This window comes from Pristiophorus japonicus, chromosome 13 (assembly GCF_044704955.1).
Source record: "Pristiophorus japonicus isolate sPriJap1 chromosome 13, sPriJap1.hap1, whole genome shotgun sequence".
NCBI lineage: Eukaryota > Metazoa > Chordata > Chondrichthyes > Pristiophoridae > Pristiophorus > Pristiophorus japonicus.
The window spans coordinates 21,165,803-21,397,811 of record NC_091989.1 but is presented as its reverse complement, the minus strand read 5'-3'; the positions used below and the strand labels follow the sequence as shown (position 1 = coordinate 21,397,811).

The following is a 232,009-nucleotide window of genomic DNA, read 5'->3' as shown; positions in this document are numbered from 1 at the left end:
TTCCATGGCTACCTCTTTTAGTACTCTGGGATGCAGATCATCAGGCCCTGGTCTTATTGAATGGCAGAACAGGCTTGAAGTCCGAATGACCTACTCTTGCTATTATGTTTTTGTGTTTATCTAGCGTCTCCTTAAATGCATTTATGTTATTCGCCTCAAACAATCCTTGTGGTAGCGAGTTCTACATTCTCACCACTCTGGATAAAGAAGTTCCTCCTGAATTCCCGATTGGATTTATTGGCGACTAAGTTATATTTGTGGCCCCGTAGTTGTGGACTTCCCCCACAAGTGGAAATATTATCTCTACGTCTACCCCATCAAACTATTTCATAATCTTAAAGACCTCTATCAGGTCAGTTACTCTGGAGGAGTCTCTGTCGCCCCTTGTTACCCCGTGTCATCCATAGTGTAACCCTCTCTCTGTTGTGACGTCATGAGCAACTAATGCTGCCCACAATGCACTGTTCCTATTCATGATGTCACAGCAGATGATGCACTAGGCAAAATATCTACTTCAAGACCCTCTTAACTAGCTTTTCTGAACCAATATCTGGTGGGGAGGTTGGCTGGGAGGTGGTAAGTGTACGGATTTGAGTTCTGACAATTATTGGGTAATTCAGTAGCATAAACGAATAATTGTCAATGAGTTGGAAAATGGATATGCAAATCTGTAAAGATTGGGGAGAGGGGTGGGGAGGGAAAGAAAAAGATGTCAATTTATTTAAAATCTGCACTGCCAGTTTGGTGTGTGGAACGGGAAACCCTGAGCATCACTAATGTTTTGGGATTGAAGGATGTCTAGCAGTGAAGTAGCACACAAACTGTTATGTATGCAATAAAGGTTCACACTGAGTACTGTTTAACTAAGCAAGGTACAACCTTGCTTCTGCTTTATTTTGGCCCAAAGTGCCTGACTCACAAAACGGCAGGCCTTTTATACCAGAGCAGCACCATGCGCGTGCTGCTAAGTGGCCTCCAACAATGACACCATCTGGTGGCTACAAACAGCATGTACATACATGACACAAACCGATAAAGTTTATTGTACGGAAGAGGGCCATTGAGCCTATTGTGTCTGTTCCAACTTTTTACCAAAGCAATACAAAACTGCTTGCTCCTCATTGCTCTGTTTCTTCCTCTGCTTTGAATATTTATTCAATTTTCCCTTAAACGAAGCAGTGGTCTCTGCTGTAGTCTTTCCATATGGAATAGCATTCCATGCTCCAACAACCCTCTATGATCCCCTTGCCTTGCTTCCTAAGTGACCATGTTAAATTGTTACTAACTTCCTAACCAGAGAAAATAATCTTTCCCTATTCACTCTATCAAAACCCTTCATAGTTTTAAGAAATGTTAATAAATCTCTGCTCCAGTGGAAATAATCCCAGTATCACATTGCTGTTTGTGGGAGCTTACTTGTGTGCAAATTGACTGCTGCGTTTCCTACATTAAAAAAGAAAGACTTAGATTTCTATAGCACCTTTCACAACCACCGGACGTCTCAAAGCGCTTTATAGCCAATGAAGCATTTTTGGAGTGTAGTCACTGTTGGGAAATGCGGCAGCCAATTTGCGCACAAGCAAGCTCCCACAAACAGCAATATGATAATGACCAGATAATCTGTTTTTTTGTTATGTTGATTGAGGGATAAATATTGGCCAGGACACAGCTCTCCCTGCTCTTCTTTGAAATTGTGCCATGGGATCTTTTACGTTCACCTGAGAGAGCAGACGGGGCCTCGGTTTAACATCTCATCTGAAAGACAGCACCTCTGACAGTGCAGAACTCAGCACTGCACTGGAGTGTCAGCCTAGATTTTTTTTGTGCTCAAGTCCCGGGAGTGGGACTTGAACCCACACTCAGAGGCGAGAGTGGTACCCACTGAGCCACCGCTGACATTACAATAGTGACTACACTCCAAAAATACTCCATTGGCTGTAAAGTGCTTTGAGACATCCGGTGGTTGGGAAAGGTGCTATATAAATCCAAGTCTTTCCTTCATTACTTCTAACTTGTGTCTCAGGTACTCAGATAGTGATACTTGCACCTTGTCACCCCCACTCATCTCAAAGGGCCCATCACACAGCAAATTACTTTTTGAATGTCGGTGACAAGTTCTGTAGGCAAATAGGCTTGCCATTTTGCATTAGCAACATTCTACAAATAGCAATCAGACAGATGACTTCTCTACCTCTCTCTCCTTTTAAGACGCTCCTTAAAACCTGCCTCTTTGACCAAGCTTTTAGTCACCTGTCCTAATATCTCCTTATGTGGTTCAGTGTCAAATTTTGTTTGATAATTGCTGCTGCGAAGCACCTTGGGTTGTTTTACTATGTTAAAGGTGCTATATCAATGCAAGTTGTTGACCAATCAAGGCGCACTCTTTGATATCCATTAAGGGAAGAATTTTGGCCGGGACGCCAGCAAATCCTTCTGCTCTTCAAGCAGTACTGTGGGGTAGTGCCACCATTTCTGGGTCCTAATGTGGGATGCTGTGTTTCTCTGAGCCTGTGCAGATGCTGAGCCAGAATCTCTTGGGATGTTTTATCAAGTGGAGATTGCCCTTTTATTTTGTTGAGTGACCATTGTTGATAGTGGAGTAACCAAGTGATCTGGCCCTAGACTAGTGCCACATTAATAGCCTTTTCGTGAATGAGTTGGATGCAACAGGACAAATCACTGGACCATTGGCTATGTAGTGAATAAATGTCATTAAGGCAACTTGGTGAAGGAAGAGCAGGTCCACCATTCACACCTTCCCGCCCCTGCACATGTAAACACTACTGTGAGATTTGAGAACAAATAAAAAAAAGACTCTAATGGATTCAGGATTACAAGCCAGGTTGCTACAGATGTCATATGAGCCTGCAGATTAGATTACAGCCACCTTCATTCTTTAATACCAGTTTTTCTTCTGAATGCTTCTAGCTCTATAGAATCAAAGCTATGCTAACAACTGCTCATAATAGTAATCACTGCAGATAATAGTAATCAACCTCCGACACCTCCAGTCCAGATCCAGGGTAGATCCAACCTCTGTTATTGAATTACAATATGCAGATGACACTTGTGTTTGTGCACACTTGGCGTCTGATCTCCAAACCATTGTCAACACCTTCACTGAAGCGTACGAGAGTCTGGGCCTTACATTAAACATCAGTCAGACAAAGGTTCTCTCCCAACCTGCCCCCGCCACACAGTACTGCTCCCCGATTATCAAGATCCATGACGAGACCTTGGACAATGTGGACCACTTCCCACACCTTGGGAGCCTACTATCAGCAAGGGCAGACATCCATGACGAAGTCTAACACTGCCTTCAGTGTGCCAGTGCAGCCTTTGACCACCTGAGGAAAAGAGTGTTCGAAGACCAGGATCTCAAACTCGGCATCAAGCTCATGGTCAACGTCATCATCATCATTATCATCATCATCATAGGCAGTCCCTCGAAGCGAGGATGACTTGCTTCCACGCCAAAAAGTGATGAGTTCACAGGTGTTCCAATGAAGGACCTAATATTCAAGATCCCGAACTACATCTTGGAGGACCTGTGCTTGGATTTTTTTAATGTGTGCTGGCCGTTGCACACCGGCAACTACACAGGTTTGGCAGAGCTAGGTCTTGGTCCAGTGGCAAGGATTACCTCAGACGACTGGAGACCAGCTCTGCTGCACTGACCGAGCACGCGCACATATAGCAGTGCTGCTGCCTCTGGGCCCCAGACTCACGCCTCTCCTGGGCCCCGGTCATTTCCATCTGCAAACTCTTGCCGCTCCTTCACCCTTCCTGCTGTGCCTGCCCGCACTGCAATCAGCGACCTGACTTCACAGCCATCGCCCTCCTGCAGTGGTATGTTGCCGCCGCATGCTGCTCCCTCTAATGCAGCCTTTCAATCATGGTCTACAGAGCAGTAGTGATACACTGCCTCCTATATGCTTCAGAGATGTGGACTATGTACAGTAGGCACCTCAAAGCACTGGAGAAGTACCACCAATGCTGCCTCTGCAAAATCCTGCAAACTAATTGGCAGAATAGGTGCACCAACATTAGTTTTCTTTCTCAAGCCAACATTCCCAGCATCGAGCCGGCTTCGATGGACAGGCCACATTGTCCGCATGCCCGATACTAGACTCCTGAAACAAGCACCCTATTCCAAGCTACATCATAGCAGGCGAGCCCCAGGATGGCAGAGAAAACGCTTCAAGGACACCCTCAAAGCCTCCTTGAAAAAATGTAACATCCCCACCGACTTTTGGGAATCCCTGGCCCAAGACTGCTCAAAGTGGAGGAGAAGCATCCGAGAAGGCGGCGAACACTTCGAGTCTCTTCGCCGGGAGCATGCAGAAACCAAATATAAACAGCGAAAGGAGCGTATGATAAATCAAGCACCCCACCCACCCATCCCTCTAACCACCATCTGTCCCACCTGTGACAGAGACTGCAGGACCTGTATTACATAAGAACATAAGAATTAGGAACAATTCTAGCCCATCGAGCCTGCTCCGCCATTCAATAAGATCATGGCTGATCTGGCCGTGGACTTAGCTCCACTTAACCCCCCGCTCCCCGTAACCCTTAATTCCCTTATTGGTTAAAAATCTATCTATCTGTGACTTGAATACATTCAATGAGCTAGCCTCAACTGCTTCCTTGGGCAGAGAATTCCACAGATTCACAACCCTCTGGGAGAAGAAATTCCTTCTCAACTCGGTTTTAAATTGGCTCCCCCGTATTTTGAGGCTGTGCCCCCTAGTTCTAGTCTCCCCTACCAGTGGAAACAACCTCTCTGCCTCTATCTTGTCTATCCCCTTTCATGATTTTAAATGTTTCTATAAGATCACCCCTCATCCTTCTGAACTCCAACGAGTAACGACCCAGTCTACTCAATCTATCATCATAAGGTAACCGCCTCATCTCCGCAATCAGCCTAGTGAATCATCTCTGTACCCCCTCCAAAGCCAGTATATCCTTCCTTAAGTAAGGTGACCAAAACTGCACCAGTACTCCAGGTGCGGCCTTACCAATACCCTATACAGTTGCAGCAGGACCTCCCTGCTTTTGTACTCCATCCCTCTCGCAATGAAGGCCAACATTCCATTCGCCTTCCTGATTACCTGCTGCACCTGCAAACTAACTTTTTGGGATTCATGCACAAGGACCCCCAGGTCCCTCTGCATCGCAGCATGTTGTAATTTCTCCCCATTCAAATAATATTCCCTTTTACTGTTTTTTTTCCCCAAGGTGGATGACCTCACACTTTCCGACATTGTGTTCCATCTGCCAAACCTTAGCCCATTCGCTTAACCTATCCAAATCTCTTTGCAGCCTCTCTGTGTCCTCTACACAACCCGCATTCCCACTAATCTTTGTGTCATCTGCAAATTTTGTTACACTACACTCTGTCCCCTCTTCCAGGTCATCTATGTATATTGTAAACAGTTGTGGTCCCAGCACCGATCCCTGTGGCACACCACTAACCACCGATTTCCAACCCGAAAAGGACCCATTTATCCCGACTCTCTGCTTTCTGTTCGCCAGCCAATTCTCTATCCATGCTAATACATTTCCTCTGACTCCGCGTACCTCTATCTTCTGCAGTAACCTTTTGTGTGGCACCTTATCTAATGCCTTTTGGAAATCTAAATACACCACATCCATCGGTACACCTCTATCCACGATGCTCATTATATCCTCAAAGAATTCCAGTAAATTAGTTAAACATGATTTCCCCTTCATGCTGCGTCTGCTTGATTGCACTATTCCTATCTAGATGTCCCGCTATTTCTTCCTTAATGATAGTTTCAAGCATTTTCCCCACTACAGATGTTAAACTAACCGGCCTCTAGTTACCTGCCTTTTGTCTGCCCCCTTTTTTAAACAGAGGCGTTACATTAGCTGCTTTCCAATCCGCTGGTACCTCCCCAGAGTCCAGAGAATTTTGGTAGATTATAACAAATGCATCTGCTATAACTTCCGCCATCTCTTTTAATACCCTGGGATGCATTTCATCAGGACCAGGGGACTTGTCTACCCCCCTAGTGATAGTGATTGTCTCAAGGTCCTCCCTTCCCACATTCCTGTGACCAGCAATTTTTGGCATGGTTTTTGTGTCTTCCACTGTGAAGACCGAAGCAAAATAATTGGTCTCATCAGTCACCTTAGAACCCATTTTAGTGTGGAAGCAAGTCATCTTCAACTCCAAGAGACTGCCTAAGAAGAAGAATCATCACTGCAGAGTACTCCTTATTGAATAATCATTGCAGAATTTATAATGGGGGACAAGGAAATGGCAGACCAATTGAACAAATACTTTGGTTCTGTCTTCGCTAAGGAAGACACGAATAACCTTCCAAAAATACTAGGGGACCGAGTGTCTCGCGAGAAGGGGGAACTGAGGGAAATCCTTATTAGTCAGGCAATGGTGTTAGGGAAATTGAAGGGACTAAAGGCCGATAAATCCCCAGGGCCTGATTGTCTGCATCCCAGAGTCCTTAAGGAAGTGACCCTAGAAATAGTAGATGCATTGGTGGTTATTGTCCAACATTCCATGGACTCTGGTTCAGTTCCTATGGATTGGAGGGTAGCTAATGTAATCCCACTTTTTAAAAAAGGAGGGAGAGAGAAAACATGGAATTATAGACTGGTTAGCCTGACATCGGTGGTGGGGAAAATGCTGGAGTCAATTATTAAAGATGTAATAGCAGCGCATTTGGAAAGCTGTGACAGGATCGGTCCAAGTCAGCATGGATTTATGAAAGGGAAATCATGCTTGACAAATCTTCTAGAGTTTTTTGAGGATGTAACTAGTAGAGTGGATGAGGGAGAACCAGTGGGTGTGGTGTACTTGGACTTTCAAAAGGCTTTTGACAAGGTCCCACACAAGAGATGAGTGTGCAAAATTAAGGTACATGGTATTGGGGGTAATGTATTGATGTGGATAGAGAACTGGTTGGCAGACAGGAAGCAAAGAGTGGGAATAAACGGGTCCTTTTCAGAATGGCAGGCCGTGACTAGTGGGGTGCGCAGGGTTCAGTGCTGGGACCCCAGCTATTTACAATATACATTAATGATTTAGACGAAGGAATTGAATGTAATAGCTCCAAGTTTGCAGATGACACTAAGCTAGATTGCAGTGCGAGCTGTGAGGAGGATGCTAAGAGGCTGCAGAGGGACTTGGACAGGTTAGGTGAATGGGCAAATGCACGGTAGATGCAGTATAATGTGGATAAGTGTGAGATTATCCACTTTGGTGGCAAAAACAGGAAGGCAGATTATTATCTGAATGGTGACAGATTAGTAAAAGGGGCAGTGCAACGAGACCTGGGTGTCATGGTACATCAGTCATTGAAGGTAGGCATGCAGGTACAGCAGGCAGTAAAGAAAGCAAATGGCATGCTGGCCTTCATAGCAAGATGATTTGAGTACAGGAGCAGGGAGATCTTACTGCAGTTGTACAGAGTCTTGGTGAGACCACACCTTGAGTATTGTGCGCAATTTTGGTCTCCTAATCTGAGGAAGGATATTCTTGCTATTGAGGGAGTGCAGTGAAGGTTCACCAGACTGATTCCCGGGATGGCAGGAATGACATATGAAGAAAGACTGGCTCGACTAGGCTTATATTCACTGGAATTTAGAAGAATGAGTTGGGATCTCATAGAAACATATAACATTCTGATGGGATTGGACAGATTAGATGCAGGAAGAATGTTCCAGATGTTGGGGACGTCCAGAACCAGGGGTCACAGTCTAAGGATAAGGAGTAAGTCATTTAGGACCGAGATGAGGAAAAACTTCTTCATTCAGAGAGTTGTTAACCTGTGGAATTCCCTACTGCAGAGAGTTGTTGATGCCAGTTCATTGGATATATTCAAGAGGGAGTTAGATATGGCCCTTGCGGCTAAGGGGATCATGGGGTATGGAAAGAAAGCAGGAAAGGGGTACTGAGGTTGCATGATCAGCCATGATCTTATTGAATGGTGGTGCAGACTTGAAGGGCCGAATGGCCTACTCCTGCACCTATTTTCTATGTTTCTATGTAATACTCCTTCATAGAGTAATCCCTGCAGTGGATTCTTTGCGTAATCAGTGTAGAATACTCCCTCATTGAGAGATCACTGCAGAATAACACTTTGTATTTATATAGCACCTTTAACGTAGTGACACGTCCCATGGCACTTCAATAAGTATTATGCAATAAGAATTTGACACCGAGCCTCATAAGTAGAATACTCCCTCATTGAGTAATCGCTGAAGGATAGTGCAAGCTCTGGTTGTGCTACATCCAGATTGTTTTCCCTCACATACACGCACTCTAAAGGCTTTGCCCCTCACTGAGGTTACACCCTCTATCTCTTATTTTTCGTGTGTGAGCTTAAATGGTGAGTTCATCAACTGTTCGACCATTGAGAACAACGCAAGGAATCGCATTATTTGTGGAATCGACTCATAACATTTGCATTTGTAGAGCGCCTCCCAAAATGCTTCACATGCGGTAGATTGCAGTAACGTGCAGGCTGGTGCAGTGGATATGTTGTGCAGAGCAAGATCCCAGTCAGTGAAATGAGCAGAGGGCAGAAGGTTTCCCTGGAGACCTCCCTGCTCTTAACTTCCTCCTAACCGCGGGGGCCAGGGTGGGAGGAGATCATTGGACGGGGAGGAGTGTTTCTAAGGAGACGCGTTGTAAACAGTCAGTGACTGAGCGGGGAGGTAGAGTCCGGCTCTCACTCGGCATGTGACAGATTCCAGGCAACGTAGGCAGGTGAGTGACCGGTAAATCCTTCAGCGAGAGGGAGAGAGAGCTCACAACAACATCCCGGCCTCGGGAACAAACAGGAAAAGTCTCTGAGAGCGAGCAAAGTTGTTGCAACTTTGAGGGAAACCTTCCCCAGTCGGTCCTGCCCCGGTGTGTGTGTGTGTGTGTCCTGCCCCGGTGTGTGTGTGTGTGTGTGTGTCCTGCCCCGGTGTGTGTGTGTGTGTCCTGCCCCGGTGTGTGTGTGTGTGTGTGTGTCCTGCCCCGGTGTGTGTGTGTCGATCTCTTCAACTCTCCTGTGACCCGCGCCGCCTCTGCCGCAGGTTGGATTTCAGAATCAGACCTGGTTCTGTCGGAGGCAGATCCGAAACGGACTCTGCAGCATTTCCAGGTGAAACAGCGATTTACTTGTACTTCTTTCAATTCAGTGTACTGTATTCGCTGCTCAGGATGCGATCTCCTCTACATTGGGGAGACCAAGCGTAGATCGGGTGACTGCTTTGCGGAGTACCTCCGTTCAGTCCGCAAGTGTGACCCTGAGCTTCCGATCGCCTGTCACTTTAATTCTCCGCTCCATTCCCACTCTGACCTCTCCCTCGGTCTCCTGCACTGTTCCAATGAAGCTCAACGTAAGCTCGAGGAACAGCACCTCATTTTTCGTTTAGGCACTTTACAGCCTTCTGGACTCAACATTGAGTTCAACAATTTCAGAGCATAACCCCGCCAATCTTTGGCTCCTTTCCCCTGCCCCGTCCCTGCTCAGAGCCTGTTTCTTTTTTTCTCTCCTTGTCTCGAATGGCAGTTGGTCATTATCCCACCATTCACACCCTAGCTTGACTAATGTTTTTCTAACTCCTAGCATTACCATTTGAATTTGGGCCATCATCCCTTTTGTCTCTCTAATCTCTCCTGTCTTCCAACCTATCACCGACCTTCCCTTTTGTTCTTTCTCCCCCCCCCCCTTGTTAAGAATCTGATCTTTTTGAACACTCTCCAGTTCTGACGAAGGGTCATCTACCCGAAATGTTAACTCTGTTTCCTCTCCTGACCCGCTGAGATTTCCAGCATTTTCTGTTATTATTCCAGGGCCACGGACACATCCGGTAAGTGCTTTACATCCAGGCAATTCCTCCCTCGGACAAACACAACCAAGTGACGCAGACTGTAAAATGTAAAAAAACACACACAGTACAGATGGTGGCAATACACACAGGTCAATGAAAGGTAGCATTAACATTTCTGAGGATGTAGAGAAGATATTTACACTTGTGGGCGAGACCAGAACTGGGGGCCATAAATACAAGATACATCCAATAGGGAATTCAGGAGAAACATCTTCACCCAGAGAGTGGTTAGAATGTGGAACTCTCTACCACAAGGAGTAATTGAGGTGAGCATATATGCATTTAAGGGGAACATAAGAACATAAGAAATAGGAGCAGGAGTAGGCCATCTGGCCCCTCGAGCCTGCTCCACCATTTAATAAGATCATGGCTGATCTGATCATGGACTCCACTTCCCTGCCCGCTCCCCATAACCCTTTATTCCCTTATCGCTCAAAAATCTCCGCCTTAAATATATTCAATGACCCAGCTTCCACAGCTCTCTGGGGCAGAGAATTCCATAGATTTACAGCCCTGTGAGAGAAGAAATTCCTCCTCATCTCAGCATCATGGGCAAAAGTGACTTGGTGTTTGGGCAGCAGACTGGGATGAGCTGAAGTTAATGGAGGGTGGGAGTTGGGATGCCATCCAGGAGACCACTGGAGTAATAGAGTCTGAAGGTGGCATAGGCACGCAGGAGGGTTTCAGCAGCGGAGGCAAAGGTCGGCGATGTTATGGAGGTGGATTCAGGCTGTCATAATGTCAATGATGGAATTATAGGGTATTGGCTGTGTCGATGGTGACTGTCCAATTGGTGTTTTTCTCTAGGAGATGGATGCCTTTGAACAGCACTAGGAAGTTATTCACCCCGTGATCCAGATCATTTTGCAATGGTACAGTATTGATTTATCTTCTCTGTTTTAAGCCTTGCCCATCAATTTCCTCTCCATTGCATCCCTACGTGCAGTGCTTCTGCTGGGGTGAGAATGGACTGCTGGATGGATTTCCGCAGCCTCGCCACCTCTTTGGTTGACCAGCGGGAGTTGGGTGATACTGATTCATTGACGACCACCTCGCCCATCTCTTCCTTCCGATTCCCCAGCGGGTAAAATCCATGGGCTCCAGTGGCACCTCACGCTGCCCGTGCCGCGGCTGCTCGGCAGGGTGGGGCAGCAGCTGAGGAAGTTGGTGGCGTGCCATCAGAAACCCGTTTCCTGTTGGGGGCACGGGGGTGTGGGGATTCTCACCAATGGCTCCCTAAGGTGCGGGGGCACTCGAGCATCGATCGGGAAGTCCCGCGCCAGCCGTTCACCAGTTGTCGCTGCTGGAAAGGATACCGTGCGCGACCACACACAAATGAGAGGGAACATTGACGCTCGGCCTTAGACGCTTTCTGCCGCGAGTGACCATTTGGTGGAATAAAGCCGAGCTTGTCTGCTTCTTGTTGCAGCCGACCAAAGGCAGTAAGCCGACGGGGAAGGCCAGCAGCGCAGGCAGCAAGAAGGCCAAGGGCGGCAAACAGCGTGCGGGCGGCAAGAAGAAGAAAAAGAAGAAGGACAAAGCTTCCAAAGTCCAACCGGAGGTAGATATTCTGAGCCCAGCAGCCATGTACAACCTGTACTACATCTCTCACAATGTGGCCAACACTCTGGCCCTACGGGGCTTCCAATGGCCTGGCATTGCCAAGAAGAAAAGACGGAGGTGAATTGGTTCAATAAAGAAATAAATAGACAGAGAACTAACTATCTAATGTTTTAATACCTCACGTACGGAAGCAAAGAATTCTCTGCATTTCTCAGTCCGAGCTGATTCTTGATGGCACATTTTATTTCAATCCCCCAACCCCATGCCAATCCCCACCTCAAGGCATGATGGGTACAGTCCCATTGGCACTGGGTGCCATCTGATACCTTAGCAGCTTGGCAGAAACCTGGGAGAAAGAGGGGGGTGGTGTGTTTAAAAAAAAACAGAAAATTTATTGTATTTTATCGGTAAATCAGTGGTGGGGCATATACCCGGGATTTGCAAACCTGTCGCTGCAGTGTGAACCAGCCGGCAACTAAACGAGACAGCTGAGAGAGAGAAGCTGTGTCTCACCCGGGCAACTATAGGGAACAAATACCAGGTGGATGTAAAAGGTCCCACTGCACTAGTCAAAGAGCAAGGGAGTTCAAGTGTCCTGGCCAACATTCCTCCCTTAGCCACCACCACCAAAAAAGGTTAAGTGGTCATTTATCTAATTTTGCTGTTATGTTCTGATTGGCTGCTGCACCTCCCTACATAATGACAGTGATTGGACTTCAAAGTAGTTAATTGGTGCCAAGGTGAATAGACTTAAGAAGTAGTTGATTATTTGCAAAGTGGTTTGGGATGTCCTGAGGATGTGCAAGGTGCTATATAAATGCAGGTTCCATTTTTTTCCCCGTTTGTTCTATTTAGAATGGTTGCTATGACACAAGGTAGTGTGTTAGAAGTTGAAGGAGGAAATCTGGAACTCTTTCCCCCCTCTCCCCCAAAAGGCTGTGGATGCTGGAGGCTAATTGCTATTTTCAAAACTTGAGATCGTTGATTTTTGTTGGGTAAGGGTATCAAGGGAACAAAGAAGGGACAATGGAGTTGAGGTACAGATCAGTTGTGATTTAATTCAATGGCGGAATAGGCTCGAGGGGCTGAATGGCCTCCTCCACCTCTTCCTCTGACGTTATGCTACCTTTGTACCAAATGTGATCCACCGCACTTAAATGTGGTGTCAACTGCTCAGTGCTATTGGCAGGGAGTAGGTCACCGGCCGCCCCTTTCACCAGAATGGCAGTGACCACAGGGAAACCAAGAGAAAAGGAACAAGGAAACAGTGGAAAAATAACTCGCGAGGTGTATACATTTCAATAAACAACCCTAGCCCTGTAATTAGGGCGTTCCCAGTTCCAGGCCCAGTGGTGTCCGGATATTATTAGGTTGAGTTATAGGTCTCATGTTTCTGTAACATAACCATTCAGGCTCCTCCCTGCCTGCCCCCAGCCAGTTTCTTATTTTACATAGGATTACATCGGATATACAGCACAGAAACAGGCCATTCGGCCCAACCAGTCCATGCTGACATTTATGCTCCACTTGAGCCTCCTCTCATCTTTCCTCATCTAAATCTATCAGCATAACCCTCTATCCCCTTCTTCCTCATATGCTTATCTAGCCTCCCCTTAAATGCATCCATACTATTCACTTCAACCACTTCCTGTGGTAGCGAGTTGCACATTCTCACCACTCTTTGGTTAGAGAAGTTTCTTCTGAATTCCCTATTTGATTTCTTGGTGACTCGCTTATATTGATGGCCTTTGATTTTGCTCTTCCCCATAAGTGGAAACACTCCGTATGAAATCAAAACCTTTAATGATTTTAAAGACCTCTATTAGGTCACCCCTCAGCCTTCTCTTTTCAAGAGAAAAGAGACCCAGTCTGTTCATCCTTTCCTGATAGGTGTACCCTTGCATTGCTGGTATCATCCTTGTAAATCTTCTCTGCACCCTCTCCAGTGCCTCTATATCCTTTTTATAATATGGTGACCAGAATTGCACACAGTACTCCAAGTGTGGTTTATCCAAGGTTCGATACAAGTTTAGCATAACTCTACTTTTCAATTCTATCCCTCTAGAAATAAACCCTAGTGCTTGGTTTGCTTTTTAATGGCCTTGTTAATTTGTGTCGACACTTTTGGTGATTTGTGTATTTGTACTCTGCGATCCCTTTGCTCCTCCACCCCTATTCAGATTCTTATTTTCCAAGTAATATGTGACCTCCCTATTTTTCTTACCAAAATGTAATACCTTACATTTATCTGTGTTGAATTTCATTTGCCAATTATATGCCCATTCTGCAAGTTTATTAATGTCTTCTTGTCATTTGTTGCAGTCCTCCACAGTATTGGCTATCCCCCCCAATTTGGTGTTGTCCGCAAATTTAGAAATTGTGTTTTTGATTCCAAAGTCTAAAACGTTAATGTTGTGTATCTGTAAAGCATGCACTCCCATGTTCCCCTGAAGTCCCAAGGGATCCTAGCATCCCTTGGGAGCACTGTATATAAGCCAGCCCCTAAGGCCTGTTCCTCATTCTGGAGTGTCTTATTAAAGACTGAGGTCACTGTTACTTTAACCTCCCTGTGTACAGCCTCATCTGTGTTAGGAACACAATAACTGATGACGAGAATATAAATCCAACGCAAAGATGCAGCAAACTGTGGGCATCCTGGAGTAGTTCTCGGAGGGTGAGGACTGGGAAGCCTATGTCGAACGGCTAGACCAGTACTTTGTAGCCAACGAGCTGGACGGAGAAGGAAGCGCTGCAAAAGGAGAGCGGACCTCCTCACGGTCTGTGGGGCACCGACCTACAGCCTCATGAAGAATCTTCTGGATCCAGTGAAACCCACAGATAAGGTGTATGAGGAGCTGTGCACACTGGTTCGGGAGCATCTTAACCCGAGGGAGAGCGTGCTGATGGCGAGGTATCGATTCTACACGTGCCAGCGATCTGAAGGTCAGGAAGTGGCGAGCTACGTCGCCGAGCTTAGGCGACTTGCAGGACAATGTGAGTTTGATGGCTACCTGGAGCAAATGCTCAGAGACATTTTTGTACTGGGCATTGGCCACGAGACCATCCTACAAAAACTTTTGACTGTAGAGACACCGACCCTCAGTAAGGCCATTGTGATAGCACAGGCGTTTATGTCCACCAGTGATAACATCAAACAAATCTCTCAGCACACAAGTGCTAGCAATGTTCATAAATTAACTGGAACTGTGTTTGCGAGCAGAAATGTACAGGGCAGAAAACACGAGTTTGCAACTGCCAGCAGGCCTCAGGTGACCCAGATGACTCAGAGTCCGCAACAAAGGATGAATGCAAGGCAATTCACACCTTGTGGGCATTGTGGAGGCTTCCATTCAGCCTATTCATGCTGCTTCAAAGGGTATGTTTGCAAGAGCTGTGGAACAATGCAGCACCTCCAATGAGCTTGCAGACGAGCTGCAAGCTCTGCAAAACCTGCTAACCACCACGTGGCAGAGGAAGATCGGTCCATGGTGTATCAAAGCAAGTTAGAGCCTCAGAGAGAGGAGGCAGATGCTGAAGTACACGGGGTGCACACATTTTCGACGAAATGTCCACCTATAATGCTAAACGTCAAATTGAATGGCTTATCCGTAGCCATGGAACTGGACACTGGCGCTAGCCAATCCATCATGAGTAAAAAGATGTTAGAAAGACTGTGGTGCACCAAGGCATTCAGACCAGCCCTGAGCCCCATCCACATGAAACTGAGAACATACACCAAAGAGCTCATCACTGTCCTGGGCAGCGCCATGGTCAAGGTCACCTACGAGGGCACAATGCATGAACTGCTACTTTGGATTGTCCCGGGCGATGGCCCCACACTGCTTGGAAGGAGCTGGCTGGGCAAAATCCGCTGGAACTGGGATGACATCCGAGCGCTATCACATGTCGATGAGGCCTCATGTACCTAGGTTCTTAACAAATTCCTTCCCTTTTTGAGCCAGGCATTGGAAACTTTTCCGGGACGAAGGTGCGGATCCACTTGGTCCCAGAGGCACGACCCTTTCACCACAAGGCGCGAGTGGTACCTCACATGATGAGAGAGAGACTGGAAATCGAGCTGGACAAGCTGCAACGCGAGGGCATCATCTCCCCAGTGGAATTCAGTGAGTGGGCCAGTCCGATTGTTCCAGTACTCAAAAGTGATGGCACGGTCAGGATTTGCGGCGATTATAAAGTAACTATTAATCGTTTCTCGCTACAGGACCAATACCCGCTACCTAAGGCAGACGACCTATTTGCAACGCTGGCAAGAGGCAAGACGTTCACCAAGCTCGACCTGACTTTGGCCTACATGACACAGGAGCTGGAGGAGTCTTCGAAGGGCCTCACCTGCATCAATACGCACAAGGGACTGTTCATCTACAACAGATGCCCGTTTGGGATTCGGTCGGCTGCAGCGATCTTCTCGAGAAACATGGAGAGCCTACTCAAGTCGGTACCACACACGGTGGTCTTTCAGGGACGACATATTGATCACGGGTCGGGACACCGTTGAGCACCTACAAAACCTGGAGGAGGTTCTCCAGCGACTGGATCGTGTCGGGCTGCGGCTGAAGAGGTCGAAATACGTCTTCATGGCAACAGAAGTGGAGTTTTTGGGGAGAAAGATCGCAGCGGACGGCATTCGGCCCACAGGCGCCAAGACAGAGGCTATCAGGAACGCACCCAGGCCACAGAACATCACGCAGCTGCGGTCGTTGCTGGGACTCCTCAACTATTTTGGTAACTTCCGACCGGGGTTAAGCACCCTTTTAGAGCCCCTACATGTGTTAATGCGCAAAGGTGAGAACTGGATATGGGGAAAAAAACAAGGAATTGCTTTTGAGAAGCCAGAAACATTTATGCTCCAACAAGCTGCTTGTATTGTATAACCCGTGTAAAAGACTTGTGCTAGCATGTGACACGTCGTCGTACGGAGTCAGGTGTGTATTACAACAAGCTAATGTTGCGGGGAAGTTGCAACCTGTCGCCTATGCTTCCAGGAGCTGTCTAAGGCCGAGAGGGCCTACAGCATGATTGAGAAAGAGGCATTAGCGTATGTGTTCAGGGTAAAGAAAATGCATCAGTACCTGTTTGGCCTCAAATTTGAACTGGAAACTGATCACAAGCCCCTCATATCCCTGTTCGCTGAAAACAAGGGGATAAATACTAATGCCTCAGCCCGCATACAAAGGTGGGCACTTGCGCTATCAGTGTATAACTATACCATCCGCCACAGGCCAGGCACCGAGAACTGTGCGGATGCTCTCAGGCAGCTACCATTGCCCACCACGGAGGTGGAAATGGCGCAGCTTGCAAACTTGTTGATGGTGGCGCAGCCCGCAGACTTGTTGATGGTCATCGAAGCGTTTGAAAATGATAAATCACCTGTCACGGCCCGCCAGATTAGGACTTGGACCAGCCAAGATCCTTTGCTGTCCCTAGCAAAAATCTATGTACTGCATGGGAGCTGGGCCAGCATCCCCGTTGAAATGCAAGAGCCAATCAAACCGTTCCAGCAGCGAAAGGACAAGCTGTCCATTCAGGCAGAATGCCTATTGTGGGGTAACCACATAGTGCTACCCAAAAAGGGCAGGGAGACGTTCATCTCGGATTTCCACAGCACACACCCGGGTATAGTAATGATGAAAGCGATAACCAGATCCCACCTGTGGTGGCCCGGTATCGACTCTGACTTAGAGTCCTCTGTACGGCAATGCAGCGTGTGTGCTCAGCTGAGCAACGCGCCCAGAAAGGCACCACCATGTTTGTGGTCCTGGCCCTCCAGACCATGGTCGAGGATCCATGTCGACTATGCGGGCCTGTTTCTTGGTAAAATGTTCCTGGTGGTGGTGGATGCTTTTTCAAAATGGATTGAATGTGAAATAATGTTGGGAAGCACCGCCACCGCCACCATTGAAAATCTGAGGACCATGTTTGCCACCCACGGCCTGCCTGACAACTGGTCAGTGACAACGGGTCATGTTTCACCAGTGCCGAATTTAAAGAATTCATGACCCGCAATGGGATCAAACATGTCACCTCGGCCCCGTTTAAACCAACCTCCAATGGGCAGGCAGAGCGGGCAGTACAAACCATCAAACAGAGCCTTAAACGAGTCACAGAAGGCTCACTCCAAACCTGCCTGTCCTGAGTACTGCTCAGCTACCGCACGAGACCCCACTCGCTCACAGGGGTGACCCCGGCTGAGCTACTCATGAAAAGGACACTTAAAACCAAACTCTCACTGGTTCACCCCAACCTGCATGATTAGGTAGAGAGCAGGCAGCAGCAACAAAATATAAACGATGGTCGCGCCACTGTGTCACGGGAAATTGATCTGAATGACCCTGTGTATGTGCTAAACTATGGACATGGTCCCAAGTGGATCGCGGGCATGGTGATAGCTAAAGAACCACAGGGTGTTTGTAGTCAAACTAGAAAATGGACAAATTTGCAGAAAGCACCTGGACCAAACGAGGCTGCGGTTCACAGACTGCCCTGAACAACCCACAGCAGACACCACCTTTTTCGAGCCCACAACACACACCCAAAGGATCAACGACACCACGCCGGACTAGGAAATTGACCCCATCACGCCCAACAGCCCAGCAAGGCCAGGCTCACCTAGCAGCCCTGCAGAGCCAACAACACACCAGCCCAGCGAGGGCACAGCCAACACACCAGAATAGACATTTGTACCGAGGCGGTCCACCAGGGAAAGAAAGGCTCCTGACCTCCTCACCTCGTAAACAGTCTTCACTTTGACTTTGGGGGGGGGGAGTGATGTTGTGTATCTGTAAAGCATGCACTCCCATGTTCCGCCACCAGGGAGCTCATCACCTGAAGTCCCAAGGGATCCCAGCACCCCTTGGGAGCGCTGTATATAAGCCGGCCCCTAAGGCCTGTTCCTCACTATGGAGTGTCTTATTAAAGACTGAGGTCACTGTTACTTTAACCTCCCTGTGTGCAGTCTCATCTGTGTTAGGAACACAATAGTTAATATAAATTGTGAACAACAGTGGTCCCAGCACTGATCCTTGTGGAACACCACTACCCACCTTCTGCCGCTCTGAATAGGTACCCTTTACCCCAACTCTCTGCTTTCTGTTTTGAAGCCAGCTAGCTATCCATTCTGCTACTTTTCCCCTGACTCCACATTCTCTGACCTTATTCATTATTCTTTTATGTGGTACCCCATCGAAGGCCTTTTGAAAATCTTGATAAATTGCATCTATTGCATTTCCCTCGTTGACTCACTCTGTTACCTCTTCCAAAAATTTAATGAGTTTGGTCAAGCAAAGCTTTCCCTTTTGAAATCCATGTTGACTATTTATTAATATATTTTTTGTTTGTAGATGTTCTATTTTCTCCTTTAGTAGGGATTCCATTAGTTTTTCTACCACCGATGTTAAGCTGACTGGTCTATAATTCCCCGGACATGTTCTATCTCCCTTCTTAAATATAGATATTATGTTAGCTATCTGCCAGTTCTCTGGCACTGCACCATTTTTTAACAAATTACTAAATATGTGTAGTAATGCCTCTGCTGTTTCTTCCCTCGATTCTTTTTAAATGCGTGGATGTAATCTGTTCGGACCAGGGGTTTTATCTTCTTTGAGTTTCATTAGTTTATTTAGTATATCTCATTTTATTTTCAATGTAGTTGACTCATTACCATTCTCATCATCCAATGTCATCGCCGCCTGTTCTGTCTCCCTGTTTAATACTGAAGCAAAGTAATGATTTAATATTTCTGCCATCTCTCTATTGCTGCCTGTGGTATTATCCTGTCCATTCCTTAGTGGCCCTAGTCCCTTCCTGAACCTTCCTTTTTTTAATTTATGGGTCTGTAAAATATTTTACTATTTTGTTTTATGTCCCTTGATAATTTAATTTCATAGTTTCCTTTTGCCTTCCTAATTGTTTTTTGAATTCACTCCTCATGCCTTCATATTCTCCATTATCATGTTCTCCCCTGCTGTCCATTTCCTTAATGTATGCCTCTTTCCTTACCCTCAATTTTTCCCTTTTGGCTTTATTCATCCATGGTCACTTTATTCATTCAGTCCCTCAAAATCAGCTTTTCTTCAATCCATTACTCTGGCCTTTGCCATAACTATGTCCTTCTCAATTATCAAAGACCAAATAATCTCATTAATGTTTAGCTTGTTCTTGTTTATTAGTGGAAATTTTTTTCCTGGACTCTGTTGAACACTGTTTTAAATGTTTCCCAGTGCTGTTCTACATCATTGTTTGTCAATATTGTTGTCCGTTTTATTTTCCCAAGTTCTATTTTCAGTCCCTCAAAATCAGCTTTTTTCAATCCATTACTCTGGCCTTTGCCATAACTATGTCCTTCTCAATTATCAAAGGCCAAATAATTTGTTTAGTGATGTTGGTTGAGGAATAAATATTGGCCAGAATACCAGTAGAACTCCCCTATTCTTTGAATAATGCCATTGGGTGTTTTACATTCACCGGAGTGGTCAAACGGGGCTTCGGTTTAACGTCTCATCCAAATGATGACACCTCCGACACTGCAGCACTCCCTCAGTAATGCACTGGGAGTATCAGCCTGAATTATGTGCCCAGGTCTATGGAGTGGAGCTTGAAAAGTATTTCATTGGCTGTAATGTGCTTTGGGACTTCCTGAGATCATGAAAGGTGCCATAAAAATGCAAGTTAATTCTTTTTTCAGCGGTTGGAGAGGATTTACTTGTGATTAGGGCAGGGTTTACTCGTGATTGGGAGGAGGGTTTACTCGTGATTAGAGGGAGGGTTTACTCGTGATTGGGGTGAAGGTTTACTTGTGATTGGGGAGGGTTCACTAGTGATGGGGGATTTCACTGGTGATGGGGAGGGTTCACTAGTGATGGGGGAGGTTTCATTAGTGTTGGGGGAGGGTTCACTAGTGATGGAGGGTTCACTAGTGATGGGGAGGGTTCACTAGTGATGGGGAGGGTTCACTAGTGATGGGGAGGTTCACTAGTGATGGGGGAGGTTTCATTAGTGTTGGGGGAGGGTTCACTAGTGATGGGGGATTTCACTAGTGATGGGGAGGGTTCACTAATGATGGGGGATTTCACTAGTGTTGGGGGAGGGTTCACTAGTGATGGGGAGGGTTCACTAGTGATGGGGGATTTCACTAGTGATGGGGGAGGTTTCATTAGTGTTGGGGGAGGGTTCACTAGTGATGGGGAGGGATCACTAGTGATGGGGGAGGTTTCATTAATGTTGGGGGGGGTTCACTAGTGATGGGGGAGGTTTCACTAGTGATGGAGAGAGTTCACTAGTGATGGGGAGGGTTCACTAGTGATGGGGGAGGTTTCATTAGTGTTGGGGGGGTTCACCAGTGATGGGGGAGGGTTCACTAGTGATGGGGGTTTCACTAGTGATGGGGGAGGGTTCACTAGTGATGGGGAGGGTTCACTAGTGATGGGGGTTTCACTAGTGATGGGGGAGGGTTCACTAGTGATGGGGAGGGTTCACTAGTGATGGGGGGGTTTCACTAGTGATGGGGAGGGTTCACTAGTGATGGGGGTTTCACTAGTGATGGGGGGAGGGTTCACTAGTGATGGGGAGGGTTCACTAGTGATGGGGGTGTTTCACTAGTGATGGAGGGGGTTCACTAGTGTTGGGGGGGGGTTCACTAGTGATGGAGAGGGTTCACGAGTGATGGGGGAGGGTTCACTCGTGATGGGGGTTTTCACTAGTGATGGGGGAGGGTTCACTAGTGATGGAGGTGTTTCACTAGTGATAGGGAGGGTTCACTAGTGATGGGGGGGTTTCACTAGTGATGGGGGGTTTCACTAGTGATGGGGGAGGGTTCACTAGTGATGGGGGGGTTTCCACTAGTGATGGGGGTTTCACTAGTGATGGGGGGAGGGTTCACTAGTGATGGGGAGGGTTCACTAGTGATGGGGGTTTCACTAGTGATGGGGGGAGGGTTCACTAGTGATGGGGAGGGTTCACTAGTGATGGGGGTGTTTCACTAGTGATGGAGGGGGTTCACTAGTGTTGGGGGGGGGTCCACTAGTGATGGAGAGGGTTCACGAGTGATGGGGGTTTTCACTAGTGATGGGGGAGGGTTCACTAGTGATGGAGGTGTTTCACTAGTGATAGGGAAGGTTCACTAGTGATGGGGAGGGTTCACACGTGATCACTAGTGATCATGGATAATCATCTCAAGTACTATGCCATCCATTTGTTCCCATTTGTCTCCGTATCCGATAAGTAAACCTACACCTCAGTTTGAGAGGATTGGACTCCAGACATCAGCCAAGATTTTCCCTTTCTGGAGTTTGTTTTCCCTTTTTATTGAGAGGCTGGGGTGGAGATTATACATTAATGCCACATTTAATGACAGAAGTACAAGTAAACCAGAAGCAGCTCAACAGAAATCGTCGCAAATTACAACGTGCTTGACGGAATAAATGACCATCAAAAGCGAGCTCTGTGTCGTCCCGAGTGCTTTGGTGCCACCGGTCTGTGCACAGGTCACGAGCGGTCACCAACGTACTCCATGATTGTCTTCATCGCCTGCCAGGTCTCCTGGGCGGTTGCAACAATCTGACTGGACGGTAGCATGAAACCATAGCGACCGGTATCACGGAGTTCAAAGGCAAAGGAGTACTTGATGCCCTGGTTGTAAGTCCAGTCAATGCTGCCTCCGCTGGCCTGGTCTAAAATGGGAAAGGAGAGAGTAAGAGAAACAGTTCAGCCTCAGAGTGTTTTATCATCTCAGTTTATGTCCCTCCTCGCTCCAAGAAAGATGTGCATTTCTATAGTGCCTTTCACGACCTTAGGATGTCCCAAAGCGCTTTACAGCCAATTAAGTACTTTATGAAGTGTCCACGCTGTTATAATATAAGAAACGTAACAGCCAATGTGTGCACAGCAAGATCCCACAAACTGCAATGATAAACAACCAGATAATGTATTTTGGTGATGTCGGTTGAGGGATAAATATTGGCCAGGACACTGGGGAGAACTCCCCTGGTTGTCTTCAAAATGGTGCCATGGGATCTTTTACATCCACCTGAGAGGGCAGACAGGGCCTCGGTTCAACATCTCATCTGAAAGACAGTACCTCTGACAGTGTAGTGTTCCCTCAACACTGCGCTGGAGTGTCAGCCTGGTTTATGTGCTCAAGTCCCTAGAGTGGCACTTGAACCCATGACCTTCTGATTCAGGGGCAACTGAGCCAATTAAATAAAAAGCAGCTTTCTCCTGAGCTGACGCTTGATTGGGCCACAGTTTCATGGGCCCCAACCACCATCCATGACCTCATCCGAGTGGCTAGATCCTGTCTGAGCCAAGACAGCGAGGTCAGTGGGTCATTTAGCCACAAGGGGGCTTGAGGTTAAGCCTGATCCTGCCCTCAACTTTGCAGTGGGAATCACCAGATACCAATTTGGAGCGGGGCCCTTCACTCAGCTTGTCCTTCCCCAGGCCACGGGGCTGAAGGCCTTTATAGCAATCCCATTGCCCGAAGCAGAAATCAGCCACATCAGTACAGACAGCAGACTTTCTGGGCTGTATGGGTTTGCAGCACACTGAGCCGTATAGCTAACGACCACTAGGGGGAGCTACTTCCATTCTATCCCTTCCGACACTGGGTTACTGGGTGCTGCGATCTAGTGACTGTTATGGTACAGGTTTACTGTACTTACAAATTGCATCACAGATGGATCCGATCTTGTACCGCGTTCCGTACAGTGAGGTTAAAGAGTTGACGGCGGACTTGGCAAGTGCCTCCTGCGGGAAAGAGTGATGAGAATCAGCAACAGGGTCACACCTCACTGCTCACTTTGCTTGCTTCCTACGATCCGGTCCAGAATACCCATCGTTCAAAGTGAGAACATAAGAACATAAGAAATAGGAGCAGGAGTAGGCCACATGGCCCCTCGAGCCTGCGTAGATCATGGCTGATCTGATCTTGGCCTCAACTCCACTTCCCCGTCTATTCCCCATAATCTTTGACTTCCTTATCTTTCAAAAATCTGTCTACATCTTAAATATACCCAGCCTCCACAGTTCTCCGGGACAGAGAATTCCCAGATTCACGACCCCCCGAGAGAAGAAATTCTTCCTCATTTCTGTTTTAAATGGGCGACCCCTTATTCTGAAACTATACCCCCGAGTTCTAAATTCCCCCACGACACGAAAATTCTCTCTGTATCTACCCTGTCCAGTCCCCTCAGAACCTTATACGTTTCAATAAGATCACCTCTCATTCTTCTAAACTCCAATGAGTATAGGCCCAACCTGCTCAACCTTTCTTCATAGGTCAACCCCCTCATCTCAGGAATCAACCTCAATCTCTGAACTACCTCCAATTCAAGTACATCCCTCCTTCAATAAGGAGACCAAAACTGTGCGCAGTACTCCAGGTGTGGTCTCACCAATACCCTGTATAATTGTAGCAGGACTTCCTTACTTGTATACTCTATCCATAACAGAATGAGAAAAGGCCACTTTGTCCCTTAGGCCCTCTCCTTCCACAGTCCACGTACAGTCCATTGTATCACGGGATCTACCCAGCCATTTAATATCTAAAGAGAAAGTTGTGTATAAATACTCCCTGTTACTGAAATGTAAAATACTATTCAGCCCTGGCCTGCTATTCTCTCTCCCCTCCCCTTCCAGACCCAGAGACCCACCACCCATCATGGAGTAGCTGATCATCTCATTGTCCTTACTCCTGTACCCCTCAGTGCTGTTCCAAACCAGATACTGATCCAGTTCCTTTTTGAATCAGCCGTTCGATATATCATTAACGTGAGTGACAATTGATCATTTCAGACTATGCTTTCTATTTGGGAGAAAGAACGCTTCTCTAGGGCAGGTGGAAACCTTTATAACCAATGAGTGACTTTTGGAAAAAAAAAGAAAGACTTGCATTTATATAGCGTCTTTCACGACCTCAGGACACCCCAAAGCGCTTTACAGTCGATGAAGTACTTTTGAAATGTAGTCACTGTTGTAATGTAGGAAATGTGGCAGCCAATTTGCACATAGCAAGCTCCCACAAACAGCAATGTAATAATGAACAAATAATCTGTTTTTTTAGTGATGTTGATTGAGGGATAAACATTGGCCAGAACACCAGGGATAACTCCCCTGTTCTTCTTCAAAATAGTGCCAAGGGATCTTTTATATCCAATTGAGAAAGCAGGCAGTGCTTTAGTTTAATGTCTCATCCAAAAAACGGCACTTCCAACAGTGCAGCACTCCCTCAGCACTCCACGGGAGTGTCAACTTAGATTTTTTTTGCTCAAGTCTCTGGAGTGGGGTTTGAACCCTCAACCTTCTGACTCAGAGGTGAGAGTGCTACCCACTGAGACACAGCAGCCAATTTGTACAGTGCTAGATCCCACACGCACAGCAAAGGAAATGCATGGCCAATTAATCTGTTTTGCTGGCGTTAATTGAGGGATAAATATTGGCCAGGACACCAAGAGAACTCCTTTCTCTCCTTCAAAAACCGTGGGATCTTTTATGAAAAGGCAGGTGGGGCCTCTGTTTAACGTCGCATCTGAAAGATGGCTCCTCTGATAGTGCAGCGCTCCACTGAAGCACGAGCCTAGCTTACGTGCTCACGTCTCTGGGTTGAACCACACAACTTTCTGACTCAGAGGCGAGATGCTACCTACTTAGCCAAGCTGACACTTGGTTTTCGTGTGCCATTATTTATATATAATAAACAATTATTTCATAAGACTTCAGTAAACAATTAAAGTGATCCTTCCACTATATTCACCTTTAAAGGGAATGTTTTGGAATTGCACTAAACTAGTGGGCTTTGCTTCCACTCCCCCGATGGCTCTGTGGGGTAAGGCAGCAAGGAGCGGCATTCAAACTGGATGGCACTACCTCGATTCTTGGTCGGTGCTGAGCTGACTGGTCTCAACCAGGGTCGCACCAGAGAAACTAAAGTTGTCGTCTGTGTCTCTGGATTGGGGAGGGAAGTATTGGACAGGTTCCCATTTCCTGATTGCTCGCCAGTGACTCCTACTGGGAGTGCAGGCCAGGGGCTCGGCCAGCACTGGGCCTGGCTGTGATGCCGCCCGTCGCTGAATAGACTGGCCACTCAGAGGAGATAATAGAGGGCACTCAGCTTTGGTGAGACAGGAGCCCACCCCCTCGTCTCCCTCCGCCCAAGCATGGGCTCAAGCCTGTTCAGGAGAAGGAACGGGGACGCAGGGAGGGGAATTCACAGCAGAGCGGGAAACGGGGAGGGGGGGGGGGGGAAACGGAGAATTAATAACGTAAAGAAGGTGTTGACCTACCAACTCCTGGTAGTTAGCAGGGTGCACGCACTTGTAGCCAAAGGGGAACATGAGAAGTTGGGAGTAACTGTGAATGGTGATGAAGCTCTTGATGTTTCTGTAACTCCGCACGAAGTCCACGATGGCAGCGACCTCGGGCTCGGAGTTGGCGTGGGGCCCATGGTACGTCTCCATGCACGGATTGTTACTGGTTCCAGGACCTGTTGCGTGAACAGCAGACGGCGTTAATCTTTACACAGACACGTATGTGTATTGCTCCCAGCCCATCGCACTGTTTCCTCCTCTGCGGCAGGTGCTGATTCATCGGCACTGGCGCCCGCCACTGTCTTGCCCAAACTGTATGAGCCCAGAGTCGGTATTGCCAGGCTGTTCAACCACAGGGGCGTCGCAGCCAACTTTGATCCTGTCCTCACCCGATGTCTGCACTCTCTTACTTCCAGCGATGGTCCTGATATCAAATCTTGGAACCCGAGTGACTGCGCTGAGTTTACCTGTTCTCAGCGACTAGCCTCAGTGCACTTGGGGGAGAGGAAAATTCAGCCAGGATTATGGCTCCTGGTGGCTTATCCAGTGATCACCACAGCTCCCATCCCGCCCCCCTCCCCCCATCCCCCGGCTGCTGCAAAATGCGTGTGTGTAGATGTTGGGTGAGGGCAAGATCAGACACAGCGGCAGTGCCTACAGCAGTCGAATAGCTCTCTGCCCCTGACTGATGACCTCCGGCCCAGTCCTGAGTGTAATTATATTCCTATTTTACAGCACTTTGAATTTTCCTCCAAACCCAGCTGAGCGGGCAGATCATCGAGGTACTATGTGGAGTTGTGCTGCTTGTGAAACGATGGAGAGAAGTGTGTGTGGTGTGGGGGAGGGAGCTATTGGAAGAAGGAAAAAAAAATCACCTCACACACCTCCAAACCCAGCATCGAAGTTCCTGTTGGCGTCAACCCCAACACATTTCCTTCCCGGGACTGTGGACCTGGTCTTACGCCACATTCGGTTCTAGAAAAAGGGCACACGATATTAGAACACCAGCATTATGTTACAGCATGCTCGTGAGGTCAGAGCATGAATATTGTAGCATCCTCTTCAGGTCAGAGCACGAGTATTGCAGTGGGAGATCGTGGAGGAGGTGCGGCGAATGAGGCTACGGGGCCCAGAAGAGCCGAGGGCCCAGGGGCAGCAAGGGCCAGCCGACACTGCGATATGTGCACGCACTAGGTCCATGCAATAGAGCAAGTCTCCAGTCGTCCTGGTTAACCCTTGTCGCTGGACCAAGACCTAGCTCTGTCACGTCCGTGTGGTGGCTGATGTGCAACGATCACCACACGTTAAAAAAATCCACGCAGAGGCATCTTCCACCCCCCTCAATTGGAGTTCAGGACTGGAATATCGGGTCCTTCATTGAAACATCTGTGAACTCTTGAGGAAGCAAGTCATCCTGGTTTGAGGGTCCGGCTATGATGATTACAGCATCCTCGTGAGGTCAGCGCATGGGTATTACAGCATGCTCAGACAAGGCTCACTAGGTTGATTCCGGGGATGAGGGGGTTAACTTATGAGGAAAGGTTCAGTAGGTTCATTGGAATTCAGAAGAATGAGAGGTGATCTTATTGAAACGTATAAGATTATGAGGGGGCTTGACAAGGTGGATGCAGAGAGGATGTTTCCACTGATAGGGGAGACTAGAACTAGAGGGCATGATCTTAGAATAAGGGGCCATCCATTTAAAACTGAGATGAGGAAAAAATTCTTCTCTCAGAGGGTTGGAAATCTGTGGAATTCGCTGTCGCAGAGAGCTGTGGAAGCTGGGACATTGAATAAATTTAAGACAGAAATAGACAGTTTCTTAAAAGATAGGGGGATAAGGGGTTATGGGGAGCGGGCGGGGAAGTGGAGCTGAGTCCATGATCAGATCAGCCATGATCTTATTGAATGGCGGAGCAGGCTCGAGGGGCCGTATGGCCTACTCCTGTTCCTATTTCTTATGTTCTTATGCTCGTGAGGTCAGAGCACGAGTATTACAGCATGCTCATGAGGTCAGGGAAAAAAATTCCAAAATAATTAAAGGATTGCGAAACCACCCGGGGGAGAGGGAAAAGAAAAAAAGATCTTAAGTTTTGACCTTGTTTTTCGCCTCTCCCAGGAGCTAACATGGCTCCTCGTGGATAGAACAAAAGAAAAGAACGAACTTGCATTTATATCACCCCTTTCATGGCCCCAGGGCGTACAAAGCACTTTACAGCCAATGAAGGACTTTCTTGAAGTGTAGTCACTGTTGTAAGGGCATCGCGGCAACCAGTTTGTGCACAGCAAGATCCCACAAACAGTATCGTGATAAATGACCAGATCATCGATATTTACCGAACCCTCAGCCTGTGTGTACATCACCGACAAACACTGAACTGGTGGTGAACTGACTCATTCATAAGCAGGCCATCTCCTTTTAAATAAGGGACCAAAGGGAAGGTGCTCAGTGTTTGTGGTGATCATTCACACGGCCGAATCCAAGGGCTCGGAGACGACGCTGAGTGACACAGTCACGCTGGAAGCCCCTGGAGTACTGACCCTGGTGTGGGTGTAAACATAACCATCTGGGTTCACCACAATCTCCATGAAGATGTCCATTTTCTTCAGCAGTGATGTGAGAAAGGGCTCCTGGCCATAGTCAGAGGTGATCTGTCGGTGAAAGAAAGAGTTTGCGATATAACGAGTGGTGTTTGAGCCCTGCTCTTTTCCTCAAAGTGTCGCCTGGGGCCGGGTTTAAGTTTGACAGATGTTTGCAGCTGTACACCACTCAAGGATCAAAGCTGGCACATTCCTGGTGTGTGTGACCTCGTACCGCCCTGAGGAACCCACATCCCTGTCCAGCACAGTACAACTGCTGCCTCGACAAACCTGTGTGTCTCATTGGGAGTGTTTGGGGGGCAACAAAGAGAATTAAGAGTGAGTGAGAGAAGGAAAGAGAGAAGTAGACAAAGCAAGTGAAACAGATAGAGGGGTAGAGTGAGTGAGACAGAGTGTAAGGTGAAGAGAGAGCTAGAGAGTGAGATAGAAAAATACAGATAGAGAGATAGTGAGTGAGACAGAGAGTGAGGTGAGGAGACAGAGAGTGAGAAAACAAAAGACAGATAAAGAGATAATGAGTGAGACAGAGAGTAAAGTGAAGAGAGAGATGGAGAGATAGAACAAGACACAGATAGAGAGTGCGTGAGACAGAGAGTAAGGTGAAGAGAGAGACGGAGAGTGAGATAGTGAGTGAGACAGAGAGTAAGGTGAAGAGAGAAACAGAGAGTGAGATAGAACAAGACACAAATAGAGAGATAATGAGTGAGATGGAACAACAAACAGATAAGTAGAGAGCAGGGAAATTGAGTTCATTATTTTGAATGAAAATAACTAAATTCACTAGAGAGTTTAACATTCCCCGGACAACAGACTTCCCGATGGGATTCCCCAACAATCAGTTATTTTGGGAAGTCTATTTGTTTGCCCGACCCCGGAGTGTATGCACAGGTACCTTGTCACCAGGGTCAGTCAGTCGCCCTCTGTCACACAAACCTCACACGTTTGTTCTCCCCCGAGACCCAGGGTGCTGAGGCCAACTCTTCCGCCCCCACTTCCAACTAGTACTGAGGCCAACTCTGCCACCACCCCCCGCCCTGCCCGCTGGAGCTGAGGCCAACTCTGCCGTCCCCTCCCCCCAGCACCGAGGTCAGCTAACGAAGCACTAAACAGGGATGGATCCCGACCTTTCCCAGTCTGTGTAGCTCAGTTGAACCTGCGCTTCCCTTTAAGCACCGCCCCCCCTCCCCCTCCTGCACTTCCGCTCAACATTTCGTTACCTTCTTCGCCATCCAGATTGCGCTGGCGGGAGAGACCCACTCCCGAGCGTGGATTCCGCTGTCGATCCAGATGGCCGGGCGCCCAATCCCACCGGTGCTGAACTGTCAAGAGTGAATGGGATACGGTTACAAGCAGGAGCGTGGCCCAGTGCCGAAAGGGACAGATTTTCCCCCTTTAGGGCTCTTGTTTTAATTTATTTGTTCACGGGATGTGGGCGTCGCTGACAAGGCCAGCATTTATTGCCCATCTTTAATTGCCCATGAGAAGGTGGTGGTGATCCGCCGCCTTGAACGGCTGTTCCTTGAAGCGGTTTGGTAAAACTGAGTGGTTTTTACTTGGCCACTTCAGAGTCAACCGCATTGCTGTGGGTCTGGAGCCACATGTAGGCCAGACCAGGTTAGGACGGCAGGTTTCCTTCCATACAGGACACTAGTGAACCAAATGGGTTTTTACAGCAATCCAGTAGTTTTCTGGTCACCATTACTGATACTAGCTTTTTATTCCAGATTTAGTTAATTAACTGAATTTAAATTCCCCAGCTGTCATTTGAACTCATTATTCCAGGCTTCTAGATTACGAGTCCAGTAACATAACCACTATGCCACCGTTCCCGCGGCTACTCAGGGGATTAAAGCATCACCTGGGCGGAGCAGAGAGAAAACCGAGAGCGCCACCCGTCATGGAGCCCGCCCGATTTTCCATTCGTTCATTTAATTGGACAGAATGCCGGGGCGGGGGAGATATTTTCCGTATTTTGTTTTGCTTTAACTGGCCTCGGGGTTTTATTGGTTTTTCACCGCTCCCAGGAGATAATATGGCTCCTCGTGGGTAGAACAAAAGAAAAGAAATAACTTGCATTTATATAGCGCCTTTCGATGTCCCAAAGAGCCTGAAGAGCAGTGAATGAAGTACTTCGGAAGTGCTGTTACTGTTGTAATGTTGGGGGAAAGCGGCAGACCATTTGCACACAGCAAGATCCCACTAAACAGCAATGTGATGATCTGATTGAGGTGGTTGAGGGATAACGGTTGGCCAGGACACTGGGAGAAAGTGACTAATCGTTGAGCATGAAGCAGCCACCAGTATAGGACGGCTGGTTTTCTTCCTGTCCGATATTTTTGGTTGAGAAGGGATTTTCTTTCGAGAGTTTAAATTATTCTTTAAGTTATTTTGGCTGGTTTTGGGCCCACCCCACCCCCACTCTGCAGCTTCTACACAGTCAGCGAAATAACCTCGGTACAAACTGAGCAACAGGATGCACACCAAGGACCAATACTACATGCAGTATCTACTTTGAAGAGGGGCAGCCCACGACTCCTCAGCCCCACCAATGTTTCATGCTTCAGTTGTACAGAGCCTTGGTCAGACCACATCTGGAGTACTGCGTTCAGTACTGAGCACCGCACCTCGAGGAGGATACGTTGGGTTTGGAGGGGGTGGAGCGCAGGTTCAGCAGAATGATACCGGGGCTTAATGGGTTAAATTATGAGGCCAGGTTGCATAGACTAGACTTGTATTCCCTTGAGTTCAGAAGGTTGAGGGGTGATCTAATCAAAGTATTTAAAGTGACAAAGGGATTTGAAAGGGTAGATACTGAGAAACTGGTGGGGGAATCCAGAACGTAGGGAATAATCCTAACATTAGAGCTAGGCCGTTCAGATGGGAAATCAGGAAGCATTTTTGTTCACACTTAAGGTATTAGAGAATACAGATAAAAAAGTAATCAAAAGGCTAGTAATCTGGAACTCTCTTCCCTAAACGACTGTGCATGTTGGAGGTCAATTGAAGCTTTCAAGACCAAGATTTTTGATGGATAAGGGTATCTATCGAAGGGTATGGAGCCAAGGTGGGTAAATGGAGTTGAGATGCAGAGCAGCCATGATCTAATTGAATAGCTGAATAAGCTCGAGGGGCTGAATGGACTGCTCCTGTTCCTATGCCCAAGGAGCGGCAAGAGTTTGTAGATGGAAGTGATCGGGGCCCAGAAGAGGCGTGGGTTTGGGGCTCAGACGAGGCGAGGGCCCAGGGGCAGCACGGACCAGCCCACACTGCAATATGTGCGCGCACTAGGTCCGTGCAGCAGAGCTGGTCTCCAATCGTCTTGGTTAATCTTGCCACTGGAGCAAGACCTAGCTCTGTCAAGCCCGTGTGGTGGCTGGCCATCACATGTTAAAAAAATCCACACACAGGCATCTTCCACCCTTCAATATGTAGTTCGGGACCTGGAATATTAGGTCCTTCATTGAAACACCTGTGAACTCATCCCTTTTTGGTGTGGAAGCAAGTCATCCTCGCTTCGAGGGACTGCCTATGTTGTTGTTGATGTAGATCAGTTGAAGAATGAGAAGCACCCTGCGGTAGATTTACCTGCTTGGCCTTCAATCTCTGACTCCAAGCTGTGTCTGCAGTGGGCTGAGTAACAGCAGCGTCGGGAGCAGCTCAGTCAATCCATTGGCTGCAGTCTGGGCGATACCAGAGACAGAGAGATAGAGGCAATCTCTAGCAAAGGGGCCAGTTGCCTTCCAGCGAATCAGTTGCATTTTAATTCACACATCAATTGTCTACCCTTCCCTTGAGCAGAGGCAGCGGATTTGTCGAAGGATTAGAAAAAACAAGAGAACAGGCTCATGGGGCTGAATGGCCTCCTCCTGTTCCTTCATTTACTCAAACACCTCAATCACTCCCAAACCATTTCCATACCTTCAGCACATAGAGTGGGCGGCCTTCGAATGATTTCCCAATCTGTTGCTTCTGTACCAGTCCTGGATACTCAACAACAAGACTGTCCATCCAACTATAGATCTGGGGCAAAAGTCAGACGCAAATTAAAACAACACACACCGACACTCTTCCGCGCAACGGTAAACATTTATTGTCATTCTTGAGGAAACCAGCTAAGGGGGGGCACGGAAGGCCCATCGTCACACTGAGTTTGGAGAATTGATGAGGTAAATCAAGAGGTGCCTTAACAGCAGGACTTGATGACTCTCGTTCAGGATTATGATGGGCAAATGAAGGTAGGAATCGGGCAATGTGTCTTTACACCAAAGGTGATCAACAACTGGAATGGGTTTCCACAAAGGGCAGGACACTGGGCTCATTAAAGAACAGCTAGATAGTGCAATATGTTGGTGGTAGAGTTGGTCTTCTTTAAGGATGAGATCAAATGGGCTGAAGGGCCCAACTTCACCTGAACCCAACTTGTGACCCGGTGAAGAGGTACAGGCCTGGAACAGAATGAGTTAGAGTAGAAGACCGTGCAACAAGTCTTGATTTGAACACCATGAGGATGTAGGGGGAGGAAGAGTGTATTGGACAATGTTTTTGGATCTAAGGAGGAATAGGAGAGGAAATAACACAAGATAGAAAAACAGTGATTGAAAAAACTCGAGACCTGGCTATTCCGCTGCTGGGGCGTCACAGCTGTATCTGATCATACTCTCTTCCACTTCTAGGGGAAGGAGTGATGTTGGATTGCAATCGGGAGTGGGAACACTGGCTGATCATCCTCTCCTTAATCCAGGGGCACTGAGAATGTAGTGTGGTAATCACTGGCCAGTTGAGACACACCAACCCAGTGCAGGCCGGGGTCACATCAGCTCATTTCTAGCTTGTACCACTCAGTGACTCATTCCATACACATTAGGATCGTTTCATTCAATAAAACGTATACTCCTCATTCCAGCCCCATCCAAACCCCAAAAAGTGCAGTGTATCCAACTGAATTGTGCCAAAAGGCCAGGAGGTCTTTTCTAAATGTTTTCAAAACTATCAGTCGGGAATAAAGATACTGAAAACTAAAAAAAAACATTTTTACCAATTTGGTTGCCACTCACTAACCAATCTAACTAGTAATGGTCATACTCACTAACCAATCTAACTTATACTGGTCATAATCACTAACCAATCTAACTAGTAATGGTCATACTCATTAACCAATTTAACTGGTACTAGACATGCTCACTATCTGATCTAACTAGTAATTGACATACTCACTAACCACTTTAACTAGTAATTGACATACTCACCAACCATTCTAACTAGTAATTGAGAACTCAGACCTGTCATACTAACTGAGGCAAGTGGTTGGGGACATGTAATGAGAATGAGGTTAGATGGGTTGTCTGGAATTTTGCTGGAAGTATCTCTGTGGATGAGAGTGACTGAAAGGTCAGTGGATGGAAGGAGCCTGATGGGCCAGTGCTCTTTCCATGTTCATGACCCTGTCCCTTCCTCTCTCATCTACTGTATCTGCAAGGTCTCCACACACCGACCTAGAGCTTCAGGAGTTGGCTGGCGCCAGTGTTGTGTCCGCTGGTTATAGCCTTCCCTCTGCGCCCCCCCCCCCCCCCGAGTCACAGTGTTGTCAGCGCCTGGCGGACAAATGTGGAGCAACACCTTACCAGTAAAGTCGCTGCATACGTACCTCGTCCAGTGTGTGGTAGTTGCCGTAGTTGAAGGTGTTGGAGGTGTGTTCCATCATGGTCGTCTGCTCCAGCTCAGCTTTCTCATCATCAATCATCACCTAAAGACAAGGCGTGGCTTTATACACAACCTTTCACACTCTCGGGACATCACCCAGCACTTCACAGAAGTACAGTTCATGGGTTGTCACTGCTGTTGTGCACAGCATGATCCCACAATCAGCAATGAGATAAATGACCAGATAATCTGTTTTTGTGATGTCGGTTGGGAGGGGAAACAAAGATCAATATCGTTAACAGTCGATTTTATCTCCCACCTACTTCCTTGCTTCACTTCCGCAGGTTACCCAATGCTAGAGGCATTACAGACCAGCTTAATCCTCATCTGATATGCCATACCCCCGTGCACACATTCCCCCAAACACACACCAATACCCTCCACCCCCCCCCCCCCCCACATCCACACACACCAATACCCTCCACACACTCTCCAAACACACACCAATACCCTCCACACCCCCCCCGCCCCAAACACACACCAATACCCTCCACACACTCCCCAAACACACACCAATACCCTCCACACACTCCCCCCCCGCCCCAAACACACACCAATACCCTCCACACACTCCCCAAACACACACCAATACACTCCACACACTCCCCCCCCGCCCCAAACACACACCAATACCCTCCACACGCTCCCCAAACACACACCAATACCCTCCACACACTCCCCCCCCGCCCCAAACACACACCAATACCCTCCACACACTCCCCAAACACACACCAATACCCTCCACACACTCCCCCAAACACATACCAATACCCTCCACACCACCCCCCCGCCCCCAAACACACACCAATACCCTCCACACCCCCCCGCCCCCAAACATACACCAATACCCTCCACATCCCCCCCCGCCCCCAAACACACACCAATACCCTCCACACACTCCCCCAAACACACACCAATACCCTCCACACCCCCCCTGCCCCCAAACACACACCAATACCCTCCACACACTCGCCAAACACACACCAATACCCTCCACGCCCCCCCCCCGCCCCCAAACACACACCAATACCCTCCACACACTCCCCAAACACACACCAATACCCTCCACCACCCCCCACATCCACACACACTCCCCCAAACACACACAAATAACCTCAACACACCCCCCCCCCACACACACCAATACCCTCCACACATCCCCCCCCACATCCACACGCACTCCCCAAACACACACAAATACCCTCCACACCTCCCCCCCCCACACACACACTCCCCCAAACACACACCATTACCCTCCACAGCCCCCCCCGCCCCCAAACACACACAAATACCCTCCACACACTCCCCCAAACACACACAAATACCCTCCACACCTCCCCCCCCCACACACACACACACTCCTCCAAACACACACAAATACCCTCCACACACACACCCCCCACACACACACACACTCCTCCAAACACACACAAATACCCTCCACACACACACTCCTCCAAACACACCCCCACTCACACATAGCCCATGCATATACCCCACACACACATACTCCCCACACACACACACCTCCACATACATACCCTACACACAACCCCCTCCAAACACACACACCACACACATTCCATATACCTCCTAATAAACACTTCTACTCACATATACTTACACACCCCTCCCTCACATATCCCTAAACACACACTGTACACACACCCCTACTCACGTATACATACACCCCTCACACACATGCATATGTGCCCACACACAACCCCACACACTACCCCACTTGCATAGCTTAATACACACCCGCATACAGTTCACACACACACCCTACACTCACACCCAAGCGCATGCAGTCACAAACACGCACCCCACACTCATACCCACTTACACATACTTGGACACAGCTACACACACCCCTACTCACACACAACTACATACACACACAGCTCGTATACACAACCACTTGCACAGACTACCACCCACCCCTGTCACACACACTTCCAAAGGGGGCCGCTGGAATCAAATTAAGAATGGGAAACCTGGCCGAATATCTCCCTCTCCAGCCTAGGACACTGAGCCCGATTGTAGCCCCTCGACCTGGCATGGTTTGGTTTAGTGACGTACCTGCAGGTCTTCAATCATTACCGAATACTGAATCCTATTGTACTCCAGAAACACTTTGAAAGACTGAAGACTACCCTGCGGAACATGGACATCTATAATGAGGTCAGACTTGACGGGACTGCGCCAGATGTCAAGCTAGATCGAGAGAGAGAACAAAAATGATGCTTATTTTTAACATATATAATATATATATGCAATACATTATATAATGAAAGCTGTGTTTTCAGGTAATGACCTGTCAACTAGTGCACATCTGATGTCGTCATCAGAAGGAGGATGCCTCCCAAGAACCAGATGTTCTCACACGGTGTCACTAATCAGTGCGTGTAATATCTCGGCCAGCTCCCAGTGATCAGCTGCTGAATATTTCTCGATGAATTTACTGTGACTGTTTCACACTGAGTCCTCTGGCCTTAGCTTCATTCTACTTCAGTGACGGGAAACACAACAGGAAGGAAATATCAGGCTACATTTTTTTTGTTCCTGGGATGCGGGTGTCGCTGGTAAGGCCAGCATTTATTGCCCTTCCCTAATTTCCCTTCAGAAGGTGGTTTTGAGCCGCCTTCTTAACAAATGAGTGGCTCGCTAGGCCATTAAGAGTCGACTACATAGCTGTGGGTCTGGAGTCACATAGAGGCCAGACCGGGTAAAGACAGCAGATTTCCTTCCCTAAAGGATATTCATTTTTTACAACAATCCGGTAGTTGCATGGTCACCATTACTGATATTCAATTAACTGAATTTAAATTCCCCAGCTGCTGTGGTGGGATTTGAGCTCACGTCTCTGGATCATTAGTCCCGGCCTCTGGATTACTCATCCAGTAACATAACCACTACGCTACCATTCCCTGGTACTTGTGACTATGTGTATAACGGGCAGCCAAACAGTTACCGCCAGTATCCGTCACACACCAGATGTCACACTTTGCTTCACAAGCAAAGCAACTTTTTGATAACAGTGGGAGGAAGCCATTCATTAACCCGGAGCCTGAAATTTACAACTAGTTAGAACCACCCTCTGATTGGGTCCGGTAGTTTATAAGCAGCTACCAAACCTGGATGAGCCCGGTTAAAATGGCGGTTTTAAAGGGACAGGACAGATTAACACTGAAATAGCACAATGGTGGGGCAGACTGTGGTCTATCAGCAATGGCATAGGCGGTGCACTAGTGAAGAGTTGCTAGGTATTTGTAGCTCCCTCTGTAGTTTATGGCAAGAGATGCTGTTTTCCACTCTGACTTGCCTGGAGATGTTCCTGGTCCTCCATGGACATCACCAGGCTGACCTGGTTTTCATCTGTAGGTGTAATCCGGAGGACCTGGTCCCTACAAACAGACCAAGTGTCAGTAACAATGTTTTGTTGCAGGGCCTTTTATTAATTATTAAGAAAGAAAGAACTTGCCTTTCTACCATGACCCCAGGCTGTCCCAAAGCAAAGTACTTCAAAGTATTGTTGTAATGTAGGGAAATGAAGCCAATTTTTACACAGCGAGGTCCCACAAGAAGCAATGAGATAAGTGATCAGCTAATCTGTTTTAATGATGTTGGTTGAGGGATAACGATTAGCTAGGACACTGGGGAGAACTCCCTTGTTCGTTTTCCAATTGTGCTATAAGATCTTTCACCGTCCACCTGAGAGGGCAGTTGGGGCCTTGGTTTAACGTCTCATCCGAATGAAGGCATCTCCATCTCCCACAGCCCTGCACTGGGAATGCCAGCGTGGATTTTGTGCTCAAGTCTTTGGAGTGAGGCTTGAATACACAACCTTCAGATGTGAGAGTTTGATCACAAGCTGACACAGTACTGGTACCTATGTTGATAGATACTTTGTGAAGCTATGAGAGAAATTTCTGGAGTCATTTTGATCTGCAGGATGCATCACAACTTCTGGGAACAATTAAAGTGAACAAATATATTTTAGCAATTATTTATTTCTCCCCTCTCTCCCTCCCATTCTGAACGAGCTGACTCCTGCTGCGTCTGCTTCTATGGCTCCCAGGTCATTCTTCAATGGAGAGCTTTTATAGGGAGGTCCCTTTAGTATAAGGTTAATACCAGGGATGGGGTGTAAATCCCAGGATCAATCCTTTAGTGTAAGGTTAATACCAGGGACTGGGTGCAAATCATAGGATCAGTCCTTTAGTGAGCGCCATTTTCGACCCAAAACAGCATCCATATCACCCAAACAATGGGCACTACACAACCGAATTTGTAGCCCATTAAATATGAGGAGTATAGAGCCAGATAGTCAAGAGCCCAGAGGCGAGTCACCATTAAATAAGCGACATTATTTCAGGCTATCAGTGCTTTAGCAGAAAAACTTCAGACTGTTGCCATCCATATTCTTAAAGTGAAAGGGCCACACAGGTCAACTGTCGTGCCCCCTCCACTCTGCACCAGCTGAGGTCAGCTAACTCAACAAAGAGCGAGGATTGGATCTGGAACCATTCCAGTTCCACACCAAGAGATCCTCATAAAGACCTACCAACCTTGAGCCTGATCCGATAAACTAAGCTCGGGGAATCTCCTTGAAAAGAACTCTGGCCACAAGGCAACTCACCCCTCGAAACTTCTTTGAGCGCAAACGGCCACCAACAGAGCCGAGAAAACCAGAAGCGTCCTCATGGTGAAGTCTTGTGGAAACTCACACTGTGCCGGGCCATATTTAAAGGGGGAGAGGTGCACAGACAGTCACCTGGACCAAAGATTAATGACTAGCATTAATCTGTAGAAACATGGAATAATTCCCACGCAAATTGAGGTTGTTGATATCAAAACCTTGTTTGTTTTTCCAGCAAAATCCTAATGATTGTGAATAAAAGTGGGTATCAACTTAATAACTCGATGATGTGCAAATAAATTGGAGGTGAAAAAGCTGAGCATTGGTGACTTCCAGTTCAACCAAATCTTTCAACTTTATTTCTCTTTGTGATTATTTGTAAAACTTACTTGTGGATGGCAGGGTAAGGGGAAGGGGTGGGGTGCGGGGAAGTGTGCAGACAGTTTATTAAGTTAATGTGTTATTGACCCCTTCAGATCAGGGAGGTCACAGAAAGCCTGTTCTGTGTTGAGTTACCTGATCTCAGCTGGGGCAGTGTTAGGGGGGAGCAGAGGAAATAGTTTCTCTGCATCTACCCCATCGAATCCCTGCATTATTTTATTCACCTTGATTAGTGTCAGCTAGTGACTCAGTGGGTAGCACTTTCGCCTCTGGGTTTGAAGGTTGTGGGTTCAAGTCCCACTCCAGGAGCTTGGGCACAAAAATTAGGTTGACACTCCAGTGCAGTGCTGTCTTTTGGATAAGACGTTAAACCTCTGCTCTCTCAAGTGGACATAAAAGATCCCATGGCACTATTTTGAAGAAGAGCAGGGGAGTTATCTCTGCTGTTCTAACCAAAATTTATTCCTCAATCAAAATAACAAAGCAAAAGATTATCTAGTCAATATCACATTGTTGTTTGTGGGAGCTTGCTGTGCGCAAATTGCCTGCCCGCATTTCCCACATTACAGCAGTGACTTCACTTCAAGTATTTAATTGGCTGTAAAGCGCTTTGAGATGTCCGGTGCTCGTGAAATGCGCTATATAAATGCAAATCTTTCTTTCTTTTAGATCACCCCTCAATCTCCAATACTCAAGGGAATACAAACAAGGTTTATGCAACCTGTCCTCGTTATTTAACCTTTTAAGTCCCGGTATCATTCTGTTGAATCTGTGCTGCACACCCTCCAAAGGCCATCTTTCCTGAGGTGTGGTGCCCAAAACTGAACGCTGCATTCCAGATGGGGTCTGACCAAGGCTCAGTACAACTGTTGCGTCACTTCTTCACTTTTGTATTCCAGCCAGCAATAAGTTGGAAAGATGGGAGCAGGAAGTTACAAAGGGACACAGACAGACTAAATGAGTGGGCAAAATTGGCAGATGGAGTTCAAGATAAGACAGTGTGAGGTCATCCACTTTGGATTGGAGAAAGACAAATTGGAATATTTTCTTAATGGAGAAAGACGAGGAGCTGTGGAGGAGCAATGGGATTTAGGTGTCCATGAACACAAATCACTAACAGCTAGTGCACCGCTGCAACAAGTAATCAAAAAGGCTAATAATCTGGACCTCGCTACCCTAAAAAGCTGTCTGTTTTAGGTCAATTGAAATTTTCAAGACTGAGATCGATAGATTTTTGTTAGGTAAGGGTATCAAGGGATATGGAGTAAAGGTGGGTAAATGGAGTTGATACAGATTAGCCATGACTGAATGGTAGAAGAGGCTCGAGGAACTTCTGTTCCTAATGTTTCTATGATTAACCTCCAACAACCATGGCCATCTTCCTTTGTGTCAGGTATAACCCCAGCTACTAGAGGGTGTTTCCCTTGACCTCCATTGACCTCCTTTTTCCAAGGGATCCTTGGTGCCGTGCGTGATCATATTCTCCCTTGTTGTTGAGGGTGGCTACTCTCACTGTTCCGTTCCTCTGGCATTGGGCTCCTGCATCTGTGTCTGGATCAAGGCTGTGATGAGGTCTGGAGCCGAGAGTCCTGGCATTGAACTGAATGCAGATTAGCAGGTTGTTGGTGAGTAGGTGTTGCTTGCTGGCACTGTTGGGACATGCTGAAAACATGAAAGGTGCTCTATAAATGCACATTCTTTCTATTAATAAGAACATAAGAACATAAGAAATAGGAACAGGAGTAGGCCATACAGTCCCTCGAGCCTGTTACAACCCTCTGAAAGAAGAAATTTCTCCTCAACTTGGTTTTAAAAGGCCGGCCCCTTATTCTAAGATCGTGCCCTCTAGTTCTAGTCTCCCCCATCAGTGGAAACATCCTCTCTGCATCCACCCTGTCAGGCCCCCTCATAATCTTATACATTTCGATAAGATCACCTCTCATTCTTCTGAATTCCAATAAATAGAGGCCCAACCTACTCAACCTTTCCTCATAAGTCAACCCCCTCATCCCCAGAATCAACCTAGTGAACCTTCTCTGAACTGCCTCCAAAGCAAGTATATCCTTTTGTAAATATGGAAAACAAAATTGCACGCAGTATTCCAGGTGTGGCCTCACCAATACCCTGTACAACTGTAGCAAGACTTCCCTGCTTTTATACTCCATCCCCATTGCAATAAAGGCCAAGATACCATTGGCCTTTCTGATCACTTCCATACCTGCATACTATCTTTTTCTGCTTCATGCACAAGTACCCCCAGGTCCCGCTGTACTGCAGCACTTTGCAATCTTTCCCCATTTAAATAATAACTTGCACTTTGATTTTTTCTGCCAATATTATATCACTTTGGGATCAGTGGGTGGGGTGGCTCGCATCGTAAGGAGAGAGTGGTAGTGTGAAGTTCAAGATACTTGGGGCTGTGGCCTGGAGCTAGAGGGGGAAATGGGCTGAGGTCAGTGGAGATTGGATGTCCCGGGGTCAATGCAGGGGCCGTGGCCTGGGGTGGTGAGTAAGCCTGGTGTCAGTGCAAGGGGTCCCTTTGGACAGTCCTTGGAGGGAAGAGACGGAGGTAGTGGCCTTGGGTCAGTGTGGGTGGGGTCGCACTCCATGTGAATGGAGGGAGGCTCTGGGGTCAGTGGGCGTGTCCTGGGACAGTGGGCGTGTCCTGTAATCAGTGGGCGTGTCCTGTGAGTGGGCGTGTCCTGGGTGTCCGCGGGCGTGTCCTGACTGTCCGCGGGCGTGTCCTGGGGGCAGTGGGCGTGTCCTGGGATCGTGGGCGTGCCCTGTAGTCAGTGGGCGTCTCCCGAGTGTCAGTGGGCGTATCCTGGGGCAGTACCAGGGTCACATGTTAAAGATTTCCCGCTGACGCATGTGACGTGTGTGAGCGGAAGTGTCCCTTTCTATATCCGGTGGCGGCGGAGCCGATGAGAGGAGTGGCGCGTGAGTGAAAGAGCGGGCCCCGGGGTATTGGGTGTCCGGGGAGTGGGCCCTGCCCCGGGGTATTGGGTGCTCGGGGAGTGGGTTCTGCCCGCCCCGGGGTATTGGGTACCCGGGGAGAGGGCCCTGCCCTGGGGTATTGGGTACCCGGGGAGAGGGCCCTGCCCTGGGGTATTGGGTACCCGGGGAGAGGGCCCTGCCCTGGGGTATTGGGTACCCGGGGAGAGGGCCCTGCCCCGGGGTATTGGGTACCCGGGGAGTGGGCCCTGCCCCGGGGTATTGGGTACCCGGGGAGTGGGCCCTGCTCTTGGGTATTGGGTACCCGGGGAGTGGGCCCTGCCCCGGGGTATTGGGTACCCGGGGAGTGGGCCCTGCCCTGGGGTATTGGGTACCCGGGGAGTGGGCCCTGCCCCGGAGTATTGGGTGCCTGGGGAGTGGGCCCTGCCCTGGGGTATTGGGTACCCGGAGAGTGGGCCCTGCCCTGGGGTATTGGGTGCCCGGGGAGTGGGCCCTGCCCCGGGGAGAGGGCCCTGCCCTGGGGAGTGGGCCCTGCCCCGGGGTATTGGGTACCCGGGGAGTGGGCCCTGCCCTGGGGTATTGGGTACCCGGGGAGTGGGCCCTGCCCTGGGGTATTGGGTACCCGGGGAGTGGGCCCTGCCCTGGGGTGAGGGCCCTGCCCTGGGGTATTGGGTACCTGGGGAGTGGGCCCTGCCCTGGGGTATTGGGTACCTGGGGATTGGGCCCTGCCCTGGGGTATTGGGTACCTGGGGCGAGGGCCCTGCCCTGGGGTATGGGTGCCCGGGGAGTGGGCCCTCACCTGGGGTATTGAGTGCCTGTCAGTGGGCACCCCCCAGGGGTATTGTATGCCCTGCTCTGGGTTATTGGGGCCTGGGAGTGGGCATTGCCTTCGGGTATTGGGTTCTTGGGAGTGGGCCCTGCCCAGGGCTATTGGCCCTGGATATTGGGTGCCTGGGAGTGGGGCCTGTCCTCGGATATTGGGTGCCTGTGGAGTGTACCCTCATTCTGGATGCTCTTTTCCCACTTGGGGTCTAATGGGATGTAATGGTGCTCCACTCCCTGTGTAATGAGGTTGGGAGTGTGGGATTGGGCTGTGACTTGTTCCAACAGGAGCCCATAATGTTGGCTGGGTTTCTGAACAATATCACTGGGCCTTTTCCGGATGTTGGTACCTTCAATCTCCATACACACCTGTGTGCCTGCGTGCTGCTTGTCGGGAGTATGGAAAACATGTATCCGGTTTATCCTTTACTGAAAACCTGAAAGTGACTGTTCAACTATTAATTTGTGTCCACAGAAATGAACCCAGTGGGAAATGGGGTGCCTGGCACCATCCTCATCGACCGCACCATACAGATGAGGAAGGATGCACAAGCCAGGAAGCTGATGTTGGTCTGGGGCTTGCTCAATGTGGGGCTCGCTGGGATGGTCTATATGGAAATGTGAGTAGTTGTTCCTCTATTTCTATTTTATGTTTCAATTGTAGAGTAAAATTTTACCCCTTGTGTTAGAAAGAAAGCACTTGCATTTCTATGGCATCTTTGATAACTTTGGAGCATCTGAAAGCACTGTACGGACCATGAAGTACTTTTGAAGTGTAGTCACTGTTGTAATGTGCGAAACGCGGCAACCAAGTTGCGCATAGCAAGCTCCCAAAAACATCAATGACCAGATCTGTTTGTGATGTATCTGCGCTCCTCCCAATTATGGGTTCATTCTCATCCCTGATTTTAATCGCATTGGTGGCTGTGTCTTCAGCTGCTCAGGCCCTAAGCTCTGGAATTACCTCCTTCTACCTCTCTGCCTCTCCTAACACTCTCCTAAGATGTTCCTTGTCTGCCCTAATATCCCCTTGTGTGGCTCAGTGTTGCCTTTTGTTTGATAAAGCCCCTGTGATGTGCCTTGGGATCAATATTGGCGTAGGACACTGGGGAGAACTCTGCTGCTCTTTTGTGTTGTCAGAAAGCAAGGGCTCTCTTGTGGAAACATTGGCAGGGTTCACCTGATGGCCCAGTGAGTAGATGAGTCATACAGACCAGATAGATCCCAGGTTTGATCCCCATTTGATGCTGAGTTAGCCCCGCTAGGCCAATGCAGCATCCCAGTTTTAAAATGGGCCTTGGCTCCCCTGAGTGAAGGTAGGGAAAATAGGCTAGACTTCTTGCTCCCCCAATTGATATTTAATGTCGTCGTGGACGCGACCCTAATCTGCCTGAACAGCCTGCTGACGCTCATTGCGTGGGCTAACGCTTGAAGGATGGCCTCCGTGCGGTACTGGGAAGGAGACCGGTGACTGTGGAGCCACAGGCCACATCAGGGATGAGAACATTGGCAGGAAAAGGAGTAGGAATAAAGAACGTTGTGAATCGGGATCAGTGTCTGTAACTGAGAGCTGGCGAAGACACTCATCAGTCTCACTCTGGGTTTGCTATTTTACTGAGTTACTGATCCAAAATAGTGGGCCAGAAAGGCACTTACTAATGGGGTGGGTGAGGGACTTCAGTAATTTGATTTTAAATCCCTGTCTAAGTTCAAACACAAGGTGTTTGATTTCCAGCTAATCGTATACATTTTGTGTTTTTGAGTGATGCACACGCTTTTATCATTTTAAAAATTCCATTCGACAGGACAGGCAAATTGCTGAGCAAATTCTACAACATCAGCTACTGGCCCCTGTGGTACATCGGTGAGTAACTCGACCCTATCTGGCAATTGTGCTGTCTCTATCAGATTTAATAAGGGCTGTTTCTCTGTCACAGCAGGTTATTAGGACAAAGCAGATGGGGTTTTGCCTGCGTATCCAAGGCTGGTAGCACTGCCACCTCTCCGGGATGCTTAGGACATCCGAGAAAACCTTCCGGTGCCCCCGGTGGCTGCTGGTCCGATCTCGTTCCTTCCCATCAGCCTCCTCTTCGTGCTGAGGCCAATTGTGTGCCTCTTTCTCACATTGTGGAACTTGGGAGGGCAGTAGGAATACATTCGGCCTGTTGTGGCTCTCTGAAAAGCTAGCCACATGGCCCCATTCCCCAGACTCTCTCTTTTAAAATATATTTTTTCAAATATTTGTTTACTACCTTTTTTTAAAGTTCTGGTTTGTGCTTTCTTCCCCTGCGCCACACCGTTTCCACTTGGACATTCCAAGTCCTAAGATCCATTTCTAATCCCTCTTCAACATGTGCCCTCTGGTTACTGACTCATCTTTTCCCGTTGGGCTGCTCTCATTTTTCTTCCCATTGAGGCTGGTCGTGGCTTAGAGCAGCCAACTGGACCATGGGATTGATATTGGGAGCATCCTGTTCTGTGTAGTTCAGCTTAACACAGAATTTAAATATCTCAGGCGCCCGCACTGTAACATGAATCCCACGCAAACACTGTCTGAATTTAGTTTGGTCTCTTCTGTTGCACACCTTGTAACTTTCCAACTTCTTTCTTTTCCTTTTTTTTATTCCAGAGTTTGGACTGGTCACTTTGTTTTGCCTGAATGCTTTATTTGATTTCTGGTGTTACTTCAAGAGTGCTGTGGTCCCAGCCAACCTGGTGATGAGCCCACAGCAGCAAACCCTGCTGGGAATGATGAACCCAGGTACGTTGGGGCATAGCTGCGGCCCAGTGTGGGGAGAGGGAACGGTTCAGCAAGAAGGAATTTGTGTTTACACAGCGCATCTTCGCGATTGCCGGTAGTCTCAAAGCACTTCGTTTAAAGGCGATCGGCTAAAATGGGATCGCGAATCTTGCTTCATTGCGCGGTTCAGTGGGCAAAAGCACCCAGTGCTATGGTGCTGAGCGGCACAGACCAGGAGGAGGGTTGGCTTACATCCTCCCGTCTGTGCTGACCTGCAGTTGGTCTCGGCTGCTTTTAGGTTAGGTTAGCAAGAGGAGAAAATCAGCTAGGGATTGCTAACTTGACCAGGAAAGTCGGTTGTGTAGACTTCGGCTGAGAGCAGGTCGGCTGCCCGCTGCGGTTGAATAGCCTGCCGATCTCTGCCCAGATACGAGAACGGTCACTCGGCCAACACGCAGGAGTGGCTGCTGGTGCCTGCCTGTGTGATGGTTCCCCAGCACAGGAGTGAGTGGAGGGTGGGGATGAACTCCTGGATCATGGGGAAAGACCTAACTCCTAATTTTAAAAAAACGCAAGCTGGAGCTTTCTGCCTGTTTGAACGACTGCTGTCATGGCGGGAAGGGGAAGGGACGAGAGCGAGGAGTGTAGGACTCAGGAACTTGCAGCGCAGTCAGAAGCACAAATAAATGGAGCTCCCCGTGGATGTGTCATCATATACAGTCCCTCGGAATCGAGAAAGATTTGCTTCCACTCTCAAAATGGGTCCTTAGGCGGCTGAACAGTCCAATACGAGAACCACAGTCCCTGTCACAGGTGGGGACAGATAGTCGTTGAGGGAAAGGGTGGGTGGGACAGGTTTGTCGCACACACTTTCCGCTGCCTGCGCTTGATTTCTACTGTTCTCGGCAATGAGACTCGAGGTGCTCAGTGCCCTCCCGGATGCACTTCCTCCACTTAGGGCGGTCTTTGGCCAGGGACTCCCAGGTGTCGGTGGCGATGTTGCACTTTATCAGGGAGGCTTTGAGGGTGTCCTTGTAACGTTTCCTCTGCCCACCTTTGGCTCGCTTGCCGTGAAGGAGCTCCGAGTAGGTGAGTGTGAACCCTTTCTAAGCTTCATCACCAGAGCAGCATAGACTGTCAGCAGCGACCTGCAATGGTGGGTGACCTTGGGGCTGGGGAGGGAGGTTGCCGCCGCCTTCTCTCTGCAAAACCCCCCCCACCCCCGGCAATCTTTTCAACCTATTGCCGTTTAACACTGTAAAAGTGACCAAACACTGTTCACCTGAATAGTAACTCTTTAATTTGAAACCATCTATCAGCTTAATCCTCAACCGTCGCTCCACTGGATAAGAAGCCGTCTGTTCTCAAGACTCTATCTGTAACCTCTCACCCCCTGGTAACATCGCAGTGAATCGCAGTACACTGCACATTCTCCGTTGCTTTTGTATCCATCTTATAATGAGCTGGTCAAAACTATACACCGTACTCCCAACTGCAACCTCATTGAGGTCTTGTACTAGTCCAAAAAGTGCCTCCTTGCTTCTGTATTCTGTGCTCCAGATGCCAAAAAATGCAGTAAAGTGTCCCAATTTCTCAACAGGGCGGCATCTACAACTTGTATTTATATAACGCCTTCACAGGAGCCACAAAATTTGACACTTTAGCCAGATGGTCAAAGACAGATTTTTAAGGAATGTCTTAAAGGAGGAAAGACGGGTGGAGATGTTTCGGGAGGGAATTCCAGAGCTTGGGGCCTAGGCCGCCGAAGATACTGCTGCCAATGGTGGAGCGATTAAAATCGAAGACGTGGGAGAGGCCAGAATTGGAGGAAGGAAAAGATCGAGGAGAGTTGTGGGGCTGGAGGAAGTTACAGAACTAGGGAGGGGCGAGGCCATGGAGGGATTTGAAACTGAGGATGAGAATTTTAAAATCGGTGTGGTCAGACAGACTGGGAGCCAATGTCGGCCAGTGAGCACAGGGGTGGTGGGTGAACGGAACTCGGTGGGAGTTAGGATATAGGCCGCAGAGTTTTGGATTAGCTCAAGTTTACAGAGGGGGCAGGGTGGGAGGCTGGCCAGACAGGGACGCGTTGCAACCCGATGATCAAGTAATTAACCTGTTGCAACTCTTCTCTCCTCAGTGATACAGACGACTCCGCAGAAGAAGCCGGCCACCACGTCCACCCCCAACTGCTCCCCGCCGAGCGTCGCCCAGGGGCAGAGCGTCCTGTCCTACAGCCCTCAGCGCCCGCTTGGCTCCAGCCCCAAGTTCAGCCCCAGCTGTATAACAGGGTTTAGCCCAAACATGCAAACCCCTTCCCCGCCAGGGAGTGGATCCTTCCCGTCTTCCATGATATACTCGCCTGGCAGCAGCTTCAATACGGTATGCGGAAGAGGGGGATGGGGTGACTCTAACCATTGGGATCAATATTAAACCTTCTCTGGTATCTCCAAAAACGGTGTCAGCTGTGGCTCTTTGGGTAGCACTCTCGCCTCTGAGTCAGAAGGTTGTGGGTTTATGTCCCACTCCAGAGACTTGAGCAGTGCAATACTGAGGGAGCACTACACTGTTGGAGGGGCAGTACTAAGGGAGCGTTGCAGTCGGAGGTGCCGTCTTTCGGATCAGACGTTAAACCGAGGCCCAGCCTGCGCGCTCAGGTGGACGTAAAAGATCCCATGGCACTATTTCGAAGTGCACAGGACTTATCCCCAGTGTCCTGGCCAATATTTTTACCTCCAACACAAGAACAGATTATCTGGTCATTATCATATTGCTGTTTGTGGGAGCTTGCTGTGCACAAATTGGCTGCCACGTTTCCCACATTACAACAGTGACTACACTCCAAAACTACTTCATTGGCTGTAAAGCACTTTGAGACATCTGGTGGCCGTGAAAGGCGCTATATAAATGCAAGTCTTTTTAAATCCCCATTATGGGTTTGTAACCATGTTTTCGTTTTCCCCATCTTTCCTGGAAGAACTTGCATTTATATAGCGCCTTTCTTGACAGCAGGACGTCCCAAAGCACTTTACAGCCAATTAAGTACTTATTGAAGTGTGGTCATTGTTGTAATGTGGGAAACTTGGCAGCCAATTTGTGCACAGCAAGCTCCCACAAACAGCAATGTAATACTGACCAGATAATCTCATGTAGTGATCTCGATTTGAAGGATAAATATTGGTGAGAACACTGGGGAGAACTCGCCTGCTCTTCCTCGAATAGTGCTTTAGGATCTTTTACAATCACCCGAGAGGGCAGACGGGGCCTCGGTTTAACATCTCATCTGAAAAATGGCACCTCCGACAATGCCGCGCTCCTTCAGTACTGTACTTTAGCGTCAGCCTGGATTTTGTGCTACGTGTCTAGAGTGGGGCTTCTGATTCTGAGACGAGGGTGCTACGCACTGAGCCACGGCTGACACTGAGGAAGCTCTGCCCCCCCACCTCCCCCCGCCTTCTGAATCCTGTTTGGTTTTCACATCCACTTGTCTGCGCGGAGCCCACCCCACCAGACACCGAAAAATACAAAGGAAGCTTCTCAAATCTTTGCTGTTTGGCTGTGATCCAGAGGGAGATTGTAACCGAGGCTATTGCGAAAGGTGCTTTCTTTACATTCTCCGGTCGGGCTAGTTATGTTCTGGGAGCAGGTGTAAATGACGGCCCCTTTACCCTGACCTTCGCTGCCATGTGTTGCATTCAGTCATTTCCCCAGTGTTCCTGGTTTTGCTGTTTTCCCAATTCCATTAATTGCACTACCATCTGCTGCAGAGTTTCCAGTTTCCCAGCATTTTCAAAGGGCGGCAATCTTGGTTAGAATTGCTCGTACTGACTCAGTAAGTTCGTATCCATACAGACCAGGAGGCTCTCTGGCTCCACTCCCGATCCGTATCGGATTGGCTGATCTCATCCGGTGTGGCACTTGAGCTGTTCTGAGATCGTGAAGGTGGCCAGAGTATCTGCTCCTGGTCATGATCTCGTGGCTCTGGTTTTAAGTATGTAGATGTAGACAGTGGGGTAGGAAAACAGGTGATGACTCCCATGGTGAAATACCCGTTGACGCACATTGGAGCAGAATCTGATTATAACACTGGCATGTTTGGGTCATACCTCCCTAACCCCGCCTCCACCCAAACCCTTCTATATTATAGGTCTACTTCAAGTTGAATAATAAACTGCTGAGGCGCCAAGTACCGTGGAATCGACCCTATGGCTCTGCTCCACGCACACACTAGCCCTGAATGTTCTCCTGATTGAATTAAGCAGTCTGTCTGTCTCTCTGTCACGCACCAGTGTAATGGAGGGATTTTTTGTTTTCGGTACTGCAGTAGCTGAAGTGATATGAAACCTGACAAATTAACACGCTGGATAAGTTTTTTGGCGGTGGTTTTATTGAAGACAGCAATTTCTTTTCTAGCTCTGTTACTGTGGTTTTTGTTCCTGCAGTTCAATGCCAAGCAGCTCATGTTAATCAATGGAAATTGTATTTTGAGGCATGTAAATGAGGGGCCAAGGCCCTCTGTGCAGGATGCCAAGGCTGAGAAGAGTACGTCAGATGATGCGAAAGGGAACTTTCACTTCTCTAGCACTTTTCACCATCTCCGGGCGATTTACAGCCGATTGAATACTTTTTGAAGATTAATCACTGTTGTAACGCATTAGAAAATCTTCCGCGCAGTAAGCTTCTAAAAACACAATGTGATAATGACCAGATCGTCTGTTTTATGTGTTGGTTGAGGGATAAATATTGCCCAAGACTTCCCTACTCATTGTCCAGTAGTGCAATGGGATCTTGTATATCCATCTAGGGGCGCAGACAAGGACTCGATTTAATGTCTCATCTGCAAGACAGCACCTCTGTCAGTGCTGCACTGGGAGTGTCAGCCTGGATTATGTGATCCAGTCTGTACTGAGGCGAACCAAATTGTTGAGGTAAATTGAGAGGTGTTTGTGACGCCAAGCTTAGATTTTAAAAACCTTGATTGTCAGATGAAGGGTAAAGATGGGGAGATGGATAATTCCTCAGCTTTGACATCCTCGGAAAGAATAAGTTAGAGTAGTGATGAGCAACGTTCTCGCTGCGCGGCGGGCATTCTGGAGGTTCCCCCGCAGAGAAGAAACTGCACATGCGCAAAAATTTGACTGGGCTACGCTCCCAGTTAAAGGGACCGCGCACTAAAAACAATTAGAGAACATTGGTGACGGGTTGTGATTTCAACACCGAGGTTGGGAGGAAGAGTGCCTCGGGTGGTGCGTTTGAAACAAACTCTGATGGACTGTGGGGGTGGTGCATTGGAGGCCAGAGACAAGGGGATTTTGTTAGCGGAACTCTTGGAGATTTGATTATTCTCTGTTTCCTTTAGGGCTCCAGCTTCAGTCCTCTTCCGAATTCGTGCTTGTACAGTAACAACGTCGGCAGTACAGAGTGTACCAGCCCGAGAGCCCGTTACCGATCTGCCCCTTCCGTGTACAGCGCGCCTCTCACACGAGACGAGTACGTGACCGACATGAAATCTCTGGAGAACTTCCTCCGCTCTGAAGAGGAGAAGCATGGCCGCAGTCAGCTGGGTTAGTTGAGGCTTGAGCTGTTTATAAAGCTCTATACTGTGATACAATCTGAACCGTACAGAACAGGGAGAGACCCAAATTCATGTACAGAGTTCCCTGCTATGGTAGTTTAAGAGTTGCAATCGTTGATGCCTCTGGCTTTTGGATGGGAGGACAAAGGGATTGCCCCTCCTGATGGCCAATAACTTGGATTTACATAGCGCCTTTAATGTCATACAACGTCTCAAGGCGTTTCACAGGAGTATTATAAGACCAGTTTGACACCGAGCCACATAATGAGAAATTAGGGCAGGTGACGAAACGCTTGGTCAGAAGTAGGTTTTACGGAGTGTTTTAAAGGAGGGTGGAGAGGCTTCGAGAGGGAACTCCAGGGCAGGTTCCAGTAACCCCTCCTGCAATGTGTGCATGGACATTGGGTGAAGAACAATTTTTGAAATTTGCTATGGGAAAAGAGCAAAGGCAATGAGAGTAATTGGATGGTTCTTTCAAAGAGCCCGTACAGGCACGATGGGCCGAATGACCTCCTGTGCTGTAAGCTTCTATGAACAGGATTGGATTGGCTGTAATCGCTTCTTTGTTGCCCCTTCCCAAGCAGTTGGGAGGCCTTTTAACAGTCGCTGTCTAAGCTCACACATGAAGATACTGGAGAGAAGTTTGGTTTGAATTGAGCCATAACACGGCACAGATCTTCAAAGGGGAAAGACAAAGCCGAGGGAGGGAAGCTCCATTTTGAGAATATCTTGCTCTTTATTGCAGATTGAAAAATGCTGTTCTTGTATTGAAGTAGGGGCAGAAGGGAAATGTTATTGGGAGTGTTACTCTTCTGAATAGCCCGTGGTCATTTGGTAAACAGCATTGCTGCCTAAAGCTCATTTGGTAATTTCCCCGATGGATAAACTCACTTAAGCAGCTGAGCCCACAGTCTGTGCCTTTGGCCCCTCTCTGATGGTGCTCAGTTAGGTTTGGGAGGTTGGGGTAATCTGCTGGAATTGTGTGTATGTCGGCTGTGGGCAGCATCAAGCTTAGCTGTGATGCTCCTGTGATTGAAAAGCTTACTGACACTCTGTTTTAATAGCTGCAAGCCTTGCCTTTATTTGATGTGTGCGCACACAGGAAGCCCCGAATGTCCACCCAACAGCAACAGTCCGACCTTCTGGAACTACAGCCGCACCACAGGAGACTACGCACAGTCACTGCGCAAGTTCCAGTACCAGCTCGCTAGCCGCTCCCAAGCCCCCTCGGCCCACAAGGATGACTCTGATCTGGGCTCCAAGCTGCTTGCAGAAGAGGTGAGTTACAATTTCTGGATGCTTAGCATTTCACGTGAGGGGGGCATGGAGGAAGGTCCTTTATCGGTGACCTTGTCCACACTCAGTCGAGTGGCTGATCTCTCTCTTTTTTCAGTACTGGATTCCATTTTGACTGCACCCAAAAATAGATGGCATTGAGGCCAGTTATTCTGGCCCATGTAATAGCAGCATGTGGCCAGTGTCACTGCACAATGTGTTCTGCCGAACAGTGTAATTTGGAGATTAAACCAGTCACGCACTCATTCGGCATGCCAAGAGCATGCTGTATTTGGGCTACTTTTAGGTCAGGTCTGTGGTAAGCTCCCAGAGCTGCCTGTCCGATGTGCTGTGTTGCCAGTCTTTTGACTCCTGCTGCACAAGAGACAGGACTTGTATTCTTCCTTCTAAAATTAATGGGATAGCAACCCTCTCCCCATCCCCCTCCCTCCCTATCAAGATTCATTTAAAAGCCATTGTGCCCATTCATATATATGGTCTGTTCCGATGTATGTAAAATGTGAATGCACAGCTCTTTCAGTGACTCAGTTGGTAAACGGTGGGCAGCTATCTACAGGATAGGAACAGGGGGAGGCCATTCAATTAGATCATGGTTGATCTGTGCCTCAACTCCATATACCATAATCCCTTGATACCCTTGCCCAACAAAAATCTATCAGTCTTGTTTAGTAATGGGGAGGGAGTAAAGAGAATGGAAGGGCACTAAATGGAGTAATGTTCTAAATGTGGGGTTTTCTGGCTCCCCATCCAGCTGGTTAAGACGGTGAATGGCCGAACAGTACAGACGGAGGAGGTCCAAGATTGGAGCCCTGACCTGTGCTAAGTGGCAGTAGAGGGGCTGCCGCAACTCTGGTTCGTGCCCCAGGTTTGGTAGGAGACAGCTGGCTAGCATTCGCACCCCTGATTGCTACCCAGCAACCCTTGCTGGGGAGTGCGTGTGTCTGGTCGCCTCATTGGGTGGGCCTTGGCTTTAATAGGCCCAAGCCCCCCTGACACTCGACGTCTAGGTACAGGCAGGAAGCATTGCCATTTGGTCAATGCACTTGGAGGGAGCTGTGGAATTGTAACCCTGCAAAAAGAGCCTTTGGGGATGGGGGAAGAGAGGTGGGAAATCCGTATGAGGAGGGGTTGGATTGACCAAGACTCGACTGCTGACCTTCGTACCTTGCAGGTGTGGATCAGGCTGAATATGAGTCGGCAGCAGTTGGACCTTCTCGATTCCTGGACGGCCAACCTGAGGAATGTAAGTAATTGTTTAATGACCTCCGCTGTTCTGCAGCTCACTCATTGGATCCTGCTGTCCTTGTTGGGCCTTTGCAGTCACCCCATTAGGTTGTAAGTGACTGGAGCCCCAATCTGGTAATGGCTCCTCTTCCTGTTCCCATTTCTCCTCCTCCTGCTGCTGCCTGAGTTGAAAGGGAAAATGTGATGCCTTGACCCGGGCAGCTTCTCAATGTTTGAGAGTAGCATTCCTATCTTCCTGACTTAAAAAAGAAAGGTTTGGATTTATATTGCACCCGAAAGGTATTGGAGCTGTGGAGTATTTATCCTAATTTGCCAGATTTTCCTCATTAACTTCCAAATATTGAACCTATCACCGTGTGCAGTAATTTCAGAGGTGCATGGCTCCTAGCTAGTGTTACAAACCTGGATATAATCACATGGAGTCTTTCTTCCCTGAATCCTGCACTAAGTGGAGCATTAAAACTGGTTCCTGATAATGAAAATGAACTTTTTGTGTAACTGAGTATGGGAACAGAATGGTAATGGACGGCAAGCCAGTGAGTCTGTTCTACCAATTTTGTTGCCACTGGCAGCTTGACACCTTTGATCCCAGTGCCCTGCTTTTTCTCCATATCCCTTTTTGGGCAGGTTGTTTCACATTTGATCAACACTGCGCACATGTATTTACTGGATTTGCTTTTACCTGACTTAGCTCTGGCTCTTAAGACTGTGTCTTCTTGTATCTTACCTGTACGCAGTGGATCAACGAGACCATTTTGAATCGTTTGGTCAAAGAGATTGACGGTGTGAACACACAGCTAAGGAGGCTGGGGTGTCCCGAGCTGCAGGTGGGAGGTATGTAAATTGTACAAGGACCTAAAGCCGGGGATTAGCTACACCTGTAGCTCGCCATTTTTAAGCAGCAGGTAGTTGGTTCGCACTATCCAGGAAGATTCCAGCTTCGATGCACAGACTGTGCTGAGTTCGTTGATTCTCCCAAGGACTTTGAGAGAGGGGGGTGAGGCGGGAGGGAGGCTGCAATTGTCCTCGATGCTCTGGGTTTTGAGGCAATTGGGGGGGTGGGGGGCGCAACTGCGAATGATCCTGCTAGTGATCTAGCAGATCCTGCTAGTGACCTAGCAAAGCCTGCTGGGAGTGTACTGGTGAGGACAGAATTGGGCTCGGCTGTGATGGCCCTATGGTCAACTAGCCTGTTGGCATTCAGACTCTGGTGGCTCACACGTGAAAAGTGACCTCATGCACAAGGTAATGGAGAGCAACCAAACTCTGGAACCGATCCCCAGCAAAGATCCGTGCCTTGGGGAGGTAAATTATAGGAGTTTGGGATTGAAGAATAATGGAGAATGAGAAAAGGCTAACAAAGGTCATCCTTCTTGATCCATTGACTCTTTTAGACCATTCCATGTCCTAACAGCCCTCAGCATAGAAGCATTTCTCAATTTCTCCCTTTGTTCTTTTGGTTGTTGTAAATTTATGCCCTTAGTTACTGACTCGCCGATTAATGAATAGCTCTTTCAGAGAGCTGGCACAGACATGATGGGCCTGCTAGCTTCCTTCTAGTCTATGAAATTCTGTCATAATTAATCTAATCCTAATGTGTTTGCTTGCATTACCTTCCTGGGTAGATTACTCCAAACATTTTCCAGAATTGTGACTGTAACTATTTCAGCAAAAGGTATAACAGAGGACATATAAATTGTGGCCATGCAGCATCCTTGTGTTGGGGGAGGTAAAGAATATATATCTGCACTAGAGAGGGAGGCTGGTGGGGCCTCTGTTCTTCATCCCTTTTATCATCCCTCTACTCCCCATGGAACAATCAAAATGGGCACTTAAAGTGTAGGGATACGAACCAGTGTGCATGTTCCTCACTGCTCTCTGATGCTTGGTGTAGTGATTCCTGGGTGTGTGCTGTCATCATCGTAGGCAGTCCCTCGAAACGAGGATGACTTGCTTCCACACCAAAAAAGGATGAGTTCACGGGTGTTTCAATTAAGGATCTAATATTCCAGGTCCTGAACCACATGTTGAAGGGTGGAAGATGCCTGTGCGTGGATTTTTTTTTTAACGTGTGGTGGCCGTTGCACACCAGCCACCACACGGGCTTGACAGAGCTAGGTCTTGGTCCAGTGACAAGGATTAACTAAAGTGACTGGGGACCACCTCTGCTGCACCTATATCGCAGTGTGGGGTGGCCCGTGCTGCCCCTGGGCCCTCGCCTCTTCTAGCCCCGATCACGTTGCTCCACGATCTCTCGCTGCTCCTTCGCCCCGACCTCGCCGCTCCTGCTGTAGCCCTTTGCAGATTGTGTGTGTCCTCACACATTGCTTTTCCTCCCATCTTTGTATCATCAGCAAACTTGGCTACATTACACTTGGTCCCTTCATCCAAGTCATTAATATAGATTGTAAATAGTTGAGGCCCCAGCACTGATCCCTGCGGCACCCCACTAGTTACTGTTTGCCAACCAATAAATGACCCATTTATCCCGACTCTTTGTTTTCTGTTAGCATGGAGAGAGGATTGGCTAACTAATATATTGCCCCCAACCCCAGGAACTTTTATCTTGTGCAGTAACTTTTTATGTGGCATCTGATCGAATGTCTTCCTGTGGAATGAAATATATTTAAGTTCCAAAGGAGTTGTTGATGTTGAGGGACTATATTTACGATTTTCTGTTAATACAATAGGATTTCTGGTAAATGTGTCCATATATAAAAATTAATGAATATTAATAACACAAAGTATGGTTTAGAAAAAGGTCAGGGCATATCGATTTAACAAAACTCATTTTTACAAGTGTCCCCTGAGGGGGATTCCCTTAATGAGACTCATTTATCCAATTTTTTTTCTTCTTTCTATTAAGATATATTCAACAGAATGAACATTTGTATGCATGAATGAGAACCGTGTGCTATATATTGCTGCTATTAGTGATTTATTTTCACTTCACTTACAAAAATTCCTCCAGACTATATTTTTGTTATGTAGGGATTCCTGGGTGTGTGCTATACCTTGCTACTCTCTCTCTCACTGTAGGGATTCCCGGGTGTGCTGCATCTCGCTACTCTCTGACGCATTCCGTGTTGCAGGAGCTGCTGGGGTTTGAGAATTTAATTGTGTGGTGACCTAAGTGAACTCTAATGGGTGAACAAATTTTCATTTTGCCCTTTCAGAGGCCAGCATCAGCAGCCTAAGGCAAGCAGCGCTGGTCCGAGCTCCCCAGATTCCAACGCTAAACATAGTTGTCCAGTACTTGGACATCACTTCAAACCAAGAGTACCTGGTGGAGAGAATCAAAGGTAAGTGTTTCCATTTAGTCTGTTTTTCACATTTCAAGTGGACATAGTATGAAAATTTCATGCACCCACCATTAAACTGCAATCCCAGTGACTACACCAGACCACAACATCAACATTGGCTGAATCTTAAGATGGAGTAGTGCAGTGGGATAATGTGGTTTTGAATGCAGCCAAACCAATAAGGATCTCTGTTCCCGTGAGGGCCCAATGAGTTTGGCGAGTCTCTATTCAGCTCCTCATGGGTACGGTTCCACGGCATTAAACTGACCACCTAACTCCGAGAATCCATGGCATGGCTGGGGTGGGAATGTCAGTTATGTATTTTGGGAGGGGGGTGGTGGGCGGGACAGAACTTGGACACATTGGGCAGAATAAAGGGCGTTTGATGCTGTGTCCGGCTGGTGTACCTGCTCTGGGAATGCTTACTGCTACTATTGGCTGCAAGCAATAGAAAATATTCCATTCCCCAGTGCTAACATCCCTCGTCTGAGCACAAATGTTTGAAGAAAAATTAATCGCAGAGTGCGGGGAGTTTAAAATGAGTGAGGAGCCTCCAGCCATGCTATGTTAGTGGTTAGTAAGCTACTAACCATCTGCATCAATGTTCGGGTTTCCCATTTAATGGCTTGTTTTGTTCCAGAGCTTGCCCACGGTGGTTGTATGAGCTCGTTCCGATGGAACGGCGGAGGAGAGTACAAGACCAGGAAATGGGATACAGACCTTCCCACCGATTCTGCGGTGAGTACCAAAGCAAGACGGGTGCAATGTTTTTGTGTACGTTTAAAACATCTTCGCAATGAGTCTCCCCAAAGAAAGAAAGACTTGCATTTATATAGCACCTTTCATGACCACCAAATGTCCCAAAGTGCTTTACAGCCAATTAAGTACTTTTTGAAGTGTCTCTATGTGTATATCTGTTAATTACTGGAACCGGGTAACTAGTGGGTGTCCATGAGCAAGAGGGGGCACCTTGTCTGACAGTTTCTCTCTGCTGCCTAATGAAGGGCCTTATGACCTGTCTGAGATAGGAAACGTGCTGTGGATTTTGGGGTGCGGAGGGGAATAGTGGCTATGATTGAACTGTTGACTTTAATGTAGATCATCCCATTCACTGAGTAAGACATGATGGGGCAAGGCTGTGGCTGCTGGTCAATATGAAGCTTACTAATTATGTGCTTGTGTGAGCATAAACACCAGCATAGACCAAATGGTCTGATTCTGTGCTGTAAATTCTATGTAAGATCCAGTTATTAAACAAAAAACTTGCATTTCTATAGCGCCTTTCGCGGCCACATGACATCCCAATGCGCTTTACAGTATGTTTGAAGTGTAATCACTGTTATAATGTAGGCAACTGCAACAACCAATTTGCACACAGCAAGCTCCCATAAACAGTCTTCACATAAATGACCAGATCATTTGTTTTAGTGATGTTGGTTGAGGGATTAGTGCTGGCCAGGACACTGGGAAAACTCTCCTTCTTTGAATAGTGCCACAGGATCTTTTACATCCATACGAGAAGGCAGAGAGTTTTAATTTAAAGTCTGATCCAGAAGGCAACACCCCGAACAGTGCCGCAATACTGACACTACTGCGGTGGCCTGGATTTTGTGCTCCAGTCTCTGGGTTGGGTCTGGAGCCCACAACCTTCTGTCTCGGAGACGAGAGTACTGCTGCTGAGCCAAGGCTACACAGCCATTGGAAGGCTCAGTGAGTGGGCTGAAGTGCCCCTGACCCGAGTACATTAAGTCACCGGTGCAATCATCTTGTTTTATTTAACCTGAATAGGATCAGATTTATATTGTTAGCCTACAAGCCTGAGCCGGGACAAGAAGTTAGTGCTATACAGTCGGCATCTGAGACCGGGCTACGACAGGGAAAAACAACCAGGGTTCCTGCTCCTGCTCCCAATGTATTGAACCCTGCTGAAAGGGCATGGATATCTGATGATTCCCATATCACTGCGGTGCAGAGTTACCAGAATGATGCCAGGGACGAGAGAAGCTGGGGTTGTTGTCATTGAAGTAGAGAAGATTATGGGGTAGATTTAATCGAGGTGCTCAAAACTGATGATGGGAATTGATGGGAGTAAATAAGGAGAAACTGTTTCCACTGGCAGGGGGTCAGTAACCAGAGAACACATTTTAAGGTCATCGGCCAAAAAAAAACAAGATGAGAGGGAAAAATATATAAAGCGAGTTACTTTGATCAGGAATGCACTGCCTGAAAGGGAAGCAGATTCAATAGTAACTTTCAAAAGCATTAGATAAATACTTGAAAAGGGAGAATTTGCAGGGCTATGGGGAAAGAGCAGGGTGAGTGTAACTAAATCTTTCAAAGAGCCGACACAGGCATGATGGGCCGAATGGCCGCTTTCTGTGATGTATCGTTCTATTTGACACGAGCACTTCTAGTCGCTGGGTAGCAATCCACTGCAACCCTGACTGACTTCTCCTTCCTGACTCAGTACAGACCAGGCAGAAAACCGAGCCCTTCCTGGTGTCTGTAGTTCCACTCCTCGCTGGACAAACTTGCGACTATTGGAGGGGAACCTCGTGCTGCTATCGGTGTCAGAGTTACTGTATCGGCACATTCTGTGCTCCTGTCTAACTTGCGCTTGCTATCTGTAGGGTTGATGGTGTGACCCCCTCTCCTACATCCTCTGCTTTCTTTGTTTCAGATTATAATGCACATGTTCTGCACTTACCTTGACTCCAGGCTGCCTCCGCACCCCAAATACCCTGATGGGAAAACTTTCACCTCCCAGCACTTCATTCAAACGCCAGATAAACCAGGCAAGTACTTATCTGAAGCTGGTACCTATAAACCAGTGACACTGGGTTGCACTCTTGATTGCGATGTTTCCAACCAAACTTTTATTTAGAATAACATAGAACATGGCCTTGGACAACGTAGACCACTTTCCATAATGCGGGAGCCTAGTATCAGCAAGGGCAGACATGATGACGAGGTCCAACACCACCTCCAGTGTGCCAGTGCAGCCTTTGGTCACCCAAGGAAGTGTTTGAAGACCAGGACCTCAAATCTGGCACCAAGCTTATGGTCTACATGGCAGTAGTGATATCTGCTCTCCTATATGGCTGACGTTGACCATATACAGTAGACAGCTCAAACCGCTGGAGAAGTACCACCAGCCCTGCCTCTGCTAGACCCTCAAATCCACTGGGCGGCTAAACGCACCAACATCAGTGTTCTCGCTCAGGCCAAAATCCCCAGCATCAAAGCACTGACCACACTTGACCAGCTCCGTTGGGCGGGCCATATCGTCTGCATGCCTGACAGACTCCCAAAGCAAGCGCTCTACTCGGAACCTACACGGCAAGCGAGCCCCAGATGGGCAGAGGGAAAGTTTCAAGGACACCCTCAAAGCCTCGATAAAGTGCAACATCCCCACCGGCACCTGGGAGTCCCTGGCCCAAGGCGGCCCTAAGTGGAGGAAGAGCATCCGGGTGGGCGTTGAGCACCTCGAGCCTCGTCGTCGAGAGCATGCAGAGACCAAGTGCAGACAGCGGAAGGAGCGTGCGGCAAACCAGACTCCCCACCCCCACCCTTTCCCTCAACCACTGTCTGTCGCACCTGTGACAGAGACTGCAATTCCCATATTGGACTGTTCAGTCACCTGAGAACTCGCTTTTGGAGTGGAAGCAAGTCTTCCTCGATTTTGAGGGACTGCATATGATGACCTGGAACAGTATAGAAACAGGCCATTCGGCAATAGTGAGTTCATCTAATGCGCGGTTGTTGTAACTGCTGCTTTGTAGACAAATGTGGCAGCCATTTTGTGCACAGCACGATCCCACAAGCAGCAGTGAGTTGCATGGCAAATCAGTCTGTATGTGAGGGAGGAAATTGGCCAGGACATCAGGCGAACTCCATTATTTTGATTTTAGTGCAAAAGGATCCTTAAATCCTCAATGTATAGAAAGGGTTTTTATTCAAAGTCTGATCAGAAAGACGGCACCTCTGCCCGTGCAGCACTCCCTCAGTACTGCAGTGATTTATCAGTCTGGATTATGTGCTCGGGTCCTGGAGTGGACTTGAACCCAAGGCCTTCTGACTGGGAGGCATGAATGAGCTTGCCTGCCCGATCCAGCGTGTTGTTAGTTATTAGTAATGGTTTTCCACTGTACCTTTTTTTAAATTTGTTATTAAAAGACTTGGCTAGTTATTCACTTGTTGCTAATTGTTCTCTGGTTCCTAATTCTGTTTGTAGATACCACGAATGAGCATTTGTTCTGTATACACCAAAGCAGCATCAATCCCCCACACTACCAGCTTATCTACCACGGCCATCTGTACAATTTGCCAAAGGTACCCAAAACTATTTCCTTCCTTCTCTTGAACCCTGTCTAACATTAGGACACAATGATAGAGCAATTTGCATTTATATAGCATCGTTCCCATCTCCATTGTCTTCCAGCACTTTGCAGCCAATGGGTTACGTTTTATTTTATGTAGAGAAACCTGGCTATCAATGCATACACAGCAAGATCCCACAAGCAGCAGTCTGGTGAATGACCAGTTAATGTTGGCTTGGACACCGGAAGTTGCTGCAGCTCTTGGTACCATGGGATCTTTTACATCCACCTGAACAGGCAGTCAGGGCCTCTGGTTAACAGCGCTCCCTCAGTACTACACTGAAGTATCGGCCTGGATTATGTGGCGTGGGACTTGAACCCATAGCTTTCCTGACTCTGGCAGCGTGCTACTCCTGAGCCTCAAGCCTCCACAGTGGAACCTCTGTTTGTCCCAGGTTGTCGGAGGATTGAAACTACTGGGGGCTCGACATCCGGGGGTGTTCAGCATTTGGGAAGGATTCTGACGGGACGGGGCGGGTTGGGTGCGGGGGGAGTGTTCCTGGTATTGGGTGGGTCCGGAGCCGGTGGGCGGCACGCTCTTGGGATGGGGGTGGTAGGGGCGTGGACTGTTTGGGGCTGGGATTGGGAGAGACTGCTTCACTCGGGGAATTGTTGGCCTGTGGGGTTCCCTGTTGCGGAGAGTTGTCGATGCCAGTTCATTGGATGTGTTTGGGAGGGAGTTGGATGTGATCCTTGCGGCTGGGGGGGTCAGGTGATGTGGAGGGGGCGTGGGTGGGGAGGTGCTGGGATGGGTGATCAGCCATGATCTTGTTAAATGGCGGTGTAGGCTTGAATGGCCGCTTCCTGCACCTATTTTCTATGTTTACTGTCATCAAAGATTCGAAAGAAGGACTTGCATTTATATAGCGCCTTTCACGACCTCTGGACGTCCCAAAGCACTTTACAGCCACTGAAGTACTTTTGAAGTGTTGTCACTATTGTAGGAGGTTTTGCGCACAGCAAGGTCCCACAAACAGCGATGTGATAATGGCCAGATAATCTGTTTTTAGGTGTTGGTTCAGGAATAAATATTGACCAGGATACCGGGAGAACTCCCCTGCTCCTTCGAACTAGTGTCATAGGATCTTTTACATCCACCTGAGAGGACAGACGGAGCCTCAATTTAACGTCTCATCTGAAAGACAGCATTAGATTTTATGTTCCAACTTGGAATAATCTTCTTTCATCTTGCAGGACAGGAGCAACATGTTTCACACCATCCTGATGTTCCTCTACATAATTAAAAGCAAGGAGTCGGGAATGCTCGGGTACGTAGTTATTTTCAGACTTCCCTAACCCCCTCTATTTGATTTCTCATTAAATCATTAGTGATTAAGACAGATTATTTGTGGTTTTTGTGTCTTGATTTGTTATCTCGCCCATCGTATTCTTAAAAATCTCCTTTCCGAACTTTGATTTGCTCATCACATTCAGCTCAACTAACACTTCAGTCCTGGCCTCTTGCCGAAAGGGGAAAGTGAAGAGCCATGTATCTGACTACCTCAGCCCCTGTGCCAAACGCTCTCCCAGGACTGCAAACCAGCTCCCTGCAATGCCGGAGGGATGTGCTATTAGCCTGACCGTGACCTTGGGATCAGTGCGTGTCCACATTGGGGAGTTCCCTCCCACTCGCCCATACACGAGGCCTTTGGACGCAGCATATTGATGGCCTGGATAGAAAGGCCACATCACTGCATTTCCACACGGCCCAGTATTATTTCTTAATAATGAATTCACTGAAGGTCGTCTTAAACTCCATGAAGACACATGTTGGTGTTTCTCAGCACTTCGATCCGAGTGAGCTATTGGCTTGGGACTTCCTCCGCCCCTAAATTTCTCTCCATTTCTCTCTCCTGTTTTCTCCTTCCCTCCTCCTGCAGGCTCCAAGACTCTGACTTTTGTTCAGGGTTCAGAATGATATTGTGGCTAAAAGGGTTAAATTATGAGGGCAGTTTTCATAAACGTGTCTTGTATTCCCCCTTGAGTATTGAAGGTTGAGTGGTGATCTAATCAGTGTCGAAAATGGTAACAGGATTACATGTGATCGATACAGAGAAACTATTTCCTCTTACTAGGGGAAACCAGAACAAAAGGGGCATAATTTTAAAATTAGAGCAAAGCCATTATGGAGGAGAATCGGGAAGCACTTCTTCATACACAGGTTAGGGGAAATCTGGAATTCTCTTCCTTCCTTCCTTCCTTCCTTCCTTCCTTCCTTCCTTCCTTCCCCCCCCCCCCCCCCCCCTCCCCTGCCCAAAAGGCTGTGAATGCTAGGGGACAATTGGAGCTTTCAAGACTGAGGTTGCAGATTTTTGCTGGGTTAGTGTATCGAGGGATATGGATAAATGGTGCTTGGTACAGGCCAGCCATGATCTAACTGAACGGCGGAACAGACCAGCAGGGCTCAATGTTGTCGTTCTGGTCCTAGGGCATAGCTCCATGGACACTGGCACCACCCCCAGCCTCTGCAGTCAAGTGGCTGTTCCTTGTGTGGGAGCTGGGAAGTATCTGTTGATGTGTTTGAATGGAGGGAGGCATAGCAGCTAAACCTGGACCATCCTCACCCGAATGCACATGCACCTGTTTCCCTCGCGCTCAACCGAATTCGCACAGGGCGTGGATGATGCGGCTGACTGCTCCACCAGCGAAGTGCGACTGTGGCCATGAGTCCCAGACCATGGAGCACATCACATCAGTCTGCCCACTAAGACCTGTTGTGGGGGACACCTCATTTCTCCACTCGACATCTCAGGAGGCCATCGAATAGATAGCCAAATGTCTTAGACATCCCATTATAAGCTTTACTCGTCATATGAAACAGCAACCTGCCAGGTGGGGTGAGAGGGGCAGTCATTGGATAGTAGTCGGGATTGTTCGCCCTCCCTAGCCCAGGCCGTTTGCAGCGCCTTCAGAGCCACCCGGCTACGATCAGCTAATTCAGCATCGACTGCAGATTTTTCCTGGTCTGTGTCAGACTTGGTACCACACTGGGAAGTGAATTTACCCAGTTAGCCAGCAGGTGGAGCTCTTGTGGCTGTTCAATTGGCTTGGAACCTGTCTATTACATAAAATGCTTCTGTTCAATCAGCTCATTGGATGGAGGAAGAGGCAAAATAGTCATTCTGCTCTAAAGTATTCTATACCATTAAATTTGTCCCTTTTGTATAACTTGGCAGCCGGGGAGAGCTGTAATAAAGAAGGACTTTCATTTCATTTTGTGCCCATCGCATCCTTGATGTCCCAAAATGCTTCACAGCTGATGAAGTTTTGAGACGCAGCGGCCAATTTGTGCACAGCAAATGTGATGAGGGGCCAGCAGCGTTCTCAGTAAGCTGTGTTTTGTTCTGCACGGCCTGCTTTTACTGCATGGTCCCTTTAAATTTCTGCGCACGTGTGCTACTTGCAATGGAAATGCTGGTGAGCGGCCTGCGCAGAACCTTCATTACTGTGCGGCCGCGCAGCTTGGAGGGAACAGTGGTGACCAGTTAAGGTGATGGTTGCGGGAGGAATGTTGGCCAGGACACTGGCAGAACTGCCGGTGCCGTGAGATCTTTTGCATCCACCTCAACAAGCAGACGGGGCCCTGGTTTTAACGTTTCATCTGAAAGACTTTCATCCACCAATGCCGCAGTCCCTCAGTAGTAGCCTAAAGCATACATTATCCAGCTGGGGAGGGGGTGTGGTGGTTGTCACTGAGTGGATCTTGGAGTCCCTGATGTCATCAGATATCTTTATTTATTGATTTGATTGGTGTGTGTTTAAACTAATGAAACACATTTTGTGCAGAGGTAGCTGACACTCCTACAGAAGATGGGGCAGGGGCATCCCTGGGAGTGTGCCCTTATTTGTAGGGAGTGCCTGGGATTGTGTTCATAGCAGGTCTCTTTGTGCCCCTGGGTTACACTACCATCCCTTGCCTGAGAGGGCAGCCTGTTCTGAGCCAACTGGTGGGGGATTGTAACCCGGAGTCAAATCCCCACTCCCCTGAAAAATCAAATAAATGTTGACTTTTTTGAAAAAATATTAGTGCAATCTATTTGCACAGTGTATATTTAATCTAAATTATGTTTCCTTTTACAGAAGGGTGAATCTGGGCTTATCTGGAGTGAATGTTTTGTGGATTTTTGGAGACTAAGGAACAGTGTCTGGGAGACATTTGTGTTCGATTTGTGCAGAAACTGATCTCATTCAGCATCTGACCCTTCACCCCACCCCTGCTCCCCCACAGTTCTTTCTCCTTGACCTTTCTGTACTGATATCTGACGGAGAGGAGCAGGACTCTGGAAAATAAACTCTGAAGCCAGCCTTGTGACATCTCCCTGTGATTCTGCCGTCACTCCGTGCTCCCGCCGTCACTCCGTGCTCATTCCGAGTATCTGGCTGCAGTGCAGCTGCTTCAATATTGAGACACCTTTTTATAATGTTTCCTTTTTTAGAAGCAAAAACTTTCTCCGTCCCACCGTTTGAAGAAAAGGACATCTTTTATACTGATGAATGGAAGCGAGTGTGTACTTTTCATAATCTTCAACGCGTTGTGTGGGAGGCAGCAAAACAGCACTATTTGCTGTGGAAAAATGGAATGAATTCCTGTCGGGATTGTGGAATTCCTCTTCGGCGAGGGGGGTCATTGTGTGAAGTGTTCGAGGGTGGGGGAGAGCGACAGAATTTGTAATGTTTTTCTGCTGCTGTCGTTCTGTGGGCAAAGGTCATTGTGGTGGTACCTCAAACTCCTGGAGTCATCACATGCACAATCCTGCTTTCTTCAGCATCTCTCTCATTCTGTGTTGCCTCTTTTTAATTGGTGGTGTCAATGCAAAGCAAACTGGGCCTTTTATTAGGGTTTTTTGATACTCTGAGTAGTCCAGTTATAAAGTACTGCAGGAAGCACAGTGCAGTGGGGTGTGGGGTTCTGTCTTGACAAACTATCTCCAGTAAGAATGGCCTGAGAATGAAAATAGGTGGCTGTGAAAGGCTGATGGGTTTCACTGGGGAGGGTAATGAAAAATAATTCAAGTAAAATCACTTCTGGGATCAGTTCAAACTGTGAGGGTCCTCTGAATTTAATCTGGGCTGCCTCTGGGCTGGTAGCACTGAGTTCATCCTGACGCCCCCCCCCCGGCCTTCCAATTCAAGGCTAAGTTGGCTTTGTCAGGAGTGGTGTTGCAGGCAATGCTGGACACCACTCTGAAGCCAGCCTAGGAAATGCTGGACCCCACTCTGGATGTCTATATTGGAACTGTGATCTATTCCTGACCATGGTATCACTCGCCCCTTCAGTGACAAATTATATTTCTCTGAGCAAGTTCTGCTGACTCTAAATAAGTATTTTGTTTTGACTGTGCTGCAGAATCTTCACAATTGGCTGCTGCAGGTTAAAGGCTTTTACATATCTTAACTTTTTTTAATACTGCGCTAAGTCAGTGAAAACCAGGATGGTGCTTGGATTCAGTTCAAGGGATGTGTTAAAGCAAGCTGCTCTGTTTAAAGAAAGCAGCTTGTACCCTCTTCTCTGTTCTGTCATACGGTGCTCTGAATACCAGCAGCCCTCCTGTACTTCCCCCCCCCCCCCCCCCCAAGTGGCCATTCTTCAGATGTGAATGTTGGCAGGCTATTTGACTGGGTGGGCAGTGCAGCAGATCCAAATTCTGTCCACTTTCCAGCAAGACTCGCTAAATAAGGTTCAGAAACAGAAACCTATGACTTTATTTTAGCTTCCCTCTCCAGGCTGGTGGGGCTGAGGTCAGGCCTTTGCAAAAATTTGTTTTGGGCTCCTTCAATAGCTCAGCTGTACAGACCAGGAAGTCCTTGCCCCTCGCTCTGCTAACTTTGGCTGCACTGGTGTCGCTGGGTTAGGGCCAGGAACCCACTCCTGATCACGACCGAGTGACTCCACTACTGGGAGTGTGAGCATGGCTGGGATTGGGTCATGCTGTAATTGCCATCTAGTACCACAGGTGAATTGCCACTTGAACAAGGTACTAGGGGGTGACTAATGCCTGTGGAACATACACCAGCAGGAGTCAATGCCTTCAGCAAGGTGAAGTAAAGCACAGTGAATGGCATGTAGCAATCTCATTTAGAGGTGCGCCTCTCTCGGCTGGTGTGGGATATGGAAAAATCTCAGGTGTGATAGAGGGCACTCTTCTGAGATTGGGACTGAGGCACATCAACGAGAGCTTTATATTATCTATGCAGTACCTGGCCTGGGCGGGCCTGATGGGCCACTATAGCGAGAGCTTTACATTATCTATGCAGTACCTGGCCTGGGAGAGCCTGATGGGTCACTATAGCGAGAGCTTTACGTCTAGCTACAGAACCTGAGTGTGGTTGCTATAAAAATGTTCAATTTGATACCGATGAGCATTTGTCTTATACAGAAATCTGCCTCTGTTTTTACAAATTGAGATGGCAGTGGTTCGGTTTATTGAGATCTGGGATCTATTTTGATTTGTTGGGCACAGTAGATTAACAGTTTGATATTATGCAATCTGACTGGCAACTATTGTGACCCCCTCCCTACACCTGTAACTATCCAACAGTGTAATAATTTGTACATATTTGTACCCTTGGTTTCCTGGTCGTTTTTTTTTTTGCACAATGGTTTCCCCTCTCATCCGCCATTTGATTCAAACTGGGATATGGGCGCCTGTCCTGGGCAGGGCAAAAGGATACAGCCTCGTATGGTAGGGGACAGCGCTGGACGGAATTGTAAACGGAGTGACGAACAACACAGGCTGACACTGCCCACCAGCAATCAATGCTGCAACATTAAGTTGACGTGGGGGAGGCAATTTGAGGTGGAGGGAGAATGGAAATTGTGCCCCCCCCCCCCCCCCCCCCCCAAAAAAAGAAATGGTACAGTATGGAGTGCTGGATCTGAACCACAGCATTCCAGAAGGAGAATACACTCATTGAATGGGACTGTGACCAAGGATTCTGGTCAATTCTCACATGCCAGTGTGGGAAGTCCAGCTCTGGTATTTAAAATGTAATACATGTTTTCATAAACAGCACAGACGTTGCAGAAAATAGATCTTGGAACAATTCCTCATTGCAGTTCCATCTTTAGCTACGTTGGGTACAAGAGAAAGATCCTATTAAGTGGATAAGAATGCACAGCTTTTTGCACAATATTTTAAATGTTTCAGGGCCATTGAGATTCCATTCTATAGAAACAGAAAATAGGAGCAGTAGTAGGCCATTCAATATGATCGTGGCTGATCTGCTATCTCAACACCATAATCCTACTTTCTCCCCATACCCCTTGATACCTTTTTGTTTCTAGAAATCTATCTATCACTCTTAAATATATTCAGTGCCTTGGCATCCACAGCCTTCTGTGGTAGAGAATTCCACAGGTTCACCACCCTCTGAGTGAAAACATTTCTCCTCATCTCGGTCCTAAATTTCCTACCCCGTAGCCTGAGACTCTGACCCCTTGTTCTAGACTTCCCAGCAAGGGGAAACATCCTCCCTGCATCCAGTCTATCCAACCCAGTCAGAATTTTATACATTTCAATACTGTTTAGCCTTTGATGGGTCCATTCTTTGAGAGAAACATTCATATGTCTAACCTACAGTAACAATTCTATGATAGTGTGAAGAATCACCACTTGGTGCATTGTGTCTGATGTTGCTGGGGAATGAAATTATCAAATATTTCCCCTGTATACAGCAGCAGGGTAGAGGTTTTCATTCCCTTGCTGTTTTCCACTCAGAGTTGACACTGCTGGAGTACAGTTCTGGGGAGCTAAGCACCCATGCTGTAAATTGTCCAAGTGGCTGCTAATCATGTGTGAGCCTTGAGGTTGAGTGTCAGCAGACTTGGACACAGCAGATCCTATCCTCCAGTGAGGGTTGCTGAACAGTGATTGTGATCAGGAAACTTGCCGATTTTCCCCTTGGGCCAGTTGTGCCAGCACCTTTTGAGGCTAGTGAACTCCAGTGGGTGAGAGTTTAATAGTGGAGTTAGAGGAGGGTAGTTGAATTCTGGAACATGCTTAATTACTTTTTGAGATCATTGTATTTATATAGAAATTTCCCTCAGGACCTAAAAGGGCAGGTTAGAGCTCAAGATAGATCTAGATAATTTAGTGGGTCCAATTGTTTAATGTTTTTCTACTTCAACCAATGCTGCACATCATCTAATGGCTAAAATATGATTCTTTTTTAAATGAACTTGCATTTATAGAGCTTATGACATCCTCAAGACATTGCAAAATGCCTTACAACCAACAAATTACTGTTGAAGTGCACTCACTGTTATGTAGGTAAACATGGCAGCCACTTTGTACACCCCACAAACAGCAACTGAACCATAAATCTGTTTTTGGTGGTGTTTGATAAGGACAGAATGTTGACCAGGAAATAAGGAGAATTCTGCTCTTTTGAGGGAATTTTTTACATCCACTTGAGCAAGCAGATGTTAACATCTTATTCAAAAGACAGCACCTCTGATTCTTTGGCACTCCCTTGACATTACCGGCCTACATTGTGCTCCAGTCTGTAGTAGGGTTTGAGCTCACAAACTACTGACTGGGAGGTAAGAGTGGTACCAATGGAGCCAAGCTGGCACTTTTACTATTAAAAGAAACAGACCGGTGGGTCACTCATTAAAGGTGCACAAGCAGGGTGAGGTGGCTCGAGGGAAAGCAAATGGGGTAATGGGGTCAAAATTATGGCTGATCATCAACCTCAACTCCATTTTCCTGCCTGATCTCCATATTCTTTGATTCCCCAAGATTCCAAAAATCTATCTATCTCAGCCTTGATTATATTCAGAGTCTCAGCATCCACAGCCCTCTGGGCAGAGAATTCCAAAGATTCACAACCCTCTGAGTCAAGAAATTCCTCTTCATCTCTGTCTTAAATGGTCTATTATCTTGAAACTGTGCCCCCTAGTTCTGGACACTCCAGCCAGGGGAAACAACCTCTCCACATCTACCCTGTTAATTCCCTTCAGAATCTTGAATGTTTTAATGAGATCACCTCTCGTTCCTCTAAACTCCAAAAAGTGGAGGCCCATTCTACACAATCTCTTATCATAAGATAGCCTTCTCATTCCAGGAATCAATCTAGTGAACCTCTGTTGCACCACCTCCAAGGCAAGTATATCCCACCTTAGCTAAGTAGACCAAAACTGTGTGCAGTACTCCAGGTGTGGTCTCACCAAGGCCCTGTACAATTGTAGCAAGACTTTCTTACTCTTGTACTCCAACTCCCTTGAAATAAAGGACAACGTGCCATTTGCCTTCCTTATTGCTTGCTGTACCTACATGCTAGCTTTCTGTGTTTCTTGCACAAGGAAACCCAAATCTCTCTGAACACCAACATTTAAACGTTTCTCACCATTTAAAAAATATTCTGTTTTTCTATTCTTCCTACCAAAGTGAATAACCTCATTTCCCCACATTATACTCCATCTGCCAACTTAGACTATATCGCTTTGTATCCTCCTCACAGCTTACTGTCCCACATAGCTTTGTATTGTCACCAAACTTGGATACATTACACTCGGTCACTTCATCTAGGTCATTAATATAGATTATAAATAGCTGAAGCCCCGGCACTGATCCTAGCGGCACCCCACTAGGGATTCAGCAGATACAAAGATGCTGTTGCCTCTGCTGGCAGTAAGTTGTGATCTGGAATGCACTGACTGAAAGGGTTTTGGAAGCAGATTCAATAGTAACTTTCAAAAGGGAACTGGATATATACTTGAAAAGGAAACATTTGCTGGGCTGTGGGGAAAGAGCAGGGAAGTGGAACTAATCAGAGCGTTCAAAGGGCAGACATAAGGGGTCACATGGAATCCTTCTGTGCTGTATGATCTGTGAAGATTTACATAGGCAGTTCCATTATAAATATGGACATAGGAATTTATAATGAAAAAGTTAACTGGAAGTGCATGGATTCTTAAGATACCATGCGTGTGTAATTATTCTTTCCTGTTTGCATGCAATTAAATGAAACAGACAAGCAGACGTCTCCTTTCCCCTACATAAAGAAAACACTCATCCTTCTCCGTCTGATGCTGATCCATCTGCTGTGTCTTTCCAGCACTTTCTGTTTTGATTTCAGATTTCCAGCGCTGCCAATTTCTCTTTTTTTGATTGCAACAAAGAAAGTTTGGCCAAACACTTTTTAACAAGTTTGAGGAACAAAAAACTTTTTTGTCCCCCCAATTATAATCAGCGCAGCAACAACTCCGGGAGCAGCAAGGCTGGCAAGCTATAGTCTTTCGGACCCCTTCCAAAGCCAGGGTACCATCTACAAGATGCACTGCAGCAACTCGCCAAGGCTTCTTCGACAGCAACTCCTAAATCCACGATCTCCACCACCTAGAAGGACAAGGGCAGCAGGAACACCATGACCTCCATGTTCCCCTCCAAGTCACACACCAGCCTGACTTGGAAATATATTGCCGTTCCTTCATAGTCACTAGAGCATCCTCCCTAATAGGACTACGAACATACAAACAGTGATGGACAGGTAAAGACCATCTGGTCCATCGAGCCTGTCCCACACAATTGCGATATCTTGTGTATCACAACATATACACTCCACTCCACCTGAAACCATGTGATCTCCTGGGAAAGGCAAAAAAAACATTAAAAACCCAGGCCAATTTGGGGGAAAGAAATCTGGGAAATTCCTCTCCGACTAGTGAAACGAGTCCAGGAGATCACTCTGGCCATTAAATTCCCTGCATTACCTATCTTCTGTAAGAGGTGATGTCTGTCGCAGCCAGAAACAAATCCAGCTTTCGCTTGAAGGAATTCAGTGAGTTTGCATCCACCTCATGAGAGGGCAGCTTGTTCCAGAGGTCTACTATTCTCTGTGAAAAGAACGGCCTCCTGACACGTAACCTAGACCTAGCCTTATACAACTTAAATTTGTGCCCCTGGTCCTGCCTAACCTATTTAATTGAAATAAACTGTCAGCTGGAACACTGTCTATTCCTTTCACTATCTCATAAACCTCAATCATATCCCCTCTAAGTCTATGCTGCTCTAAGGTAGAGAGTCCCAACTCCTTTAGCCTATCAGCAGGCCGGGGCCATTAGAGGGAGCAGCGTGCGGCGGCCCGGCCTGCAAGACCATCAGCAGGCCGGGGCCATTAAAGGGAGCAGCGTGCAGCGGCATGCTACTGCAGGGAGCAGTGCGTGCTGCTGCAGGAGGACGAAGGCTGCGAAGAGGACGACTGGATTTGACATCGCCCAAATCCAAGTCGCTGATTGCAGTGCGGGCAGGGGTGAAGGAGTGGCAAGAGTTCATAGAGGGATGTGATCGGGGCCCGGGAGAGGCGCGAGTTCGGGGTCCAGAAGAGGCGAGGGCCCAGGGGCAGCATGGGCCAGCCCACAATGCGATATGTGTGCGCAGAGCAGAGAAAAAAAATCCATGCACAGGCATCTTCGACCCTTCAAGATGTAGTTCGGGATCTGGAATATTAGGTCCTTCATTGAAACACCTGTGAACCCATCCCTTTTTTGACGTGGAAACAAGTCATCCTCGTTTCGAGGGACTGCTGATGATGATGAGCCTAACTTGATAACGAAGATGCTTTAGATTTGGAATTAGTCTAGTGGCCCTCTTCTGCACCCTTTCCAGAGCCTCAATATCACCCCCTGTGGGAGTACCTTCACCAGCGGTTGAAGAAGGTGGCGCGCCACTGTGATATATTCACAGAGCACAGCACACACAGCTTCCAACATGGCAGGCAGCTCTCTTGGAAGCCTCTGGAAATCTGCCTGGTTCTGTTTAATCATTAACTCTGCAATTGCAGTACACAATATGTCCACATCCACAGTGTAGAGCTACAAACATTGCAAGCTTACAGACATTACACTTCTCCCTCCTTAATGAAGAAGTTATTACCACAAACATCATATATAACTTTCGTGTTTATACATAACACAGGATATAAACTTATTTTTTTTCCATATTTACAAATTTAACTTTACCACTTGTTTTCTGTTTCGCTCTTGAACAGAACTTTCCAAACATGGTGTTGAATCTAAACTCATTCGAGGTTCATCCTGAGGAACGTTTTCCTCCACGGAATTTCCTTGATTTTCATTTGAACTCACTTTAGCTTCAGGTTCTTTGTTTTCCTGACTCAGACTCAGACTTTCATTCTGATTCTCTCCTGGATTTGTTTCCAGTACATTCGAGTTAGGATTTGCTACTGGTATATCAAAACTATCTGGAGTCAGAAATAATTGAATCATTCCCACCTTCAACTCCTTGCATGTCTGTAGGTAAAATATGATCAATATGAACAAACCTAACCTGTCCATTATCAAACATCTTTACCAAATATGTGCGAGGACCACATATCTTCACCACTCTTCCTGGTAACCACTTTAACCATTTATGGTGATGGTTCTTCACTCTCACCTTCTGGTTCAATTTCACACTTTTCTCTTTTACTCTACCTCTATCATGATTCTCTTTCTGTCTTAATTGTGTCTCTTCTACGGACTGTGCCAAATTTGGTTTCAACAATGAGAATCTGGTTCATGGCTGTTGTTTGAGAAACAACTCTGCTGGTGTTCTACCAGTAGTCATATGAGGAGTATTTCGATATGTAGTCAAAACATTAGCCAATTTGTGATCCAATGACAACTGTCGTTTCCTTGGATTTGGATCTAACATTTGTTTTATGAGGGCACGTTTTATAATTTGTACAGTGTGCTCTGCTGCACCATTTGAAGCAGGATGGTATGGTGGAACCTTGGTATGTTTCACACCATTTTTGCTCGTGAATTGTGCAAATACTTCTGAACGAAATTGTGGTCCATTATCCAAAACAATCTCTTCAGGGAGGCCAAATGAAGAACATAATTTTTGTAAAATGTCCAATGTTTTACTTGCTGTTATTTTCCACATTGGAAACACTTCAACCCACTTCAAATGGCTATCAATCACAATGAACAATTGTTGTCCTTCTAACTCAGCAAAATCAATATGTAGCCTTTGCCACACCCTGCGAGGCCATTTCCATGGCTGTAATGGTACTGGTGGTGGTTGCTTGCTTACCGATTGACATGTCATACACTGACTCATGATGTACTCTGTATCTTTATCAAGACCTGGCCACCATAAATAACTGCGTGCAAAACTCTTGGTCAAACATATTCCCAGGTGCTGGTCATGGAGGTCTCCTAATGATTTGGACCTGAATTTATTTGGTATAACCACTCTTACACCCCACATGATACAATCTTTATCGACTGATAATTCATTCCTACGAATGAAGAATGGATGTGTATCTTTGTCTGTTACCTGGTTTGGCCATCCATTTGCAATATACTCATACACCTTTGACATCACTGGGTCACGTTTGGTTGCTCTACCAATCTCTTCAGCTGTGGCTGGCAGTTCATCAATGTATGAAAAATAAAACACTTCTTCCCTATCGGGTGTAACTTGTGATGGGGAAGGCAATCTAGACATTGCATCAGCATTACTGTGATCAGCTGATCATCTGTATTCAATATCATATGTATATGCTGACAAAATCAAAGCCCATCTCTGCATTCGGGCTACAGCTAATGTTGAAACTGGGGACTTTGGATGGAGGATTGCTGTTAGGGGCTTACGACCATACAAGTATTTGTGAAACTTCTTGACCCCAAAAATGAATGCCAAAGCCTCCCTTTCAATTTGTGCATAATTACTCCCAGTGGCACTGAGAATGCGTGAAGCAAAAGCAATTGGTCTCTCCTCCCCACTACATGATACATGAGAGGTCACTGCCCCAACTCCATATGGAGAGGCATCACATGCTAGCTTAATCTCCTTAGATATGTCATAGTGAACTAACAAGGTGCTCTCTACCAATTTGCTATTACACTCCTTGAATGCTGTATCGCATTCTTTTGACCACTTCCAATGGACCTGTTTTTTCAAAAGTTCATTCAGTGGATGTAATACTGTCGCCAAATTTGGTAGGAACTTCCCATAATAGTTCAAAAGACCCAAGAATGAACGAAGTTCAGTGACATTCCTGGGAGTGGGTGCTTTTCTAATTGCATCCAATTTTTCCATGGTTGGATGTAAACCATCTTTGTACCCTAAGTACTCCACTGAATTTTTAAATAACTCACACTTACGAGCAGACACTCGTACTCTGTGCCTCTCTAGCTGTTTGAGGACTTCATTCAATATGTTATTATGAATTTGCCTATTTGGTGCTGAAATTAGTATGTCATCCAAATAACATACTACGCCTTCAATACCTTGCAAAATCCGGTTCATCACCCCTTGGAATATGGCAGGGGCGGAAGACACTCCAAACGGTAGCCTATTAAATTGATATAGGCCTAGATGAGTATTTATAGTCAAACATGACTTGGACTCCTCATCTAGTTCAAGCTGTAAGTAAGCATTCATGAGATCCAGTTTTGAGAAGATCTGACCACCTGTCAGTGTTGTGAACAAATCTTCTATATTCGGCAATGTATTGGGGACATCACCCTCTAGAACCTGGTTTACGGTTACTTTATAATCACCACACAATCTTACCTTGCCATCGGACTTAGGTACAACAACAATGGGTGTAGCCCAATTACATCGATCTATCTTACAAATAATGTTCTCAGTCTCTAGTCTTTTGAGTTCTTGCTCAACTTTCTCCTTGAATGCATATGGTACGGAACGTGACTTGCAGTAAACCGATCTAGTGTCCTTCTGTACCCTGACACTCGCCTTGAAGCCTTGGATCGGACTGCCCGATTTGCAGAACACCTTCGGATACTTCTTGATAACCTCATCCGTTGATGAAAATCTCGCTTCCACACAGAAAATCCTACTCCAATCCAGCTTCAGTGAGCTCAACCAATTTCTTCCTAGTAAGGCAGACTTGTCTCCTTTCACTACTATTAGAGGCAAGTTCTGAAATTGATCTTTATATTTCACCGGTATGGTGATACGACCTACCACAGGAATTTTCTCTCCCGAGTAGCCTCGCAGCTCTATCTTGGATTTCTCCAGTTGGAAATCACACAATTTTTCGCGGTATAGTGACTCCAATACTACACTCACGGATGCACCCGTGTCAATTTCCATTGGTATCTTGAATCCCACAACATCTATATGGATTTTGATGCTTTCTGAATCGCTGTCCATTAACCTCGTGCTCCTAATGACGTGTAACTCTAACATCTCCTCGTCCTGTTGTTGTTCTTCCATGCTATGTAGTCTCTTGGGATTTCTACTCATAGCTTTGAACGGTGGACTCATAGATTTAAAAACTGGTTTACCCTTCAGTCGGCATGCCTTCGCAAGATGCCCAGTCTTTCTGCAGAAGAAACACTCTGCCTTCATGTATGGACAACTTTGAGCAATGTGTTGTCCCAGGCACCTATAGCATGACTTCGACGTTCTGTTAGAATTTCCAGTTTCTGAGACTTTGGGCCCCACCATCTTTTACTTTGAACCTGCAGGTGATTTACCTCGGTTGACTGACGACTGTAATTATTATTTAATTCTCGGGAATATTGTTCGGACATGCCCATCGACCTCGCTGTCTGACAAGCAATCTCAAAAGTCAAGTCATCCGTCGTCAATAACTTCCTTCTGATCGCATCATTTTTCACCCCACAAACAAAACGATCCCATAATGCTTGGTTTTGAAAGTTTCCAAAATTACAGTGCACCGATAACTTTTTTAATGCTACATATAATCACTGATATTTTCATCAGCCTTTTGATTCCGAATCCCAAAACGATAGCTTTCAGCAATTTCTAACGGTTTGGGGTTATCGTGCTGCTCCAGCTTCGTTAAAATCTCTTTAACCGTTGTGTCCTTTGGCTCGTCAGGCACAAGCAGATTTACAAGTGTGTCATACAATGCCGGACCTGCCTCCGATAAGAAGATTGATCTCTTACATTCCAACACAGCTCTGGTTCTGGACTGCATTGTCTGGAACTTCGATTATGTTATTTGCAGTGAAATACATTTCTCGCCGATCCACATACGCTTTAAAACGTTCCCGGTCGTGTCTATATTCCCCCAAATGTCCGATTACACCTGCCATTTTAATCTCTAGCTGTTCACACCGTGTGCTGTATTTTACTTCGGATTTTGTAGCTTTTTTCCAAAGACAGAAACTTCCAAAGTCTCTCTGTCGGCTGGCTGAATCTTTCACCAACAAAATTTAAGCTTTATATCATCCAAAAAATCCCATCCTCATCACCAAATGTGATATCTTCACAGAGCACAAGCACACACAGCTCCCAACATGGCAGGCAGCTCTCTCGGACGCCTCCGGAAATCTGCCTGGTTCTGTTTAATCATTAACTCTGCAGTTGCAGTACACAATATGTCCACATCCCCAGTGTGGCGCTACAAACATTACAAGCTTACAGACATTACAGCCACCACCTTCTCAAGGGCAGTTAGGGATGGGCAATAAATGCTGGCCTTGGCCAGTGACGCCCACATCCCAGGTATCAATTAAAAAAAGATGGGAATACTACAACGCCCAGAAGGCACCGCGGGGTCGCAGCAGACTACAACCCCCAGAGGGCATTGCGAGGAGGGAGGGGGCGGGGTTGGCGAGCCGTGTGTTTCATTAGCAGATGCCGGGGGCAGGTTCCTCGTCCTTCTCCTCCTCTGGGCAGGGCTCCCAGACCACCACCACCCCTTCAGTCATGTCGGAGATAGAGCAGGAGCCGGAGGTTGGCGTGCGGAGACGGAGCACCCAAGACGCGTTGAGTAAGGAGCCCCAGTGAAAGCTCACGCCGCCGGTCGGCCGGTCGGCCGGACGCGCTCGCTCGCTCTCCCCTCAGGCGGCGCGTCGCGCGGTCCCCGGGGGCGCTGACAGCTGCTCGCTCCTCACCCTAGCCGCACCTTATTGTGAGAGTTGGAGCAGTCTGCTTCTTCAAAATAATAATTATTCTTGCTTCCTCAATTTTAAATATTAATGAATTTCACTCGGGAGAGCTGTCGCGTTCTGGAATGCTCTACCCGAAAGAGGTGGTGGAAGCTGATTCCATAGTCCATTTTAAAAGGGAGTTGGGCAGGTACTTGGGGATGAGGGGTGTGGGACTAAGCTTGTTCAAAGAGCCAGCACAGGCACAGCTGGCCGAATGGCCTCTTTCTGTGCTGTAAGTTTCTATGACTAACATTCTCAATTTGATAACCAGGGTCCATAAACCAGAGAGGACACCGATTTTGAGAATTTACAAAAAAAGAGAGGGGAGAGAGAATGAGTCGTTTTTTTTATACCAATGAGTTGTGATCTGGAAAGCACTGACTGAGCAGGTGGTGGAAGCACCGTTAATACTAAATTTCAAAAGGGAAATGGATAAAGACTTAAAGGAAGAAAATTGCAGGGTTGTGGGAAAGAGCATCGGAGTGGGACTAATTGGATAGCTCTTTCAAAGAGGCATGATGGACCGAATGTGTGTTGTATGATTCTGTAATGTGGTGTTTAATGTTAATCCCTAACCTTCCATTTGCTGAACTCTGTTTTGTCAAAGACAAGCACAATGAGGGTGACCTTATAGTTTCTTTTTAAGATGAAACTTAACACCTTTTATTTAAGATGCTGCATGTGGGTTTATTTAGCTGGTTTGGATTTGCTGTTTTATACTAAAGTTCTAGTGAAACCTGGATAGATTGAGCAATATTAGGCTGGCTCAGTCTGGTATTTTTAATGTGTTTGAAAACAAAAGGGGTGTTGTAAATTCAATTATCCTTTTTTTTTTGGGCTGATTTATCAATTGGATTAGTACTGTTGCTCTAAGCAATGCTATTTGAGTCAACACATTGTAATATGCTACTTGGTTTTGGCTGATTCTGATCGTTCCCACTACCCATGCTGGCTCTTCCCCTGTGCTGTGTAACTCAAATATTTTCTTCAGCCATAATGCAAGTTTGGAAGGGCTAAATGTGTAAATGAGACCTCCTGTTGTTGTCCTCCTCAATGAGCAGATGTACAAATGAGCGCTTTGCTTACCTGCTGTTTGGTTCCATTGAAGTTTTATTGCCATTACTGCATTCTTATCTGTTGCACTGGAGTCCCTACCTCTGCATTAGTTGTTATATGCTGATTTTAAATGGTGGTGGTATTTGGACTACAGGTGTTTTGAGGATGAGGAAGGAAGTATGGGTGGAAGAAGTCACCACTGTCCTTGATGTACACTGGCTCCTAGTCCACCAACTCTTCTTGTAAAATTCTCATCCACATGTTTAAATCTCCCCATACCTCGCTACTCCCTATCTTTAACCTCCTGAGAACTCTGCATTCTTCAAATTCTGGCCTCTTGCATCTGACTTCCTTTCTTTCTTCCCCCAAAACCCTCACTGCTATTAGCAGCCGTGCCTTCGACTGTCTTGGCCCTAAGCTCTGTAATTCCCTCCCCAAACCCCTCTACCCTTCCCCCAAATCCCTCTCCCCCTCCCCCTTAAAGGCTTTCCTCAACCTACCTCTGACCATTTAGTCACCTGTCCTAATGTCTCCTTTGGCTCAGTGTCTGTTTGTCTGATTACGCTCCTGTGAAATGCCTTGGGATGTTTTGCTACATCAAAGATGCTATATAAATGCAAGTTAAGAGGAAGGAAAGGTTCAGCTGTTCTGTCAGCCTGTTTATAGTGGGTATAAAGGGACACCATTTAAGTGTCTTAACTGACTTGTTTACAATTAGTTCAAACAATTTTGTTAAACTTTTTTTTTGTTTACAAATGGACTTGTATTAAAATATGCTGTGAATGGGAGCAGGGTGGCTGTTTCCTGCTACTTTGGGAGATTTATTTGGTTTACTTTAATCTCCTCCTGTAATATACAGATGGAATATCATAGATGCAGTCCATTATGCCTGTAACCATTGAGGTGAATTGTACACGTACCTTGAAATGTTACTGTATGAGGAAGTGGCTCTAAGTGTTGCACTGTACTATATTTAGAACAAAATAAATCAAATAGAAGGGTAAAGATCCACCGTGCAGGTCACTTAATGTCAAAGAGAATGAAAATAAGTAAGTTTGGGTGGAACCAAGCAGAAGCTTGTCGGAGGGAGGTTTTGAAATCTTGCAGGTAAATGAGTTAGAGTAGGAGACAGTTTTTTTTCATGAGGTTGTGTAATGGGGAGGAGGGAGAATGAAAGTAGGATGATGTATTCAGTGATGGAAGACAGATTGTTGTGTGGCGAACAGATGATTCTATTGTCAGATTAGTGACATTTTCTTATACAGTCCCTCGGAATCGATGAAGACTTGCTTCCACTCTTTGAATGAGCCCTTGGGTGGCTCAACAGTCCAATACGAGAGTCACAGGTGGGACAGACAGTCATTGAGGGTAAGGGAGGGTGGGACAGGTTTGCTGCGCGTTCCTTCCGCTGCCTGCGCTTGTTTTCTGCATGCACTCGGCGATGAGGCTCGGTGCTCAGCGTCCTCCCAGATGCACTTCCTCCACTCAGGGCGTTCTTTGGCTAGGGACTCCCAGGTGTCGGTGGGGATGCCGCACTTTCAGGGAGGCTTTGAGGGTGTCCTTGTAACGTTTCCTCTGTCCACCCTTGGCTCGTTTGCTGTGAAGGAGTTCAGAGTAGAGCACTTGCTTTGGGAGTCTTGTATCTGGCATGCGGACAATGTGACATTTTCTTCTATCTTGTCCGTGAGTGCATGTGGCATAGAAAATGCTGGAATGTTATAACTTGTGATTGGATTTTTAGAATAACTTTACCAGCTATGAGTCATTGAAGCTGGTGTCATGACTGATTTTGGAGGGGGAGTGCAAGTCTTGAGGTCAATTTCTGTACCTTGATCTTTGGTAACACAATGGCTGAATGTTTGTTTTAAGTGGTGGTTTGGAGGAAATATATCTGCAACTTGCAATTCACCAATAGCCTGCTCCTTATTCAAAGTAATTTATTTCAAATTATCTGATACAATTTTGTTGCACTAAATTTCCAGTTTGCTGCTTATAATTTCAAGTTATTGGATATTTAAAATATTTTAGTGTAAATCATCTGATTCTGAATTGCCAAGAGTAGACTGTTTCGCAACCTCTTCATTGTGGAGCAGTGCTTTTTCAAACTTGCATGGGGAACCCCCTCCAAATATTGCCTTGCTTCTGGAGACTAGGTTCTACTTTCCAAAATTCTGCCAGCTAATCGAAGGGAAACAGCGATTGTGAAATGTTGATGGGATGCAGCAATAATATATTCGAGTCAACAGCCAATGAGATGTGTGCTGCAAATAGAATGGCTGGGTGGGGTATTCAAAATGGCAAACCTTGGACCACAGCTGGGAAGTTTGATGTGATGCAAGAGACTTGCATTTATATAGTGCCTTTCACAATCTCTGGATGTCTCTAAGTACTTTTGAAATGTGGCAGCCAATTTATGCACAGCAAGCTCACACAATCTGCAAAGTAATAATGACCAGATAATCTGTTTGTGATGTTGGTTGAGGCATAAACATGGACCAAACCACCAGGAAGAACTCCCCTGTTCTTCTTTGATCTTTTGCATCCATCTAAGAGGGAAGACATTCAACGTCTGTTTAATGTCTCCTCGGAAAAACGGCACCTCAGTACTGCACTGAGGAATGCCGGCCTGGATTTTGTGCTCCAGTCCCTGGGGTGGGACTTGAACCCACAACCTTCTCACTGAGGTGCAAGTGCCACTGAGCCAAGACCAAGTACCCAGTAAGAGCTTGCAGCTAGAGTAATGGGGTGGGGGAAGCTTTGGGAGTCAGCAGTTGGGCAATTGGAAGATTTTTAGATTAATGAACTGACGTGGGCTAAATAATCATCCTCATCTGTATTTCTTCGTCTTGTGGTTTGGTCTTTAACGGTGAGGTCTGATTTTTCATGTTCCATGGTAGTAATTTTGATTCTATTTGGTGCAATTAAATCCAACTGAGATCACAAAATGCAAGAATAACTAGGGTACTGAGCATGTTGCATGCAGTGAACAGGAATCCAGCCTTGTTGCAGTGACCATGGGGCATAAGCAGCAATTAAAGGAATAAAATGGGGTTCCAAAGATTCCAGCAGCAGACACGTTATGAGGATGGAGGTCACTGCTGCAACCTCTGAACAAATGTCAAACTGTCATTTTTAGTTTTGTTCTTTGGTCATACATGGCTGGAAGAGAGTCAGTGTCCCTAGTTATTCATGTTATGGAGAGAGTTGTTCAACTACTGGGTCTTTTTTTTTAAATAATAAAAAAAAATCATGTTGAAGCAGGAACATTTTTTAAAAATGTGCCTTCCTAGAGAGGGGGCATTGAGTTCTCTGGCCCAATCAGCCATGAAAGTTCCTGCAGTACCTTCCAACCATATTAATGTCCATTGGCTTATGATGGCTCATTTGGTTGAAGGACTGAACACTGAGCCAAACAAAGACCGACCTGCATTTATATAGTTCCTTTCATGACCACCAGACGTCTCAAAGTGCTTTACATCCAATAAAGTACTCTTTGGGTATAGTCACTGTTGTAATGTGGGAAGCATGTCAGCCAGCTTGCGCACGGCAAGCTCCCACAAACAGCAACGTGATGACCAGATAATCTGTGTTTATGTTGATTTGAGGGATAAATATTGGACAGGACACCAGGGATAACTCCCCTACTCTTCGAAATAGTGCCATGGGATCTTTTGCGTCCACTTGAGCAGACGGGGCCTCGGTTTAACATTTCGCCCAAAAGGCGGCCCCTCTGACAGTGCAGCACTCCCTCAGCACTGCACTGGAGTGTCAGCCGAGACTTGTGATCAAGTCTCTAGTGGGTCCTGAACCTTCTGACTCTGGCAAGTGTGCTACCCACTGAGCCACGGCTGACACAACAGATGAGGAAGGGACCAGTTTTGGTGTCTCAGCTGTGAAAATGAGGTGACCTTTGCTGGTGTACCTTTTTTTGAGGGGTGTGAGGTTATGGCATTTACTTCCAGAAATAGGAGGTGGGTGGGGTGGTTTGACCCATCCACCTCCACGGAGGTGTGTGAGGGGCCTGACCCATCCACCTCCATGGCACGAACCTGGTATTGCGGTATTTCCAGGAACGGTGCAGTGGCTCTAGGCCTTTTGGCTAAGAGCATTAGCGCAGAGTGATCCTTGGTGTGCAAGGTGACCTCTGGCGTTTGATTTGACAAAGAATTGGAAAGATTGGCAACGAATATAAAAAAAAAAAAAAAATTACTTCCAGGGTTAGTGATTGAGGCAGAACCTGTCAACATTCGAGATCCGATTGGAGAGGTGGTTGAAGGGCTAGTGTCAGTAAATGTGTCCATGAAGCTGTCTGTTGTAAAAACCCAACTGGTTCACTAATGTTTTTTTTTAGGGAAGGCAATCTGCTGTCCTTGCCAGTCTGGCCTATATGTGACTCCAGTCATGCATCAATGTGGTTGATTCTTAACTACCCTCTGAAGTGGCCCAGCAAGCCCCCCAGTCGTTCCAAACCACTACAAAGGATAACGAGATGTATTGTGGGGGCTTCCTTCAATACCTTCTCCGAAGCTAGGGATGTGCAATAAATACTGGCCTCAGCACATTCTAAGAATGAATGAATAGGAAGAAAAGTTGAAGGATTTTTTTAAACAATTGGAGACAGGCAGAGATTGTTGGCAAACAGACAGATTTGTCACCAGTTCTGTTTGCTAACAATCGCTGCCTGTTTGCAGCTTTGTCCTAGTTAAGGACCCCAGCTTATTGGTGTTTAGTGACTGCTGGCAGTCTGCTGGGTTGCTGGTATCAATTGGGAAGATTACGTGGAAAGAGAAATGAGGTTTGGTTTGTGAAGCAAGAGAGACTGAGTTAGTTTTTTAAAAAAAAGACAAGTTGACCTTGATTATGGTATTAATCACCATCACATGACATTACAACTGATTTGAAATACTGTAAGCATTTGAAGGAGCAGATAGGCCAATGTTTTGGTGTTGATCCTTCACATGAATGAGTTTTAAATGCAAGTTTGTGTGAAATGACTTGATTCCTTTTTTGTGGTTTTCTTTATAAAACTGGGTTCCAATAACCAGGACAACCAATGGGCTCTCAGTCCCAATTAATTCAGTGTAGTAGTGGAGGCTCGAGTATGCATGGATTGTCGGTATCCAGCTATGGAGGTGGCCTACAGTGCGCTGCGAATGGGGAATTAGAATTGCAGGATAAGTATTTTAATCTCTGCTTAAGTGAACAAGTCTCAAACTCCTAGGTGAAGATAAAGCTGTTGAAATACTTGTTTTATATAGTGCCTTTTAATGTAGTAAAATGTCCCAAGATGCTTTGAGTGTTAAGAAGACAAAACAAATAAATTTGACACAGAGCCACATGAAATTATGGCAGATGACTAAAAGCTTGGTCATGGAAGTAGGTTTTAAGGAGCATCTTAAAGGAGGAGAGGTTTAGGGAGGGAGTTCCAGAGCTTGGGGCTAGGCAGCTGATGGCACGGCCACCAATGGTTGAGCAGTTATAATCGGGCGTAATGAGTGAGTGGGACTTGGTGCGAGTTAGGACACAGGCTGTGTAACATCCCTTCCATCCTCTGCAGATCCTCCTAGTGCTGTTGGTTCAAACACCATTGTAGCTGTGAAACCTTGGCTTGCCCTTAAATCCCAATTCCTATCTTTTCATTCCCTTCAAGTGTAGGGTGTGAAACGATTAAATTAGTGGCTTTGCTCAGTGAGTGGGGGATATGGGAGAGGTTTGAGTGATGTTTTTAGTGACCTGGACATTGAAAGTGTGGTACATTTTGTACACCAAATTGGATGTGCATTTGGAAATCACAGTGCAACTTTAAACCAAGTTCTTCTGAACTCTGGTTGTATCTGGCAAGAGCACTTTGAGCTGTTTGACACTACGGTGAAGCTATAGTGGTTACAGATCTGTCATGGGTGGTTGAATCTAGAGGTCTTGCACAAGAAGGGCATTATACATTAGTGTACTGACTTGCTTTATTTTAAAAAAAAAAAAATTGGTATCAAAGCAGACTAGCAGACCTTGTGGTTAAATACAGAAGTGTACCAACAGTGCTGACAATCACCCACATGAGCACAAACATGATGGCTTTGTTGTGTAATAACCACAAGACCATTGAATGTAAGCAAATGTAGGATAATTTCAAAACACCCAGCGAAACCAAGAAACTCAGCAATTTAAAATATTCGTGTTCATCGCTCGTGTTTTTAAGTGTAAGTAATATGGGAGGAGATGATGCAGAATGTTATTGCAAACTTCTGTGGTGTGCACACGATTGCAGAATTTATTTCAGTACATGGGGTTTTACTTGGAGCTGCTGTACTTTGGTTACTGTCTCTGTCTCCTCTGATGCTCATGGCCTTGGAGGAGATGCAAATGGAGGGTGGGTGGGGTGGGGGTGGTGAACCTGCATAATCACCTTTTTATAGATGTTGATGGAGTAACTCTCCTTCCTCAACCTTTTTTTGCTTCTTGCTACCCTTCATTGTTTTCTTGGTGCCTTTCTTTGGAGCTGGTTTATTCTCCTAACATTTTCAAACTCCATTTCTGACACGTCAATATGAGACCAACTTTCCATAGCCATGCTATGCAGTAGTAGTGATGTTGGGGAGGGCATCAAACAGGAAATTAGGGGTGCATGTAATAAAGGTGCAGCAGTTATTATGCGTGACTTTAATATGCATATAGATTGGGCTAACCAAACTGGAAGCAATACGGTGGAGGAGGATTTCCTGGAGTGCATAAGGGATGGTCAAGGGGGTGGGGGCGTGCATCGTAGACTGGGTGTTGTATAATGAGAGAGGATTAATTAGCAATCTCGTTGTGCGAGGCCCCTTGGGGAAGAGTGACCATAATATGGTGAAATTCTACATTAGGGTGGAGAATGAAACCGTTAATTCCGAGACCATGGTCCAGAACTTAAAGAAGGGTAACTTTGAAGGTATGAGGTGTGGATTGGCGAATGATACTTGGGGGTTGACGGTGGATGGACAATGGCAGACATTTAGCGATCGCATGGATGAACTACAACAATTGTACATCCCTGTCTGGCGTAAAAATAAAAAAGGGAAGGCGGCTCAACCGTGGCTATCAAGGGAAATCAGGGATAGTATTAAAGCCAAGGAAGTGGCATACAAATTGGCCAGAAATAGCAGCGAACCCGGGGACTGAGAGAAATTTAGAACTCCGCAGAGGAGGACAAAGGGTTTGATTAAGGCAGGGAAAATAGAGTACGAGAGGAAGCTTGCAGTGAACATTAAAACTGACTGCAAAAGCTTCTATAGATATGTAAAGAAAAAAAGGTTAGTAAAGACAAATGTAGGTCCCCTGCAGTCAGAATCAGAGGAAGTCATAACTGGGAACAAAGAAATGGCAGACCAATTGAACAAGTACTTTGGTTTGGTATTCACTAAGGAGTACACAAACAACCTTCTGGATATAAAAGGGGTCGGAGGGTCTAGTAAGAAGGAGGAACTGAGGGAAGTCCTTAGTCGGGAAATTGTGTTGGGGAAAATGATGGGATTGAAGGCTGATAAATCCCCAGGGCCTGATAGTCTGCATCCCAGAGTACTTAAGGAGGTGGCCTTGGAAATAGCGGCTGCATTGACAGTCATTTTCCAACATTCCATAGACTCTGGATCAGTTCCTATGGAGTGGAGGGTAGTCAACGTAACCCCACTTTTTAAAAAAGGAGGGAGAGAGAAAATAGGGAATTATAGACCAGTCAGCCTGACATCAGTAGTGGGTAAAATGATGGAATCAATTATTAAGGATGTCATAGCAGCGCATTTGGAAAGAGGTGACATGATGGGTCCAAGTCAGCATGGATTTGTGAAAGGGAAATCATGCTTGACAAATCTTCTGGAATTTTTTGAGGATGTTTCCAGTAGAGTGGACAAGGGCGAACCAGTTGATGTGGTATATTTGAACTTTCCGAAGGCTTTCGAAAAGGTCCCACACACGAGATTAATGTGCAAAGTTAAAGCACATGGGATTGGGGGGTAGTGTGCTGACGTGGATTGAGAACTGGTTGGCAGACAGGAAGCAAAGAGTAGGAGTAAATGGGTACTTTTCAGAGTGGCAGGCAGTGACTAGTGGGGTACCGCAAGGTTCTGTGCTGGGGCCCCAGCTGTTTACATTGTACATTAATAAATTAGACGAGGGGATTAAATGTAGTATCTCTAAATTGGGTGGCAGTGTGAGCTGCGAGGAGGATGCTGAGGCTGCAGAGTGACTTGGATAGGTTAGATGAGTGGGCAAATGCATGGCAGATGAAGTATAATGTGGATAAATGTGAGGTTATCCACTTTAGTGGTAAAAACAGAGACTGACTATTATCTGAATGGTGACAGATTAGGAAAAGGGGAGGTGCAACGAGACCTGGGTGTCATGGTACATCAGCCATTGAAGGTTGGCATGCAGGTACAGCAGGCGGTTAAGAAAACAAATGGCATGTTGGCCTTCATAGCGAGGGGATTTGAGTACAGGGGCAGGGAGGTGTTGCTACAGTTGTACAGGGCCTTGGTGAGGCCACACCTGGAGTATTGTGTACAGTTTTGGTCTCCTAACTTGAGGAAAGACATTCTTTCTATTGAAGGAGTGCAGCGAAGGTTCACCAGACTGATTCCTGGGATGGCGGGTACTGACATATCAAGAAAGACTGGATCAACTGGGCTTGTATTCACTGGAGTTTAGAAGAATGAGAGGGGATCTCATAGAAACGTTTAAAATTCTGATGGGTTTAGACAAGTTAGATGCAGGAAGAATGTTCCCAATGTTGGAAGTTCAGAACCAGGGGTCACCGTCTAAGGATAAGGGGTAAGCCATTTAGGACTGAGATGAGGAGAAACTTCTTCACCCAGAGAGTGGTGAACCTGTGGAATTCTCTACCACAAAGTTGTTGAGGCCAATTCACTAAAAATATTCAAAAAGGAGTTAGATGTAGTCCTTACTACTAGGGGGATCAAGGGGTATGGTGAGAAAGCAGGAATTGGGTACTGAAGTTGCATGTTCAGCCGTGAACTCATTGAATGGCGGTGCAGGCTTGAAGGGCCAAATGGCCTATTCCTGCACCTATTTTGTATGTTTGTGTCTAAATCCTGGACTGAAACTAGCAATTGAGCAATTGACGGATTACAATGGAACTCACTTCACACTTTATAATGAGTCCACCTGACTCTTATCAGATTAACATTTCTAAAAGAGTTTCAGAACTTCAGCACAGATACTATTGGCCCAGTTGTTAACTGCAATTTGTAAATGTGTTAACGTTGCTGCTGTTTATTCCAGGGCATTGCCCCTCCTGGTGAGTAGTTTAGTCGTACATTACCCAAAGTTGGATGACTAGGAGTGGTACTTGCTGCAGCACGAGGAGATTGAGACCTAAATCCTTCATTTTATATATTGTGTGCCAATTGTGTTTGGTGTAGTAAAAGGATTCTGTGAGCATCTCATCTGTTTGGAATGATGGCAAGCAGACTCTAGCTGTGGTTTATCAGCTTCACAAGTCTGACATTGTGCTGTCAGCATCTGGAGGAGGGAGGAGGAAGGAAGGAGGAGGAACTGATGAGTCCCATTTTTAAATTGTCCTCTTGATGGCCAATGCCCTCGCTTAGCATTTTGAGTTTCAAATGGTGTTTCCATCCATTTCCCCATCTTCCTTCACCCCACCTTCAGTTTCCTGGGCCTGAATATCTGGAATTCCCTCCCTAAATCTCTCTGTCCTCCTTAACCCCTCTCTCCTTTCAAACCTACCACTCTGGCCAAGCTTTTGGTCACTTGACCTAATATCTCCTCCTTTGGCACGGTGTTAATTTGTCATCTTGTGCTCCTGTGAAGTGTCTTGGCATGTTTTACCATGTTAAAGGTGCTATGTAACTGCAAGATATTATTGCCTTGATGTCTGAATTGGATAAAATGTTTAATCTTCCTGTTTTTGTTAGACCACCTACATTGGGTTAGCCAATTGTCAAATGGGACGGCATTGAGAAGTTTTACTTACAATCTCATCCTCAGATGTTCCTAGATCAGGTTTACAACAATGGGACAGCCCTTGGTTCCAACAGTAGTATCACTCCTGGCTATCCTCATTTTGGCTTTCCTCCCTTTTGTGACCAGGCTGTCATTTGTTACTATCTACAATTTACTTTTTCAGCATTGGTCACCTCCCTAGCATATTGAAGCTGGTCTTTACTGTTTAGGGCATTCTATTATGGTGCCTAGCTGAGTACAGGCAGCCACACACTCTGTGCTACTGAGTAAATGGGAATGGTATCATCATCAGCTGCTGTGGGGGGGGGGGGGGGGGAAATGGAGGTAGAGGTTATGATCTGAAATTGTTGAACTCCATGTTGAGTCTGGAAGGTTGAAACATGCCTACTCGAAAGATGAAGCTTCATTGGAGCTTGCTTGAGCTTCATTGGAGCAGTGTCGGAGGCAGAGGTCAGAGTGGGAGTGGAGCAGAGATTTAAAATGACAGGTGACCGAAAGCTCAGATTCACACTTGCAGACAAAACTTAGGTTTTCCACAAAGTGATCTCCCAATGGTCTCCCCAATGTAGCAATGTTAACTGAAGCAGCTTTGTCTACACTTGTCCAGGATGTACAGTTTGAACTGGAGTATGCTGGCTAAAGATTACAGATCCTGTAAATGTTAGTGCAGCTGATGTGTCTGTGCCTTTTATTTTTAGTCCCAAGCGGAAAGCAGTGTGGGCTATATTTACCAGTGCTTGTGTAGGGTGTTCACAGGCTGAGGGCCAGACTGGTACTGGGTTCAAACTGCAAGGCACTCGGTGCTTCAGCTGTGAACAGAGATACAGCGAGTCTGTGGCATCGGTGAGATTGAAACGACTCTCCCCTCTTTACATGCACTAGATTACCCCTCGTGCACTATTTATGCAGACACCGTGGTTATCTTGAGCATCAGATGTCTCCCTGTCAGGAGAGCTCCAAGTACGTGATGCTGAATATGCCACAGGTACAGGGGAAGCTCGTGCTCAAACCTGCACCACTAAAATGGTTCCATGACCGTCCTGAAATGTGAACTGAACCCTTGACTTTCTGCTATTCTGTCCAATGGAGTTATATTCCTCTTTCTTTTCCCTCCTGACTCTCATTTCTCACTGATGCGGCTCCCCAGGGTCTGTTGAGGTTTAGTTCTGAGTTCTAGTTGTTGTATGCTATGGACCTTTTATAGACTTGTTTCTGTGACCTGTTCTTGGCAACTTTAACCTAGTTCAGAGATCGATTGCCAGTTTGTGCTGTGGAGTCTTGCTTCAATCTCCTAGGACTATTCGTGGTGGGAAAGTTTGAGTGATGACATTTGCGTGTCCCAGTGAGGGGAAAAATGTTTCCTTTCCCAGTATTGGCAAGCATAACAGCAACTCGGTAAGCATGTGCATTCTGTATAGAAAAAGAAAGACTTGTATTTCTACCATGTCTTTCACGAACATCGGACATTCCAAAAGTGCTTTACAGCCAATTAAGTACTTTTTTTTGGAGTGTAGCCATGTTGTAATGTAGGAAACACAGCAGCCAATTTTGTGCACAGCAATCTCTCCCAAACAGCAATGTGATAATGACCAGATAATCTGTTTGTGGTATTGATTGATTGAGGGATACCAGTAGATAACTCCCCTGCTCTTCAAACTAGTGCTGTGGGATCTCTTGCATCCACCCGAGAGTAGACGGGGCTTCGGTTTAACATCTCATCCAAAAGATTGCACCTCCAACAGTGCAGCTCTCCCTCAGTAGTGCACTGGAGTTTTTAATATAATCCAGTACTTATTGCCCAGTGTAAGTCCCTGGAGTGGGACTTGAATCCACAGTCTTCTGACTGAGACAAGGGTGATGCCAACTGAGTCACTAGTAGAGATTCAACACAATGTGTTTCTTTTCTATGGATTAACTAGCAATTGCTGATCCTCTTCCTGAGGGAATGTTTCTATTTGTACTCCCAAGCGAAATTGTAGTCAGTTCCAACTGTTTAACACCTCTCCACATAGTGACTGGCTCGCCTTTTTTTTTAAAAAAGTCATGCCAATTTCATACCTGCCTCACTAACCGAGTGCTGCTTGAACTTGGTAACCTGGAAGGTTGTGTAGTGACTTTTTTTTGTTAGTGAATATTCTACGTTAACCTCTAACAGCTTACTGAGGACTTTTGTTTTGTTTTTCTTCCCATTGATAGACTTTGGGAGGGTATGTGAGTTAAGAGCAGAAGCACCTCCCTATCCTCTGACCCTCTGGGACAGGTACTGTGGGCTACATCTGCAAATTGACCTGATGGACACCCTTTCACCATTCACACCAAAATCACACCCAGGTTAGTCCTTCCGATCTCGACATCTCCCAACCCCCCCCCCCCCCCCCTCCCAAATGTATCAAGCTTGACTAGAGCAAGGTTTCTCATGGGTTTTATTGTTGCATAGCTTTGCCCATTGCAAGGGTCTCCATCCTCGCCACTAGCGAGGACCAGTTGGTGTGACTGGCTGCTCTTTAATGGATTGACTCGTACACTTCCTTCCCAAGTGGGTTAATACCTTCCATCCACTGATAAGTGAAGTGTTGTATTTGGCACTGTTTAGAACCCTCTTTGCCACCCATGTTGCCTGCAATCGCTAATTCTTCTGGCCAGTAACATCAACAGTAGATCTTTCGGTTATCAGAGGATTTTTGTGTCCATCACAGAACAAGTTAATTCAGCAGGGCATTAGGTTACAGGAGCTACTACTGTGTGAAGATTGGCTCCCATCCTCCCACCACTGGAAACCCAAATCCAGTATTAAATTTCTTAAGTGACCAAGTCACTGGTTCGGTGTGACCGAGTATGCATTTTTACTACACACAAAAACCCCAGTACATCTCCGTTCCAGGTCCAAAACAAAAAGTGGTAGTATAGCAATGTTGGAAGAGTGTGTGAGGGTGTAAAGACAAGGCCCTAGTTCCAGGTGCTCTTGTTTTGAGATGCTGGGTGGGTGTGTGATCAGCTTAAAAACAATATTTTATGGATGTTAACTGTAAAACCAGAGATGTATGAGATATACTTTAACAATAGTTTATAATGTGCTTTCACGCCTCTGAAGCTGCAAGGAAACTTGGAGTAGTGTGTCGGCGACCTTTCTGATGTGCTGTGTATTATTTCCCCCTTCCCGAGGAGAATTTTTGTCTCTGCACAAAAGACTGGCTTGGTAAAGTCACTTGCGTGTGTCTGGACTGGTTAAAAATAGTACATACCTCCCCATTCAGATGTTGGCCTTTGCCATGTTCGCAACCCAAGGCCGTACCAAATATGTGGCAAGACTTAAGTTGTTAACTCCCTCCTTTCTAAGTCTTCTTTTGCTTTTGTTAGTGACCTGTTCGACTCTGACCCACAATCATTCATGTGAAGGAGTAATGTGTCCAGGTTGCCTGATAACCACAAAGACTACACTGCTGGCAGAAAATGAGGTTGAGGCACAGAAACTGGCCAACAACTACAAGGTCAGTGGGATGCTCGTGGCTTATCAATATTCTAGGACGGTTACACTCCAGCACTGTCAGTTTGAGCATACATCCATAACTGAAGACCAATTATGCTGCTAAGGCTGAGCAATTGAAAGTGCATGGTTCTCATTGGGAGGAATGAACATTTGAGCAATTGCCTGACACTGGAAGGTTTAGTTAACTTGTAGCTTGGACTGTTTCCCCTTTTGATGGTGATCTCTGCTGCAGATGATTGACCAAGTCTGTACGCTCCAGTGCCATTGTATGTTTTTAAGCTAAGTTAGATAACTCATCACCCCAAGGTTTAAAAATTCAGCTGGTTGCTGGTATGAGTTGGGTATGGTTTCTCTTGCAGTTAGAAAGCGTACCTTATCACTTGAAATCACTGGTGCCAGAGGTCCTTTTTTGAGGTAAATGTGGGAAAAGACTAAACTGGTATAGCTGGAGGAAGTATGCTGCCCTGAGTTTAATGCAGTATGCAGTGCATGTGACTGAAACAAGGCATGCTTTTCTTTCAATGCTGATGGGGAGAAATGATCAGATTCATCCATCTATTTGTGCTTTGTGTTGATACATTCTAGTCCCTTCTCCACCCTGGGCTGCCTGTACCCAATTTAAGGTAGATTAATTTCTTAAACTGAATGTTAACTTGTGTAAACGAATTACATTTACAGCACAAACAGGCTATTTAGCCCAACTAATCCATGCTGGTGTTAATGCTCCACACAAGCCTCCTCCCACCTTACTTCATCATGCCCTATCAATTATATCCTTCTATTCCTTTCTTGCTTATCTACTTATCTAGCTTCCCCTTAAATGCATCTAGGACTAGAAAAATCTTGATGAATTCATGCAGCCACTTTCTCAGCCAAGGAATGATACAGAAGTTTACAAGGTCACAAGAAGAGTTCAGCAGAAAATGACTGCACACAAGATGCTGCAGACCAACAGTTTGAAAACCCATAAACATAAACTGGGGCAAATGCAGTTATCTCTCTTTCTAAACTTTGACTGAGAATACACTTTTCCCTCGACATTTCAAAATACTTTTTTCAGATGTAAATGTAATTTGTTTACATGTTCAGTTTAAGAAATTAATCTCTTAAATTTAGGTACAGGCAACCCATGGTGGTGGCGGAGGGACTAGAATGTATGAACACCCAAGCGCACACAGATTTATGATCAAAATATTTCTAAATTCGACCATCATAGAAGGATACTATCTATGTCCAATTCTTCTACAGTATTCCCATTGCCATGGAGATTCTTGTAGCTCACTGAAAATTTGAATGAAATATTGAAAGTTGTTTTGATGGACTTTCCATACCAATAAACTACTAAAACATTTAATGAGATTCTCAGAAAATGTGATCTAATTTATTTTCTCCAAGGATCATGGCAACCATTTTGTTGAAGTATATGGGCTGAAGTAAAATGGAGAGCAATCTCTTGAGGTTGCATTTGATATATTGGCCTTGTATCTGGTTTTCAGGGAGAAAAGATTGGTTCAGTGAAACTGACTAACTTCTAGAGTCTTGGGTGATGTGGTAAGTGGAGAACCCCAGCTGTCGGACCAGTCTCCCTCGGCAGCAGCTAAATTATGGAATTGTGAGATCCGGGGAGACCCGAGAGGAAAGCTATACAGATTAAATCAAAACTAGTGGCATGATTCCTTTTTTGGAGAAACCTAGATGAAGCAGGCAAGACCTGTAGTACAGGATCTCCAGGTTGAAGAAAACCAAGTGGGGAACTGCATTAAGGTTGGCCTTTAAAAGCATGTAGATCATGGGAGAGTTGGAGTTCTACAGTTTTGAGGACCAGAGTATCCATTTCAACACTGGGAGGAAGGAGGAGTGGGACATTATATTGGGAAATGGCAGCAAGGGTTGACCCATATCTTATTGCTCCACAGTTTGGAACATCTGTGCTCTGTTCTGCAATCTGAGGGTAGGGGGGAAGAGTTCATGACATGGTGCATTTTGGCAATCTCTTGTTAAAATCTTCATTTTTAACTTTGCAGTTTGGGTTTAAGAAATGGAAGAGCCATGTGACTGAGAGACCCTGGGAAGACCGTTCTGCAATAGTAAAGGAGCTGTATTCCGATCTAAATGTCATCAAACATTCAGGTAATGTGTTGCATGAAATTTTTCGATGTTCTTTCCTCCTTTTGCAGTTGGACTGTTTCAATGTATTCTAATGTAATGCCTATCTCTGTGGTGTAAGCAGATTTGTTTTGTGGGGTGGTGTTTGGACATGAGCTTAGCAAACCAAACAAAACTACTTCAAAAGGTCTTCACAACAATGTTCAAATGCTTGGGATGAGAGGGCTCTGAGGAGAGATGGAGTAGAATGGGTCTATAATCTCTGGGGTTTAGAAGGAGAGGTGATCTCATTGAAATGTATAAACTTCTTAAGGGCTTGACAGGGTAGATGCGGAGGGCCTGTTTCCCCTGACTAGCAAGTCTAGAACTAGGGGGTTCACAGTCTCCGAATAAAGAGTTGGCTGTTTAGGACTGATGAGAAATTTCTTCACTCAGAGTTGTGAATCTTTGGAGTTCTCTATCCCAGAAGGTTGTGGATGCTTAGTTGTTTATTCAAGGCAGTGACCTCTAGATTTTTAGATACTACGGGGCTCTTGTGGGAAAGTGGTGTTGAGGTCGATGATCAGCCATGATATTGAATGGTAGAGCAGGCTTTGCGGGTGGTAGGGCATACTACTCCTCCCATTTCTTTTGTTTGAAGTCTAAGCACCGATTTTTAAGTGATGCTAGTCTGTCAATAACTTCGCTACTATTCACTGCAATATCCCGGTGAATGTTTTGAAGCCCAACTAATCTGATTTCACCGGTCAAATTGCAGAACTGTCTGGAGCTCTGGAATAATGTGTATTGTTTTTGTTTTTTATGTTCTATCAAGTAATCTATCGAAAGGAATGGTCCAAATTTTTTTTAAACATGGAAATTCCCCCCCCCCCCCCCAAACCTATGCCACTGCTTGGAAATTCATGGTGGGACCAGTTTTAAAAATTAAAAGAATTAAAACTGTTGGTACTGTGCAAAGAAATGGTGGTCACCAGAAGAAATGACGCATTGAATGCAAATTGGGACCTGCTGAGGTTGCCAAGACTACATTTGGTGCTTTACTCCGTTCATTAACTTGTGCCACTAGATAGCTATCATGAGCAGAGGGCAGATGATGCTGGCAGCACGCTCGAAGTGACCTAGCCTTCCTTTTGCTGTGCACAGGTGCTGAGTGCTGTGCTGTGCACTTCCACTACTGTTTTTAATTTTAGTCCAGCTGAGCTTGGCTAACTCTGCAAACTAGGAATGGAAGCTGGCACCTTCTGACCGGCATGCCCTGATGCTGGCCTTATTCACAAAGCTATTGTGACTAGTTCAGCGCTTCATTTATCGAACCCCTGCCATCACCTGCTGTGACCTCCCACCTCGCCAGCCTTTTGATTGTGTTGATTTGTTATGTACCACTGGACACATCTGAACAAATTCTGTTCAGTTCAGCAAATTGCACCGATGTTGCTGGCTTAAGGCTGGAATGTGTGCACTTGGGCTGTCAGTTTGTTCACAATGCCCTGCATCGCAGTGTCGGTGGAATGCTCAATAGCTTTTAAATATTATATAATCCTATCTGTGAGATGCTGCAATTCACTCATCAGAACTTCCTTCCCTCTTTCAGGATCTCTGGTTACCTGTGGCAACCTATTGTATGTGCTGCTGTTTGGATGGTGGGTTGCCCTGCTGTACCTTCTGATTGCTGTAATTATGTTTGTTACCATTGTGGGAGTACCTTACGGTAAGTTTCAATAAGCTTTAAATATGAGCAGATTAAATTAATCTGCAGTCCTGACTGTTTAGGGAGATGTGGTGTAAGGTTACGCTCCATTGCAAACTCTGTCTTGATACAATTGAGGTGGTTCTTCTCCTCATTCCTGTTTGCTCTAGAGGAGCGAATATTTAATGTGCTTGAGTACATTACATTCCCATCTGGTGATTTAAGTTGTAACGCAAGAAATTTCAGAATTGGGGAAATGGACATTTGGTCTTGGCACGAGTTCTATTTACAATGAGTTTAAAATCCTACAGAAAAGTAAGCGTGTGAATTTATTTCAGTGAATCCGCAACTGTCTGCCTTTGTCTACTCGACAGAGGCACTTTTGAACCATCTGCGCAGCATAACTTGTAGTTCCTGTGATTAAGGTATTGCTGTACCATATGTGCAACATCAAAATAGGAACACCTGCCAACACCCATTATGGGATGGCCAGGGGCAGGCAGCAATCTCCATTATGGCAGGTAGTGGAGGTTCCATTCTAAGTCCAAAATGCTTGTTGCATCCAATTGCATTAAGCCAAACATGGAATTCATTGCCTACAAAGTTCATTAAGCAGTGAAAGGGAAAGCCTGTGAATTCTCCAACTGCTTTAACAAGTCTATCTAGTGACTCCAGATGAAGGACTGATCTATCAAAGGTTTGAATGACTTTGTATCCTGATGGACTAAAGCCATTTTGCAACAAGCGGGAATCTCCTATGGTAGGTGGTCCTTTTTTGGAGTAGATGCTCAGTAAATCTAAATTGCCCTGAGTTCCCCAAATCCTGTTTTTTGAAATTGCACTGATCACCTTTGCAAAACCTTTTGGCTGGCTGCTTCTTTAAAGATTTAGTTGCTGGGTAAGATTTGATGCAACTAAATTTCTGTTTTGTTTGACTTGTGACTCCACACATTCCTAATAAGGGTTTTATTTAGAAGTGACTGCCATCAAGGACAAGGGCAGCAGGTGCATGGGACCATCACCACCACCAAGTTCCCCTCCAGGTCTCACCATCTTGACTTGGAAATATATTGCCATTCCTTCATTGTCTTGCCCGTCAGAGCGTTCATGCACAGCCGACGTCTCAGCAACACGGCACGGTGCCCCCGAGTCGGCTGCGGGGCGGACGAGACTGTCACCCATCTCCTTCAGGATTGCGCCTCCGCAAGGCAGGTTTGGAAGGAGATGCAGTGGTTGCTGTTGAGGTTCATCCCAAGCAGCTCTGTAACACAGTACTCTGTGCTCTACGGGCTGTTCCCAGGGACACACACAGACAGACATCACCTGCTGCTGGAGGGCCATCAACTCGGTCAAAGACGCTCTTTGGTCTTGCCGAAACTTGATGGTCTTCCAGAGCAAGGAGATGTCCACGTCTGCATGTTGCAGACTGGCGCAATCCAAGATCCAGTATTACGTGCTGAGGGATGCACTTAAAATTGGTGCATTCGCCGCAAAGGCACGGTGGGGAAGGGCCACAGTTTAAAGCCCTTCTGCCACGGTAAACCCGGGGGCAGGAATCCATATAAAACTCCCCTCTGGCTGTACTTGTAACTTCTTTGTGTACATGGAACATCATGATCTGTAAACACCTATGTAGTGCCATGTACAATGCAAGGTCTGTTTCGTAATACACTTTGAAAAGAAAAATGTAAATGTACCGTCACCCATTCTGCGTACTGTATAGTGACACATGTAATGTCATTTGTTGAATGTACTACAACGTATCCTGTATTGTACCGAATTGTACTTGAACTGAAAAGCAAGGAAATGTATCGAACGGAACTGCCGTCAGCACCCAAATGTAGTGTATGGGATTGCTGACCGCAGCTAAACGTACTGAACTGCTTTTGAATGTACTGTACAAATTTTTATATGAAGAAAGTATATTTTGAAATGTAAAAAAAATTCCTTCATCGTCCTGCAAGTGACTTTGCAAGTATCTCACTTGTATTAAACAGTGTTTCTAGATGGCACTCTCTGTGAATTGACTGCTTGCAGAAACTCGTCCTTCCACTTTGGCTGTGTCTGGCCTTTTGGCTTGGGACAAGCATCAATTGGAGAAGAGAAGAAATCTGCATGTCGACCGACCAATGTGTGGACCAGCAGGTCAGCCAAGATGCCGGACTGGCACCATGAAAGATTGAAGGCTTCGGCCAAAACACAAGCCGAAAGGGGGAATCTGCAACCCGGATGGCACCCAACCGAGCGGCGAACCAGGGTGTCCGAAACACCATCCGAGTGACTAAAGAAAGTGGAAGGACAGATGACGATCAACCGGGACCTCTTCGTGAAGAAAATCCTGCTGGGAACCTGTGGCATGAAAGTCGCGGATGTTTTTGCCTTGCAGGACATCCCGAAGAGAGGTTACTTTGATGTAACCTTCAGAAACGTCACCAATGCCTGAAATTCCTGAAGGGAATGAAGGAGGCGAGTGAACCACTACGGTCAATGCTGACTTGGGAACCACTGTTCACCCTCCCGTCGCAGAGGAAACGCACTATCACAGTGCACATGTACAGCCCCCACATCCTGGTCATTGATGTGCTGACATTCCTCGCCAGGTATGTCGATGGGGCAGGAAACAGCATCGACCTGAGACCCCCCCCCCCAGCTTCGCCATCAGAGGAAGTCGGGGCTACATGGTGTACGCTGAACAACCCAATGTGTGCCGAGCTTGCGGGAAAGTAGGCCACATGGCGGCAACTGCAAGAAGGAAGGACACCAGACAAAGGACTGTAAAGAGAGCAAGAGCTGCAACCTTTGTGGTCCGGCTGGACATCTGTACAAGGCCTTGCCCCAAGTGGAATTTCAGCTATGCGTTGGCGGCAAAGAACATGGTGATATGAGGAGAAAGCCGAGGAGTGCAACGCCCAAGAGGAGACTGACCCCGACCTATTCTCCAAGACACCGTGCGAACAAACCACTGCCCTAGTCGACACTGACCGAGAGGAGGAAGGAAAGTCTGCCACAGCACCCAGCAGTGAAACACTTCTTTTTCCCTCCTTCTCCTAGCCCTCCCCGCCCCCTCCCCCCCCCCCCCCCAAGACAGAGTCCATGGAAGAGGAGGGAGCAGAAGGAAAACAGGAATGGCAGCTCGTCAAGAAGGTGGCTCGCAAGTCAAAGGAAAAGGGGCCTCCTGCAGAAACGAGGCAAAAAAAGGCTACCGTCCATGACTGACAGCAGTGGCTGCAGCTCATCTGATGAAGGGCGAGGCAAAAGCCCTCACCACCAGCAGAAGAGGAGGCAATGCGACCAGCGCAGTCCAGCTCTGGGACCCCGGGAGCAGTGATGGCACCGATGTACCCCTGCTCCAGATTTTCGGGAGCAATGGATGAAACCCAGCTCCAGATTTCCATGAGCGAAGAAGCAACCAATGCACCCCCGTACCAGATGTCTGGGAGCAACAAAGCCACCAATGCACCCCTGCTCCGGATCTCGGAGTGACGAAGTGATGCACCCCAGCTCCAGAATGCTGTGAGCGGCGACACCACAGGGGATGCACACAAGGAACAACCAACACCAGGCGAGGGCAGCCCAGTTGACATGGAGGACCCCCTGTCCACACTGCTAGCGTCCCCTGGTCGAACCATCCCCAAGGCAGAGGACAACCCATATCTCCGCCAAGGTGCAGTAGAAAAGTTTAAAGTTAACCTATATATACGGGAACAGGCCAAAGGACTGCGTGTTCTAAATGTAATTTTTGGATTGTAACCACCAATTTAAAAATGGGTTTACAGATTGCATCCATTAACATGCGTAGCATTAAGTCAACTACGCAATGTGTTTCCACCTTTGGGTACCTCACCAAGGTCCAGGCAGACCTGCTATTCTCGCAGGAGTGCGGCCTGCCGCACTTCAGTTACTGGCAATGATCGCAATGTCCGTCTGGTCAGGAGGCAACGATTGCCGTTCCTCCGGCCTGGGCATTCTGCTGCGGGGAGGCCACTTCACCATCACCGAAGTTAAGGAGGTGGTGGGCGGCCATCTCCTTGTAGCAGATGTATTGTATAAAAATGTTCCTCTAAGGCTAATTAACGTGTATGCCTCGCCTCTCAGAAGCGAGCGGCTGGCCCTACTCCAGCAGCTCCCACTGCTGCTGGCGACATCCAGATCTGTCGTTCTGGGCGGTGATTTCAACTGCATCATCAATGCGGCTGGACGATCCAGCAGAGCCGACAGCAAACTGGACACCACATCCAAACTCCTGAGGGACGTGGTAAAAGATGCCAAGCTGTGCGACGTCTTCAGCAACCCTGCAGATGGAGCACCGCTCAGATACACCTGGTTGAGACCAGATGGGTCCGTCCGTTCCAGAATAGACTTCCTGTTTGTGTCCCACATGCTCGAGGTTAGATTCACCGACGTCACACTGGTGTTCTTCTCTGACCACTGCCTCCTACTGGCCAACTGCCTCCCATAGGAAGACCAGAAAGTTGGCAGGGGGATATGGAAGCTCGACGTGAAATTGTTGACCCCGGAAAACATTGAGGAACTCGAGAGGGATTACAAAAGTTGGAGAACCGTAAAACCCCTCTGTTTCCCACCAGTGCATCGGGGAATCAATCAAGACAAACATCAAGAGGTTCTTCATCCTCAAAGGTGTTCAGGAGGCAAGAGGGAGACAGAGGGAATTGTTCCAACTCCAGAAGAGCGTGCAAAACCTGCTCCTGCTGCAGTCGATGGGGGGGTCAATGTCATGGAGGAACGACAAGAGGTGAAGGGCCAGCAAGCCTCGCTCTTTGCCTCAGAGTCCTCCCCAAATCATTTTCCGCTCCGTTGAGCAGGATGAGACGTGTTCGCGTTTCTTCTTCCAAAAGGTACACTGGGAGCTCTGTGATCAGCAGCCTAAAGGAAGAAGATGGTTCTGTGAAGTCTTCATAGCCCGACATGCTGAGGATCAGCAAATCCTTCTATGCCAGGCTGTACGACGTCAAGCCCACAGGCAGTGTGGCCTCCCTGGCTTTCCTGTCGTCTATCTGAGGTTTACGCGACAGCAAGCGGGAGAGTCTGGACCACCCGCTAACTCTGGACGAGATGACAAAGGCCATCCGGTCCCTTGCGACGAGTAAAACTCCTGGAAGCAACGACTTACCGGTTGAGTTGTATTCAGCTCTGTGGGACTGGATGGGCCCAGACCTGCTGGAGGTGTACGGGAGTATGCTTCTGGCCGGCAGTATGTCAGAATCAATGAGGAAAGGCATCATCGCCCTCGTCTACAAGCAGAAGGGGATAGGGAGGAAATCAAAAACTGGCGGCCCATCTTGCTGCTCAATGTGGACTACAAGGTCCTGTCAAAGGTCATTGCAAACAGGGTCAAGTCTGCTCTGGAGCTGGTGATCCACCCGAACCAGACCTGCGCTGTCCCCGGCAGGAAGATCTGAGAGCCTCGCGCTACTCGGGGATACGATCATCTACGTGCGGGACAGGAGGGTGGACACCTGTTTAATCAGCTTGAACCAGGAGAAGGCCTTTGACAGGATATCACGCACGTACCTGATGGGCGTGCTCTCCAAGATGGGGTTTGGGGAGGGTATCCACAATTGGATCCAACTGCTCTACAGAGACATCAGTAGCACAGTTCTAATCAATGGGTGGGAAACAAAGCTTTCCAATCAGGTCTGGAGTCAGGCAAGGCTGTCCCCTCTCCCCTGTCGTGTGCTGTATTGAGCTCCTTGCCGAGTCCGTCAGGAAGTATGCGAGCATTAGAGGGGTGATGATCCCAGGCAGCGGAGGCACTCAGGTTAAGACCTCCCTGTACGTGGACAACATCGCCATCTTTTGCTCGGATCTGCAGTCGGTCTGCGGATTGCTCACAATCTGTGATCAGTTTGAACTGGCCTTGGGGGCAAAGGTAAATCGCAGCAAAAGCGAGGCCATGTTCTTTGGCAACTGGGCCGACCGATTTTTTTCTTCCCTTCACCGTTAAGCCAGGTTACCTGAAGGTGTTGGAAATGTGGTTCGGAGCGGACGGGGTGTGCATCAAAAACTGGGAAGAGTGTACCGCCAAAGTGAAACAAAAACTGGGATGGTGGAAGCTGCGCTCCCTCTCCATTGCAGGAAAGAACCTGGTCATCAGGAGTGAGGTGCTCTCGGTGTTGTATGTGGCGCAAGTCTGGCCCATCTCATGCTCCTGTGCCGCGGCAGTCACCCGGGCCGTTTTCCACTTTGTCTGGAGGTCCAAAATGGACCGTGTCCGCAGAGACACGATGTACAAATCTCTGGACCGTGGAGGGAAAGGATGTTCCGGACGTGGCCCTCATCCTGATGGCTACCTTTGTGTGCGGCTGCATCAAGCTGTGCACCGACTCCCAGTACGCAAACACTAAGTGTCACTACGTGCTGAGGTTCTACCTGTCCCCGGTGTTGAGAAGGATGGGTCTGGCCACGCTGCCGCAAAACGCCCCCACCAGTTGCACCATGCCTGTCCACTTGTCCTTCGTGGAAAAGTTTTTCAGAAAAAACCCCTTTGACCACAAGGTCATAAAGCAGTGGTCGGCACGTAAGGTCCTGGACGCCCTATGAAAGGAGGAGGGAGTACCCTGTCGGGTGGTTCTCAGAGCAGACTGTCAAACTCATCTGGCAGAACGTCTCATCGCCAGAGCTTTTTCACCAGCACTAAGACGTAGCTTGGTTGGTGGTGAGTAGGGCCCTACCTGCCAGATCCTTCATGCACAGCCGGGGTTTCAGAGACATGGCACTCTGACCCCGAGTTGGCTGTGGTGCAGACGAGACAGTCATCTATCTCCTTTGGGATTGCCCCTTTGCAAGGCGGGTCTGGATGGAGATGCAGTGGTTGCTGTCGAGGTTCATCCCAATCAGCTCCGTAACACACGAGCTCTACGGGGCTGTTCCCAGAGACAGACATTTGCTGCTGGAGGGCCATTAACTTGGTGAAAGACGCACTTTGGTCTTGCCGAAACTTGCTGGTCTTCCAGAGCAAGGAGATGTCCACGTCTGCATGTTGCAGACTGGCGCAATCCAAGATCCAGGAGTACGTGCTGAGGGACGCACTCAAAATTGGTGCAGTCGCCGCAAAGTCACGGTGGGGAAGAGCCACAGTTTAAAGCTCTTCGGTCACGATAAACCCAGGGGCTGGAATCAGTATAAAACTCCCCTCGGGCTGTACTTGCAAACTTTTTGTATACATAGAGCACCATGATCTGAAAAAACCTATAATGCCAGTTCTGTTTAGTAATGTATGCTGCAAAGAAATGTAACTGTACCCTCATCCATTCCGAGTACCGTATAGTGCCACTAGTAAAATAATTTTATTATATTACAATGTATCCTGGATTGTACTGAAATGTACCTCAATGTAAAGCAAGCAAATGTATTGAACGGAACTGCCGTTAGCATCCAAATGTATTGTATGTAATTGCTGACCGTATCCAAATGTACTGAACTGTCTTCCAATGTATTGTGCAGATTGTTATATGAATAAAGTATATTTTGAAATAAAAAAAAAAAATTCCTTCATCACTAGGTCAATATCCTGGAACTCCCTACCTAACAACATTATGGCAGCACCTTCCCCAGCAGTTCAAGGTGGCTCACCACCACTTTCTTGAGCAGTTGGGGATGGGCAATAAATGCTGGCCTTGCCAGCAAAGTCCATGTCCCATGAATGAATTAAATAAGTTTATCTTAAAGCATTTCCTCCACACCCCCCCCCCCCCCCCCCCCAGTGTGTTAGAATCCTTTCCTACAAATAGCTGGTAAGTTGTTCCTAACTTTTTTTCTCCCTCTTTTGTGAAGTAACATAGTTGAAATACAAATCTGTGACTATTGGGGAAAAGACTTCCAGTTTATACAGCAGACCATTCAGAAAGAGTTGTGCATTTCTTGCCTTGATATGTAATCTCCTCCTCTGTGCCTTCTGCTGTATGCTCACATTGGCATCAATATTTAGATGGAGTAAAAAGGCTCTGTTCCCCCTTTTGAAGATTCCTGAGGACTCTACATTGTTTGTTTTTGCTTTTCTTCCTCTGGTTCTGTTCCTAATTATAGTATACATTTATCAGCTCTGTTACCTGAAATGGATTTCCCCTTTTGCTTTCTTCCTGAGCTCAAATTTATATTCCATAATTGTGTCTTGTACCCTGTCTCATATCCATCTTACTGTATGGGAGATGTTTATCAGTCACCTAGACATGGTAATATGTGCAGCCTCTGGTCTCCTGACTAACTTGGCAGGATGCCTTGCTCTGCTTTCAGACTTTAAATCAACCATATATACCCTTTTTAAGGGTTTGTAGCTGTAAGTTTGATCAAAAGACAGTTGTGGTTAATTTTGGGCCATCCTAGTTCATTCTCCAAGGGGAAAATCAACAATTCCTGTGTCTCCCTTTTGTCTTTCCCTGTCTCTCTCTCTCTTCCAAATTCCAGCATCTTCATCCTGGATTCCAGGGTTTTGCCTACCCTCCCTACCCAGAAATCTATTCCCTATGTGAAGGACTTCCTGATATCTGGTTTTAAACTGGTAAAAGGCACGTTTAAGACTGTGTGCCCTTGTCCTGTTGGGTTAGTAGAGTTTCATATCTACCTTTTTTATGCTAGGTTATCTTCTACCCTCTGTTGAATGCTTTGGTGTTGCTTTTATTTTAGTTAACTTTTTTGGGAGAGGAGGGAGCATCAATTTAAAAAGAAAACCCCAAAAATGCAGTTCTACTTTGTCTCCCAGGGAAGCTGTGCTGCAGTCTTGCTGGATATTACTTCTGGCCATTTGGGAAAGTAATTCAAAAGGTAAGTGCAGTAACTATTACTCCAAGACTTTAGTGTACATGTACTGGCAAATTGCTTGACTTGCTCAGTGTTGCAATCTGTTCGAATTGGCTCCAAATTGTAGTAACTTATTTTGAGATGGTCCATGATGACCAAAATGTGGTGAGTTGATCCTTGATTAAAGGCATGCAGTTCACACATTCAACACCCTGATTTGGTTGTCTTTGAACCCCATCTTGACAATTAGTCATTTTGCTCAACATTACATTAGTAAATCAACTCTCTGTAGTAGATACAGAATGTGGTAACTCTGTCTGTGGTCGTCTTCCTGATGTACACATCTTTCCTATTGGCTAAAGGTAGGTGAATTGCACACTGCTGCTCTAACCACATGATAGGTGACAATTGCCTCTTCTTTCTCTGGGAGGGGAACATGTGACTCTAGTTGTGGGTCCCTTTTCCAAGTGGAATGAGGGTTGCTGTTTTGAGTTAACCTTGTACACATTGAATCACTAAGTTGCTATAAATGTATCCTGGCTGTGAGTTCTCAATACAGTGTAAGTACCCTTCAGGGGAGCAGGCCAATAGTAAAGGACAGTACATGCTGAAAGATGCTGCAGTGGATTTGAAGTGACTAGCAGCAACCTGTTCAGACCCTCCTGAAAACCTACCTCTTTGACCAAACTTTTAGTCACTTGTCCTAATGCCATCTCCTTGTGCTTGGTATGATTATGCTCTGGGGCATTTTACCACATTAAAAGGTGCTATATAAATGCAAGTTGCTGGCAAATGCTAATGATTGCTGTGATACGACCAGGAGCTCTCCTTCAGAAAGCCAAGATTCTGTTTGTGCAAACATGCAATTGTTTCCAGTAGCTAATGCTTTTTTGTGCAGCCTCCTTTTGTTCATACTGTATTTTCTAAATGATTTCTGAACACTGGTTCTTTCCTCTTCCTTTTTCGAAGCCATTCCTCTACGCGAGAAAAAGCAGTGTCCGATTTTATGGCGAGGGTATTCCTGAGGTGACTGCGGTGGAGACAACAACACTTCTCGGGGTCACGGAAAAGGTTGAAGATGCACCTCTAGAGACTCCAGCTGAGACGAAGTACTGGGTAGGTTGGCTGTTCAAAGGTTACTTTCCATTTTCAAGACAGCAGGTTACTCTGTCAATATTTTTATTCCGAACACTAGTCCTCTCCCTGGTTGGGTAGGGATGTTGAATGGTCAACACAGAAATGAAATGCACTGGAGAAGTAAAAGGTAACTTGTGGGAGATCTTTAAAGCCTAGAGGTGGGCTGCTGGGATTGGGTACTGCTATGGGACTTTAGCAGGTGGTGCAGTACCCCAACATGGGATGGAAGGAAGGTGGGCGATGTACATATTCCCCACAGGGGTACATTTCAGTCAGGTTATCCTCTGGAGAGGTGATGAGAGCAACTGAAGGGTAGTAAATTGTGCAATGAAGTTTAGAGAAATGTTTCACTTTATTGTAAAAGCTGATGGGAATGTCTTCTCCATCTCTTAATCATCAGTACTGAAATGACAGCAGTTTTGAGCTTTCCTTGCCTTCCCTGTCAAGGGGCAGACTGATTGCTGTTTTCTCCTGCATGCATTTTGCATTGCTGGGTATTCCTTATGTTGTGGGTGGTGGTTTTGTTAGCATGAGGTATTTTTTCTCCTGCACCTGACTGAAACCTAGCTCAGCTACTGCCCCAGAACTTGCCACCTGTTCAAATATCTGGGCCTGTGAAACTCATCTCATTTCAAAATGGTAACTTGCCTCCTGGGTCACTACATTGTAAGATGGTTTGCAGAGGAAATGTCGAATTAGCAGAGTATTTGTTTTAATGGTGGTCCCTGAAGACCCCTCTTCTCCATATGGAGATACTTCAGCCCTCGGCAACACTCAGACTCTTGATCTGTAGCTGCAAGATCAAACTTGGTATATTAGGAGTGTGACATGTCCAGTATTATACCTGTTTTCATCCCCCAGTGGTTTGTATGACTGAGGTGTACAGTGCTTCCCTGGAGTTTCGTTTTTTTAATTACTGGAATGTATTCACGCAATTTAGCAGATCACTCTCTGAAATTGGCTGCTTTTGAGAATTAACTTGTTGATCTTGATCCATTTTTCAGCACCGTCCTAGCACCTATGTGTGGCTTCTTCTGGGGTATCCATTTCTTGTGCTTGCCCATGGCCTGGCTTCCTTCGTTGCCTGGATCCTGGTTATCACCATCCCTGTAGCCAAACTAAATGGCAGAGCCATCACCATCATCTTGCTGATCCCTCCTGAGCAGCTTCAGATCAGACAACCCAAGAGGGTAAGAAGCTTCAGCAATGCAGTGTGACAACCTAACAGGACATAATCAGAACATTACATGAGGTTCAGACTATAAGCACTAGAAGTCAAGGCAGTGTTCCTACCCTTCATCCTAATGAGGGATGTTGGTGTTTTTCAGCATCCAGCACTGGGTTAAGTGCGGAGAAAAGCTTCCTCCACACCAAGCTTTCAGATGATCGGTTTGGCAATGGACATGACCTTTCCTGCTGTGCATCCCTACTGCCTTGCACAGAGGCAAACTAAACCATTCCTTCTAGTTTTCTGCACATGCTCCATTTATGGAGAAGGTGACTCTCTCTACCTCTGCACATTGTAACTGTGTAAATATGTGACTTCCGATACAATCTGCCACCAATTTTGTAACATGGTTATTTTAGATGATATCTAGCATTGTGCTATTATTGGCCAGTATGTCAGGCTGCCTGTTCTACATGGTATGAGGCAGAATAACAGGGCGACCTACCAAATTTATGCTTGCATTTTGAAAGTCTGAGCCCTGCCGAATCCACCCAAGATTTCCATTGATCCTGACACTTGGGGTTTTATTGAAGCTGTTAGAGGTTTCCTGTGGCTCTCTGCCACTGAGAACCACTTGCATGGATCCATCCAATAATATACCAACTGTTGGCTTCACTGGAAATTGTACATCAAGCCCTTTTTCATTCCTGTAGCAGAACATCAATGACGTGTAACTGGCTGCTGGACACGTGCAATTTGAGGAACAACTGGTTCTAATACAACAATCTCTGTGGCTGTACTATACTCAAAACATGGGCTCCTACTTTGACCAGTTCTAGAGTTGCATTGGATACAGTTGGTCCAAAATTGGGCATGATTCCAGATACTCTGCTGCAAAATGGCTGTCGCATTTGCCCATATTACAGGGGTTGCATTCTAAATGTGATTTCACAAAACATGTCTCCACATGAGTAGATGAACTGATTTGAATTTTTTCTGTTTCACTCCCTGGCCCCAGACTGAAGTTCCATTGGATGGGGAAGTGGTCCTCTGCTGTTACCATGCTGTGAATTTCTATTATTACAAATATACTGTGGTTGGCATTAATGTGTTTGCTGTAAGTATCCTTTGGTTCAGTGCTGTTGCTTTAACTGGTTTGGGGGAGGGGATCGATTATACCATTGCCTACTCTTTTTAAACTAGCAGTTTTGAATTATTTTTGAATTGTCACTTGTTTACTGGCACACTTCCAACCTCCTTGGGTTATCCCGCTCCCCTGTATTTTTTAAACTCTCCCCAAACTTTTTGGACAATATCTCAACTAAGAGGCTTCCAAGTGCCTTGTGACTGATTTTTATAAAAGGTGGAGAGAGCAGTGGAGGTTCATTTCAGTTATCTTCCTCCCTACCGCCCCCCCCCCCCCCCCCCAAACCCCATTTCAAACTCTCATTAGCAGCACTACACAGGAAACCAATGTCTTCCTACTTTTTAAAACTTATTTATTGATCTATATAGAATATTCCCACTTGGCAGGTCTCTACAGCAGTGGTCAGTAGAAATTGCTGACTAGCTACAGGTGAGGTTATGTCAACACTATTTAGCCACATACATTAATGTTAGTAGAAAACACCTTGCACACAACATGGTAAATGTACTTCACATATGTATTTACTTAACAAACATCTTCTGCCATGTGATCAAGGAAGGAAGTAAGTCAACAATCAAAACACTTGCACAGCTTTTGTTTAATTTTATCAACAAATGCACAAAGGTTAAAATTCACATGCATACGCCATACAATTAAGTATTGAGTTCATGTGCCCAAAGACTATTAATCAAATACAATTATTTGGCTAACTTATTGTTTCCCAGTATAAAGTTCACATGCATACACCATGTGATTAATAGAACTAAAAAGAAAGATGTATTTATGTAGCGCCTTTCACAACCACCGGATGTCTCAAAAGCGCTCTGCAGCCAATGAAATACCTTTGGAATGTAGTCACTGTTGCCAACTTGCGCACAGCAAGCTCCCACAAACAGCAATGTTTCTAATGACCAGAATTTTTTTTAAAATGCTGATTGAGGGATAAATATTGGCCAGGACACAAGGGATAACTCCCCTGCTGCTCTTTGAAATAGTGCCATGAGATCTTTTATGTCCACCTGAGGGGGCAGACGGTTTAACGTCTCTCTGAAAGATGGCACCTCTGACACTGTCAGCCTAGATTTTTTTTTTTTAAATGTGCTCAAGTTCCTGGAGTGGGACTTGAACCCCTAACCTTCTGACTCCGAGGCAAGAGTGCTATCCACTGAGCCACAGCTGACACTTGATTTGAGTATGGAGGTCAGGTGCCCAATGACTCTCTTACTTTTTAGTTTATCAGAAATAGAATATATCTGGCTAACTTATTTCCCAGTCAAAAGCAGATATATTAGGAAGACCCCCCCCACCCCAACTGGACTCGAAGATATTTTTACTCTTCATTCTCCAGCTAATGATGCAGCATTTGGGCTGGGCCAAATAAGCAATATGTTGAGCTTTGCAGCTCATGATTGGTGGGGTGGGGGGAAAATAAGGAAATGGGTAGGTGGTGATCAGTGTTCACTTAGTATCTGTGGTGCCTCTCGTGGATAGATGCAGCATCCTATGACCGATGATTAATGTCCATCGCTGACTTGGTTTTCTTTTCCATGGGAGTTATTTCTTTAACTGAGTCTTCAGATCTGCTGCCTCTAGTAATAGTTGCTCTGGTACTGGGTTATGCCGATACAGAGAATCACTATGCCAGCTCGCCTGTGAAATTCGCACTCTCCATCATGGCCATAATTCCTCTGTCCTACTACATTGGAATGGCAATCGCCAGGTAAGTGAAACTTTGTTTTTAAATATAGAATTTACAGCACAAACAGGTCATTCGGCCCAACTAATCCAGTGTTTATGCTCCGCACGAGCCTCCTCCCACTCTACTTCATCTAACCCGATCAGCATATCCCTCTTTCTTTCTCCCTCGTGTAAGTTTCTAGCTTCCCCTTAAATGTATCATGCTTTTCACCTCAACTACTGCTTGTGGTAATGAGATCCACATTCTAAGTTTTGATAACTTAAGAACTGTCATGAATTTTGCACTGGGATTGGTTGCTTGTCATGTTTGGAAACAAGCCTCCTTCAGGGCTGAGCTAACCAATCATCTTGATTTCAGAACAGGCTCTTTCAGTTGAACTCATCCAGCAAGAGGGCTTCCTGGGGCTTTTTCAATAAGCAATACCTGGTCCTGATCACTGCTTGGTTATCCCTGCTGAACTGTGTTGGATGAGGGCCAGTTTGGGCTTGGCTATGATGCCCTCTGATGGTTGATGGTTACAGCTGAAGCTGACATGAGTGGCACCTTGGGCTAATTACCAGAGGGCTGCCAGTACCTGTGGGAAGGGGGTCACCCGGGGGAGTGATTTGGTGTGGGTCGGAAGGGGGTGGAGCGGTGAGAGTGCTGATTTTTAAAAACCTCTACCTTCCCAGAATGCAAATTAGAGTGCAAAGCACATCTTAAAACTCTACAGCAGCTTGAATGTAGTTCCAGTTTCTAATCCATAAATGCACACCATAAGATGGAAAGTTGTCATCTCAAGCTGGTTTTAACTTTTGAAGCTTTATTTCTCTCATTTCAAATTAGTTTCCACACATTCAAATAAACCAAAACCATTTTAAGCTGTGCCCATCCGGTTGATGTTGCAAACTTGCAAGTTGTCCATCCACCACCAGTATGCCACCCTACCCCAAAAAACAACTCTTCTTTCCCAGGTGGGGTAACATTGTCCTGTCCAGCTCCAGGATCACTAGGATTTCCTGCTCCAGGTGCCACTTATGGCCCAGCAAACCTCTGCCCTCTGGTAGGGCCTAGTACTGGCAGAATGGGCATGAAAATGAAGCTTTGTCGTACACCAGCTGTACTGGGCCTGGGAGATTAGGACTTTGGCTTCAGTTGAAAATTCTGATTGGCCAATTTTTACATTGAACGGTCCTTGCATTTAGTCTTCAGCCTGCCTTTGTGGATCACCTACCCTTCCCCTCCAACTCTCTGGTCTGCAAAGATCTGGGGATTTCAGAGTTGGCTGCATGGAGTTGGGGATGAGAGGCTGGGAATGTCCCCATCTACATTTAATCTGTCTTCAGCTTGCGTCCAATGCAGGTGCAGGCTGAGCTTCCCCCTCCCCCCGCACTCCCCACAAAACGAGGAAGCCTCAGGGCAACATGAAAGGGGTGTCGGTTGATCAGGTCTGACCGTTCCTACTCGGCGGACTGGGAGTTCCTGGGGAGGAGGAGTCATCTGTAAAATCCACTATATACTAAGGAAAAGTTATAAAGTCTTGTTACTCATGTTCCTCTCTCTCTCTCTCCCTCTCTCTCTCTCTCTCTCTCTCTCTCTCCTTCCCCCCCCCCCCCCCCCAATACCCGAAGTACTGAAGGGCTAATTAACCTTCCTTGGGCTCCCTAATGTTGCTTTTTTGGAAGGGGAGGGCACATGAAAGCAACCTGGAGGGGAGTGATTTGATTATATTTTACAACTGCAATGGAAACTCTGCAGGGAGGAGTATTGTGCCAGTTTGGAGCTGGGAACACTCCTGTAGCAGCATGCTATTGCTACTGGAGCACTTGTTTGTGACTGCCTCATCCTTCAGATAAACAATACTGTTTTTTTTTTTCTCCTCGTACTGCTGGTGAGCCTGGTTTTCCCCTGAAAAATGCTTTCAACCATCACTTCCTCTTTTATCATGCTGTTTTCTATCGAGTCAAAGCAAAAACTCAACTCTCTCTTCTGCACAAATAGATCCATTTAGCAATATCCCCCAGAGTGTAAAATGGCTTCTTCTGACATGGAAATGCTTCAGTTCACTTTCATTGGGTTTTGGGGGTGGGCGGTGGTTGCCTGAAGTCTTGATACTGTCCTTGATACTGAGTGGTCTAAAAATATCATGCCTGTGGTTTGTTTGCCCTGTTGTGTGGTGCAAATGGCTTCCTTCTGATTGACATTCTGATCTGTTTGCAAAACTCATTTGGTTTCTGTTTGATCAGCACCTACAGATAGGCCGCAAGCTGACTTGAGGCTGAATTATACTGTGACTTGTGCACTACTGTGGTCTATGCAATGCCTTGCTCTGAAGTCCAGTCCACAGAAGTGCTCCCTAGTTGTGTGTGGGAGCCAGCCCACTGTTTTACATCCACTTGAGTAAATGCATGGGTAGTCAGGTGGGCATCATTCTTGGTGTGTGATCCAGGAAACTATCTAGTTATCTCCATTAAGCCCAAATACAATAAGACAATCTGCCCCCTGAGGCACTCTTGCAGTCCACAGGCAAAGCTTAAGCCACCCCTGCATGCGCCTCCCTTACTGAAATGCATGTTACCTCACAATCTTAGTGATCGCAATCAACCATGAGGGAGAAGGTTAAGCTCCAAGAGTAGGTGGTGGTTCAGGGAGCTTCATATATTGTGTTGGGGAAATATCTGCTAGTTGGAGCAGTGGAGAAAAATAAACATTGAGGATGTTCAGAGGCTGGAAGCTATAATGGGAGAGTTGGAATATTAGAGGTTACATAGAATTTGCAACATGGAAATAGACCCTTCAGCCCAACTAGTCCACACTAGTGTTTATGCTCCATGAGCCTCCTCCCATCTTATTTCATCCAACCCTATCAGCATAACCTTCTATGGCTTTCTACCTTCCTCCAAAATGCATTTATACTATTCACCTCAACTACTCCTTGTGGTAGTGAGTTCCACATTCTCACCACTCCCTGGGTAAAGAGGTTTCTCCTGAATTCTCTACTGGGTATGTCTTGTATTTATGACCCTTTTGTTTTGGACCCCCCCCCCCCTCACAAGTGGAAACATTTTCTCTACATCTACCCCATCAAACCCTTTTGTAATTCTAAAGGCCTGTATCGGGTCACTCCTCAGCCATTTTTTTCCCTAGAAGAACCCCAGCCTGTTCAGCCTTTCCTAGTAACCTCTTAGTCCTGGTGTCATTCTTGTAAATCTCTTTTTTTTTCTCCAGTGCCTCATGTATCCTAATCTGGAGACTAGAACCATTCTTAATTGGGTTGGGCTAAACAGACTGCTTGTGTGGGAGGAGAGAGAAGTTTTAGATTTTGTGAATTGACTGTTGAATTAGAGTATAAAATAGAATGCATGCTCCTTAAGCACTTTCGTCATAACGTGACCACCCACTTACTGCAAACTTGCCAATACCCCCCCCCCCCCCCCCCCAGAGTTTAGGCTGGATTCATGGGCGAAAGGACAGCATCGAACTTCCTGCTGTCCCAAGGGAATCGAGGGATAGGATGGTAAAGTGGAGTTGATGTCGATCACCAATGATCTTATTCAATGGTGGAGCAAGCTTGAGGGCCGTATGGCCTACTCCTATTTCTTGTGTTTGCCCAGTCCTAGGAAGGGTGGGCGCTGGTTCCAGTGGGCAAGTTTGTTGTTTATAAACGTCATACTAATTTCCGGAGAATCTTTTGTGCTCTTGAATGTTTCTAGAATGAATATAACTTTACTGAAACCGGTTGCTTTCTCAGTCATTATTTAAAAGGGGATGAAATGTCCAGGGGAGCTCTTGTCTTGAAAGTTGATTTCTTGCTCGGGGGCAGGTTGCAGTTCAAGATGGCGGCTCACCACCACCTACTTGACGGCAGCTAGATGGTCAATAAATGCCAGCGATGCCCACATCCTGAATTAATATTTTAAAAATATATATGTTGACCATTTTGTCCCTCAAACTGGTGGTGTCAGGACACACTGTTCCTTTTTTGAGAAAAAGACCATTACCCAGAGTGTATTCTGCTAGCGTGCAATTCTGTAATTTCTGGCCATTTTAAGGCTGCTTCCACTGACTGGAGTGGGGTAGGACTGTCTGTCTGTCTGTCTCCCTTCGGTCTGTGTCCTGTTGGGGTCTTGAACTAGGGCCATAACCAGGGCCAGTCCCTAATCTGTTGGCAGCCCCAGTCCTTGTAATCCTGCTGGTGGTTGGTGTCGTGACTAGGTGCAGCCGATGATCTGAGTGTTTTGGGAAGTCGGTAACTGTGATGGAAGTATGGTGACGTTGGGCTTCCTGGAGTAATGAGGGATTTTGTAAAGATCCAGGTCTTTGGTGGAAGTTGAACTCCTGACACACTCGTACCCTGGGGTTGGGGGAAGTGCCCCCCGTCCCCCGGCATCACTTTATTACAGACTAATACTGTGGTTGTGTTGGTCTATTTTTGTAATTTACTATGATTGTGATTTATTCAGTAACTGTACCTCTGCGTACTGGAGTTGGTTGGTAGAGCTTGGGAAGCCTTGCTGTTCAAAGTTCCCCTAATGTGCACGAGTTTAATCTGCTCTTATGTCTTCAGTATTTCAGCTCAGAGTAACTTTGCAGTGGGTGCAGTAGTGAACGCTACGTTCGGTTCAATCACCGAGTTGACCTTCTACATAACTGCTCTGATCAAAGGCAGTAATAAAGGGAACAAGTGCTACGAGGAGGTGGTGAAAAGTGCCTTGACTGGAACCCTGTTGGGGTGTGTCCTCTTTATCCCGGTGAGTTGTCATTTTAGCAACCTTCTCTTACAAAGAAAGCTAGGAAATGTCACACTCTGCAGGATTTGAAGCCTTCTGGTCACAGAGTAAGAACTGAGCCCAATCCTTCCCACAAGCCATGACAAAGCTTAATCTCCCGAAGGAAAGTTCTGTATAAATTCTACCTAATTCCCCAAAGGTGATGGAACAAAAAGCAGAATATTCATCCACCCTCACAGCTGAACTAACGATGTTAGATTTGCAAGAATGTTACTTTTGTCTAAATCTCTCTCTTGTTCCCCCTGCCCAAAAAGAACAGCACAAGGTCCATGTGTGTGATGTAGAATATTTCATCTTCCCTTCCCTGTTGCCTCTAATTCTGTTGCTAACCATATAATTCCCCAGCTCCAATTTGCAGATGTTGTGATGCCACCTTAGTTCTTTTGCTGCGAGTCTGTTCAATGCACTACAATGTGCCTTTCTGAAGCTGTACACTAGCAAGAAGCGCGGTTACCTGGATTGTACTGTGACCACATAATCTGGCCACATTGTTTGCATGCCAGACACAAGACTCCCAAAGTAAGTGCTCTACTTGGAACTCCTTCACGACAAACGAGCCAAAGATGGGCAGAGGAAACGTTACAAGGGCACCCTCAAAGCCTCCTTGATAAAGTGCAACATCCCCACTGACACCTGGGAATCCCTGGCTCTAAGTGGAGGAAGTGCATCCAGGAGGGCGCTGTACACCTTGCGTCTCATCGCGGAGGGAGAGTGTGCAGAAATCAAGCGCAGGCAGCCCCTCCCACCCTTTCCCTCAACGACTGACTGTGTGTGTGTGTGTGGGGGAGACTCACTCACTGTGACTCACTCACTGTGACTCACTCACTGTGACTCACTCACTGTGACTCACTCTCTCTCCTTTTCGAATTTCTAATGTGTAACAAACCGTCTTCTCATCTCTTATACCCACAAAGCCTTTGAACACTCTTCCTTGCGTAGTACATATAGATAATTAACATGCAGACGATGTAAACAAAAGCAAAATGTTGGAAATCTCGGCGGGTCAGGCAGCAACTGGAGAAAGAGAGTTAACGTTTCAGGTCAATGACCCTTCGTCCGACTGGAGTGTTTGGAAAGAGGGGAAGAAATAACAAAAGGAAGGTCTGATCGGTTGGAAGACAGGAGAGATTGGAGACAAAAAAAGGATGATGCCCCAAATTCAAATGGTAATGCCAGGAGTTAGAAAAACATTTGCCGATTGACATCCTATCTTGACTAAGATTGGCAGCAGCTACGCTCTGAAATTGTTGAATTCAATGTTGAGTCCCAAAGGCTGTAAAGTGCCTAAACTAAAGATGAGGTGCTGTTCCTCGAGCTTGCGTTGAGCTTTGTTGGAACTGTGTAAGAGACCGAGGGCGGAGAGGTCAGTGGAGAATTAGTGACAGGCGATTGGAAGTTCAGGGTCATACTTGCGGACTGAATGGAGGTAAATTTAAATGTCCTGAAATCATGACTAACTGCTTTCTGAATTACTATACACAAACCAGCTTGTTTCCTTGCATAGTAACAAATGGTATATTTAAATAATTAACATATAGATGTCTTGAATTAGTGCACAAACCAGGTGATCAGTAGAGGAGATTTTGATTGCATGCATAGATAGTATCGATGATTCATACATAACATACAGATAAATGACCAGCTGCTCATTATCCTGAAGTCAAGTCTCACTGCCATAAATCAACTTTCACCATGAAGTACTGTAAACACACAGGTGATCAGATGGACACATTTGAATGGCTCCATATTGTTTAGCGGTCTGTTTCAATCCAAACGCCCTCGGTTTTGATCCAAACCTCAATCTTCACCCTTGCGCTTTGGCGCAGTGTGCAGAAATCGAATCAGAAATACGGGCTTTCACTCCCACAGACTGCCCGCCTGGATTTTGTGATCAAGTCTTGAACCTATAACCTTGTGACTGAGTCGAGAATGCTGCCAACTGAGCCACGGCTGATGCACAAGTTTGGTTCAGCAAATGGCCTTGGCTGCTTGTTTGACCAAGACGGTGTTCTGTCTGGCTTCAAGTACATTTTTGCTTTATGCTGCAAAGTGGGGGAAACATGGGCCGATGGATGATTCTCTAAGCGGTGGAGAAACTTTATACACTTGTCAGTTTTGTAAATCCTTGTGCTTTTTGTGCTTTTGCTGACGAGCTGGTTTGTTGTCCAGGGTATATCAATGGTGATCGGAGGATGCAAGCACCAGGAGCAGAGGTTCAACAGCAGGTCAGCTGGCATCAGCTCAGCACTGCTCTTCATTTCAGTGGGAGGTAGGTGGTGAGGCAGAGAAATGTCACATGCTGTCTGACTTTTAGCATCTGAGTTGCCTATAAACAAATGGCCTCTTAAATACCACCGGACAGACCCTGCAAGTGCCTTGCTATCCCAGTGCTAAATATGGATTTATCTTTTGTTCATAACCATGGCTGTAGTGTGAGGCAGTCGGTATGAACACCTGTATCCATTGAGTGAAATAATGTGACCGTTTAAAGCAATCATGAAGCAAATTGTAAGGTGGCTTTGCTTGATCTCAGTACCCCCAAGAGCATAGGAACTGGAAGAGGCCATTCAATCCGATCATGGCTGATCTGTACCTCAATTCCATTTGCCCACTGTTGCTCCATAGACCTTGAAATGCTTACCCAATCAAAGTCTGTTGGGGAAAAGTTCTGCTTTCCACTCTGCAGGGGGAGAAAGTGCTTCCTGAATTTTGGGAGCTCCAAGATTGTGCCCCCGCCAGATTTCACGCACCAGAAATAGTTTCTCTGTATCTACCCTATCAAAGTGGGATTGCTGGCTGCCTCTTCACCCAAGGGAGAAGGAAATTGGCCAGGGTTCCCACACCCGGTCAAGGTTCCCAGACAAGTATGTATAGGTAGACGTGGCCGAACACTGGATTGGGATTTGGTTGTGTTGCCCATCACAGTCGAATAGTATGCCAGCACCGTCTGTGTTTTACCAGAATGTGCACCTGCCTTCAGGAAAAGTTTCTTTCAAAATCTGTCACTGGTGGTGTGTGTGGGGAGGGGGCATGTCGTGGTGTGGGTTTGAGTTTCTGAACCCTCGGGTGCTCAACCTCTGAAACTACCCACAGCCTCTTATTCCACTGAAATTGGCAGCAGTCCAAGGTGCTGCTGGGCAATTTCTGTGGTATGGAGACCAATCGCAAGATCTGCCTCTTAAACTTAAAAGCCGTTGGTTATGTTTGATGTGGCTGATTTGTTCTCTTGTAGGTGTGTTTGCACCAACACTCTTCTCCAAGGCCTATGGAAGCCTAATATGTCAAGGCTGCATCAACTCGACACAGAATGAAACTGGTCCCTTTGAGTGCAGCGACTGTCACTTCAGTGTGGTATGGATATACACTTTTTAAAAATTAAAGCTGCGTTTGGAGCCTGCTCTCTTGGCTGGATGAGTGGCTGAGCTGTAGAAAGCCAGCAAGAATCCAGGTACATATAGTTCCTGGTCGGATAACACAGGCTCTGGTTTGGGAGGTGCAATATTAGCCGGGAGTTTACTGCTCCTGAGATTTTTGATTCTTGGCCGTTGCTAGGGAATGAGGACTGGGGTCCAGTTTGGCTGTGATGGTTGGACGTTGGCTCGCCCTGGCTCTCCCGGCTCGGACACGATTGACCACTTCGTCAGGTACTGAAAGGGGATCAGTATTTACTGCCCCCACTCCGTGACACCCAGTGCCTGGGATGCTGATGACATCACACCTTTTGTGTGTGGAGGGGGAGGGGGCACGAGAAATTCAATGGCCATTTTTTTGGAGGAGGGGTCTGCGTATGTTGCTGTCTCTATCATCCAGTTGCGTGGAGAAAACTGCACTCCCTTTAGGCCGACTCGAGACGTGCATCTTAAATTCTCCCTGAACAGATCACCTAGTACTGCGAATAGAAGTCGGTGATCACCTCAAACCTGCTTCATTCTTAATCCTGTGGATAAGGCAGAATTATTTTAAGTGTTTAACTCCAGTGTGACAGCCAGTTAAACTCCTGTTCTGCGCACGGTACATTACTGTTCTACGATTCCTATTTAAATTTTCTTCTCCTTCCCTTGTTAAACTGCCAGAGAAATTCCTCCTCCTGGCGCACTGTCTTGCTGCTGCAGGCCCTACTGATCCCAGGCACTGCCACGGAGCAGGGGCAGTATGTGCTGATCCCGGGCACTGTGTGACACTGGGCTGTGTGCTGATCCCAAGCACTGTCACGGAGCAGGGACAGTATGTGCTCTGTGGGACATTCTGCACAAATGGCCCTGGGTTAAGTTCTTGTGTTCCAATGCCATCTAGTGGTGGTAAGAGAATACTGCTGTCGAAAGCAGGAAACCTGCACTGAACCTAAAACTGGTGGAGGATATTCTTTGACCCCTGAGCTGCCACTTTTACGCTTGGGCTTATTTTTCTCTTGATTTAGAAACATAGAAAATAGGTGCAGGATTAGGCCATTCGGCCTTTCCAGCCTGCACTGCCATTCAATGAGTTCATGGCTGAACATGCAATGTCAGTACCCCATTTCTGCTTTCTCACCATACCCCTTGATCCCCCTAGTAGTAAGGACTACATCTAAATCCTTTTTGAATATATTTAGTGAATTGGCCTCAACAACTTTCTGTGGTAGAGAATTCTGCAGGTTCACCACTCTGGGTGAAGAAGTTTCTCCTCATCTCAGTCCTAAATGGCTTACCCCTTATTCTTAGACTGACCCCTGGTTCTGGACTTCCCCAACATTGGGAACATTCTTTCTGCATCTAACCTGTCTAAACCCGTCAGAATTTTAAACATTTCTGAGATCCCCTCTCATTCATCTGAACTCCAGTGAATACAAGCCCAGTTGATCCAGTCTTTCTTGATATGTCAGTCCCGCCATCCCAGGAATCAGTCTGGTGAACCTTTGCTGCACTCACTCAATAGCAAGAATGTCCTTCCTCAAGTTAGGAGACCAAAACTGTACACACTATCCCAGGTGTGGCCTCACCAAGGCCCTGTACCAACTGTAGTAATACCTCCCTGCCCCTGTACTTAAATCCCCTTGCTATGAAGGCCAACATGCCATTTGCTTTCTTAACTGCCTGCTGTACCTGCATGCCAACCTTCAATGACTGATGTACCATGAATCATTGAGGTGGAGGACCAAATATGCAATCCTGTGTTTGCCAATTGGCTTGCTAAACACTAGTTATTGAAGTCAGTCCCTCAGAATTGTTAATCTCACCAGGAGGTGAGGAGATCATGGCTATAGAAGGTCTCTGGCTATAGAAGGCTCTGGATGACCTCCATTTTTAATTGGGAATTTTTGCTATCTGCCTATTGGGTGACCTGAGCCAACCTGTTTAAAGCAGGTCAGATAGCTATAGAACTGACTGGAGAAAAAGTAAGAACTTGCATTTATATGATCTCCGGACATCCCAAAGAGCCTTGCAGTGAATTAAGTACTTTTGAAGTATAGTCAATGTTGTAATATTGGAAAGTCAGCAGCCAATTTGCGCACAGCAAGATATCTCAAACAGCAATGAAATAATGACCAGGTAATTGGTTGTAGTGATGGGTGAGGGACAAATAGTGGCCAGCTCACTGGGGAGAACTCCCCTGCTTTCCTTCCAGCTGAGAAGGAAGTAGTACCCCAATTTAACATCTCATCCAAAAGACAGCACCTTATTTATTCACTGAATGTGGGAATTGCTGGCAAGGCCAGGATTTATTGCACATCTGTAGCTGCCTTAAACCTCTCAGTGCAGCACTCCATCAGTTTTGCACTAGCATGTCTGCCTACATTATGGGCTCAAGTCTCCAGTGCAATTTGAACTCCATCTTCTGACCCGAGGCGCAAATGTGAGCCACAGCTAATGCCTTGGTACAAGGTATTAGGGTGCATGTAACATTCTTACGAAGCTTATCTCTACGTACACCACTACACCTTAGATACAAAGGAAATGTTAGTAATCATCATTCTCCAAATGACTCTACAGAATTGTTTAATGGTGGCATTAATGTAGCTAGTTTCCTCAGGCACCCCCTTTGATTTTGGGAGTGCAGGGACTGTTTTTTGGGCATTTTTTTGGATAGGGTGGCATTACCCTCTTTGCACATTAATGCGCTAAAGCCAGGATGTTCAGTGATGGTGGGGGAATGCATTTTCTAGGTAGGATTGATGAGGACAAGCGCCTGCTATTAAGGTCTGATTCTGTGAGGACTGTACACCCTATCTGAGGGTGAATTGGGTCTGTCTCATTGCTACTTTGATACAGTGGCTTTCAAGCATCAATGAAGTGTCAGGATTTTAAATCCCTATTGATTAGAAATATTGTTTCACCACCTCTCCTTCCTCACAGCTGCAGAACAACACCTTGTTTCACAGTCACGTCCAGTAAGTAAATGTTTTTAAACTCTTTGGTCTCCTTGTTTCGCTCCTTCTGCTCTCGGGTACAGGGGCAGAGGCACCATGTGCTGCATGTGTATGCAGAACAAGTGCTCATTCAGACTGTACAAACTGGGGGAATGCAAGACTAAAATGGCTGAATGTAAATGCTGTAGCTGAATAGGTTATCTTTTCTGGAGATTAATAATGCAGAAGGCTTCAGTAAAGACAGATTGAATGGTGGGCTAAGTGGGATTTGCTGTGCACTTTGTACAGGGTGTCATTGAAGCATCACACACAGGGCATGTTTTCCATAACTCTGATTCTGTGCTGTCTCTCCTGTAGGCCCCTGATCTACACAGTGTGCATACTTCTCCCTGCATCATATGTGATAGGTCTTGTCTTTGCTCTGAAGACACATACCCATATCTATGATATTCACATCAGTGACTGTCATGGTAAGTACCTCTTCCCCCAGCCTTGGGATAAGTTGCTCGTTTACTTGTCTAATAAAGTAATGTTTGTAGCAGATAGAAAACATCCCTGTCCTGCCATACACCTTCTCTTCTCTTTTCCCCCCTCCCCCCCCAAATTGTGTTATAGCCATGTATCTAATAGTTTCCCCCTCCAATAGAATGTTGAGCAGGATGTTGGAGAGTCAACCATTCACCCAATGTCTTATTTATGGAATCGAAAACTCGCTTCTGCTGTAGCTGGAATAGGAAGTTCACATTTTGACACTTAATGGAAATTTTTTTTATTTTTCTCGGTTACTTGGGTTATTTCCTGACATTGGTCATTCAGATCCAATCAGATTTTCAACTAGAGAAATTTCTAACCAAATAGTCTTTAGCTGGCTCCTGGACCCCAAGCTAGTCCACTCCCACACACTGATGTGCGTGGTCAGCAGCCTTAATGGGACAGACCGGGTTAGCAAGCTCCAAACTAGCTGCAGGGAATAAGGTAATGGCAGATTGTAACCCCCCCCCAGATAAACACTAGTTAAATATAAAACTAGCATTCCACCATTGGTTACCCTTGGCAATGGATTCCTGCTCGGCCAGAGAACAGAAGCATTTCAACTTGCCATATCCAGAAACCCAACTTGCAGAAAGGGAGTCTTGACTGTGTGGGGATGTGTGACTACTAGTGGGGCAGAGGTAGAACTAAAATTCCTGGTTCAAATGGCTCTTCAGCATCGACTCACTGTACATTCAACTGAAGCCAAGCATGGGCACAGCATCCACTTCCTGAATATAATTGTTGGTCTTCAGTAGTAGACTGGAGAGCAATCCTGCATATACTCTCCATCTGTGCAGATATTAAGGAAACCTGGTTGTTATTGGGACAGTGGCTCAAGAACCTCTACAGCTGTGTTGAATGCCATCAATGCCACATCCAGATGTTAAAGGGGATGCTTGTTGAGTGTCTCCTTGCTGACTCTGGCCAGCTCAGTTTCCATGGCCTGTCTTGTGTTAAATGCCCCTGAAGATTTCCCCAGTGTCATGGGTTTTCCATGCACCTGGAGCCCCTGAATTCCCCCTTTCCATGAAGCTGGTTCTCATTTCAAAGAATGGAAGACTGACGACCCAGAACTTCAATCCAGTCTGGAACTAGCTACTTATTGAGTTGTCCAACTTTGTGCGCTTTCATAAAATCATAGAATAATGCAGGACAGGATGAATCCATTTGGCCCATCATGCCTGTGTCAGCTCTTTGGTAGAGTTATCCAATTAGTCCCACAACCCTTTTCTCCAAAGGGAGTTGTTTGCTGGTGTTGACTTAACTTTTACCTTCTCCCCAGTTCCAGGACATAGCCACAGTGTTGTCGTTCACTGGTCACGATGGAGAGCTGTGATGCTACTCATTGTAGCCACTGTTTTCATGTCTGCCTGTGCAGAGTTGGTGTCTGAGCACATTGACCCCTTGCTGTCCAGCTCTGCAATCTCACCGGTAAGTCACTGTTGCTATCTCAATGTTTTGTTCAGTGAGTACATAGCACCGCATGTTTTTTTTATAGCTACATATATAGGGGTGAATGGTTCAGTAGGTTTTGGCAGTGTGTAGCTGCCCAGATTGGTCCCATCTCTGTGCTGAGTTAGTTTGCTGTATGTAAACAATTTTGGTTTTGTCTGCCAATTCAGCATTAAGCTTTCCCCCCCAAAAAAATGTCTCTGGCTCGTGTGTGTTCTTTGGTATATGGCAGTTGTTTGACTAGAATCATGCGTACTGAAGGAGGCTGTTAAGCCCATCTTGCTAGTGCTGGCTCTTTGTAAGAGTTTTCCAATAGGCCCACTCCCCTGCTTGTTCCCCTTAGCCATACCAATCTTTGTTTCCAATATATATCCAGTTCTTTTTGAAAGTTGTTATTGAATCTGCTACCACTGTTCTTTCAGGCAGTGCACTAGTGGCATTAATGGTCACTAGTGCATTTGAAGCAGCTCATTCTTGTGATGTAATAACTACCAAAACCCTGTTGCAAGATATTTTTTCAAAATAAATCTAAAGTAGTGTCTCAGAAGTTTGTTTTTGTAATACTGGTAAGTAAATCTGGAGGGTCAAGTAGACAGAGGTGTTTGAGGATAGTACCTGCCTTTTAAAATCCTCTGCTGTTTCAGATGAGAACTCCTGGAGGGGAGAGGGGGCAAGGGGCCAGCAGTAACCGAGTCCCAGTGAGAGAGGCTGTGGGGCTGGAGAAAACTTCAGAAATAGGGATAGAGCAAGGATCTGCCAGGACTAGGAAGAGGCAAAAAGTCAAGATTGGCTCACTTGGGACATGTGAAGCTTGGTGGGAATAAGGATAATTTGTGTGTGTGTGTGCGTGTGTATCTATAGATTAACAAGTTTATGAAAAGTACAGAACTTTCCCTCCTAGGTTTCATAGATGTGAGTGGAGTATAGGAGATTGTATGATGGAAGGAATGGTTCTGGATTGGCCTTTTCCATGTTCTACATCCTGATTCTTTATCGCTTGTTTTCACTAGAAAGAGTGAGAAATTGATATGTAGACTGCTTTATTCTAACTGCTTCCCTTGTGTGCTTTTCCAATCAATAACAGTATTTCCTTGGGGTGACTGTCTTGGCAATGATCCCGGAGCTTCCAGAGATTGTAAATGGAATCCAGTTTGCATTGCAGAACAACATCAGCCTCAGGTTTGTTGCTGCTCGTCTGTGTGATCTGATCTTTGGTGAGCTGTCTGGTCTAGTGACTGCCTGTCTTATGTCATAAGATGTTGGGGAGGCTGCGTGAGGTGGTGAGAAACCTTTGGGTCAGAGTTCCTGCGTGTGTGTGTGTGTTGTAGGGTATCGGGGAGCAGGAACTGCCTTGCCTCACTCTGCATTCCACTGCCAGCTGTCCACAGATTGAACCTGTTGGCTCAGGCCATTCCTGACTAATCATGGGCTAGCTAGAAGCCAAAATGGCAAGTGGTCTGGGAGCATGTGTCCATCTGTGTTCAGTCTTTTAGTATAAAGTACAAGACAATTACAAAGTAGGGTCCAAGGGGGCATTGCCAATGGAAACCAATTGCTTGGAAGTGGGCAAGGATATAATGTACTGCAAAGCACAGTGTTGCTCCTTCCTGTATAGGATTTGGGTTCATCCATCTTGAACTGTCTCCTCAGCCTGGAAGTTGGAAGTTCCATCGCTGTACAAGTATGTATGCTGCAAATCCCAGTCCTGGTACTCTTCTCTGTCATTTATGTAAGTATTTAACTTATTAGCTGAAAACCAATTGCTTGCCTGACAGTAAAATTCCTGAAAAAAAACCTGAAAATTCTGGAAATACTCCGCAGGTCAGGCAGCATCTGTGGCGAGAGAAAGAGTGAATGTTCCAGGTCAATGACATTTCAGTTCTGACGAAGGGTCATTGAACTGAAACGTTAACTGTTTCTCTCTCCCCAGATGCTGCCTGACCTGTTTCCAACATTTTCTGATTTTTATTTCCGATTTCCAGCATCTGCAGTATTTTGCTTTTGTACTAGTAAAATTCCTGAGGTACTTTTATGTAGGTCTACTCACTGAACAGAGCTGGGAGGTGTCAAAGGGGAAGTTTTGAGGCTTTTGAAGATGGGGTGAGGTAGTAGGCTCCAGATTCAGTAAGCATCTCTGGCTAGAAGGGGTGGAGGGTAAGGCTGTGGAAGGATTTATGCACCAGGATGAGGATTTTGAATTAAATGTACAGGCAACTCTATTATCCGTACACTAATGCAACGATTTCCTGTTGTAACGGCATTTAAAATTCTGTGTGTGTGACGTCACTTTGAAACTCTGATGTTCCTTTCAAATGTTGCCTGTTGAGCCTTGCTGTTAAGTGCTCTGCCTTTTCTCCGCTCCCGCTGTTGCTCGCACACAGGTCCACTGCCTCTTTCGGGCCTGCACTTGCTGGGCTGCTTTTAAGCGCTCCACCTTGCCTCAGCTGCTGCTGCTGCTCCCACACAGTTCCACTGTGCCTCATAATTCATTAAAATGCCACGAACAGTTACAGGAAGTAATCAACGAGCCTAATGGTCTTTAGATCTAGAGGACTAGAATTCAAGGATTAGAAGATACACTACAGCTATTGGTTAGAGCACACCTGCAGTACTGTAAGCATTAACTGTAATGTCAACTTGCTCTAACAGAGAAATCGTTTACCCGGCATAGCCCAATCCCCGAGGGACCCGGATAATCGAGAGTTGCCTGTATTATGTATGGGAGCTGTTAGAAGTTTGAGAAGGGGTGATGATAATGGGATGTAGTATAGGAAAGAGTATGGGCAGCCCAGTTTTGAACAAACTAGCTTGTGTAGGGTGGAGCTTGAAGTCTGGATGCAAAAACTTTGTGCTAAGAAAATGATCTTGACAGCCCATATACTAACCATGTGCCAATTGCTTTTTATTTAGCCTGTAGGCTTTAATTTGCTCTTCAGTGATCTCCATCTTTGGGCGTCAATATTCAGTGTCATCTTAATGAACTATATCTTCATGGATGGCAAGTGTGACTATTTCCAGGGTAGGTTGACTTTCTTTAATGAGCTGTATAGAGGAACAAAATAGTAAAATGTGATTCTTGTACACTTACAGATTCAGTATTATACATGATGCTTGTGGTACAATACATATTGCAGAGACTCACACCTGGGAGAGGGGCAGAGAGTTGTTTGCCTGCACCTCTGCAAGTGATGTAATTAAATGTTTGGTCAATGGTCTTTGCATTTACTTCATTCTGTCTGAGTCACCCAACACTAAGCGCATGCTCAATTTGCAACCTGACCAGTAACTGGGATGCTCTGTCCTGCAAGAGTGCAAGCCTATGTCCTGACCACTTATCAATAAAGACGTGCATTTATACAGCGCCTTTCAGGATGTCCCAAAGTACTTTACAGCAAATTATTTTTGAAGTGTAGCCACTGTTGTAATTTAGGAAATGTGGCAGACAATTTGTGCATAGTAAGCTCCCACAATGTGTTAAATGACCAGATCAGAGTTTTTTGATGGATGAGGGATAAACATTTGCCAGGACACTGGAGAGCACTCCCTGCTCTTCAAAATAATGCCATAGGATCTTTTGCGTTCACCTGAGGAGACAGACGGGCCCTGGGTTTAACGTCTCATCCGATAGTGCAGCGCTAGCTCAGTACTACACTGAAGTGTCGGTCTTGATTTTGTGCTCAAGTCTCTGGAATGGGATAAGGTCACGTCCCAACAACTGGTGTGATCTTTGAATGTCTTAAGATAAGCAACCAAGCTTAAACAGTAAGCTGTGCAGTTGCCATGTCTGAATGACTTCAGATGGAATGGTTTGACATGTTGGATCCTGGATTATCTGTATTCTATAATATAACATTGTGACTTGGATACAGTGTGAGTGAGTGTAATGGGTCGGCACACTGCCCTTTCACCCTCCTTCCTTCTCTTTTTTCCCCCTCCCCCCCCCACCCCCCGGAATTCATATCCAGCTGACAGTCATTGGATGAAGGTCTTGCATGAGCAGGCAATCTTGACCAAGTTCCCAATGGGCACAATCCCAAAGCATTAAGCTTCTCGTTTGGCACAAAGCCTGCATTTTGACCAGAGGCCTGGAACTGCTGATGGGAAATGTTGCATTGTACAAAGGGTGCTCTACACTCGAGTCAGCAGAGCGGAGCTTCACTCTGCGTCCAACCTGTGCCATACCTGACACTGGCTGCCTGAAATGGGAATGTATTCCATTTCCTAGAATGAATATCTCTTGCTATATAAATGCATGGCTTTCCTTTATGATTAGTGATTCCTATTTTCATGATTTCAACCTCCCTGCCCCCGGTCCTGTCCCATGATCAGATTGCACCAGATAAGCACAAATAAATCACCGAAAAATATAACTGAAAACATTTTAATGGACGGCTTAGAAAATGTCAACGGTCATAACCCAATTGCAGAGTTGAAATGAGCTCCAGGAACTGCTATTAGACTCCTGTGTGTCAACATCTCAATTTGAAAATTTTCATCCTTGTTTTCAAATCCCTCCATGGCCTTGCCCCTCTCTATCGCTGTAATCTCCTTAAGCCTCACAACCCCCTGAGGTATCTGCGCTCCTCTAATTCTGCCCTCTTGAGCATCCCTGATTATAATCACTCAACCATTGGTAGCCGAGCCTTCCATTGCCTGGGCCCCAAGCTCTGGAACACCCTGCCTAAACCTCTCCGCCTCTCTATCTCTTTCCTCCTTCAAGCGCTCCTTAAAACCAACATCTTTGACCAAGCTTTTGGTCACCTGCCCTAATTTCTCTCTGGCTTGGTGTCAAATGTTCATACTCCCGTGAGGTGCCCTTGAGACGATTCACCACGCTAAAGGCGCTATATAAGTGCAAGTTGTTGTTGTTGTTGTTGTGGAGCTGAGTCCACGGCCAGATCAGCCGTGATCTTGTTGGGTGGCGGAGCAGGCTCGAGGGGCTAGATGGCCTACTCCTGTTCCTAATTCTTATGTTCTTATTAATGTTGGGGAAGTCCAGAACCAGGGGTCACAGTCTAAGGATAAGGGATAAGCCATTTAGGACCGAGATGAGGAGAAACTTCTTCACCCAGAGAGTGGTGAACCTGTGGAATTCTCTACCACAGAAAGTTGTTGAGGCCAATTCACTAAATATATTCAAAAAGGAGTTGGATGTAGTCCTTACTACTAGGGGGAATCAAGGGGTATGGCGAGAAAGCAGGAATGGGGTATTGAAGTTGCTTGTTCAGCCATGAACTCATTGAATGGCGGTGCAGGCTCGAAGGGCCGAATGGCCTACTCCTGCACCTATTTTCTATGTTTCTATGTCTCTAGATTGGCAAAACAACCAGAGAGGGAGATGAGAATTGTTTTTTATGCAGTTATGATCTGGCATGCACTACCTGAAAGGGTGGTAGAAACGGATTCACTAGTAACTCCCAAAAGGGAATTGGATAACTACAAATTTTTCCTTTGCAAGTAATGCTATGGGGAAAGAGCCAGTACAGGTATAATGGGCCAAATGGCTGCCTTCTCAGCTGCATCAACATTATTTATTTAAAAATATTATTGGGTAATTTAACACATTGCTGTTTGTAGGACCTTGTGTGCAAATTGGTTGTCATGTTTCCCTACATTACAACTGACCACACTTCAAAAAGTACTTTTTTGGTTGTAAAGTGCTTTGGGACATCCTGAGCTCATGAAAGTTCTTCATTTGCTGTGGCTGGGTTACTGTTTGACCGTCAAATATCCTTTTCATAGTTTGAGAATTGAAGGAATTTCTGTTTTTTTTAAACCCCATTTTTTTTTTTTTACTTGAGAAAAATTACATAATTAAGGTTGAATGCAGAGTGTCAAACCTGTTGCCTGTGGGCCCCAGGTTTGAATCTCTTGTACTCTTTGGCCTACGTTAAACTGAAGCTGTTTTGATCCAGTTCCAATTGATGTATTTGAGGCTCATGTGAAATCTGACTGGTGAAGTGGGTGTTGGTTTTGAGGCAAGAGTCCCAGCAGCTGAGCAGAGAGCTTGCATAGAATTTACAGCAAACAGGCTATTCGGCCCAACTGGTCTTTGCTTGTATGTATTTCGGATGCTTTATGCTACAGTCAGGTATGGAGAGTCAACATTTTTGCATTACTCAGCACAGGGTGTTCTTTGCCTTAAGCAATCTTCTGAAAAATGGGAATTTACCATCCTTTAACCCTGACACTGACTTGTCTCCACAGGCACAGCACTGGTGGTAGTCTACCTCATCATCATGGCCATGTACTTCTTTGCTCCATCACAAAGTGGTTGCTGAAGGTGGATTAATTGAACTGTTTACATTACTTGGACAGTTTGATTGAACAGCTCTAAAATAATTATCGGCAGCCAAAAAGTCTTCAGAATCATCTCCATTTCTACCGGCCAGGAGAGGAACATTAATCAGACATCTTTAAAAGTGGGAGTTGATGTTGCTGTGTGAACTGAAAACTCCTGAGTGCTGATGTTTAGTGACTGACTGACCTCTGTTGTCAACGCAATTTGAAGATTAATGGTCTTGTGGTGATTCGATTCAATTCCCTTCCCATCGACCAGCTTCTACTACCTGTGCCCTGATATCGGCATTCTGCATTAGTGGATTCAGGGGGGAGGGTTATCTTCAGATTTTTTTGGGAAGATGTTCTGTATGGTGACTCCCTCTGACACCAGGCTGGCCAACACACTCAGAATAACTTCCTTGAGTTTGTGATTCCATTAACTGCTGCTGCTGTTTGATTGAAATACGGTTTCCTATGTTTTAGAAAAACTGAACTTATACTAAAGACTCAATGTAAAAAAATATTTTTGGGACAAAACTGTGACTTAAAGTAACTTGCTGGATGTGCAGTGTTTAAAGGGACTGTGCAAGTCGGCAAAAAGTGTATTTATAGGGTCATTTTGGACTGTGTTTAAAATAAAATTTGTATCTCCATTTACAACCCGAAGCTCGACTCTGTGCTCAAGAAATTATACAAGCTGTCCCGGTACCCAAGCTGAAGCCCTGATGTGGCCATTACAATGGATTGTACTGCCCCTGGGTTTGGAGGGGGCAAAGGGAAGAGAATTCTGCCAGGCATACTGTTCTTGCATTTTATCTGATGCTCCTACTCTGACTGTGTGTGTGTCTCTCTCTCTCTCTCTCTCTCTCTCTCAAGTTTGGTGTGCTGTGACTTTTTCTAGTTACTCCTTTAACCTTCAAATCTTGTGGAACTAGTGATAATCTGCTGCAATGGATTGAGAATTGGCTGAATGCCTGCAAGCAGCAAGCTGTAGTCAATGGCTTTGAATCTGCTTGGAGACTGGACACCAGTGGTGTCTTGCAGGGATTGGTGTTGGGACCTTTACTATTTTCATTAGTGATTTTTGATGTAGGCATTCGGGGATGGGGAGGAGGGAAGGGAAATGATCCACAAGTTTGCATTCAACACCAAGATATGTATGAGTGTTGGGACTGTAGCAGCTGTTTGACTACTGCAAGCTGATTGCGATGTCGGAAGGATGGGCCTGTTTTTAATTTTGCTGTGTAGTGTTCTGCAGGTGGGCAGATCAAATACTGAATATACTTGCACCCTGCAGGATCAGAACTAAAGCCAGTGGTGGGGATCTGGATGATTTAGTGCATCATTCTCCTAAAGGTTCATAACCAATGCTGTGAAGCTAAAGCGGACAGGGTTTGATAGTGTATTCACAGGACAATTCACTAACACAGCCTACTATTTTGCCCTTGTACAAGAGCTTGGTTAAGCATCAGTTAGAATGCTGTGTCCAGTTTTGGTCTTCTCACATGGTGGATGATAGAGGCTTTGGAAAGGGTGCAGAGGTGAATTCCAAGTTTAAAAAAAAAAGTAGTTATGGTTGGGTTTGTATAATTTAAAAAGCAGATTCTGGTGATTTGATTGAGATTTATAAACTAATGAAGGGACTAGATTTTGTTTATGTACACCAATTATTGTAACTGGATCAGCCAGGGGTCACTCTTACAACCTGGTGCTGCCCTTCCATCACTTGTATGTTCAGCAGTTCTTCACTTTGCAGGGAATAGGGTACCTGTAGTACAGTGTACGTGATCTACTGGACTCTTAGATCATATCTCAAAGGGGTCAGAGAGGAATTTTCCATATTATCCTCCCCTAATTGACTCTCCCAGAAGATTCCATGTGGGGTAGAGAGTGCCTAATATGGTGATGCACAAGACATCACGAGTGCCTACTAGGATAGATAGACAGACAGTCTAGTAGGAGCAGGGGCTCTTTTCTTGTGTTTCATTTTTGCATGTTCATAACCTATTGAAATAGTGGAGAAATCTTGGATGTGACAAGTACTAATGGTTAAATGACACCAACAGACATTGCTCTGTTAATCCTAATGCCTAATTGAGTAGTGAACAATGGCCAATCCTGAAGATTGTAATGTTCTCAGTCGAACACTCAACATCTTTGTTTAATAAAGTACCTACAGAATGAAATACAGGTTACATTCTCATTAACTGTTGACTCTAGTCAACTTTCTGTATTTATAAATATTAAGTAAAGGAGCTACACAGTATGTCCAATTCAACAACTACTTGCATTTATATAGTGCCTTTTAATGTAATGAAAGGTTTGAACATAGTCAGACAAAAATTGATACTAAGCAGGAGACAATGGGACAGGTGGCCAGAAGTAGGTTTTGAGCAGCATTTTAAAGGAGAATAGGGAGGTTGGGAGAGAAAATTCCAGCTGCCATTGGAGGGGCAAAGGAAGTGGGGGATGCACAAGAGGCCAGAGTTGGAGGAATGCAGAATTTATGGAGGGTTGTAGGGCTGCACAAAGTTGTTTAGTCTGCAATGAATAAGCCAGGGCAATAACTGAGTGACTATTCTGAGTAATCTCCTTCCTTTACACTCTCTCCTTTTAACTTTATCTTAGTTTGGGAAAAATCAGCCTGGCATCTTGATCAAATCCTGAAGGATAATATAGCCAGCAAGCTGTCAATGGCCAGGTTTACATGAAAGATGACCATTGTTGGGTGAGGAGGCAGGTGCCTGCGTGAATTTTCTTAACGTGGGGTGGCTGTTCTACATCAGTTACCTCACGGGCTTGACTGAGCAAGGTCTTGGTCCAGTGACAAGGGGAACCAAGACTGGAGACCCTGCCCAATACTAGACTCCCATAACAGGTGCTCTACTCTGAGCTCCGACACGGCCAGTGAGCCCCAGGTGGGCAGAGGCAACTCTTCAAGGATGTCCTCAAAGCCTCCTTGATAAAGTACAACATCCCCATCGACACCTGGCAATCCCTGGTCCAAGACTGCTCAAAATGGAAAAGCAGCCGGGAAGGTGCTGAACACCTAGCATCACCTGCAGGGAGCAAGCAGAAAGAGCACACAACAACCCAAGCACCCACCCACTATATGCCCCACCTGACACAAACCTATGTAGGTCCTGTATTGGACTCCGTCACCTGAACTAATTTTAGTGTGGAAGCACGTGATCATAGACTAAGACCCCAACAGACCACAAAGCTTCAGGAAAGGCAATGTGCAAAACAGTTCAACTTAATGTTAATTTGGGAATTCTGAAGTCTGGGGCTAGGTGCCATTTATTGCTCAGGGAACATACTATCCCTTTCAACATGAGCCTGAAAATTTCAATTTTTAAAAATATAGTACATACACTCGGCTGTCAATTTTAACAGCTTTTATTATAGACATGAATTGAAACACAAGGCTAGACGTCTGCAGATCTAGAAAACAAACATGGCAATCTCATTCCTCTTAAATATCAACTCTTCAGGGCTGAGAATGTAAGAAAACCAACATGCACACCTAAATCCAATTTGTACCTGTGTAGTTTTATTTTACACACTCCCTCACTCTCCAACATAGGTCTGAGAACCAGGCAAACAAAATATGACTGACTTAGTGTTTCTGAACTGCTGTCCAGCAGAAAGGTTATAGAAGTACATAGTTGATGTGCTGTGAGGATAGATTAGTGTGGTATTCCAGGAGCAGACTGCTACTCCACATCACAGAATTCTTGGTGTGCTTGGAAATGTATGGGCATCCCTAACCAGATCGAGAGCTCATTTTCTATTTGCATCTATACCAACAAGAAAAAGATTACTGATATTTCAAATTGTCTGACATCCAACAATCTTGTGACAAATGGGGGAGAACTGAGAAGGATAATTGGAATTGCTGCAATGTTTTAAACATTTTTGCCTCTTGCAGGTATTCATGTTAGAATACATTTCATGCCCTCTAAAATCTAATTATTCTTTTGCCAAAACTCACTCGTGAGGCTTGGCAAGTCATTTGGCTGTAGGAACCCTCAGTTTGGCATGATCTGTGTGTTGATCAAGGGGTCATGCAATAGCAATCCAGTTTTTAATGTTATGTGCTTTTCCAATCCTAGGGCTGTTGAGGCCAATTGTAGCAACACCCACTCCTCTCCATCCCCTTCCCCATTCAATCAGTACAGAGTGGCAATAACAAATGCAACTGCCCTGCTCTGGGTGGTTTTGGTACTTGCTGCATAAACTGTGAATCATTTCAGCTTACCTGTTTTAAAAGGTCAGTGATTCTGAGCACTGCAACTACAAAGCCATTTTTAACTTTTCAACCATGCACAAGCGCCATTGGTGCAGGTTCAGACTCTGACTGACTTAAGCAAACCTGGGTCCACAGAAATGTTGCATCCTGCTTTCATTTCAAGTCTAACAAAGGTAGCCAGGTTATATTACAAAGCAAAATAGTGTGGATGCTGGAAATTTGAAAGAACAGAAAATGCTGCAAATACACAGTCAGGCAGCATCTGGGGAGAGAGAGAGAGAAACAGTTAATGTTTCAGGACGATGACCTTGCATCTAACTTTTTTCAGTTCTGATGTAACAGGTTTTAGGCAAGTGCAGAGGGAGGGGAGGGAAAAAAACGAGAAGTTTGTGTTCTCCTGCTCCTACCCTATCGCTGCCTCTGTACTTGCTTAAAAGTTGCATCACCCTTTTTTTCAGTTCTGATAGGTCATTGAACTGAAAACTGTTCTCTCCAGACACTGCCTGACCTGCTGAGTAGTTCCAGCGTTTTGTTTGTTAACCAAGTTCTAATCAAGTACAAGAGGCCAATCTGATCATCAGTGCACGCAAAAGTTGCTTCCAACTCCTTCCCTTCCCTCACCAGCTCCTGCAGCTGCTCCCATCACCCCTCCATAAATCTCTTGTCCACTACTTGAAAAAAATCCCAGCTTTAAAGCCTTTCAATTAAATCTTTGTCTGGATTTGCCTTGCAATGTCTCTCTGAACTGTTTGGCTTCTGTTTTCCTTTTCCTCCGCCCCAAAACAAATGTGGGGATGTTTCATTACATGAATAGTGCCACCTGAGTTACCACTTTAATTGAAGTGTATTGTTACACCGTATTAGAATAAGTTCACTCCTGAGGGGTGGGAGGGAGAACCTGTCCATGAAGGAGCATAGGTTGTAAAAGTGAGGCTCAAGTTGCATCCTGTGGCTAACTCCTCCAGGTCTATTGAGGCAGTGGTGCTGGGATTACTGCTTGGTTGTGTATTTCACACCATATTTACAGGTAATTATTATTTAATGCACTATACAATTTGTACTTGTATAGTGCATTAAATAATAAAACATCCCAGAGTGACATTGTTTGGAATAAATAGTTCCTTTTAATGTAAATTTAGGGAGGGGGTTATGATGGGAAAGAGGCTAAAGACTGAGGGTGCAGTGGTTCCTATTTTAGATGTTCACTCTCTACCCCATCTTTAGTTTACACATTCTCATTGTTATCGATAGAGTAGGCTATTCAGCCCATAAAACCTGTTCTACCATTCAATTAATATCTGTACCAGAACTCTATCTACCTGCCTTGGTTCCATATTCCTTTAATTACCCTAGCCTAACAAAATTAGTCGGTTTTGAATTTTTCAGTTGACCACCAGCCTTAACCAGGTTTCCACAGGCAGGAGGGTCGGTTATCACAGGACACACATTTAAGGTTACCTCGGCAGAATAGCCCCTCAAGCCTCTGTCATTCAATGAAATCATGGCTGATCTGTTCAGGTTATGGCCCCTTGTCCTAGACTCCCAACAGTTTCTATCTACCCTATCTATTCCTTTCAAAATCCTAAAAACCTCAAATCAAATCACCTCATAACCAATTATATTCCAGGGAATAAAAGCCTCAATAAATGGCAAGAGGTGATTCCTTTTAACATGAGCTAGAATGATCTGCAATGTGCTGCCTGAAAAAGCAGTGGAAGCCGATTCTGGGAACTGGATAAATTCTTGACGGAGAAAATTGCAGGGCTTTGGGGAAAGAGCTGGTACAATGGGTCAAATGGCCTCCTCCTGTGCTGGTAGAATCTATGTAAATAATGGACACTTGGGCAAAGTTTGTGGGTGCCTAGTATCTATAGAACCATATCAAACAAGAAGCCAACTCCAAGGAGGAGGGGGAAGAAGTGAACAAGAGGTTATTTGGCCCACAGTTGTCAAACTGCCATTTAAGTGTAGAGAATGTGTACGGTTATCTAGCAATAGGGTCACCATGCTAGGCAGTTGAACCAGACCAGATGCAGGACAAGTAGTACACCTGAAGATTAGATGGTCTTTTCCACCCCCCCCCAGCCAATATAAATGAAACTATCCACCTGGTCCTATACAAAGGCAAATCAGGTCAATTTTGCATGGTACTCACATTTGACATGTATGTGCTTTTTAAATACCCAGCCAGGTACCTTTTTCTGTACCAGAGGAGCTGCTGGCTCCTTTAAAACCCAATGGCAGTCACAGTTACCTCATTCAGGACTGGCGGAGAGCAGAAGGCAACAGCAACTACAAAAATGGCACCGTGTGGACAATGATTGATTGATAGATAGGCAACTTTATTGCTCACATTTAGTTATGTTTGAGTTATAAATGTACCACATGTTCTGGATTAATATGCAGCCAACATAATGAGCAAATTTTCACCATCAGCATCCCTGAAGCTGGGTTTTTCTATTAAATCACAATTCAAAAATAATCTATAGAAACAACTATTCAAAAGGAAGTGAGCACTGATCACAGGGAGAACTTCAGTGCCCCAGTCACTGAAGGAGTGTTGCTGAGGTGGCCTTCATTAACAGGTCACCTCTTACCATTAATTCAAGGGTTTGCTCCTGTTGAGCTTAGCCACCCATCCAATAGCATCTGCATTGGCTTGATCAAGCTGTGGCTGATGCCAGAGTTTTTTTTCCCCACTGCAGCATTTCAGCCAGTGCCTTTATACTTTGTACAGAAATCTAGGCAGTGTTAATTACACGTTTCCTGTCGGGCAGGTTTAAAGCCCAGCACACTGGCAAATAAAAGCAAAATATTGCGGATGCTGGAAATCTAAAATAGAACCAGAAAATGCTGGAAAACACTCAGCAGGTCAGGCAGCATCGGTGGAGAGAGCAACAGAGTTAATGTGTCAGGTTGACCCTTCATCAGCACAACGACCTGAAACCTTAACTCTGTTTGTTTGTTTCTCTCTCTCTCTCCACAAATGTTGCTTGGCCTGCCGAATGCTTCTAGCAATGTTTTTATACCTGGAAATGGGTTGGTTAAGTGAGCTGATGACTCCCAGGATGGTACACAGGGGCAGGGGAAGCAGGGTTCACACTTCTGATCACTATCCAGGGAACAGTCCTTAGTGCACAAAATCAGGCTGTTATCAGACAGTTGCAGCACTCACTGCTCACACGCAGTGCTTCAATAATAAATAGTGCATTGTATGTCTGCTGACTCATTTAACACAGCCTCCTACCTCAGTTCCAGAGTGTAAGTGGGTGTCATATTTAGGCACACAAGTACACCAAGGGAATAACTTTAGCATTCAGCATACGTTGGGAGGAGTACAACACGGAGTTCCTGCTTCCGAATGCTGACCACTGCTGGAAGCACATCGCACAAGTACTGGTGCAGTCTGACTAGTGGCCTCGTAGTTGAAATGCTTACCACCACTCAAAAGATGGCCACTGAGGCCGAAGGACACCTCACAGGCCTGGAACAATACCCCAGAAAATGTCCACATCTTGGGAGGGGACAATCATATTTACTGAGTGGCTAAACTCTCGAAATACAATGGCCACTATGCTGGATTGTAGACATTCGGGGACTGCAGTACTTTGAGGCTGGTCACGAACACAAGATGAGCAATTCAACAGATTCAATCATGCTTTTATTAACAATTTTACAAAAGATGGCGGGGGGGGGTGGGAAACTTTGCAATGATTTAAAAATCAAATCTGGACAATTGAAAAAAATTAAAAAAGGACTGACCCACTTTTATTTTGATTACATCATCATTTTTAAAATGAGTTTTGAGTAAAGCCTCAGCTTAGAGTTTTGCAAACGGTCAGTTTGACTCTCAGTAAGAGGAGCTTAAAATTCTGAAGTTTCATTAAAACAGGTCTCTTTTTGAGGATGTCGATTGCTACAAGAACAGAACAGGAACAGGTTCAAATCCCAACCACTACATTTACCCAGAGAGAACAGCAGGTACACAGCCAACAGTTCCTACATACACAGCAGGCACTGGCATTGTGTCAAGTCAACTTTCACCATGGCAATTGGTCAGCTCCCTCATGCGAGCACTTGCTGGAGACGTATGAAATGCACCGCTTTCCTTGTTGTCGGCTTTGGGTTGCGATAGTGGCTAACCGATTTACTTGCTACAATCTGATTTCCTGCAACAGGCTAGCTGCTCACGAGAGACACACCAAGCATTGCTGCTGGTTGTCGATGATTGGCTGGTTGATACAAGTGAGTAAAGACATGATGAGTGGAAACGTTCCAAACCCGAACCCAAAGATCAACAGGAATTCCGAGCTCTCCATTATGGACTAGATTTACTACAAACTCTCGATATTGTGCAACATCCATTTGCACACTGAAATCTCATGATAGAGGGACCCGTAAAAAGGGGGGGGGGGGGAGGGGGAGAGGGCGACAGCAGCTCCCGCTCACAACACTTAGAGCACTTTATTTAGTCGCTGCACTGGTCACTGGTCAGTGAGATTCTCCCCTCAGTTACATCATCGATCAGGGAAGGCAAGTGTTCTGATGTGGAACGCGACTGGTTACTGCTCAGAAACTGGCACCATTCACCGTCTAAAAATACCACAAATCCCTTTACCCACAACACAAAGTGTAGAAATCGGTGGGGTCTGCAGCAGGACTTGGCAATGGCCCCAGATCACCAGCTCGGTCGATCAGCCAAAGGCGTGCAGTGCCCTCACACTGACCCAAGCCCCTATATCATCCCATTATAATTATTGACAGGTTAGCTAGGTCAGATCGAGGGGCAGCCTAAACCAAGGCAGTAAGATTAATGCAACATCTGAATGTTTCTTTTTCTAACACATGAACAATCATAGCTTTATAAAAAAAATACACACACACACACAAACAGTAAATCGAATCCAAACCAGCATGGCTGAAACAAACACGATTGGCATTGTGGAATTGGAGTAGACTCCTGGGTTTGTGAAAAGTACGCACGGTGATGAAAACAGCATTTAAGGCAACCACTTGCTGTGTTTTTGGCTCTTGAGAGGAAGGTTTGGGGGGGGGGGGGGTTGGAAGAAGAAAAGTAGAAGCCCCAGCCAAAATAGATTAAAAAAAGGAGGAAAAACACAAATATGTTAGGAATCTGAAATCGAAACAGAAAATACTGGACTGTCTGCAAGTGAAGGGGGAATTCTTTTTAAAAAAAACAGGCGGGTGTTTCAGATGAGACCATCAGCCCTGCCGAAACTCAGGATTTGTGGAAGGAATTAGCTTGTCGGAGGGAAAAGAAGCTATCTTTTTAATATCCCACGCAAATTGTGATGGCAAAATAAACTGGCAGGAGATTTTGGGACTTGCGTGTGTTGGGGAGCCGAATGGACAGACCTGGAAACGGCCCCCTCCAAAGGCTCTGCATCTCCAAACTGGAGTCAGGACAAACCTGAGGGCAAGAGTTTAAAAACATCATTGGAAAGTGGGCTTCACTTGTCTGGTGAGGAGGGGCGGGCGGGGGGTGGTGGGTGAAAGAGAGATTGGGGTCAGTCCACATCACTTGACGTGATAAAGTGACAGGATGTTTTAAAAAAATAACTGAGGCATCTAACATTTATGGCAGATAAGGCCTGAGGAGTATTCTTCCCAGCAGCTTCCTCCAACACTGCCCATCACCCATATTGCAGAAGTGTGTCCCTCTCTCTACCTCCTCCCCTCCGGCAGTCACTTCAGTCTCTCCACCAGTCCTTGCGTGAGTCCAAGATTGAGCAGCTGAGTGGTGGAGAACCGAGTTAGATGTGGAAGGCTTTTCAGCAGCCTCTCCCAGCAAAGTTCAAAGAGGCTGGGCACCACCAGCCAGATTTTGTAGAGTGAATCAGTCCGCTTGTTCTCGTGGATGTTGACCACTCCGCCGTGTACGTACATGCAGCCCGCCTGCAAAACACAAACAACGGGAAGGATAAGCAACATCTCTCGGTCTGTACAGTGCTGCTGCCATAGGCAAAGTCCTGGAGCGCAGACACTAGCATTTCAGTGAAGCTGTGGGCATGGGAGATTTTCATTCAGTGCCTGTTTGAACTTGTGGGGGGGGGGGGGGGGGGGGGGAGAGGAACCCCTATCCTTCTAGATTCCCAAGATTGAGTCGTGTTGGGAGAGAGCATTTTGTGCTGTGTGATACTGGGACTACCTGGAACGGTGTTTGAGGTAGTCCAGCAGGGACAGGCATTCTGGAATCACTCGAGAGGCAGTTTGATGCTATTTGGTGGCTGATGTGCAACAGCGACCACAAGTTAAAAAAATTCCACGCATATGTAAATAAAATGGAAGCAAGTCATCCTCGTGCGAGGGACCCAGTATGATGATGATTTGGGGAGGAGGGAAGAGAGATACCATAAGCTGCTATGGAAGGAGGACTGGTGGCACCCCACAGGGATGGGTTGTGGGGCTGTTGCCATTTACTATTTTTAGAAATGACCGCGATGTGGGTGCTGGGGGCAATGGTCCTCAATTTCACAGATGACACTAACATTTGTGCGAGTGTCAGGACTGTGCAGGAGGAGGAATTTCTGCAAGTGGATCAAAATGTGCTGGAGAAATGGGCTAAAGACTGGTGGATGTCCTTTAACTTGGGTAAGTGTAATGTAATGCACTTGGGCAGGATTAATACCAAGTGGACTTGCATGCTGCATGGCACTAAATTAAAAACCAGGAGAGAGAAAGGGATCTTGGCGTTATTGTTCATAGGTCTCTACTGATTCACAACCAATGCAGAGAAGCTGTAACAAAGCAAACAGGGTATTAGTTTGCATGAACAGAACTATTGAACAAAGCACGGGATCTTGTCCTTGTACAAGACCCAGGTTAGGGTTAATGAATCTCAACTAGGATGGCAGTAGGTTAAAAGGGGATAAAAAAGTCCCCAATATTGATTGTTGCTGGATATCGATAGGGATGGGTGTTGGACAAGGACAGGCTCCAAGCCTAGCAGTCAAGCCAACTGTGGTTTAGAAATAAACTAGCGGAGGAAACTTTACTCAGCTACTAACCGGGGTGACTGCTGCACAGTGGAAGTAAGCCGGCTCGGGCATTTCTGCGGGCAGTTTAGCCCAATGGAAAGTCTGTAAACTGAGCTTCCAGAGGTCCCCAAGTATCACCTCACCGTTATACCCACCACACACGTACACGTCTGCAAAGGAGGACAGAATTAGGGAGTCAATTATCTGCTGCTGAAAACTAAATCGAGAACCTCAGTAACCCAACATCTCCACAACATGACAGAAAAAAAGAACTTGCATTTATATAGCGCCTTTCACAATCTCAGGCCGTCTCAAATGAAGCACTTTTGTAAGGTGGGAAACATGACAATTTGTGCTCCCAAACAACAATGTGATAACGACCAGATAATCTGTTTTAGTGATGTTGATTGAAGGATAAATATTGGCCAGGACACCAGGGATAGTTCCCCTGCTCTTCAAATAGAGCCATGGGTTTTTTTCACGTCCAGCCGAAAGGGCAGATGGGGCCTCGGTTTAACGTCTCATCTGAAAGATGGCACCTCTGACAGTGCAGCACTCCCTCAGTACTCAATGCTAGATTTTTGTCTCTGGAGTGGCACTTGAATGCACGACCTTCTGACCCAGAGGCAAGAGAGCTGCCACTGAGCCACAAGACAGAAGGATCAAGAAAAAAAAACAGGGGCGTCTTCATTCAAACAGGTTTTGGGTGACCAGTCTATAAGAAATTTCCAGTGCAGGCGGCACACTGAAACACAGAATGGTGGTGACACTGCCCAAAGGGGGATCATTTTATTTTAATTCTCAAACTTGTATCAGGAGGAAAGAAAACACCCAAGCATCTGGGTTTCCCCAGTATAGAGAAACTTATCTTGTCAATGTATAGAAATGCAATACGAGAGACAGTGGCAGGTACAAGATTCGCAGGTGAGCTATTTACAGTTCTCTGATGCCAAGCTAAGCATTCTTACCAACAGCTCCCACTTACCGTGCCCTATTTGTACACAGCTATGGCATCTTCTGGCTGCAGGAAATCCTACAGGAAAAACACAAACCCAGTTAGGAACATGGTTATAGAATGATCAGGTGGAGATAGTTTGGGGGAGGGGCAAGAAATAAGCTTCTATCTGAGCTCATGAATGAGAAATGCAAGTAGTTTCCAGCCACACTAGAAAACCAACTTCCAGGGCAAAGTTGTACCATTAAAGAGCAACTCCACTACCATCTCAAATTAAAAAGTAGTACAACACAACTGCTGCACACTCACCTCACCTCTGCTGATATTTTGACTATGCAATATAAGCCTGATTATCTTTCGTGTATAGGGGTCGTACCCCTCTCCTCTTTCTTCCTTCCTTCCTCTCCCCCTCCTTCCTTCCTCTTTTCTTCCCCACCCCGCCCCAGGCAGACAAGCAAAACCAGTGCCAGAAAACATCAGAATTAAGACATGCAGAACAGGCTCGTATATGGATTAGTTGGGTCTGCCTATCCAAATTTTTGTTCTTCAATTGGGGTTAAAGCAGTTGATTTTATCTGTTGTGGTTTTAAATAATTTCCTTTTAAAGATCAGAGCTTCAAAAGATAATGCTTAGATCCTGTGAGCATTATTCAAAGTGACTCCAGCATCAAAGCCCCAAATCCCACTGCCTCCTGAAAGCTCACACACATGAATTGTCACTTGGGTGAGGTGTCAGGGAGCTCTCAGTACCTCAGAGAATTGCACTCCAAGCAAGGAGAAGGGGAGGAGAGAAGGGAAGAGGACAGAGATAGGAGGAGGGGGAAAATTAGTAGAAAAAAAAAAGAGGCAAGCGATTTTAAATATCCTTTCAAACTGCAGAGGGTTCAATGTTGCTGTACTACGTTTAGCAGAACGGTCGGTATATTCCAGACTTGCCTGTTCTCTCCTGTGGTTTTGTTTGGAGCTCCTCCCATGTATTAGTCTCCAAGTTATATGCATGTATCTGAAAATGAAATAAGTCTTGGATTGAAATCTTTGAGGCAGGGTTGGGGGTGCTGAGGGAGGGGAAAGAAACAGAGAATCAAGTTTATATTTCGGCATGTTCCCCAGAACCCCCCCCCTGTATTCCACCTACATGGAAGAGTCTACAATTTGATTCCCCTTGATAAGGGAGCTGGATCGAGTGTAAATTCAGGAGCTGGATCATGGACAGCAGTCCACTAAAATCTGTCCTAAAGAAGCACCAGTAGGAGGGAATCGAGCAGGAGTGGAGAGGTAACCCTGAGCTGACCTCGCCCATTAGAGTACCTGACTTGGGGACAGGTAATCAATGAATAAGTCAGGGAAGAATGGCTCACTGAATTGAGGAAGGGGCAAGAGAAAAGAGCAAATTAAATGTTCAATTTAAAAACAACAATGCAGTGCCAAATTCAGTCTGCAAAACACCGAGTATGGTTCCTCAGATGAAGTATCTGCATTGTATTTCCTTCTAATTCCCATTCTTGATGTGGACAAGTTGGATCTTTAACACACTTTTGTACTCAAGAATCCAACAGTCAGAGAAATACCAGAAAGCAGACAGATGCCAGGAGATCAAAGTCCATCACATCACTACCTACCAAAGCTAAATCCCAGCACTGGCACAAAGGGTTAACTACTGACAAGAACCTTGCTGCAAAGTAACATGATCGGAGGCAAAGCCACAGATCAGATCCTTCTAAAGTCGACAATAATGAATCTTTGTTCCAATGAGATCAAAACTGTCAAAGGCCCCTCAGTGCAAATCAGTAACATCTGATGGGTGACAATGCACTCAGAATACAAGTATTTGGCCAACTTTATTCATTTGGGAATCAATTAAAAGGGGCAGACTCGATGCTGTTCTTCCTGGTCTGTTGGTGTTTTTTTTGCCCTTGATAACTATAATCAATCATCATGAAGCTCCTATCAAAGAGTACACCAGTCCAACAGAGTTTTAGAAGAATTCTTAAGATTCAAATACAGTTGCAGACGTGTGCACTGATATTCAGAGAGTTACAAATATACATTGAAGCAATCTTTATGGAACTTATGGATCCCAGCAGCACGTCACAATCAATGTTACTAAAACTATAGTTATACAGGTTGAACGGAATCCGGAATCCTTGGAACCTGGCATGTTCTGGATAAAGGATGTTTCTGGACAAGGGGTAGTCACAATAAATAGGATGGTACAGGTACTGAGCAAGGGGATATCGGGGCTGGGACTGTGGCAGAGAGATCGGGGTGTGGGGGGAGTGGATTGCGGGGTCAGGCCAGCGATTGCGGGAGTCGGCAGCGAGGAAGGACTTCGATTTCTTCATGTCGGAGTTCTGCACATGCGACACCCGGTGGCTGGGGATGGTTCAACCTGTACCTTACTCTGACTCCTTATCTGAGGAAGGACATACTTGCCTTAGTAGGTGGTGCAACGAAGGTTCACTAGATCCTTGGGATGAGAGGGTTGTCCTATGAAGAAAGATTGAGTAGATTGGGCCTATACTCTCCAGAGTTTAGATGAATGAGTGGTGATCTGATTGAAGATTGAGAGGGTATATGCTGAGATTCTATCCCCTGGCTGGAGAGTCTAGAACTAGGGGTCATAGTCTCAGGATAAGAGGTCAGCCATTTAAAGACTGAGATGAGGAGGAATGTCTTCACTGAGGGTTGTGAATCTTTGGAACTCTCTGCCCCAAAGAGCTGTGGATGTTGAATCGTTGAGTATATTCAAGGCTGAGAGATAGATTTTTGGACTCTAGGGGAAATCGATGGATATGGGGATCTGACCAGAAAGTGGAGTTGAGGTAGAAGATCAGCCATAATCTTACTGAATGGCAGAGGAGGCCCGAGGGGCCAAATGGCCTACTCCTAATTCTTATGTTCTTATGTTAGAAAAAATTAAAAGGGTGGAACAAATCTAAAGAACAGTTTAAAAACACACCTTCTGCTAATTTAAATTATCCTGCAGACCAGTTTTACCTTCTAGATTCATCATACTTGTCCTTGGGTGATTCGAGTTGCTGTGAGACACATCCCAGAGTTCCCTTCATTGTACAACTGTGTTGTTCATTCTTTCTCCCAATTTTTTATATTTTACATTCATCAGTGTTAAATTTTATTTGCATAACTGATCTAAAACTTTATATAAAAAAAGGTTAAACTCTATATCCACAATGCTATGCAGAGAGGAAGCAATATTGGTCCAATCACTGACTCTGGGAGTATTCCATTCTGCATCACCCCCCTCCCCCCCGCCACCGCAGTCTGACACCCTCCTCCGCAATCATTTTATTCTGCCAACAAAGTCTTTAATAAAATAGTTCACCAAGACATCACAACACTTTTTATAAACCTACAACAATTTCCTGTTTGTTCCAGGACTGAGTGACAGGAGTGATCTCTCCCTACCTTATCTAGTGGATACGTTGTCCATGATGTTCCCCCACCTAATATGTATATCCTCTGTCCATCGTGTGCAATTTCATGTCGGTACCTGAAAATACAAGTAGCCCCAAACATTTTTACTCGGCTGTACTTTCCACCAACCCTCTTCCCGGCCGCCACTCCTTGAAGCTGCACAGTACAGGCTGTAGGCTCATTATGGGGATCTGCAAATGGATGAACCCAACGTTACCCCAGCCTCAACACAAAGCACCCCAGCCTACACCTTCACCCACAAAAAGTCTGGCACCTCAGAGCTCTCCATATCCCACTGGCTCCCCTTGTCCAGCAACTTCACCAAAATGCCTGCCAGTCCAAGGTCTCGGCCCACTCCCATGTTGATGATCATCTCCCGCCTTCTGTCTCCACACATACCGACCCCTGCTCCGATCTTTGCTGCCACTCCCTTTGCTTCAGCACTGGTGACTGCTCGCTCAGTCCCTCCCCCGTTCAGCTCCTCTGCTCCTGCTCATTCCCCTTCGACTCCTCAGAACTTTGCATTGGTTTCCTGAACCAACTCTCTCCACTTTTCCCATCTTGGATTGCTTTGTCCTCGAGACTGGAGTTCAGGCCAACACTCCCAATGTAGTACTGAGGGAGTGCTGCACTGTCGTGTTTCAGATGAGATGTTAAAGGAGAACAACCCCAGCTTCTCCAATCTCTCCGCATAATTGAAGTCCCTCATCCCTAGTCCCATTCTAATAAATCTCCTCTACACCCTCTCCAAGGCCTTGACATCCTTCCTCAAGTGTGGTGCCCAGAATTAAACACAAAACTTCAGCTGAGATCTAAGCCAGGAGCCCAACACCCCAGTACATTGCTCAGAGTCAGGGGTCTGATACCCCAGTACACTGCTCAGAGTCAGGGGTCTGATACCCCAGCACACTGCTCACAGAGTCAGTTAGGGGTCTGATACCCCAGTACACTGCTCAGAGTCAGGGGTCTGATACCCCAGTACACTGCTCAGAGTCAGGGGTCCAACACCCCAGTACACTGCTCAGAGTCAGTTAGGGGTCTGATACCCCAGTACATTGCTCAGAGTCAGGGGTCTGATACCCCAGTACACTGCTCAGAGTCAGTTAGGGGTCTGATACCCCAGTACACTGCTCAGAATCAGGGGCCCAACACCCCAGTACACTGCTCAGAGTCAGTTAGGGGTCTGATACCCCAGTACATTGCTCAGAGTCAGGGGTCTGATACCCCAGTACACTGCTCAGAGTCAGTTAGGGGTCTGATACCCTAGTACACTGCTCAGAATCAGGGGCCCAACACCCCAGTACACTGCTCAGTCAGGGGTCTGATACCCCAGTACACTGCTCAGAGTCAGGGGTCTGATACCCCAGTACACTGCTCACAGAGTCAGTCAGGGGTCTGATACCCCAGTACACTGCTCAGAGTCAGGGGTCTGATACCCCAGTGCACTGCTCAGAGTCAGGGGTCTGATACCCCAGTACACTGCTCAGAGTCAGGGGCCCAACACCCCAGTACACTGCTCAGAGTCAGTTAGGGGTCTGATACCCCAGTACACTGCTCAGAATCAGGGGCCCAACACCCCATACACTGCTCAGAGTCAGTTAGGGGTCTGATACCCCAGTACACTGCTCAGAATCAGGGGCCCAACACCCCAGTACACTGCTCAGTCAGGGGTCTGATACCCCAGTACACTGCTCAGAGTCAGGGGTCTGATACCCCAGTACACTGCTCAGAGTCAGTTAGTTAGGGGTCTGACACCCCAGTACACTGCTCAGAGAGTCAGGCAGTCAGTTCGGCAGATATTCCACTGTGGAGTGTGTCCCAGTGAAGCTCTGGAGGGATACTCCACTGCGAAAGTATGTTGTCCTCACCCTCCGACCCCCGCAATGTGTGAATCCAGGTCGATTGTCCCCTCCCGAACCCGGAGTCAGAGTCCTAAATCTGCCAGAATGGACTGTGCACTTCCACACAGGCAGGGATCAAAGTGGGGCCTTTCCTGGTCCGTGTAGCTCAGTCTCTCAGTGGGTAAACTCATTCGCTCACTGCCAGATTCCCCCTTTTTAATACAAAAAACAAACTCGAGAGCTGCCCTGACCAGACAATAATGGGCTGTGGCTCACCTTTCTTCCGGTAAATCACTCGGAGGGTTGTTTGGTTTCAGCTGTATCCATTCCCGAGCTGTAAGGTCTAATCGGTGCAAATCTGTGTTGTAAACATAACCAGTCGTCCCACCAAATATGTACAGGTAGCCATTTATGATCACCATCGCCTGGAACAGTTAAAAGCAAAGATACACAGATGAAGGACTAGGACGGGTGGGTTGTTCGAACTGCAGCTCATGTACCACACGTGGCCTCGAGCCCTGGCGACGCAGTCCTCGAGGTTGCACTTCTATTTCGTATTCCCTGGTTTGTCCTATTCGAATTGTGGAGGTTTGGAAAGGGCTGGGTTTTTTTTGGCAATGTTGCCTCCACTGGTGGATAAATCATAGATCAGAACACCAAAAGCGGTTAGTGTCAGCAGCTGGCGATATAGGCAAATTAATAGGAACATGCGTTTTAACTTTAGATGTGGACCCTGCAAGGTTCCACAATATGTATTACGCAGTCTAGAGACAGAGGATACTTGGGACACCCTTGGACCAGGATGCCAGTTGGCAAATTGGAGGGGTCCTTAGACGCCACGCGGTGTACGAGGTCAGATTGATGTGCCTGGGTTAAGCGTGCTATAATTCTGAAGACTTTTTCAGGCTCTGTTGACTGACTCGCACCTCATTTATGCTGCTGCTCAATAATATACATTGTTCTCCATTGTGTGGCTGTCCATCGGAAGTTAAGATGCAGGGACTCACCCCACCTCTAAACAGTAAAGTTTGAAAACCACTTGGCCAACAAAAAAAACGTTGTCGTTTCATAATGAAAAAAGCGTTAGCCCTCCTCCCCAGCTAACGTCTACAATTAGAGATGCCATCTAAACCTGGTGAGAGTGCAACAATAACTTTTGAGATGGTTTGTTTGCCTGATCCAACAGGAGCTGAGTTAACTGCTCAGGAGAAATGATTGAACTCATTTGTAAAACACAAGTGCTTGTAATATAGCAAATCAAGAACAGAAGGGTGAAGTGACCTATTCAGATTTGCTGAGCACGACACAAGTAGTTGTAACGTAGCAAAGCAACAACAGATTATGCTTCCAACTGCCTCAGCATTTTCTGGATATATTTCACCGTGCCAAATGGCCAGCCTGGCTCACAACCCACTCAGACAGGGCAATACCCAGCATTTATAATTAAAAGGATAATAAAATGCACAAATATTCAAAATTTAAAGAAAAAAATTTATATATTCTAGTACAACAAAAAAGATTTACGGTGTATAGATATTAAGTAGATAGAAATTAAATTGCTCTTCAACTACAAAGTTCAAATAAATGATTACTTTGATCAAGATTTTTTCATTTTTTGTTAAACACAGAAAAGGCACAGCACTACTGGCAGTGGTGGGAAGGGAAGGGGTGGGAAAGGGAGCAGGCGAGAACAGACGAAAGCAGGAACGAGAGAGAAAAAGTAAAGGAAAATGAATAGGAAAGAAAAAAAGAAAGAAATGGTGCGAGCAGCAACCCAAAGGGTTGTGTCTGGGACCGTGTCGGGGAGCAGGGATGAGAAGAGCCTTGGAGCTGCAAACCACCCCTCTGTCTGATCCAAATTCAATCTGGAGTCTGGCCCAATCCTAAAGGGTTTTTCTCTACCCCAGCTCGCTGGCAAAGTAGAATCATGGGGGCCAAGTTTCGGCCCGAGTTGCTCCTGTTTTTTTGGAGCAACTGGTTTAGAATGGAGTATCTTAGAAATTGCAATTCTGGGCATTTAGTTTGCTCCAGTTCCAGTTAGTTAGAACATAACAGATTTTTTTCCCCAAAAGGGGGCGTGTCCAGTCACTTACACCCATTTTGAAAGTTTAGGCAGTGAAACATATTCCAAACTAACTTAGAATGGAGGAAGTGTAGATTTTTGTAGGCTCAGAAAAACCTTGTCTACATTTAGAAAATGAGGCGTAGGTTACAAATCTGGCGTAGGGAAATGGGGGGGGTGTTTAAAGGGAACTTCACAAACATTAAACACTTCAGTTTTACAAATAAAGAGCCATCATCAATAATAAATGATAAAAACATCAATAAATCAACCAAAAATATATATATATTTTTTTAGATCAATAAATAAAACATTTTCTACTTACCGACTGCAGCACCGGGAGTCCTCCAACAGCGTGCTGGGATGGCCTCCGCAACCCCCCCCCCCCCCACCCCACGTGTGTGTCTGTCTCTCAGTGTCTGCGTTGCTGACAGCGACGAGAAGGAGGCGGGCGGGGGGGGGGGGGGGGGGGGAAAGGAGGAGGGCAGGGGGGGGGGGGGAAAGGAGGAGGGCAGGGGGGGGGGGAAAGGAGGAGGGCAGGGGGGGGGGGGAGGGAAAAGGAGGAGGGCGGGGGGGGGGGGAAAGGAGGAGGGCAGGGGGGGGGAAGGAGGAGGGCGGGGGGGGGGGAGGAAGGAGGAGGGCGGGGGGGGGGGAGGAAGGAGGAGGGGGAAGGAAGGAGGAGGGCAGGGGGGGGAAAGGAGGAGGGCAGGGGGGGGGAAAGGAGGAGGGCAGGGGGGGGGGGAAAGGAGGAGGGCAGGGGGGGGGGAAAAGGAGGAGGGCAGGGGGGGGGGAAAGGAGGAGGGCAGGGGGGGGGGAAAGGAGGAGGGCAGGGGGGGGGGAAAGGAGGAGGGCAGGGGGGGGGGAAAGGAGGAGGAGGGCAGGGGGGGGGGAAAGGAGGAGGGCAGGGGGGGGGGAAAGGAGGAGGGCAGGGGGGGGGGAAAGGAGGAGGGCAGGGGGGGGAAAGGAGGAGGGCAGGGGGGGGAAAGGAGGAGGGCAGGGGAGGGGAAAGGAGGAGGGCAGGGGGGGGGGGGAAAGGAGGAGGGCGGGGGGGGGAAAGGAGGAGGGCAGGGGGGGGAAAGGAGGAGGGCAGGGGGGGGGAAAGGAGGAGGGCAGGGGGGGGGAAAGGAGGAGGGCAGGGGGGGGGGAAAGGAGGAGGGCAGGGGGGGGGGGGAAAGGAGGAGGGCAGGGGGGGGGGGGAAAGGAGGAGGGCAGGGGGGGGGAAAGGAGGAGGGCGGCAGGGGGGGGGGAAAGGAGGAGGGCAGGGGGGGGGGGAAAGGAGGAGGGCAGGGGGGGGGGGGAAGGAGGAGGGCAGGGGGGGGGGAAGGAGGAGGGCAGGGGGGGGGAAAGGAGGAGGGCAGGGGGGGGGGAAAGGAGGAGGGCAGGGGGGGGGGAAAGGAGGAGGGCAGGGGGGGGGGAAAGGAGGAGGGCGGGGGGGGGGAAGGAGGAGGGCAGGGGGGGGGAAGGAGGAGGGCAGGGGGGGGGAAGGAGGAGGGCAGGGGGGGGGAAGGAGGAGGGCAGGGGGGGGAAAAGGAGGAGGGCAGGGGGGGGAAAAGGAGGAGGGCAGGGGGGGGGGAAAGGAGGAGGGCAGGGGGGGGGGAAAGGAGGAGGGCAGGGGGGGGGAAAGGAGGAGGGCAGGGGGGGGGGGAAAGGAGGAGGGCAGGGGAAGGGGAAGAAGGAGGGGGGGGGGGGTCGCGCGCCTGTGCAGAGGTCCCGGCACTGTTTTCAGCGCAGGGACCTGGCTCCGCCCCCCACAGTGCGTGCTGCGCCGCGCCCAGTCCAAAGGACCTGCAGGGAGCAGGAGAATAGGTGAGGTTTTTTTTTTTAGCCGCAATTTGTGGCGCGAAAAACGGGCGTCCAGGTCGAGGCTGTGCCGTTTTAGGTGCGGCCCGAAACTTGGGCCCATGGTTCTGGGTCGGCTGGAAATGTTTATTAAAATTTTACTCTTTACCTTTAATCAAAAATATATATTTTAATTACTGACAGCAGAGAAGCAGAATCATCGTACTGCACCACATAGACCAACAACAGCAACTTGTATTTATATAGTGCCTTTAACATAGTGAAACGTCCCAAGGCACTTTACATGAGTATTATGCGATAAGAATTTGACTCAACCGCACAAGTAGAAATTAGCATAGGTGACAAAGCTCGATCAGGAAGACACGAAACTTGAACTTTGGTCTATGCCGAGCTAACTGAGCTTAAATGGGGCACAATATTGCTCTCAGTGTCCCAGACTAGGAAGAGAGGCAGGGGTAGATGATAGAGAAGGAAAAACGCCACAGTTACTGCTCCTGATCCCTATCCAGTTACTTCTGCTAGAAAGTGTTTGCGTGAAAGGGGAGGGGTCCACTTCAATGCCTTCTCTGATCAAATCATCTCTGCTCACACATGACCAATGATCTTTTGGACAAGGCCGTAGAGGCTGCTGCTGCCCAAGGAACTAGAACCCAACAAGTCAGTGAGCCACACAGGCGAGGTAGGTTCCAGGTTTCATTCCCGGTCTGTAATGAGTTAACAAATCTCAATCAGGCTGCAATTCAAGTACTTCAACTCGCCAAATAGACCCTGGTTGAGGGAGGCGATAACTGCCCATGGTTCCTGCTCCTGATCACGGTGCAGAAATCCCCAGCGGAAGTGAGAGTGTACTGAACATTAGGTGAGGAAAGCATCAAGCTCAACTATGAAGCCACTCGGGGTCAAAATACTTGGCTTACAATTGACACCGATCAATCTGTCAGACCCCAGCAACAAAACATCTTCAGAAAAGAGGAAAAAATTGGCAGCAGAGGGGCAACAGGGAAAAAAAACTCAGTTAGACTTGTGGTGGAGAGAGGGCGAGAACGAGAGCCAGGGCAGAGAGGAAGGGCACTGGAGGGGAGAGGGAAAGAGGGGGAAAAGGGGAGAGTGAGACAAGAATGAATGCCATTGTTTGCTGTGACACCCCTCATTCATTGAAGGGCAGAGCGTCACTGACCTGCCCGTATATGCGGTTGGGTTTCTTCCCTCGACAGTTGAGCAGTGCCCATCGCTTGTAATTAACGTTGCACACATGGACATCATTCCCACTGCTCTCTCCAAAGGGGACACCAGTGCCTCCAAACACCAGCAAGTTATTACCATGTAATACAACTGGAAGGAAAGGAGATATTTTGTTTGATCAAGAGTGCTACAACATCAAACTGCAACATAGAAGTCAAATAAAATTGGACACAACTTTATAGAACAAGGGATTCCATTAATCTGAAACAGCAAGAGGCGTTACAATCGCAGAGAGTTGCCAGCAGGACCTACGCCTACAAGGATCTGAATCTATACTATCCCAAAAATGCATCACAGAGGTCACTAATCAGCTGGAGAAAGGAGACTTGTAGCCGCTGCTCTGTGCTGGATTCACACTCAGAGATACACCAAGTGTGCCGGCCTGTGTCTCAGCCTTTTGTACAGACGCAAACCAAGCACTAGTGTTTATTTCTAGAGGGATAGAATTGAAAAGTCAAGTAGAGACGTTTTGCTAAACTTGTATTGAACCTTGGTTAGACCACACTGAGTACTGTGCACAGTTCTGGTCGTCATATTATAAAAAGGATAGAGAGGCACTGAAGAGGGTGCAAAAAAGATTTATAAGGATGATACCAGAAATGCGAGGTTATACGCATCAGGAAAGGATGAACAGGCTGGATCTCTTCTCTTGGAGAGGTCTTTAAAATTATGAAAAGTTTTGATAGAGTGGAGAGAGAGAATGTTTCCACTTTTGGGAAAGAGCAAAACTAGGTCATCAATGCGAGATAGTCACCAAGAAATCAAATATGGAATTCAGAAGAAACTTTCCCCCCCCCCCCCCCCCAAGTGGTGAAAAAATGGAATCTGCTACCACAGAAAGTGGTTGAAGCAAATAGTATAAGTGCATTTAAGGGGAGGCTAGATAAGCACATGAGGGAGAAGGGAGTAGAGGGTTATGCCGATAGAGTTAGATGAGGAAAAATGGGAGGAGACTCGACTGGAGCATAAACACCGCATGGACTGGTTGAGCCGAATGGCCTGTTTCTGTGCTGTATATTCTATGCAATTCTATGTATGACATCTAACTACAATTGTCTCTGCTCCTGGCTCCGTGTCACTTACCATCTCCTCTCCCTCCCACCTCCTCCTCCTCCTCCTCCCACCCCCCAATAATTCTCGTGCCTCCCGTTTCCTCTACGGCTCTTGCACACTTTCTCTCATTAGCTCCGTGTCAGTCTCCAACTCTTCCCCTTGCACCCATTCTACACTTAAGGAACACCTTTGATATAAAGTAGGTTTATTTATTTCCAACCTATGTCAGTGAAACAAAAAAAAAGGGCAGGCTAGGGAGGAAACATCTTCAAAAAGGTCAGCTGGATTTAAAACAGGCAATGCAATGCAAGACAAGAAGTCAAAGGCTAAAACTAATCAGACAATGGTGAAGACCAGTTGTCTACAGCCTTCAGTACACAGCTTTTCCTCACTATCTATTTCACAAGAGGGCTGGGGATGGGCCAACTACAAACAACAAATGCAGGGATTGGACACTGGTAATCACATGACCTATACATTAAGTCACATGGTTCCCACATTCCAGGTATGTGAATCTGATGGACAACAGGTACCAGCGCCCTGTGAGTGGAAGGGGGAAGAGAGAGAGAGAGAGAGAGAGAGAGAGAGAGAGAGAGAGAGAGAGAGAGATAGAATCATCATACTTAAGTGAACATCCTTTAATGTGTCAGCTGTGGTTCATTGGATAGGACACTCGCCTGAGTCAGAAGGCTGTGGGCTCAAGTCCCACTACCGGAACTTTTGCACATAAATCTCGGCTGACACTCCAGTGCAGTGCTGAGGGAGTGCTGCACTGTCGGAGGTGCCTTCTTTTGGATGAGATGTTAAACCGAGGCCCCGTCTGCCCTCTCAGGTGGGCATAAAAGATCCCATGGCACTATTTCGAAGAAGAGCAGGGGAGTTATCCCCGGTGACCCAGCCAATATTTATCCCTCAATCAACATAACAAAAACAGATTATCTGATCATTATCACATTGCAGTCTGTGGGAGTTGCTGTGCGCAAGTTGGCTGCCGCGTTTTCCACATCACAACAGTGACTACATTCCAAATGTACTTCATTGGCTATAAAGTGTTTTCAGACGTCTGGTGGTCGTGAAAGGCATTATATAAATGCAAGTGTTTCTTTATCTTCTTTCTAATGTCATGTCTATGTGCTTCTTGTGTGAAACTCTTAATTCATAACCTTAAATTACTCCCAATGCCACAACAGACCTGTTCTACCGACCCCCGATGTTATAAAGCCCAAAACACTCTTTCCAAACAGCTGCCAAGTTTGGAAGCACAATGTAAAAGTAGCACTGCTGAGAATTTCAATCCCCCCCCCGCCCCCACTCATCCAAAGCAGCTCGAGTAGATATAGCCCAACAATGCCACACCTCCGACCATCAGACTTTACAGAAACCCGCGTGACAATGTGAATAAAGTTTTATTTGGTACAAATGGAAAAGAGAGAGAGAAATGATGCGTGCTGTACCAGACATGGATGCCAGCTCCCTGGGCATAAACCCCTCCGTTCCCACTTGCTGCCAGGTGCCAGAGGCAAAATGATATCGCCAGAGTTCCCTGAAAAGTGGGTAGTCTTCATTCTCCGGTCCTCCTGACTCCTCGTAGTCAGGATTATAGCCTCCGAACACGTAAAGGCTCGAATTATCCGCAACACAGCGGTGCCCACTTCGAGCAGGTGGAGCTACGTGACCTGGAAAAGGAGAGAGAAATAACATTCAGCCACCTTGGTAAACATCTGCATCAACCAACAGAATTACCATTATACAATATAAACAGCAGCTTCTTCAAAAGAAAAGACTTGCATTTATATAGTGCCTTTTACAACCTCAGGACACAAAAGCGCTTTACAGCCAACGAACGAACTGAATGGAGGTGTTCCGCAAAGCGATCACCCAAACTGCGTTTGCTCTCCCCAATGTAGAGAAAAGCGCATCGTGAACAGTGATTAGGAGTATAGGAAATTAAAAGCACAAGTAAATCACTGTTTCATCCAGAGGGAGTGTTTGGGGCCCTATGGTGAGAGGGGAGAAGGTGAAAGAGCAGATGTTGCATCTCCTGTGCTTGTGTGGGAAGGGGAGCGGGTGTTGGGAGTAATGGAAGAGTGGACCAGGGTGTGGTGGTGGGAACTGTTGTAATGTAAGAAACGCAGCAGCCAATTTGCACGCAAGGGTGCCCCACAAATAGCAATGTGATCTATAACAGATAATCTGTGTTTAGTGATGTTAGTTGAGAGATAAATGTTGGCCAGGACATCAGGGATAACTTCCCTGCTCTTTAAATAGTGCCATGGGATCTTTTTATGTCCACCCGAAGGGGCAAACGGGCCTCGGCTCAGCTGAAAAATGGCATCTCCAGTGCAGCATTCCCTCAGCACTGCACTGTCAGCCTAGATTTTGTACTCAAAGTCTCTGAAGTGGGACTTGAACCCACAACCTTCAGAATCAGAGGCAAGTGTGCTACCAACTGAGCCACACCACAATTAGCCTCAATGACCCAGGAAGGTACAGTAATTATATCTTGTGACCTTAGTGACACATTAAACGACACACTGCTGCAGGTTAGATGGAAATCTATATCATAAAGACAATACATCAGTGTCAAAATTCATGCAAATTTCTGTTACACTTCACAAAAGAATGCAAGCAAGCACGGCAATCATTTCCAGAGAAACTTCCGAATCGACAGAAGATATTTTCTAGTGGGGATCAGGAATCACTAAAAAAAAAGTCAATCGGAGTTCCAAGGGACCCGAGGATCTGCCTCAGAACAATTAGCCTCTAAATGACCCAGTAACTAAAGGGACAGTAAATCGCACACAGCGGCATGTCAGCAGCAGATTAATATATTGTGCTTTATATTGTCCTTCTATAACATTGCATCGTCCTCCCTAGTGTTGCAGCCTTATGGCAGATCTGCTAGTACCACAGGTAAAGGGACCTGATCCACCATAAGCAGAAGGCACTGTTCAGGGCAAGCGACTTGGTCACCCAGAATCAGGCTTTTTTTTTTGTAGCCCCCAGGACTTTTTTTTTTTAAAAACAAAAAAGAAGAAACTGGTGGGATTTGTCACAAAACATTCTGATGCCACATCACTTGCTGAAGCAAGTAAATGAAATGGAGCAATTGCCTCATATTTCAGCACTAAGGATTTCAAAGAAAGTGGGATATTTGAGCTGTATTCAATGAATAAAATGGGGGAGGAAGGGAGTTTAAATTTGAGAACCATAACTGATTTAACAGGATTCAAATTTACCAAACAGGAACTAAATGATTAAAAACACACAAACGGTATATTTCTAGAGGGACAGAATTGAACAGTAGAGAAGTTATGCAAAACTTGTACCGAAGCTTGGTTAGACCACACTGGAGTACTGGGAATAAGGGGTTATGGGGATCGGGCAGGGAAGTGGAGCTGAGTCCATGATTGGATCAGCCATGATCGTATTGAATGGCGGAGCAGGCTCGAGGCCTACTCCCTGCTCCTATTTCTTATGTTCTTATGTGTACAGTTCTGGTCGCCATATTATAAAAAGGATATAGAGGCATTGGAGAGCTGCAAAAAAGATTTACAAGGGTGATACCAGAAATGTGAGGGTATACCCATCAGGAAAGGATGAACAGGCTGGGGCTCTTTTCTCTTCAAAAGAAAAAAAAGAGGGCTGACCCAAGAGGTCTTTTAGATTACGAAAGGGTTCGACAGGGTAGAGAGAGATGTTTCCACTTGCGAAGAGACCAAAAATATAAAAGAGTCACAAAGAAATCAAATAGGAATTCAAAATAAACCTCTTCACCCACAGAGTGATGAGAATGTGGAACTTACTACCACAGGGAGTAGTTGAAGCAAATAGTATAGATGCATTTAAGGGGAAGCTATACGAAGGAGAAGGGAATAGAGGGTTATGCTGATAAAGGATGGGAGGAAGCTGGAGTGGAGCATAAATGGTGGCATGGACTGGTTGGGCTGAATGGCCTGTTTCTGTGCTATACTCACAGGCAGGGGAAGTCCCAGTGGTTTTTCGGTGGCATTGACCCCATTTCATATTTTTCTATTGGACACGAGTAGTCAGATATTGGAGGCCAGAGGGAAACCCCCAACAGGAACCAGCGGCTACAAGTGATGCTGGTGTATTGGAGGTCACTTCCATCTTTATATTTGAACTACTTGTGCACCAGCACCTATAAAACCAGAGTTGGTTAATTTAATTAGAGCAGCTCACTACAATTTCCTTTCCACGCTGAGATCCAAATAGTGTGCTGTACACCAGCAACTTTTGTGTGTGCGGATCTCCCACAAATATAGCCACATCCCTAGAGATTCCTTGCACATACAGGCACACCCCTGGTGGGGACCCCCTGCAAATACAGGCATAGATTCCACCATCTCTCTCTCTCTCTCTCTCTCCCCCCCCCCCCCCCCCCCCCAAGGAAACCCTGCAAAAACGGGCAAAGCCCTGGCGACCCCCTGCAAACACAGGCACAGCCCCCCCACCCCAGGATCCCCCTGCAAATACAGCACCCCGCCCCCCCCAGGATCCCCTGCAAATATAGACACCCCGCTCCTCGGCACAGTCCTGAACTTCCCCTGCTTTAAATATCCGAAACACCCAGTCAATCACCCAAAGAGGATAGCAATATAATTGCAGCCTTTTACTTATTTATTACTGTTGCTGTATGTTAATATCAATAAGTCAACAAATCTGAAGAACGACAGAAGCGTCTGATGACCTCAGAGCATTGGTGGACCTTAATTGTAACTTGTGTTGAAAGAACGTAAGATAAGCTTGGACTTTGCCACCTATTTGCTTATTCAGCGCGCATGACAGTACGTGCACCCTCGGCTTTAAGCTCTAGTTAACTGTTTTATTCAGTTATCAGTTGCAACAAATGATGTGAGCAAAGTCTGAAGGGAAAAATGTGCGCGCGCGTGGGGGGGAAAAGCGAGGGGCTGTTTTTCATAATCCAACTCATTTACACTGAATGCAGCGTATGTTTGCAAACTGGACCTTATCGGGTGTATGTATAAAGGATGCACAGAGACATTGACCCATACAGACCAGGAATGTTGTGACATAGAGGCGTTAAGTCTTAAATGTTAACTGTTCCGTTCTCTTTACAGATGCTGCCCAACCAGCTGAATGTTATCTATTTTTGTTGCAGGATTTCTCACATCTGCAGTGTTCTGCTCTTACATCAGGAAGATTAGTTAATCGGAGTTGGAGCAGTGCTGGGGACGCTGCAATTAGGAACATAGGAACAGGAGTAGACCATTCAACTCCTTAAGCCTGTTCCACCATTCAATGAGTTCATGGCTGATCTGCGACTCAACTCCATATACCCACCTTTGCCCTATATCTCTTAATACCTTTGGTTAATAAAAATCTATCAATCTCCGATTTAAATTTAACAATTGATCCAGCAACAATTGCCATTTGCAGAGGACCGTTTCAAACGTCTACCACCCCGTGTGTGTAGAAGTGTTTCCCAATTTCACTCCTGAAAGGTCTGGCTCTAATTATTAGACTATGCCCCCTAATCCCAGACTCCCCAAACAGAAATAGTTTCTCTCTATCTACCTTATCTGTTCCCCTTGGTATCTTGAAACTTCGATCAAGTCACCCGTTAACCTTCTAAATTCCAGGGAATACAACCCTAATTTGTTTAATCTCTCCTCATAATTTAAATCTTGGAATACAGTTATTATTCTGGCAAATCCATGCTGCACTCCTTCCAAGGCCAATACATCCTTCCTACAGTGCGATGCCCAGAACTGCTCAGTGCTCCAGGTGTGGTCTTAGCCTCCGCATCCCTGGATTTTTTTTGGGGGGGGGGGGGGAGGGCAATTTCTTCTACTTTTGTTACATCAGAAATAGGAACAGGAGTAGGCCATACGGCCCCTCGAGCCTGCTCCACCATTCAATGACTGATCTGATCATGGACTCTGCTCCACTTTCCCGCCCACTCCCCATAACCCCTTATCGTTTAAGAAACTGTCTATTTCTGTCTTAAATTTATTCAATGTCCCAGCTTCCACAGCTCTGAGGCAGCAAATTCCAGATTTACAACCCTCAAGAAATTTCTCCTCATCTCGGTTTTAAATGAGCGGCCCCTTATTCTAAGATTATGACCTTTAGTTCTCGTCTCCCCCATCAGTGGAAACATCCTCCTTGTCAAGCCCCTTCATAATCTTATACATTTCGCTAAGATCACCTCTCATTCTTCTGAATTCCAATGAGTGTCTCCCTCCTGCCCTGAACTCCAGGATGAAGAATGGTTACATCGGCATACTTTGGCACCTTGTCCAAATGGCCATTGTCCCTATGTGGACCTAGACTGAGTGTTGACGGCTAGCGACTGTCGGGGCATAACAATAGATCACGCCCTCACCCAATGTCTACACAAATGTACTCCCAGTGGGAATGGCTGGGTGATGACCAGCAGCAGGAACCCTAGCCGATAATCCCTCCCAAATCCAGGGATCAGGAAGTCAATTTAATGCTCCTGATGCCACCCTAACTGAGAACGTCAATGACCAGGAGCTCAAAAATTGGACCGTCCTGGTCTGTGTGGCTCAGTTAAAGCATTTGTCATTGAGGAAATCCTTACCATCAGAAAGTGAAAATGGTCATTTGGTCTGGTACACAAACAGAATGCTGGGCTTCCCACTTGACATCCACATAGCTCCATGTACCAAGTAGTTTCTCTGCAGAAGCTCTGTTCGTTATGCATACCCCTCTTCCCCATGTAAAGGGCATTGACAAGTTGGCCCAGGCAAATTGTTCATGACAGCAGAGAGGTCAAACATTCAATCACTAAGCAACACAATTTTAAAATCTAGGAAGCAAGGAGTGAGGGGAAGTCAGGCAGATCTACACCACACAGGAGAATAGAGATGTGGAAGCAGCCCAAAAGAATGGGCTTATAAATTGACTTTTGGAGAATTCTGGAGAAAACAAAATGGAGAGGCCGGTGGGGTTAAGAGAGATAAACGTGTTGGACTTAAGAACCTATTCTTTTCCCTAAACGTGAGATTTCTAAGTGAAAGTTGGGAGCGATTGTCTTTTTGCGGTTGATTGTTAAGCACTGGAAAGGGTCTCTGTCAGTTTCAGGTCAATTGTCTATCTAATCAGGGAGGGGCACTGAATGGTTTCCATTATGGTGGCCAAGTACTTACAATTTAAACATTGCCCGCAAACCTTAGACGGCTGAGCACCCTCAGAAAAAGCAGAGTGCCTGACCTAGAGAATCTACGGATGGTGCCAAGGAAACTCCAGTATCAGTAACTTGGGACTGCTGCAGCAGTGGGTAGATTTCAGTTTCCTTGTGCTGCTGGGGCCAGTTGACCAAAAGCCTTTACCAGAGAATCATCAGCAATCGCTGTTTGAACAAACAGCGGAACAACAAACAAAAAATGATCAAGTAGGGATAAATCTGAGGCGCGTTGACTGGCAGGGTTTGCTTGGAGGGGAGAGCAGGGCTTCGTCTCTTCTCAGAGCAGAGTCCGAGGGCTTTCATCTTTAACGCATTAACCAAATTAAAAACCATTATATAGGTTTGTTTCTGACAGAGAAAGAAGAAACATACAAGTCTCAAAATCTTTCAGGAAGCGAGGGGGGGGAAGCATAAAAGGAAAGAGGAAGCAAAAGTGGATTGACAGAAGATAAGGCTCACCAGCTACACACTGCGACGTCTGCCAGCTCCACCCACCTGTCTTTAAAAACCTGTAAGGGATCCGGAGAGTGGGGCAGGGTTGGGCGAAGAGTCTCCTAACGGGAAACCATCTGACTTTCTTCTGAGAGCCTGTCACCACAATTACCAGTAATGTGTCAGTCATGCACAGCAACTCAAACAAAACGGGGTCAAGACACACAAAGCAAAGAGACTGTGGGGTATATTTTCCTTCACCCATAAAATGAGGGGCGGAGGGGGTGGCCGGGGAAATGCAAGGTTTAAAAAAAAAAGGGAAGGGGGGGAAGCTCATTTCGAACTTATTTCTGCTCAATAGCGAATGGAGCAAAATATACCCACACCATTCCTTTCTGTCAGCCTTTACACATTTTGATACAATAAGGAGAAACTGTTTCGTGGTGGACACAGACTTCAGGTAATTGGCAGAAGAACCAGAGGCAACATGAGGGAACACAAACTACGCAGAGAGTTGTTACGATCTGGAATGCACTGCCTGAAAGGGTGCTGGAAGTAGATTCAACAACAGCTTTCAATAACAGGCACGATGTACCGAATGGCCTCCCGTGCTGCATCACTGTGATCTATGACACGAGTGAAGACAAACCAAAGAGTTTAAACCACAATGGTTGGATATCTGAAACCAACAGAAAATGTGGAATATACAGGGCAAACTGCATGATGTTTCAGGGTGTGGGCTGAGCAGACCTGTATTGCCAGCATTCTCCGTTTGTACAACCTGAAGGGGAGCGGCTTCCTGATCAGTCAACACGTGCAATAATGGAGGCGACCTCCGTTAACTCAGGGGGCATCGATTCAGGCAGTCTCGGGTCGCACCATCACACAACACGAGACACTGGACCAGCTGCTCCTTCACACAGTCGCAAGCAATTCAAGGGCTTTGCTGAGGTACTGCCAGGGATTTAGGCGGCCTTCTGAAATGACGGTGGCTGTGTCAATATCAACAGGCTAGCAACAGCTGCAGCCTTTAATGGGTGTTAAAAGTTCACATAGTTAGACGGCAAAAGCCATGACCAGTGCTTCCCCCCCTCTACCCAGGTACCAGGTGAAGGCTGCACTCACCAGTCCTTTCCATGGAACAGTTTTATCCCCAGTGCCTTCCATGAATAAAACGAGGGCATCAAGGACAGCAAAAAAAATAATTTTTCAACGATTCTAACCAAGCAGCTTAGAATCTTGGGAAAATAGACTCGTCAAAGCCCCTGTCCTTCACAGCTGGTTTAATTCTTTTAATCACCACTGACTCCGCTCTAGAGTTTGAAAACCAAACTTGTGCAAAGTGACAGGTACAGTTCTTGCTCAGTCAGCGTGTTTTGCAAGGGGCCAGTCAGGATCCCATCAATACACCCTGTCGTGTTTCACAAGGATTCGGAGAGACATGAAGTCCACACAGTCCCTGGGCTTTGTGGAGTTTCAGTGACTCCTTGCAGTCCGTGCATAAAACGAGCAGCTTGGTTTGTCCTTTAATTCTGTTTTACAGGTGCGTGTTATTGAAAGTATTGCACAAACACCGGAAAGTTGCACACAAGTTCTTAAAAGGGCATATTTACCACATTGAGGTACATTTGGGCAACCAAGGCTCCAGAGAAAATAGAAGCTTTAGGTCTGAAAACTTTGCTTCAACTTTCCTTTCTCCTCAACCTCAACCCCCGCCCCCCCCCCCCCACCACACACACACCCACTCCTCTAAATAAGCATTGGTCTTTCAATGCTGATGAATCACATCTCCTTCAGGATAAATGCCTGTAAATATTTACACATTTTCTTCATCTCCTCCCGCCAGTTCTCTTCCCCGACATTTTCACGCCTTGCTGGGGTACAGTCCTGATTCAATGAGGAGTGCAGAGGAGCATGCCAAGAGCAACACCAGGTGTACCCAAAAATGAGGTACCAACCTGGGGAAGCTGCAATGCAGAACTACATGCATGCTAAACAGCAGAAGCAGCATGCTACAGACAGAGCTAAAGGATCTCACAATCAACGGATCAAATCAAAGCTCTGCAGTCCTGCCGCATCCAGTCGTGATTATTGGTAGACAATTAAGCAACTAATGGGAGGAGGTTCCATGAATATCGCAGATAGCGGAGCCCAGCACGAGTGCAAAAGACAAGGCTGAAGCGTTTGCAACCATCTTCAGCCAGAAGTGCAGAGTGAATGATCCATATCGGCCTCCTCCCGAGGTCCCCACCATCACAGAAGCCAGTCTTCAGCCAATTCGATTCACTCCCCGTGATATCAAGAAATGGCTGAGTGACCTGGATACAGCAAAGGCTATGGGCCTTGACAACATCCCAGTTGTCGTGCTGAAGACTTGTGCTCCAGAACTAGCCATGCTGTTCCAGTACAGCTACAACACTGTCATCTACCCGACAATGCAGAAAACTGCCCAGGTATGTCCTGGCCACAAAAAGCAGGACAAATCCAATCCAGCTAATTACCACCCCATCACTCTACTCTCAATCATCAGCAAAGTGATGGAAGGTATCGTCGACCGTGCTATCAAGCAGCACTTACTCACCAATAACCCGCTCACTGATGCCCAGTTTAGTTTCCGCCAGAACCACTCAGCTCCAGACCTCATACAGCCTTGGTCCAAACATGGACAGAATAGCTGAATTCCAGAGGTGAGGCGAGTGTGACTGCCCTTGACATCAAAGCAGCATTTGACTGAGTACAACATCAAGGAGCTCTGGTAAAATCAAAGTCAATGGGAATCAGGGGCGAAACTCTCCACTGGCTGGAGTCATACCTAGCACAAAGGAAGATGGTTGTGGTTGTTGGAGGTTAATCATCACTGCAGAAGTTGGTCAGGGCAGCGTCCTGGGCCCAATTATCTTCAGCTGCTTCATCAATGACCTTCCCTCCATCGTAAGATCAGAGGTGGGGAATGTTCGCTGATGACTGCAGTGTTCACTTCCATTCGCAACTCCTCAGATAATGAAGCAGTCCATGCCCGAATGCAGCAAGACCTGGATGACATTCAGGCTTCAGCTGATAAATGGCAAGTAACATTCGCACCACACAAGTGACAGGCAATGATCATCTCCAATGAGCGAGTGTCAAAACACTGCCCCTTGACATTCAGCGGATGCTCCAACAAATCCCCCACCATCAACATCCTGGGGGTTACTGTTGACCAAAAACTTAACTGGACCAGCCACATAAATACTGTGGCAACAAGAGCAGGTCAGAGGCCTGGTATTCTGTGACGAGCGTCTCACCTTCTGACTCCCCAAAGCATTTCCACCATCTATAAAGGCACAAGTCAGGAGTGTGATGGAATACTGACCACTTGCCTGGATGAGTGCAGCTCCAACAACATTCAAGAAGCTCAACACCATCCAGGACAAAGCAGCCCACTTGATTGGCACCCCATCCACCACCTTAAACATTCACTCCCTCCATCACCGGCGCAACATGTCTGCAGTGTGTACCATGCAGCAACTTATCAAGGCTTCTTCGACAGCACCTCCTAAAACGGCGATCTCGCCTGGGAGGGGGAGGAGGGGAGGAAAGGACAAAAGGGAAGGTCTGTGATAGAATGAAAGATAGGAAAGATTAAGAGACAAAAGGGATATTGGTGCAAGACAAAAGGAGATGGGAATGGGGCAAGTTAAGAAACAAAAGATGAGTCTGGATAGGGTGTAAATGGAAATGGCAGAATCATCAACAGCTGCCGTGGAAAAGAGAAAAAAAACACAGGGGATATAGTCTGAAATTGTTGAACTTGATGTTGAGTCCAGAAGGCTGTAAAGTGCCTTAACGAAAGATGAGGTGCTGTTCCTTGAGCCTACATTGAGCTTCATTGGAACAGTCCAACAGGCTGACGACAGAGAGATCAGAGCAGGTGTGGAGTGGAGAATTGAAGTGACAGGCGACTGGAAGCTTGGGGTCACGCTTACGGACAGAGCAGAGGTGTTCTGCAAAGCGGTCACCCAATCTGCGTTTGGTCTCCCCAATGTAGAGGATTATAAACTGAAGTTCATTTCAGAATACTAACATAAGAAATAGGAGCAGGAGTAGGCCCCTCGAGCCAGTTCCACCATATCATGGCTGATCTGATCTTGGCCTCAACTCCACTTTCCTGCCTGTTCCCCATAACCCTTGACTCCCCTATAATTCAAGAATCAGTCTAGCTCAACCTTGAATATATTCAATGACTCAGCTTCCACAACTCTCTGGGGTAGAGAATTCCAAAGATTCACGACCCTCAGAAGAAATTCTTCCTCATCTCGGTCTTAAATGAGCAACTCTTTATTCTGAAACTATGCCCCCTAGTTCTAGATTCTCCCGAGGTAAACATCCTCAGCATCTACCCGGTCAAAACCCCTCAGAATGTTGTATGTTTCAATAAGATCACCTCTGATTCTTCTAAACTCCAATGAGTACAGGCTCAACCTACTTAACCTTTCCTAAGACAACCCCTTCATGCCAGGAATCAACCTAGTGAACCTTCTCTGAACTGCCTCCAATGCAAGTATATCCCTCCTTAAATAAGGAGACCAAAATTATACACCGTACTTTAGGTGTGGTCTCATCAACGCCCTGCAGAGTTGTAGCAGGACTTCCCTACTTTTATACTCCATCCCCCTTGCAATAAAGGCCAACATTCCATTTGCCTTACTAGTTACTTGCTGTACCTGCATACTAACTTTGTGTTTCATGTACGAGGATCCCCAAATCCCTCTGTACCGCAGCATTCTGTAGTCTCTCTCCATTTTAGATAATATTTTGCTTTTCTATTCTTCCTACCAAGTGGATAACCTCACACTTTCCCACGTAATACTCCATCTGCCAAATTTTTGCCCACTCACTTAACCTATCTATATCCTTTTGCAGACTCTGTGTCCTCCTCGCCTATCAGCAGCAAATTTGGCTACAATACACTCGGTCCCTTCATCCAAGTCATTAATATAAATTGTACTATTGTAAGATTGTAATATAGATTCTCTCTGGTTTTATGCATAACCACGTTATGGAATTATTATAGCCAGACACTCGCCAATCAAATCCAAGGGGCCATCAGTCACTTCCCACTTCACTTGGTCCTTACCCATCAGCAGAAAGCTAAGCCTGAAGGTTAGCATGACCTTCCACCATAGCATGAGCCACTTTGATCAGAGCCCAGGACAGAGTCTGCTCCCAGGCCAATATTACTCGCATCCAGTCACAAATGGAGATAAATACAGAATGGACAAGATCACATCTAGTACTTCCTCTTCTCCCAAAATAGAGGATAGAAGGGGCCAACTCAAAACACCATCCACTACACCAACTCTCTGGAGGGGCTTTACTTCTTTCCATTTGCTCCTTAAACTTACCATTTCAGCTGCAATCCCATTCTTGTCACTTTTGTATATTACCGACAAAACATGCTTTCAGCCATTTTTACCCTTTAATTGCAATAGTCAGTATATTAATTACTTCCTCCACATACTCACTAAAGAAGATATGAGCAACAAGCGCTCCCTAAGCAGTGAAGGAGAATTAGCAACTTTGACTGCGTGAGCCTAGTGGCAGCATTCCCACCAAATTAACAAACTGACGAGCTTTTAACTAGTTATCTAGTTTGAGTGGCTTTTCAATTAAGAGTCAACCACATCGTTGTGGAACTAGAGTCACAGATAGGCCAGACCAGGTAAGGACAGCAAGTTTCCTCTAGATTATTTAAATCTGAATTCAATTCTCAAACTGCCACAGTGGGATTTGAACTCGCCTTCCCTGGATTACTAGTCCAGGACTCTGCATTACTAGGCCAGTAACATAACCACTACACTACCGTCCCTTCATTGAAACACCTGTGAACTCATCCCTTTTCGGCGTGGAAGCAAGTCATCCTCGTTTCGAGGGACTGCCTATGATGATGACCTTATATAAATACGAAGTGGTAAATGCCAAATTGCTACCAAACTATTGAAAAGCATTCTCATTTAAAAAGATGTATTTTCGCCAAACAATTCCTTTAATACAAAGTTGAATATCCTCGACTGCTGGCTCGGATCCGAGACGTGGAGCTCGGAGGCACTATTGATGGGCTGGACTGTAAACATCTAGTTTGTAACAGTCGTGCATCATACGCAAAATAATCCTGCCAGTAGCTATTACTGTGGTGAAAAGCAATGTGGAGGGAGAAGAGGAAAATTTAGTTTGGAGAAGTAAGCATCAATCATTGCCGGGAAACCAATTGTCCTGCGGCAGCACTGGATTTAATTACACTGCGGTTGAATGCGGATGCTCGGCATGCATTTTACATTATGAATAGAGTTAATATAATGTCAGATCTTGCACTGGAATTTTGCTTTTAAATTAAGAAACCTTCGCCAAGGTCCAATGTGCTGCAAGACTGACCTGGGCCTTCACTTGTACCGGCTGGGAACTGATGTGGACAGAGGTGGTGGGGACTGGAGATTGAATTTTGGAATATAGCCGATCTTTATTTGGCAGAATAACTGGAGCATTAGTCAGTGTGTTGGCAGCTCTCTGGATCGGCAACTGTTGGGTATGGTTAGTGCAGCATGTTTGCTTAATGTTTCAATTCACATTTCCAAAAACAGCTGCCTACACTTCAGTATTGTGACTTCATCCATTGATCACTTCAGCATTTGGGGGAAATGCTTTGGGCCTCTGCAATTATGTAAAATGACTTTCGGGGACCTTGGTTTCCCTGTGAACACCTTCCTTCTTTGGTACTGGAAGGAATTGGACACCAGCATTTGTTGATTCCCTTTTAACAGGGGAGAAAAGTGAGATTGCGAAAGGTTTGTCAGAGTAAGACTCTTTCTGTCAACCTACACGTAGTTCACACAAATGCGCACCAAGCTAGGTGTCAGTTAGAAAAACCTCTCTGAAGATTTTTAATGTTTTTATACTCTCCATTAGCAGCATTCTTTGGCCAAGAAGGCTGGCCAATAACTGGGCCCTAGTCCAATGTAGCTTTGTGCTGGGTTTGCTCAATCAGGATGGCACAGTAAATGAGGCTGTGGGGTCTATCGACCAATGCATTCGGCCTATGCTGGTTAAAACATAAGAACATGAGACAAATGAGCAGGAGTAGACCACCTGGCCCCTCGAGCCTGCTCCGCCATTTAATAAGATCATGGACTCAGCTCCACTTCCCTGCCTGCTCCCCATAACCCTCGCTCAAAAATCTGTCTATCTCCGCTTTAAATATATTCAATGACCCAGCCTCCACAGCTCTCTAGGGCAGAGAATTCCATAGATTTAAAACCCTCAGAAGACATTCCTCCTCATTTCTGCTTTAAATGGGTGGCCCCTTATTCTGAGACTATGTTCCCTAGTTTTGGTTTCCACTACAGGTGGAAATATCCTCTATGCATCCACCTTGTCGAGCCCCCTCATTATCTTATATGTTTCGATAAGATCACACCTCATTCTTCTGAACTCAATGAGTATAGTCAATAGTATACTTAACCTATCTTCATAAGTCAACCTCCTCATCTCCTGAATCAACCTAGTGAACCTCCTCTGAACAGCCTCCAATGCAAGTATATCCTTCCTTAAATAGAGAGACCAAAACTATACACAGTACTCTAGGTGTGGCCTCACCAATACCCTGTACAGTTGTAGCAGGACTTCTCTGCTTTTATACTTTATCCCTCTTGCAATAAAGGCCAACATTCAATTTGCCTTCCTGATTACTTGCAAAACCTGGGATAAACGGGTCCTTTTCAGAATGGCAGGCAGTGACTAGTGGAGTGCCGCAGGGCTCAGTGCTGGGACTCCAGCTCTTTACAATATATATTAATGATTTATGATGGAATTGAGTGTAATATCTCCCAAGTTTGCAGATGGCACTAAACTGGGTGACGGTGTGAGCTGTGAGGGGGACGCTAAGAAGCTACAGGGTGACTTGGACAGGTTAGGCGAGTAGGCAAATACATGGCAGATGCAGAATAACGTGGATAAATGTGAGGTTATCCACTTTGGGGGCAAAACTACGAAGGCAGAATATTATCTGAATGGCGGCAGATTAGGAAAAGGGGAGGTGCAACGAGACCTGGGGTCATGGTTCCTCAGTCACTGAAAGTGGACATGCAGCTACAGCAGGTGGTGAAGAAGGCAAATAGTATGTTGGCCTTCATAGCTATGGGATTTGAATACAGGAGCAGGGGAGGTCTTATTGCAGTTGTACAGGGCCTTAGTGAGGCCTCATCTGGAATATGGTTGATAGAGAATTCAAACAGGCTGCATTTAGACAGGCTGTGAAAATTCAGAGACAACAAGTCAGAGATGCTACATGAGTGGTAGCATGTTGCATTAAGCCATCAATCAACTTAACATTTTAGGACCCTTGGGTAGTGAGCCAATAACGTCAAAGAAGGCAAGTTCTTTTCTGTAAATTGATCCAGGTATAAATACAGCCATTTTGACCATGTGGTTTCAGTAAGACAAAGGAACTGGCAATCAGCCAGCAGTTTGTTGCTCTCTGCCAAGATTAAAAAGTTAAAACTACAATCGGAGTTCGTATTTCATTGGAAATTAAGAGCTCTAACAATGGTGTTCAGTTTTGGTCTCCTAATCTGAGGAAGGACATTCTTGCTACTGTGGGAGTGCAGCAAAGGTTCACCAGACTGATTCCAGGAATGGCTGGACTGTCATATGAGGAGAGACTGGATCAACTGGGCCTTTATACACTGGAGTTTAGAAGGATGAGAGGGGATCTCATAGAAACGTATAAGATTCTGACAGGACTGGACAGGTTAGATGCGGGAAGAATGTTCCCAATGTTGGGGAAGTCCAGAACCAGGGGGCATCGTCTTAGGATAAGGGGTAGGCCATTTAGGACTGAGATGAGGTGAAACTTCTTCACTCAGAGAGTTGTTAACCTATGGAATTCCCTGCTGCAGAGAGCTGTTGATGCCAGTTCATTGGATATATTCAAGAGGAAGTTAGATATGGCCCTTACAGCTAAGGGGATCAAGGGGTATGGAGAGAAAGCAGGAAAGGGGTACTGAGGGAATGATCAGCCATGATCTTATTGAATGGCAGTGCAGGTTCGAAGGGCCAAATGGCCTACTCCTGCACCTATTTTCTATGTTTCTATTAATATAGATTGTAAATAGTTGAGGCTCCAGTACCAATCCCTGTGGCACCCCACCAGTTACTGCTTGCCAACCGGAATATGACCCATTTATCCCGACTCTGTTTTCTGTTAGTTAGCCAATCCTCTAGCCATGCTAATATATTACCCCAACTCTGAACTTTTATCTTATGCAGTAACCTTTTATGTGGCACCTTATCGAATGCCTTCTGGAAATCCAAATACACTACATCCACTGGCTCCCCCCCTTATCCACCCTGCTCGTTAGATCCTGAAAGAACGCCAGCAAATTTGTCAAACTTGATTTCCCTTTCATAAAACCATGCTGACTCTGGTTGATTGCATTATGCTTTTCCAAATGTCCCGCTACTGCTTCCTTAATAATGGACTCCAGCATTTTCCCCAACGACAGATGTTAGGCTAACTGGTCTATAGTTTCCTGCTTTTTGTCTGCCTTCTTTTTTTAAATAGGGTAGTTATATTTGCGGTTTTCCAATCCGCAGAGACCGCCCCAGAATTTTGATAGATTACAACCAATGCATTCACTATCTCTGCGGCCACTTCTTTTAAGATCCTAGGATGCTAGCCATCAGGTCCCGGGGACTTGTCCGAATTTAGTTGCATTATTTTACCAAGTACTATTTCATTAGTGATAGTGATTATATTAAGTTCCTCCCTCCCTATTTTATCCACTATTGGGATGTTTTGAGTATCTTCCACCGTGAAGACTGATACAAAATATTTGTTCAACATCTCTGCCATTTCGCTGTTCTCCATTATTAATTCCCCAGTCTCATGCTCTAGAGGACCAACATTTACTCTAGCCACTCTTTTCCTTTTTATGTACCTGTAGAAATTCTTACTATCTGTTTTTATATTTCGTGCTAGTTTACTTTCATAAAAAAAAATTAAAGGGAAAATAGATTAAGTCATTCTTTGCTGGCTTTTAAAGTTTCCCAATCTTCTGGCCTCCAACTAGTCGGCCACATTGTAAGCCCTGGTTTTTAATTTGATACCATCCCTTATTTCCTTAGTTAGCCACGGATGGTTACCCCTTCTCTTGCAGCTGTTCCTGCTCATTGGGATATATTTTTGTTGCGAGTTATGAAATATCTCCTTAAATGTCTGCCACTGCTCATCAACCATCCCATACTTCATTCTTTACTTGTAGTAAATCCATCGGACCCAGAGTACTAACTTACAAAGTAGGCCATGGCGGATCAGAACAAATGTGGACAGAAGCAGTGGAACAAAGGAGGTTGCTGTTGCTATCGGTATTATTGAGAGCTGTTGTGCCATCCTGTGTTCAGTAATGGAACGTCCAGTAACAGCTGGAAAATGTGACCTAGCAAACAAGCAGGACTCATCTCGCACTGTAACTCATTCCTTAACCAGGACCTTTAAAACTATAGAACTCCTTGCCCCCATAACTCTTCTATTCCTCTTAAAGTCTTCAACACAATTGCTTGAGTTAACCTGGTCTCTTCTACTTTTTCCCAACTGCTTCAGTATAAAGCAGCAAGTGAATCCTGCCCAGTCAGTTCTTTTTCTGATCGATCACCTCCCTCTTTCCTCCCCCAACACTTTCAAGAGCAGCTTGTACTTTGAACATAATAAAATGTCCCAAGGCACTTCCCAGAGGCAAAAATAGGCAGACACTGAGTGGTACTGAGAGCCGAATTAGAGGTGGTGGCTAAAGGAATGATTCAAGAGGTAGGTTCGGAGGCAGATTGCAAAGAATAGAAGAACAAGGCGGCACAGGGGTGTAGGGAGAGCAGTCCAAAATGTGGGGCAGAGATGGGTGGAGGTGAGGGTGGGCTGCAAACAAGTCCAGAGTTGGAAGAGCAGATGACATGTGCAGGAACACTGGGCTAATGAAGGCTGAAGAGGTGGGGGTGAGAGAACAGTGACTTGTGGAGTACATGGATTTTGAAATCCTTGGGAAAGTATGGAGCCAACAAACGCTGGTGAGGACATGGGTGATAAATGCAAGTTGCTGTTGTTGGGTGATGGGGAACAGGATTAGTGTGGGATAGGGTGCGAGCCGTAACATGTAAAAAGCAGAACGCGAGAGGTCAACAAGCCAATTGTTGGAGTAGCGAAAGAATAATTTGCATTTATGTGGTGCCTTTCACCGCCACAGGATGTCCCAATCTACAGGGCAAAAGATCACCTGCAATTTAGTGGGGGGGAAAAAGTTATCCAAATAGAAGGTTCAAAACTTAATATCAGCACTTGGAAAAAGTACAAAAATTGGATTCATTTTTCTCCACTTCTGACATTCAACATCAACAGTAAGCAGCGCCAGGTCAGATGCGGTGCCAATTAAAATATGGAGTACAGTTCCTATCTGCCCCATCAGTGTGCCACAAATCCAGTCTCTAAATAACACCCCTCACTATTATATTTGTTATTTCCTCCATCCTGGTGGACTTACTGCAAAAGACAGCAAGGCAATAGACAGGTTAGAGGCATGGGCAGATCGGTGGCAGATGCAGAGAAAGTGAAGCAATAGATTGAGAGACGGAAGAACGATGCAAGATAGTAAACCCTAAACTGCAAGACTTTTAATAGAATGATCTAGGGATACAGAGATCTATACAGGAGAGAGTGCAGGAAAAGGGGGATTCTGGGTTTTACACACAAAGGCACTGGGTATAACAGGAACAAAATGTTAAATTTATTTACAAACCATTGGTTAGATCACAGTGGGAGTGGCAAGCTTGTTTTTGGGCACTACATTATGGGAAGGATATTAGAGGCTTAGAAAGGGTACAGTGAAGATTCAGTAGAATGAAAGCAGGAATAAGAGGCGATAGTTATAAAAGGAAGGCTTTAAATATTGGGGCTATTTTCAGTTGGAACACAAGAGGGGGTTTTCAAAATAGAAGTTTATTGAAAGTCTGCTGCCACTGGTTGGCAAATCGCTAACATGATGGCATAGACTATCACTAGAAAAACATAGGAAATGGTAGAAATCTGTTCACACAGGGATATTAGAACATGGGATACTTCACCATAAGTGGATATTAAGGAAAAGACTGGGTCATCATTTAAGGGGGAATTAGATATGTATGTGAAACAGAAGAATGTAAAACCATCTCTGTAACCTCTTCCAGCCCTTCAACTCTCCGAAATGTCTGCGCTCCTCTAATTCTGACATCTTGCACAAGTATGATGTACAAGAAATTGGCTGATGGGTAAGCAGCAGTAGATAGGAGAGTGGAGTCTTACTTGGCAGGATAGAGGAGGAGAAAAAAAAAGAGAGAGAGAGTACCAAGTGGAGTGCCCTAAATTTGCTGTTGAAACCACTACTGCTTCGAGACTTGGGTGCAGACACTCAATAAAAGGTGGAATGTGGCCTATTCTGATGTACAAAAGAGGGAGCGAGCGAGCAGCAGAGAGAAAGCAAGCAGGAAACAGAACGAGTAGAAAGCAACAGAACGAGTAGAAAGCACAAGAGCGAGCGTGTGCAAGAGAATACGCGCAAGAAAGGAAAGAAAAAACATATCCCTTTTATGTAATAGTCCTAAATTTAACAATGTATAAACTAAGTAGAAATTGTAACTGTAATTCAGAATTATTATACATGCACTGCACTACCAAATCTCCTGTGGCATCCTGGTCGAAGGATGTGCTGCATGATAGACAGAAACACTACCATGGAAAACAATCTATTATTGTTGATGATCCACGTATGAATTCCCCATTGTTTAGGAACATCAATTAGACTTTTAACCAAGGCTACGGAGTTTAACATATTCGGTGAACACTGGTGAGTTCGTACATAGGTCAATTAAGAGCCTGCAGACATTATGACTGACATTTTCTTTTCCCTGAGAGTTTGTCTATACATTCCAATTGTTTCTTTATACTTTCCCCTTCTAATATGACACAGAAACAACAACTTGCATTTGTATAGTGCATTTAATGTAGCAAAACATCCCAAAGCACTTAACAAGAGTGAGATCTTTGACACCAAGGCAGCAGAGGAGATATCAGGACAGATGACCAAAAGCTTGGTCAAAGAGGTAGGTTTTAGGAAGTATCAGGGGAGGAGAGGTAGAGAGGCAGAGAGATCTGCAGGGCTTAGAGCCAAGGCAGCTGAAGGCATGGCCGCCAATGGTGGAGCAATTAAAATTATGGAAGCGCAAGAGGCCAGAATTGAAAGAGCGCAGAGACTTGAAAGCTTGTACGGCTGGGGGAAGTTACAGAGATAGCAACGATTAAGCAATATGTGGCAGACAACAGAGGAAGTGCACACTCACAAAAGTTTTATATAAATACTAACAAATCTCTTGTGGGATTGTCCATGGTGCAAGAGGTTGCACTTTTATGACAATAAGCACGTTATTGACAAACTGACTGGGGAAAGTGTTACAAGAAGCAAGTGTGACAGTCGCAGGAATTGAATGCCAAGATCACTACTTGAAACATATTAGCGATACACACCAAGGTCTAAATATAACTAAATATTTCACAGTATATTACTCAACCAATTGTTCTATTTGTACATAGTGTGCACTGGAGCCTTGCCTATCCAGCCTGTACATGACTGGTAAAGCCCACTGCAGTTCATTTGGCCAATCCCAGTGTCCAAGCAACGTCATTCTATTTCTCTCACATCCTTCAATCAAGTTTTTTCTCCAGGTACATACCTCAATTCTCTTGAATTTGCCACTAGTCAACTTCCCAGCCTCCCTTGGCAGTCTATTCCATATTCACCTTTTGTGTAAAGTAGTTAAGTGGGGGGGGGGGGGGGTCATAATTATATGGGGTTTGAAACGGTTTCCACTGGCAGGTCAGTCAGTAACCAGAGATTTAAAGATAATTGGCAGAAGAGCCAGGGGCAGATGAGAATTTTTTTTTTTTTTAAAAAGCACAGCGACTCATGATCTGCAACGCACTCACCGAAAAGGTGGCAGAAGCAGATTCAATGTTAACTTTCAAAAGGGAATTGGCTATATACTTAAAAAGGAAACATTTGCAGAGCTATGGGGAAAAAGCCAGGGAGTGGCACTAATTGAATAGCTTTTTCAAAGAGCCGGCACAGGTACGATGGGCCGAATGACCTCCTTCTGTGCTGCAAGATTCTACGATTCCAAGTCTCACACTCCCATCATCCTGTCCTTGTGAGGCTTCCACATTGCATTCCAAATTCACACCCTTATTTTCAAATCACTCCATGGTTGACCTTAGTGATCTTCCTTTCTGTCTCTGGATGCACCCTTCCAACACTAAACATTTCAATCCTCACTTCCAGCACTGGTTATTTAGCCACTACACTTTCAGCATCTGGAGTCCCCAAGCCACCAGCTCCACCTGGCCACCCCTCTCCTCCTATGCCTTCAGTTTCTCATTTTGATTTTCCATTTCTCCCCCATGCTCAGTATCCAACGAGTCCCTTCCTACTGTAATTATCTTCCTGTACACAGGAACTACAATATAAATACAAGCCATTGAAGCTAGTGTCATCACTATTTAGATGGTTCTAGTTAGTACGACACATATCTATATATGCCAGATGTATGCAACTTGCCATTGCGATGACAAATGCAGACACTGACATATAATATATATATAAAAAACACACGTACTCAATATTTATAATGGATACTAATACACAGGTATCAGTGTATAACTGAAGGTGGAGCAGGTGGAGACACTGACGGTATACTTAAAACTATTTATAAGTGTTCAGGTCTCAATTTATGCAAATACTGTTTGCAGACAACTGGATATAAAAAATACCCAATGACCCATAAAGGACTGGTTTATAGACGCAAAAAAACCTTAGCCATTATTAGTTCACAACTGATCACATTTAGACTGGTATTTATAACTGGACATTGATTACGACGTTGATTGTAATCGGATAGCTCTGTAGCGATTGCTGGGTGGGTGGGCGCAGTACTCGCTGGAGCAGGAGCAAGCATCGGCCTGAGGGCGGGTTATAGTTACAACCATTTATTAATGTCCAGGTCTCATATTCACGCGGATGCTGGTTGGAAACAACTGATATATACAGAGAACCCGATGACCATAAAGGACACCAAGTGCTTCATAACTTGTAACCCAGTGACTGGACATTATAACAACTGGTGACATTTAGGGCTCTTTTATCTATAAAGTGAGCAGGCGATTGCTCTGGGGTGGAAGGGTTTGCGCTGGTGCTGGAGCGGACACTGACCTGGCGGCCCGGCCTGCGGCCTCCCGGTTACCTTCACGAACTGACTGAGAAGAGGCGGCTCCGACATCCCGCAGAGCGGCCGGTACCGGCAGCGGCCGCCCAGCGACCCGACACACGGGGGGAATAAATCCCCCTACACACACACACACACACACCACACACCTTTTCCTCTACCCACCTAAAAATTAAATTAAAATAAATAACCCAGCAGGGCCCTCAGCGTCACTGCCGAGTATCAAAGGCCGCCGCTTCACGGCCAACTCAAGCCCACATCCCGCTCTCCCCTCACAACACAAACAGGCGCCGGCCACAACCAATCACCGGCCCCCTTTTCCCCGGCTCGCCCAATCGCCGGCCACCTTATTATGAGGTGAGCCGATTCAGGAATTACCAATCGAGCTCCAAGTCCGCTCAACGTCGCCCTTAAAGGGGCAGCTCCCGGGGAAGGGAATGCAATCGAACACCGGTATCATCGCTCAGATTTGTCCTTGGTACAAACGATTGTCTCAGAGGGAAAGCGCTCCATCTCCCGTGGCACTGCGCACACAAGACTAAGTGTGGGCTTCAGGTGCGGTGAGAAGAACGAACTTATATCCATCCTGCACCTTTCATGACCTCAGGATGTCCCAAAGCGCTTTACAGCCAATGGAGTACTTGTGAAGTGTAGTCACTGTTGCAGTGGAGGGAAAGGCGGCAGCTAAATTTCACACAGCAAGATCCCACAAACAGCAATGAGATAATTGATTTTTTTTTTTGAGTTGTTGTTTGAGGCCAGGGCACCAGGGAGAACTCATCTTCAAAATAGTGCCAAGGGATCTTTTACCTGAGAGGGCAAACAGGGCCTCAGCTTAATGTCCCATCCGAAATACGGCATCTGACGGAGATGTCTCTGGAGTGGGATTTAAACCCACGACCTTCGGACTCGGAGGCAAGAGTGCTACCCACTGAGACACAGCTGACAATGGCGTTCTTGATAGGGACGATCAACAAGTTGTTTTGCTATGCCTGGAGAGGAAACCTGGACCATGGCTTGCTGCTCCTGAAAGTGCTTCAATAGACATTCACTGCCTAGTTTCAAACGTGAACAATGGCCACATCAGTGGGGCTGCCAACTCTGGTTGGATGTATTTCTGGAGGTTTCATTACACGACGTACCACCTCCCACTGCCCCGCCCCGATCATTGATTGCCTAACATGTCCAATCTCTTGACACACCATCTTCCCGCACCAATTGGAAAGTGAACAGACTCTTCATGACTCAATTGCATGATTCCTGATTGCCAAACCACCTTTTTTTCCCCAACCCCGGTTTTTATAACTACTAAATTAAAAAGTGTTCAAAGAAAATAAACAAAAACACATGATATTTGTTAATGCTTCTATGATTATGCCCCTGGGTGCTCGCGGCAATGTTCTGGAGATTAATCTTCATTTCTTGGAGACTCCAGGACAATCATGGAGGGTTACCAAATCGAAATACTGGTGGGCAGTTGGTCCCAAGTGACTCGCCCCAGGAAGGAATCAACTTCAGGGCAAGAGAGGAAAGGAGAAAAATGATCAAAAATTAAAACTGCAAAAACTTAAGAGTTCTGCGCCAATTTTATTTTGGCGGGATGAACAGATCCAATTACCTGCATAATAAATAAATTGCTATTTTATTGAGTTAACCCATTCATTTGAAGGGAAACAATTATTTTGGTCGAGAAATGTTATTTAATTTGACGTCTCTCACTGTGTTAGAAAGTGATCAAACAGATTTGTAATTTGTCTCCGTCTTTAAATTTTGCGCCGAACATTTCCTCGTGTCAACCAGTTGCGGTTAAGGGTTGTACTGAGGAACATTTGTGCCGTGCACATTGTTGTCGATGGGACGCTGATGTGCGCGGAACCAAAGATGGCGGCGACCGGGAGCAATGTTGATTTAGCGTCGCCCAGCAGCAAAAGTGCGGCCGAGACTCCGCAGAAAGTGCGGCAGCTGCTGTCCGACAGCATCGCAGAGACGTAAGTACAGCGCGGATCGGAGTTATTAATCCATCTGAGTAAAGTTACTGCACGGAAACCCTCCTTCTCGGGCAAGGGGCCTGGGCATGAAAGGCAACCCACTGGATCTATTTCATGGGGTTGGATTTCACGAATATTATTCATGATAATCAGATTTCTAATATTTGTTAAAGCGAATTGCCTTCGAGAGAGGTGGAACCAGATCCCCATTCCCACCCTCAATCCTATCCTGACTCCTTCTGGTAGCACCTTCGCCTCTGAGTCAGACGGTTGTGGATTTATGTCCCACTCCAGAGACTTGAGCACATAATCCAGCATTGTGTTCAGTCGGCGTTAATTTAACAGCGGAGAGCGTTGGTGTCTAATTATTTCTCTCTCCTTTGTTTTCTTGGCCAGGACACCGGGGATAACGTCCATGCTCCTCTTCCAATAGTGCAGCACTCCCTCAGTACTGCACTGGAATGTCAGTCTGGTTTATGTGCTCAAGTCTCTGGAGTGGGGCTTCAACCCACAACCGTTCTGATAAGAATGTTTACCCACTGAGCCAAGCTTGACACTAATTGTCCATATCTTGATGATCGCAAAAATATAATCCAAATATAAGCTCAAGTTTTTTGCCATTTCTGAGTATTGTAGCCATTCAGCGTTCGTTTAACAGTGGGAAGTGTCGGTATCTGATTATTATCCTTTGTTCCCCAGTGATCAGACGAGTTCCATCTCTGGATCGCTTGATGGCAACGATTTACCAGGATTGCCAGTTCCCTGTGACTCTGCTAATAAGGAAGCTTTCTTCTCGCGGGTCGAAACTTTCACAATATCCTTCAGTGTCATCACTAAAGCACAGTGGTGAGCATGCGAGATCTCGGGATAGCAGCCAGGGTTCCTATAACCTAATGGTTATCCAGTGACTCACTGGAAAATACAGGGATGGGGACAGTTTGTCGGCTGAGATTTGATTCAGTTATGATGACCCACATGGTTGGATAGCCCACCCACGCTCATTGTCTAAGTTTACAATGAAGGTTGGTCATTTGTGCAAGTTTACTGGAGGGTGCGTGTGACTCGTGGAATCGTATCCCAGCAATGAGTCACCACCTTCACGGGTTTATGGGGAATCTGGGAGGGAATTTAAGAAATGTTTTAGGTGAACTGCATCGTCCTTTGTTTTGGTTCCTCCAAACCCCAGAAGTTATGGGGACAGAATCGGCATGTGTTCCTCCCACCCTGCATAAATCAGAAGCCATTTATTCTAAAATAGACAGGAAGAAAGACACAATGCAGAGGAAATGTCATGCAGAGGATGAACACAGAATTGAATCAGTGTCTTGATAAGTATTCTGTGAGCGTTTTCCTTGACAAAGAAACTCATTTAAGTGGGCTGGGATGTCCTTTGAGCTCTCCCCTTTACACTGTGCCAAATATGGCTGGACCAACATAGACTGTGACGTGTTGAAGTGTTGCAGCTGTCAGGCATTCCTGTGCACGACTTTGCATCCAACCCCGGATGCCAAGAAATGTAAGTTTAGTGTGCTTTTTTCGTGTATGTGTGTTATATATAATTGACCGATCAAACTCTATTGTGAAACAGACATAAGTTCCCTCGAGCTATGTTGATAAAGGCCCAGGCCCTGTGCAGACCAAGAAAAACTTGGGTCAGATCCCCCAGTCACTGCTGTATGAACCGATCTCACACAAGCCCATTTCTTTTCTGGAATCACATATTTACAGCACAGAAACAGGCCATTCAGCCCAACTGGTGTCTACCAGTATTTATTCTCCACAAGAGCCTCCTCGCACCCTACTTCATCTAACCCTGTCAACATAACCTTCTGAGCTTTCTCCCTTGCGTACTTATTTAGCTTCCCCTTAAATGCATCTATGCAATTCGCTTTAGCTGTTCCTTGTAATGGCAAGTTCCACATTCTAACCAATCTCTGGGTAAAGAAGTTTCTCCTGCATTCCCTATTGGATTTATTAGTGACTATCTTATATTTATGGCCCTTAGTTCTGGTCTTCCCATTAGTGAAAATATCTTCTCTAGGTCTATCCTTTCATAATCTTAAAGACCTCTATTAGGTCACACCTCAATTTTCGCCCCCAGCCCATTCAATCTTTCTTGATAGTTATAACGTCTCGGTATCATCCTTGTAAATCATTTTTGCTCCTTCTCCAGTGCCTCTGTCATTTTTGTAATATGGAGACCAGAAGTGTTCACAGTGCATCTTTCTCCCCTTATCCCGCAATCTCTTCTGTCTCCAAAAATACATTCATTTATCTCTTGGACCCATTTACGCTGTTGCACTTCAATGTCCTATCCTGGTAACTTATTCCACAATTCTAATACCCTTTGAGTAGTGAAGTCCCGCTTGATTTTCTACTTGGTACTCTGAACTTAGAACGAGTGTTCCCTCGTATTTGAATCCTCCAGTGACTGGTTTTCCTCGGTCGGGTTGTTGATGTTGAGCGGGTTTACTTTGTTTCCATTAAAACGTGCTGCATTTATTTGTTTGTGATATTACCTTTTTAAGATAAAGAGAGGGTCGCTGAGCTGCAGAAAGGATTGAAAACAGCGCATGAGAAGTTCTGCTTCTGGCCCGACAGTCCCTGTCCAGGTGAGGTGGGGGTAAACGGATAGGATTTTCTGGGTTGTTCATGCTATAATTGAGGCTTTATATCTGCAGGCCATCGCTCTCTTTTTTTTTTAACTCTTTCACTCATTTTCTCTCCTGTCCTGAAATGCGAGCTACGGTTCCATGAGTGATTGGGGTGCGGGGGGCGGGGGGGGCGGGGTTGTAGGGCAGGCACAGGTTTGATTACCAAGTAACAGATGATTAGGGTTTTTTTTTAATGGACACCTGTCTGTGTACCAAGGCTGAATATTTTCCTCCCAAACCAGTCATGCTTTCTGCTCTTGGCATGATTCAGTAATTTCTCATTTTCCTCCCGACACTTCCCCGCTTCGCTCTACATCCTCCCAACTTGTTCTGCCAGCTCACTGCCTTCTGGGAAACAATTCCTGGGATGAGAGATTGAGTAGAATGGACCCACATTCTCCAGAGTTTAGAAGAATGAGAGGTGATTTCATTGAAACATATACAGTTCTTGGAGGGCTTAACAGGGTAGATGCTGAGAGGCTGTTTACCCTGGCTGGAGAGTCTAGAACTAGGGGGCATTAAGGGTTGAGATGAGGAGAAATTTCTTCACTGAGGGTTGTGAATCTTTGAAACTCTCTATCCCAGAGGACTGTGGATGCTGAGTCATTGAGTATATTCAAGGCTGAGATAGATAGCTATTTGGACTCTAGGGCAATCAAGGGATACAGGGATAGGGCAGGAAACTGGAGTTGATGTAGAAGCTCAGCCATGATATTGAATGGCGGAGCAAGCTCAAGGAACCGTATGGCCTACTCCTGCTCCTATTTCTTGTGTTTTTAAAAGAATGAGAGGCGGGAAAATCAACAAAATGGTAGAGGGACTGAAAACCAACAGAAACCATTTGGGAAATGAAAAAGAAAGAGAATAGAAAGGAAATGATGAGAAATTAGAAGGCAAACCGTGAGCAGAGAGAAAACAGGGCAATGGCATTAAGAGGTACTGAGAATATCCGTAGAACAGAATAAGAAATATTGGGATTGAGAAAAGGACAATGGGCTCAGCTGAGCTCAGTTCTGTGAGAGAGAGCTGCTCAGACTGTTTTCATGTTGCAAGCAGGAGACCATCTTAACCGTGCAAAGCTGTAATCCACTTTACGGCAAGTTATTCTCAGATTCTGCCTGCACCTGCCCCCCCCCCCGCCCCCGCAACACGATGGTCCAGCTGATCCCACCCAGAACAGCAGGAATGGATGTTGCAGATCGGCACAGTGCTATCCAGTGGCCATCTGCTGGAAGAGCACCTGTGTAGAAGTCTGGTGAGGAGAGCATCGGGCAAGGTACTAGAGCACGACTGGTGCCCGCGGAACCAAGCCAGGAAACCACGATTGAGGAAAAGAAATAACGAACAAACTCGCATTTATATAGCACCTTTCACCACCTCAGGGCATGCAAACTTGCTTTATAGCCAATGAAGTGTAGTCACCATTGTAATTCAGGAAATGTGGCAGCCAATTTGCACACAGCAAGCTCCCACAAACCGCAATGAGATAAATGACAAGATTATGTGTTTTTTGTGATATTGGATGAGGGATTAGTATTGAGCAGGATACTGGGGAGAACTCCCCTCTGCTCTTGTTCGAAATCGTGCAGTTGGACATTTTACGTCCACCTGAGAGAGCAGAGGGGCCTCGGAAGACGTGCAGCACTCCCTCGGTACTGGCACTGAGGCGTCAACCTAGATTTTGCATCAAAGTCTCTGGGGTGGGGCTGGCCACCACAAAAAGAAGCAGTGAAGTGGAATCCCATTCAGATGTGCTCTTCCTCGATTCTGAGGGACTGGCTATGATGATTGATGATGCATCGTGGGACCAAGGCATTCTGGTGGGTAGGGGAGTCAGCTGACGCAGCCCCACCCCGAATGTGCATTGCAGTGCCATCGTGGGTAGACATTGGCTCTGCTCCATTTTGTATTTTTATGGGAGAGCTGCAAGAGGTCCCTTCAGGTCTACCATTTCTCTGACCAGTAGTTGATCTCTGAGAGACTCCCCACCCAAAGTCACAATCATTTCGAATACAAACTATTGGAAAGGAGTGAATTTAGTATCGACGGGCTGTATCAGGAGAGTTGGCTTTGGTGGATTGCTGAGCAGGATTGTACAAGGAACATAAATGAACCACCAGTGAAGTCATTGCCCCCTGCTGGCTCCGTTGGTCAGTTCACTGCCTGGTGGAGCTGACCCATACAGGCCCGGACAGTCCCCGGTTTGATTCCCAGTCTGTGCTGGATGAGCTCATCTCAGCCAGGGCAGAGGTTGGGCTTGGCTTCAGCACCCCAGATTACGGAGACTAAAATCAGCCCGGGGTCCCGCACTGGTTCATTATGCAGGAACCTCTACTGGATATTTATGGGACATAGGATGAGGGGTGGACACTATCTGGTCTCGTGCGTTACGGTCATCCCCTTGGCTGAGGTGCTGGTGGGACCTCTGCACCAGTGGACGAGTATCCGGCAAGGATGCAATGCCTTCAGGAGGGAAGAATGAAGGGCGACTAAAGGGGAAATAATAGCGATGATGTGAATGTTCTTGTCCCTTTTAAGCGTGAGGATCAACACCTGATAAAGTGTGTGTGTCTGTGTTTGTGTCTCGTGTGTGCATGAACAGTAAGTAACAGCAGTGGGGCCTTTTCACAGTAACACTGACTGAAGGAGGCCGGGGGAGTGGAGGTGCCCCCTGTAGGTAATTCAATTGTTCTTTCACTTCCGCCTGGCAGATCGGTTCTGGGCTTTACCTTTGAATGAGCCAGCAGCCCTCCTGCACGGGGTGACGGAGCGGTTCAAGAGTCTGTGCTCGCTGGACCTCCAGTTGCCAGCCCTCAAACACGACGACCTCAAAGACATGGTGAGTCCTCGAGATCGGCACTGCCTCCCCATCACCTCCTCCTGACTTACTGCCGGGGTGTAGTTCCACGGGCATCGGGCTGCCCTTCACTGAACCGCTTTCACCTCGCTCTGGTTGCCAAGCGGAGGTTTTGACTCCCTGCCTCATACACTCTTCATCCTATCCACAGCTGTAATGATTAAAATGGGGGAGCACGCCTGTGGCCAGGAAGCTAAAGGTGACTCTATGCAGTGAGTCTAAACAGCTCGGAAACATTTCCATTTTGGATCGAGGGCAAGAATAAGGCAGAAGCATAATTCATGCCAAAACAAAATCCCCCTTTGCGATTTACATGACGAATGTGTGATTTTCATTGAGAGACCGAGGCGAAGGACACAATGCAGAGTGTCAAGGTTGGGGTGAGTTCTAGTGGTTCAGGGCTGACAAACCAGGGTTTTAAAAGTGTTAGGAAAGGGGTAGAACGGATCCGGTGAGATGTCCCACAGGTCTGAGGACCTGGGCAGGAACAGGTTTGAGCAGGAGAGAATGCGATGAGTCTTCATTTTGTCACAGGACCAGAAGAAGATGAAACTGTGTATGCATCAAAGGAGCAGCTTCTCATCCTGCTCTCCTTTGATGGTCGTGGAACTGTGCTCTGCTCCAGCACCTTCAGGATGGGTGGGCAGGCAGTGGGGAAGAAAGTTCCTGCTGTAGCTTGGCTTGTTGCCGCAAGGTTGTCTCAACTTTTTCCTATTCATGAAATTCCTGGATTCCGATCACTGTTTACTGGTCTCCTACTCCTATGTTATTAAGCCGGCCGCTTGCAGTACACATAACTCGCAGCTCTCCTGTAGGCGTGCTGAGGGTTTGCTGACCCTGGATTGCCGGTCTATTGATCCTGTGATTGACGCCTGGTTACTGGTTCTGAATTCAGTGGTGGCAGTTCAGTAAATGCACCTCTGACGTTCGCTCTTTTTTTTTTCCTTTTGAACAGACCATCACGGAGGAAAGCATCAGCTTCCTGTTGCAGTTGGTAGAAGATGAATTGAAGTGTCGTATTGTATCTGACAGCCCCGGGCTAAAGAGCAGTGCAGATCTCCTCCCTATCCACATTGCTGCCTGTATCCTCGCTCTGTCTGGCTGGGCTGCTGGGTGAGAATCTGAAGTGAATTAGCATTGTCGTGGGCCTATTGGCTAAATCCGAGAACAACCTTCCCCTGCTGCCTCTCCGCCTCCCTTCACCATTTTCTCTGCTCCTCTTCTGAATATACTAACTCATTCCAGGGTACAATTCCATGGGTGTTGCACTCCAGTATGCTGCTCACAAGTGGTCATTGAGCCTAGACAGAGTGCAGATAGGCTATTGATCGTACAAAGTATCACAACCAAATCCGATCATTCCCTCCCCTAACAGCTGCATGGTTGCTGGATAACAGTCAGGGAATGGGATGATTTATCAACCCTTCCTCGCTGCCCTTGTCCTTGCAATATCCCCCTCCCCTCACCCCAAGACACAATGACTTGTGCTGGCTTGCAGTTCCACAGGCTGTTTTCTTTCACCTCATCTTTGGTGGCTATTCTTCATGAGCAAGGTTAGACAGAGAGTTTGCAGGTTATTGGACTCTGGGATGAATCCAGGCTGATCCCCACTCTGCCCCTGCCACCCGCCCCCCCAATCTAACCAGGGATACTGAGGCCAATTGTAGAACCTCTGCTGCCACCCTGGGGATGAGGTCAGAAAACTTGAACGATCGGCTATGAAACCTGGGACCTTACTATCAACTTAAGACATTGAAGGCAGCATTAATGTCAGGTGCATCGCTACTGGAAATTTAAACTCTTAATCAATTTTCAAAGAACTCAATTGAATGTTATTTGCAAACAAAATTAATGAACAAAATAGCAAAACTTTTATTTATATAGCATCTTTCACAATCTCAGAATGTCCCAAAGCACTTTGCAGCTAATGAAGTGCTTCAGAAATGTAGTCACTGTTCTAATGTGGGAAACGTGGCAGCCATTTGCGCACAGCAAGCTCCCACAAACAGCCATGTGCTAATGACCACATCATTGTTTTAGTGATGTTGGTTGAAGGATAAATATTGGCCAGGACACCGGGGAGAACTCCCCTGCTGCTATTCGAGATAGTGACGTCCCTGCTCCTATTCGAGATAGTGACGTGGGATCGTTTACGTTCACTTGAGAGAGCAGACAGAGCCTCGGTTTAACGTCTCATCATCCAAAAGACAGTGCAGCACCATCTCAGTATTGCACTGAAGTGTCAGCCTGGATTATGTGCTCACAGCCATGAAAGGTGCGGTTGTGGATGACAAAAGACTGATCTGCACCAGTGTGACGTTGATCTGATGGTCATCAAAACTGAATTTTTGAAGGCGCGTCGGAAGATGTTGGGCCTTGCTGGTCTGTGTAGCTCTGCACCCGACTAGTTGATGTACCTCCTGACTGAGCCACACAAGGAGGAAGGAGGGGGTGGATGAGTGGGGAAGGGGAGCCAGCATCTGTTTCGAAACAGGCCTCTCTCCACCACGCTTGTATAACTCTTCCTATTTTTTTTTTTAAACAATGTGTCTAGTCCTTCCTTGGATTTCCTCAACCTACCGGTTATCACCTGCTCCTACTGCATGCGGAAGGTGGGTCTGTGGAGCTTTCAGCAGATTGACGGCGTTTGCCCGGCCAGTGACCCCGACATTCCTGTCTGTGGTACCCCCCCACAGGAGAACAAGCCGGAACGGTCGACGCCAACTCTTCCTGCGATGTCTCCCCGCAGGATGATTACTCGAAGCCAGGACGCCGCCCAGTCACAGACCCCCGAGCAGGTGCAATAATCGCGGCTCTGCTTTGGACAATTTTTTTCCGTGTTTTGTTTGTCTCCAGTTTACTCCCTAGGTGGCACTAACTGGTCATTCACCACATTGCTGCCACAGACTGGATGCCAGGTTTGCCAGCGTAACCATCACCACACTCTGAAAATCGTTCATTGTAATGTGCCTAGAAATGGTTTGACGTGCTGATGGGCTATATAAATCAACCATGACCGTGTTTTTGTGAGATTATTCAATCAATTTCTGTTCCTTCCACGAACAATGTACAATATCCCCAGTCATGGACTGTACCCAATTCACCCACTCTAATTGCTTGTACTTATGCAGCACTTTATTTCGAAGCATCTCAATGAGCTTTACGTGCAACCAATTAGTTAAAATGAAGCAACAGTTACGTAGACAAACATAGCAGCTATTCTGTGGCCAAGGCCCACAAATAGCAATGAAATGAATGACCAGTTAATCTGCTTATTGGTGGTGTTGTTTAAGGAGACACACGCACTCATAAATACACGAGCTTACACATGCGCACACGTAACTCCACTCTTTGAGCTTACCTTGGTAATTAAGGTTTTACTAGTGGCCCTTCACTGCACCCTTTCCAAAGCCTCAATATCGCCCACCATGTGAGGAGACCAAAACTGGACACACTATTCTAATTGAAACCTAACCAAGGTCTTGTATAAGGACAAAGACGTATTCTTTGTCTTATAGTCAGTTGTGCTATAAATACACCCTAGCACCCTATTTGTTCTAGTTATCGCTTCATGGCATTGGTCATAAACCTTTAAAGATCTTGGCATTAGAACACCAAGATCTCTGTTTTATCCCATCAGATTTAGCACTTTTTCCTAAAGGGTGCACTGGTGTTCAGCATTCACCCTGCCCACATGAATAACACTGCACTTTTCTCATTTAAAAATAATTTGCCAGTCAAGTCCATCCACACATCCAGCTCTGCCTGTGGTAGTTGAGCATCATCTACAGTCCTGATACTTATATACTATATATGTATAAGACACATGTACATACAAATCCTGTAAGGGAGATGCCCCTTTGCTGAAACTTATTTTTTTTTAAATCAGCATGAAGCCGGCCCTTCGCCCATCGGCGCTCGCACACGGAGTCGAGATGTCCACAGTCCCACGCCAGTCGATCGAAGTGAGACAGAGCCTGGCAGTCCCCACCTGCGGAACAAGCGACCTGTGACCCGGAGCATGGGCCAGGGGGACGTGCCTTCCAGTCCGCAGCGGAAGCCCAAGCGGCTGCGTCTGTCCTCGTCCACCAGCTCTGTAAGTAGGGGCCGCGCAGCGAGGAGAAGCACTGGGCAGTACGGTGAAACCGAGCTTTTGCACTGGCAAACCCACACCATTCAGAACCGCAGTGTTGGCACTTGCACTGTATCAAAGTTGGCTTCACTCAACGGGACCATTTTCACCTCCAGAGCCAGAAGCTCCTCCAATTCTGACCTCTTGCGCATCCCTGATTTCCTTTGCTCCACCATTGGTGGCCATGCCTTCAGCTGCCTGGGCTGCTCTGGAATTTCCTCACTAAACCTCTCCACCTCTCTCTCTTTCCCCTTTATGAGGCTCCTTAAAACCTACCTCTTTTACCCAAGCGTTTGGTCATCTGTCCTAATATCTCCTCATGTGGTTCGGTGCCAAATTTTGTTTGTGAAGCACCTTGGGACATTTTACTGCATTAACGGCACTATATAAATGCAAATTGTAGGGGGGGGGTCCAAGCCCCACTTAAGCACAAAATCTGGGCTGATACAGCCATGTCAGAGGTGCCGTCTGTCAGATGAGATGCGAGATAGCTGCTTTCTGCCTGTTCCCATAAAACTATTGGGATTTACATAGCGTTCTCGGGATGTACCGTCACTGCAATGCCTGACTTCATTCTGCCCCAGAGCCGTGCAGTGAACAAATATAAATAGTTTCAATCTGTGCTGACCGATATAAATCCAGCAGTGAATAAAATCAGACATATGTTTAAAAATTGCCAAGTAATGGGCAATTAACGATTCTGCGGATGTCCCAGCGAATTCCCCAGTAAGTAGCTCAGTGTTGTCGACCAGGAAGGTGTCGGGGGTTCGGTCCCTGGTTGGTGCTGATTGATTCCATCTCGGCTGGGGCAGCAGCAAAGGAGGCTTTGACTGACCTCCGTGTCCTCTGAGTTACGGGGGAGGGGGTGGTGTTCGATAGCATAGATACAGAGAAACTATATCGATGTGATGGGGGAATCAAAACGAAGGGGTATAATGTTAAAATTAGAGCCGGGGTAGTGGGAATCTGGAACTGTCCCAAAAGGTTATGAATGTAGGGGGACAATCGGATGCTTTCAAGAAAGACAGACTTGCATTTATATAGTGCCTATCACGACCGCCAGACGTCCCAAAGTGCTTTACAGCCAATTAAGTACTTTTTTGAAATGTAGTCACTGTTGTAATGTGAGAACGCAGCAGCCAATTTGTGCACAGTAAGTCCCCACAAACAGCAAAGCTACAATGATCGGATAATCTGTTTTAGTGATGTTGGTTGAGGGATAAATATTGGCCAGGACTCGTGGGATAACTCCCCTGCTCTTCTTTGAAATGGTGCTGTGGGATCTTTTACATCCATCCGAGAGAGCAGACGGGGCCTCGGTTTAACGTCTCATTCGAAAGAGGGCACCTCCGATGGTGCAGCGCTCCGTACTGCACTGGAGTATCAGCCTGGACTTATGTACTCCAGTTCCTGGAGTGAGATTTTTTTCCTGGAGTGGGACTTGAACCCACAACCTTCTGACTCAGACTGAGATCTTTTTTAGGTAAGGGTATTAAGGGAAATGACGCAACGGCAGGAAAATAGAGTTGAGGTAAAGATCAGCCATGATCTGATTGATGGTGGAGCAGGATCGAAGGGCTATTCCTATGCTCACTACTGAGCAGGGCCACACAAGGATAATGACCACTTGAGAGAGTGACAAAGAGATCAATTGATACCCATGGATCTGAACTGCAGCTAAGAGCTTTCGGGAAAAGATGGGTGCAAATTAAGGAGATTCAAAAGCTTGAGAAACGTGCCGGTTAATTGTGATATTTAGTGAGCAGTGTGGTTTTGTACAGTTCTGTTTTTCCCTTTTACAGGATAGTATTCGGGGATACTTGGACCCCATTTCCCAGCACAGGGATTGGTGTCCGTGGATTAGGAGGAAGCTGAAACTGGAAGATAGACCACACGACCCGGAGCCAGTAGAGCCGGCCTCGGCCCCTGTGTCACCCGAGAAGACGGAGCCAGGATGGAGGGTGGCGCTTCGTGTCCTCTTGTCACTGAAAAGTTCCCGTAGCCCAACCGAGGGCTCGGACTCCTTTGTAAGTACTGCGTTTAAAGGGGTAGCTTTTGGTCTTCCACTGCCGATTTGCACCCCTCCCTCCCCGAAGGGATGGATTCCTCGCAGATTACGGGTCCTCCGCTGCTGCTTCCCCGCTCCTACCTCCACTCAGTGGCCGTGTGAGCTTCGACGGTGAGTGCTGGCAGGCTATTCGACTGCTGTAGCCATCCCAACTGGTATGTGCTGGCAGGCTATTCGACTACTGTCGCCATCCTAGATGGAACTGCTGGCAAGCTATTCGACCATTGTGGACATCCTAGATGGGGTGGGTGGGTGTTGGCAGGTTGTTCGACCACTGTAGCCATTCTAGCTGGTGAGTGCTGGCAGGGTATTCGACCACAGTGAGTACCCTAGACACTGAATGGAGTCAGGAAAGAAAACAGGGAAGTGGTTTTAAATGTATTAATTAGTGCTGGTGACATCCCTCGCCAGAAAATCAGCACAACGCCAGCCTTTACATCAATTCTATTGATGGCCTGTCCAATTTGAGCATCTTTTGATCATTCTGGGGTCCGATTGGGACACTGAGCAGATTCCCAGACACAGGCTGCATTCTAACAGAGCACTGTGGAATGCTGCCAATCACCATTTTAAAAAGCTGTTCGACTTGGATGCCAGGGTTTGAATCCTCGTTGGTTTTAATGGAAGGAGTGGACCGGAAATGTCCGGCCTGTGCTTGGTTTTGTCTCCATCACGGATCTGGGATGCTGCAGAGGTTGTTGCCATTGTCGTGTTGGCCAGCGGTCAGACAGAAAGCGCTTTGTGCCCCCATTCACCCCTCGGGCTGCAATTATTCAAAGGATTCCGCTGCAAGCCAAACATTTTAACCTGTGGGATGAATGTTTGTGAATGGCCCGGGTCTGCTGGAGTTTCTGAAGTTAGAAACTTCAGCTGTTTTTTCCTCGTATTGGACATTTCACCGGCACAGAAATCCCAGTGTGCAGAGCCCCTGGCAGAACGGAGATGGGCTTGGCGGGGCGGTGGGGGCCTCCCTCACCATGGTGGGGGCTTCCCCCCCTCTCTCTGTGGGGGCCCGGTTCCTTCCTCTGGCCAGCTGTGCACCCCCCCCCCCCCCACCGTGCGGTGAGAACCAAGCAGTAAAACTCCGTGGCTCTCCCTTCACACGGTTGTCGAGTTCTAAAAGGGAAGATGCAGAGTAACTGCACCTTCCCCCAAAATGCTGCGTGTTCCGTCTTGTGCTGCTGTTGAACAGACCATGTTCATGTCCTATTTTTTTGTGGTCAGTCTCTTTCAGAAAAGTCCAGCAAGGTGTTCCGAATATTCCGACAGTGGCAAGTCCCGTGTTCCTCATAGTGTGAGCCGTTCCTTCCAAGGTGATGGTCGGACAGCTGCCGTTGGATTCGATTGTCAGCGGTTACCGTGGGTGACGGCCGGGACAGATTCCGAACCCCTTCGTACCAACCAGTGACAGGCTGGAGTGATTGCTAGATTTTTTTTTTAAGCCTACAAATGTCTTTTGAACGCAGTAGCAAAATTCACTGGAAAGGAATGGAGCTGGTCTGTGTTTAACCCATCATGTAGCCAGGGGGAACCCACAAGGAGGATCCCACCTTTACTGATCCTTGTCTCCGCTTTACAATGGGTATTTTCACCCAGTTTAACATGAAAACATTACATAGGCTAAGGACAAATGTGAATAAATGATCTTGTGTTTTGATAGTTGCTGCTTGTGGACTATTTCCAATTTTTTTTACTTGGGCTCCCGGCTGTTTTTAAATCCTGTAATAAATGCTTGCCCCTTAATCCTGCCTCTAAAGTAGTGAAAAGGCCCCATGGTGCCTCGTCTGGGGAAGAGGTAATGGAACGTGGGTCGGAGAGAGGTTAGGGGAGGCGATTTGGTCTGGATGTAGAGCTAGATTTTGAGAACATAGGAACAGGAGGAGGCCATTCAGCCCCTCGAACCTGTTCGTCCATTCAGTGAGATCATGGCTGAGAAAGCAGAGGCGGAGGGGTTTAGAGAGAAGGGGGTGGGGGGTGCGGAGCAGAAAGCGAGGGGAAAACAGACAGTACGTCCAAGTGGGAATAGCGGAGGATCTGGGCTGGGATGTATGACTGGGGGGGGGGGGCAGTGACTGCAGGGCGAAGCCAGGAACTTTGAAATAGTTGAGTTGGGGGCCAGTGTAAGTCAACGAGGGCAAGTGATGGGTGAGCAGCTCTGAGTGCAGACTGGGGCATATGCTGTGGAGCATCGATAGAGTTGAGCCTTTCCTTTTGATGGACCATTAAGGGTAACACTGGGTTGCCCCAGCTCACCAAACAAATATCATCCCAACCCAACAAGTGCCCCTTTTAGGGCACCACTAATACGGGATGGTCCAGTCAATCAAACTAAAAAGATACCAAAATAAGCATGAAGTGCTACCAAAGGATATTTTCCCAACTAAATGATTTCATTCCTGCTGTTGACAAGGCACCCTATACCCTTCGGTGCCCACTGGTCGCAGAAGGCTTCAGGCGTACCGATGGACACTGCTTGCTCCCTCTCCAAAGCCACCTGGGCATGGACAAGAACTCGGAAGAGAGGCAGGCAGCCAGAGCGACTTCCTCCTCCAGCCCCAATGGGCCCCGCCAGGCTGGGACCTACAAATTGCTATTTTAATAGTTTGGTGAAGGAGGGTGTGGGTGAAATGGAGTCTGGATGTGGTTGAGGCCGACTCGGTTCAGACTGCGATAGCATTGGGGAGCATGAGGAGAAACTGACCAGACATGGCTGCCATTGCCATGGCTCAGGGTCATTGAATGATGCTGCGCGGAAGGAAGCCATTCGGCCCATCACGCCTGTGCCGGATTTTTGATCGAGCTATCCAATTAATCCCACTCCCTCACTCTTTCCTCATAGCCCTGCAAATGTTTTCCTTTCAAGCATTTAATTCTCTTGAAAGTTATTACTGAATCTGATTTCACCACCCTTTCAGGCAGCACATTCCAGATCACAACAACTTCCTGTGTAAAAATTGTTTCCTCATGTCGCCTCTGGTTCTTTTGCCAATCACCTTAAATCTGTGTGCTCTGGTTATCAACCCTTCTGCCACTGGAAACCGTTTCTCTTTATTTACTCGATCAAAATTGAACACCTCTATCAAATCCCCTCTTCTCTGCTGTCAGGAGAACAATCCCAGCTTCTCCAATCTCTCCACATTACCTGATGGCTCCAATCTGCTGCTGTTCTGCACTGCCCTCCTGTGGTACAAACTTCACAGAGCATCAAACAGAACTGGACCCATTTAAAAAATAAAGCAATTTGAAATCAAAATAAAAGAATTGATTTGTAACCGATGCCCTCAGAGTCCATTGACTGCAATCGTTAAGCTGAAGGGTTCAGCTCGGGTTCACAGGCTGTTTTTACAATGTCCTTTGAACCTCTCATAATTCACTATGTGTTTCAATGTTGAGGATCGGTTACATTACCTAGTCACAAGAGAGCCCTCAGCAGTGTAATAGGAACCAGAACTCCCCGCTGCCCTCCTCACGTAGCCTTTATTTATAGAGGCCTCATGTGCTGTTGTCAAACAGAAATTATCACTTTGAACAGTTCGCCATTCTCCGATCCGTTCCTGCGAGTGGGCCCTGGAACATGCGCCTGACCGCAGGTTTTGGGATCGGGCAGTACCCTGTCTACTAGGTAACCGTAATAAGATTCAAACCACTCGCTGGTGGAAAGGTTATACCAGCGACCTTCTCTCCTTAGCCCCCCCCTCAGATCTGCCCATCACCTGGCACTCCACCTGTTAACCCCCTTCCAGATGTGTCCATATGTGGGCTATTCGTGCAGTGGCATAAAGTGGCTTTGAGGAAGCTAGATAAGCACAAGAGGGAGAAAGGAATCAAAGGTTCTGCTACTGAGGTGAGATGAAGGGAGGAGGCTCATGTGGAGCATAAAGTCTGTTATGGACCAGTTGGGCCGCATGGCCTCTTTCTGTGCTGTGTATTCTATGTACAGGGTAGTATTAGACATCCGCTTATATTATACGCAGCATTCATATTATGGAGTAGCAAAATGACATGCGCAGTGTGTATCTGTTGTTCTCAGCCAACGCAGTAGTTGGAACGATTGACCTCAAAGTCCTACTAAGATAAGAAAGGGAAAAATCGACCAATTGGTCCTGATCAGCACACAGTTACCCTGGAATGGCACGTGTGGGAGGGGGCTTTGGCTTTGTCTCTGACGCCACCCCCTCCCACAGTCGAATAACTTGCTGCCATTTGCTGCTGAGTTCAGCCCATGAAGAATGGCCGCTTGGGTAAGTCGCCTCATCGTGAACCCCTCGAAGATTTTGGACTCCATGACCTTACCTGGAAGATCAGCCTTTGAGTCAAATCAGGAAGCGGTGATCAGGAGCTGCCAAGTTTGGATCTGAAAAGCCTGTGGATTGTGGGGGGTGGGGAGATGGGGGATGGAGAATGAGGAGGAGGTAACATTTAAAACATCTTGCAGACTTTGCTCCAATGTACCTATTTTGCGACAGTGGTGTAGCAGAAACCAGTGGTGTTGGGACCTGTTGTGTGGAGGGCCTTAGCCCAAGGATCAAGGTAATTACTGCCCGATCACAAAGGACAGCAAGTCCGCTCTGTTATCCAGAGACCGCCTGCTTACTTATCTGCAGTTAGGTTAAGAGCTTTTGAGTACGGGGCGATTATAGGTCAGGTCACCAGTGTCACACAATACCAATTCTGAATCCGAAGTGAAAGATTATGCATAAGATGCTATAGGTCGTGTCATAAGTTGTCAGAGCAAATCTGCAGCTTAACCCTGGCAAAACTTCTCTTCGCTCGGCTCACCACATTTGGTAAGTTTTCAGCTCGCATGGTGCGATGCTGACAATTAATTGCAGTAAGTGGCGCTTCCAACCAGTGTGTGCTGGCTGGCTATTCAATCAGGGAAGGTGGCGTCACAGCCAAGTCTATTGCTAGTCGCCGTACAGCCATCACTACCTATCATTATAATATGCACTATGACTGTCATTGTATAATATATATTATATATATATATCATTACTGTATCTGTTAGATATAGTATATATTATACAGTAACAGTATATATAATATAGTGTACATATTGTGACAGTAGCAGTATATTTCATAGTGTATTTTTTATAGTGACACAGTAACAGTATATATTATAGATATAGTTATATATTATAATGATACAGTAACATTATTTATTATAGATTATACTTGGCGTCCCTAATGACTGAACTTCACAGCCATCTTGCTCACAACTCGTTCCGCTCACTTCAGCCACAGGTGATGCTCCCTCTGAGTAGAACCGGCCTATATTCTCTGAAGTTTAGAAGAATGAGAGAGATCTATTTGCAATGTATAACATTTTTAGAGGGCTTGACTGGGTAGATGCTAAGAGGATGTTTTCCCTCGCTGAAGAATCTGGAACTAGGGGCCATAGTCTCAGGATAGGAGGTCGGCCATTTAGCACTGAGATGAGGAGACATTTCTTCACTCAGATGGTTGGAATTCTCTACCCCAGAGGGCAGTGGATGCTCAGTCGATGAGCGTTCAAGACAAAGATCGCTAGATTTTTGGGCACTAAGGGAATCAAAGGATGTGGGGATAGGGCAGGAAAGTGGAGTTGAGGTCGAAGATCAGCTGTGATCTTACTGAATGGTGGAGCAGGCTCGAGGGGTCGTATGGCCCACTCCTGCTCCTATTTCTTAGGGTCTTGTGTTCTCTCCTCATCAGTCCTGCGCTACATTATTTCACTTTATTTCTCACATTCGGTTCTTTCCCCTCCTACCTCCCCAAACCCCCCAAAATAAACCTTGATTTTAGTGGTTGTCCTGAATAAAATATAAATGAAGATTTGTTGGGGTTTGACATTCCTTCCACTAAAAATCAGCTGGAGTACAAACTTGCACCTAACCTATCAACAAGTGGAGGATTTTGTGAAGAGGTTCCTCATTGGAAGCAGTTAATGGGGTTTTGGTGCAGTGTTGTCTGTATAGGGCAAGCAGTTGAATTTATATGGCACTTTATCACTTTGCTCAGAAACGTCCCAAATGGCTTCAAGTATTATGAGTTGCACTGTTGTTATTTATGTGAACTCAGCAGCCAAGTTATTTACAGCAAAGGTCCGACAGACAATAAAATAAATGAATTACTGGGTAGTCTATTGGTTGAGGACGGAATTTTGACCAAGATTCCAGGAGAATTCTTCATTCTTCTTTAAATAGTGCAGCTGAACTTTTAACCCCCACCAGAGGTACCAGAACAAAGAAAGAATTACATAGAATATACAGCACAGAAACAGGTCATTCAGTCCAACAATCCATGCCAGTGTTTTGGCTCCACTTGATCCTCCCATCCTTCCTCATTAACTCTATCAGCATGACCCTCAATTCCCTTCTCCCTCATATGCTTGTCTAGCTTCCCCTTAAATGCATCTATACAATTTACCTCAACTACTCCCTGTGGTAGCAAGTTCCACATTCTCACCACTCTCTGGGTAAAGAAGTTTCTTCTGAATTCCCTATAGAAAGAAAGACTTGCATTTATATAGTGCCGTTCTCGACCTCAAGATGTCCCAAAGCGCTTTACAGCCAATTAAGTACTTTTGAAGTGTGGTTACAGTTGTAATGTAGGAAACGCAGCAGCCAATTTGTACACAGCAAGGTCCCACAAACAGCAATGTGATAATGACCAGCTAATCTGTTTTAGTGATGTTGGTTGAGGGATAAATATTTGCCAGGACACCAGGGAAAATTCCCTGAACTTCTTCGAATGGTGCCAGTGGGATTTTTTACATCCACCTGAGAGGGCAGACGGGGCTTCGATTTAATGTCTTATCTGAAAGACGGCAGCTCCGACAGTTACATGCTCAAGTCTCTGGAGTGGCAGAAGGGACCTATGTTTAGACGTTAGGTGGTATCCAGTAACAGTTTTTAAAGATGTGGAAACCGATTGTAAACAGATCTTGTGATACAGAGAAAATCTAATAAATAGAATGATATTCTAGTGTTTTAATCAGTTTTCTAAATAATTTTACAAAAAGCAGACTGAATATCTCCCTGAGGAAAATAATTGGAATCTGCATCGTGACTTGATCGTTTTCCGCTCAAATTCCATGGCCCAATCAGCTCACTAAGGACACTTTATTAATTAATTAATTTATTTATTTATTTATGTATGTATATACAGATTCGATGAAACATAGATGGGGTGCAATTCTTTAATTATTATATTTTAAAGTTTTTCATGAGTACAGGGTTCCTCTGATAAAGATGATCTGAAGTTTAAAATGTAACGCCAAAAGATGGTTAAAATCAGAAATTGTATTTGTTTTTTGGGGTGGTGCGGGACGGGAAACATGGTGCTTGCCTCGTTTTGTAACATTCATTCACAAATGGGTCAACTTCCAAATAGGGGTAGGCAGGGCATGCGGGAAAGGGGACAAAAAAATATCCCAAGGAGCCACTGCCCCTTTAAGAGTTCAGTGGTCTACAAGAGCTACTTGAGTCACATGGCTTCCCTACCCTCAGACAGGCCCCATGTTGAAAGGATAATTCGCCTCTTGTTCTTCTGTTGGCAACAAGAGTCTCTCCTGTTAGCCGAATGGGGAGAGGGGAATTAATCTTTATCGTGATAATGTGTTAAACGTTTGTATGATATTGAGGATGGGTTTTTATTGTGTGATTAAAATCAGCGAGTAGGTCAGGTTTGTGACTACATCAGTTTGTTTGTGTTTGGTCGGTCTGGCGTTCACTCGTTTGTCCCACAATCTGACCAGAGCCAGTATCCTATTTCAAGATAAACACATAGTTTAGGAGGAGATAATGTCTTGGAGACCAGCTCAAGACTGTAGCCAACGCTTTCATGGTGAGCTGTGAGAATCCCACAGACAAGGGGCTTTGTGTCTCGCTGTGGGGGTGGTGTGGTGTTGGGGGGTGGATTGTCAGTGACCATGCAGTCTCCACGAATTGTAGATTAATCTCCAGGAGAATCCTGGAGAAAAATTATTGAAATAAATCAGTTTTAGTTTCTCTATTTTCTGTGAACACTTTTGTTTATTAGTTATGAAAATCGTGCAGATGTTGGGGGAACAAAAGGCTGTTTGATTGACAGTCAAAAACAATCGGGTAATAAAGCGTCTGTTTGCTTTCAGATTGGCTGTGAGAAGTTGGGGAGGAGGGGCACGAGGATGGACCTGTCAGGCGACCAATAGTGAGGGCAGGGTGGTTGGAGGTCATGTGATGAAATCACCCGAAATATGTCGAGCCAGAGTTGGCAACCCTAGTGTGGAGTGCTTCCCCATTGAGCCTGACAGTGCCCCAAGTGTGTAGAAGAACATAAGAAATAGGTTATGGTGGCCCCTCAAGCCCGCTCCGCCATTCACTAAGATCATGGCTGAACTTCTATATCAACTCCACTTTCTCGCCCTATTCCCATATCCCTTGATTCCCTTAGTGCCCAAAAATCTTATTGATTTCAGTCTCGAATATACTGATCAATTGATCATCGACTGCCCTCTGCGGTAGAAAATTCCTAAGATTCACAATCCTCGAGTGACGAAATTTCTCCTCATCTCAGTCCTAAATGGCCAACCCCTTATCCAGAGACCATGACGCCTTGTTCTAGACTTTCCAGCCAGGGGAAACAGCCTCTCACCATCTATCTTGTCAAGCTGTCAAGAATTTAATAAATTTTTTACATTTCAAGGTACTTGCTCACACTGGCAGCCTTTTCTTGGACGAGAGGACTATCCCGTCTCACTGTAGCTGGAGGATTGGATCAACAACAACAACTTGCATTTATATAGCACATTTAAAGTAGTAAAACATTCCAAGGCGCTTCACAGGAGTGTTATCAAACAAAATGTGACACCAAGCCACATAAGCAGATATTAGGGCAGATGACCAAAAGCTTGGTCAAAGAGGTAGGTTTCAAAGAGCATCTTAAAGGAGGAGAGAGAGCGGGAGAGGTTTAGGGAGGTAACGCCAGAGCTTGGGGCCTAGGCTCCTGAAGGCATGGCCACCAATGGTGGAGCGATTAAAATCAGGGATGTGCAAGAGGCCAGAATTGGAGGAGCGCAGATATCTCGGAGGATTGTAGGGCTGAAGGAGTTTACAGAGATAAGCAGGGGCGCAATGTAGGTCAGCGAGCACAGGGTGATGGGTGAATGGGACTTGGTGCAAGTTAGGATACGGGCAGCAGAGTTTTGGATGACCTCAAGTTTATGTAGGATGGATGATGGGAGGCTGGCCAGGAGTGCGTTGGAATCAACTGAGCTATCTCAAGATGTAACACTGATGACAGGCCCAGTTTAGAAACATAGAAAGTAGGTGCAGGAGTAGGCCATTCTGCCCTTCGAGCCTGCACCACCATTCAATAAGATCATGGCTGATCATTCCCTCAGTACCCCTTTCCTGCTTTCTCTCCATACCCCTTAATCCCCTTAGCCGTAAGGGCCATATCTAACTCCCTCTTGAATATATCCAATGAACTGGCATCAACAACTCTCTGCAGCAGGGAATTCCATAGGTTAACAACTCTCTGAGTGAAGAAGTTTCTCCTCATCTCAGTCCTAAATGGCCGACCCCTTATCCTAAGACTGTGTCCCCTGGTTCTGGACTTCCCCCAACATCGGAAACATTCTACCCGCATCTAACCTGTCCCGTCCCGTCAGAATCTTAAATGTTTCTATGAGATCCCCTCTCATTTTCTAAACTCCAATGTATAAAGGCCCAGTTGATCCAGTCTCTCCTCATATGTTAGTCCTGCCATCCCGGGAATCAGTCTGGTGAACCTTCGCTGCACTCCCTCAATAGCAAGAACGTCCTTCCTCAGATTAGGAGACCAAAACTGAATACAATATTCCAGGTGAGGCCTCACCACGGCCCTGTACAACTGCAGTAAGACCTCCCTGCTCCTATACTCAAATCCCCTAGCTATGAAGGCCAACATACCATTTGCCTTCTTCACCGCCTGCTGTACCTGCATGCCAACTTTCAATGACTGATGAACCATGACACCCAGGTCTCGTTACACCTCCCCTTTTCCTAATCTGCCACCATTCAGATAATATTCTGCCTTTGTATTTATGCCCCCAAAGTGGATAACCTCACATTTATCCACATTATACTGCATCTGCCATGTATTTGCCCACTCACCTAACCTGTCCAAGTCACCCTGCAGCCTCTTAGCGTCCCCCTCACAGCTCACACCGCCACCTAGTTTAGTGTCATTTGCAAACTTGGAGATATTACACTCAATTCCTTCATCCAAATCATTGATGTATATTGTAAAGAGCTGGGTCCCAGCACTGAGCCCTGCGGCACTCCACTAGTCATTGCCTGCCATTCTGAAAAGGACCCGTTTATCCCGACTCTCTGCTTCCTGTCTGCCAACCAGTTCTCTATCCACGTCAGTATATTACCCCCAATATCATGTGCTTTGATTTTGCACACCAATCTCTTGTGTGGGACCTTGTCAAAAGCCTTTTGAAAGTCCAAATACACCACATCCACTGGTTCTCCCTTGTCCACTCTACGAGTGACATCCTCAAAAAATCCCAGAAGATTTGTCAAGCATGATTTCCCCTTCATAAATCCATGCTGACTTGGACCGATCCTGTCACTGTTTTTCAAATGCGCTGTTATTTCATCCTTAATAATTGATTCCAACATTTTCCCCACTACTAATGTCAGGCTAACCGGTCTATAATTACCTGCTTTCTCTCTCCCTTTTTAAAAAGTGATGTTACATTAGCTACCCTCCAGTCCATAGGAACTGATCCAGAGCCGATAGACTGTTGGAAAATGATCACCAATGCATCCACTATTTCTAGGGCTACTTCCTTAGTACTCTGGGGTGCAGACTATCAGGCCCCGGGGATTTATCGGCCTTCAATCCCATCAATTTCCTGAACACAATTTCCCGCCTAATAAGGATGTCCTTCAGTCCCTCATTCTCACTAGACCCTCGGTCCCCTAGTACTTCCGGAAGGTTATTTGTGTCTTCCTTTGTGAAGACAGAACCAAAGTATTTGTTCAATTGGTCTACCATTTCTTTGTTCCCCATTATAAATTCACCTGAATCCCACTGCAAGGGAACTACGTTTGTCTTCACTAATCTTTTTCTCTTCCCATAGCTATAGAAGCTTTTGCAGTCAGTTTTTATGTTCCCAGCAAGCTGCTTCTCGTACTCTATTTTCCCCCTCTTAATTAAACCCTTTGTCCTCCTCTGCTGAATTCTAAATTTCTCCCAGTCCTCAGGTTTGTTGCTTTTTCTGGCCAATTTATATGCCTTTTCCTTGGATTTAACACGATCCTTAATTTCCCTTGTTAGCCACGGCTGAGCCACCTTCCCCATTTTATTTTTACTCCAGACAGGGATGTACAATTGCTGAAGTTCATCCATGTGATCTTTAAATGTTTGCCATTGCCTATCCACCGTCAACCCTTTAAGTATCATTTGCCAGTCTATTGTAGCCAATTCACGCCTCAAAACATCGAAGTTACCTTTCCTTAAGTTCAGGACCGTCGTTTCTGAATTAACTGTGTCACTTTCCATCTTAATAAAGAATTCTACCATGTTATGGTCACTCTTCCCCAAGGGGCCTCGCACAACAAGATTGCTAATTAGTCCTTTCTCATTACACATCACCCAGTCTAGGATGACCAGCTCCCTAGTTGATTCCTCGACGTACTGGTCTAGAAAACCATCCCTAATATACTTCAGGAAATCCTCCTCCACCGCATTGCTACCAGTTTGGTTAGCTCAATCAATATGTAGATTAAAGTCACCCATGATAACTGCTGTACCCTTATTGCATGCATCCCTAATTTCTTGTTTGATGCTGTCCCCAACCTTACTATTACTGTTTGGTGGTCTGTGCACAACTCCCACCAGTGTTTTCTGCCCCTTGGTATTCCGTAGCTCCACCCATACTAATTCCACATCATCCAAGCTAATGTCCTTTCTTACTATTGCATTAATTTCCTCTTTAACCAGCAATGTCACCCCGCCTCCTTTTCCTTTCTGTCTATCCTTCCTAAATGTTGAATACCCCTGGATGTTGAGTTCCCAGCCTTGGTCACCCTGGAGCCATGTCTCCGTGATGCCAATTACATCATACCCGTTAACTGCTATCTGCGCAGTTAATTCGTCCACCTTATTCCAAATACTCCTCGTATTGAGGCACAGAGCCTTCAGGCTTGTCTTTCGAACACATTTTGCCCCTTTAGAGTTTTGCTGTAATGTGGCCCTTTTTGCTTTTTGCCTTAGGTTTCTCTGCCCTCCACTTTTGCTTTTCTTCATTCTATCTTTTGCTCCTGCCCCCATTCGACTTCCCTCTGTGTCCCTACATAGGTTCCCATTCCCCTGCCATATTAGTTTAACTCCTCCCCAACAGCACTAGCAAACACTCCCCCGAGGACATTGGTTCCAGTCCTGCCCAGGTGAAGACCGTCCGGTTTGTACTGGTTTCACCTCCCTCAACCAGTTCCAATGCCCCAGGACTTTGAATCCCTCCCTTCTGCACCACTCCTCAAGCCACGTATTCATCTGAGCTATCCTGCGATTCCTACTCTGACTAGCACGTGGCACTGGTAGCAATCCTGAGATTACTACTTTTGAGGTCCTGCTTTTTAATTTAGCTCCGAACTCCCTAAATTCATCCCATTTTTTACCTATATCGTTGGTACCTATATGCACCACGACAACTGGCTGTTTACCCTCCCTTTTCAGAATGCCCTGCACCCGCTCCAAGACATTCTTGACCCTTGCACCAGGGAGGCAACATATCATCCTGGAGTCTCGGTTGCGGCCGCAGAAACGTCTATCTATTCCCCTTACAATTGAATCCCCTATCACTATAGCTCTCCCACTCTTTTTCCTGCCCTCCTGTGCAGCAGAGCCACCCAAGGTGTCATGAACTTGCCTGCTGCTGCCCTCCCCTGATGAGTCATCCCCCTCAACAGTGCCTAAAGCGGTGTATCTGTTTTGCAGGGGGATGACCGCAGGGGAGCCCTGCACTTCCTTCCTTGCACTGCTCTTCCTGTTGGTCACCCATTCCCTATCTGGCTGTGAACCCTTTATCTGTGGTAAGACCAACTCACTAAACATGCTATTCACGTCATTCTCAGCATTGTGGATGCTCCAGAGTGAATCCACCCGCAGCTCCAGTGCCGCAATGCGGACACCGGAAGCGTCCCTGACTTCCCACATAGTACAGGAGGAGCATTACACGTGTCCGAGCTCTCCTGCCATGTCTTAACCCTTAGATAAACTTAAATTGGCATCAACAAAGCTAAAGATTACTTACTGATAAAGAAAAGAAAAAGAAAAACTACTTGCCAATCACCAGCCAATCACTTACCCCCTTGGCTGTGACGTCACCTTTCGATTTCTTTCTACTTTTTTGCCTCCCTGCTGCAGCTGCACCAGTTGGCCTCTTGTAGGCCTCCCGAACTCCCGCTTCCCGACTCCCTGCTGGGCCTCTCCGATGACTGCTGGCCTCTTGTAGGCCTCCCGATGACGCTGCCTCTCAGTTTAACTGAGAGACTGGGGTTTCTGTATAAATACTGAGAAGAATTCCAACCAGAGTTGGTATAGCTTTAGATCCGGATCAGTCTTTAACAGGTTCCCAGTTGTAGACGGCTCTCGAACCCATGATTAGGGGATTGCTTCAGCCCAAACACCCATGTCCAAGCTGGGTGCAGCATCTCTGTGGAGTTAATCCGGCTCCTGAACTTCTCCCTCCTTAACTTTAGCTCCCACATCTTCACTGCTAAAGCTGCGTCTCACAAATCCTATTTCATAGAATCATACAGCACAGAAGGAGGCCATTTGACCCATCGTGTCTGTGCCGGCTCTTTGCTCTTTCCCCAGAGCTTTGCAATTTTCTCCCCATCAAGTATTTTTCCACTTCCCTTTTGAAAGTTACATAGAAACATAGAAAATAGGTGCAGGAGCAGGCCATTCAGCCCTTCTAGCCTGCTCCTACAATCCCACAGCACAAACTCGCTAACCTCCACCCTCCCACCCCACCCCCACCACAATCCTCCTCAATTTGACACTAATGGCTGTGTTTTTCCTTCCCCTTGACAGGTCAAGGGGAAATATCCGATAGAAACATAGAAACATAGAAAATAGGTGCAGGAGTAGGCCATTCGGCCCTTCGAGCCTGCACCGCCATTCAATGAGTTCATGGCTGAACATGCAACTTCAGTACCCCATTCCTGCTTTCTCGCCATACCCCTTGATCCCCCGAGTAGTAAGGACTTCATCTAACTCCCTTTTGAATATATTTAGTGAATTGGCCTCAACTACTTTCTGTGGTAGAGAATTCCACAGGTTCACCACTCTCTGGGTGAAGAAGCTTCTCCTCATCTCGGTCCTAAATGACTTACCCCTTATCCTCAGACTGTGACCCCTGGTTCTGGACTTCCCCAATATTGGGAACATTCTTCCTGCATCTAACCTGTCTAAACCCGTCAGAATTTTAAACGTTTCTATGAGGTCCCCTCTCATTCTTCTGAACTCCAGTGAATACAAGCCCAGTTGATCCAGTCTTTCTTGATAGGTCAGTCCCACCATCCCGGGAATCAGTCTGGTGAATCTTCGCTGCACTCCCTCAATAGCAAGAATGTCCTTCCTCAAGTTAGGAGACCAAAACTGTACACAATACTCCAGGTGTGGCCTCACCAAGGCCCTGTACAACTGTAGCAACACCTCCGTGCCCCTGTACTCAAATCCCCTCGCTATGAAGGCCAACATGCCATTTGCTTTCTTAACCGCCTGCTGTACCTGCATGCCAACCTTCAATGACTGATGTACCATGACACCCAGGTCTCGTTGCACCTTCCCTTTTCCTAATCTGTCACCATTCAGATAATTGTCTCTCTGTTTTTACCACCAAAGTGGATAACCTCACATTTATCCACATTATACTTCATCTGCCATGCATTTGCCCACTCACCTAACCTATCCAAGTCACTCTGCAGCCTCATAGCATCCTCCTCGCAGCTCACACTGCCACCCAACTTAGTGTCATTCGCAAATTTGGAGATACTACATTTAATCCCCTCGTCTAAATCATTAATGTACAATGTAAACAGCTGGGGCCCCAGCACAGAATCTTGCGGTACCCCACTAGTCACTGCCTGCCATTCTGAAAAGTACCCATTTACTCCTACTCTTTGCTTCCTGTCTGACAATCAGTTCTCAATCCACGTCAGCACACTACCCCCAATCCCATGTGCTTTAACTTTGCACATTAATCTCTTGTGTGGGACCTTGTCGAAAGCCTTCTGAAAGTCCAAATATACCACATCAACTGGTTCTCCTTTGTCCACTTTACTGGAAACATCCTCAAAAAATTCCAGAAGATTTGTCAAGCATGATTTCCCTTTCACAAATCCATGCTGACTTGGACCTATCATGTCACCATTTTCCAAATGCGCTGCTATGACATCCTTAATAATTGACTCCATCATTTTACCCACTACTGAGGTCAGGCTGACCGGTCTATAATTCCCTGTTTTCTCTCTCCCTCCTTTTTTAAAAAGTGGGGTTACATTGGCTACCCTCCACTCGATAGGAACTGATCCAGAGTCAATGGAATGTTGGAAAATAACTGTCAATGCATCCGCTATTTCCAAGGCCACCTCCTTAAGTACTCTGGGATGCAGTCCATCAGGCACTGGGGATTTATCGGCCTTCAATCCCATCAATTTCCCCAACACAATTTCCCGACTAATAAAGATTTCCCTCAGTTCCTCCTCCTTACTATTGAATCTGTTTCCTCCACCCTTTCAGGCAGTGCATTCAACATCATAACAACTTGCTGTTGTAATGTATGCACCAGTGGGTATGCTCACAGGTTTGTCGAGCTGTTGCATTGTGAGTGGCTTTGCTGGTCACATGATGTTCACAAGACTCAGTAAAACCCCAGTCAGTTGGATCTAGGTCTTCCACGATGAGGTTGTGAGCCAAGTGGATAAACTGGTAATGTGTGGTGTGATTGTTAAACCTGTGTTAATAAACCAACTAGTTCTTATTAGCAATGTGTTGCTATGAATTCTTAAGCAAAGAACCCATGAAACAAATACATTACAACTGTGTAAAGAACATTCTCCTCATCTCACCTCTGGTTCTTTTGCCAATTACCTTAAATCTGCGATCTCTGGTTACTGACCCACCTGCTACTGGAAACAATTTCTCCTTATTTACTCTATCAAAACCCTTCATGATTTCAAACACCTCTGTCAAATCTCCTCTTTCATGTTAAATGCTTCATCCTGACTTTCTTTTAACGAAAAAACTTTTTAATTTTTCCAGCTCTTTCTCTGCACCGCTGAGACCTGCTATCATTTACGCAGAGTGGGTGTCAAAAGCTACTTGATACTCCCACAAAGTCTGTCCCTGACCTGAATACCACTCCCATCTCAGGACAGCCAGAGACCCTAATCCCTCAGTCGTTGCCTAAATTCCAAGCACCCATCAGAGTGGGAGGGGAGGCGAGGGAGAACATGTCAATACTAATTCCAGACTCGGGACACGTTTCTGGCGTTCTGAAATACGGAAATACCTGAACCTGGGCTCAGGCGTTTACAGGCTTCGGACATCAGAAACACATTCGAAAGTCCAGAAAAACACAAAGTCCAGAACGACCTCGGTCCTGAGGGTTCCGGATTTTAGGCGCTGAGGCTATCCATTCCATAACCAGCAGCAGGGAAGTAGGTGAGTGTGGGATCGGCAGAGCCACCAATTCAACCCATTAGAACTTTGTCTTGACTTAGTGTACAGAACCAGCGTCCAGCCAAATAGGGCCAAACTCCATCCCATAACTACAACTCAGATTTTCCCATTTATCAACCTTCTGCACAAATTATCTTTGTCTTCTTTTTGGCTTCTGTTAACTTTGTAACAGCCCTGATACGTGTTCATCTGGAATGGACTGTTAATCCACCCACCCTGCAGGCATTCTGGATTCATCCTGGACAGCAGATGTTTCTGGACAGATGTTTCCAATATGATCCATGTGATCTGAGGAATTTCATTTTGTTAAGAATCCAGTTTTAAAAGCTTTACACTTTCTGATTCTTCCTTTTAACTTTGGTGCTTGGTGTAGAATGACTGTCCATCTTTGGTGTACACTTCAGCACATAATCTATTCCAGGCTGACACTTCAGTGCTGTACTGAGGGAGTGCTGGACTGTCGGAAGTGCTGTATTTTGGTTAAACCTACTACCCTCTCAGGTGGATGTAAAAGATCGAATGGCACTATTCAAGGAAGAGCAGGGGAGCTCTTCAACGTGTCTTGGCCAATATTTATCTTTCAACTATTATAAATAAAACAGATTTTATGTTATTTGTCTCATTTTTGTTTGTGGGAGCTTGCTGTGCGCAAATATGCTGCCACATTTTCCTACATTAGAACAGTGACTACACTTCAGAAGTACTTTATCCAAAAGGTGGGACCTTTGACAATCTAGATTATGTGCTTAAGTCTCTGGAGTAGGGCTTGAACCCAAAACCTTCTGACTTAGAAACAGGAGTGCTACCAATGAGCCAAGGCACCCTATCATAGACTCTTACAGCACAGAAGGAAAACATTCGGCCCATCGAGCTCCACTCCCCTGCTCTTTCCCCATAGCCATGCAAATGTTTCCTTTTCATCTATATACCCAATTCCCTTTTAAAACTTATTATTGAATCTGCTTCCACTACCCTTTCTGGCAGTGCCTTCTAGATCAGAACTCGGTGTGTTTAAAAAAAAAAAATCTCATCGCTCCTCTGGTTCTTTTGTCAATTATATAAATAAATATTCTGTGGTTATCGACCTTCCTGTCAGTGCAAACAGTTTCTCCTGATCTACTCTATCAAAATGCTTCATAATTTACAAAACCTCTATTAAATCTCCCCTTGACCTTCTCTACTCTATGGAGAACAATCCCAGCTTCCCCAGTCTCTCCACGTAACTGAAGTCCCTCATCCCTGGTACCATTCTCGTAAATTTCCTCTCCAAGGCCTTGATATCCTTCCTGTCCAGAAATGGACACAATACTCCAGCTGAGGTTTAATCAATGATTTACAAAGGTTTAGCATAACTTCCTTGCTTTTGTACTCTATGCCCCTATTTATAAACTCAATGAACCCGTATGCTTTTTTAACAGCCTTATCAACCTTAGGTTAGATCAAATATCAAAAAGAAATGTCTCACTGGCTACAGCACAAACAGGGTTAAGGTCAGTAAGTACTCGCTGTTTCAATACACGCTTTGAAACAATGATTGAGTGCTGTGGCCCGTGAGCAAAGTTTGACTTAACTTTAGTAATGCAAGGCTCAACTTTCAGCTCTTAATGTTTACTTCTGATGCAGCTGAAGTATCACTGCAATTAGTTTAACTTATATTACAAGGTTAGATGAAATAAGGTGGAAGGAGGCATGTGTGGAATATAAACACGGCAAAGACCAGTTGGGCCAAAAGGCCTGTTTCTGTGCTGTAAATTCGATGTAATCTGGCTCATTTTCAGTCCATAATAGGGTGCTCATATGTCCTTGTTTTCCGTGGACAGTTCCTGGATGAGTTACTGTGTCCCTGGGCAAACAATATCCCCGGGAAGAGACCCCAGTTCATAAAACTCATCCCCGAATAGGCTAGAGCCATAGTCATTGGAATATATGGCGGGGTAAAGGCAGAAACCCTCATCACGTTTAAAAAGTACTTGGATGTGCACTTAAAGATCCGTAATCTACAGGGCTACAGACCTAGTGCTAGAAGGTGCGATTAGGCTGGGTGGCTCTTTTTTGACTGGCAAGGACACGATGGGCCGAATGGCCTCCTTCTGTGTCGTAATTTTTCTACGATTCTATGATTCTACATGCATATCGTACTATTAGGCAGAATCATAGTTTCAGGTCAATGGACTGAACAGTGTTATTGTATTTTTTATAAACGGTATCTGAATGCGTTTCAATTGTGTGACCTCTCTCATCATCTGCGGTAATTATATGCACATTTTGTTTTGCATCTGTAATGTATAACTATTTACAATCTATATTAACGTCTTGGAAGAAGGAACTGAGTGTAATGTAGCCAAGTTTGCTGACGATACAAAGATGGGAAGAAAAGCAATGTGTGAGAACATAGACAGGCTAAGTCAGTAGGCAAAAATTTGGCAGATGGAGTATAATGTTGGAAAGTGTGAGGTCATGCACTTTGGCAGAAAAATATCAAAGAGCAAGTTATTATTTAAATGGAGAAAGATTGCAAAGTGCCACAGTACAGCGGGACCTGGGGGTACTTGTGCATGAAACACAAAAGGTTAGTATGCAGGTACAGCAAGTGATCAGGAAGGCCAATGGTATCTTGGCCTTTATTGCAAAGGGGATGAAGTATAAAAGCAGGGAAGTCTTACTACAACTATACAGGGTATTGATGAGGCCACACCTGGAATACTGCGTGCAGTTTTGGTTTCCATATTTACAAAAGGATATATTTGCTTTGGAGGCAGTTCAGAGAAAGTTCACAAGGTTGATTCCGGGGATGAGGGGGTTGACATGAGGAAAGGTTGAGTAGGTTGGGCCTCTACTCATTGGAATTCAAAGACTGAGAGGTGATCTTATCGAAACATATAAGATTATGAGGGGGCTTGACAAGGTGGATGCAGAGAGGATGTTTCCACTGATGGGGGAGACTAGAACTAGAAGGCATGATCTTAGAATAAGGGGCCGCCCATTTAAAACAGAGATGAGGAGAAATTTCTTCTCTCAGAGGGTTGTGGATCTGTGGAATTCGCTGCCTCAGAGAGCTGTGGAAGCTGGGACATTGAATAAATTTAAGACAGAAATAGACAGTTTCTTAAATGATAAGGAGATAAGGGGGTTGGGAAGCGGGCGGGGAAGTGGAGCTGAGTCCATGATCAGATCAGCCATGATCTTATTGAATGGTGGAGCAGGCTCGAGGGGCTGTATGGCCTACTCCTGTTCCTATTTCTTATGTTCTTATGTTCTTATGTGCAACTGTTGAAAATATAGGGTTAGAATTGCCACTTCATTTCCGGCGGTTTTCTCGGTGGTACTGCTCGTTTTCGGTGGAAAACCACCCGGCAAAAATTTCCATTCCATTTTTTAAAGAGTTCCGCCGGTGTTTTCAAAATATCGCTGGGGAGCAGACTGCCGATGTGCACTGCCGAAAAAAACGCTACCGTCCAAGTTTGGGCTCAGCGGTGGCCCGTAGGTAAGATCGAAAAAACCGCCAAGCAAAAGCAGCCAGAGCTGAGTGGGAGATAAGGAGCCTTGCAAAGAAAGGTAAATTAAAGGTTTTTTAATCATTCTTTTTAAATTCTTTTACAGGGGTTACGTTAAAAAGGGTCTTGAGAATGTTTTCTGATTATTTTATTTTTTGTTTCTTGGAAAAAATATTTTTTCTGTTTTTCTCCCTCCCTAGGCCCAACCGCAGTTTCGGTCTAAATTTGAGTAATTACCGCCCATTTTGATTAAGGACCGCCCAATTTGCCCAGGATCGCGTTTAACCGCCGAATCTACGTGTAAGATCCATTTTCTCGCCGGGTGATATTTTATCCTTTTTTTATGCAATTTTTTGCCGGTGTTAATTTAAGAATCTTAGCGATCTTTTTGGTTGGCAATCCGACGGTGGCGGGTTTTAGGGAAATTCTAGCCCAAAGGCTGCTAATAAAACTTGCCTCGCTACGCAACCTACATTTTCCATCCTGCTGACTTTGTGTGCTTCCACCCTGTGTGTCCCCAGATTTGGTTCAGTAAATATGGTCACCCTAGTCCCTAGGAAAAGGCAGAGATCGGTATATCAGGAGAGCCTTAATCTCCTTGGTTTATGTGCCATCCAAAGTATTCAACTCAAACCAATAAATCAAACCATTTCAGTCAATTCAAACCTCCTAGGCAATTGTCAACCCAAGAATTCTTGTTAAAATAATGTAATTGGATATATGGCCCTGAAATTCATCGACATACCACCCACCACCGCCCGCTTACCGCCCAAAAACACAAGTTTCGTCAAAAAACAGGTACATACCGCCCGGTGGAAATTTCATCAGTGACATACCGCTGGGTGGTATGCACACCGCCCGCTTATGTAGACCGCCCACATACTGTCCAAAAGTGAAAAATTCATGACATACCGTCAACATACCACTGGAACTGCATACCGTCCTGAAGAAGGTGCTTTTAAGTGGATCTTAAATGGCAGTATGTACACAGAGCTGACAGGTTGGTTTGATATTACACAGATCTTTATAGTTCTCCACAGTTTGATGTATTTTTATATGGATTGGAGTATTTTCTAGTGTTAGGCAATAATATAAATGGTCTAATAAAGCCTTATTTACTCCCTTATTAATGAACTATAATAAAAACTGTATTAGCCTCTCTCACCCCCCATGTCTCTCCCACACCCAAGTCTCTCTCACCACCCCCAGTCTCTCTCTCGCTCTCTCTCTCACACTCCTCCCCCCCCCCCAGTCTCTCTCTCTCACGCCCCCCAATCTCTCTCACCCCCCCATGTCTCTCCCACACCCAAGTCTCTCTCACCCCCCCCGGTCTCTCTCTCTCACACTCCCCCCCCCAAGTCTCTCTCTCTCACCCCCCCAATCTCTCTCACCCCCCCATGTCTCTCCCACACCCAAGTCTCTCTCACCCCGCCCCCCGGTCTCTCTCTCGCTCTCTCTCTCTCACTCCCCCCCCCCCCAGTCTCTCTCTCTCACCCCCCCCTAATCTCTCTCACCCCCTCATTCTCTTCCTTCCCCACAGCGATCTCTTCCCCCCCCCCCCAGAGCGATCTCTTCCCCCCCTCCCAGAGCGATCTCTTTCCCCCCCCCCACAGCGATCACACAGCGCTCTCAGGCCGACAGTCTCTGGCCTCTCGTTGGTGCCTCTCAGGGGGGCGGAGCTTGACAGCTGCGCGCGCGTGCGCATAACTCGGGAGCTAAAGATTCCCGAGTCAAAAATTCTTCTCCACTGCACACCGCCTGCTGCACACCGCTCTGTTTACCGCCGAGAAAATTGGGATGAAATTGCCGCCCACTCGACTCCAGCGGTACCGGGCGGTAAAAAGTGACGCACCGCCCAGGGACCGCAGAAAAACGGCATGTTTCACCAATTCTGGCCCCATAGAATTTTACAGCACAGAACCAAGCCATTTGCCTGGTGTTTATGCTGCACAGAGCCTCCTCCCACCTCTTACCCTATCAACATATCATTATGAGACACACAGTTGCCTAATGTCCTTTGTTTCAGTATATCTGCAAAGGATTTTGAATGCTACCTCAGTGTCGTCTCTAAAGCCTGCAGAGATACTGAGCCAGGCAGAGTGCCCGTAGTAACCCCTCACCAGGTCACCAGGGAGTGGCCAGTCTTCATGTATCAATATGATGAAAATTTGTGGGGAAGAAGGGACTCTGCTGTTTTGAAATTTGAAGGAGATTTGTATGTTTGTAATTACTGTAAATATACTGTTTGTACAGAGTAATGTTCATTTGCTTGTTTATTACTCAGGGCAAGGCTCAGCCAAGTGCATTAACAGAGGGTATATACACCCATCTGCCGACTTGGCTGCACGTGATTATAGTCCAGTAAGATGAGCACAGTCACAAGGCCTCTCTGTTCGACTCTTGGGTCTGGCTCCATTTACCCTGACTCCGGACACATGCTGGTTGCTGGGAGACGCACGGCCGTCTACTTACGCGTGAGGCCATGACACTGACCCGAAAGAGATATTAGGACAGGTGACCAAATGTTTGATCAAAGGGGTAGGTTTTAACGAGCGTCTTAAAAGGGGAGAGAGAGGTAGACAGGTTTAGGGGGAGAATTCCGGAGCTTAGGGCCCAGGCAGCCCCAATGGTGGAGCGATTAATATTGGAGATGGTTGAAGTTGGGCGGGATAGCAGTGGGCAAGGGAGGGGAAAATTGGGCAGTGAAGCCCAACACCACCTCATTGCCAAGACCTGAATTTCCCCCCCCCCCCGCCCCCCCCCCACCACTGGCACTAGTCACTTCATCCTAGTCCACTGCATCAAAATGCCAGGGGTGGGGGTGGGGAGAGCTTGGTTTCCTGGCCCATTCAGCCCTGTTCTACCTGCTGCTCGGGACCCCCAGTCGAACCAGGGTTGTAGGCCCAGAGTAGCAATGGGAAGGGAGCATCAAATGGAGGCAGAGCGCCTTGTAGTGCCTCCTCTCCTTCCAATTCTCTGCCATGCCTGACCTGCTGAAGGCCTTGGGCTCGACCAAGGCCTTTAGTGGAAGAAGGTGCACCAGTCTTTGGGGCCCGAAGGCCCCTTTAAGGTGTCTTTGGCCTTCCCTCAATTTCCTAGGGGCTGTTGGCAGGCTCCCATGTGCTGGCGGGGATCGTGTGGGAGCCCAACAGTAATACATAATAACCCCCAACCCAGGAAACTGGGCAAAGGTCTTGGCAGGGTCAAGGGGAAGTATTGTCAACCGTCCAGGATTGCCCTGGAGTATTGAGGACTCAAAGACTAATCTCCAGGTCACTGCAGCGAGTAAAACCCAGGAGAAATAATAGGAGGGGCATTAAAAAAAAATGGCACTTTCAAACAATTTTCTTTGGACACTTTTGTTTAATAGTTACGATAGATATTGGACATGGGAAAAAATACTGTCTGACTCACAGTCAAGAACCATCCAATCGGGTAATAAAGAGTCTGTTCGCTTTCTGATTGGCCCTGGGAAGGCGGGAAATAGCGAGGATGGACATGTCGGGCGAACAATGACGATAGTGTGGGGGCAGGGTGGTTGGAGGCAGGAGGTCTGGTGACCCTGAAATGAGCTTTCGACCACACATCGAAAGCATAACTAAGACCGCCTATTTCCACCTCCGTAACATCACCGTCTCCGCACTTGCCTCAGCTCATCTGCTCCTGAAGCCCTCTAGACTTGACTATTCCAATGCACTCCTGTCTGGTCTCCCGCATTCTACCCTATGTAAACTAGAGGTGATCCAACATTTGGCCGCCCATGTCCTAACTTGCACCAAGTCCTGCTCACCCATCACCCCTGTGCTCGCTGACCTACAATGGCTTCCAGTTAAGCAACACCTTGATTTCAAAATTCTCATCCTTATTTTCAAATCCCTCCATGGCCTCACCTCCTCCTAACTCTGTAATCTCCTCCAGCCCCACAACCCCCCAAGATTTCTGCACTCCTCTAATTTTGCCCTCATGAGCATCCCTGATTATAATCGCTCCACCATTGGTGGCCGTGCCTTCTGTTGCCTAGGTCCCAAGCTCTGGAGCTCCCTCCCTAAACCTCTCCACCTCTCTTTCCTCCTTCAAGGTGCTCCTTAAAACATTCCTCTTTGACCAAGCTGCGTTAATTTCTACTTATGCGGCTCAGTGTCAAATTTTTAATTTCATAATACTCCTGTGAAGCGCCTTGGTACGTTTCACTACGTTAAAGGCGCTATATAATACAAGTTGTTGTTGTTGTTGATACCACCAGAGTTGGCGACCCTATTAAATGGGGTGGCAGTTTGAACTGCGAGGAGTATGCTATGAGGCTGCAGAGTGAATTGGATAGGTTAGGTGAGTATGGCATATGTAGTATAATGTGGATAAATGTGAGGTTATCCACTTTGGTTGTAAAAACAGAGAGACATACTATTATCTGAATGGTGGCAGATTAGGAAAAGAGGAGGTGCAACGAGACCTGGGTGTCATGGTACATCAGTCATTGAAAGTACAGCATGCAGGTACAGCAGGCGGTAAAGAAAGCAAATGGCATGTTGGCCTTCATAGCGAGGGGATTTGAGTACAGGGGCAGGGAGGTGTTGCTACAGTTGTACAGGGCCTTGGTGAGGCCACACCTGGAGTATTGTGTACAGTTTTGGTCTCCTAACCTGAGGAAAGATGAAACTTCTTCACCCAGAGAGTGGTGAACCTGTGGAATTCTCTACCACAGAAAGTTGTTGAGGTCAATTCACTAAATATATTCAAAAAGGAGTTAGATGTAGTCCTTACTACTAGGGGGATCAAGGGGTATGGCGAGAAAGCAGGAATGGGGTACTGAAGTTACATGTTCAGCCATGAACTCATTGAATGGCGGTGCAGGCTAGAAGGGCCGAATGGCCTACTCCTGCATCTATTTTCTATGTTTCTATGTTTCTATCGGATATTTCCCCTTGACCTGTCAAGGGGAAGGAAAAACACAGCTATTAGTGTCAAATTGAGGAGGATTGTGGTGGGAGTGGGTGGGAGGGTGGAGATTAGCGAGTTTGTGCTGTGGGATTGTACCCACTTCAAGATTGGGTTGAAAATTGTACATAATGTTTTCACTTTGTAGCCGTACAGCTGGGAGATATGGGATAACAGTGTCCTTGATATGGGCAGGATTTGAACCCAAGCCAGGAGGTGAAAGGTCAGAGTGGTAGAACTCCAGGAACTGCTAGGCCCCACAAAAACCTTCCCTCTGTGAGTGCACACAGGTGGGGAAGAGCCAGAGTTGGGGGAAACAGTGCTAAAACCACTGCTAGCAGGGCCAATTATTGCAGGTTGAATCTTTTTAAAATAGTAACTTATTTTACCAACCTAACAAGGGCATCTTTAGGTGCCACAGCTGTGTACTTTGGAGTGGGCGGGGGGGTTACTCCATCGGCAATTTGTAACGGGATACGGGCCCAAGTCATATTTGGTAATTGGGTTGCAGGGAGGAAGGAGAGTAATGAGAAGTGAGTATTTTTAACATTAAAAGAACAAGAGAGGAGGGTTCAGAGGAACACTGTGCGGCTGATTCAATAGAGAGACGAGACAGATTGGATACGAGAGGTGAGATGTAGGCAACGTGGCAGCCAATTTGTGCACAGCAAGCTCCCACAAACAGCAATATGATAATGACCAGATAATCTGTTTCAGTGGTGTTGGTTGAGGGATAAATATAGGCCAGGACACCGGGGATGACTCCCCATCTCTTCTACGGGTAGTGCCGTGGGATCTTTTATGCCCACCTGAGAGGGAAGACGGGGTCCCGGTTTAACGTCTCATCCGAAATACACCACCTCTGACAGTGCAACACTCCCTGAGTACTGTACTGGAGTGTCAGTCTAGATATTGCACTCTAGCCTCTGGACTGAGACTTGAACCCATGACTTTATGACTTAGAGAGGAGAGTGCTACCCACGAAGTCACAGCTATCAGACAACAAGTATCCAGGCATGTGAGAGACCGATTCCTGTTCACATCTGACTTTTGGTGAAGTTGTCATATTTTTGCAATAGTTTTGGAAATATAAATACTGTGAATTTAAGGCCTTATGAAACTTAGTGGTTGACAGAATTATAAATCTCAGATAAATGAGGAGATGAGAAATTCACCTTTGTCTCTGTGCCTGACTCAAGCCCCACTCTCACCAGCTGCGAGAGGAAAATAATCTCAACTGTTTGCACGGTTACATGTGCAGACTTCAACCCCCCCTTCCAACAGAATAAATACACACATCAGCTAGGGAAAATTATTAACCTGGCACCCACAGAATGTCACCTTCCAAAGGTCGTCAACCTGAGCTGTTAACCCTACCTCGCTCTCTCAGACAGATTCTCTGGTCATTATCACATTGCTGCTTGTGGGAGCTTGCTGTGCACAAATTGGCTGCAGCATTTCCTTCATTACCACAGTGACTACACTTCAAAATGTACTTCATTGGCTGTAACGCGCTCTGGGACATCTCGAGGTGGTGAAAGGTGCTATATAAATGAAAGCCTTTATTTCTTTCTCTCGCCACAGATGCTGCCTGACCCACTGAATGTTTCCACCATTTTCTGTTTTTATTTTAGATTTTCACCCCACAGAACCTCCTCATTTGAATGCAAAATGTATCATTCCGCCTCTTTTTCTCTCAGGGGACAGACCTGTTAATGGTTTAGATGAACCTTTTCTCTGGACCCCTTTGCTAACTTTCCCATTCTCTCTGGATCCCGGCTGAGACATTGGAAGTTGCTGTCTGACAGTGATTTTCTCGCCTCTTCCCACTTTTTCTTTCTCCTCTATTCCATTGTCCATTTCTGAAATCAGTTCATGGCATTTGCTCGTTTTTTTTTTTAAGAGTTCCATTTTTCCTTCTTTTTATGTTTAAACATCTGTTGAATTGTTTGAATTACGGGATGCCTTAGGCGTGCTGAGAATTATTTTTTAATTTGGGAAATCTATGTGTAATGTATGCATCTATGAGTATGCTCACAGGTTTGTAGAGCTGTTGCAGTTGTCACCAAGCGCAGCTCTCCACCGTCTGGAGTGGTGGCTGTCCTGCAGGAGCCGCTGCTCAGCAATCCGTACCTCCACGACCGCGGTTTCAGGTGGCAGGCGGACGAGAGGGCTGTGGCTGGCGAGGTGACCAGGGTCAGGGACCTGCTCGATGGCGGAGGAGCGGGCTGGATGGCGCCAGACGTGCTGGCACGGCGCCTAAACTGGGCCGACGTCCGGCGCGCGGCCGATGCCATCGAGTCGCTAAAAACAGCGCTGGGCCCTGACTCCGTTAGGTGTGTCGAGGAGGCTCAAGCACGTGGGGAGATCCCATCCGAACTGACTCCCGCCAAGCCCCGAAACCTCCCTTGGGAGCCGGCGCCTCACAACTTGAGCCTCCTCTGGTAAATCACCTCCGTGCCTTTCAGTTCTGAGCGGAGGGGTTTCCTGTATGGGCTGCTCCTGCACACTCTCCACCTTGCCATCCTCGTCTGCCGTCCGGACACACCAGGGTGCACCATCTTACCATCTGGAGGAGACGGGGGTTCCCAATGGAGTGCACTCTACGCGGGAGTCCTCCCACTATGTATTGGGGACTTGGCCTGGGAGGGTGGTGCACGGAGCAGTCCCATGCAATAAATTTTTAAATCGGTTCACGGGCTCCCAGGCCGCCTGCAATTTCTCGGTCTGGAGGAGTCCGTGTTCCATGTTTTTATTGAATTTACGAGGTTGCAGCTCCTATTCCATAATTTGAAGGGGCTGTTCCTCAAATTCTGTTTGCACTTCAGTCCCACACTCCTGATCTTTGGGCACTCTGTGCGGAGGGGAGCGGGTAGGTCCGAGGGCCTCCTCGTAGGACTGCTCCTGGGCACGGCCAAGGGGGCCATCAGCCGGTCCAGGCAGCGGGCGGTCAAGAGGGTCGTTCAGCCCGACTGCCTGCCTCTCTTCCGCGGTTACATCCGAGCCAGGGTGTCCCTGGAGATGGAGCACGTGGTGTCCACCGGTACGCTCGCGGCCTTCCGCGAGAGGTGGGCACCGGAGGGACTGGAGTGCTTTATTACCCCCGGCAACCAAATTTTTATTTGATTTTATATGTTTAAAGTTTAATTTGTTTATTGTGCCAGTTTTTAGTGCCCCCCCCCCTTTTAGCCAGGGGGCACTTGTATAATTTGTGTTTTAGTGCCCTCAAAAAAAAAACTTGTTTGAAAATGTTTGGTGTGTCCCCCCCTTTAATCAGGGGGCACTTGATTTTCTGTTTACAGCTAAAAAGACTTGTAGACCTGTTGCATTCACATGATGTTCACAAGACTCAATAAAAGCCCAGTCAGTTGGGTCGAGGTCATCCATGCTGAGGTGTACAGTTGTGAGCCCAGTGGATGAACTGGTAATGTGTAGTGTGATTGTTAAACCTTTGTTAATAAACCAACTAGTTCTTAATAGCAATGTGGATGTCATGTATGTAGACCATGTATACTAACTGTATAGTCACATAAGGTGTGCCACCAGAGGGCACTGTGGTGGGAGACCTGAGGGTCGCCTGCATAGGTGTGCAGGGCCCAGTATAAAAGGCTGTCCACCATGCCTGTGCCTCACTCTGGAGTTACAATAAATGGGACTAAGGTCACAACAGCTCAAGTACAATACTAGACCGCGTGGAGTCATTCATAAAAGTATTAAAGACTTAACAGTGTTGCTATGAATTCTTAAGCAAAGAACCCATGAAGCAAATACATTACACTATGTAACGATCCAAAACTCCTAGTGCTTGACAGCATACAACACTGAAAAGAATAGAAGAGAAGGTAAGATAAGCCATGAATTAGTGATCAAGAGATGGCGTGGGACATCAGACTTGGATTTTAAAAGCTTAAGGATGGTAAAGTGAAGGAATGGTTGACAAAGGAGAGTGATGCAAGTAAAATGCAAGATACCAAATGGCCTCCTTTTATGCTGTACTATTTTTTTTAAATTCATTAACAGGATGTGGGCATTGCTGCCAAGGCCAACATTTATTGCCCATCCCTAATTGCCCTTGAGAAGGTGGTGGTGAGCTGCCTTCTTGAACCGCTGCAGTCCGTGAGGTGAAGGTACTTCCACAGTACTGTTAGGCAGGGAGTTCCATGATTTTGACCCAGCGACGATGAATCAACAGCGATATATGTTAAGGTGGTGTGTGACTTGGGAGGAAACTTGCAGGTGGTGGTGTCCCCATGCGCCTGCTGCCCTTGTCCTTCTAGGTGGTAAAGGTCGCGGCTTTGGGAGGTGCCGTCGAAGAAGCCTTGGAGAGTTGCTGCAGTGCATCTTGTAGATGGTGCACACTGGTGCCACGATGGTGGAGGGAGTGAATGTTTGCGATGGTGGATGGGAGCGCCAATCAAGCACTATTCTATAATTCTGTATGTGACACAACAGAAGGGAATCTGACTGAGGTAGTTTCAGTGAGGGTTCAAAAATCACCTTGAAACTTTGACCGATTTGGGGTTTAAGGTACTTCCAATGGTCCCCTGCTTCTTTACCACATGTTCAACAATAACTGACGATCATTATGACTTCATGTAGCTAGCAATAAGGAATGATGTGTTACATTGTCAGTCTGGAAACTGGCCTTATTCTGGAACACACCAAACTTTATTTTGGTGAGCTTCCAAGTTGCATTTCCCATCTGTCAATTCAACTTTCCCCAATGTATTTGGCTGCTTTGACTGGATACTCGGTTGTGTTTTTGTATTTTTACTGACCCCTCTCTATCTCTCGATCTCTCTAGTGTCAGCTGTAGCTCAGTGGGTAGCACACTTGCCTCAGAGTCAGATGGTTGTGGGTACAAGTCCCACTGCAGGGACTTGAACACACAAACCTAGGCTGACACTCCAGCGCCGTGCTGAGGGAGTGTTGCACTGTCGAAGGTGCTGCCTTTCGGATAAGACGTTAAACCGAGGCCCTGTCTGCTCTCTCAGGTGGACGTAAAAGATCCCATAGCACTATTTCGAAGAAGAGCAGGGGAGTTATCCCCGGAGTCCTGGTCAATATTTATCCCTCAAACAACAGATTATCTGGTCACTATCTCATTTGCTGTTTGTGGGAGCTTGCTTGTGCACAAATTGGCTGGCGCGTTTCCCACATTACAATAGTGACTACACTCCAAAAGTAATCCATTGGCTGTAAAGCACTTTGAGATGTCCGGTGGTCGTGAAAGGCGCTATAGAAATGTAAGTCTTTTTTCTTTCCATCTAAATTAGATATGAGAGTTAGCCGAGTCTAGGGTAAAGAAATCACCTTTTTATTCACAGCAGAATTGGCTTCAGCCACACCAGGCCACGCTGCTAATCATCAAATAAGCCAACTGTTAGGAAATAATTTGCCTTTCGGGTCAGGCGATATCCAGGTGTCCCTGGCAGCTGCTAAAATGGCGTTAGTCCCCTTGCATCTGTTACTGAGGGGCCGAGCACCTGTTTCGTGCCCTTGCCCGGAAACCTGCTAGGACTGAGCTGAGAAGGATCGGGCCTGCTCCACTCAGATTTTTGGGTTCTTGCACAGCCGTTGGAGGCCGCCACCAAAAAGGAAAGTATTTTCTTTCATACTTACCTTCATGTGGAGCCGTGGGGGGTAGGGGGAGCAGGAGCGCCCCTCCCAACTCCACAGCACTCCTGCAGCTCCTGTGACCACCACAACCCCGCCCATCCATTGCCCTCTACATCCTGCCAAAGGATTTACCGAAGGACTCTTCAAACCAGCAAGCTGCTTCTGGATGCCCAATTGGTGTCCACATGTCGACAGAAAGACGCTGATGAGGCCCAAAGCCCAATTTCGCTCAAGCCTTGGACCTCCGGTTTATGCCGTGCGCTGACCATTCTGCGCCCGAAAATGGTCTGGAACAAATTTCTGACCCAAAGTTCTGAACAAAATGAATACAAATGACATAATGCCTTTCGGGGGAAATGGAGCCAACTCCTACCTACAATCACTGAATGAACAGTTCCATCTCGGTCAGAGGCACACCAAGGGTATTATTCAATATTATTGTTAGTTCGAGGAGAGTTGAACAAAAGAAAGACTTGTATTTGTATAGCACCTTTCATAACCTCAGGACATCCCAAAGCACTTTAGAGCCAATGAAGTATGTTTAGAAGTGTAGGAAATGCAGCAGCCAATTTAAACACAGCAAGCTCCCACAAACAGCAAAGTGATAATGACCAGATAATCTGTTTAGTGGCAAATATTGGCCAGGACACTGGGAAGAATTCCTCTGCTGCTCTTTGAATAGTTACACGTCCTCCTGAGAATGTAGACGGGGCCTCAGGTTTAACGTCTCATCCGAGAGACGGCATCTCTGACATCACAGCACTAGGACTTGAACCCACAAACTTCTGACTCAGAGGCACGAGTGCATCCCATTGAGCTACAACTGACACATAAAGTTTCCACTGATAAGCAGTGATATAAATGTAAATTGTTCCTGAACATTCCATTTAACACTATCGGACAATGAAAGCCAAGCAATTGTTTTTGGAGAACATTCTCTTTTAATCTTTGAGAAAGTTCCTGCTGGCATTTCCTTATGTACAAATAAGAGCACAAATTTTGCAACTTTTGACATCTGTGTTCACACATCCAGTTTGATTTCCTTCTGCCCTGACATTAGCCTGTGCAGAGGAACTGATCTGTCTGCTTTCCTCGAGTGTGAATGCAGGGGGCAGTTTGGGGAACAGCACATTCTTCCTACTGCTCCCATGGGGCTGTGGGTGGCAGGGTTTCTTGCTGAAAATCAGTTCACGGCGTTATCTCTCTTCTCCCACATTGTGCATGTGGTAACTTCGGTGAGGCAGACCTGCTGGGCCAGTGACCTCACACTATCGCTTAACACAGACACTGCTCTTGACTAAATAAATGGAGAAAGCAAATCGATCAGAAGCAAAATGAAGAACGGAAAGCAACGCCTGCAAATCACGCAGAGCGAACGTAGAGGGAGGGTTCACTGGCATGAATGTAGGAACATGCAAAAATATATTGTTTTGAAAAAAGAAGGCTGAGAGATGACCAAATAGAGGTCTTTCAAATTATGAAAGGTTTTGATAGAGTGGATACAGAGAAAATGTTTCCACTTAAGACCATCAGTATAAGATAGTCACCAAGAAATCAAATAGGGAATTCAGAAGTAACTGGAGAAGAATGTGGAGCTCGCTACCACAGGGAGTGGTTGAAGTGAATAGTATTTAAGGGGAGGCTAGACAAGCATATCATCATCATCATAGGCAGTCCCTCGGAATCGAGGAAAACTTGCTTCCACTCTAAAAATGAGTCCTTAGGTGGCTGAACAGTCGAATACGAGAACCACAGTCCCTGTCACAGGTGGACAGATAGTTGTTGAGGCAAAGGGTGGCCGGCGGTGGGACTGGTTTGCCGCACGCTCTTTCCGCTGCCTGCGCTTGATTTCTGCATGCTCTCGGCGATGAGACTCAAGGTGCTCAGCATATTTCACAAGCGTATGAGGGAGAAGGGAATAGAGGGTTATGCTGATAGATTTAGATGAGGAAAGACAGGAGGAGGCCCAAGTGGAGCTCAACGCCGGCATGGACTGGTTGGGCAGCCTGTTTCTGTGCGGTATATCCCATGTAATTAAAAGGGTGGGTTGAAAGGGGCTGAGAGAAACCTGCAACAGCACAACTGCCGACATTGAATGTAGCAGTGAGAAGAGCTTTCAGTAGGAGAGCAGTCAGAGAGAAGATGAGGACCTTATAAGATGCAAACAGTGCTGAAATTGAGGACAAACATAACAACTTGCATTTCTGTAGCACCTTCAATGTAGTAAGATAATTAATATATTGAATGATTGCTTCCTTCAACTAAATGTGACTTGAACACAGTTAGTAGCACTCTCACCTCTGCATTAGAAGGATGTGGCTTCACGCTCCACGCCATGACGTGAGCACAAGTCATGGCGGAAAAAAGATTTACGAGGATGATACAGAAATGCGAGGTTATACCTATCAGGAAAGGATAAACATACTGGGTCTCTTTTCTCTCGACAAGAGAAGGCTGAGGGGTGACCTAATCGAGGTCTTTAAAATTATGAAAGGTTTTGATCGAATAGACACAGAGAGAGTGTTTCCACTTGTGGGGAGGAGAAAGACTAAAGGCCATCAATATAAGATAATCACCAAGAAATCAAATAGAGAATTCAGAAGAAACTTCTTTACCCAGAGTGTGGTGAGAATGTGGAACTCGCTACCACAGGAAGTGGTTGAAGCAAATAGTATAGATGCATTTAAGGGGAGACTAGATAAGCACATGAGAAAGAAGGGAACAGTGGGTTATGCTAACAGAGTTATGTGAGGAAAAATGGGAGGAAGCTCGAGTGGAGCATAAATACTGGCGTGGACTGGTTGGGCCGAATGGCCTATTTCTGTGGTGTATATCCTATAATCTAAAATTTCTATAAAATCTCCATTTTGTGATCTGCTCCATCAGAAATAGTCCAATTATTTCAAGTCTCTCCTCCTAACCATAGTGTATCATCCAGCTGAATCATAGAAATTTACGCCACAGCTGGAGGTCATTTGGCCCATCATGTCTGTGTCGGCCAAAAAAGAGCTATCCAGCCTAATCCCACTTTCCAGCTCTTGGTTCGTAGCCTTGTAGTTTACGGCACTGCAAGTGCACATAGAAACATAGAAACATAGAAAATAGGTGCAGGAGTAGGCCATTCGGCCTTTCTAGCCTGCACCGCCATTCAATGAGTTCATGGCTGAACATGCAACTTCAGTACCCCATTCCTGCTTTCTCACCATACCCCTTGATTCCCCTAGTAGTAAGGACTTCATCTAACTCCTTTTTGAATATATTTCGTGAATTGGCCTCAACAACTTTCTGTGGTAGAGAATTCCACAGGTTCACCACTCTCTGGGTGAAGAAATTCCTCCTCATCTCGGTCCTAAATGGCTTACCCCTTATCCTTAGACTGTGTCCCCTGGTTCTGGACTTCCCCAACATTAGGAACATTCTTCCTGCATCTAACCTGTCTAAACCCATCAGAATTTTAAACGTTTCTATGAGGTCCCCTCTCATTCTTCTGAACTCCAGTGAATACAAGCCCAGTTGATCCAGTCTTTCTTGATAGGTCAGTCCCGCCATCCCGAGAATCAGTCTAGTGAACCTTCGCTGCACTCCCTCAATAGCAAGAATGTCCTTCCTCAGGTTAGGAGACCAAAACTGTACACAATACTCCAGGTGTGGCCTCACCAAGGCCCTGTACAATTGTAGCAACACCTCCCTGCCCCTGTACTCAAATCCCCTCGCTATGAAGGCCAACATGCCATTTGCTTTCTTAACCGCCTGCTGTACCTGCATGCCAACCTTCAATGACTGATGTACCATGACACCCAGGTCTCTTTGCACCTCCCCTTTTCCTAATCTGTCACCATTCAGATAATAGTCTGTCTCTCTGTTTTTACCACCAAAATGGATAACCTCACATTTATCCACATTATACTTCATCTACCATGCATTTGCCCACTCACCTAACCTATCCAAGTCGCTCTGCAGCCTCATAGCATCCTCCTCGCAGCTCACACTGCCACCCAACTTAGTGTCATCCACAAATTTGGAGATACTACATTTAATCCCCTCGTCTAAATCATTAATGTACAGTGTAAACAGCTGGGGCCCCAGCACAGAACCTTGCGGTACCCTACTAGTCACTGACTGCCATTCTGAAAAGTACCCATTTACTCCTACTCTTTGCTTCCTGTCTGACAACCAGTTCTCAATCCATGTCAGCACACTACCCCCAATCCCATGTGCTTTAACTTTGCACATTAATCTCTTGTGTGGGACCTTGTCGAAAGCCTTCTGAAAGTCCAAATATACCACATCAACTGGTTCTCCCTTGTCCACTCTACTGGAAACATCCTCAAAAAATTCCAGAAGATTTGTCAAGCATGATTTCCCTTTCACAAATCCATGCTGACTTTGACCTATCATATTACCTCTTTCCAAATGCACTGCTATGACATCCTTAATAATTGATTCCATCATTTTACCCACTACCGATGTCCAGGTACTTTTTAAATGTGATGAGAGTTTCTGCCTCTACCACCCTTTCATGCAGTGAGTTCCAGACCTCTACCACCTCTGGATGTAAAAAGTTCTCCTCAAATCCCCTCTAATCCTTCTACCAATTACTTTAAATCTGTGCCCCTTGGTTATTGACCTCTCTGCTAAGGGAAATAGGTCCTTCCTATCCACTCTAGCTGGGCCCTTCATAATTTTATATACCTCAATTAAATCTCCCCTCGGGCTCCTCTGTTCCAAAGAAAACAACCCCAGCCTATCCAATCTTCCTTGATAGCTAAAATTCTCCAGTCCTGACAACATCTTCGTAAATCTCCTCTGTACCCTCTCTAGTGCAATCACATCTTCCCTGTAATGTGGTGACCAGAACTGCACGCAATACTCCAGCTGTGGCCTAACTAGTATTTTATACAGTTCAAGCATAGCCTCCCGGCTCTTATATTCTATCCCTTGGCTAATAAAGGCAAGTATCCCATATGTCTTCTTAGCTACCTTATCTACCTGTCCTGCTACCTTTCAGGTATCTGTGGACATGCACTCCAAGGTCCCTCTGTTCCTCTACATTTCTCAGTGTTCTATCATTTAATGTGTATTCCCTTGTCTTGTTAGCCCTCCCCAAATGCATTACCTCACACTGCTCCAAATTGAATTCCATTTGCCACTTTGCTGCCCACCTGACCAGTCCATTGATATCTTCCTGCAGTCTACATCTTTCTTCTTCATTATCAACCACACGGACAATTTTTGAATCGTCTCCAAACTTCTTAATCATACCCTCTACATTGACGTCTAAATCATTGATATTTACCATAAGAAGTTGGAATCTATGCTGGATGCTCTCAATGGCTTCAATGTCCATTTAATAATAGTTCCCACCGTTTTCCTGAACCGAAAGAAGTTGCTCTGTGACGATAGACAAAGTATTATACATGTCACTGCCCTAGCAGCAGTCATGATGATGCTCTCGTTTTATGGTAATCAGTTGTACAATACAATCATTTGAAGGGAAGGCATAGATGGCTCCATGGGGACCAAGGATATCCTTTGATTACCCTGGAGTCTCCAGGAAAAGAAAAAAGAAAGACTTGCATTTATATAGTGTCTTTCACGACCACCAGACGTCTCAAAGTGCCAATGAAGTACTTTTGGAGTGCAGTCACTGTTGTAATGTGGGAAACGTGGCAGCCAATTTGCACATAGCAAGCTCCCACAAACAGCAATGTGATAATGACAAAATAATCTGTTTTTGTTTTGTGGATTGAGGGATAAATATTGGTCAGGACACCGGGGATAACTCTCCTGCTCTTACATAAGAAATAGGAGCAGGAGTAGGCCATATGGCCCCTCGAGCCTGCTCCACCATTCAATAAGACCATGGCTGATCTGAAATAGCGCCATGGGATCTTTTACATCTACCTGAGAGGACAGACGGGACATCGGTTTAACGTCTCATCCAAAAGATGGTACATTCCTTAGCGCAGCATTCCCTCAGCACTGCACTGGAGTGTCAGCCTAGATTTTTGTGCTCAAGTCCCTGGCATAGGACTTGAACCAAAACTTTCTGACTCAGAGGGGAGTGTGCTACCCACTGTGCCACAGCTGACACTGGAATTAAAAATTAATCTTTGGACAAGCAATCTGTGAGAAAAATCACGAGGGCATTAAGACATTTAAAAAAAAAATCTGTGAACACTTTGGTTTATTAGTTATAAAAATATTGGAGATAGGGGCAGTTGGGTGGAAAGGCTATTTGACTGGCTGGGGCAATTGGTGAGGGGAGATCATGTGATGAAACCTCCAGGAATACATCCAACTAGAGTTAGCAACCCGAGCTCCGTCTCATGAGTCAGCTTCTTTGAGGCAGCTTCGAACAGGAGTAGAATATTAATATAATGAAAAGAAAGAAAGATTTGGATTTATATAGCACCTTTCACAACAACCGACTGTCTCAAAGCGCTTTACTGCCAATGAAGTACTTTTGGAGTGTCATCACTGTTGTAATGTAGGAAACACGGGCAACCAATTTGTGCACAAGCAAGCTCCCACAGACAGCAATGTGATAATGACCAGATAATCTTTTTTTTGTTATGTTGATTGGGGGATAAATATTGGCCAGGTCACTGGGGATAACTCCCCTGCTCTTCTTCGAAATAGTGCCATGGGATCTTTTACATCCACTTGAGAAAGCAGACAAGGCCTCGGTTTAACATCTCATTGGAAAGACAGCATCTCCAACAGTGCAACAAGATTTTTCTTGTGTTTTTTTAAATTTTAAAATATACTTTATCCATATAAAAATTTGCACAATACATTGGAAGACAGTTCAGTACATTTGGATGCGGTCAGCAATTCCATACAATACATTTGGATGCTAACGGCAGTTCCGTTCAATAGATTTGCTTGCTTTACATTTCGAGGTACATTTCAGTACAATCCAGGATACATTGTAATACAGTCATCATATTGCTTTACTAGTGGCACTATACGGTACACGGAATGGGTGAGGGTACAGTCACATTTCTTTGCAACATACATTACTAAACAGAACTTGCATTATACATGGCACTGCATAGGTTTTTTCAGATCATGGTGCTCTATGTATACAAAAAGTTTACAAGTACAGCCCGAGGGGAGTTTTATACTGATTCCAGCCCCTGGGTTTATCGTGACCGAAGAGCTTTAAACTGTGGCTCTTCCCCACCGTGACTTTGCGGCGACTGCACCAATTTTGAGTGCGTCCCTCAGCACGTACTCCTGGATCTTGGATTGCGCCAGTCTGCAACACGCAGACGTGGACATCTCCTTGCTCTGGAAGACCAGCAAGTTTCGGCAAGACCAAAGTGCGTCTTTCACCGAGTTGATGGCCCTCCAGCAGCAGATGATGTCTGTCTCGGTGTGTGTCCCTGGGAACAGCCCGTAGAGCACAGAGTCCTGTGTTACTGAACTGCTTGGGATGAACCTCGACAGCAACCACTGCATTTCCATCCAGACCTGCCTTGCAAAGGGGGAATCCCAAAGGAGATGGATGACTGTCTCGTCCACACCATAGCCAACTTGGGGGCAGAGTGCCGTGTCTCTGAAACCCCGGCTGTGCATGAAGGATCTGATGCATAGGGCCCTCCTCAATGCCAACCAAGTTATGTCTTGGTGCTTGTGTGAAAGCTCTGGCGATGAGAGGTTCTGCCAGACGAGTTCGACAGTTTGCTCGGGGAACCACCCGACAGGGTCCACCTTCTCCTTATTTCGTAGGGCGTCCAGGACCTTATGTGCCGACCACTGCTTTATGGTCTTGTGGTCAAAGGGGTTTTTTCTGAAAAACTTTTCCAGGAAGGACAGGTATGGTGCAACTGGTGTGGGAGTTTCACGGCAGCGTGGCCAGACCCATCCTTCGCAACACCGGGGACAGGTAGAACCTCAGCACGTAGTGACACTTGGTGTTTGCGTACGAAGGGTCTATGCACAGCTTAATACATCCGCACACAAAGGTGGCCATCAGGATGAGGGCCACGTTCGGAACATCCTTTCCTCCACTGTCCAGAGATTTGTACATTGTGTCTCTGCGGACACGGTCCATTTTGGACCTCCAGACAAAGTGGAAGACGGCCCGGGTGACTGCCGCAGCACAGGAGCGTGAGATAGGCCAGACTTGCGCCACGTACAACAACACCGAGAGCACCTCACTCCTGATGACCAGGTTCTTTCCTGCAATGGAGAGGGAGCGCAGTTTCCACCATCCCAGTTTTTGTGTGTTCAGCTTAAGTCCCTGGAGTGGGACTTGAACCCACAAGCTTCTGATTCAGAGGTGAGTGTGCTACCCACTGAGCCACAGCTGACAATGAGGCACATGTGGCCACCAGGATTGTAGTCAAACATACCAAAGGAACTTTAAAACAAGGCTTCAGATTCTTGTACAGATCAGTGTAGCCCCACCAAGGCTTTAAGCACCACAGTAACCTGAGTAAGTAAAATATGCAAATGAGAAGAACAAAGCAAATATTGCAGTGATGAGCCTGCAAAGATATATAGTCATTAGAGGCAATCTCTCGAAATGAGGATGACTTGCTTCCACGCCAAAAATTGATGAGTTCACAGGTATTTCAATGAAGGACCTAATATTCTAGGTCCTGAAATGCATATTGAAGGATGGAAGATGCCTATGCATGGATTTTTTTAACGTGTGCTGGCCGTTGCACACCAGCCACCACACGGGCTTTACAGTGGCAAAGATTAACCAAGACGACTGGAGACCTGCTCTGCTGCATGGGTCTAGTGCACACACGTATCGCAGTGTAGGCTGGCCCGTGCTGACCTTGTGCCCACGCTTCTTCTGGCCCCGAACTTGCGTCTCACCTGGGCCCCGATCACATCCCCCTACAATCTCTCACCGCTCCTTCGCCCCGACCTTGCCGCTCCTGCTGTACCTGCCCATGCTCCAATCAGCGACCTGGACCTTGATGACGTCCCTCTTCGCTGCCATCGCCCTCCTGCACCAGCTCGCGCTGTACCTTGCCGTGGTACGCTGCCACGCTGCCCATGGCTGCCGCTCGCCACTCCTTTTATGGCCCCGACCTGCCGCTGATGGTCTCTCGTAGGTCGGGGAGCTCCCACCATCTCCAACTCGCCAAGGCAAGAGCCCAGCGCAGCATCACTGGCGCTCGGCCCAAAAAGTGAGTGGGCAATAAGGTGGCAGATGGAGTATATTGTGGGGAAACGTGAGGTTATTCACTTTGGTAGGAAGAATAGAAAGATAGAATTTTTTTAAATGTGAGAAATTATTAAATGTTGGTATTCAGAGAGATTTAGGTGTCCTCATACAGGAAACTCAGAAAGTTAGCATGCAGGTACAGCAGGCAATTAGGAAGGCAAATTGCATGTTGGCCTTTATTGCGAGGGGGTTGGAGTACAAGAGTAAGGAAGTCTTACTACAATTGTACAGGGCTTTGATGACACCACACCTGGAGTACTCTGCACAGTTTTGGCCTCCTTATCTGAGAAAGGACATACATGCCTTAGAGGCGGTGCAACGCAGGTTTACTAGATTGATCCCTGGGATGAAGGGGCTGTCCTATGAGGAGAGATTGCGTAGCTTGGGCCTATACTCTCTGGAGTTTAGAAGAATGAGAGTGATCTCATTGAAACATATAGGGGGATTGACAGGGTAGATGCTGAGAGGTTATTTCCCCTGGCCGGAGAGTCTAGAACTCGGGGCATAGTCTCAGGATAAGGGATTGGTCATATAAGATTGAGATGAGGAGGAATTTCTTCACTCTGAATCTTTGGAATTCTCTACCCTAAAGGGCTGTGGATGCTGAGTTGTTGAGTATAAGCAAGACTTAGATCGATAGATTTTGGGGCTCTAGTGAAATCAAGGGATATGGGGATTGGGTGGGAAAGTGGAGTTGAGGTCAAAGATCAGCCATGATATTGAATGGCGGAGCAGGCTCGAAGGGCTGTATGGCCTACTCCTGCTCCTAATTCTTATGTTCTTGTGTTCTTATGATTGCTCCTAGTGCAGTTTTGAGTGTCTTACACACAAATTAATGTCATAAAAATTAGTGTTGTTACTATTTAATATCCATATGACCTTTTTCATGTCTCATTTTAAAAGATAAACACCACTCCATATTAGGTGGTTTTGCAACCAGAATTGTTAAGTGATATTTTCCATTGTACATATTACCAATATTGTTTTATGTCTTGCGAGAACTTTCTCTCACTCCTCACATTCCCCTGATATTAATAACGAAGGGTATTATTGCCATCTAAAATTCTGTCTATCTCTTCCAAAGTTACCGTGATGTGTCGCATTTATTGCTGAGGACTGCCTATACATTTACTGTTATTTCTTCGGATGAGAGGTTAAATCGACGGCACGTCTGCTCTATCAGGTGGATGTCAAAGATCCCATGGCACTATTTCGAAGAAGAGCAGGAGAGTTATCCCCGGTGTCTTGGCCAATATTTATCCCTCAATCAACATAACAAAAATAGATTATCTGTGTGCAAATTAGCTGTCGTGTTTCCTACATTACCACAGTGACGACACTTCAAAAGTGTTTCACTGGCTGTAAAACACTTTGGGACGTCTGGTGGTCCTAAAGGCGCTATAGAAATCCAAGTCTTTCTTTGTTTTTTCTTATTGCAGTGCTTTCTTTGTTAACAGAAGTTTGCCAGTTTCTCATGAAGACAATGGCCCTTTAAATAATAATACTCTGGTTCCAACCTACATTATCTCACCACATCCCTGTTATGTCCCTAACCCCGTGTTGCCTGAAATCTCCCCTCAAGTATTTCTTTGGCCACCTCAGGAGTGGAACTACAACTTCCGTCATGCTGTTCGGCGCGAACGCATGCGCACTGTCGGCACATTCCATTGGGGGAACCCATACCTCCATGACGTAATCGTCGGATTCGTCAGTCTTTGGAGGAACACCCCCCCCTCCCATCCAATCTCATACCTAAAGCAGTCTGGTGACGACGAACTTTATGAAATAATAATTAGTCTTTCGAAATGATTAGGAAAAAAGAAAGAAAATTAACTTAGCAGTGTTGCAATCGAAAGGCTCAATGTCTAAAGAGAACAAAGACTACAAGTCC

At 46.3% G+C, this 232,009-nt stretch overlaps 6 protein-coding genes across 9 annotated transcripts; 4 read left to right on the top strand and 2 right to left on the bottom strand.

Moving 5' to 3' along the window:
• Positions 1–8,694: 8,694 nt before the first annotated feature.
• On the top strand, positions 8,695–11,557 carry LOC139277951 (small lysine-rich protein 1). The gene is made up of 3 exons (XM_070896583.1): positions 8,695–8,758; positions 10,681–10,745; positions 11,303–11,557. Exons 2-3 carry the CDS (start codon positions 10,743–10,745, stop codon positions 11,555–11,557), a joined length of 258 nt encoding a protein of 85 aa, XP_070752684.1. The 5' UTR covers positions 8,695–8,758; positions 10,681–10,742.
• A 10,219-nt stretch (positions 11,558–21,776) lies between these two features.
• LOC139277950 (carboxypeptidase A1-like) lies at positions 21,777–40,609 on the bottom strand. The gene is made up of 11 exons (XM_070896582.1): positions 39,818–40,609; positions 37,381–37,462; positions 36,138–36,272; positions 34,000–34,098; positions 32,274–32,375; positions 29,573–29,674; positions 28,296–28,406; positions 26,639–26,729; positions 25,731–25,930; positions 23,112–23,196; positions 21,777–22,121 (listed from the first exon to the last, which is right to left on the bottom strand). The coding sequence occupies exons 1-11, from the start codon at positions 39,910–39,912 to the stop codon at positions 21,937–21,939; spliced, it is 1,287 nt and encodes a 428-aa protein (XP_070752683.1). The 5' UTR covers positions 39,913–40,609; the 3' UTR covers positions 21,777–21,936.
• Positions 40,610–41,973: 1,364 nt separating this feature from the next.
• tmem209 (transmembrane protein 209) lies at positions 41,974–68,226 on the top strand. Its single transcript, XM_070897219.1, has 15 exons — positions 41,974–42,018; positions 43,331–43,475; positions 44,661–44,719; positions 45,485–45,616; positions 47,736–47,977; positions 50,955–51,159; positions 52,273–52,448; positions 53,638–53,709; positions 54,449–54,545; positions 56,888–57,013; positions 57,654–57,751; positions 59,694–59,808; positions 61,248–61,345; positions 62,587–62,660; positions 65,473–68,226. The coding sequence occupies exons 1-15, from the start codon at positions 42,003–42,005 to the stop codon at positions 65,525–65,527; spliced, it is 1,710 nt and encodes a 569-aa protein (XP_070753320.1). The 5' UTR covers positions 41,974–42,002; the 3' UTR covers positions 65,528–68,226.
• Positions 68,227–77,963: 9,737 nt separating this feature from the next.
• On the top strand, positions 77,964–130,542 carry cax1 (cation/H+ exchanger protein 1). 3 transcript variants are annotated; one of them, XM_070897216.1, is made up of 19 exons: positions 77,964–78,114; positions 92,663–92,793; positions 94,817–94,922; positions 96,490–96,606; positions 105,305–105,366; positions 106,312–106,458; positions 107,484–107,669; positions 108,666–108,768; positions 110,373–110,514; positions 115,040–115,223; positions 117,432–117,531; positions 118,495–118,613; positions 121,595–121,629; positions 121,966–122,078; positions 123,425–123,573; positions 124,679–124,773; positions 125,245–125,323; positions 126,505–126,613; positions 129,802–130,542. In XM_070897216.1, the coding sequence occupies exons 1-19, from the start codon at positions 77,979–77,981 to the stop codon at positions 129,873–129,875; spliced, it is 2,187 nt and encodes a 728-aa protein (XP_070753317.1). In that variant the 5' UTR covers positions 77,964–77,978; the 3' UTR covers positions 129,876–130,542. The 3 variants fall into 3 exon arrangements, with proteins under 3 accessions (XP_070753317.1, XP_070753319.1, XP_070753318.1); XM_070897217.1 differs by lacking the exon at positions 77,964–78,114 and adding an exon at positions 91,564–91,636; XM_070897218.1 differs by lacking the exons at positions 125,245–125,323; positions 126,505–126,613.
• A 5,907-nt stretch (positions 130,543–136,449) lies between these two features.
• Positions 136,450–176,738, bottom strand: klhdc10 (kelch domain containing 10). 2 transcript variants are annotated; one of them, XM_070897215.1, is made up of 10 exons: positions 176,456–176,738; positions 161,205–161,297; positions 154,969–155,190; positions 152,397–152,551; positions 147,634–147,782; positions 145,508–145,592; positions 143,018–143,084; positions 142,112–142,159; positions 141,157–141,296; positions 136,450–140,044 (listed from the first exon to the last, which is right to left on the bottom strand). In XM_070897215.1, exons 1-10 carry the CDS (start codon positions 176,520–176,522, stop codon positions 139,835–139,837), a joined length of 1,236 nt encoding a protein of 411 aa, XP_070753316.1. In that variant the 5' UTR covers positions 176,523–176,738; the 3' UTR covers positions 136,450–139,834. The 2 variants fall into 2 exon arrangements, with proteins under 2 accessions (XP_070753316.1, XP_070753315.1); XM_070897214.1 differs by lacking the exon at positions 161,205–161,297.
• A 1,518-nt stretch (positions 176,739–178,256) lies between these two features.
• On the top strand, positions 178,257–191,829 carry zc3hc1 (zinc finger, C3HC-type containing 1; the record flags this gene model as incomplete). Its single annotated transcript, XM_070898382.1, has 10 exons — positions 178,257–178,456; positions 179,156–179,270; positions 179,822–179,972; positions 180,985–181,068; positions 183,822–183,949; positions 184,923–185,080; positions 186,522–186,765; positions 187,857–188,063; positions 189,902–190,126; positions 191,392–191,829. Coding segments are annotated over 10 exons (1,581 nt in total), but the record flags the coding sequence as incomplete, so codon positions are not given.
• Positions 191,830–232,009: the final 40,180 nt, after the last annotated feature.

Bases quoted from the DNA above. Each gene is read 5' to 3' on its own strand.
- LOC139277950 (XM_070896582.1), bottom strand. From the start codon at position 39,912: ATGCAGCGTTCAGTTTTGGGCACCACACCTCAGGAAAGATGGCCTTTG. The intron at 26,730-28,295 runs GTCAGTACTCCA...CCCTTTTTCTAG, and splicing joins ATGTTTACACCCACACCAGG to AACCGAATGTGGCGTAAGAC. The intron at 22,122-23,111 runs GTAAGTACAGTA...TTCCCATTTTAG, and splicing joins ATCCATCTGTGATGCAATTT to ACCAGGCCAGCGGAGGCAGC.
- tmem209 (XM_070897219.1), top strand. The intron at 44,720-45,484 runs GTGAGTAACTCG...TTTTTATTCCAG, and splicing joins CTGGCCCCTGTGGTACATCG to AGTTTGGACTGGTCACTTTG. The intron at 52,449-53,637 runs GTGAGTTACAAT...CGTACCTTGCAG, and splicing joins CCAAGCTGCTTGCAGAAGAG to GTGTGGATCAGGCTGAATAT.
- cax1 (XM_070897216.1), top strand. From the start codon at position 77,979: ATGCCGGGGGCAGGTTCCTCGTCCTTCTCCTCCTCTGGGCAGGGCTCC. The intron at 110,515-115,039 runs GTAAGTGAAACT...TTATGTCTTCAG, and splicing joins ATTGGAATGGCAATCGCCAG to TATTTCAGCTCAGAGTAACT. The intron at 118,614-121,594 runs GTATGGATATAC...CCTTCCTCACAG, and splicing joins GCGACTGTCACTTCAGTGTG to CTGCAGAACAACACCTTGTT.
- klhdc10 (XM_070897215.1), bottom strand. From the start codon at position 176,522: ATGTCGGAGCCGCCTCTTCTCAGTCAGTTCGTGAAGGTAACCGGGAGG. The intron at 145,593-147,633 runs GTGAGCCACAGC...TTGTATTTTCAG, and splicing joins AGTGATTTACCGGAAGAAAG to GTACCGACATGAAATTGCAC. The intron at 142,160-143,017 runs GCAAGTCTGGAA...TTTTTCCTGTAG, and splicing joins AAAACCACAGGAGAGAACAG to GATTTCCTGCAGCCAGAAGA.